Source organism: Myotis myotis, unplaced genomic scaffold (assembly GCF_014108235.1).
Source record: "Myotis myotis isolate mMyoMyo1 unplaced genomic scaffold, mMyoMyo1.p scaffold_m19_p_6, whole genome shotgun sequence".
NCBI classification, from domain to species: domain Eukaryota; kingdom Metazoa; phylum Chordata; class Mammalia; order Chiroptera; family Vespertilionidae; genus Myotis; species Myotis myotis.
Window position 1 is genome coordinate 79,205,364 of NW_023416368.1, and position 237,210 is coordinate 79,442,573.

General features: G+C 52.0%; 6 protein-coding genes and 1 non-coding gene across 9 annotated transcripts; 2 read left to right on the plus strand and 5 right to left on the minus strand.

Moving 5' to 3' along the window:
- The first annotated feature begins 7,533 nt into the window (after nucleotides 1–7,533).
- GADD45B (growth arrest and DNA damage inducible beta) lies at nucleotides 7,534–9,573 on the plus strand. The gene is made up of 4 exons (XM_036314721.1): nucleotides 7,534–7,809; nucleotides 7,896–7,997; nucleotides 8,372–8,594; nucleotides 8,852–9,573. The coding sequence occupies exons 1-4, from the start codon at nucleotides 7,766–7,768 to the stop codon at nucleotides 8,963–8,965; spliced, it is 483 nt and encodes a 160-aa protein (XP_036170614.1). The 5' UTR covers nucleotides 7,534–7,765; the 3' UTR covers nucleotides 8,966–9,573.
- A 23,314-nt stretch (nucleotides 9,574–32,887) lies between these two features.
- On the minus strand, nucleotides 32,888–161,995 carry GNG7 (G protein subunit gamma 7). Its single transcript, XM_036314227.1, has 4 exons — nucleotides 161,893–161,995; nucleotides 122,357–122,415; nucleotides 41,000–41,116; nucleotides 32,888–36,512 (listed from the first exon to the last, which is right to left on the minus strand). Exons 3-4 carry the CDS (start codon nucleotides 41,078–41,080, stop codon nucleotides 36,387–36,389), a joined length of 207 nt encoding a protein of 68 aa, XP_036170120.1. The 5' UTR covers nucleotides 41,081–41,116; nucleotides 122,357–122,415; nucleotides 161,893–161,995; the 3' UTR covers nucleotides 32,888–36,386.
- Nucleotides 157,384–157,546, minus strand: LOC118659493. The gene has a single exon (XR_004968604.1). It is a non-coding gene; the product is annotated as a U1 spliceosomal RNA (small nuclear RNA).
- A 3,256-nt stretch (nucleotides 161,996–165,251) lies between the features above and the next one.
- DIRAS1 (DIRAS family GTPase 1) lies at nucleotides 165,252–171,345 on the minus strand. Its single transcript, XM_036315500.1, has 2 exons — nucleotides 171,265–171,345; nucleotides 165,252–168,497 (listed from the first exon to the last, which is right to left on the minus strand). The coding sequence occupies exon 2, from the start codon at nucleotides 168,427–168,429 to the stop codon at nucleotides 167,833–167,835; it is 597 nt and encodes a 198-aa protein (XP_036171393.1). The 5' UTR covers nucleotides 168,430–168,497; nucleotides 171,265–171,345; the 3' UTR covers nucleotides 165,252–167,832.
- Nucleotides 171,346–178,786: 7,441 nt separating this feature from the next.
- Nucleotides 178,787–184,660, minus strand: SLC39A3 (solute carrier family 39 member 3). 2 transcript variants are annotated; one of them, XM_036313729.1, is made up of 4 exons: nucleotides 184,524–184,660; nucleotides 183,714–183,834; nucleotides 182,528–182,840; nucleotides 178,787–179,762 (listed from the first exon to the last, which is right to left on the minus strand). In XM_036313729.1, exons 3-4 carry the CDS (start codon nucleotides 182,735–182,737, stop codon nucleotides 179,028–179,030), a joined length of 945 nt encoding a protein of 314 aa, XP_036169622.1. In that variant the 5' UTR covers nucleotides 182,738–182,840; nucleotides 183,714–183,834; nucleotides 184,524–184,660; the 3' UTR covers nucleotides 178,787–179,027. The 2 variants fall into 2 exon arrangements, with proteins under 2 accessions (XP_036169622.1, XP_036169623.1); XM_036313730.1 differs by lacking the exon at nucleotides 184,524–184,660 and adding an exon at nucleotides 184,348–184,462.
- An 8,848-nt stretch (nucleotides 184,661–193,508) lies between these two features.
- Nucleotides 193,509–211,779, minus strand: SGTA (small glutamine rich tetratricopeptide repeat containing alpha). Of its 2 annotated transcripts, none has more exons than XM_036314139.1 (12): nucleotides 211,680–211,779; nucleotides 203,424–203,563; nucleotides 202,477–202,580; nucleotides 202,160–202,244; nucleotides 201,034–201,133; nucleotides 199,642–199,746; nucleotides 198,653–198,791; nucleotides 197,762–197,824; nucleotides 196,401–196,438; nucleotides 195,792–195,881; nucleotides 195,452–195,574; nucleotides 193,509–194,562 (listed from the first exon to the last, which is right to left on the minus strand). In XM_036314139.1, exons 2-11 carry the CDS (start codon nucleotides 203,521–203,523, stop codon nucleotides 195,460–195,462), a joined length of 939 nt encoding a protein of 312 aa, XP_036170032.1. In that variant the 5' UTR covers nucleotides 203,524–203,563; nucleotides 211,680–211,779; the 3' UTR covers nucleotides 193,509–194,562; nucleotides 195,452–195,459. The 2 variants fall into 2 exon arrangements, with proteins under 2 accessions (XP_036170032.1, XP_036170034.1); XM_036314141.1 differs by lacking the exon at nucleotides 211,680–211,779 and adding an exon at nucleotides 209,973–210,086.
- Nucleotides 211,780–213,823: 2,044 nt separating this feature from the next.
- Nucleotides 213,824–235,472, plus strand: THOP1 (thimet oligopeptidase 1). The gene is made up of 13 exons (XM_036314794.1): nucleotides 213,824–214,002; nucleotides 216,727–216,939; nucleotides 220,229–220,377; nucleotides 222,085–222,192; nucleotides 223,758–223,860; nucleotides 226,350–226,510; nucleotides 227,906–228,041; nucleotides 228,507–228,873; nucleotides 229,140–229,341; nucleotides 232,089–232,275; nucleotides 232,459–232,587; nucleotides 233,502–233,638; nucleotides 234,065–235,472. The coding sequence occupies exons 1-13, from the start codon at nucleotides 213,987–213,989 to the stop codon at nucleotides 234,218–234,220; spliced, it is 2,064 nt and encodes a 687-aa protein (XP_036170687.1). The 5' UTR covers nucleotides 213,824–213,986; the 3' UTR covers nucleotides 234,221–235,472.
- The last annotated feature ends 1,738 nt before the right edge of the window (nucleotides 235,473–237,210 follow it).

The window sequence follows — 237,210 nt, forward strand, 5'->3', positions numbered from 1 at the left end:
TGGCTCTAGGATTCACAAGATTCCACTCAAGCACCAGTTGGGGCAGGGTTATTGGAGGGTTTGGGTCCCGCAGGCTTTTGGGCCGAGAGCCTCAGGCCCCTGCTGGCTGCTGGCCAGGGGCTGTCTCATCACCTAAGAGAGGATCTGGTCTGGGCTTGAAACCCTCACTGTTTGTTTTAATAGGGAAAAAACTGAAAACAACCCAAATATCCATTGCTTAGTACAGACTGACACCATTGTGTAGACTCACACAGTGGAATATTACAGAGCAGTGAAAATGAATGCAACCCAGCAACACCAACCCACAAGATAAGCTCCCCAACATGAGACGGTGCAAAAAAGGCCAAGTGCAGAAGAATACCTACAGGATCCGGCCGTTTTTATAAAATTCAAAACCTGCCTGGTAGCTCAGTTGGGTAGAGAGAGCGTCATCCCGATATGCCAAGGTTTGGGGATTGGTCCCCTGTCAGGGGACATACAAGAATCAACCAATGGCCCTGGCCTGGTGCCTCAACCCATACAGAAGGTTTCGGGTTCGATTCCCAGCCAGGGCCCAGTCCAGGTTGGGGTGTAAGGGAGATAACCCATTGATTTTTCTCTCCCACATCAATGTTTTTTCTCTTTAAAATCAATTTAAAAACAAACATATCCTCGTCCAGCTGGTGTGGCTCAGTGGTTGAGTGTCAACCTGTGAACCAGGAGGTCATGGTTTGATTCCCAGTCAGGGCACATGCCTGGGCTCCACCCCATGCAGTGTGGAACGTGTATAAGGCAGCCAATCAATGATTCTCATCATTGAAGTTTCTGTCTCTCTCTCCCCCTCCCTTCCTCTCTGAAATCAATAAAAATATATTTAAGATTCAACCAATGAATAATGGATAAAGGAGTGGAAAAACAAATCTTTCTCCCTCTCCCTTCCTCTCTCTCTCTATTAAAAAAAAAAAAAAGATCAATAAACACCACCACCACCACCAAGAAAAGCGCCCAAACTGGCTATGTCATTTAGGGTGCTCCAATGTGGTATAACTGGAAGGAAAGTGGGGACCCCGGAGCCTGCCGCTGGTGTCTGAAGCAAGGGCACTCTTACTGGAACTGTGCCCTCCGACCATGTAATCGGCTGAACTCCGTGTCCCCACAAACAGAAAATATCTGACAAAACTGAGGACCAGGCTCTGGCCAGGTGGCTCGCTGTTTGGAATGGTCGTCCCGGCACCCCCAGGTTGCGGGCCCTGACGGCACCCCAGGCTGCGGGCCCTGACGGCACCCCAGGCTGCGGGCCCTGTCTCCGGTCAGGGCGCATACAAGAAGCAACCAAAGAATGCATCAGTAAGTGGAATAACAAATCGATGTCCCTCCCCGCCTCCTCTCTCTCCAAAATCAATCGATCGATCAACAAATCGGGGATCTCCTTCTATCAATGTGCATCTACTAAGCAAATTCATTTTTGTATCCTGATTGCCTAGGAATGTGTGGTTCTCTGAGTTCTTTGAATGGGTGGTGACATCTCTCTGGTTTCCTCATTAGTTAAATACACTCTTTGGCACATGTACATTGTATCATGTTTTTTCCCTTAAAAAAAAAAAAATGTACCTTTTGCCCAGACTGGTGTAGCTCAGTGATTGAGCATTGATTGATCTATGAACCAGGAGATCACAGTTTGATTCCTGGTCAGAGCACAGGCCCAGGTTGCAGGCTCGATTCCCAGTAGGGGGCACGCAGGAGGCAGCCGATCAATGATTCCCTCTTATCATTGATGTTTCTATCTCTCTCTCCCTCTCCCTTCCTCTCTGAAATCAATTAAAAAATATATTTTTAAAATGTATCCTTTTAACATAATGTGGAGCCCCTCAGAGTGACGTTGGGGATTCACTCGGTCATTCAACCAGCACACATATATAGTATGTCCCCTATTATATACCAGGGATACCATGCTGAGCAAAACAGGCCAGAACTCTTGCCCTGATGGAGCTGACATTCCAGTGAGGGCACAGATAATAAGTATGATGAATAAGTAAAATACATAGTATGTTAACGGAGTTCCTGGTGAGGGTTACTTCCTGGTTTGCAGATGGCCACCTTCTCACCTTGTTCAGTGCTAAGAAGAAAAAAGAGGGTACGAAACGCTGAGAGAGAGAGATAGAGAGAGAGAGAGAGAGAGGAGAGACAGAGAGAGAGAGAGAGAGGGAGGGAGGGAGAGAGAGAGAGAGAGAGGTATGGCAGGTGGCCCAGGGAAGCCCCAGGGAGAACCAGCAGGGGGGACCTCCCCACCACCACCACCACCAGACGGGGCCTGGCTTTAGGTGACTTTCAAGGTAACTACAATAGGGAAGGTGTACAGAGCACTTTCTCTGTGCCAAGCCCAGTCTAGGCTATGTTTTTTTCATCATCCCGACAAACAGGTTTTCCCATGAAAAGGGGTTTCAGAGAGGTTAAGTCACCCATTCAAGGACACACAGCTTGTGAGTGATGGAGGTGGGATTTGAACCAGGTGAGCTTGACCTCACAGTGGAGTGCCCCTCCCCTGCCCGCATCAGGCCTGGCCTCCTAGCCTCCTCATCTTTGCTCCTGCATCTCCCACACCTGGTAAGGTGTCTCCCCCCCCCCCCCCCCCCCCAGCCTACCTGGCTTACCAACATCTCAAAGTTCAAAGAATGACTCACCTCCACCAGGAAGCCTCTCCCTGGGGACAGGAATCATGTCTTGTTCATCTCTGAGAAAAAGAAAAAAGCCATGATGTCAGAAGCTTGCTATGCCCTTGCTTCAAACAATGCCTTCCTGGCACATCCAGAGTCAAATCCAAAATCCAGGCCCCTTCCCACAGCTGCCCAGGCCCACCTTCCCCACCTCATGCTCCCACGCTCCCCTCCAGCCACCTGGGACTCCTGGGGCTCCTGTCACCCCTCAGGGCCCTTGCAGGTGCAATGCCTGAAGACTGTCCTTTACAGCCTCCCAAGCCTTCTTCGTGTCACTCAGGTCTCAGCTCAAAGGCCACCTCCTTAGAGAAGCCCACCCCATCACCGCAGTAGCTGTGGACCGGCCCTCGGGCTGAATCCCTCCCCAGCAGACCTTCAGTTCATGTCTGAAGTTAGCCAAGGGCCCCCATTTAGTGGGCGGCTCCTATGCATGGGCCAGTGTCTTCTAAGTATGGACCAGAATGGACTCATTACGTGTCAGGAAAAGCCTAGAGGATGCTGTGATCTCCGCGTGCAGAGGGGAAACTGGGGCGTGGGGGTGAGGGTGGGGAAAAGACATGCTCACGCTCACACTGCTGGTCAGGAGAGAGGTTGGAAGTTGCAATGCAAACCCAGGCAGTCAGAGGGATCCCTGGTCACCCCATCCCTCCTGTGTACTGTTTTGGGGGGCTCTGTCTACCCTCATGCTACCTACCCCAGCCCCTCACACCTCTCCTATCTTAGCCTGCTCAGGCGGCCGTAACAAAATGCCAGAGATTGGGCAGCTTAAACAACAGACATTTATTTCTCAAAGTTCCGGAGCCTGGAAGTCTACAATCCAGCCGCCAGCGGGGTCATTTCCTGGTGAGGGTTACTTCCTGGTCTGTAGACGGCCACCTTCTCACTGCGTCCTTACATGGTGGAGAGAGAGTCTCATCGCTCTTCCTCTCCTTATAAGGACACCAACTCCATCCCAGGTACCCACCCTCATGACCTCATCCAACCCTAATCACCTCCCAGATGCCCCACCTCCTACTAGCCCAGTGGGGATAGGGCTTCAGTACATGAATTTGGAGGAGACATACACACAGTAGGTCCATGTCACCTCCTCCAATGAAAAGGGCCTTAGCTCTGCACTCACGTCTCTCAAATGTCCCTGCCCGGACCTGACCCATAATCCTCCCCAATTCCACCTGCCCCGCTGGGAGGGATCCCAGGATCCACCCTTCTGGGCAGATCAACTCCCAAACCTTCTGGAGACTTGATTTCCCCTTTGTCCACTGGGAACACGCTCCCCCCCCACGTTTGCTTTTGGAGGCTGGGGTTTAAAAACAGGGTCCCAAGAAGCAGGGCTGTTACTAGTGTGAGGCGAAAACTCAGTCATAATTTTTTAAAAATCATACTTTAGTGCAACTAAGAAAAAACACATGCAAAATAAAATTTTCATGCTGGAGACATGCTCAAAATATTAAATTGAGACAGGATCGATCATACTGACTTTTCCTTTTGGTCTCAGCTCTAATATGGCTTGGTGTGGTGCTGGTAGTGATCGTCCTGGATTATAATTTTTAAAAAAGATTTTAAACTGATTTTTAGAGAGAGAGGAAGGGAGAGAGAGAGAAACATTAAAGTGAGAGTGGAACATGGTCCGCTGCCTCCTGCATGCCTCCCACCTGGGATCGAGCCCACAAACTGGGCATATGCCCTCACCGGGAAGAGAACCAGCAACTTTTAGGTGCATAAGGTGATACCCAACCAACAGAGCCACACCATCAGGACTTGGTATTTTAAAATTTTAATATTCTGGCCTTGGCCAGTGTGGCTGAGTGGCCCGAGCACCAAAGGGTCTCGGGGTTGATTCCCGGTCAAGGGCATGTACCTAGGTCGCAGGTTCAGTCCCCAGCCCCCGTTGGAGCACATTTGAGAGGCAATCAGTGGATGCGCCTCTCACATCTCTCTCTCTCTCTCTCTCTCTCTCTTCCCATTCTTCCCTTTCTCTTCTCCCTCTGCTCTCAATAATATATATAATCGTATTCTGGAGAAGTTGCATAACCTTGTGACTATCCAAAATCCCCACTGAACATTCTAAAAGGGTGAATGATATGGTATGCGAATTAAATCTTAATTTTAAACAGTGAGAAAAAAAGACTACCTTGATACTGAATTTTTTGCAGCCTCCTTAAGTTTTTCACCTAAAATTTGAATGCTCCTCAGCCAAGGGGGGCGAAGCAGGGCCTCAAAGACTATGTGTCCAGGTCCTTCCTTTGCATCAGTCACAACAGTCTTTCTCCAGAAGCTAAGCCTTTGTCTGGGCTGTGCCCTCTGACAGGAAAACAAATACTCATCCTTCAGGCTCACTTTGCTTTGTCTCCCCCCAGTCTGACCTCCCTGACCCACATCCCCCCAGCCAGCCCTCTCCCTCTAGACTCCAAACATCCTATCCAAAACCCTCCCCATCTTGGGGATATCTTCAGAGAACTTCAGCTCTCAGCCCCCTCTCCCCCGCCCCGCCGGAACCAATAACTGTCTTCCTGAGTCTCTGTTTCTTCCTTGGCAAACCTGGAACAGTCACCCCAGTGCTCCCAGGGCCATTGAAGTAGAAACTGCTTATGCAATGCTTAGCATGTTAAGTACGCCATAAATGTTTGTTCTAAAAATAAGCAAATAAATAAAAAACAAATGTTTGTTCACATTAGTGTCTTCAATACAATGCAACATTAATAAAAAGAGTAATTACACTTACAGATTCTCATTGGCAAGGTGGGTATGGTATACCTGTTTTTTCTCACTGGAGAAGTCCCTGCTTCACACATTCTCCAAAGAGGGGGTTGTGGGTCTCCTCCACCGGGTACATGTGTCACCTCTCCTTGAGGCAGACAGGGACATCTTAGGGCTGAACCTAGGGTAAGGTGAGTGAGGCACTGGCCTCAGGAGCAAAATTTAAAGTGGCACCAAAAAACTCAATCATTAAGGTATTTTCATGAATTAGTTAAATCAAAATCAACACAAAAATCCATGATAAACAAAACAATGTTTTAAATTGTAAATAAACAGGATCTGGTCCTGCACCTGCACAGCTCACCTCCCTGGCCTCCCCCTAAGTCCTGGCCCTCCTCCAGGTACATTTTAAAAATCTTGATATTTTGTTCATCATGGATTTTTTGCATAAATGTTGATTTTTAAAGTATATTGCATTCTGATATTATTAAGTACATGTTGCATGTGTAAAATGTTGTGTATATAAAATATTGCAGCTGTCACCCAGCCCTCTTCACTCCGCCCCCGCCGGTCTATCCCTTCGCTCCAGACGCAGAGACCCAAATCGGCCACCAGGTGGCGCCACCACGCCTCTCAGCGCCCGGGACCTTTAGCGACTCCAAGGTGGGCGGTGCGGAGGCGGCGTGATGCATCGATCCGGCCCCGGGCTGGGCGGGGGAGCCTGGGGAACCGAGCGTTGGGGCTGAGTCCAGACCCCAGGCTGGCGGGGGAGGGGACACAGCTGTGAGTCACCCGGGAGCCCCCGATGGGCCGTGGGAGACAGTCCCCCGCAGGCCTGCCCGCCTGGCTCGTGAACTGCCTTCCTGGGGAGACTGTGAAGCTGGCAGCCGTCCCCGCGTGCAGCCGTTCCTGGCGCACTCGTGTGGCTACGAGAACAAGTAGCCAGTGGCTTGAGGGAGAGGCGGCCTCAGTTTCCCCTTTTGCATCGTGCAGATACGTGTAGCCCCTGCTTCCTGGGTCCTTGAGATTTAATGAACTACGATACAGGGAGCCCGGTACACTACGCACTAAATACATAGCAGTGCTCACCCTGGACGGAGGAAATGATAGTCGGTGGCGACTATCATTGCAAGGGAACCCTAGGTGACAGCGTGAGGCGCAAGCCCGGACCATTTCCCCCAGGCTTTCTCTCCGACCTTGATGTCTGCGAAGGCCAGGTGTCCAAGTGCTGTCAAATGATGGAACGCGAGACGCCGGCAGGGGGCGCGCAGCGCACCCAGACCCGACCACCTGCGCCTCCCACGCGCTTCCTACCCTGAAAATCTCTGCGGGTGGGGCGAGGGAGCCCGGGCTCGCCCCTAAGGCGCCTCGGACTTTGCAGTCCCTGCTTCTGGGGACCTCGAGGCGACCTCCTGCGACCACCAAGTGACATTTATTTAAGGCTTATTGTGTACCCCTTATTTTACGTCATGCTTCCTGCAACCGGATGAAGCCGGTGTGCATTCTCATAGGACAGGTGGGAAACAGACCTCCTTTCGCAGCCCCCAACATTGGGGACTCCGAGGCGACCTCCCGCGACCACCACAGTTTATTAAGCGCTTAATGTGTACCTCCCCCCCCCCCTTTTTTAAAACGCCTCCTCCAACCCAAGGAGGCTGGCGTTGCCTGCCCATTAGACAGGTAGGTGCACAGAGGCCCAGAGAAGTTAAATCGCTCAGTGTCTAAGGGTCTCAGACTGGGGGAAAGCACCACCACCACCTCCGGGAGGGATCCGGCTGCAAGCCGGACCCCTCCTCTTGCAAGCCCCCAACCTGGGAAAACCGCGGGCCCGGGACTCTCCGGGGACTGGGAGGGGATTCCAGGCCCCCCCGAAAGTCCGGGCCGCCTCGCGCGCTGGAAATCCCGCGCGCGCCCCGAAACGCGGCGCGGCTGCCGGGAAATCTGGAGAAAAAACTTCTGCTTTTTTTTTTTTTTTTTTCGCTTTTCTGGCACTCACGCTCCCCAGGCGCCCTCCTCCTGGCCCCACGTGGGGCAACCCCCCCACGGGCGCCCCGCCCATTCTCCACCGCCAGCCAATCGCCTTTCGTGGATTCCCCAGTGGGTGGGGCGGACGGCGGCAAAGGCTTTAAAAGGCGCCGCCGGGCGCGGCGGGAGCAGATCGCTGACGCGGAGGACCCGAGCCCTGGTTTCGCCAAACCCTGGATTATTCCTGCTGAGACTTCGCAGTTTTCCCCCAGTCTTTTGTGGGGCAGATTTCGCTGTCTTCCGAACACTCGGGCTCCGTAGGAAGGTTTTGGGCTCTCCGGCCTCGGAGTTTGCATTTCCTCCCTCGGAACTGGCGTGGGCTATTTTTCACTGTGGATTATAACTGCAACATGACTCTGGAAGAGCTGGTGGCGTGCGACAACGCGGCGCAGAAGTAAGTAGACTGAAGTGGGCTGGGCAGGGCGGGGACCGAGCGCCCGGTGAGCGGCCGGGCGCTGACCCCCCTCTCCTCCGCCCCAGGATGCAGACGGTGAGCGCCGCGGTGGAGGAGCTGCTGGTCGCCGCGCAGCGCCAGGATCGCCTTACCGTGGGGGTGTACGAGTCGGCCAAGCTGATGAATGTGTGAGTCAGACCCCGGTCCCCAGCTGGGTGCGGGTGGAGATCCCTCCTGCGCTCTGCACGCTCTCTGCTGCACCCCTCTCTTGCTCGGGGCTGGGACTTCCCCAAGTGTCCCCACTATGGATGGAGAACCTCTCTGTTTGTGTGTGTGTGTGTGTGTGGGGGAGCTGCAGTATCCTGACGCTGCATCATTTGCAAGCGTCCCCCCCATTATGCTCCTACTTTACCTTCTCCTGCGTCCCCCGCCCCCCTCCAGCTGCATGCACACGCTGCCCCCCTGCAGACCTGCGGTTTCTCTTTGTTTATGCAAACTCCCCTGTGCACCGCAGCCCTCCCCAGGCCCCCCGCTGACCCGACCCCTTCCTTTGGCCCCTCAGGGACCCTGACTGCGTGGTCCTGTGCCTGCTGGCCATTGACGAGGAGGAGGAGGATGACATTGCCCTGCAGATCCACTTCACACTCATTCAGTCCTTTTGCTGTGACAACGACATCAACATTGTCCGGGTGTCCGGTATGCAACGTCTGGCGCAGCTGCTGGGCGAGCCAGCGGAGACCCAGGACACCACGGAGGCCCGGGACCTGCACTGCCTCCTGGTCACGGTGAGCTGGCCATCCTGCGTCTGCCCCGCCCCCCAGTACCTGGGCCCGTGTTTGTCAACAAAGTTGAGCTGGCTGGGCTTGCACCAGCTCAGTGCTCAGCCACGCTAGGCATGTCCCGTGGGCAGCCCCAGCGGCCTCATCACCCCCAGAGCTATTTTGAGCCAGCCTGTTTTCCCCACAGGGGCCCTGGGAGAGGGAGGCTCCCTGCACACTCCTCGGACTCCCACTGAACCCCCTTTTTTCCCCGCCTCCCACAGAACCCTCACACAGATGCCTGGAAGAGCCACAGCCTGGTGGAGGTAGCCAGTTATTGCGAAGAGAGCCGGGGGAACAACCAGTGGGTCCCCTACATTTCCCTCCAGGAGCGCTGAGGCTCCGCCCAGCATCAGAACCTGTCAAGTTGCTGCCAAAAAAAACAAAATAAATATTAGACCCCTCCTCCGCCCAGAACAACCCCCCAAAACAAACTAACCTGTGAGACCATCGGGGGGGCAGAATCATTGGAGACTGGAGACAAGGAGAGGGGCGTGCACAGCTACCCCCAGGGCCGGGAGCCTGGAACAGCCTGCGAGCGGAGAAGAGGGGAGCTCAGGGGAGCTCAGGCCGGCAGGAGAGGGGACGCTGCAGCTCAGGCCTCTGACGGAGCAGAAGCTGCAGCGGGGAGGACGTGGACTCCACAGTGGAAGGCGGGGTGAGACTGATGGCGCCCCCCGCCCTTCTAGAGGCTGGAGCTGACATCTGCACACGCAAACGGGCCTTGGTGGACAAGGGTCTGCAGCCCTGGCCAGAACTAGACTTTGGGACTTGGGAACCGGGGCAGATGTTACTCTGTACCCATGAACTCCCAGTTTGCAAACTGAACAGACAATCTATTTTGTTACTTGCACTGTGACTTGAACCACTGAGAGAGACGGGAAGCTTACAGATACATCTATTTTACTTCTGTGAGGATGGCCTTGTAATAAATGCCTAAAGCTTCTGGGTGCTTGTGTTTGTGCTGCCTCGGAGAGTTCCCAGGACTCCCACTCCCCTTGTGCTGCCGCCCCGCCCCCAGCCCCCTCTGCAAGCTCACCAGGAAATGTTACTTAAGTCCCTGCTAGCAGCTCCACGCTCCTTCTCAAAACAGTGCCTCTTCTCTCTGCACCAGGCGCCACCCAAGTCCTACAAATCTTTGCCTCTTTTTTTTTTTTTAATTCTCCCTCCTCCTGCCCTGTAGCAATTAAAAGACCGGTTTATTACGAAACCTGGCCGCCGTGCCACTGCTGGTACAGGCTGTGCTGGAGCCAACCCCAAGCTCTGGGCGCATTCAGATGCAATGGGGAGGGGCTGTAGCAAGCCCCCCGCCCCTGCACAGCCACCAGCGGAGCCCAAGGTCCAGAGAGGTCATGGGGGCCCCTGTGACCTACAGCAAGACTGCCTCAGGGAGTCTGGACCCTGCAGCAAGAGTTCCTCTGGTGGCCCCCCAGGGTGCCCCCTCCCCGGGTTCTCTCCCTACTGGGATGGGCCTCTTCACTGCACTAAAGAAAAAAACAAAAACACAAAAAACCTTTCCCCCAAACTAAAATCAACAAGCAGAAAAATACTCCAGGAAGTCTTGTTCCTGGCCCAGCCAGGCTTGGCATGTTGCTGCATTTTGCCTCTAAACCGAAACTGTAGGGGCGGCCACCTCTGCTTTCTCTCTAAGTTGCGAGCAATGACTACCCCTCCTCCGGCCCTGGGCTGGGAGCTGGGCGTGGCCTCCGTCAGGGGGGTGGGCTCAGCCAGGGCAGCCTAGCCACCCTCTGCCCCAGGCCTGGCCTGGGAACGGGGTATGGAGTGGGGGAGTCCGACCGCAGGCCAAGACCTTTCCACTGAGCCACGTGGGCAGTGAGGAAAACCCCCAGTGGTCCCTCAGGAGTCATGGGGCTGGGGGAGCCCCGAGGGGGAAGATGGGTGTGAGCAAAAGAAAGAGGGGAAGTCCCAGGGGGAGGGGGAGGGAAGGGGGGGTGGGAACCCTTTGAGGGTTGGGAGAAGGGGAGAGCCCAAACGGGGAGGGAGCCCTGAGAGAGTAGGGAACCTGGGGTAGGAGGGCAGAGGAACACCTGTGGGGGGGGGAGGGGAGGGTCTAAGAGGAGGGACCCAAACCCTGAATAGGGGGTAGGGGGAGCACAGGGGTATGAGGGCGAGGCAGAGGGAACACAGAGGGGCTGAAAGGGGGCTGACATAAATCCCTGTAGGGGGTGAGGGAGACAAGTGGGGAGACCAGATCAAGCGCCCAGTGGAAGGAAGGGGTACTCCAGGGTGTGTGTTGGGTCGGTGGGGAGGAGATCCCTGAGAAGGAGCTGGAGAGGGGGGAGTGGAGGGGGAGGATACCCCCCCAGGTGGGGCCCCACGGGAGGGGCTAGCATGGACAAAGGTCAGCCCGGCTGTGGCCTGGAGCTCAGGCTCTCCGAGTTAGGTCAGCTCCTGCCAGGGAGGCACATCCCTGCAGGTTCTGCCCACAGGCCTGGGCCACTCTGTCCCCACCGTGACCCTGGCCATCCGGAAGGGCCGAGTGACCTCTGACCCTCTCATCGCTAGGTCCCCTGTGCGGTAGGAGCAAGAAAGACTGCAGGCTTCTGGGTCCCAAGGACCTAAGAGGGCATGTGCGGGACAGCGCTGTGGCCCACAGGTTCCTTATCTCCCCGTGCCCCCGCGTCCCCTCTGCAAAATGGGATAGTAATGCTACCTGCTGGTATTGTTGCGGAGGGTCAATGACATGTATATTTCTTAGATCGGTACTTCCTACACAGAAAGAATAAAAAACCACTTGCCATTGTTACCACTTTCACAGCCACCCCGTGAAGCAGCCCAGTGGAGACCAGGGTGAGGCCAGGGAGACATGCCCTTGTGCAGAATTGAGGAGAGCAACGTCCAAAAATTCAGTCAGCAAGATAAAGAATATTTTAAAGCACTATTTTATAAACTGAAATGCAAACCGAGAGAGAGAGAGAGAGAGAGAGAGAGAGAGAGAGAGAGAGAGAGAGAGAGAGAGAGAGGAGGGAATGCCCTGGTAAACAGAATTGTAAATCTCGATAAGATCAGCATTGCTGAGTTTTCCTTTTGCTCCAGGCTACAACACCTCTCAGCTGGCCCTGTCCCTATCTTATTGAAACTTTATATTCGGCTTGCAGGTGGAGAAGTGAAGGCTCAGGGCGAGGTGCCGCTTCCCGGGACCCCAAACTCCATGCACCCTCATCAGCATGAACCCCAAACTCCGTGCACCTTCATCAGCGTGAACGCTGAGGGCCGTGACTTTTTTTTTTAATTTCAGCCTTAAAAAGAAATCCTCACAGGAGGACATATTTTGTTGTTTTTAATTAATTTTTAGAGAGGGAGGGAGGGGAGAGAAAGAGAGCAACATCAATGTGAGAGAGCAACACGGATTGGTCGCCTCTCATAGTCGCCCACAACCTTTTGGTGTGAGGGAGGAGGCTCCAGGGTGGGGGGGGTAGGTGCGGAGGCGATCCCTGAGACCCCTGCGCTATCACTGAGTTAATAGCAGGAAGAAGTTCTGCCTTCCCTGTCCACAAAGCCTCTTAACTTTGACCACAGTCCCATGAGGATAGGGCTGTTGTCCCCTTTTCCAGAAGAGGAGACTGAGGCCCAGAGTGGAGGCTAGGGGTCTTGCACTGTGGGTAGCTGGCTAGTCAGCCCCTGGGGTGATGGTGGGAGCAGGGCTCACCATCCCCATTTCCTCCCCCCAACACCAGAGTTCCTGATGGGCCAGGGAGACATTGCCACAGGTCACCAGGCTCAGTCATCGCTGTGGGTGACTTCTCTGGGTCCCAGGAGACACTTGGCAACCTCACCAGGAGGGTGTATGCAGACACGCTTCCCCAGGTGGGGTGCCTAGAGTGCATGCTCACCTTGGGGTACCCATGCTGCCTCTGTCCACACCTACACTCATGGACCCAAGACACGCATGCATGCAGGCAGGCACACACCCCGGAGCCATGCACACAGCTTCCCAAACGCCGTACACACTGTACCTACTCAAGTCCACCACACCCCCCCACCCTCCGGGGCCAGCAGCTTAGCTTCTCTGAGCTGCCTTTCCATGTCTGTCCAACAGACCCACCCCCTCTCTCCTGCATATGTCTACATGTGTACACATACAGCATAGACACAGAATCACACGCATGGTGACTGATGTGTAAATACATTAGGCCTCAGGGATTGTAGGATTCCAACTGTTTCATTGAACCCTCTCTGCCTGGAGAAGGGGGAATGGCCTTGTGAACATGTCATGAAGCTTATAACACACCCCTGGACTTGGGGACCAGGCTCTTATGGGGGCCAAGATGAGACAGACAAATAGGGCAGTGATGTTGGGAGGAGCAATAAAAACAATCACTGATGAGTCTTGGCCAGGTAGCTCAGTTGGTTAGAGCATTATCTCTATATGCCAAGATTATGAGAGTCAGGGCACATTCAAAAATCAACCATGGCCCTAGCTGGTTTGGTTCAGTGGATAGAGCGTCGGCCTGCGAACTGAAGGGTCCCAGGTTCGATTCTGGTCAAGGGCGCATGCCTGGGTTGTGGGCTCGGTCCCCAGTGGGGGACTTGTGGAAGGCAACCGATCCATGATTCTCTCTCACCATGGATGTTTCTGTCTCTCTCTCCCTCTTCCTTCCTCTCTGAAATCAGTAAAAATATATTTAACAAAAGAATCAGCCATGAATGCATAAATAGGTGGAACAACAAATTGCCCTCTCTCTTCTTCCCTCCGTGCCTCCTTCCCTCCATCCCTTCATTTCTCTCTAAAAAAAAATCAAGAAATAAAGATTTAAAAAATAATAAATAAAAATCACCGATGGGGCATTGGGCCAGCCCTTGCACCCTGTTATCTCTTCATCCTCACAACAACCATACAAAATAGTGTTATTATCGACATGGGCTCAGAGAGGAGCAGCGACTTGCACAAGGTCACACAGCCGGATGGTGACAGTCAGGGACCAAGCCCCTAACTCTGTGATGCAGAGTTAGGACTTTATATCTATTTATATTTATTTATAATTGAGATATATACCATAAAATAGTTCACATACCATAAATTCACCCCTTCAAAGGGTAATTCAGTGATTGTTAGAACTCTACACAAAGTTGTACACTCATCACCACGGTCTAGTTCCAGAACATTCCATCACCCCAAAAGGAAAACTCATGAGCAGTCACTCCCCCTCCCCCTCCCCCAGCCCCTGGCAGCCAGGAATTCCACTTTCTGTCTTTGTGGATTTGCTTGTTTCGGACATTTCTTATCAATGGAATCACATGCTCTAAGGCTTCCTTCACTTACATAATGTTTGGGGGTTCATCCACGTGGTAGTACCTGTCACCCTCACAGTCTGGACTTGTATCACGTCCCTGTATCTGTGGTCCCCAGACAGGATACACAGGAAGGCACTCTGAGTCATGAACACAGTTCATAGTGAGCAAGCACACACACACACACACACACACACACCCTGCACCCAGACACTGCTTGCACACCTGGCCCTCGAACCTCTGGCTTGTGCATGTGCTGATCTCTCTGCTTAGAACCCTTCCCCCATCCCTTCCCACCACCTTTCCTCAGGGGAACTCCTCCTCTCCTTTTTGCTCTCATCTCAGATGTCCCCTCCTCAGGGAAGCCCTCCAGATAGGACACTTGGAGCCTGTCTCCTGCCTGCCCACCTCCTCTTCCTGGCACCTCCCCCATTTGCAATGACATATTTAGTCCTGTCATCGTTGGCTTCTTGTCTGTGTCTAGGTTAGACTGCAGACTCCAAGAGGGCTGAGAGAGAGCCTGTTCTGTCCACCCCTAGCCCCACGTGGCAGAGCGCAGGGCCCCGGATCCAGTTGGCATGTCATAAATGTTTGTGGCATAAAGACTCAAGCCCGAGGCCTGTATCCTGTACAACTAAATTGACCCATCAGTGACCTCCTTCTGCAGGACAGACTGTTTTGTCCGTAAAGGACACACACTGGCCTGCCAAGGGCTAGGTCCTGGCCAAATACAGTGACACAACCCAGCACAGAGGAGCTGGAACCTGTTCCTGTGGAGGCGGCCAGCCACCTGCCCTTGGGCAAGTTGCCTCACCTGTTTGGACTCAGTCTTCTTACCTGTCCAATGGGGAGACTAGTGGGAGGGACCATCTCTCAAGGCTGTTGTGAGCATTGAAACCAGTGAAATATGTCAGGTATTCAGAGCAGTGGGGAGCCTTCCAGCGCGTTAGCTATTATTATGTGAGTTGGTATTCGACTGTTTATGATCCCTTCTACCTGGACCTCGTGTCTGCCTGTCTACTGTGCGCCTGTGAGTAGACCTAGCGTGAGGATCTGTGCTGCTACATGGGGTCGTGGTAGTCCGCATGCACCTGTGGCTGGGACTCGAATTCCTGGAGTCCTCAGCGTGAGCCTGGCTTCCCAGAACTCCTGACCAACTAGGGTCACATGATTCTACCCTGACCCCTCCCACTTAACCTCAACTCACAGATGCTGATTCTGCAACATGGCTCTGCGTCTCCGTGAGGCGTAAGGTGGCCCTGGGGCCTAATCTCTTTGGGGGGGCAGCAGATGTATCTTGTGGCCCGAGGACTATTTATTCTAAGCAGTGGGCATGATGGCCACCTGTACGCATGCAGGCACTCATGTGCTTGCACATGTGCAATGCAGACAGTCAGGTACTCAGACTTGCAAACAGGCACACACACACACACACACTATTGTTCTCACCCTCCCATTTGCCCATTGAATGAGTTTCCTGGAGCAGCTGTAACAAAGAAGCACAGACTGGGGGGCTTCCCTGACAGAAATTTATGGGCTCCCAGTTCTGGAGCCCAGATCTGAGATGAAGTTGGACACAGGACTGGTTTCTTCTCGGGCTGTGAGGGAGGATCCTTCCAGGCCCCTCTTGCTTCTGGTGGCTTCTGATGTTCCTTGGCTTGTGGGTGTTCTCATGTGTCTGCACCTGGTCTGCCCTCTCAGTGAGTCTGTGTGTCTAAATGTCCTCTTCTCAGAAGAACACTGGTCTGTCGTGTTGGATCAGGGCCCACTGTCCCTCATGGCCTCATCTTAACTTGATCATCTGCAAAGACACCACCTCCAAATAAGGTCCCATGCACATGTCCTGGGGGTGAGAACTCCAATATCTTTTGAGGGGACACAACTCAACCCATAACACCCCCCAAAAATACCCAAACATGTACTGTCAGGCACACACGGAGACGCTGGATCGCCTGAGGCACACATGCCAGCGGACACCTCTCTTGATCTTGTTCCCAACACTGGCATGGGCCCTACTGCACAGCAAGGGCCCGATAGCTGGTGAGTAAAAACACACAGCCAGGGCCACCGTCTCAGAGACACAGGCCACCAACTCTCACCCAGCCCTTCTGCTGAGGCATCGCTTCCTGGTCCTTCCCGCCTCCCCAGAGGGAGTCCGGGCAGAGAATGGCCTCAGGAAAGCTGTGGGGTGTTGGGAACCGCCACAGGCAGGCTCTGGGGTGGCACCTCCCACCTCAGGTTTATGGGCAACCCAGGGGCTCAGCGTCACAGTTTTGGTTCGGCTCGTTCCGTAGGTAAGATGGAGCTGCAGGGATCTGCAGGGACCTGCAGGGAGCTGCAGGGAGCTGCAGACCTCTGGCCCTGTCCCACTCTGGCTCTCACCTTCTCCCTTCCCTCTGCAAAACACCACCAGTGAATGCCCAGCTCTCCGCCTTGTCTCCAGGGTCCCTTCTGTGGTCCCCTCTGCCCGGGGTGCCCTCTCTGGGCCTCAGACATGTGCCTCAGTCCTGCTTCCTCTTTTCTTTCCTGACCCCAAGTTCCAGGCAGAGGGTGTGGCCTCTCTGCTAGACTCTCAGGGTTCCAGTGGTGCCCTATGGAAGCTGGGCAGCGTGAGCGGGGAGGCAATGGTGAGCATGGCTTTATCTGCTGGGACTGGGAAGTCTGGCAGTGTTGCTCCCTGGAGTTGTGCAATGATGGCTCCTCAGAGACCTGCACACAGGTACCCCCAGCCCCCCGTGTGGTGAGGTAGGCACCCACCCAGTGACCAACAGCCTTGCAGATATCCAGGGGCCTATGGTGACCGGCATTTCCCTCCTGAGACCCAGATGACTCAGAGTGACACACAGCCCTGGTGACACCCCTCCCCCAAGGACGACTGGCCTGGAGCCGGCAGACCCACTGCAGACACTTGCAGAAGCTCCATCTGGAGGAGGGGCAGGGGGGTTTCCTCGCAGCCCCTCCCTGTCCTTTCCCTTCATTGTTATTCCTCCTCATTCCCACCCCACCCCCCCTTCCAGGGCGCCAGAGGTTCCCAGGCTCTGAGGCAGGGGTGGAGTGGGTCGAGGGGTATTGTGGGGCAGCCCAAGACCCTCGGGCACACTGGTCTGTGCGCAGTCCCGTGCGCGTTGAAGTGCGAGCCTGCGACCACAGGCGTGCTCGCGTGGGGCGGTGTTTGCGCCGCAGTGTACACAGCAGGCGCGCCATAAATGCCTTTGCGATAGCAGCAGGGCGGAGGGGCAGAGTTCAGGCCACACAGGGAGGGACAGCTGCAGAGCTTCGGATTCAATCTGGTCTCGGACAGCTTACTGGCTAGCGTGGCGGGGCAAGTGTGACTCAGTTTCTCCATTCATAAAAGGGAAAGTCTCATCGCCTTCCCACGTGGCGACGTGAAACCAGATAATGCCCGGAAGCGCTTCGCACAAAGCTGGCCTTGAGAACCCTCATTATGCCTTCCCTCCACTCCACCCTCTCGCCAGACACTCTGGGGGTGGAGAGGGGCGCTGACCCAGGCCCCAGACACCCCCCCCCCCTCCCCGGCAAGCAGGAGTCCCGGCTCCCTCGGTCTCTAAATTGGATAATTAGAGACAGAGGCGGCTGTGCGAGAGACAGAGAAATCCCCGAGTGGGCGAAGTGCAGGGGCCTGTCCTAGTTTCTCCAGATTTGAGGCCCCGACCCTCACCAGCGCCACTACGGGTGCGCCCTGGGCACGCAGCCGGTGCGCTCCGGAGGCCCCAGCGCTGGCCGCCGACCCCTTTTCGAGCCGGCGGTGCCAGCCTCCCTCTGGTGCCTGCCAGGCGCGGTGTCTACCGCCGCCCGGGGCAGGGGGGCGGGGATACCCGGCGGCGGCGGCCCCGGCGGCGTCTCCATCCCCTCCCAGCCCCAGGCGGCGGGCGGCCGGCGGCGGGCAGAGGGCGGGGCGTCTGAACACACCCTCCCTTTGTGAGCGGCGCCTTCCCTGGGCGGCCTGGCGCGCGGGTCCGGGGCACAGCGCCAGCGCCCGGAATAGCCTGCCGGCCCCGCCGGCCGCCCCACGCCCCGCCGGAGCCGCCTGACCTGCCCGGCGCGGGGCGCGGGGGTAGGGGCCAGGCCTCCCTGCACGGGACCCAGTGTGTGCTCAGTGGCACGGGGCTGCAGCGCCACCGGCCTAAGAGCAGCAGCAAGGCCTACTGTGTGTGCAGCTCCTCTGCTGGTTGCCAAGGCCCATTGTGTTGGCCTAATAGCATGCAGGCCCTACTGTGTGCAGACCCCCCCTCCCCATGCAAACAGCCACTGTGTCTGTCCCTTCTTCATACAGCACCTATTGTATGAAGCCCCTCTGTAGGATGCAAATGCCCACTGTGTGCAGACCATTGCCTGCGTGCAAAGCCAACATGCACACACCATCTGCATGCAAACACCCATGTGCAGACTTCAGCCTGCAAGCAAGACCCACTGTGTGAGACACCACCTGCCTACAAACACCTACAGAGAGGAGACACAACCTCATGTGTGCAAATGCTCATTGTGCTCAACACTGACATTCAACCACCCACTGTGTGCAGATACTGACATTCCACCACCCACTGTGTGTAGCACCGGAGTGCGCACACACCCACTGAGCACAGGCACAGACACATTATCCAACACCCACTAGTGAGGACGTCCCATACTTTGAAATGCCCTGGTCTGTGCAAGCACCCACATAGGGGGAAAAACCCTAATGCGTGCTCACCTGCATTTTGACCTGTACATGTGTGGTCATCAGGATAGTGCAAACATTTCCCAAGTTCAATTATTTGTTGTATAGAACCCTTGGGCCTGCAAATACCCACTATGTGCAGAGATCCATATGGGCACCGGGACTCTCTCTGAGGGTCATGTGCATATGCCTTGACTCCACTTGCAGACTCTGCTCTGCTTGGTTCTCTTCTGGTTCTGGCTGTGAGGGCTTCTGAAAGTGTGGGAGGAAGTGGGTTGCACACCCCCTGCATTGTGTGGGTGTGGGCGGTGGACTCAGGCATGCGGGGCTGGGGGCTGGGCCTCCCGGGGCCTTCCGGGAAGCCCAGGGGACAGGTGCAAGGGCAGGCAGGCTCTGTGGGCAGGGTGCCAGCGGGTGGCTTCCCTGAAACTGGGCACAGCAGCTGGGAGAGGTTTCCAGGCCATCCGGTCCCACCTGGCCCCGGGCACTCTCGGCAGATGGGCAGGGCATACAGGCAATGCCAACGATGAGCCAGGCCCCAGCCTGCACATGTCTGAACAAGAGCCACTGGTGGACTTGTGCACACACACCTGTGCACATGTGTGAACTCTGCTCCCCACATGCGAACGTGCATGGCTGTGCAAACACACAGGCTTGCACTTGTGTATTGCATGTGAACCACATGATACAGACAATGGCCCTGGGGCGCATATTCACCCTGAGGCTTCACAGGACAGAGAATTTTGTCTGCATTGCTCATTGTTGTCTCCAGCACCTGACAGTTGGTTGGCGCTCCATAAATATTTGTGGAGTGAACCAATGGATAAAAGGACGAATCATTTTACAGCTATGTACTGAGTGTCTACATGTGCTGGGCACTTGTACATCTGGGAACAACAAAAGGATCCTTGGCCTGACATCCTAGACATGCACGCAGGGCTGCAAATAAGCTCACAGCTGCACACATCTGTGAGTACACACATGTTGATCAGGACACACCTAAGTGCACTTTAATTCATTCACCTGCAGAAACCAGAGCCAGGTGTACACACCCAGCCCTCACGGACACGCACGCATTTTTGTGCACACGATTCTCCAAAACTCCCTGTCGGCTGCTTGTGTGACCCACTCAGCCGCCCTTGAGACCCTCCCCTTCAGAGGCCACTGGGTGTCCAAGCCTGGGTCTGGAGGGCTTATGTTACCAGGTGCACCTCCCCCCCCCATTCCTGCCCGGAATTTCCACCACTAGGACTTAGGCTGTTCCTGCAGAAGGTTGGTGGGATGAGAGCTGTGCAGGATCTGAAGGCTTGGAGGAACAGTTCCTGGATACCCCTCAAACCCATCCTTCCATTTCACAGCTTGGGAAACTGAGGCCCAGGGCACTGTGAGAAGCAGATGCCCAGCCGGGCCCTCTCTTCTTTCTCATCCCCTTGCAGCCATAAACAGTAGGTTCCCAGGCCTGGGCTAATGGCTGGGGTAGGAACAAGGAGGAGGAAGCCTGTGGAGGGAGGGGGAGCCTGTCTGTGTCCTGGAGACAGACGCAGAGGCAGGAGGCCCAGAAACACCTTGCAGACAGACACACACAGCAGGCGGCAGGCGGAGACCTAATCTGGGACACACAGACACAGCTCCTTCCTGTGGCAGATGCTCCTCCCCAGCCTCCAGATGGGACTCCTAGGGCCCCTGCCCTGCCTGGGGGAGAGGGAGGGAGGGAGGGAGGGAGAGAGAGAGAGAGAGGGAGAGAGAGCCTATGTATTTTTGGTGTGTGCGTAGGTAACATGCATTTGTGTGTGTGTTTGTGTGCATGAGTACACACATGTGCATGTTTTGTGGTCATAATTGTGTGCATGTGGGTATTTGTGTAGGCATGTGCATATTTTAGTGGGTGTTATGTGTGCACACATGTGTTTGTGTGTATGTTTATTTATGCATTTATAATTGTGTGCGTGTGTGTGTAAATGTGTGTTTTGGGTGTGTGAGAGCACACACGTGTTTTGATGCACAAAGTTTTTATATATATGCACACACATGTGCTTGTGTGCTGTGTTTGTATGTCTCTCTGCGTGCACATGTGTTTGTGGGTATGGATGCATGTGGTGGTTTTTTAAAAAAATATATTTTATTGATTTTTTATAGAGAGGAAGGGAGAGGGATAGAGAATTAGGAACATCAATGAGATAGAAACATTGATCAGCTGCCTCCTACACATCTCCTACTGGGGATGTGGCCGCAACCAAGGTACATGCCCTTGACCGGAATCGAACCTGGGACCTTTTGGTCCGCAGGCCGACACTCCGTCCACTGAGCCAAACCAGCTAGGGCGCATGTGATGTTTTGAGTGTGTGTATTGGACAGGGAAGCTCCGGTGTTCTGGGTGTTCCCAGCACCCACACTCCGGGACCTGGTTTCTTGGGGCCTGGAGCAGCTTACACACACACACAACAACAACGCCAATAATAATAACAGCCATCATCTATTGTTTCTTTACGATGTAGGGGGCATTTTTCCAAACACCTTACATGAATTTTTCTAAGCTGGTTTTACTGCGGCACAATTTACAAACAGAAAGTCCATACTTTTCAGGTGTACAGTTTGATGAGTCCTGACCCACAGAGACAGTCATGTACACCCTGCCCGATCAAGACTCAGAGCAGGCCCTCATCCCGGACGTCCCCTCCTGGCCTTTGTGCAGTCAGCCCCCTCGCCCCATCACTAGCCCTGCAACCACCAGTCCCTATAGGGTGGCATTTTCCAGAACGTCACGTCAACAGGATCACACAGCACAGCCTTTTGAGTCAGTTCTTCAAACTCAGCAAAATGCATTCGAGACGCAGCCTTGTTGTTGCATGTATAAGTAGCTTGTTCCGTTCACCAAAAAAACTGAGCTATAATTCACATGCCATAAAATTCACCCTTTTAAAGTGTATAATTCAGTGGTTTTTTTAGTGTATTCATAGAGTTGTGCAACCATCACCTCTATCTAATTTCAGAACATTCCATCACCCCAAGGAAGCCCTGTCCCCACTGGCAGCCACCCCGGCCCCCTCCCCGTCCCTGACAACCACAAACCCACGCGCGGCCTGTGGATGTGCCTGTTCATTTTGCAGGAAGGGCTCACACACTGTGTGGCCACGGGTGTCTGGCTTCTCTCACCTCCAAGTGTTTTCAAGCTTAGTTTGTTTTCCTTCCTTTGCTGACTCGTATTCCATCCTGTGGATGGGCCTCAGTTTACCTGTTCACCTAGGGATGAGAGTTGGACTGTTTGCAGATTTGAGGGGATTAGGAATAAAGCTGCTATTGGGCATTCACCTGGGTCTGGAGGGGGACCTATTTTCACTTCTCTTCCATCATAGGCAGGGGTGGGATGACTGGGTCCCATGATAAGGAGACACCTACATTCATTAACTCATTTGTTCCTCATACTCCAGGAGGTAAGTACTATGGTTAGACCCATGTTATGTATAAGGAGAGTAAACTCTCCCACAGATTTCTCTCTCTCTCTCTCACACACACACACGCAGGCAGGAATATTGCCCCAAACACCCACGGGAGGCCCTCCAGGACTGAGCATACGCCCAAGGCTCCTCCGTTGCACACAGCACAGTTGTCACACCCCACACCCCTAGAACAGGAGCTGGTGGGGCGGCGGACCCAGACGTGCTACAGACACACTGCGATTTGTTCATCTTTCCAGCCATCCCGTCTCGTCCTGACAGTAATTAGCTCCCAGACTGGCGGGGAGACAGTGAACAGGCTCAGAGTCATCGCCCCACGCCCACAGGCCAGGGCACCGGGCCGCGTGGGTCCAGGCTGGACATCCTCCGCACCACCCCAGACACTATGGACAGGCCCTGGAGAGTCGGGCCAGGGCTTCCCAGCCCTTCCTAGAGCCGGCCAGGGCCATGCAAGCCCACAGCGCCCGCCCGCCACGCAGGACCCTGCCCCGGGGGGTGTGGGCATGCAGGCAGCCGGTGAACTTCCGCCGCTTGCACCCCCCGGGCATGATGCCCACGCGTCACGCTGAGATGGCACTTCGCTCTCGTGGAGCGTGAGCTCCCGGAGGGGGAAGGAGGGGGGCCTGGGTGACCGCGGAGAGGGCTGCGCGCGCCCCCCCGCCCTGCCCCGCCGGCGTCGGGGTGGGCACCCTGTGTTGGCACCCCCACCCCAAGCCTGCCCGGGCGGGCGCGGGCCCGGAAGGGCTGCGGCGGCGGCGGGCGCTGGCGTCACGGGTTTCCACGGGGGCCCCGCGCGGGGGCCGGGATTCCCTGGCGCAGGAACGCCCGTGACGGCGGCGCCCGCCTGCGTCGGCCGCTAGGAGGCCGGCCGGCCGGGATGACATCAGCCCTTGCGTTTCTGGAGGCGGCCGGGCGGGGAGGGGGGCGGGCGGGAGAAACTAAAGTGAAACGGGCTGCCAGCACCCCGCCGGGCCAGGGGCTGACCTCTGTGCCCCAGAGTCGCGGAGCTCCCCACGGCCCAGGTTCCTAAACCGAGGCGCCCAGGCTCTCCTCTGTGACATGTCTGTCAATCCGGAATCCGTGCCTGGCACTCAGGCCGGTGCTCTGTTCTCCACTAGCTCATGGTCTTCAAAGAACCCCCCGTCCAGAGTGAGGGCCCCTTGGCCCAGCGCCTCCTGGGGTCCAGACTCCCCACCCGCGAGCCCCCCTCTCTCTTCTGCATCACCAGCTCGGAGAGGGCGTGTGGGTGCCCGGGCGCCACCCAGCAGGGCGGGCGCTCAGGTCAGACCTGTTCGCGCTGTAGGTCTCTCCCCAGCTCTGGCCCCTGCGGTGGCCGAGGCAGGGCCCGCGTCCCGGCCCTGGCCGCCGGGCGGGGTGTGCCCGGGGCTGGCTGCCTTGGTGCTGAGGCTGGGACGCATGGGCTCTAAAAATAGCCCCGGAGGCGGCGAGGGCTATTTTTAGCCCGGGTGTCTCTGGACACTCCCAGTTCCCGGGTCAGCAGGTCTGGGCTAGGGCCGTGGAGGGGGGAAGGAGGCTCTATTTTCCAGGGTCCCCACCCCTTCTGGGCATCCCCTTCCCCAGAGCTCAGGGTCAGCCAGCCGGCCCTTAGGCGAAAAGTCAGCCCTGGGGAGGGGGGGCAGCTGGGGAGAAAGAGCCTGGAATGGCGTAGTCTTGCGGGTGGGGGAGGGGTCGCCCCAGGCCACCTTTCCTCAAACCCCACCCCTCCCTGGGCTTTTGTTGGGCAGGGAGGCTGCTTTCTATTTTGGGAAGGTGTTGGAATAGTTTCCCCGGCTATTTTTAGCTGGTTTGGGGATTCCTCCAGCCAGGCTGGCCCGCCTTCTTCTGTCCTCCTCCCCACCCCCCGCCCCTCCTCCTCCTCCTCCCAGCCCGCGACCCAAGGCTTGCCTTGCTCATAAAGGGCAGACAAGGACACAGCCCCTGGAGCAGTGGTCTCCGCTGGGGCAGGCCTGGAGCGGGGAGACCCCGTATTTTCTGGTTGGCGGCTCTCCAGGGCATTCCCACGTTCCAGGTGAGCCAGACATTCCAGCCTTAAGGAATCCATGACGCCCCACGTTGGAATCCCACCTCAGGGCAGGGTGGGGCTCCTGGACTCTGACCTTTCACCTCCTCTCAGGGTTGTGACAGGTCTGTCCTGAGAAGGGATCTTGACCACCACCTTTGTTGGCTGGGGCTCCAGTGTCCCCCAGAGGAAGATCTGCTCAGTGAGGGTAAACTGAGGCACAGGGAGAACAGAGGCGCGGGCTACCTTTTAGGCTTATTCTCTGATGGCTTTATCTCCATCCACATTCTTTTTTTTTTTTAAATATATTTTATTGATTTTTTACAGAGAGGAAGGGAGAGAGATAGAGAGTTAGAAACATCGATGAGAGAGAAACATCGGTCAGCCGCCTCCCGCACATCTCCTACCGGAGCACATGCCCTCGACCGGAATCGAATCCGGGACCCTTCAGTCCGCAGGCCGACGCTCTATCCACTGAGCAAAACCGGCTTCGGCACCATCTCCATCCACATTCTTAACAGCTGGGTAACCTTGGGGGGCCTGACTTCACCTCTCTGCCTCCTTCAGGAGGGAAAATGGGGTCATAAACGAAGAAATGGAGGGGTTTTTTTTTTGTTGTTGTTGTTGTTTTTTTTTTTAAATGAGTGAAAACATTAAGGATCTGAGAAGAAAACCAGACAGGAGAGGGACCAGGTGGCCCCAGAAAGGATGCTGAGATGGGTCTGGCTGGAGCTGTGAGAAATATCCCGGGTCCTACTTGGCTCCACACCTTGAGATGACTCTCCAGCTACCTCCTTACTCCTCACCGTGGGGAGGCAGGCGTGACCCCATCCGACAGACTAGGAAACTGAGGTCTTGGCATCGTCTCAGGCGCAGGGTCTGTGACACACGGAGGCCAGCGCGGTCCCCTGACTCTCCTGGCGCTGACCCACACGGTATTCCACAGCTGCCTCTGCACTCCTTCATCTTCCTTCACTCATTCAGCAACTATTTGTGGGACACGGACAATGTATGAGTTTCCTACGGCTGCTGTAACAAGTCACCACACAGGTAGTGCCTTAAGACAACCCAATTTATTCTCTTACTTCTGGGGGTCAGAAGGGAGAAGTTCATCTCACTGTGCTAAGAATCAAGGTTTCCTTCTGGACGCCCGAGGGGGAAATGGGTTTCCTTGCCTTTTCCAGCTTCTAGAGCAGTGGTTCTCAACCTGTGGGTCGCGACCCCTTTGGGGGTCGAACGACCCTTTCACAGGGGTCGCCTAAGACCATCGGAAAACACATATATAATTACATATTGTTTTTGTGATGAATCACTATGCTTTAATTATGTTCAATTTGTAACAATGAAAATACATCCTGCATACCAGATATTTACAATAGGATTCATAACAGTAGCAAAATTACAGTTATGAAGTAGCCACGAAAATAATTTTATGGTTGGGGGTCACCACAACATGAGGAACTGTATTAAAGGGTCGCAGTGTTAGGAAGGTTGAGAACCACTGCTCTAGAGGCACCCACATCCCTTGGTTCAATGCAAGGCCTTTTTTTTTTCTTGCTTCCATCTCCACTTCGTCTTTTCTGTCTGACTGATCCTCTTTCTTTTTTTTAAGAAAATATTATTTTTTATTGATTTTAGAGAGGAAGGGAGAGGGAAAGAAGAGAGAATCATTGTTCAGCTGCCCCTTGCATGCCCCCTACTAGGGATCGGGCCCACAACCTAGGCATATTCCCTTGACTGGAATTGAACCCGGGACCCTTCGGTCCACAGGCTGATGCTCTATCCACTGAGCCAAACCAGCTGGGGCTCGCCTTCCTCTTATTAGGGCCCTTGTGATGACACTGGGCCCACCTGAATAATCTGGGATAGTCTCCTCATCTCAAGATGTTTAATTTAATCCCATCAGCTGTCTGGAAAATAGTCTCCGGTTCTGAGTACTGTACGAGGATGTGGGCATCTTTGGGGGAGGGACTATTATTCAGCCTACCACAAGTACTTTTTTTTTTTTTTTAATATTTTTATTGATTTCAGAGAGGAAGGGAGAGGCAGATAGAAACATCAGTGATGAGAGGGAATCATTGATCGGCTGCCTCCTGCATGCCCCCTACTGGGGATTGAGCTCGCAACCCGGGCATGTGCCCTGACTGGAAATCAAACCCATGACCTCTTGGTTCATAGGTTGATGCTCAACCACTGAGCCACACCAGCTGGGCCACAAGTACCTTCTTTAAGGTCAGACCCTGCTGGGTGCTGGATGGTGAGGAACAAAATCTGAGGATGCCTGCCCTCCTGGACCTCACAATCTGGGGCCCATGACCAAACTAATCAGATGGTCACAAAGATGAATGAAAACTTATAAATAGGGCTGCCAAATAAAATACAACGCAGCTAGTTAAATTTGAATTTTAGATAAACGAATTAATTTTAGTATAGATATATACCATGCATTATCTGGGACATACTTATACTAAAATATAATTTCATATATCACATTTAATATTTGGGTATTACTTATACTAAAAGAAATTAGCTGCACAATACTCCCATGTGTGACTAGACTACACATTAAAAAATTTTAAATATATATTTTTAAATTTGTTGGTTTTTAGAGAAAGAGAGAGACGTTGATTTTGTTGTTTCACTTGTGTCTGCATTCATTGGTTACTTCTTGTATGGACCTTGACAGGGATCAACCCCCAACCTTGGCATAGCAGGTTGATGCGCTAACCAACTGACCTCCCGGGCCAGGGCTAAAACTGATCATGGGCGGGTTTTAAGTGATACATAAGCCGCTATGTGTCAGGATAGTTCTGAATGTGGCATGGAGACGGGACCTAGGTTCAGAGGCGGCTCTTACTGTATGGTAGCTTCAGAATGGGCGGACCCTGTGCTGAAGGCTCCGCCCTTTACACCTGCAGGCGCGAATCCTGCCCTTCAGGCTCCTGAGCCGCTTGGCCAATCAGAAGCCGAGGCTCCACGTCAGGGCCTGAGGATGCCTGTGCCTTCCTAGCGCTGGGCCTTCTGCACACCCTCAGGGGGCGGAGCTGCGCTCAGGTGCCTCCCAGGCAGCCTCACCCGAGGGGGAGTGGTGGGGGGTGTGGGGGTGAAACCTCACAGGCGGTGGGCCATCCTCCCACTGGCTGCCCGCACAAAAGACCCTGTGACCGCCAGCTGAGAAGGTGTAAGGAGGAGCTCTAGGGAGGGCCCTAATTTGGGGGTTCGCGCTCTGAGTGCCCTGGCCGGGCTGTGGGCATCAGCTTAGGGAGCAGGGTCTGCCGCCCGCCATGCACCTTCACAGGCTCGGCAGTCAGAGCCCCAGACCCCTCCGGTGGGTCCCTGGTCCCCCAGGCCTCTTTCTCCTTCTGAGAAAGGCGCCGGATCCTCCACCCGGGGGCCTCCTGGATTCACAGAAATGAGGCAGGACTGCCCTGAACAGGCCGGGAAGGGAGGCAGCTGCCTGGCTTCGGAGAAACGGGCCGGAAACGCAGAGGAAGCAGCCGCAGGCCCAGGGGGAAGTCAGCTCAGCCTGGAGGCCCGGCTGGCCCTGCAGGGCCTTGACCCCTGGTGGGGTCTGTGATGAAGAACAGAGCTGCCCTCAGCCTCTCCCACCTACACATTGCCTTGGGTGACAGCAGGCACAAGGGCAGCAGCGGGCGATGTCTTTTTTATTATTTTCTGTGATGCCAGTTGATGCCTGCAAGCCTGTTTCGACCCTCCAAGAGGAGATAAGGGCCAGGAACAGAGAGCAAAGGCGGTTGGCATTTGGCAGGAAATGCTCACAGGAGGCAGAAGAGACAGCTGTCCCTGACTGCACGCAGACCACTTGCATGTTGAGGGCATGGCAGCATCTAAGGCTGTTGGCCGGCTTTGCTTGATGGAAGCTCAGTATGCACTTGGCGCCTATTACATACCTTCACAGCCACCTCGGTGCCACTAATGCTCATTGCACAGAGAGGAAGCTGCCAGCAGAGCCAGGACTTGCTGCAAGTCCCCCAGCAAAGTCGGTGGTAGGACCAGCCCCGCCTGTTCCTTTTCCATGTCACCTGCTGCCTCTTGTTCGAATGCCTTCGAGGCCGTGCAGGTCCACCAACAAGCCACCTTGTCCCTCCAACAGTCACAGGAGACAAGGGGGTGCCCCAGTCCTGGGCCCGGGCCCACTGCGCGCTCCTGATCTGCGGTGTCTTCTGAAAACGAAGAGCCTCCGGAGCCTCCAGAATGTCCCACAAGGTGCTGGCCCGGCAGGAGACCAGACCTGACGGGGACTTCCTCTCTCCTGGGCTCCCAGGGTGGCCCGGATGAGGCTGCAGATGACGAGACAGCAGGAGAGTTGGAGGATGGCAGTTTCCAGTGCTCCCTCCTCCCCTGGGGGAGCGGTTTCACGACCCAAGGACCAGGCACTGGCTTTCTCTGACCCCCCTAGGCCAGCCGGCATCATGCCGTCCACAGGCCGGGTGACCAGCTGTGCCCCATCGCTGTGCCCAGGTTGTCCTGTGAGACTTTTAGGCCCTGGTGGTCTGAGAAGTCCTCCTTCCCAGAGGCAGCTCCGCATGGCTTTGAGGATGGGGACGTGAGTGTCTGCCAAACGCAGACCTTTTTATTTTTATAAATGTATTTTTATTGATTTCAGAGAGGGAGAGAGAGAGAGAAACATCAATGATGAGAATCATTGATTGGCTGCCTCCTGCACGCTCCCCACTAGAGCCCAAGACCCAGCCATGTGCCCTTGACCTGAATTGAACCTGGGACCCTTCAGTCTGCAGGCCATTGCTCTATCCACTGAGCCAAACCAGCCAGGGCAAATGCAGACCTTTGTAGAGTCTCCTCCTCGGGGAGTGGGCTGGGGGCAGAGAAACGACCTGGCAGTGCAAGCTGGGCTGTTCCCGACCTCGGAGCAGGAACTCGCCTTCCTCCTGCTTCAAGCCCATCTCTTACCTAGGACTTGAGGCTTTCGAACGGGAGTGGCCGTAGCCCTTGCTCCGGAATCCCAGTGCTACTCAACTGTGATGGTTCACTTTCTTGATTATAGAAGCTTGGGGTAAGACAACATGGGCGAGATGGTCCGTGCACACCACAGGTGCCCGAAGGGACGTGGTCGCTATGTGAGGTCATAGAGCGAGTGAGGGCGGCGCGGGGTTGAGGCCCGGACACCTGTTGGCTAGCCCAGTTCGCCCCTCTCCCTGCGTTGTGTCATGTCGGCCGGCAGACTGCGCCATTCTGACCAGGGGAAACATTTCTTTCTCAACCTGGGGCTTGGAGCTCTTCCCAGGGCGATAAATTTTGTCGAGAGAGAGTGCCACAGTCTTAGGGTTGGCTCGCCGGCGAGGCCTTACATCACTCTTTCCGCTGTAAACCCTGTGCCGGCTCCCACAGATCAGCCACACGTGTATGGCAGAAAGTGCTGAGCCTGATGGGGCCACCCAGGGGGAACCCCCCTCCCCCCAATCCTGGAGACTTTGCGGCTGCCTCAAGGTTCCCAATGTGGGATTTCCCCCCTCAATTCTTTTGGTCCCTGGGGGGACTGAACCTTGAGCCTCACTGGCTGCCTGGGCTCCACACCCAGCCATCACTCGCGAAGGACTTTCTCGGGGGTCACGGGGGACTAGCCAGGAGGGTGTGAACTGGAGAGCAGGCCGGCTTCTGCAGGACGTAAGGTCCCACTGGGAGGGAGCAGGAGCTGCAGTGGGTCAAAGGCGCAAGTCCTGAGAGATGGGATTAAAGTCATCGCTTAGATAAACACTTTTGCTCCCACACCACAGCCTTATGAGAGTCTCACCCTTTCTTCGGTATGAAAACAGACTTTCTAAATATTGTAAATAAATGTGTGCAATGTGAAGGCTGGCGGGTGTTACTCTGTTCCCTTCCTCTCATTTGTGCCGGTCACTTCCAAAGGTTTCTCTTCAGTGGAGTTGCTTGGTGCCAAATGTTTATGTGCAGAAGAATGTTAACGATGAACGCTGCGGACAGGCGAGTCTGGTGGGTGTTGGGATGCACTGCCCACATCGCTGGAAGGAAGGACGAGTTGCCCTGGCTGTTGGGAGTGTTGTCAGGGGAGATCCTTCCGTCGTCAGCCCCTGCAGGAATTGCTTCAGCTGCAGAGAGCCTCCTGGCCCAAGGTCACAGCCTTCTGGAGGCAGCCCATCCAATGGCTGCTCAGGATCAGGGTACGAAGGCCTGCATCCCCTGGGGAAGCCTGGGGTCACCCTGCTCCCTTCCACATGTTTCGATCCCCAAAGTCTTCTCTAACAAGCAGCCCGAACACAACGCCTCTGATGATCATTTTGAATTTGTTTACTCTCTGCAAAGGCAACATGTGTTTCCTTTGGGCGTCCCGCTCCCACCCAGTGAGGAACAAGGTCATACCCTCCCTCCTTTCCAGGCCAGCGTCTCTCCACTGGACCACGTGGCCCGACGCTTCCCTCTCCGTGGGGCCAGGGTGTCTGTATTCTGCTCTGCGTGCCGCGCGGCCCATGGTTAACAGGCTCACTACATTCGGTGAGGCTTGCCAAGTTGTGTCTTCACCATGACCATGTCCTACAGAAGCGTCACTTCCTAAAAGTCCCCTGTGCTCCCCTAGTCATCCTTCTCCCAACTCATCTTTTTAAAAACAGTATCTATTCGTATTGATTTCAAAGAGGACGGGAGAGGCAGATAGAAACATCAATGATGAGAGAGAATCATCTATCGGCTGCCTCCTGCACATCCCCTACTGGGATGGAGCCGGCAAACTGGGCATGTGCCCTGACCGGGAATCGAACTGTGACCTCCTGGTTCTTAGGTTGATGCTCAACCACTGAACCACACAGGCTGGGCTCAACTCCTCATCTTTTTAACCACCGCCATAGTTTTGCCTTTTTTTCCAGAATGTTATAGAGTTGGAATCATAGAGTATAGGTTTTTCAAACTGGCTTCTTTCCTGCCTTTTCCAGCTTCTAGACGCGCCGCATCCCCGGCTCGTGGCCCCTCCCTCCGTCTTCACAGCCAGCAGCGCAGCCTCTTCCATCTCGGACTCTTACCCTCCTTCCTCCCTCTCATGAGGGCACTTTGAGAACACTGGGCCCGCCGGGGAACCCAGTATCGCCCCCATCTCAGGGTTCTTGACTTACTCCCACCTGTGAAGTCCCCTTTACCCCGTGGAAGGTGACACCCACAGGGACCGGAGACTAGGAATGCGGACGTCGTTGGGGGTCACTCTCCTGACAGCACAGCCTGGGCGCAGGCCCTCCGCTCGGACCTCGCGGGGTGGGGAGTTCTGTGAGCTGCTCAGCTGATTGCACGTAGTGTTAGCGTATTCCTTTTCAGTGGTTCTCAACCGTGGCTGCACACGAGAATCACCTGGGAATCTTTTTAAAATCCCGATTTCTGGGCCTCATCCTCTGGAAATTCTGTTTCTTTGTTACTCATGTTGTGGCCCCACACCATAACAAAGAAACAGAATTTCCGGAGGAAATTCTCATGTGCAGCCAAGGTTGAGAACCGCTGCCTTATATGCTGGGTGGACTGGGGTTTGAATGGACTACAGTTCGTCTATCCACTCACCTGCTAGTGAGTACTGAGCGGTTTCCAGATTGGGACGGTTCTGAGAAGAGCTGTCCTGAACATTCCTTCCAAGACTTTGTGGACACGCTTTGATTTCTCCTGGGCAAACACAAGTGGGGTCAGGGAGGAGGTGTGTTTAGTTTTGTAAGAAACTGCCAGACCTTTTCCCAAAGCGGTGCTAGCGTTTCTCACCATCACCAGGAAGCTGCGCGTCCGGGCTGCCAGGCCAGTCTTTTACATGTGAGGCCTCAGGCCAGTGTTGGGGAAGGTGGTTTTTTTTTGTTTGTTTTGTTTTGTTTCTGGTAAAATTTACATAACATTTAGCATTTTAACCATTAAGTGCACATTCCGCAGTGTGATGTGCACTCAGTGTCATGTGACTCTCTCCACCGTCCGTCTCCAGCACGTTCTCACCTTCCTACAGAGACACTGTCCCTGCGAAACCCTAATCCCCCACCCCCCTCCGGTCCTGGCTCCCGCCATCTTTCTATGAACTTGACCCCTCCCGGGACCTCACGGTGGAATCACACAGTATTTGTCCTATTTCCCTGAGTGTAATGTCCTCAGGCTCACCTATATGGTAGCTGGTGTCAGAATGTCCTTTTAGGGCTGAACAATACTCGTGTGTGGACGGCCACAGGGTGTAGACCCATTCAGCCACCCTTGGACAGCTTTTGGCTGTTGTGAATCATGCTGCTGTGAACACAGGTGTGTAATCCCTCCTGGGTCCCTGTTTTCGGTGCTTTTGTGTGCACATACCTAGAAATGGGGCTGCTGGGTCATGCGATAATTTTGTTGGGTTTTGAACTGCTTTTAATCTTACAATTTTTGATACACAAGGGATGATTTTTATGTAGTTGAATTTACTAATGTTTTATACAGAGAAAGTTCTTCTCTCCTTAGAGGTCAGAATCACCCATCTGCAGATTTATTATTAAAATGGTAACTCTTTATGGTGTGAGGTGAGTTGGGCCACCGCTCACTGGTCTTCCTTGGAGTCTCTCTGGTGGTCGGGGTAGTTTCTGGGTGACTGGCGAGTGGGGGTGAGATTAAGATCTTCCCAGGCTCTGAGCCTTTCGAAGGGCCATGCCAGACAAACACTCCCAATCTGTGGGCACATGGCTCATGCACACAGCCTTTCCCCTGCATTTTCTAGCTACAGATCACAAAGCCCGTCAACGCGGCGGCCACTGGTGAGTGCTGTCTGGAGTGGGTTCCAGCCCGGGTGCCTCTTCCTGGCGCAGGCTGGGGGGGCACGATGCGGGCAGCCCCACCCTCCCAGCAGTGGCCAGGGAGCGAAGGAAGGGCCCAGACTGGAGACAAGGAACAGTGAGCCTTTTTATTGTGGATTAATTCACGTTGTATTGACAATTCCACACAATATCAAAATACTGCGAGAAAGTGGGTGTGACACACCTGGAGTTGTTTTGTTTTTTTTTTAATCAGAAATAAAAACCACCAGGCATCTGAAGGCAGATGGAGTAGGACCCAGCAGAGCCACAGATTGCTTCTCAGACCAGAAGCAAGTTGTCACAATGGTTGGTAATGGGTTCCCTGGACAGAGGAAGAGGGTACGTGTCCCACATATGGCTTGTTTGCAGGGGACGGTGCAGGCTGGCTTTTTACAAGTGCGCTTGAAGGAGGAGTGTCTTTCGGTGGCTCCACTTGGGCCAGAAACTGCCCCTGGGGTGAGAGTGTGAGACACCAAGGGCTCTGTCCTGGGCCCAGAGTGCGGGCAGGGGGGCTCTTCACCAGACAAACTGCCCCTGGGGTGAGAGTGTGAGACACCAAGGGCCCTGTCCTGGGCCCAGAGTGCGGGCAGGGGGGCTCTTCACCAGACGATGAGCTGCCTGGAGGCCCAGGGCGGTCCTGGGCAGTGGCAGGGACATCAAAGCCGGAAAGGCAGCTCCTTCGGCCCAGCCCAGCGGGTTTACATCCCCTGGGGCTGGAGGTCACAACCAAGTCACTTCATTCTTGGCCTGGGAGTCACCTTTGGGAGGATGGGGCAGGGTGCGTGGTCTAGCTCCTTCCTGGGGGTCGGGGGGGGCGGAGTTGGGGGGAGAGCAGCGGCTTGGCCAGGCCAGGAGCGCCGGCCACTGGAAACACTGACCGACTGACTGCAGAAGAGACTTCGCACCCTCACGCCTGCCTTCTGTGTCTGTATCCTTGATTCTGCGTCTCCCTTCCCGTCCCCCCGTCCCCCCCCACACACACAGTTGGAGATGCTGGTTTCCCCAAGGCCTGTGCTGCTCCCTGACGCAAGGGGCACTTCTAGACCCCAAGTGCCTTGAAAGCCACGTTTCCACGGCGGATGCTTGTGTCAGGAGAGCACAGCAGCTTACGTTGTCGTGAGTGCCCTGCTGCTTTAGGGGACACTATGGACAGTGAGATTGACTCTAAATTTTAAAAAGGATCTTTGTTTTTTTCTCAGCTCGAACAAAAACCACAGTGGGACTCCAGCCGATGGCCACCTCCCTGGGGTCGGAGGTTGTGGGCACCTGAGCAGGTAGGGCAATAGGGCGGGAAACTGACTGTCCTCACCTTGCTGGGCCTCAGTTTACCCAGACCACTCAGACCCTAGGTTTTCTGGCTCAGAAGCCTCCCCAGGCCCAGGCTGGAGTTTGCTTCAGGGCTGGGGATGAGGGGCGTGGGGTGTGGAACATGTTGGCAGGCTGAGCCCATAGCAGGCCATGGAGCTACGAACTCGGGTTCAACCCCACCTCCCTCAGCCAGGGCCCTCGGCTCTGCTTCCCACCTGCTTCTCTGGAGTCCTGGGGTCCGGGACACACGTTGGGGCAGGGCTTAGGTGGCCGGCAGGCAGGGGGCGCAGAGAAAGGGGAGGTCTGGGCCCCTGGGCGAGATGGGGCCTCCTGTCCTCTCTGGGGTCCGGTGGCCAGACAGTGGAGGGCCCAGGAAGGAGGATGGGCGTGCAAGGACCTGATGCAGGCTCAGGGGGTTAAGGCTTCTGTCACAGAGCAAAGGGTGCGCACAGGTAATCAGTCACCAGATGGCTGGGGGGAAGGGCATGTCTCGCTCTGCGGCCTGCTCTCTGCCCTCGGGGGTCATTCCCGCTGGGCCCTAGAACGGGGTGCTGGGGACAGTGAGAGGCTCCGGCCACAGGCTTCCTGTGCAGTGAAAGGCGGCGGCAGCATGGCTACCCCACGGCTTTTCCTGACCAATGGCAGGTCCGGAAGTGCCGGGCTCCCCAATGCCCCTGATGCTCCCAGACCGGCTGGGGAGAGCTGGGCGCCGGGGAGAGAGCCAGCCCCGGCCTGCACCCTGTGGGAGCTGATGGAGGGTCACCCCGGGGCCTTCTTAGCTCCGCAGGATCGGCCCGTGGCCCCGGCTGTGAGGTGAGGCCCGGGCCTGGCGGCTGTCCAGGACCCCGCTGGCGCGGCCTCAGGCGCTGACGTCTGTTGGGGCCACAGGGGCAGCGCTGGGCTCCTTTCTTCCCACAGTTTGCCACTGGCCCCCTCACGGGGCAGGCGGGAACCTCTGAGTCCAAGGCTGTATGGGGTCCTGGCAGCCATGGGTGGCACTGGCAGGGGAGGAGGGGGCCCCATCCTCTTATTCCTTTAACTGTCCATGTCGTAACAGAGGAAAAAGTGATTTAAAAAAACGCCCCCCCCGCCCCCCCCTCCTCCGTTCCCAAGCTGGGACTCCATGACGAACCACATTTCCCAGGCGGTTGGGGAGAGTGATGAGTTGTACTTTGTGCCTCTCACTTTCTCCAGCCAGAGTTCTGGGTCTGAGGGGTGTGGAAGTGAGCAGAGAGCTCGGAGGCCTCCCAGCTACTCCAGACCATGTCACCCCGCCCGCGGCCCTGCCCACCAGGCTGCAGCTCTGAATAGCGGCCATGGCGATAAGTGAAAGTGGAGAAAAACCAAAATAAAACAGAAAACCCTGAAGAGCCTAATCTGATCGCAGCTTCTACTCGCCCACATCAATGTCAGGTGCTTAGAACAAAATGAAGCCCAGCTGGCCACTCCAGGGACCAGGGCAAGCGGCTGAAAACCCCTTCCCGGGGTGGGTGGGGTCTCCAGGGAGGGCGGTCACGCGCGGCTGTCCAGCGACACATGCCAAACCCATGCCACTCAGCAGGGCGACGCTTGGCAACACAGGGGACCAGGGTGCGTTTCCCAGGCCAAGCCCCCTCCGGGCCCCTCAAACCCACTTGGCACTATTACACAGCACCGCTCGGCCGTGGAAACCTGACTTTAGCAGTACAGAATCACAACCTTTTCAATGATAAGATTTTTCCTGAAAAGCTCATTATAGCCCCCAACCCCCAAATTTCACTCTGCTTTAAAAAAGCAGCAGCACTGTAGCAGTAGTTTTTTTTTTTTTTTTACAAGTGGCCAATTGTGTGAGGACGGCCAGCCGGCCAGGTCGCCCTGGTCCTCCGGGACCAGCGGCCAGTGCCCCCTTCCGGTCCCTTCTCTGACCAGCTTGGCTCTGGACCACAGCTCAAATGGCAAGTGAGCGTTTAAAAATACGGCGACCGCATCGTTTGGGCCTCTCAGTTCTCCCTAAGTGGCAGGAGGTGTGCAGCCAGCACCCATCTCTCGGCCAGGCCTGCGGTCTGTGCGCCTCAGTCTGAAAACCCATCGTTACCCAGCGGGTACGTTTACTCCATCTGGGCGGTGGCAACATTTGACATTTCTTTTGGCATTAAAAGTTCCAGGGACCCCAAATGCTTTGCTTTGACTACATACTGAATGACGCCCTGACAGAGAGAGAGAGAGAAGGGTTTTGGGGAGAGACAGAGAGAGAGGGAGAGAGAGACACACAGAGAGCAAACACAGGAGGAAACCGAGCTACAGAATGACACAAGGCTTCTTGTCCTTGAAGGGGTTCTCGGAGGCAGGCACTCCGACCAGCAGGGGGTCGTTCCGGGCATGCTGCTCGCAGTAGCTCATGAGTTCTGACGAGGCCTTGGAGACCTGAGCGTGGGCACAGGGGCGAGAGAGAACAGGTCAGAGGCTGATTCACGTGTGTTCACAGCAGCACATTCACCACGGCTGAAAGGTGGACACTGCTCAAGTGTCCACCAGCTAATGATGGACAAACACAGTGTCCCTGCACACACTGGAGTATGACTCAGCCGTGAAAAGGAGCGAGCCACTGACACCCGCTACAACATAGATGAACCTCGAACATGTGATGCTCAGTGAGAGAAGCCAGGCACAGAGGCCACACAGTGTGCGATTCTATTTATGTGAAATGCCCAGAACAGGCACATCCACAGAGACAGGAAGTGAAATTCAGTGGTTGCCAGGGGCTGGGGGAGGGGATGTAGGGTAATTACTGATGGGACGAGGTTTCTGTCTGTAATGATGAAATGATTTGGAATTGGATAGAGGTGATGACTGCACAGCACCAAATATACTAGACGAGAGGCCCAGTGCATGAAATCTGTGCAGGGGAGGGGGGGTCCCCTCAGCCCAGCCCGCACCCTCTCCAATCCAGGACCCCTTGGGGGATGTCCGACTGCTGGCTTAGGCCTGATCCTGGGGATTGGGCCTAAGCCAGCAGTCGGACATCCCTCTCACAATCCTGGACCGCTGGCTCCTAATTGCTTACCTGCCTGCCTGCCTGGTTGCCCTTAACTGCCCTCCCCTGCCAGCCTGATCAATCCTAACTGCCCCCCCCTCCACCCGCCGGCCTGGTTGCCCTTAACTGCCCTCCCCTGCCAGCCTGATCGATCCTAACTGCCCCCCCCCCGCCAGCCTGATCGCCCCTAACTGCTCCCCCCTCCCCCCCTGCTGGCCTGGTCACCCCTAACTGCCTCCCCTGCCGGCCTGGTTGCCCGTCACGGTCCCCCCGCCAGCCTGGTTGCCCCACACAGCCTGCTGTTCAGTTGTTGGTCATCCCTCACTAACCCCCCTGCTGGCCTGGTTATAGGCAGCCATCTTGTGAGGGCATGAGGGTTAATTTGCATATCACCTCTTTATTATATAGGATGCCACTAATGATAAAGTTTAGATTGTGTATTCTTAAAAAAAAATATTTTTATTGATTTCAGAGAGAAAGGGAGAGGGAGAGAGAGATAGAAACATTAATGGTGAGAGAGAATCATTGATTGTCTCAAGCACGCCCTGGAACTGGGGATCGAGCCTGCAACCAAGGCGTGTGCCCTGACCGGGAGGGAACCATGACCTCCTGGTTCTCAGGTCGATGCCCAACCACCGAGCCATGCCGACCAGGCTATGTTGTATATTTTACCACAATTATTAAAAGATTGGAAAAGAGGGCCTGAGCCTCCTACAACAGGAGTTGCCCTGATTTTGAACAGAAAAGGTCAGAATGAGATGCAGCCTCTTTAGGAGTCAGCCTAAGACACCATCCCACCCGAGGACGGACTGAGCAGTGAGACCCCTGCTTGGACACCAGCATGATCGAGGGGCACAACACCAGCCTGTCTGCATTTCCTACCTGTGCACCCTGAACCCACGGGGGTCCAGTGACCCAGGGAGGGCACTGACCCTTAGGACCACCTACATCAGAGCCCCCAAGAGGGGAGGGAGGCGAAGGGAGGGTCCCCGGAAGGCTGAATGGGGAAAACCGGGCATTTAGCATCCGGGGAGCTGAGGGTCACTACAAAGGGTGCCTCTGGACCACATGCCCTGTTCCTCCGGGTCACGCATTTGTGGGGGGTGCTGCAGGGGCCATCCCCCTCTGCTTGCCTCCGCAGGGCTGGGGGGCTGGGTTGCAGGTACCCTCGGCCAGGGTGAACAGGATGCCTGTGGGTCCCTGGATCCCATCCCAGGGGCAGGAGCTGTCTGCCCATAGGGCTCCCTTTGCTTTCTCAGCCCCTTTGCTTTCTCACCTGTAAGGCCAGAGGGCAACGAGCCGTGCAGGGGCTGCTGGGTGGGTCTGCAGCACTGCACACCTGAACGCCAAGGACACCCCCCTGCCCTGTGCTGGGGGATGCTCCCGCCCGAGACAGCGACAGCGGCCACTGCTGGGAAGCTGCCTTTGATGAGCAGACGGAGCTTGGCTTCTAGAGTCCTATTTGGAAAGCACCCCTCCCAGAGGACAGAAATAGTCACCGGGCCCTAAAATAGCTGATGCTGTGGCTCCGGCTTGTGCCCCCCCGCCCATCCCTGGCGTTGACAGGAAGGCTCTGCCCACAGTGCCGGGGCCACTGCACGGCCGCACATCCAGACCCTGGGCACCTCTGCTCTGCCAGGCCACGGCCGGCGGGCCTTTCAGGCAGGCTGATGCTCTGTGGGTCCGGTCACCGCTTTGCGGGGGATGCAAAACCTCAGGCGGGACTAGAGGGAGAGTGGGTTACCTCCCGATTCCCCTCCTTCCCACTTTCAAAGGGGGGGGGGCTGCTCCTGAACATCAAAGGGGTGGGATGAATCACCCTCCACCAGGCTGGGCGCTGGCACCACGCACAAAGGAAAACCACTTCAACCGGCCCTGCTCTTTCTTCAGCCTGAAGGAATGCTTTGAATGTGCAGAGTTCTGGAACATTCAGCCACCTCCTGGGAGGCACTCCCCGGCCCCCTGCAGCAGCCCTCCCCCACTCCCACTGGCTGGTGGAGGCAAGGGCGGGGGGACATCAAAACCACTCCCGCCTGGCCCTCAGGTGTGAGTCTGCCTGCGCCTGGCCGGGCCATCCCCTCCTAACGAATCCCCGAGACCAGCAGCAGCGACTGGGGCATGACAGATGCCCAGGAAAGCGAGTCTGAACAGATACGTGGGCTGGTACTGTAGCTGGTTTTGTGTTTCATCTAATGCCACTCCCGACGTCTCTATGAACACACTTTATAGATAACATTTAAATCCGTCGGCTTTGAGTGGAGCAGATTAGCCTCTCTAATGTAGGCGGGCTGCACCTAATCAGCTGAAGGCCTTAAGAGAAAAGACTGAGGTCCCTGCACAGGAGAGAGAATTCTGCCTCCAGACGGCCTTGGCGCTCGAGCTGCAAAGCTGACCCTTCCGTGGGCTTCAGCCTGCGGGCCTGCCCTGCAGACTTCACACTTGCCAGCCCTGCAATGGCATGAGCCAAGTCCTTAAAATGCATCTCCCTTTATCTCTATCTCTATCTCTATCTCTATCTCTATCTCTATCTCTATCTCTATCTCTATCTCTATAGATATGTACACATATTCTGTTGGTTCTATTTCTCTGGCGATCCCTGACTAACCACTAGGTAGCTGGAGCAGGGCTAATCCAGAAGCGCAAAGCACTGGGGCCTTCTAGATGGAGACTCCCTGGGACTCACCAGGCTGTCTGCACGCTGGGGTCTGGGACAGGAAACAGCTTCTTGGAGCCACCTCACCGTCCTTTGCAAAGGGGACATGGGCTTGGTGGGACGGGGCCTTTGAAAAGGTCAGGTACCTTTCTTATGTGCAGCCCGTTGGTCTATGTCCTTGGAAAGGAGGAAGCCTGTGTGCCCTGGATGTTGTCCTGATGTCCCCTCATACTGACAGTTCATCTACATAAACACAATGTGTCCGTGCACACGCTGGAGTATGACTCAGCCATGAAAAGGGGTGAGGCACTGACACTCACTACAACGTGAATGAACCTTAAACACATGATGCTCAGTGTGAGAAGCCAGACACAAAAGGCCACCCAGTGTGTGATTCCATCAATGTGAACTGCCCAGAACAGGCACATCCACAGAGACAGGAAGTGGGCTGCTGGTTGGCAGGGGTTGTGGAGGGGGACGAGGGTGACTGCTAAGGGGGACAGGGTTTCTTTTTGGGGTGATGGGCCGTTCTGGAACTAGACGGAGGGGATGGTTGCACATTGTGAATGCACCCAATGCCACGGAATTGTGCACTTCAAAATATATGGTTAACTGGATGTTATGCAAATTATTATTTTTTTAAATCTCCGTCTGCAGAGCTGATGGTGCAATGCTGCACGCTTTTATTTTGCTCTGCGTGTTTCTGGTCCCCGATGGGTTAAGTGTCTGTGAACAGAAACTGCTTGTCCTTTTTCTTTTTTTAGCATAGAAAGCAAACATGCTTATTTCAAAAACTTCACACAGCGCAGAGGTGAAGAAAGCAGGCGGTGAGAAGCTCGGTCTCTCCTATCTGCCTCTTGTAATGAGGGAGATGAGGGGACAGAAGAGAGAGAATGCCTGCCTCATGTTGGTCCTCAGGAGGGCCTGAGGTGGCCTCACTGGGGCTTCCAAGGCAGGACCGCAGGGGCTGGCGGCGAGGTCAGTGTTTATAAATCGCTGTGGCAATGGGATCACCACAACCCACGTGGTGGCTTTCTATCAGCTGTGTGTTTCTACTGAGGAAACGGAGGCTTAGAGAGATTGGGTGGCCTGAGGTTGCACAGGGAAAGGCACAGCTGCAGGGCCAGCCCATCCTCCTGCCGCTGTGGGCCATGGGTGTCCCCCTGAAACTCCCCCCACCCCGCGCCTGTGTGTCTCTCCCTTGTCCTCTGCTGCCTTGCTCACCTTGATACGCTGGATCCCGGCTTCGATGCGGAGCTGCTCCACCAGTTTTCGGGCCTGGGCGATGTTGTTAGTGGCGGACATGGTCTGCCATCAGCTCTGGCCCTGTCGTCCAGATAGCTGTGAGGGAAGCAGACAGCGTGAGCCGGCTGGGAGACCCCAGGACCTCAGGCAGCTGAGGATGGAGAGGCAGGACACCGCCCATTCTGGGAGCTCTCTGGCCACCCGCCCACCCCCTCCCCGAACCCTGCAGCTCCGCTCTAGGGACTGGCCACATTGTCTGTGTCCTCAGGTCGTACAGGGAGGCCCGGCTGAACCCCTCTTTGCCCACTTCCCTCCTGTGGCCAATCTCTGGTTGTGACCATCAAGGGTCCCCCGGAGTTCATGAAACCAATGCATGACTCCTGGTTGGCTCCAGGTGAGGGACTCGGCAGGAAAAAGTACCAGTGTCCTTGGGCCCTGCTCCCTCCCCAGGGTCTCTGGAAGTGGGGCTGGGCCACTCTCTGGGGCGGGGCCATCCTGGGCCCTGCAGGGTGTTGAGCAGCAGCCCTGGCCCCACCCTCCTGATGCCAGGAGCACGCCCAGTCGGGATGACTGCATTTGTCACCAGACTTGGCTCAGTCTCCCCTGAGGGGCAGATCGCCCTGGCTGAGACCCCTGGGCTGTCTGAGGCAGATCACCGGGGACACCTGAGGTATCACCCCCCCCCTCTTTTTCTTTTTTTTAGTGGCTTTTAAAATTCTTTTTTATTTTTTAAAAATATATTTTTATTGATTTCAGAGAGGAAGGGAGAGGGAGAGAGAGAGAGAGAGAAACATCAATGATGAGAGAGAATCATTGACTGGCTGCCTCCTGCATTCCCCCTACTGGGGATTGAGCCCACAACCCGGGCATGTGCGCTTGACCGGAATCAAAACTGGAACCCTTCAGTCCGAAGGCCGATGCTCTATCCACTGAGCCAAACCGGCCAGGGAGGGCGGGGGCTATTTCATTCCTTCCTTCATTCACTCGTTTGTTTGCTCAGTAAAATCTCACAGAGAATGTCTTGCCACATGCCAGGCATAGCTCTGAGGATTGAGCTGACGGCGGTCCTGTGCTTGTGGGCGCCTGGCTCAGATTTCTGCCCTTCCTCCCGGCCCACCCCACACCTCAGCCTGGCTGCCTCTGGAACCAGCTGGCCCATGACCTGGGCTTCCACACCCTGCTGCCAGGGCAGGGGCAGAGCGGAACGTGCTGGCTCTTCCCTGCTCTGGAGTGGCTTTGAGGGGGGTGGGGGACAGAATTTATGTCAGAAACTCCGGGACAGTGGTTGCCAGAGACCCAGGGAGCCCGCTTGGCTCTGCAGGGTTCCCAGAGCTTTCTGATGTGCTGGGACTCATGCTCCTCCATTAGCGTCCTGGGGTGGCCATGACAACCACCCACCGGATGGCTTACAACAACGGAAATTCACTCTCTCACATCTGGAGGCCGAGTCTGAAATCAAGGTGATGCAGAGCTGTGCTCCCTCTGAGGGCTCCAGGGAGGGTCCTTCCTGCCTCTCCTGGCGGGGGGTCATACTTGGTGTCCCCCTTGGTTTGTGGCTGCATCACCCCCATCTCTGCCTCTGTTGTCACATGGCCTCTGTGTCTGTGTCCATATTTTCATCTTGTAAGGACAGTAATCACTGGGCTCAGTGTAACCTCGTCTTAACTCATTACATTTGCATCTCGGTTTCGAGATAGGCTCCCTTCTGAAGTCCGGAGCGGACGCAGATGTTGGGACCTGCAGTTCCCCTGGGTGTGGACAGTGCGCTTGGAGTAACCCACTTCGCGTGGGTGGAGTCCAGATAAACCCTCCCCCGCCCCCAGTCGACCTTCCGCTAATTCAGATCCAGGGCGAGAGATCTCGTGCTGTCTGTTCTGCACCAAATTCTGCCTGTGGACCTGTCTCCCCAGCACCCTTAGGAATCGGTGTCACATGTCACAGTTTAGGGAATCAGAGCACCTCCCTTCTGCTTCCTCACCCAAAAGAAGGCTCACCCTTTATTATGCCAACAATTCCCGCTCTGCTCTTATTTGGGATGGTTTTCATGGTCCTTCCAAAATATTTTTAGGAATTTAAATTAGATTTTAAAATTTGAGATGCCTGTCAATTCACATGCAGTTGTAAGAAACGATAGAAAGAGACCCGCACTTTGCCCAGTTTTCCCCAAGGATGGCAAACTGGTGAGATCACAGCCAGGATGCTGGCACCAATGCAGGAAAGACACAGGCCCCTCCTATGGCCCTGAGATGGCCACACCCAGGTCCCCTCACCCACCTCCATCTCTGGCGACCACTGTAGGTTCTCTTTCTCCACAAGTTTGCCATCTGGAGAGTGTTAAGTAAATGCAAGCGTTTGGTATGTAACTTCCCTCCACTTGGTGTCATTCTCTGGGTGCTGCTTGTCGCTGTGGCTCATTCCTTCCCACAGCCGAGTCGTGCTCCAGGACAGGGCTGTGCACCGGTTAACCATGACCCGTGCACCATCACGAGTAAAGCTGCCATCAGCCTTCGCGTGAACATTGTCTATTTCTCTGGGGTGGGTGCTGAGCAGTGTGGCTGCAGGCTTAACTTTGAAAGCAAATGCCAACTTGTTTTCCAGAGTGGCTGTACCATTTTACAACCCCACCAGCGATGTATGAGTGATGTTAACTTGTTTTTGTAATTCAGTTATCCAAATTCTTCTCTGTTCCTTAAGGCAGTGAAAACTCTACCTTTTCACCCAACCTTCATCTAGGGGGCCCCAGTGGTGTGGTTCTGCACTGGGATGATGTCCAGGGACATCTGCGGTTGTCACATTGGGTTGCTCTTAGCATGGGGGTGTGGGAGGTGGGGACCAGGAATGCTGCTCAAACCCCCCCCCCCCCATAGTGCCCAGGACGCCCGAGGGGTCGGGTCGGGTAGAGGGTGCAGAATCCAAGTTCAAGAGTCCTGGGAAGTCCCCGCCCCAGCCAGGCCGACTTCTAGCCAGGTAACTAACACTCTCTCTCTGTCACCATGCACTGCATCACTGTCTGCTTGGTAGTCAGGAGGGCCAGGTGGCTTCAGACATTAAAAGCAGATTTTCTGCCGAAACCGGTTTGGCTCAGTGGATAGAGCGTCGGCCTGCCAACTGAAGGGTCCCGGGTTTGATTCCGGTCAAGGGCACGTACCTGGGTTGCAGGCACATCCCCAGTGGGAGATGTGCAGAAGGCAGCTGATCGATGTTTCTCTCTCATCGATGTTTCTAACTCTCTATCTCTCTCCCTTCCTCTCTGTAAAAAATCAATAAAATATATATATATTTTTTTTTTAAAAAAGCAGATTTTCAGAAAAGTTCTTTGGAATCTAAAGGAGTGGACTGTTGATCAACACGCCTTGGACAGTGCTCCAGAGAGTTCTGCTGAGTGAACAAAGCCGATCCCTAGAGGTTACAAGCTGCGTGGTGCCATTTATGGGCTATTTTTGAGATGACAAGGTTGTGAGGATGAAGGCGTGATGGGGGGCTGCTGGGGCTGGGTTGGGGTTGCGGCCTGGGAGAAAAGGGTGACACCAGATCTCCGTGGCTCTGGAGATGGGGCTTATCTTGGGTGGTGGTGGGTCCATGCACCTGCCCAGGTGATAAACTTGCATAGAACTTAACATACATACACAAAACCCCGCAGAAATCTGAATAGGGTCAGTGGGCTATATCAATGCCAAAATCCGGGCTGTGATATTGACAAGGGACTTTGACAAAACATTATCAGTTGGGGGGTCAAGGGAAGTAGGAAAAGGAGTAGGGGGGATAAAAAGTGATAGAAGGAGACGACTTGGGGTGGTGAACATACAATATAATATAATATACAGGTGATGTATTATAGCAGTGATGGCGAACCTTTTGAGCTCGGCATGTCAGCATTTTGAAAAACCCTAACTTAACTCTGGTGCTGTGTCACATATAGAAATTTTTTGATATTTACAACCATAGTAAAACAAAGACTTATATTTTTGATATTTATTTTATATATTTAAATGCCATTTAACAAAGAAAAATCAACCAAAAAAATGAGTTCGCGTGTCACTTCTGACACGCGTGTCATAGGTTCGCCATCACTGTATTATAGAATTGTACACCCGAAACCTATATAATTTTATTATCCAATGTCACCCCAATAAATTCAATGGAAAGACGGGAAATTAGCATTTGGGAAAACAGAGTGAATGTTACAAGGAATTTCTGATGTGTTACAACTGCATGTGAATCTACAGTGATCTCCACCAAAGTTAAAAAAAAACACACTCCTCCACATGGCCTGCTCCCCGAGTCCCGCAGACACCCGGCCCCCTTTTGGGTCAGAGGAGGCCCGAGTGTGTCTGCCCGGGTGCACAGAGCCCATGTGTGGGCCTCCAGAGCTCTGATTCAGCAGAGAGCTTCAAAGCAGCCACAAAACATCCAACTCAGGGAAAACCTCCCTGCTTCGGCTCAAAAATACCTAAATTACTCAGCGCTAAATATAGATGCGCACAGAGAACAAACGAGGTGGCCCGGGGAGTGTTTACTTTGGAAGGCCGGGAGTCCTGCTCGGCGTCCAGTGTGTCCACCAGAACCCCAGGACCCCCGGCACCTCGAGCAGCCACCCCAGCTGTGGTCTCCCTCCTGAGCATGAAGCCAGAGGCGGTGCCGGCTTTCTGTGCCTGGTATGTACCCTGAGAGGCTCCTCTGTGAGAACCCAGGCCTCAGAGAGCAGCCAGAGGGGTGTGTGTGTGTGTGTGTGTATGCATGTGTAAGTGTGAGTTCTGTGTGTGCACGTGTTTGCCTGTGTATGTGTACATGTGTATGCCTAAGTGTGTGTCCATATGTAGGTATGTGAGTGTATTGTGTGCATCTGTGAATGTGAGCATGCATGCTTGTATGTGCATGCACTTGTGTTGCATGTGTGTGTCAGCATATGTGCATATGCGACGCGCGTGAGCATATCTGTGTATGTGTACACGTATACACGTGTGTATGTGTATATGTGTGCATACATGTGTGTGTGTGTGTGTGTGTGTGTGTGTGTGTGTGTGTGTGAGAGAGTGCCAAGATGCCAAGATCCAGACACTGTAGCAGACACAAGTTACCGAAGACCATGTAGCAGACTCAAGTCCTCGTCCGGGCTGGTGTCACAGCCAGTCACTGCACTGACTCATGGGCCAGCCATGCCTTCCAGGATGAGACCAAGGCTGGCAGAACAGGAGCCTGTTGAGTCAGCGTGGGGAGCACGCCTCCCCAGCTGCCTCTCCACAGGAGCTATGTGACCAAGTGGGCACCTGACTTGGCAGGGCCTGCCCGGCTCAGCAAAGCCTCCAAGGCCCTAGCGGTGGGCAGGGCCTTGGGAAGCTGGGGGCAGGGCAGGCTGCTCTGGGAGGGAGGGGCGAGGTGGTCTGAGCGGCTGGCAGCGGCAAGTCACGTTCTCAACTAACTCTGGGTTCAGCCTCTGCGGAGAGGATGGCTCAGGCCTGGTGAGCCTGAGGGCAAGGCTTGGGGTGTGCTTAGCCTAAAAATAGAACCTTGACAAATGCCACCAGGCCCTGGGCTGGCCTCCCAGGGAAGGGCTCGGAAGTCACAGCAGGTGGAACCTGACTGCACAGAAGAACTGAACATGCTCATGTCTCAAAGGCAAGGACTCTGAGGCTGCCCCGCCCCCTGTAAGCCTGTGAAGCTGTGATAAAAGGGAGGCTAGTCACCCTCAAAACAGTACAGACCAGAGCTGAGACATGAGGCTCCAATGCACAGAAGAAGGAAACAGAAGCATGGAGCCCTGGCCGAGAGCTCGATGGTTAGAGCGTTGTCCTGTATGCCAAGGTTGCAGGCTGGATTCCTGGTCAGGGCACATATAAGAAGCAACCAATGAATGCATAAATAAGTGGAACAGCAACTTGATGCTTCTCTCTCTTTCTCTCCCTTCTCCTCGCTCTCTCTTAAAACAACAACGAACAACCCACAAAACTATGGAGAGAGGAAGGCTTCCTTCAGTGGGGGCTGCAGGGATGGCAAAAGGGGGGGACAACTAGTTTAGAACAGTTTCTCCCTTGAGCACTGCTGACACTGGGGCTGAGTCACACTCTGGGGGCCGTCCTGGGCACCGTGGGGTGATGAGCAGCATCCCTGGCTCTGCCCCCTCCATGCCGGGAGCTCCCCCAGTTGTGACAAACACAGATGTCCCCAGACACCCCCCAGTGTTCCCTGGGGGCATTTAAGGCCTTTACGGAACTCCCTTAGCAGAAGAAAATCTGCAGCTACAAGAGGCTCATTTAGGCCAATTGCAAAGAGCTTTTTGGGGGGAACTGAAATGGTTCCGTTTGAACTGAAACAGTCCTGAATGAAAACAGAAGCTTTAAAGGGGGTTTAGTTTTCTTAGCATCCAAACCCTCTGTGACTAGAAGCCACAGACAGGGCCGGAGCTTTCCCTCCACTCCACCAACGACTCATTTGAAGAGCAGAGAAGTGGAAGGTGTAAGCGCCATGGAGAGCAGCAGATCTGAATTCTGCCCCAACCCCAAAGCTGTGTGGCTTTGGGAAAGTCACCTCCCCTCTCTGAACTCCGCTGGAATGCTCAGAGCGACACTCCCTCCCTGCAGGCAAGCCAGGTCCCACTGGCAGCTGTGGAGAGAGACCTCTTTCAGGGGCCTGTGGAAACTGCCAGCTATAAACACAACGGCTGGAGAGATGGAACGAAAGACAAGATGACGTGGATGCTGTGCCCAGCGGATGCGGAGGGTGGTTTGCTGGGAGCCATTGGGAATCCCGCTCCTCCAGGAGCTTCCTGCGCCAAGGTGGCCATGCCCCTCACCTGCTCAGGGGGGACCAGGCAGTTTGAAGTTGATCATATGACAAATAAGAACGGATGAAGCTAGTGGGAGAGCCAGGGATTAAGAGTCCATTTTCATGTTGGACTCAAATCGTGCCAATCCCTTCCCTTCCAAGCCACAGAGTAAGGTGAGACTAGATTCCTTCAAGCTCTGCTCTGAGCTCCGAGGGTCCATAATGACAGCCACACCCAAGTCCGTTCCATGTCATTTCTGGACACACTTAGATGTGTTTTAGCTGCTGGTGACCCCGAGTTGCAAATTTCTCCGGGAAGTTTCCGGAAGAAGTAGGGCTATTTCCAGGGACCTCATTCCCCGGGGCAGAGGCAGGCCTGGTTCCTAAAGATCCCACGTGCAGGGCGTGTCTGGAAGTGGGAACTTGGGTCTGCTCTGACCTGAGTCTTAACTTCTCCAACCAGAACGTAACAGGGCTGTTCTGAAAGCTGAGAACGGTCTGGTGTGTCATTCTGTGGCTCTGAGATCAGGACGAGTGACACTCATGGCCTCCTCCTAAGCCACCTGGACTTTAGATAAAAATCTGTGTCTGGCCCTAGCCGGTTTGGCTCAGTGGATAGCGCGTCGGCCTGTGAACTAACGGGTCCCAGGTTCAATTCCGGCCAAGGGCACATGCCCGGGTTGTGGGCTCGGTCCCTAGTGGGGGGCGTGCAGGAGGCAGCAGATCAATGATTCTCTCTCATCATTGATGTTTCTATCTTTCTCTCCCTCTCCCTTCCTCTCTGGAATCAATAAAAATATATTAAAAATGAATAAATAAATTTTTAAAAAATCTGTGTCTGTAGATTTCAGCTCGCACAGCAGTGAGTGAGCTGGCTCCTGCTGAGGGCAACCAGATAAGCTGGACAGGACAGAGAAACAGCTGCTTGAAGGCGTGTTGGGCTATTAAGATGGTGAAGAATTACTTGTCAGGCTCTGGGGGAGGACGGAAACCCAAGATCCTGGCTTTTGAGGTTAGTTTTTTGTGAGTGGAGGATTTGCTGAGAAGCTGAGCTATACCTCTTTTAGCCTCGCGAGGCTAGGGCATGGAGGCCGAGATCCAGGGCCGAGAGAGCTTGGTGAACCTCCCTTGGTATGAACTGGGACAACAAAGTGCTACACTCTGAGCACAAGGGTACACAGGAAGTAGACAGGCACTGACAGCGACTGTAGTTGAGTTTTGAATAATCTCAGCGCCTGATATTGGGTTGAGGTGACCTTAGGTGGCTCGCGGCCCTAGATGCTGGGCAGAAGTAGATATAAATCCTCTCCGGTGGACAACACCATCATTTTAGGCTTCAACTGATTTCTACAAACAAGTCTGCAATCACAATGTGCAGCACACAGTGAGAAATAACAGGCGCACACCGGGACAAGACCACATGAACACAAATCAACAGGAACAGTGGGCAACGCAAGCAGGCTCCAGGGGTTCTCTGCATGGGAGCTGGGAGAGACTTTAAAATAATTGTGTTAATTATGTTCAAAGAGATACATGGGTGAGATGGGCATTTAGCAGGGAATTGGAAACTGTAGAAGAAAGAACCCATGGACATGCAGAAAGTGCTAATATCTGAAATGTAAGAACACAACGGGGAGTTCCAGTCAACAAGGCCGTGCAGGCAAACACAGGACCTGGAGCTTCCCACAACTGCAAAAATTACAGCTAAATTACAGAACAGCTATCATGCAGAACATCTGAAATCTAGCCGCACAGAAGTCCTAAGACTAAGGATATAAAGAAGAAGCCACATCAAGACCGGCAGAAACTGTAACGGTGACAGAGGGTGGCAGGAGAGTGGGAAATGCTGATCACGTGGAAGCAGAGGTCTGTTTCACTTTCACTGAATTTGGAAAAATGCGAAATAGTTGTAACTTTCTTGTTGAAAAGCTAGATAGCTCTGTTGTCATCAGCTAACCCCGGTTCTATCATACTCCGGTCTAAGAAAACCTTTGTTAATCAAAGAAGAGACAAAAGAATGGGAAGACCAAATAGATGAGGACTGGTCATCTGGACTCTCAAGTTCATTAACTGTACAACCAAACGTCAAAAGTGCAACAATACACGCTGCTTCAAAGTGTTTATAACTTTTGAAGTAAAGGGGAAAGAGAAGGAAAAAATCTCTAAAATTTCAACCAAAATATGTTGAATTTATATCTTTTTGTCTATTTTTATACTTTTTATAATGTTTGCTTTTGTCCTGAGTATATATACACAGGGTGTCCCAAAATGTACACACACTGAACAGCTGATAGCTCAATTAATGTTTCTTTCTTTTCAGATTTGACCCATTGGAATTTATAATTATTCAAAGTGTTGATACATTTTGGGGACACCTGTATTGTATAGTATATAAAGAGTTTCTCCCCCAAATCTGTCAATCCTTGAACACAGTCCCACAGAATACTTATGTTTACTTTCTATTTTTAAAACCTTACTATGGGAAATACTCTTTGGAAATATGTTATGTGCACACTTGTAAAAAAAAACCCCACAAAACCACAATGGAGTAAATAGTATCACTGACGACAACTAAAGAGAAAATTGGTGCACTGGAAGGTAGTTCAGGGGGAAATACACAGAATGAAGCAAGAAGGCACAAAGGGAAAGAAAACACTGCAGAGAAGGCAGATGCAGAGGATGCAATGAAGTCTGATACACAGGTACGTGGAAGTCTGGCAGAAGGAGAGAGAGAACAGGACAGAAGAAATCTTTGAATAGATAAATTTCCCAAAACTGATTAAAAAAAAAAAAAAAAAAAAAAAGACTGCAAGCCACAGATTCCACAAACTCTACACCCTCAGGCAGGATCTTAGAAACCAACAGAGGAGTGGCCATTAAGCATATAAAAAGATGCTCAATGAGCCCTAGCTAGTTTGGCTCAGTGGACAGAGCGTCAGCCCTTGGACTGAAGGTTCCCGGGTTCAATTCCAGTCAAGAAAATGTATGCTCCTCGGTTGCAGACTCTGACCCTGGTTCAGGGTGTGCCTGCAACCAACCGATGTCTCTCTCTCACATTGATGTTTCTCTCTTTCTGTCTCTCCCCCTCCCTCCCACTCTCTCTAAAAATCAATGGAAAGATATTCTGGGGAGAGGATTAACAAAAAAAAAAATGCTCAATGACTAGCCATCAGGGAAATAGAAATAAAAACCACAATGAGAGATATGAGAGACTGATTCATAACTAACCGAGTGGCAAAAATTAAAAAGGCCATCAATACTAGGTATTGGGGAGGATGCAGAAATGCTGATGGGAGTGTGACATAGTGCACTCACTCTGGGAAACAAGTTTAGCAGTTTCTTATAAGGCTACACAGATACTTAACCTATGACCCACAATTCCACTCCTTGGGATTTACCCAAGATACGTAAGAATGTATTTCCACAAAAATACTTGCACAAGCTGTTTGCATGTCTTTATATTTATAATAGCAAAAGTTGGAAGCCGCACAAATGCCTATCAACAAGAGAATGAATAAACTGTGATCATTCACACCATGGGCTATGCCTGCACAATAAGAAAGAATGACGTACTGATAGATGGAGTCACGTGTGTGAATTTCAAAAGTATTTTGTTAAGCAAAAGAAGACAGACATCAGACATGTTATGTATCTTGTTTGAGGTGTTGGTGTACACAGATGTATATATTTGTCAAAATTCATTAAACTGTATAGTTAAGATCTGTTCATTTTACTAAATAGGAATTATACCTTAATAAAATCAAAACAAATAAACAAACCTGCTGAAAACAAGCTTCAAGAACGAGGGGAAAAGACATTTTCAAGGCGGGGGTGAGGGGAGGAAGCAGGGACATCTAGAATACTGTCAACAATAAAAAATATTTATTAAAAAATTTTACCTATGTCTAAATCTAAAAAAAATAAATAAGAGATTTTTTTAAAATCCTCACCTGAGGATACTTTTCCATTGATTTTAAGAGAAAGTGGGAGAGGGAAAGACAGAGAGAAATATCGATGTGTGTGGGAAACTGATACAGGGTTGAGCCTGGGACTGACCTGCTGGCAAAGTCACAAACAAGTCCCAGCTTAGAGGGCTCAGTCCTCTTAGCATAATTAGGCTTGACCTTATAACACTCCCTAGATCAGCCGTGGGCAAACTACGGCCAGCGGGCCGGATCCGGCCCATTTGAAATGAATAAAACTATTGAACAGAAAGACCGTACCCTTTTATGTAATGATGTTTACTTTGAATTTATATTAGTTCATACAAACACTCCATCCATGCTTTTGTTCCGGCCCTCCGGTCCAGTTTAAGAACCCATTTTGGCCCTCGAGTCAAAAAGTTTGCCCACCCCTGCCCTAGATCTTACCTGGGAAGCTAATGGGCTGAGGAAGTGCAGGAAGTGTAACCATGGTCAAAACAAGTGAAACTCACAAGAACTGTGTAACTACGGTAACCACTACCTTGTTTACCTCTCACTATAAAAAGCTTGGTGAGGCCTGAGCATGGTGGAAGTCCTTCTTGAGTTGGACTTGCCTGCCCGGTCCCCCAATATTCCCAAATTATCTTGTGTCTTTTCTTTTTCATTTGTGTGCGGCTCCTCTTTCAGGCCCTGAACCCTGAACCACTCGGGACGTGGAGGGAAACATTTATGACAGATGTGAGATAAACACGTTGATTGGTTGCCTCCTGCAGGTGCCCCAACCAGGGCCCGGGGAGGAGCCTGCAACCGTGGTACGTGCCCTTGACCGGCTAGGGCAAAAGAGAGACATTTTTAACAACAAACAGACTTTATCACCAGCTGCCCTGCCTTATTAAAGGTAAAATAAAAGGATATTAGAGAAAAATGATCCCAGATTAAAAGCAGGTGACTTTGAGAAGGGCTGAAAACAAACAAATAAAAGATGCGGAAGGAGAGGCACTTGATGAAATAATGAGAAAGTTCCCGTGGAAAACAGGAAGTGAAAAGCCTTTGGAACACACCAGTTCGTTGCATTCTCCAACCAGTTTATCCACAATGTTCTGTGCGTCTGCCGTAACAATTTTAGAGTGCTGTTTTTTATTACACTATTTTGGTGATTCAATTCCAGTGCCTGGAGTTCTCAGTATTACTTTAGGAGTTTACTAGTGACATCTTATCTGAACTGAGTGACTTTACACAGGAAAAGATGAAGTCATCATCTAAAAAAAACCCATTCACCTCCGTGCGCCACGACTGGTCCAGGGCCAGCGCGACAGTACCCAAGTCCAGGTGTCCCCGTGTCTCCTCACTCAGTTCCTCTCACCACTCAGCAGCTGAGGGGCTTTCTCTGTCCTAACTTCATTTCGCAGCCTGAGCAACCGAGGCTCGGAGACAGGCAGCGATTTGTTCCAAGTCACCAGCTCTCAAGTTGCAGAAATGGAATTAAACATAGTACAGATGTGGGGTGCCGGGTCTGGGAGAGTCCTGCGGCCACCAGGGTCAGAGAAAACCATGAGTGACATTTAATAGCAAAAAACCTTAGCTTCATGCCTCCCGTCTAGTGGTTTGCCAGCCATGCCAGGCTGAGTCCTGGGCATTTCCCCCCAAGGACCAGAGCAGGCTTTCCTGCCAGCTGCTGACAGGGCACCCGAGTGTTCTTGGGAAGCCTGTGCGTTCCTCGAAAGGCATCGACGCCTTTGCACGACGTGGAGAACCCCTGTGAGGGCTCCGCAAGGTCATATTTCTGTTCTCTTTTCTAGTAACAGGCTCAGGTGGAGCAGGCTCCATGGTGTCGTTTGGACTCTGGGTTTTGCCAAGGTACTGGACTGTGTGTCCCGACTGCCCACAGGAGGATGCATGGCAAAAAGGTACGATCTCCCCGCTGGGGACAGGCATTCTGACCTCGGTGTCCTGGGGTACAAAGCCAAGATGCAGACAACAGCCCCTGCAGGGCCCTGGGAACTCCAGGGCTGCCAGGAAAGTGGATCTGCTCCCTGCCACCCTGGCACACACCTTGGGCATCCAGAGAAGCTCAAACCTGCCGGGAATGTCTCAACTGGGGAAACAGAAGCCACTCAGACTCGGGGCTGGGGCTGGAGTTCCCCAGAGACCCAGGAGAGCTGACTCAGCGCCTCTGCGGGCCGGTGATGCCATCTCCACCCTCTGAGGTGTTTTCCAGTTGCACGGGAAACAATGAGAGACACAAAAATGCCAGCAATCCCTCCGAATTCCGCACATAGCTCTCATAGCTGGGCCGAGTGCCACGCCCAGCCTGCTGGATATGCGGAGCAAGCCGCTGCTTACCAGAAGGGAAAGAATCGGATGCCAGCGGAGGCTCCTGAAAGTTGGCCAGCTGGGCTGCATAAAAGGAAAACAATGTGAAAAATGTGCCTGGCAGGGCTGAGACACGGCAAGAAGGGCCTTTGAGGAGCAGCTCCTGGTTCGGCGCCGACTGAGGACCCCTCCTGGTGCGAGGCTCAGCAGTCCCCATCCGTTTGAAAGAAGGGAGACTGGGGCTGAGCTCAGGCTTCTGGGGGGCTGCCTGCAGCAGGTGGTCAACTCCACGTGCTGCAGGACGGACAGCCCTGTAGACTGCATGTTAGACAGGCTGGCCCCTGGGAGAGGCCACAGCCCGTGTCTCGTCTCTGAGGCACATTCTCCATGTTGAGGTTCCCCCACACTCATTCCCAAGTTCATGAAAATGGGTGGCACTGGTAGATGAGAAAAGTGGGGTTCTGGATTCAGTTCTCCCACCAACCTGCCTCCTGATTGTTCTGTGTCTCAGAGAGATGCATCTTCTAAAGCAGCATGACCTCCAGGCTGGCGAGGAGGGCTGATGAGCCAGGGGGCCTGTGGCTCTCAGTACTCCACGGAGGCTCACCAGTGTGATGAGTAGGAGGGGCGATGCAGGGTTGCCTCCCCCCACTGCTGACAATGGGGTGGCTTCTTCTCTTTGGGGGGCCTTCCTGGGCTCTGTGGAGGTTGAGCAGCATCCTTGGTCTCCACCCACTCAATGTCCAGGTGTGACAACCACAGACGTACCCAGACATGGCCCAGTGCCCCTGGGGGAAGGCTGGGTTAGAGCCCCTCAAGAGAGCCCTCACATCCACACTTCTTTCCTGAAGTTTGCTGTTAAAGAAAAGAAGGGGCCCTAGCTGGTGCTCAGTGGGTAGAGTGTCGGCCTGCGGACTGGAGGGGCCTGGGTTTGATTCTGGCCAAGGGCACATGCCTGGGTTTCGGGCTCAATCCCCAGTGTGGGGCGTGCAGGAGGCAGCCGATCAATGATTCTCTCTCATCATTGATGTTTCTCTCTCTCTCTCCCTCTCCCTTCCTCTCTGAAGTCAACAATAAAAAAAAGACAAGAAGGGGAACCACAGGAGATGGGAAGTAGGGTTTTTTGGTGGTATGCTGCTGGTTTCAGGCCCCACCCTGAGTCAGAGCCCACTCTCACCCGTGGCGTGCAGTGACCATGTGTACAAGAGGACCCCTCCTCCTCCTGGGGGCTGTTTGGCGATTACAGGCATTTCCCACACCTGTTATGTCACACTGAGCCTTCCCCAGCACCTAGCAAGGGCTCATCAGGGCCTGTGTGAGACAAGGTGTGGCAGCCACACCTCTATGATGACCCCAATGACCTTGTGCAATCACCTCTCCTCGAGTGTGGTGGGACCTGAGGATATGCTCCAGGCCAAGGCCCTGGCAGGTGGCTCTGGTGGCTTTAAGAATGGCTGATCATCTTTGGTGGGCCTTCTCTCCTCAGGCCAGCCTTAAAAGGGAGCAGAGATGATGCAAAGCTTGAAAGGCATTCCATGCAAGGGAGACCCTCTGATGCTGGCTTTGAAGATGGGGGCAGTTGGTGAGGAAGGGGGCAACTGCTAGGAGCTGATAGCCAGCGAGGGAACGGTGACCTCCGTCATGCAGATGTAAGGAGCTGAATTCTGCCACAGTCTGAATGGGCTCAGATGACCTCAAGCTCCAGATAAGACATTTCAGCTTCAGCCGGAGAGACCCTGAGCAGAGACGCCAGCCTGGGCATGGCCTGGCTTCTGCCCTCCAGAACCACGGGCTGGCACCTGGGTGGTATAAGCGGCTAAGTTTGTGATCATCTCTTATGCAACCCACATAGCAGCTACACAGGCCAGGCGGGCCAGAGCGGTATCCTGACTGTTGGACAGGAGTCTTTCTAGGAGCCTCTGTGCTGGGCGTCGGTCACGTGGTAATCCCTGCTGGCTTCACTACTGGCTGCTGAGCATGGACACTGAAGTGAGTGTGCAGGGTATGTGCCCTTTCCCATTTCCCATGATAGCAGCCCTGAGGTGCAGGTATAGCATTACAGCCAGAGTCTTTGCCATTATTGTGGTTCCTGTAAACTGGGGCCTGAGTGCTACGTGCACTTGGTCCCTGATGGCACGGGCCTCAGGGAATTCCAGCCCGGAGAGGCCCCGGCTGCTTCCAAGCAGTTGCAATGCTCCTCGTGTCTTCTCATCCAGGCTTGAGCGACCGGCATGCCCGGTGAGTCAGAGCCCAGGAAGGTGGCCTTGGGGGGAGGCGGGGAGGACGGCTGCAGCTGGCAGTCCTTGGGGGCTGCAGTGCTTAACTCACCCTTCCTGGAAGCAAATCGAGAGGGGAGGGGAGGAGGCCGGCATCAGCGACTCCTTGTCTTCAGAGAGAACAGCCTTCCTTTTGCTTTAAAACTTCCGGAACCGGTAGCTTAACAGCTCACAGTGAGCTTCTGAATTCTTTCCTGCCAGGGCCCAGCATTCAGACACTCGCCCCTGCCTGTCATTACATAGGAAAGAAAAAAAACTCAAAACCCCCAAACACAAACCTCCAGCCAGATTCGACAGGAGGGAATACGGTGCAGGGTGAGGATGCAGGCTCTTCCCTGGACCAAGGGGGCTGACTGTTCTTGGGCACGCTGTGATGAGAATAAGAGAGGATGTTTTATTGAAAGAGGAAGAAAAAAAAAAAATCCCTAACCAAAATAAAACGAGATGGAGGTTTGGGAGAAAAGCAGCTTTGAAGTACTGTTGGGAGCTACATTTGCAGACGCTTATCCACATGCACCTCTATCAACGTACATTTCCTGCACACCTACTGTGCGCACAAGGCCTTGGCTCTGCACACCTCTGGGGGTAACCTTTGTGCCACAGTCCATGTCACAGAAGCCCCTAGAACAGGGGTCTCACCCCAAGCTGTCCTGCCCCCAGGGGACGCTGGGTGATGTCTGGGAACATCTGCGGTTGTCCCGACGGGGGGTTGCCCTTAGTGTCGAGTGGGTGGGGGGCAGGGGTGCTGCTCAGCCTCCCATAGTGCCCAGACAGCCCTGCAGAGAATGACTCCGCCCCAACGTCTGCAGTGCCAAGGGGAGACCCTGCCCTGACTCTACAGAAATGTGCACACAGCGTGGCCAGCACATGCCAGGAGAATAAAGTCAGGGCGGGCACATTCTTCGCTGTGTCCCTAGCAGCTGGGATGGGGCTGACCTCTAGCCCCCAGCAGGCTCACCGGATCTACACAGAGAGATGGGTGCTGCACTGGCATTTGAATTTCAGTACAAGGCAGACCCAAAACCACTTTGATGCCCCTACCCCCAAGCAGCCCGGGGTCAAGCAGGTACCCTTTGCCTCTGTCCTCACCCCTGATGTTCCCCAGGTCTCCAACCACGGGGCCTCTCCCTAACCCCTCTCCTGTGCCTTCAGCTCCTCCAGGGTCATGGTCACTCTGGCCAGTGTGGGAAAGGGCGGCCACGCGAGGGCCTTTTGGTGGCACTGTAGGGGCTGTAAAAGTCTGGGGACTTTGTCAACCAGACGCTTCCCAAGAAAAGGCATGCACCTCGCGGAGAACAGCATCTTGTGATTCTCTCTGTCACCAGTCCCTTTGTGTGTAGGCTAAATTAGTCCCCGGGCAGCTATATTTAGAAAGAGCCAGAGAAAAGGGAATGAATGAGGTGCCCACAAGCCAGGGAAAAACAGAGCAGCAGGGCGGGCAGATACTGCCTGCGGCACGGAGCGCGGAGCCCGGGAATGAGCGGCTGTGGGCGCCGCGGACAATGAGCCCGGGGTGACGGAGGGTGACGGACGGTGACGATGCAGCTGATGTGCGGGCAGCAGAAAAGGCTTTCTCTGTCCACTCAGAGGATGACTGCAGTCATGTGAGAATTTGCAAGCCGGGAAGTGGGGCTGGCCGGGATACCGAGCGCCTGCCGTGCACGTCTCTAGGCTTCTGGCACTTGAGGATGTGCTGTCACCCTGGCCCAGGGAGGGTGCAGCCCGGGAGCCAGGGGCAGGAGGGCTGGGAAGAGAGAAGAGGAGAGGCAGGCCCTCCTACCTTGGCTCAGACAGATCCTTCTCCATCTGGGCCTGGACACATTCCTAAGCCTCCTGCAAAGCCCTGTGAGGTGCCATCCCCTCTGGGAGGCGCCTGGCCTGCTGTCCGTGCACAAGCAGGCTGCACTAAAACCCTTCCCTGTGTATCCACAGCTCCTGGGACATTTCGTGGGCACTGTCTCTGTTTCCTGTGGCTGTTGTCACAAATGACCACCAACTTGGGTGTCTTAAAACTACACATCCATTCTCTGACAGTGTGGGGGCCAACCCCAGCTGTGGGCAGGACTGGGGCTTCTGGAGGTCCCAGGGGAGAACCGTTTCCAGCCTCTTCCAGCTCCTAGAGGCACCTTATCCCAGGCTCGTGGCCCCTTCCTCCATCTTCATAGCCAGCAGCACAGCCTCTGCCATCTCTGACTCTCACCCTCCTGCCTGCCTCTTATGAGGACCTTGTGATGACACTGCCCGCCCCCCCCCCCCCCATAATCTAGTGTCATCCCCATATCAGGGTCCTTGACTTAATCCCTTTACCATGTGAGGCAACATGTCCACAGGTCCTGGGATTGAGACGTGGATGTCTTTGGGGGTCGTGGCCAGGAAGCTGGGCACCAAAGGGCCACCTGCATAGAAGGGACGGGTGGCCACCTTGCAGGTGTTTACCAAGGAGGTTCCTTGAAAAACTCACTCTGTCCCCAGGGCCAAGCTCTCTCCTAGGACAGGGGCCCCCAGGACCAGGCAGCCGAGGGCAGAGCACCTGACTACACCTGACCGCCTGCCCTAGGCACACATGCCCTGGAGGACGGATCTAGAGCCAGGTCACTGGTTGGAGCTTCTTGTGCTGGGCTCTTGGATTGCTGGTCAACAATGCACTGCAGGTGTAACACCATATCGCAGGATGACTGCTGGTTACCAGGCATCTGTGCGATCTCCAGGGATGCCCTTTCCACTCTGAGGTTGTTAAAGTCCCGAATAAAACAGATCCAGAGAGACTCTTCCTAAGGACTAGCTGTAGGTAGGGACATTTTTCATGTGAAAAATGAAAAATAGAAAAAAAAATGGAACAAAACAAATAATCCCAAACAATAACCCAACCAACAATATGATTAACTGAAGTTTTAGAGGGTTCTCACTTGGGGTGGCCCCCAGAGGACACTGGGAGATGTCTGGGGACATCTGTGGCCATCACAATTGAGGGGTGGGGCCAGGGATGCTGCTCAACAGTGTCCAGGATGGCCCTTCACAGAGGATGACACAGTCCCAGTGTCAGCAGCCAAGGGGAACCCTGGTGTGAGGACTGTCCCATCCCATGAGCTGGTTTCCTGTGAGATGTGTTCCTTGTTTTGGTCCCACCGGGTTCAGGTGAGAAGCTGGGGTGGGCTAAGGCTACCAATGTGGCTTCCAGGCTCCTGCTCCTGGCTCACGCCATGAATCTTCTGTGTTTAGGCCGGTCACCTCCTGAGGGGCCCCAGATGCCCACCAGGTGTGGACAGGAGGGTTTGAGATCAAACATCAGGGTGCCCTGCCCTGGACATCTGGACATCTGGATATCTGGATGGGCCCCTACTCGGCTGCCAAACCACTGTGTCTGCCTGGAAGCTTAACCCTGAAACACAGCTATGCGGGGGTTGGGCAGCATAGAAGCGAAAGTCTGGGTCCAGGATGCAGGTTTCGGCCAGTGTAGGCGGAGATCGCTTCGAGACGCCACCACGGAGGTGTCACTGGGCTGCATCCTCATTTGGGGACATGACTAGGATGGAAGGATCCACATCAGCACTGTGGTGTTAAGCTTGGCATTTGGTGGAACCTTCCAGCGAAGGGCAACCGCAGAGGCCCCTGCCGAGGATCCCCGTACCTGGCGCCCCAGGGACCAGGAGGGAGGGATCTCAGTGCCTGGGGGCTGTAGGGAGCCAGCTCTGGATTTGCAGAAACCCCCCTGGAAAAGCGAGCTTATCTCGGTAGCCCAGAGGCCTCTGCCCTGAAATAAGGCTTCCGTGGCCTTCATGGAATTTCTAACAATGAAACCAAGTGTCTGCTTCTGCTCATGCTGACATCCCCTTTTGCGTCTGTCCAAATTCCATCACGCCTCTTCTCGTGAATGCTGAGATGCCACCCAGCCCCGGGTCGCCCTGCAGTGCTGAGGTCTAATGGGGGTCTTGCTGGGAAGGGGAGCAGTGGCTACCTCAGGGCTGGGCACTCACTACTCAGACTTAGGAAGAATGGTTTGGGCCAAAACGGGCACACAGGAAGTGGGAAACATACACAGAATTCAGAAATGTGATCTCGTGCTGGCTGTCTTGATGAAGTGAGCAACTGTGTATAAGAAGCTCACCTGGCAAGGTGCTCTGGGAGACCCCCTACCAGCTGGTGACAGGCTCCAGCTGACAGGTAGCAAGCAACAAGGTCCACAGTCCTACAGCCTCAAGGAACCTTATTCTGCCTATACCCTGAAGGAGCTAAGGAGCAGGTTCTCTCCCATTTGACCCTCCAGGTACGAACACAGCTAGGTCTACTACTGGATGGTGGCCTGGTGAGACCCAGCTGCTGTCCCCATGCTGACACTCCCAGGGAAAGTGACCACAGCTCTGGAGGGCTCTGAGGGGCCCGTCCAGATGGGCAAGTGGCTGTGCAGCTGGGGAGGCCAGGTGATCATAAGTTTACATGTCCACTTGGTTGGGCTATGGGATGCCTAGATATGTGGTCCAGTACTATTCTGGGTGTTTCTGTGAGGGTATGTCTGGATCGGCATTTAAACAGTAGACCTTAAGAAAAGCAGATTGCCCTCCCAGATGCAGGTGGGTCCCGTCCAATCAGTTGAAGGTCTGAATAGAACAAAAGACAGATCTCCCCGGAATTCTCCAGTGATGGCCTTTGGGCGGCACCATCCGCTCTCCTAGTTCTCCATCCTACAGATTTTGGACTTGCTAGCCTCCATGGTCAAGTCCTTAAAATAAACCTTCTGTATATGCACAGCCTATTGGTTCTGTTTCTCTGGAGAACCCTTATTTATATGAACTGCCAGGTGCTTTATGGTCAGAGAGAAATGAACTCATATCCTGGCCCCATTGCCCACAGTCAGTGGGCCTTGCCAAATCTCTCTGCTGATAAGCCTTAGTTTTCCCACGTGTAAAATGGGGATAAGAAAATTTGTTCCTTGAGGATCCCATGTCCCATAAGAATGAAATAAGACAGAGCCGCCAGGCTTGGCCCACAGTCAGTGCCTGATGAACGGCTGCTGAGTTGCTGAGTGGGAGCTGCAAATAGAGAAGGAGCAGAGGGGGGCGAGGAAGGAAAGGGACAGCGGTCAGCAGCAGGCATGGCTGCTTGGGAACAGGGCCAGGACGCTCAGTGCTCCCTTAGAGCCACAGCCCAGCTGGAGCTGGCTGAGGCTTTGTGTCGTCTCCACCAGCAGGTGCTGCACCTCAGGGACCTAAACCCACAGCATTCGGCCTGCACCCTGAGCCTGCTCTCCTGACACCTGAGCCCAGGTGGCTCCACTGAGGCCCTTGCACATGTGTGCGTCCCAGGGGAACACACACTTCCTCTTGGATCTCTGGCAACTGAGTCCTGATCCCTCTGTCAGGAAAATGTGTCTCTGTGAGTCTCTGATGGAGAGTGTGAAAAGACTAGCGACTGTGGCCTCTGGTAACCACAGGGAAGTGGCCACACTCAGATCATCATCGTGTTCATTCATAGTCCTATGACTGCTGGGCGGGGCTGGGGTGAGGCACTCCCTTGGGTGAAAAATCTAAGGGGCACCGAAAGCTTACCCATCATGATGATTCATACTTCCATGCCATCCTATCTAATAAAGAGGGAATATGCTAATTGACCCTCAAGCCATCGCAAAGATGGCAGCACTTACAGCCAATAAGGTGGGAATATGCTAATTGACTGCCACACCCTCAAAGATGGCGGTGCCTACAGCCACAAGATGGCGGCGTCCAGTCCCCTCAGCCCTGCTGGGGCACCTGCCTCCGGAGTCCCCCAGTCCCCTCAGCCCCCCAGCCACCCAGGGCTGCCTGAGACGCAGGTAACCAGGGCCGCCTGAAACTTGCACTGCTGGCAGTGGCAGCAGCAGAGGTGTGATGGGGGCGTCGCCTTTCCCTGATCGCCAGGTCGCTCCTGCCCCTGAGGGCTCCCGGACTGTGAGAGGGGGCAGGCCAGGCTTAGGGACCCCCACCTCCAGTGCATGAATTTCATGCACCGGGCCTCTAGTGTTTTTATAAAAGGTCAAAATGAATGTAAACCATCCATGGCAAGCCAAATATCAAATTTTTAGTTAAAGACAGGTAACTGAGGCCCAAGGGCTAGTGTGAGTGTGAGAGCGAAGCCAGCCCCTTTATTTAACATTTTTACCTTCGCCTGGGCCGGTGTGGTTCAGTTGGTTGGGTGTCATCCTATGCACTGAATGGTTGCCGGTTCAATTCCTGATCAGGGCACATGCCTGGGGTTCAGGCTGGATCCTCAGTACAGGGCATGCAGTAGACAGCCAATCGAAATTTCACTCTCATATTGATGTTTCTCTCTCTCTCCCCTCTCCCTTTCTCTCTCTCTAAAAATCAATTTAAAAATCTTAAAAAATATATTCACTGTGTATTATTCTTTTGGCATTAATTTTGATTTTTAGGAACTATTGCTACATTAAGATACAACTTATTGCTATGACTGGGTTTTCAGTGCCCCTCCCTCCTAAATTCTATGCCCAGGGTGAGTGCCTGGCTCCCCAACCCTCCCCCTGCCGCCGCATTGAGGCTCCACCTCCGACACTTGCAGGCTGTACAAGCAGAGGTCTAGCACCTTCGGGAGTAACTGAGGCCCAAGAAGCACAAGCTGGAGAGAGGTGAGCCTTCAGCAGGATGAATGATGAGCCCACCTGGGGACCAGGGTGCGTCAGTCCCCTTCACAAATATCAGAGGTGACATGAGCTCCAGAGCTAAGCTCCCCACCCCCAAACCAGCCCTCCCTGCACCCCACCAGCGAGTCCTGCAGAGAGGTCTGCCTGAACCCCTGGTCCTGAGATAATCCTGGATTGAAAACCAGTTCGAGCCACCCTGCTGCTTATGTCCTAGATGGAGAAACATGCCCCAATGCCCGTTCCTTCCCAAATGGATCACGGAACTCAAGGAAATTAAGATACACTCAGACAAGCGATGGGTCCCAAGGCAAAGCAGAAAACACTGTGAATGAAGATGAAAATGCAACACACTGAAGGGTACAACGTGTGGGGGTGCAGTGAGGGCAGCACACGGTGGGGAGGAGGGGGGACACAGGCTGCGTCCAGGACGATCTCAGACCCACCACCTGACTTTACATTCTAAGGGACTAGCACAGGAAGAGCAGGAAGAGCGAGCGAAACCCAGCGCCAGCAAGGGGAAGGAAATGACAACGCCACAGAGGAGAAAACGAAACGGAGGCTAGAGAAACGAGAGGAGGGTCGATGAAACCAGAAGCTGATTCTTTGTAAAGGTCAGCAACATTGGCAAGTGTTAGCCTGAATGATGGAGGAAAAAGAGGGAGGACGCAATAACTCAAGGGAGAGCAGGGCACGCTGAGGCCTTTGGAAACAGGAGGGATTAGAGGAGAAATGAACATGTTCCCTCAAATTAGGTAATCGGCATGTATCTCAGCGCCGCCGGGGCACGGCACACCGCGTCTCTGTAGCGGGGGCCTAGTAATCTCTGTGACATTCCTGGGAAGCTGCGGGATGTTATTTCCGTGGCAGAGATGAAAGGCATCCGCCCACTCGGGATGGTGGCTGGGAGGCCAACCTGAGATCTAAACTCAGGTTTCCTGGCTCTGAGCCCAGAGCTCTCTCCACGGTGACACAATGCCCAGTACGTCGTGCGCGCGTGAGATACTGTGGCTTGTTTGTTCCTTTTTCTCAAAACAAGAGATTCCAAGCTCATGAAGTAAAGATAAAATGTTACCTACCTTTTATAGTTTTTCCAAGAAGCGCCTTTCTACCCTAATTTAAAAAGGGGTGGTGGGGGGGGGGCACGGTTAAATCCTTTTTACTTAACCATCTCCAGCTTTTCTCAGATAAATATTTTGCTGTTGCCAAAAATGTGGCACGCGTTCTCCAAGGAAACTGGGGGCAAGTCCCCTTTATTCTTCACACTGATCCGTTCAGAAGACAACCCTATTTTCTTTGGGGGGGGGGGCGGCGGGGGGGAGAGTCACGTTTTCTTCTGGAATTTGTATTATTCCACTTTGGAACACGAGGACCCCAAGTCCAGCCCATCGGATGCACCAGCAGAAGAAAAACAACATATCCAGGCATCGAGCCGTGAATGTAATGTGTGGTGTTTTTCCATGTCTGGTTTTTTACTTTGATGGAAGCCACGTGCCGGGTAAGAAAGAAAAAGGGAGAGCTGGAAAAAGTGAACTCGGGGGCAAACCAATTAACCTCGGGTGGACTAGGTGACAGGTATATGGGCGCAGGAAGGCGAGGGATCTGAGGCTGGCCGCCCAGGGCCAGGAGGTCAACAGGAAAGGAAGGAAGTCCCCATGATCGAGCCCCGGGGGTGGGTGGACTCAGGCACTTCAGAGCCCCTGTTTTCCAGGGAACAGGACCCGCTGCCCCAAGCAGGACCGTGGACAACTCGGGTAGAGCCACAACCCTCCCTGATACTCACACAGAATGAGGGTTCCCAGGGGCTGCTGTGTCCAGCTGCCAGGGTAACCCTGAAATTGCATGCCAGCCTACACCCTGCTCTCCACACCGCACCAGCTGCCCTGAGAATGCACCACGCGGGGGAGGGGGGCACCCCCTTTCCTAATTCCTGCCGAGGCACAGAGGAAGAGGCAAGCAGTGACCCTGTCTGTCCAGCTCAGTGTGGTCGACACGGCCAGCACCAGCCTTCTATTTGCAGATGAGGAGGCTTCAGGCCTGGCCGCAGGTCTGTGCATGTAGCTTGACCGGAAGGATGCCCCACACGGTGCTCCTAGGGGTCCCCTGAGTTGCTGGGCCAGGATCACACTTCAAAGCTTGCAGTCGACCAGCCTCCAGTGCTAGAGGAGCTGGTCCTTGGGGCTTATTCGACCGTGGGCTTGCCCTGGTGAGGGTGGCAGAAGTCCCTGCCCCGGCCTGTGTAAGCCCCTCCCTGAGCTTCGAGGCCCCCAGAGAGCGAGGCTGTTTCCCTCTGGCTCTGGAGGTGCCCTGTGGCCTCTGAGAGCTGGTCCCTCTTCCCTTGCAAACATTTGCTTTTTCCATAAACCAATGGGGATTTTCCCATCTACACAAAGGGATGCACCAGGGCTGCCCCTCCTGGGTCAGAGCTGAGGACCACTGTGGACCTGGGGTGGGGGTGGGGTGGCATCAGAGGCTGCGGGTGGGGTGGCCAAGGTCAGGCAGGGACCTCCTACCCTGAGGCCCACCAGGGGAGCCCCAGCCCGAGTGTCACAGAGGCTCTAGGGTCTCAGCCACAGGAAGGTGGTGACTGGGGGTGGCTTTCTCTAAAGCAGGGGTCTCTCCCCCTCAGCCCTGCTGACATCATGGCCTTCCCAGGCACTAAGCTGCATCCCTGGCCCCCACCCACTCAGCGCCAGGAGCACATCCAGTTGTAACAACCACAGATGTCCCCAGACACGGCCCCGTAGGGGATAGGATCACCCCTGTTCGAGACCCCCTGCCTTAAGGGAGGACTGGAGGACACACACACCGAAATAAGGCGCTGAGTAGGGAGAGCTTCTGCCCCCATGAGGCCGGTGGACCCCAGCGTCTACTGAAGGTCAGCACTGGTGCTACTGTGGCTGGTGTGGGGACAGACCACTGCTGGGCTGGGACGCCAGGGTGCTGGGGTGCCGGACGTCTGGAAAATCTGCCCTAAGCATAGAGTCCATGCGCATTACCCACAGATGCTGTATTTGTGAATTTGCCTACTTGCTGAAATTTATTTCTAACCCCCAAGTAAACATGCCCAGGACGCATGCCTTTGAGGGGTTCTCAGAGTCATTCGTGGACGTGAGCAGAGCACATGCCTAACTGAAGTGGAACCAGGAGGCGGCAGCTTTGCCGTCTTGTTTCAGCTCAGACTATAAACCAGGTCCTTTACAGTGTTTAGTGCCATGATTTTTGCATTTTTAAAAAATACATTTTTATCAATTTGAGAGAGAGAGGAAGGGCGAGGGGGGGGGGAGAGAGAGAGAGAGAGAGAGAGAGAGAGAGAGAGAGAGAGAGAGAGAGAGAGATTGATGTGAGAGAGACACTGATGTGGGAGAAAATCATTGATCGGCTGCCTCCCCCGCACACCCTGACCGGGAATCCAACCAGCAACCTTGTGGTGCACAGGATGCCGCTCAGCCACACTGGCCAGGGTACACTTTATTTTTTTGTGGGTGATTAGAGCTGAAGTGCTGTCTTGGGTTCCTGAGCACAAGAAGACTTGAGATGTGTCTTACAAAGAAGATGCATGTGTTAGAGAAGCTTGCCGCGGGCACAGTGTGAGTGAAGCAACAATGCATGCCAGCTGTGTCTTTACACAGGAGCACATGTAAAACAAGGTTGTGTCTGTGTCCACTGCTGGAGGAAAATGTGACCAGAGCCTCACAGGACCCGAACCTTGTACTCCCCATGAGCAGCGGCTCCACACTCACCAATTCAGCGTTTGCTACAAATAACAAGAATCTTTATGACTATGAAAGGAACACAACTGCATTTTTACAAAACCTGGAAATCACATACAGACACCTCATTTCTTTCCAGACAGGTGCACACACTCACCCATTTTCACACATTCAGGTCCTATATCCTGGTTGATCACCTGTCTTTAAAATACTTTTTGCTTAACGTTACATGGTGAGGGAAACATGATTTCCCCATGCCAGCACAAATTCTTCTAACACTTGACTTAAAAAAACAAACAAAACCTTGATGTTGAAATAATTTTAGATTGACAGGCAAGTGGCACAAATAGCACAGAGGGTTCCCACATGCCCTTCGCCAGCTTGGCCAAGGCTGACATCTGTCCGAAGAAATGAACACTGGTGCCGTATGGACCAAACTCCAGTGGATCTGGATTTGGCCAGCACCCTCCCCCCCGCCCCGCCCCCCGCCGCCCCAAATGTCTGTTTTCTTCTGAGATCCCTCCAAGATACGAGGCTGCATTTAGTGACCTTTTATGCCTGTGCTTTATACGTTATGGATGTACCATCATTTGTATTATTACTATTATTATAGATATTATTTCCCATTATTGACAGATCAACCCTGGGCCTAAATGGTTCCTAGGTGCAGACACCTTTTATCACAGGGGTGTCTAGATATAAAAGTGCACGCACCTGTCACCGTCACCTACATGAAGACACGGACCCTTTCCAGGGCCCCCGCAGGTGCCCCGGGGCCCCCTCCCAGAGCGAATCACTACTCTGATGTTACATTTTTCCAGTTTTCATTATTATGATTATCCTGACTTTCCTCCTGAAGACAGAAAAGAGGGTACAGATGTTTTTTAAAAACTTTTATTGGTATTTGTTTTCCGCTGCATTTACTCCTGGGCCGTAAGTTCTGTTTCTTCAGTTTCTCGTGGGATGCCTTTTTCTTCTGTGCCAGCTCCTCTTCTGGTGTAGGAACCATCTGCTCTTTTCGGTAAGGAGCACCTCAATGGGGTGGACAAGGCTGCAGCGGAGCCCTCCCCGCTGTCAGTCCATTGTCCTAATTTTATGCTAATGTGATGGATGTGGAGCCTCCACGGGGGTGGGGGCTGGGCCGAGGTCACCCTGGGTAGGGCTGGAGACGGCAGGCTCACGCAGTGTTTACTGTGGGTCAGAAGTTTAATTTCCATTCTTTCTCTACAACACTGCTGAGGAAGGTGTTACAACTGCTTTGCAGACCTGGCCAGGCGGCGGCCCCAATGCTTCTAAGACATGTGCTGTTTCCTGGCTCACCTGTTAGAAAGAAGGGAGGAAAACTCCAGAACCCCTGGTAACTTGACTCTGTGCTCTCTCATGAGCTTGATATGCAGGAGAGAGAGGGAGAGGAAGGGAGAGAGAGAGAGAGAAAATACTAGTTCAGGGTCTCTCCTGGGGCAACCTTGTCCCCCAGGGCACACTGGGCAACATTTGGGGACATTTGTTACACTGGGGTGCTCCTGGTATGAGTGTGTGTGTGTGTGTGTGTGTGTGTGTGGCGGGGGGATGCTGCTCAACCCCTCACAATGCCCGGGACAGCCCCCCTCAGAGAACGACCAGGCCCTGATGTCAGCAGTGCAGAGGGCAACTTGGTCCGGTCCCTTCCCAAGCTCCGGGAGCCACCAGGCAGAGCTGCCCGGAGCTCAGGATGAGCCCAGAAGGAGCAGCTCTCTGTCCGTGCTTCAGCTCCAAGTGCCCTTGCCTGGGCCCTTGTCCTTGCAGGTCTCAGCCTGGCCTCTCCCAAAAGGGTTTAAAAATAGACCTGCTTTTTTTAAGTTTCAGGAATGCCCAAGAGGAACTGCCCTCAGGGAAGCTGCCCCAGGCAGTAACCGAAACCCGGAAGAGCTGCTGGTTGGTTTTTAGCAGCTCTTCTGGGAGCCCGTGGGTAATCCCCTCCGTCAGGCATTTCTCTTAGAAGTCTCTCTGCCTTCTGCTTCTCAGAACGAAACCTGGCTGCGGGCATTCGCGGCTCTGCCCTTTCAGGAGGTGGGCGTCCTAGGCACCAGAAAGCCCAGAGCAGCTGTCCCCACCCGGCCTGTCCTCAGCCTAACAGGGGGGTCCCACCTTGTCACAACTGCAGGGAGACACACCTGCAGCCAATTCTTTTTTTAAAAAATTGACCAATAAGCCTAATGGATAGAGCATAGGCTGAAGGGTCCCGGTTCAGCTCTGGTCAAGGGCACCGACCTTGGTTGCAGGCTTGATCGATCCCTGGCCCTGGTCTGGGGAGGCAACCAATCGATGTGTCACTCTCACAGCGATGTTTCTCTCTCTCTGTATCTCCCCCTCCCTTCCATTCTCTCTAAAAAATCAATGGAAAAATATCCTTGGGTGAGGGTTAACAACAATAAAAATAAATAAAAAACTGGTCAATCAATAAACATTTTTGTTCAGTTGAAAGCTACCATCACTTTCCACATTTATGACAGGGTCCCCCTGGCACTGTGGGTAAGTAAGCAGCATCCCTGGCCCCACCCACTCGATGCCAGGAGCACCTCCAGTGTCCCCTGGGTCAGGATCGCCCCACCCCTATTCCTCTGGGATTATTGCGCTCATATATGTTTGAATCCCTTCAGTGTATTCACTTTAAGTAGGAATTTTAAACATAACGGTTAACTGCCAACTTACTTTTTAAAATGTTGTTTGTGTTGAGATATAAGTGATACACAACACTGTGTTTTTAAGGTGTACACGGTGTAGCTCTGATACATTTATATATTGCAATATAACTGTCAACTGATTTAAACATCCCCACCTACCCTCCCACCCTTTCCTGGTCCAAGATGGATGTGAGGTGCTTACACAAGTGCAAACACAAAGATGAAAAAATAAAAGGAGAGGTCACCACGGGGGAGAGACGACGGCTCTACGGAAGAACAGTATCGGCTCAACTAAACAAAGATCACCTCTGTGGGTTGTAATAGGTTGGATGCTGTCCCTCAAATATTCACGTCCACCAGGAAGCTGGGCATTGGCCTAATTTGGAGAAAGGGTCTTTGCAGATAAATGATGTTAAGGATCTCGAGACGGGGTCATCCTGGATTTAGGGCCCTACATCCATGGCTGGTGTCTTTATAAGAGAATGTGGAGGGAGATCTAGACACAGACATACAGGGAGAAGCCATGGGACCACGGAAGTAGAGGTTGGAGGGATTTGGCCACGATCCCAGGGATGCCTGGAGCCCTGAGAAGCTGGGAGAGGCAGGAAGGACCCTCCCCGGGAGCCTCGAGGGAGGGAGCAGAGCCCAGTGACACCTTGATCTCAGACTTCTGGCCCCAGGATTGTGAGAGGATAGATTCTGTTTTAAGCCACCAAGTTTGTGGTCATTTGTTATGGTTTCCCCAGGAAATGAAAACATTAAAAAAAAGAAAAAGAATTGGCTGCAGCTGTGACAGGTCAGGACCCTGAGTGAGATGGGTAGTGAGAAGGGTCCCTGCTCACTATTGGACTGATAGGCTCACAGCCCTGGGGAAAATGCAGAAAAGTACCTAACCCCAACCCCCTCTCCAACCGCCCCCCCCCCCCCCCCCATGCAAGCAGCTTAGGTCAAAGCCTGCACCTCAGGGCTCGATAAATCTAAGCTGTTTGCATGGGAGGAAGGTCTGTGGTTTCTTTATCCAGGACTAAATTTATAAGAACTATAGACATTTGGGATTAGAGACCAGTTAGAACAAGGTTTTCCAACCTTGGAATCACCCAGGGGACTGTGAATCACTCAGCATCCCACCAGGAGAACGGGATGTAGTTGGTCTGCGTGGAGAGGTCTCAGGCGACTCCACTGGCAGTCAAGGGTGGACCCTGCATAAGGCACCCACAGGAAAGCCAGGCCCAGAAGTTCAATGGGTGAATTTAGGGCTCCCAGAAGGTGAGGGAGGATAATGTAGCTAAATGTTTAAAGACAACAGGAAATAGAAATAAAGAAATAAAAGATCAAAGTCCTGCCCCTAGGGAGCTTTCTTGGCAAGGGTGAGGGGAGAAGGGAGGGATTCTTAAGACAAATAAATGAATGATCACAGAGTGTGATATAAGTACTAAATAATAAACACTGTTTTTTCTGTAAAAGGCCAAACAGTAAATATCTTTGGTTTTGTGGGTCACAAGGTCTTCATTGCAAGGACTCAACTCAGTTGCTGTAGTGCAAAAGCCACCACTAACCATATGTAATGAGAGTGCTGTGTGCCAATAAAACTTTATTTGCAACAATAGTCAGAGGGCCAGATTTGACCACTTGGCTGCAGTTTGTAGAACTCTGAGCTACACACAGCTTCTGAGGTTAAGCAATGGCAGCTCCTTAAAAGGTTAAAATAGAGTTACCATCTGATCCAGGAATTCCACATCTAGATACACACCCAAGAAAAATGAAAACACACAAAAACAGGTGCATCGATGTCCACAGCAGCAGGATTCATAATGGGCAAAAAGGGAACACAACTCAAATGCCCATCAACTGGTGAATGGACAAATGAAATGAGATAGAGATGCATATAAGGGAATATTACTCAGCCATGAAAAGGAGTGAAGCACTGATACTCACTATAATGTGAACGAACATTGAAAACAGTCCTCAGTGAGAGAATCCAGACAAAAAGCACAGTGTGTGATTCCACTATGTCAAATGTCTAGAACAAGTAAATTTTCAGGTTTGGGGGGGGGGGGTCCCCTCTGTACCCAAACTACAAGAGGGAGGGGAAGAGGGGGCCCAAGATTGGGCCAATCAGGGTGCCTGTTTTTTCAAGTAGCAGCAGCCAGGCCAACAGCAGACTCATCCTTTTTTCCAAGAAGGCCCTGCAGGCAGAGGAGCAAAGCCTGGCTTCCAAACACAGGGGCGTGTCCTCCATGTGACTCGGCACCCAGCCCAGTGTCCTTTGATGCTTGGGAGTCCAGCTTCTGAGAGCACAGGTGGACCCCCGTGACAGGCACTCCCAGTGAAAAGGAGTTGAAAGCAGGCCTCTGCAGAACGCTTTCGGTCACCCTCTGTGGCCGTTCATGGTCTCCTGTTCCTGCCAGGCACCATCACTATGGCCTGATACAGCGTCTGCCCCTCTTACTGAGACCAAGGACCTGGCAACCACTAACCCACTTTCTGCTCATTTCTGCTGGGGGCGGGGGGGGGGGGGCGGGCAGGGCTTAAAACTAATACAATTCTTGCCAATTACCCAGTTTGGTAGCAGCAATCAAATATAGAAAGTCCATTCTCTTTAAACCAATACAATTCCACAAAACCTAAAATATTTACTCTGCTTTTGCCAGGCAATGGAGTGTTACGCAGCTGTGACCTAATGAGGTGATCTCTATGTACTGATGTGCAAAGTTCCTGGAAGGGAGTATGTCCGGTTAAAAAGACTTGATTTAACAGACACCGTGTGGATCGCGGCTCTGAGCACCCCTCCCCCGTGAGGTTTACACACGAATGGCGATTAGTCAGAGGGAAGCGGGGGAAGGCCCAGCACCTGGCCTGTGCCCTGTCCCTCTCGTGTGCATGTCCTTGGCCAAATCGCTTCTCTATTCTCTGTGGAGAACCGTCTAAGCACAGGATTAATATTTACCTCCCAAGGTTTATGCGAGGGAGCAAATGAAACGCAGTCTGGAAGGAGCTGGAAAAGTGCAGTGTGTGTGACGGAGCGCGGGGGGCTGAGACCAGCTGTGGAGGGGCCATGGCCTGATTCCTGCAGCTCCTTGGAGCCAGGTGGGAGGTGCTCCTCTCACCTCCATTCTTGAGTCTAGCCAGGAATGGTCACTCCTGTGCTGGGGGAAGTCCCGGTAAAACCCACCGAGCTTCCCCCCGGCTGTGCCCCTCTATCCCCTCTCGGGGGCCGCTGCTGTGCCTGCACCCACCCTGCCATCCTGCCCTGCCACTCAGCAGGGTGGGCGGCGGTGAACATGTGTCCGTGTAAGCTGAGCCGGAGCCTCTTTCCTGGGAGGCACTGCTCATTTTCATTTAATTAAAACATTTTTATTGTAGTAAAATGCACACAACATAAAATTTGCCATCTTAACCATTTTTTAAGGGCATAGCTCAGGCCCTAGCTGGTTTGGCTCAGTGGATAGAGTGTTGGTCTGCGGACTGAATGATCCCAGGTTCGATGCCGGTCAAGGGCACATACCTGGGTTGTGGTCTCTATTCCCTGTAGGGGACATGCAGGAGGCAGCTGATCAATGATTCTCTTTCATCACTGATGTTTCTATTTCTCTCTCCCTCTCCCTTCCTCTCTGAAATCATCAATAAGAATATATTTTTTTAAAAAATGCACAGCTCAGTGGCATCACCTACATTCACCTTGTTGTGCAACCATCCCCACCATCCATCTCCAGAACTTTCTCATCTTCCAAAACTGAAACTGTGTCTCCATTAAACACTAACTCCCTAACCCCTCCCCCAGCCCTGGCTCCCACCATCTACGTTCTGTCTCTATGGATTTGTCTCCTCTAGGGACCTCCTATGTGTGAAATCACATAATGTTTGTCCTTCTATGCCTGGCTTATTTCACTAAGCATAATGTCTCCAAGGTTCATCCACATTGTAGTGGGTGTTAGCGGGTCCTGCTTTTTAAAGCTGAATCGTATTCAAGCCTATGAATAGACCATGTTTTCTTTAGCCACTCATCTGTTGAATAAAGCTATTATGAATAAAGCTACTGTGAACATGGTGTGCAAATACCTCTTTGAGTCCCTGCTTTCAGTTCTCTGGGTCTATACCCAGAAGTGGAATTGCTGGGTCACATGGGGATTATTTTTAGGCATCTGAGGAATTACCATACACCCACCAGGCTGTTTTCCGCAGCAGCTGCCGCATCTTACAGCCCCACCAGCCGCCGTGCAGGAGGGTTTCAGTTGCTTCACAGCCACACCTGCTCTAAGCCCCATTTTAATCTGAACCTCAGAATCATCTAGTAGAGCAGTCGCCCACCTTTCGGACCTCATAGACCACCAGTGGTCCGCGGACCACCGGCTGGCGACCACTGATCTAGTAGACGGTTCCCTTCCCACATGCAGGCCAGTGGAAGGCCCCATGAAAGACGGTGTTTGCATGCCAGGCTTTATTTTGCTTATGGGATGATGGTTGTCTCTGGGTTGTCAGGAACCAGAGGAAATGCTGGTTGGACTCTGTCTTTTTTTTTTTTTTTTTACCATCCTTGAGCACTTGGGGGACGAACAAACCGGGAAGAGGGACACCACCCTCACGCACGCACGCACACACGCACGCACACGCAGACACCCAGATACATGTCACACACATACGTGTTCCTGGAGCAGGGGTCTCAGGGCTGGTGGCCTTGGAGACTGAGTTTCCCAGCTCTCGGCCGAATCGCCCTGGGTGACGTGCAGGCACGCAGCCCAGGCGGTGCCGGAGGCCAGCAACAAAAACAAACAGGCCAGGGGGGGTTCAGCAGAGCCCTTGGCCGGCCTGCACGTGGGGCGCTGGGTCTGCTCCGTCCTGTAGGGCCACTGTGGCTCCTAAACACGTGCAGAGCCCACGGTGGCCACAACCACCAGCACGGGAAGGAAGAGGGGCTGAAAGCAGCTGCTGGCACCCCTCACACATCTGGAAGGCGGGGTCCATTCTGAGTTCACTTGGCACAGTCACCAGGGCACTCCCTCGTGTGCAAAGCTTTGCAAGTCTTGGTGTACTCGTTTCCTGTGCTGCGTATGTAACAAACTGCCACAAACGTGGCGGCCTCAAACACTTCCCATTAATGTCTCCCAGTTTAGAGTCAGGAGTTGGGGCACAGCTAAGCTGGAGTCTTGGCCCAGGGCCCCAGGAGGCTGCCATCTCACCAGGAAGGTAACTGGGTAAGAGCCAGCCTCAGAACCCCTTGGGTTGCTGGTATAATTTACTCCCTGGGCTTCAGGACCGGGGTCCCCGCGTTCTCACTGGCTGTTGGCATAGGTAGGGTCACACTCAGCAACTAGAGGCCGCCCTGGGGTCCTGGCCATGTGGCCTTCTCCACAAATCCTCTTATAATGTGGCAGCTGGCGTCTTCAAGGCCAGTCGGGGGCTGGGGAATTGTTGTTATTATGAGCCCCATATATATATATATATAATATATATGTAATGTATGTATACACATATATTTATGTATACATATGGCACATATAAATACATGGGTAACATATAAGTATTTTAATATATTTAATATATTTATACATTTACATATAAGTATATACTATACATGCATATAATACCTATGTATATGCACACAACTTCTATTCATAAATAAATCTAATAAGATTTTTTCTAATCTAACACTCATTAAGATGCATATATTGCCAAAACCGGTTTGGCTCAGTGGATAGAGCGTCGGCCTGCGGACTGAAAGGTCCCAGGTTCGATTCCGGTCAAGGGCATGTACCTGGGTTGCGGGCACATCCCCAGTGGGAGATGTGCAGGAGGCAGCTGATCGATGTTTCTCTCTCATCGATGTTTCTAACTCTCTATCTCTCTCCCTTCCTCTCTGTAAAAAATCAATAAAATATATTTTTTTAAAAAAAGATGCATATAAATATGTAATATATGCATATAAATATATACTTTTATACTTAATATTATTTAATATTTATATTTTAATATAACACACACAACACATGTTTACTATATATTTACAAACATATATATAACATATATGAATAAATTTAAAATAGATAAATATCATTTATATGCCTATTTTTAATATTTAGTCATATACACAATATTATATATACTACACATTTATATTTATGAATAAATCTCAAAAGCAAAGCAGCCCTATATAAAGCTTTTTTTTTTTTTTTTTAAATATATTCCACTGATTTTTTACAGAGAGGAAGGGAGAGAGATAGAGAGTTAGAAACATCGATGAGAGAGAAACATCGATCAGCTGCCTCCTGCACACCTCCTACTGGGGATGTGCCCGCAACCCAGGTATATGCCCTTGATCGGAATCGAACCTGGGACCCTTCCGTCCGCAGGCCGACGCTCTATCCACTGAGCCAAACCGGTTTCGGCTATATAAAGCTTTATGGCACGTGTGCGGCACTGTGACATCATGGAAGGTGGTCATTTTGGGAGGTGCGGCTCTGAGGCTAAGAGTGCTGAGATTTAGCTGGAGGCAGAGCCCGCCGCCCCAGCCCAGGACCCTCGGAGAAGAGGAGCTGGAACCAGAGGGCAGAGGGCAGTGTGTGGACTCCCCCGGGTTCTCGGTTTTTATAAAGCCACTCCTATTTTCCTGTTGGGTTGAATCCCATTTCTGAACGTTTCCCTCGGATCTTTATGGAACAAGGTGGAATATAAATGAACCAACACAAAACTGAGCTTAGGCGTGTGCACCAAGTGACTGGTCTTACAGGCTGGGAGTGTTAGTGCGCAGGGTCCCCGAAGGGACTTGAAGCAGAGTAGCCACACGTTCTGTTGCCCTGGAGTCCAGCAACCTGAGCAAAAAAACCCCGTCTGCATCCCTGTAAACCACCTCAGCACCGGGACCCTGGGGCCTGGTCGCTCTCTGTGGGGGGCCGTCCCGGGCAGTGTGGGGATTGAGCAGTATCTCTGGCCCCACCCACTCAATGCCGGGAGCACCTCCAGTCGTGACGACTACAGGTGTCCCCAGACATCACCAGTGTCCTCTGGAGCAGAATGGCCCCAGGTGACACCCGCTGGGTCAAAGGATTCCATTGACTCCCGGAGACGGTGTTCCAGAGCCATCTGACTACTGAGGTCCTACGAGGCTGCACACGGTTAAATACAAACACTGAGTGGGAGAGGACAGGAGGTGACTCACAGATGCTGGGCTCACCCTGGTTTCTATCATCCGACCACTGGGAATTTGTTCTGCAGTCAACTGTGAGCCTCCGGATGTAACTCATTTTTTTCCCAAGTGATTAACACAGGGTCTGTCCCCTGGGCACTGCTGCCACTGAGGCCAGGTCATTCTCCTCTTGGGCCGTTCTGGGCAGTGTGTGTGTGTGTGTGTGTGTGTGTGTGTGTGTGCGCGCGCGCGCGCGTGCGCGGGTGTGTGTGGTGGTGGTGGTTTGAGCAGCACCCCTGGCCCCATCACTCAATGCCAGGAGCACCCTCTAAGAATCATCGGGGCCCCAAATGTCAACAGTATCAGGTGGAGAGACCCTGAGTTAAAAAATTTCCAAGTCACACAAGCTGGGAAGAGGTGGAGTGGGCCTGTAACCTGTGCCTCCTGCCTCCTAGATTGGGGGAGGGTGTGGATCCCAGATTGACCCCCTACATGGAAAACAACCAGCCCTGGCCAGGCGCCAGTGTTGCTTGTCTGTGAGGGGCCAGGAAATGGCTGGGAGAGACAGACGGAAAAACTCCCGAGAAGGCAGACCACGCCTCTGTCCTGGCCCCACCCACTTGCGATTGACTGCTCTGGAGGGACCCATTACTCTGGGGTTCTGACCCTCCAGACACAGCCGGGCCAGAGGCTGGGGAGACAGCTGCCTGCATGCACATGACTGTGTCACGGTGCTCTGTGTCACGCGTTAATGACAGCAGAGAGGCCACTCCCAGCAGCGGTGGCCACTGTCCTGGGCGGAGGGTTACCCTCTCCTGCAGAGCAGCCAGCCAGGGGGGCCCCCAGAGCTCTGGTCAGTGACTCACCTGGGGCCCCACAAACACCCAAGCCCCTACCCAGGCCATTAGGCTGGTGCCAGGAGCCTGGTGGCCGGGGAGAAGGGGAAGCAGAAAGCCAAAGGGGGGGATGCCAGGAAAGAAGGTGGGGGATGCGCAGACCGTCTGGCAGGAGCTGGACGTGGGCGTGGGGCTCTGAGACTAGGCACACGAGTGGCTTCAGCTGGGAAGCACTGGAACCTTTGCCTGAAAGTCTGTGTTTATGGCGACAAGAAGAGGACACTCCTCCAGGACACTGGGACAGGCCTCCCATCTGAGGGGGAGGGAAAAGGATACTTTCCTAGTCACCAAACAAGCAAAAATCCCAATTTCTCAGTAACTCTGTGCCTGAGTTTCCTGGGGCAGCCGTAACAAGTACCAACAGGTACCATGGTCTTTCCCACGGCTCCTGGGAGAGTTGTTTCCAGCCTTTTCCAGTTTCTAGAGGTGCTGCATCCCTGGCTCATGGCCCCTCCCTCCATCGTCACAGCCAGCACCGCAGCCTCTCCCGTCTCTGACTCTGCCTCCCTGCCTCCCTCTTATGAGGCCCCTGTAATGACCTGCCCCCTCCCCCTGTTTACCCCAGGGTCATCCCTATCCTTAGGAGCCTTAACTTAATCCCACCTGAAAAGTCCCTTTACTATGTGTGGTGACATGTCCACAGGTCCTGGGCCCAGAATGGGGACATCTTTGAGGCCATTATTCTGCTTGCCACACATACTGCTCTAGAAAGATATTCAAAAAATCACCAATGTTTAAAATCAAGCCGTTTTAACAGCCAGTGTGACCTGCAGGGAAGCTGGGTGCGGTGTGACGTGCCCTGTGGATCTCAGGAAAGCCTGGCGTCCCAGATGTGCACACACCAACCGTCCCTGCAGACAAGGCGCACGGTCCCTCATGACACTCGCAGAGCTGTAACATGCCTGGTTCATTGTATGCTTTTATGGGTGGTGGTGGGGGGTTATGGGTTGGACTGTGTCTCCCCCCAAATTCATATGTTGAATCTTAACCCTAAAGTGATGGTGTTAGGAGGCGGGGTCTCTGGGAGGTGACTAGGTCATAAGGGTGGAGACCCCATGAATGTGGTCAGTGCCCTTTTAACAGACCCCGGAGAGCTCCCCCGATGCTTCCACCTTGTGAGGACAAGCAACACTCTGCTAGGCTACATCAGGACTTTTTAATTTTTATTTAAAAATATTTTTATTGATTTCAGAGAGGAAGGGGGAGGGAGAGAGAGAGAGAAACATCAATGATGAGAGAGTATCACTGATAGGTTGCCCCTCGCATACCTGACACTGGGGATCGAACCCACAACCCGGGCATGTGCCTCCACCGGGAATGGAACTGTGACCTCCTCCTGGTTCATAGTTCGATGCTCAACCACTGAGCCATGCTGGCTGGGATACATCAGGACTTTTAAAGATCTTTGGATCCCCAGTGCCCAGCCCTGAGCAGACACTCAAATAAATGTTTGACAAACTATGAAGGGAACCGTGCAAGGATGTGTGTGGGGAGATCGGGGACCAAACGCTGCAGCTGAGCAGACTCCTGCCCTGCCCGCTGATCCCCAGGGTCCTTGCCCATGACACCTGCCCATCTGCACAGCAAAGCCCCTCTCTGGCCAGCAGGCAACCTCCATTTAAATGCAGGGGACGGAGGCAGGACATGTCCTGAGCCTTTAGGGGGCTCATCTTTCTTCTGTCCTCTTTAGCCCCAAATCAGGTCACAGGGAGGATTCGATATGGCCCCCTAGAACCTTGCAGAGTCCACTGTGGTCCTCCAGGTCAGAGCGCTTTCTTGGGCGATCCCAGCCTGAGATTAATCACGTTTTGCCCCTCTCAGCCCCCAACAGAGTTTTTTCATAAGCCCCCAGGAATGAGACAAAAACAACAACAACAACAAAAGGACAATCTGGGTGACAGAGTGATGGGAGAGGGGGGCCTGTGAAGCCAGGGGTCAATTCCCTCACTTGCAAATTGCCCAGGAGGCTCTCAGGAGGGTGGGTGGGTTCTCAAACCACAGGAGGGTGAGAACTCCTCACTGGGAGGTGGGGCTGCCCCCCATCCTTGGCATTCCCCATCCACGGCAGCAAAGTCACACCTGCAGCTGAGCTCCCGCGGCACCCTGAATGCTGGCTGCACACATGCTTTGTGGCCTGTGAGGATAAGGCTTCCTGCTTGGTAGTTATGGGGACTCCTGCCCTTGAGGGTAGAGACCATGAGACATGCCCCTCCCCCCCCTTGACAGGGGTCCCACTCACTCCTCATCACTCAACAGATGTGGGATCAAAATATGGGATCAAAGGGTGAACCCCAGTTCGTATAGGGCACAGCGCTGCCCGTGGCCAGCACAGCTTCATGGAAGATGTTGACCAGACGAAGCAGGATGAGTAAGGAACTCTCTCCCCTGTTTCTGCATCTCTTCTGTAAGTTGTGAATGATCACAGAACTTTAAAAATGAACTTTTAATAACGAACAGAAACAATCCATGAAAGCATTATAAATGACCATTATGAAAAATTTCAAACTCTCCAGTAATAAAAAAAGTATATGTAATGCAATGAAAGTTACTTTTAGCCTTTTATCCAAGGAAAATGACACGAGGGACCCTGGGTGGGGTGATAGTTGTGAAAGACGGTGTGGGGGCAAGTGACAGAATCTGCATACTGATCGCAGGTCAGGTGAGATTGTGTCAGTGTGAAATTTCCAGATTTTCATGACAGTGCTGTGGTTCTGTGAGTGTCCTTGTTCTTAGTACATGCTCACAGGGATAGTGAGGGGTCGTGGGGCATGACGTCTCCAGCTTAGCCTCAAACAGTTCAGAAAAAATTAAGATGCATATGTATATAACTGCATATATACCACTATATGTGTATAGATAACTACATAACTATATATGCTATAAATAGAATTGTGTATAAATGCACACATAACACCTATATACATATAACATACATACACATATATACATGTGTATCCACACACAGAGAGAGAATAATAATCCTATATAATAAAGAGCTAATACGCTAATTAGACCAGATGGCCGAACAACCGTCCAGATGACCTTCTGGACAAAGGCAGGGCTGAGGGCCGAGCCCCTTGCACGAATTTCGTGCATCAGGCCTCTAGTAATAATAATAATGAGAATGCAACAGCTGGCAACCTAAATATAAAGGCTATGAAAATTCCTGTAAGGCCCTGGCTGGGTAGCTCAGTTGGTCAGTGTCATCCTGATATGCCAAGGCTGCGGGTTTGATCTCCAGTCAGGGCACATATAAGAATCAACCAATAAATATGTAGAACAACAAATCGGTGTTTCTCTCTCTCTCTCTCCCTTCCTCTCTCTCTAAAATCAACTTAAAAAATTTTAAACTCCTGTACTAATCTTGCAACTTTTCCGTAAGTTTAAAACTATATCAAAACCAGAAAGTCAGTCTGGAGTAATATTCTAACAGTGGTCATCTCTGGGCAGTTGAACTTTTCCTAATTTTTAAAAAACTGGGATTTGTTCACATATCACACAATTCACCATTTTAAAGTGTACAATTCAGTGATTTTTGGTATCCATCCCTTTTTAAACTTTTGTATGTTTTCTGAAAATTTTTTAAAAACATGAGCATGTATTACTTTTATCAATAAGGAAAAAGCTATTTAAAAATAAAAAGCTGACCTTTCACCCCTTAACAAACTAGGCTGAGGGGCTGTGGTGGGATGAGAATAACCTCAGGAGAGAGGGCGGCAAGGCCCCTCACATGCCTGGCCCCCAGGCAAGCTGTGTGACAACGGCCCTGTTGGTGCAGGTGCCGGGGCTGCTGGCACTTCCCACCTTTCAGAGTGACTGTCGCCTGCCTGATGGGTTTCTCATCTGCTCAGCAGGCCCATAAATTCAAAGCAAGGGCCACACATGGAAGCCTCCTGGGGCGGCATGTCTGCCTGGGAAGCTTCGAGCCAGGAGGCGGGACCTGCTGCGGTGGACTCGTCCCCGGCGCCCAGGACACTGAGGGACAGGGTGAGGCGGGAAGGACACCCACGGGCCCTGGAGGCGGCCCCGCCCAGGTGCACTGCCCAGTCCTGACATCGGCCCCTCAAGGGCCCTTGGTCTCCTCTGAGCCTCTACTTCCTCAAACGAAAAAGAAGAAAGACGGATACTCACAAGCCCCTTGGGGGAACTCAGAATAAACACGGCATTTGGATCCAACCGAACATGACCTCAAAAATCATAATTACAGCAGAGAAGCCTGACAAACACGACCTTGGCTAAGGGGTCAAGGGCATGAGCAACAGTGGTAAGTCATGGTGACGTGGCCCTGATATGAGGAGATAAGAAGGGCTCTTCACTCTGGGGTCCCCTCTCCCGTCTAACCGAGAGAAAAACACCAGGCAAACCCCAAGTTAGGGGCTTCCTACAAAATTCCTAGCCAATCCTCCTCAGCACTGTCCAAGTCCAAAAACAAGGGAAGTCTGGGTAACTGCCACAGCCCAGAGGGGCCGACGAAGACGTGATGCCTGAATGTCACGTGGAATCCTGGGACAGAGAGAGAACAATAAAGGAAAAGCTGATGACGTCAGAATAAACAGTGGCGCTTTGTTAACATTAACGCACCGACTTCGGTTTCTTGGCGGTGGCCATGCACCGTGGTGATGTCAGATGCCAACATGAGGGGAAGCTACGTGACGGGTGGACAGGAACTCTGTCCTGTCTTTGCCACATGTCTGTAAACCTAAAACTATGACACATAAAACGTTTACTTAAAAGATCATCCACGCTGGCAACATGCTTCCTGGTGGCTTCATTCGGCATGCCCCACGACCGCCCGTTTCCGGCGGAGAGGAAGACCGCGATGCCAGAGCACATTCAGTTAAACATTCCAGAGCTGTGCGATGTCTGGGGGTGCCTGCGGTTGTCACAACAAGGGTGCTCCTGCATCAGTAGGTGGGGCCTGGGACGCTGCTCTCAGTACCCACTGATGCCTAGGAAAGCCCCACAGAGACCACCCAGCCCCCGTGCCCACAGTGCTGAGGGGAGAGGCCGGCCTTCGTTTCAGGAAGCGCCAGCCAGGACGTCTGGCCTTCGAGGCTCAGGGCTGAGCTGAGGAGACGTCCACGTGGGTGGGGGAGCTGCCCCAGGCCCAGCTTCACGGAATGAAGACACAGGAAAGGGTCGGTCAGGTACCCGGGAAAAGGGGGCTCTGGAGTGGCTTCATCCCACAGACGCTTCATCAGTGCGATGATGTGCACAGGGATACGGCGAACAGACGGGACATGCTCTGCCCTCACGGCGTTCACCGTCTCAGGGGGAACCGCGTAATCCCACGAATGTACAGTCAGACACCATTGTGACAACTTCGAAGAGAGAATGCAGAGTCATGAATGCATGTGCTGGGGGTCCTGATTTTGCTTGGGGGTGGCAGTGGTCAGGAAGTGACTTTTTAAAAAATAGTTCTTTATTGTTGAAAGTATTACATATGTCCCCTTTCCCCCCTATTGGCCCCCTCCAGCCCGCCCCTGCCCCCCACCCCCGGCCAGGAAGTGACTTTTGATTGAAGAAGGCAGGTTAGGAGGTGCAGAAGCTGAGGGGGGTACATATTAACCCACGAGCCTCATGGATGCATTGTCACTTTTTGGACTTGCTAAGAAACGGGTTCAAACGCCAGCAGCTGGGCTCTGGGGACCCAGCAGGGAGGAAAGAGGAGGCGCCTCTCCAGGCCTCCGGACCTTATAAAGCAGCTGCCCGCCTGCTTCGGGTGAACAGCAGTGATACAGGATCTCCAGTGCGGTGTATGTGAATTCTCTGGGGGCTCAGAGAGAGGAGGTGCTGGGACTCTGCCCTGCGCTGCTCCTGGGCAGAAGCTTCCATCATGGTCCAGTGCCATGCCCAGGGCCTGACGTGCAGAAGTCTGTTCCCCCCCCGCCAGTGGCACCCACTGGTCTGCTTGCCTGCGTGGCTTTGGCAATCATCTTCCACTCACAGCTCCAGTGCCATTTTTGCATTAAATGTCTGCCTTTTTAAATAAAAACGTTTTATTTTGAAATCAGTATAGAGCCACAGGAAGTTGCAAAAAAAAAAAAAAAAGTGCAGGAAGTCCTCTGATCCCTCCCTGGGCCTCCCCCAATGGTAACATTTTGCATAATATAGTGAATATTACAGCCAGTGTCTTAGTCCACTCAGCCGCTGTAACAAAACACCACAGGCTGGGAGGCTTAAACAATAGGCATTATTTCTCACAGTCCTGGAGGCCGCAAGTCTGAGATCAAGGTGCCCGCAGGGTCAGGTCCTGGTGAGGGCTCCCTTCCTGGCTTAGAGATGACCTTCTTCTTACTGTGTCTCCTTGTGGAGAGAGAAAGAGCTTTGGCCTCTTCCTCTTCTTATAAAAACCCCAATCCCGTCACAGGTACCCATCCTCATAACCTCATCTAACCCCAGTCACCTCCCCAAAGCTCCACCTCCTAATATCATCCCACTGGGGGTTAGGGCTTTACCATATAAATTTCCAGGGGACACAAATATCCGATCCATTACAACCATGAAACTGACATGGATAAAATCCACAGTGCTCTTCAGGTGACCCTGATTTTACATGCACACACGTGTGTGTGTATGTGTGTGCGCGCGCGTGCAACTTTAGCATATGTGTAGCTTCATGCCCCATTACCACTGTTGAGATACAGGACAGTTTCAAGACTCTTCCATGCTATGCTTTTCAGCCACACCCTCCTCTTCCTCATCCCTAATCCATTCCCACTGATTAAACGTCCATGGCCCTCAACAAAATATCAGCAAAACGAATCCAGCAATATGTAAAAAAGAGTACACACCACAACCACATGGAATTTATCCAAGGAATGCAAGGTTGGCTTGACATTCGAAAGTCAGTCAGTATAATGCATTGCATCAACAGAAAATAGTACAAAATCAACGTGACCATCTCCATAAAAGCAGATGGAGATTCCACAAATATCTCCACCCCTCTGTGATAAAAACAACTCACCAAAGGAGGACTAGAAGGTAACTTCTCCCACCTGATTAAGGGACCCGAGGGAACCCTCACAGCCATAGTCATTCTCAACAGTAAAAGACTAGATGCCTTTTCCCTGAGACCAGGAACAAGACCAGGGCACCCATTCTTGCCACTTTCACTCAACCTTGTGCTGCAAGTTCCAGCCACAGCAGCTGGGCAGGATGATGAAATAAAAGATGTCCAGATTGGAAAGGAAGGAGAAGAACCATGTCTCCACTTGCGGATGATATGATCTAGTATAAAACGTCCCTGGTACGCATTGCCCAGCAGTGGTGCAAAGCTCAATGGGCTGCCTGGAGACCTAGGGGGCCTCTGGACTCAGCTCTTTCCTAAGTTTTGTGGGGGTAGGGTAGGGAGCTGGAGAGTATGACAGGAGTCCTGCTGAACTGCAACTGGCCTTTACATCCTAATAGCTCCCCCGAGGACGACCAAAGGGCATCAGATTAAAACGTTACTCTGAGATAAGCCCCTGATGGGCTCTCTGCAGAAGGACAGGTAGTAAACAGACCTCTTAAAACACGTCATGAGGTCTTTTAGCCTTTTTTTTTTTTTTTAAGTCAACAACCGATCAGGGCGGTCAAAGGTCCTGTTCCTTGGCTGGGAACAGGGTAGAGACAGAGGGCAGCTGGAGCTGGACGCCAGTCCTATGGGAACATTGTTCCGTCAGGGGCCATATTTCTTCTCCATTCTCCTCTGACCTTCATTCCAAACTGCCTGCTGACGTATCTATTCTTGGCTGTTTCTTGGCAACCCCGAACTTAGGGTAACCAACTTGTCCTGCTTTTAGTACTCAAAGTCCTGCATGTTGGGAACCCTCAGCACTGAAAACTGGGACAGCTGGTCACCCCCTCAGCTCCTCCAGCTGGTCATCATTACCCACAGGCTTTCTGGGTTGGCTTCCTGGCAACATCTTTCTCCCCGGTTGCTCAGGTGTGACACTGGGGTCCTGGGCTGCCCCCCAGGCCTATTGGACTCCCAGTCTTTCCTGTGCTCCTCAAAGCCTCCCATCTGCCTCTAGACCTCCATCTACTGTTCCTACCTCTACTACTTAAATCCAGCTCCCTACTCTCATGTCCAGACCATGGGAGTAGTAAGGATAATAAAACTGATCGGGCACCCCTGAACCTGGGCACGGAAGGTTGTATGATGTCTGTGAGCACCGCAAAAACACTAGAAAACACAATAAACCCTGAAAATATCATGCAGAGAGAAGCCAGACACAAAAGGCCACACAATGCGATTCCCTTGGTGTGCTATGTCCAGAACAGTTAAAGTCACAGAGACAGAAAGTAGATTCGTGGTTGTCAGGGATTGGGGATAGGAATGGAGGGGTGGTGACTGCTGATGGGGCGAGGTCTCCTTTGGGGTAGTGAGAATGCTCAGGAACTAGATTGTGGTGATGGTTATAAACTCTGTAAAATACTAAAAACCAACCATAGAATTGTACAGTTAAAATGGTGAAGTTTATAGTATATAAATGTTCTTAATAAAGCTGTTGGAAAATAAATGATAGGGCCCTGGCCAGCATTGCACAGTGGTTATAGCATCGGCCTATGCACTGAAGGGCTGTGGGCTTGATTCCCAGTCAAGGTACCATACCTGTGCTGCAGGTTTGCTCCCTGGCCCTGGACAGGGCATGTGCAGGAGGCAACCAATCAATGCGTCTCTCACATTGATGTTTCTCTCTCTCCTCCCTCCCTTCCACTGTCTCTAAAAATCAATGGAAACAATAACCTCGGGTGAAGATTAACAGAAAATAAATGACAGGTAACAACATTATCAGGAGGTTGGGCCCTTTACCCATATGGATTTTTCCAGAACAGCAGTTTTTATTTTATTTTTTAAATATATTTTTATTGGTTTCAGAGGCGAAGTGAGAGAGAGAGAATCATCAATGATGAGAAAGAATCATTGATTGGCTGCCTCCTTCATGCCCCAAACTGGGATTTGAGCTCACAGGCATGAGTCCTGACCAGAAATTGAACCGTGGCCTCCTGGTTCATAAGTCGACACTCAACCACTGAGCCACGCTGGTTGGGTGAGCATAACAGCTTTTAAAAGCATCACCTGAAAAAATACAAGTGCTATGGAAAAAATAGAGCGGGTCAGGGAGAGGAGGAGGCCACTTTTCAAAAGACTTCATCAAGCACATAATCATTTTCATATATGTTTATAGATGAGGAAACTAAGGCTTAGAAAGGATAGAATTATGTAAATCATAGCTTGATAAAACTGTCATATCTATCTATCACCTATCTATCAATCCATCCATCCATCCATCCATTTATCCATTCACACATGTAATGGAAATTGCAGAATTGCAACTAGAATTCAGGACTTGTAAAACATGGTCCAATACTATTCTTATCCTTTTAAAATGTCAATACCTATTTTATTTTTCAAAGTTGAACACAATTGTACATTGTTCGCTGGCTTGGTAACCTAGCAACTCGACATCACTCAGAGGACACAGGGAAACATTCTTGCACAGAACATTGGACTCAAAAACAAGCATTCCACACTCAGACGGCTTGTGTGAGCCGATGATGCAGATGTTAAAAATAATCTCTCCTTGCCACTTCTTACATGATTTGTAAGGAACACTCCCACGTGCTAGTACTATCTGCCAACATACTACCCTGCCTCTACGCGTCCTGTTTTCTCTCCTGTAAGATGCATGCAAGATCTGACTCTGCACTCTGCTGACCCCATGGCCGGGAGCGAGGGGGTGCAGCCCACCGCCAAGTTCCAGCCTGGCCTGGAGAGCTGCAGGGCAAACCTTGCTTTGCTGAAAAGCCCTGGCTGAAATCAGTACTGGCATTTTAGAGGAAAACATGGTTTCTCAGTCTTCTGTATGCCTCTTTTAGATATTCTAGTAAATTCTTGCTTTTGTAATTTGAAATCACAGATTAAAATGAGGCTTAGAACAGGTATTGATGTGGAGAAACTGGAATCTTCCTGCTGGTAGAAATGCAAAATGGGGCAGCCACTGTGGAAAACAGGATGAAACTTCCTCAAAGAGTTAAACATAGACTGACCATCTGACCCAACCATCCCACCTCTGGGTTTACACCTGAAAGAACTGAAAGTAGGGTCTTGAAGAGATATTTGCATATCCCTGTTCTTATCAGCATTAGTCACAATAGCCAAAAGGTGAAAACAACCCAAATGTCCAAGGGATGAGTGGATAAACACAGTGTGGTCCATTATCACAGTGATGGAGCTAAGAAACCAACCTAAAATGTGGTCCCACATATTTGGGGAACCCACCAGAAACCAAACCACCATGAAGGGACCCAACCCACCAGGATCCTCCCAGCTAAAGCTCAGGATGACCAATGTGCCATGCACGCAATATCGTTTCACACCTGCATCCACAAGGGTGCATGTGCACTGGAAAAGTCTAGAAAGAAAATTCAGAGATAACATGAGTGTGGTGATGATGACAAGAGCAAAAGTGGCATTTAGCATGTACTCTCACCAGGCAGTCTGCTTAGCTTTTCCCTCAGTTCCCCAAAGTTTATGCTCATGACAACCCTGTACAATAGATGGTTATGATTCCACTGTACAAATGCAATGCCTGTTCTTCCCGTGTACAAGTGAGGGAGCAGAAACAAGGGGACACCAAGAAACTGGCCCAAGACTCATAATTACAACCTGAGGGCAGACTGAGACTGGATGGCCTAGCTGTTGTCCATGTGTCAATGATTGTGAACACCGACCCGGCCCACACGCTCAGTGGTGGCACATTCTGGGAAGCGGGTCTGCAATGGCAGAGTCCCCCTTTCTCATGCCTGTATTTTTAGATTTATTTATAAACTAAAGGCCCCGAATTCGTACACGGGTGGGGTTCTTCGGCCTGGCTGGCAATCGATACCTATGGGGGGAGGGTAGCCGGGGGGAGGGGCCACGGGAGATTAGCTGTGGGAGCGCACTGATCACCACAGGGCAGCTCCTGTGTTAAGCGACTGGTCAACCGGTCGTTCCGGTTGTTTGGTCATAATGGCTGCTTAGGCTTTTATATATATAGATATATTCTCTCTCCTCAGGGTGGGGGAGGGTGAAAATCAATTTTCAAGGAGGCAGAAAAGATAAAAATCTTACTCTTTTTATGCACAAAGCCCAGTTGTATAGATAGAACATAAGCTGACACGTGGTATACCTGTGCTATTAACATTTTATGGAGTCCCAGGAAGAGAATTTTTCTCATCAACTCCTGATTACCAGAATTTCATTTTTTCCTAATATCAAGCCACCTGCACAGATGAACAATTGAGGGTGTGGTGTGTTTTTTTAAGTATCACTATGAACTCATAACGTTTCAAGATATGAAGTGTCTTCATCCATTGCTGGCATTATTCTTTTTGATGAGCAATTAAGAAGAGAAAGTCTTGCCCTAACCGGTTTGACTCAGTGGCTAGAGCATTGGCCTGCGGACTGTAGGGTCCCAGGTTTGATTCCGGTCAAGGGCATGTACCTTGGTTGCGGGCACATCCCCAGTAGGGAGTGTGCAGGAGACAGCTGATCGATGTTTCTCTCTCATCGATGTTTCTAACTCTCTATCCCTCTCCCTTCCTCTCTGTAAAAAATCAATAAAATACATTTAAAAAAAAAAAAAAGAAGAAGAAGAAGAGAAAGGGTCCTGGGAGAGAAAGGTGACCATGAAAAAGAAAAAACAAGGTTGAAACACCGATTTATATTCAGCCAGTATCACTTCTGGATTAATTTCTTTTTTAGTCAAAGGGAAAAACTGGAAACTGAAGGAAAGGTCACCTTGGTTTGGCTAGAAAGAAGTTGTTTCGAGAAGCATTGCCAAAGTGGGAAGTTGAGTTTGCAGCATACGCTGAGCACTGGGGAGGTTCAGGCTGGGAAACCAAATGCCACTGGGCCCTGCGCGTGTGCAGGCAGTGAGCAGCGAGTGTGCTTTAGGTGCAGTTCTGGTGCACAAACACCACGTGGTGTTTTGTTCAATGGCCAGCCCGCCAGCCCACTGTCCTGGGCTGACCTCAGGCAGCACTGTATTTTCCCTTGCCGACGTCGGGAACGTCTGTCTTCTGGAACATCCATGCGGAGATCTGAGGTTTCGATTTCACCAAAATAAATATTGCAGTGGCCCACCCCTTCCTGTGAGCAGGGGCTACCATGAACCCAAACAAACCAGGCGGGCTCTGAGAGCATGTCCAGGGTCCCCAGAGGAGAGAGAGCGCTGCCCGGCCTGCTTCCAGAATGCAGAACGCAGGTGCTGGGTCCACATCCCTGCGGCAACCCTGTGTGCAGATTCCACCTCCACAGTGGGACCCAGATTTGAGGAAGTCTGGGCATTTCTCTAAGGCTCAGTGATCACTGGAACTCAGGTTTGATCTGTAACAGCAAAGTCCAGAGGCCGCAGGGAAGCCCTTATGGGAAGGCATCTGTTACAAAGAAAGGAGCCTTCAAACTCCAAGAGGCAAGGACTCAGGGGGAGCTGGGGTGGGGGTGGGGACGGGGAGTGGAGGCATGGCCACCAGAGCACACCTGCAGATCTCAGACCCCAGGGCAGAGGAACTTTCTAGAACACAGTCCTCCCCTCAGCACTGCTGACATCCAGGGCTGGGTCATTCTGTGTCACTGTCTAGGGCACTGTGAGGGGTTGAGCAGCACCCCTGCCCCCACTCACTTGATGCCAAGATACCTCTAGTCATGATAACCACAGATGTCCCTAAACATGGACCAGTGTTCCCTGGGGTCAGGATCACTCCAGGAGAGAGTTCTGGTCTAGAAGAACTCATGACACACGAGCAAGCAACTTTCCTGTGCCTATTCAATTCAAGGAGCGTGCCTTGAAAGGCTGACCTAGGACTCCTCCTCCCAACTTGCACAGTCCTGGGCAGGTCAGTCCAACCCTTGGGCCCCTTGGACACCTGCAAGGCTGTGTGGTCAGTGCCCTCCGTGGTGCTTGCTACTGGAGAGGCCCGGGCATGGACTGATGAAAGGACAAATAAACAGGCAGCGAAGAAAAGCAGACATGGTGATGCGGGAAGCCCACCTAGCACCCAGGTAAGTAATACACTACCTCCTTCTCCTCAGGCCCCGGAGAAGACACACAAATGGCCAATAATCATAAAAATGATTATGATTTTTTGCTTAACATATGCTCAACCTCATTAGTTACCAGGGATATGCAAATCAGACCACAAGGAGATACCACTTCACACCCACTAGGACGGCTAGAGCAAAAACAAAAACCAGACAATAGCAGTGCTGGGGAAGATGGGGAGTAAATGGAACCCTCGTGCATGGCTGGTAGGGATGTGAAATGGGGCAGCTGAATGGAAACTGTGCGACGGCTCCCTAAAAGCTTAAACATGGAATTTCCATGTGGCCCAGCTGTTCCACCCAAGAGAAATGTTCACAAAAACTTGTGAACAGATGTCCACAGCAGCATTGTTTACAACAGCCAAAGAGTGAGAACAATCCAAGTGTCCGTCAATAGATGAGTGAATAAACACAATGTGTCCATCAACACACTGGAATATTACTCAACCACGAAAGGAAGAACACACTGACACTCGCTACAATGTGGATGGACCATGAAAACATGATGTGCAGTGAGTCAGGCCAGACACAAAAGGCCATTTATGTCCAAAACAGGGCAAATACTCAGAAACATAAAGTTGATTCTTGGTTGCCAGGGGCTTGGGGAGGGTAGGAATGGAGAATGACTGCTAATAGATATGGGGTTTCTTTTTTATAGGGGGTTTCTTTTTTTAATATATTTTTTATGGATTTCAGAGAGGAAGGAGGAGGGAGAGAGAGAGAGAAACATTAATAATGAGAATCACTGATCAGCTGCCTCCTGCACACCCCTTACTGGAGATTGAGCCTGCAACCCGGGCAGATGCCCTTGACTAGAATCAAACCCAGGACCCTTCAGTCCCTAGGCTGACACTCTATCCACTGAGCAAAACTGGCTAGGGCAGGGGATTTCTTTTTTTTTTAAGAAGTTCTTATTGATTTTTAGAGAAAGAAAAAGGAAAAGGGAGAGATAGAAATATCAATGAGAAACATCGATTGGCTGCCTCCTGCACACCCCCTACTGGGGATGGAGCCTGAAACCCAGGCCGGTGCTCTAACTGGGTATGGAAGCAGTGCCTCTTGGTGCACTGGTAGATGGCCAATCACTGAGCCAAACACATGGGGCAGGGGGGTTCTTTTCTAGTGGGAGACAACAGTGTTCTACAATTTAATTGTGGTGATGGTTGCACAGCTATGAAGATATTAGAAATCACTGAGTTGTACACTTTAAATATATGTTGGGTAGTACCTAAAAATCTTCATATATCTGTTATATAAAAATATGTACATAATTATAATAAAATTATGGGGAAGGGCATATGAGGAGGTTGCAAGGAGCATATGGGAACTCTGTACCTTCCACTCAATTTTTTAAAAAAAATAGATTTTATTGATTTTTCACAGAGAGGAAGGGAGAGAGATAGAGAGTTAGAAACACCAATCAGCTGCCTCCTGCACACCCCCTACTGGCGATGTGCCTGCAACCAAGGTACATGCCCTTGACTGGAATTGAACCTGGGACCCTTCAGTCCGCAGGCCGACGCTCTATCCACTGAGCCAAACCGGTTAGGGCCTTCCACTCAATTTTGATGTGAACCTAAAACTGCTAAAAAGTAAGTCTTAAAAAAATGACTAAGGACCCCAAACAACGTAAATTAAAAAGTTATCTATTTCTAAAATTTTAGCAGGACTATATTTTGAAATGAAAAGTTTAGCCCAAAAAATTTTTTAGGGGAAGAGTGGCATTGTTTTGCATTTTTGTGAAACCCCTTCATGTCTGGCTTAACAGGAAACAGATGGACTTTCCTATCAGCTTCTGCGTGCAATCTGCTGTGACACCACACTAACATAACCGCTGGGAAGCTCCACCATACACTCGCGAGACAGTGAGAGTGAACAACGCAAACAGCATGTCAGCATTATTCCGTGAACAGGGAAACTGCCACACGGATTCCTCTCTCCATTTCACAGACGGGAACATGAGCTCACAGAAGGCATGTGAGCTGCCCAAACCCACCGGGTGCAGCAGAAGTGGGTCCTTCCGCCTGCTCCGGTCTGTTCAGGTGTTCCCAGGTACATCTGGGGCTCAAGCCATCTCCAAAGCCCGTGGACAAAATGAAGTCACCAGATGACCTCAACTCAATCTGAACAGCATTGGACCGCCCCGCTGGACCAGGCCCTGTATTGCCATAGCGATTGATGGCGTCCAGCTATGGCTCCGCTGATGTGCAGATACACAGGCGTACGTGCAGTGTCCATGCACGTACGTGTCTGTCGCCCTTGCTCTGCAGCCAGTGTCCCTGCCTCTTGGCGGCAGGAAAAGAGAGACGCCTGCAGGAAGGGAGCTGATGTCACCTCCCCCATGTAAGATTCTGTCGAGGAAAATAAAAGGCAATGGCATCCCAGATGGTCGTTAAGGCTCCTTCAAGGAGCATTCTGGAGGCACGGCCAGGAAGGAAGCCCGCTGGGCCCCCAGACGTGACGGAGGATGAACCTTCTGACCGAGGCTTAACCGTCTGCAGGCTCTGGCTTCCCTCGCCCCATCCTCGACACTCTTGCAAAGCTACTGCCTCACTTCTGGGCCAAGGCAAAAGCTGCCAGCAGAAAAGAACAGTCTGTGCGAGGGCTCCAAGTTACACCAGCTCCTCCACGTCAGCTGAGAATGAAGGCAGAGCCGCTGCAGTGGGTGTGCGGGGACACCTTGGGCGAGGCCCTGGAGCATCTGAGCATGAGCACGATGTAATCATAACAGCATGTGCTGCCTCCAAGGGTATTCTGAGAGCCTAAATTAATCCCAGGCGCCTGGGCTGCAGCAGAGAAGCCGATGTTGGCCCCAGGCAGCCGGCCACCCAGTTCTCTTAGATCAGAATTGCCTTTTATAGCCAGGTTGACAGTTAACAATCAGCAGGGGTCAAAGGGCAAGAGAAGTAAGTATGAGAAGTGTAGGGCCAGGGAAGAGAGACCTGCTAAAGGCTGAAACCCAGAGCCTAGAGCAGGGGTGGGCAAACTTTTTGACTCGAGGGCCACAATGGGTTCTTAAACTGGACCTGAGGGCCGGAACAAAAGCATGGATGGAGTGTTTGTGTGAACTAATATAAATTCAAAGTAAACATAAAAGGGTACGGTCTTTCATTACATAAAAGGGTACGGTCTTTTTTTTTTTTTTTTTTTTTTAGTTTTATTCATTTCAAATGGGCCGGATCCGGCCTGCGGGCCATAGTTTGCCCACGGCTGGCCTAGACCAAGGGCCCTCAAACTATGGCCCGTGGGCCACATGCAAATACAAATATTATATTTGTTCCCGTTTTGTTTTTTTACTTCAAAATAAGATATGTGCAGTGTGCATAGGAATTTGTTCATAGTTCTTTTTTATTTTATTTATTTTATTTATTTTATTTATTTATTTTTATTTTTATTTTTATTTTTATTTTTTTTTTTAAATATATTTTATTGATTTTCCACAGAGAGGAAGGGAGAGAGATAGAGAGTTAGAAACATCGATGAGAGAGAAACATCGACCAGCTGCCTCCTGCACATCCCCCACTGGGGACGTGCCCGCAACCCAGGTACATGCCCTTGACTGGAGTCGAACCTGGGACCTTTCAGTCCGCAGGCTGACGCTCTATCCACTGAGCCAAACCAGTTTTGGCCATAGTTCTTTTTTAAAACTATAGTCCGGCCCTCCAATGGTCTGAGGGACAGTGAACTGGCCCCCTGTTTAAAAAGTTTGAGGACCCCTGGCCTAGACTCTGCGACAGGTGCTAAATACAAAAAAGGCAGAGGCGTCACCGTCCAGGGGCTTGCAAGGGTAAGATGGCAGGGCCTGGGTGGGCATCGGCTCCGTGCCCCTTATTGTACTGTGAGGGAGGGTACCTTGCCCACCTTCTCTTATTTTCAGAGAGAGAGGGGATGTGCTTCACGCTATGCCCTGCACCGCCTGGCAGAGCTGAGGTCCAAAGGCAGATCTGCCGTGTTCCTTCCATTCTGCTGGCTGGAGAGGAGACAGTGGTGGCTCTCTGGGCTGTATATGCCAGAAGGAGATGCCTGAGGAATCCAACAATCCTGGGCTCGGAAATGCAAGCTCAGAGCCTGGAGTGGAGATCGCCCGAAAGTATGCAAGGCTCACACTTGTGGGGTGGCGGCTAAATTTAGGAAACCCAACTATCTGGAGAATGCGAGTGGCAAGCTGGCAGGAGCAGCTTCTGCCTTTGGGAGGAGGACATACGTTATATACGTTTGTTTTTATTCGTTGTGCACAGGTTTTTTTTAAAGTTTTTTGTAGAGCTGGGAGGAATGTCAGTGTTTATCTCATCTCGATGCGTTTCACAGATGGGGGAACTGAACTGGCAAGGCAGCGGTGTTTCTTTTTTGAGAAAATGAAAGTTTTCGCTCTTGCCTCTGATGGTTGTGTGAAGGCCTTTCCCACGCTCTCCACTTCTCATTTCATCTTGAGGGTCTGGGCCTCCCACTCCCCACGGTCAGGGATGAGGTGTGGCCTGTTGAAACGATTTTCCCAGAGATGAAGGATAACAGCAGGAAGAGTAAAGTCAAGCTATGGCTTACCACTCCACAGGGTGGCCCAAGAAAGCCCCTGAACTCTGAGGGTGAATTAGGCATCGTTAGTTACTGGCATGCAAGCTCTCTGTGCAGTCTGTCTTTGTTGCCTGGGACTGCTATGACAAATCACAATGATCTGGTGGCTTAAAACAGCAGAAATTTATTCTCTGCAGCTCTAGAGGCAAGAAGTCTGAAATCAGTGTCACTGGGCTGAGACCAAAGTATCACAGGGCTGTGCTCCCTCTGGAAGTCCCCGGGGAAGGTCCTTCCTGCCTCTCCCAGTTTCTGGGGGCTCCAGGTGTCCCTGGGTTTATGACTGCATCACCCCAATCCCTCCTCGGTGGTCACATGGCCTAATTCTCGGTGTATGTCCAATTTCCCTCTGCCTTCCTCTTCCAAGGACACTTATAACTGCATTTAGGGCCCATCAAGATCAACTCTCCATCGAAAAGCAAAACCTTGGCCCCAGCAGGTAACCTATTCACAGGTTCAGGGATTCAGGACCTGATACCTTTGGGGCCCATTCTCCAGCCAACCACAACATGTCTTTTCAGGAAAAACGCATGTGCTTACAGGACAGGTCCCCATGTGGGCCAGCAGTTGGGAGGTCTCCATGGGAGCAATATGCTTCTAGAAGCTGGGAAGAGAGAAGGAAGCTGCAGCAGTGAGCCATGGTGGTACTGTCTTTCTAGAGGACATCCCAAAACGAAGTCTAGAAGACTATGCTTGGGCTGCTGAGAAAGTTCCAGAACTAGGTAGTATGGTGATGTTGCACAATGCTGAAAATGTGCTAAATGCTAATGAGATGCCCACTTTAAAAAGATTAAAATAGACTTTTTTTTTTTTTTTTTTTTTTTATGAAGAAGGAAAATAAAATGGCCTGGAGTCAGCCTCCATAAGGAGCTCAGCCTGGCACTGGGGATCCCATCCCAGCGGCACCCCCGTCCTCTCCCACTGAAGCAGCAGTGCTGGGCCTACTGCACGACTGCACGGAGGTATCAGGACTGAGCCTGGGATCCAGCCACCAAAAAACAAGTGACAGGCTCTCCAGGCAGCACCCACGGTGACAGCAAAACTTGCAGCCACAATGCCACCGAGAGCAGCAAGACCGGTTTGTCACAGCCAGCAGCACACATGCAGGACTCATGGGGGCTCAGAAAGCTCCTGGGGGTCTGAGTGCAGCTCCTCGAGGGAGTGCCTCCGATCAGGTGGCATTTGAGAAGAAAGGTTATACTGAGCCTAACATGACACAGAGCAAACCACAGTTTCAACTTCGAAAAGTCAGGACACTGCAGGTGGAGAGTAGGTGGGGAGGAGGAGGGGGAGACTGAGGAGGAGAAAAACTGAAACCGCAAGAGTGAGATCTGATTCAGCAAAGGTTCTGCCCACACACGACCTACCCTGTGAAAAATAGAAACACTAGGCCACGCACGGGCAGGCCTGCAAACCAAAATGACACACGGGCCGAGGAGGCCTCTGAGCACGCACACACACAAGGGAGGGTGCAGATACCCCATCAGAGGCAGATGGACCAGCCTGAACTGTGGGAGCTGAGGGTACAGCACACAACAACCTGTAAGTGACGCAGGTTTGTATCTGGAGCCGGGCAGCTGGCTCACGTGTCCCCAGATGCAGGCACACCTGTGCCCTCTTGAATGCATCCCGGGGTCAGAAGGTAGGAACCCTGGCAGAGCTCCCCCTGCTTTGGTCGGACATCTGGGCTAAGGTGCGCAGGGCCTCCTCAGCAACTCCTGCTCCTGCAAAGAGCTTGGAGGGAGAGCACCAAAGTGCCCCCTGGAGTGGGCTGAATGCAGGACACGGAGGCCCAGCCAGTACCAAGGCCTCCAGCAGATGCCTGCAGGCCTGTGGACACAACCCAGATCTCTGTGCCTGCTCCTAAGCCACACTTTCTTCTGCTTCCTCTGTTGTTTTTAAAACTACAGTAAGATAAAATAAAATGCATAAAATAAAATGAACCATTTTAAAGTGAACATTTCAGTGGCATTGAGTGCATTCACAATGCTGTATACCCATCACCTCTATCTACTTCCAAAACATTCCCATACCTGCCTGACAACCACGAACTCACTCTCTCTTTCTGTGGGTTGCCTCTTCTGGACATTCCACATAAAAAGAATCACAAACTGTGTGGCCTTTTGTGTCTGGTTTCTCGCACTGAGCACCATGTGTGCAAGGTTCATCCACACCGCAGTGAGTGTCAGTGCTGCACTCCTTTTCGTGGCTGAGTCCTAGTCCAGTGTGTGGATGGACCACACTGTGTTTATCTGTTCGTGTGCTTTAGTACATTTGGTTGTTCCCACTTTGGGGCTGTTGTGAATTGTGCTGCTATGAACACATGTGCATGTATGTGTGTTGTGTGTTGGAGTATTTCTTCAATTTTTGTGGGAACATACTTAGGGGTGGAATTGCTGGATTACATGACTCACTTTTCACCTTTGCACCCCTGAAATGGCCCAGATCAGGCCTCCCACTCGGCACCTCTGCAGTGGGCTTTTCTGAAGCATAACTGCTCACAAATGGCAGGTGCATGCCTCTCTGACAGGTATCTCCATACCCTGCATGGCGGGTAGTGGGCAATAGTGGGTCTTGCAGGACAGGGAGTGATGTCAGGGGAGCCAGGCTCTCAACTTGGTAACAGAACAGGAGGGGACACCAAAAAACCTAGATGTCAAGATAAATAATATTTTAACAAACTATTGCCAAAACAAAGGACAAAATCCACCATGAACCAAATACTGGCATTTAAAACCAAGACAGGATTGGTAACCGCTGTATGGGAGATCCATAATAGAGTCTGACCGAAGAGCAAGAAGCGACAGAGCTGATCCTGTCTTTTAAAAATATATATACTAGAGGCCCGATGCACGGAATTCGTGCAAGGGGCTTGGCCCTCACAGCCACAGTGGCTTGCCTCGATCCGGTCTATTTAGCATATTATGCTTTTATTATTATAGACTAGAGGCTCAGGGCAGAAAATCTCTGTGTGTGTGTGTGGGGGGGGGGGCGGAGAGGGGGCGGGGTAGAGAGTCCCTGTGGGAGCACACTGACCACCAAGGGGCAGCTCCTGCGTTGAGCATCTGCCCCCTGGTGGTCAGTGCGCATCATAGCAACTGGTCGTTCTGGCGTTTTGCCGTAATGGTCGCTTAGGCTTTTATTATATAGATATTTTTATTGATTTCAGAGAGGAAGGGAGAGGGGGAGAGAGATAGAAACATCAGTGATGAGAGAGAATCATTGATTGGCTGCCTCCTGCACGCCCCCAGCTAGGGTTCGAGCCCGCAACCAGGGCATGTGCTCTAACTGGGAATCAAACCATGACCTCCTGGTTCATAGGTCAGTGCTCAACCACTGAGCAATGCCAGCCAGGCAAAACTGATCCTATCCTGATTTAAAATTTTGAAATTTGGTTCTTTGTGGGTTTTTACATTGGTTTTGAATTTTCAATGGAAGTAATAAATATTATATTAAAATGTTATACTTTGACACTCAAATTAGAATAAATTATATTAAATACATAAAATAGATTCAAATTAATTAATTTCTATTTTTTATTAAAATATTACTTATCTTGATCACTGAGGTATTTGGTGCCCCCTTAGATTTTGGGCCTGTATCTCTCTTGCCAGCCCCTGGCTCTAGCACTGGGATTTGGGATCCCAATATCTCTGAAGTGGAATCCCAGCCCCGCCGGCTACTGGCTGGGGGTCCTCAGGCTTTCTGAGCCATGTTTTGGTATTTCTAGAATCCCAGGTGTGCAGAGTAGCTGGTGGGTTGTGGTGACGCTTGCCCAGCTGGTCCTAGTGCCCAGCACCCAGAAGGGTCCCACCTGTTAACATCAGCTGGGCTGCCAGGACCTGGAAGGGGATGGTATAACCCGGAATGACTAGAGGGAATGGATTGCAAACTAGGGTTCTGTTTTTGTTTTCTATTGGTCCAGGGAGTGAACAGTGGCTAGCGTCCCAGGCCCAGTTTTATTGTGAACTAAATAGGAGTGATGACAAAGCCCTCATCGCTGGAGTTGCCGGGAGGATGAACATGTTGGGTACACGTTAGCTTCTCAATAAAGCCAGACCCTCTCTGTCTGAGCCTCCCAGGGCTCTTAAGGTGAACTTCCTGAAAATGTGGTTGGGGTTAGGGCAGGTGGTCCCCAAAATACTTACAGCTGGATGTGCCCTGCTTGTGAGAGGGAGAAGAAGTAATTCCCAGAAGAAATGGGCTTAGGAAATAAGTTCTAGAGCAGTGGTTCTCCACCTTCCTAATGCCGCGACCCTTTAACACAGCTCCTCATGTTGTGGTGACCCCCAACCATAAAATTATTTTCGTTGCTACTTCATAACTGTACTTTCGCTACTGTTATGAATTGTAATGTAAATATCTGATATGTAGGATGTATTTTCATTGTTACAAATTGAACATAATTAAAGCATAGTGATTAATTACAAAAACAATATGTAATTATATATGTGTTTTCCGATGTTCTTAAGCGACCCATGTGAAAAGGTCATTCGACCCCCAAAGGGGTCGCAACCCACAGGTTGAGAACGGCTGCTCTAGATACTTCTGACAAGAGTCCTGGTGTGGGGGAGGGGAAGACAAGGAGGCCCTTGGCCTCTCCCCAGGTCAGCAGAGCCTCCCTCTGGGAATGCTCTGCCACGCTGTCACGCTACGAGGCCTTGAGGAAGCACGTCAGCACTTTCTTAGAAAATTATTTGTTCTGCACATGGCATCAGCCTGCCTGGCCCTGAGCCATGCTCGGCCAGTGCAGCCAGGCCAGGTCTGCGTCCATCCTGGCACCCAGCTCCCCTTCCTCCGCAGGCCAAGGGGGATTCTGGCTCTCAGAAAGCAAGGCAGGAGGTGCCACCTGGCACTGGGTCCCACCCAGGACCCTGCAAGACAGGAGTCCAATGTCTGGGGCGAGGGGTTGAATTGTGTCCCTGCCCCAAATTCTTAGGTTGAAGTCCTAACCTCCAGGACCTCAGGATGTGACCTTACTTAGAAATGGGGTCTTTTCCGGTGTAATTAGTTAAGATGAGGTCACACTTTGGAGTAGGGGACCCCTAACCCAATATGACTGGTGTCCTTGTAAAACGGGGAAATCTGTACACAGACATGCACACAGGGAAATAGATGGCTTTGTATGTAACAGCAGAGGCAGAGGTGATGCGTCTACAAGGCAAGGAACGCCAAGGACTGCCGGCCACCACCATAAGCTGGGAGAGACGTGGACAGATTCGCCGCCCAGGAAGAAGCCGCCCTTCAGACACCTTGGCCTCAGACTTCTGGCTTCCAGAGCTGAGAGAGAATGAACTAATGGAGTTTCACCCCCCAGTGTATGGGACCCTGTCACGGCCACCCTGGCAAACCATACACTGGGTTAATACACTGGAATGGCCTTCAGAGCCCAGGGTCATAGACTGCCCGCCCTGGAATGTTTCAGAGGGACATTGGCAGTGCCCCAGTGCCCACCCCAAAGCCTCAGAGGCGCCTATGGTTGGATCAAGACATGACACTTCAGGAAAAGCGACTCGAAAGGGCCTCACCCACAAGAGGTGGGCTTGGGTGGCCTAGGAAATAAGACAAAGACCAGCTTTAACGTTTGCAAGATGCTGCACCGTTTCAGAAGGGCTGGCACAAGGCAGGAGGGCAGGGGCCTGCTTCTCCCAGGCCAGGTCTGGTTTCAGTGTGGCCGAGGGTACAGATACCTGTCTTCTGAGCATTCAACCTGAGACTCTCAGTTTCCAAAAGGCAGCAAAGGGAAGGAATTCAAGGCCGGACACAGAGCAGGCAGCCGGGGCTGGTTGAGGGCCAGCTAGGAGAAAGGCCACTGACTGGCTCAGCTGGTCACGCCGGCCTGGCCAGAGACCTTCCTGGCCAGGGTGGTATTTCACACGTGTCTGTACAGGCTGCCGGATGGTCCCCTTTCCCTGCCCGCTTCTGAGAAGCAGTCCTCCCCCCGCGATGCTGTGTCCCGGCTGCCCACACCCAGACCATTAGAAGCCACTCGGCTGAGTGATCGGCCGGCGAGACAGCCGCGAACACACACAGTGGGAAATGATGACCGAGAATGAGGATCACGAATGTCTCCGCACAGACTGACTTCAGGGGAGAGGAATTCCGCCGGCGGGTGTCTAGACTGCGGTGTTTCTGGGACGCTGGAACTGGGAGCCAGGAACATCACCCACCGGGAGGGCTGTGCTGCCACCTGGTGGCTGTGTCTGAAAGGGCCGCAGGGCCGGTCCCATCAGCATGTCAGGTGGACCCCAGGGGTAGGGGTGTCCCAGAGAACACCATGAAGGGAGTCTTGGCCCTCCTGGTGGGAAAGGAAACAAAACCTGCATTTGTTTAGGGTGAGGACGTCTGTGGTTGCTTCTAGCACCGAGTGGGTGGGAGCCAGAGATGCTGCTCAGCACCCCAGTGTCCAGGACAGCCCCCCACAGAGAGTGACCCAGCTCCACTTCAGCAGTGCTGAGTGGAAGGCCCTCATCTGTAAAATAAGCTCCGGCCCTGAGGGTAGTGAACTCTGGTTCCTGAACTAAAATACTCTCATCAAACACTAGCTCTCAAGGCCACCAAGAAGCTTGCTGAAAGCTGCCGTCACAGTGACACCTAAAGGAGTCACACACGCCACACAAAAAGCCGCCCCAAGAGGTGAGCCCCCTGGGCCCAACCCTACGCAGGAGGCGGGCCCACTCATGATGGAACCATGTGTCCCACGGCCGGAGAGGCCAGTACAGCCCAGAGTGCACGTTTGGGAGATGAGTCAGCTTGGGAAATCGAGGGAGAGTGGGAGACAGTCCTACACAGCAACCCGAGCAAGGTCACCTGATGAGCAATTCCGAGTTTCCCAGGGGCGTTGAGCATTACAACCCAATATGCATGCGGAAGTCAGGGTCCCCCTCGGCATGGCTGACATCAGGGCCAGTCATTCTATGTGGGGCTGTCCTGAGCACTGAGGGGCGCTAAGTGGCATCTCTGGACCCCACCCACTCGATACTAGGGGGCACCCCCAGTCGCGACACCCACAGATGTCTCCAAACAATGTCCGGTGTCCCCTGGGGGATCTCCTCTTCAGGCCTCCTGCCTTGCTCCAATCATAGCAATGACGCGAGGAGCAGCTGCTCAGACCTTTGTCCAGCACCCTGTGTTTGCAGTGGGCAGGAGAGGATGAGGAGCCCAGTGAGGACTGTGAGGTCCTCGTTTCCTAGGCGGGTGTGTGTTGCAGTTCTCGGCAGAGAGGCTAAGATCCCCGGTTGCCCAATCCCTGGAAAGCACAAGCCCTTCTGCTTCACAGCCAAGAAATCTAGCAGCGGAGCACTGGGCTATTTCCTGGCAGTGCAGCTGCCTGGCTATGCCCGACCCCAGGCTATTCCTGGCAGGTGTTGGGGGAGGAACCCAACTGCACCCAGAGGATGGGCCTCGCAGCCTCTGCTCCCTGCACCCCCCTCTCATACAGCCTGGACCACAGAAGGCTCTCACCAGGGGTGACTCTGCCCCCTGGACACTGACAATGTCTAGGAACGTCTGCAGTTGTCGCAATTGGGGAGCTCCTGGCATCGAGTGGGTGGTGGCAAGGGATGCTGCTCAACCCCCCCACAGAGCCTAAGTTAGCCCCCCACAGAGAAGGACTGGGCCCGATGTCATCAGTACTGACGGGTCAGACCCTGTGCTTACTATGTGGGGGGGGGGAGGGGCGGGGAAGGAGTCTGACTGCTGTTCACAGTAGTCACCAGAACAAACCCCTGCCGGTCAGACGGTGTAAACCAGGGTGACCTGAGCATCCGTGAGTCACCTCCCCTGTCAGGTCCTGTTTTCCAACTGCGGGTCAGGGACACGCTGACTGCGAAGGGAAAACAAGCCAAAGACCAAGGCAGGCAGGGGACAGGCGAGGGAGTGGCCGGGCAGGCTGGGCGGCCCCAGGTTTCTGTTAGGCCCCAGAGGCCTGTGCTCCCCACTGGTCTGCAACAACAGCCCTCCCGGGACATGCTGCAGGCAGAGCGCTATTTCCCAACCTCTTTCTGGTCAGCCCAGTTAACACACACGCCGGTGAAGTAAACATGGACGGGCGCCAAGGACAGCCACTTGGCCTTGCAGGAGCAGGAGGACCCGCAAGGGCACTCACGGGTGGACGCAGCCTGGCCTGGGTGAGACAGCCCTGTGGGAGGGGGTGGGGGGGAGAAGGGAGGTCCTGGGCCTAATGCCCACGCCCTGCCAGAGCCCTCCCCTCTCTGGCCTCAACAGCAGAGCTGACCTGGTTGCCCTGTCCCCAGAGGGCTTCCTGTGTAGGTGCCCAGGGCCCCGCAGTCAGAGGGCCACCCTTGGTTAATACACTGCTCTCACCGCCCACAGTCGGGGTGGAGCAAGGGGCCCATGTTCTCACTTGCACCAGGGCCTGGAGAATCCGCAGTTGGTCTCTCAGCTACAGAGGAGGCTCCTGGCTCCAAGCCCTATGAGGACACAACTGCTCAGGGGAGCGCAGGATGGACTGACGGGAAGGCTAGGGCCAGGGGCATTTGAATTTCCAAGGAGAGAGCAATGTGGAGCCACACTTGCTTTAACCCCAAGTGCCCAGTGTGAGCAGGAATTGGACTCAAAGTTTTTTCCAAATAATGAACACGGGGTCTCCCCCTCAGCACAGCTAATACTGGTGCCACATCCTTCTCTGTGGGGACCATCCTGGGCACTGTGGGGTGTTGAGCAGCATCCCTGACCCCACCCACTCAATGCCAGGAGCACCCCCCATCCCCGTCATGACGCTCCCAGACATCGCCCGTGTCTCCTGGCGGCAGAATCACCCCTGAATTAGTGGTTTCCAGGAGCTGAGGAGTGGGAGTGCCTGCTAATGGGGACAGGGTATCTTTTCGGGGTGATGGAATGTTTTGGAATTCAAGCAATGCTTGCACAACTATGTAAATGTACTAAAGCCACTGACATTTACACTTTTAAGGATGAATTATATGGTGTGAATTATATCTCAATAGAGCTGTTATTTTTAAAAATGTTTTTAACTTGAAGAATTAAGAAAAAAGAGTCAATTCTGAGACAGCCTCACACCTATGGTGCACGAAGCCTGTTTTTCCATGTTCAGCTGCTAGTGTCTGACCTCTTATAGGCACTATATTTCTCTTCTTGGCGGGAAGCATCAGACCCCTTCCTCTTTGTGCCCTTAGTCTTTATTCACTTCATTGAGACTCTTCGCTGTGAAAGAGGCTCTGAACCCTCCTCACGTAACCTACTTTATCAGCGGAAAAATAAACCATATTGCCCAGCCAGTGTGGCTCAGTGGTTGAGTGTCGACCTGTGAACTAGGAGGGCACATGCCCGGGTTGCAGGCTAGATCCCCAGTAGGGGACATGCAGGAGGCAACTGATCAATGATTCCCTCTCATCATTGATGTTTCTATCTCTTCCTCTCCCTTCCTCTCTGAAATTAATAATATATATATATATATATATATATATATATATATATATATATATTATAAGAAGACCATATGCCTGATAAACAATCCAATAAAAAAACGGGCAAAGGGCTTAAACAGACACTTTTTGAAAGTGGACATACAGATGGCCAAGAGGCATATGAAAAAATGCTCAAAGTCACTAATCATCTGAGACATGCAAATCAAAATGACAATGAGATACCATCACACACCTGTCAGAATGGCTATCATCAACAAATCAACAAATGACAAGTGCTGGCGAGGATGCAGAGAAAAAGGAACCCTCATGCACTGCTGGTGGGAATGCAGACTGGTGCAGCCACTGTGGAGAACAGTATGGGTGTCCTCAAAAAATTAAAAATGGAACTCACATTTGACCCAGTAATCCCACTTCTAGGAATATATCCCAAGAAATCAGAAACACCAACCAGAAAGTATGCACCCCTGTGTTCATAGCAGCACAATTCACCATAGCTAAGATCTGGAAACAGCCTAAGTGCCCATCTGTAGATGAATGGATTAAAAAACTGTGGTACAACTACACAATGGAATACTACGCTGCTGTAAAAAAGAAAGAACTCTTACCATTTGCAACAGCATGGATGGAACTGGAGAGCATTATGTTAAGTGAAATAAGCCAGTCAGAGAAAGATAAGTATCACATGATCTCACTCATCTGTGGAATATAATGAACAGCATAAACCGATGAACAAAAGCAGATCCAGAGACATAGAAGCATTGAACAGACCGTCCAACCTCAGAGGGAAGGCAGGGGAGGGTAAGGGTAGGAGTGTAAGAGATCAACCAAAAGACTTGTATGCATGCATATTAGCATAACCAATGGACACAGACAACAGGGGGCTTAGAGCCTGTTCTGGGAGGTGGTAGTGGGCTGGGAGAGGTCAATGGGGGGGGGGGGGGGGCGGAGAAAGGAGACATGTAATACTTTCAACAATAAAGAATTTTTAAAAATAAAGACCATATGCCTTTGCTGGCCCACTGCCTCTGCCCTCTACCCTAAGTTACCAGCAAGAGTGGGAACTAGCCCTGGCCAGTGTGCTCAGTGGTTACAACGTTGGCCTGTGCACTGAAGGGTAGCAGGTTCCATTCCTGGTCAAGGGCACGTATATGGGTTGCAGGTTCGATCCCCAGCCCTGGTTGGGGTGTATGTAGAAAGGCAACCAATTGATGTGTCTCTCACACATAGATCTCCCCCCTCCCCCGCCAACCTCCTGCCCTCCTTTCCACTCTCTCTAAAAATCAATGGAAAAAATATCCTCAGGTGAGGATTAACAACAACAAGAGTGGGAACTAGACCTCCATCCAGGCTAGTGTGGGTTAATATAAAACCGTTCTGGAAATGTCCAATTCAGCACTTGTGCACCCCCCCCCCCCCCCTGCGCAAACTCACTTTCTCCCTGGGCTATCAGCTGTCTGAAGTCATAAAATCGGCAAAATAAGGAGGAGAATTGTGCACTGATGTAGGAACACTATCTAATAAAAAGCTTGCTTTTTAAAGGAGTTCCTTACATTCAAACAAACAGGTTTTAGGCTTTAAAAAAAAGAAAAGAAAAAGAGCCGACATGCTGTGTTTGGCTGCAGGACGCCGACGGTTTCAGCTCTCTGCACACGGGGTCTCCTGCTCACTGCTCCCCCTTGCAGTCCCCACCTCAGACACAGTCATGGGCCTCACCCCACCCCCACCACCGCCCAGAGCGGGCCCAGCCGCCAAGGAACCCGTCACCTCCCAGCGATTACCACGACATAAAAGGAGGGAACACTGGCCCATCATTTTCTATCTTTGTTGTGTCTTTATCTGGTTTTGGAATTAGGATAATGTTGGCCTCATAAAAAGAGTCTGGAAGTCTTGCCTCCTCTTGAATTTTCTGGAATAGCGTGAGGAACATAGGTGTTAGCTCTCTGAATGTTTGGTAAAACCCGCCTGTGAGGCCATGGGGTCCAGGACTTCTGTTTGCTGGAAGATTTTTGATTACTGCTTTGATTTCATAAGTTGTTATTGGTCTGTTCAGGTGTTTGGCTTCTTCCTGATTAAGCTCTGGGAGATTGTATGTCTCTAGGAAGTTGTCCCTTTTGCCCAGGTTGTCTATTTTGTTGGCATATATTTGTTTGTAATATTTTCTTACGATCCTTTGCATTTCTGTGATGCCAGTTGTTACCTCTCCTCTTTCATTTGATCCTATTTACCTGGGTCCACTCTCTTTGTTTCTCGAGGATCACAACCTTGGTTATCCTTTCAAAGAACAGCTTTTGGCTTCATTGATCTTTTGGGTTTTTTTTGTTTTGTTTTGTTTTTTAGTTTCTAAGTCATTTATTTCTGCTCTGATCTTTATTATTTCCTTCCTTCTATATATGCTGGGCTTTTCCTGCTGTTCTCTTTCCAGTTCTTCTAGGTGTAGGTTTAGATTATTTACTGGAGGTTTTTCTTGCTTCTTGAGATAGTAATGCTACGAACGTCCCTCTCAGGACTGCTTTCGCTGTGTCCCATAGATTTGGAATGGCTGTGTGTTCATTTTTGTTTGTTTCTAGGTGTTTTTTTTTAAATTTCTCCCTTGATCTGACTGGTAATCCAAAAAAATCATACACCATGATCAAGTGGGATTTATTCCAGGGATGCAAGGTTGGTACAATATACGCAAATCAATAAATGTGATACATCACATAAACAAAATGAAAGATAAAAATCACATGATCATATCAATAGATGCAGAAAAATCGAACCAGCCACCCTGGAGGACTCTAGGGGTGTCCCTACGCTATCGGAACCCTTGGCGGGCAGCTGGCCTTGTGCACAGAGCCAACTTGTGGGGTGGAAATGCTGGCTCCGCTCAAGGCTGTCCTGTGACCTTGGGTAACCTCGCCTACCCTGACTTTCCACTTTCATTTTTAAAAGGGGTAAAGGCTCCCCTCAGAGCAGAGTGACCTTTCTGAAGGTCAGAGATGACATCTCAGCTAAATGACTTGCACTGGGCTTGCATAAACAGTGCCCCTCCGGGATGACCCTCCCCCTTCCTTCCTGCACACCCTTCCGGGGTCTCTTACTGAGGACTGCATTCAATCCACCTCCCTGAGGTGGGTTAAGCAGTACCCCCCCCCAACAAATTCATGTCCACCTAGAACAGTGGTTCTCAACCTTCCTAATGCCGTGACCCTTAATACAGTTCCTCATGTTGTGGTGACCCCCAATTTCGTTGTTACAAATTGAACATAATTAAAGCATAGTGATTCATCACAAAAACAATATGTAATTATACATGTGTTTTCCGATGGTCTTAGGCGACCCCTATGAAAGGGTCGTTCGACCCCCAAAGGGGTCGCGACCCACAGGTTGAGAACCGCTGACCTAGAACCTCAGAAGGCCACTGGCATGAACGGAATTGTGTCCGCCCACAAATTGATATGTTGGACTCCTGGCCTTCAGAACCTTCGACTGTGACTGTACCTGGAGATGGGGTCTTTAAGAGGTGATGAAGGTAAAAATGAGGTGGGCCCTAATCCAACATGACTGGTGTCCTTTTAAGTAGGACACGGGCACGCACAGAGGGAAGGTGTGTGGACACGGAGAAGTTGGCCGTCTGCATGCCAAGGAGAGAGGCCTCAGGAGGAAGCAGCCCTGCTGACACCTTGGTGTCAAAATTTCGGCCTCCAGCACCGGGACTGCGCTGTTGCTTAAGCTGCCCTGTGTGGTGCTTTGTTACGGCAGCCACCGCAGACTAACAGTGACCTTATTTGGAATGTCACACTCACTGTACCTCTTGTGCCTTTTGCGTTTTTCTAGCATGGTATATTTATTTATGCAAAAATGTATTTTTTCCCTAGAGGTGTGTGGGCCCAAGTGAGGGTGGACGAGGGAGAAGCCACCTCGTGGCCCAGGTTCCTGATTCTGTGGCTCAGGCTGGATCCCCTTATATTCTGGGGGGCAGACAGGGGATCCGCAGACTGAGCTCCAGATATTATCTCAGAACCAAAAGGTGTTTCATTCCCCCAAAGAACTGAAAGCAGGGTCTCAAATAGATAATTATACACCTGTGTTCACAGCAGCATTTTCACAACGGCCAAAAGGTGGAAACAACCCAAGTGTTCACCAATAGATGAGTGATAAACACCCTGTGGCCCATCCACACACTGGAATATTACTCAGCCTTCAAAAGGAAGGACACTCTGACACCTGCTACAGGTGGATGAGCCTGGAGGACACTGTGTTCAGTGAAATGAGCCAAACACAGAAGGACAGATGCTGTGTGACTCTTAGAGGGAAGTCCACAGACAGAAGGAGATGGTGGGAGCCAGGGCTGGGAAGGGGAGAAGGGGCGGGGGATGGGGCGTTAGTGTTTAATGGGCACAGAGTTTCAGTTTGGGAAGATGAGAAAGTTCTGGAAATGGATGGTGGGGATGGCTGCACAACAATGTGAATGTACTTAATACCACTGAGCTGTGCACCGAAAAATGGTTAAGATGGCAGATTTTATGTTATGCATATTTTACCACGAGAGAGAGAGAGAGAGAGAGAGAGAGAGAGAGAGAGAGAAGGAAAGATGCCCCCCCCCCCCCCCCGCGCTCCTTGTTCTTGTGTGAGGAACATCGCAGTCTGTGAGTAAACACGGTGGCCCTGGGGGCCTCACAACACAGATGACCATCCCCAGCCAGCAGCTCTCCCCCAGGAGACAGCTGAGCGAGTCTGAGTCTTCTGGGAAGGGAACAGATTTGCCACCCTTTTCTGATAATTCCCAGGGAGGCGTGGGCAGGCGGGCGGCTAGGAGCCCGGCCCCCGGGCCCTCCATCCCTGGGTGTTTACAGAGCCTGCAGAGATCCCCACCGCAGGCCAGGCTGTTCCTGCCCGGGAAGAGGAAAACAAGGTCAGCCTGGGACACAGCCACCGCCTGCTGCCGCCTGCTGCCGGCTTTCCTGGTGGACTCCTACCGGTCACTCCCAGGGGGCCGGGCTCTGGGCCGGGAACACGTTCTGTCCACGAGATTCAGTTACTTCTTTCTTGCCCTCAGTCAAGGGCAAGAACGCTGTCACCGGGAACAGGAGTCCAGGGCTTGCCAACCTGTTGACGGTTCTGGGGTCACTCACTGATTCCCGGCATTTCCATAGATACCAGAGAAGTCGGATGACCTCCGGTGTCTTTGGGAAGAAGGAAAGCAGAGAGGGGACGGATGGGGGGACAAGGCCTGCAAAGCGGATGGTGTCATCTAGTCCCTGCAGAACCCTGGGCATCGGCGGCGGCTATCACTCCAATTTTACAAAATGGAAAGAGGACAAGAGGTGCCTGCCTGAGCAGGGGTCTCAGAGCTGAGAGGTACCAAGATAGGTGCCACTTCCTAGGCCTGGCTCCAGCAACCACATGCACCCCTAATTGGCATGGCCAGTGACCTTGTGAAAACAGCCCTGAGGTCTGCTGGGACCTGTGCCCACCCTCACCTCCAAGGTGCCTCAGTTGCCTAATCTGTAAAACAAGGAGCTCAATCAGTTGTTGCCAGGGGTGGGGCTAGAACCCTCTATGGCTCCCTATTGCCCTCGGGATAAAGCACTATCTGTGCCGGTGGGCTCCTCGCTCCCTCTCCCTCACACAAGGTCCTGGAACCGACCTCTGCTCCTGTGCCACCTGGAGGGTCCACCTACCAGGTTCCATCAGCTCCAGGGCACTGTCGGCCTCAACTCAGACACCACTTCCTCCAGGAAGGCCTCCCTGAGGCTCTGGACAGAGCCCCCTGGGTGAGTACCTGCTCTAACTCAGGCAGCGTCATCACCATCAGCTCACATGGCCAGGGTCTCACCCAGGATGGTCCTGCCCCAAGGGGACACTGGCAACACCTGGGGACATCTGTGGTTGTCACAATAGAGGTGCTCCTGCCATCGAGAGGGTGGGGGCCAGGGATGCTGCTCAATATCCCACAGTTTCCAGGAAGGCCCCCACAGAGAGTGACCCAGCCTCTATTGGAAGCAAGAGACCTGGTAATGGTGTGCCGGGGCAATGGTGGGTGTGGTCCCAGCCCTCAGTCCTTGTTTCCCCCTCTCTTCCCACCTACACTGTGTGCCCTTCCTCTCACCTGCAGCCCAGGTGCCACGAACCCCCAACCCCACCTGGCTGGCTGTTCCTCCTGCTGCCTGGCTTTGCCAGTCTCTTGGGTGAGAGGGTGCCTGGCTCTGGGAGCTGGCCTCCCATCGAGCAGGGCTCTGAATCAGCCGGGATATTAGTCAGGGTGCCAGGGAATAGCATGTTAAATTCCAGGAGGCGCATGAGCTCAGGCCTCATCCCCTCAATGACTCAGCCAGGGAGGCCCCATGTGATCATTACTCCTTTCGGGGTACAAGGATTACGTCCTCGAGGTTCCGTTCACTGTCTCCAGCATGTCACTGGTCCCAGTCACAGGCTCACCTCTCTGTTCAGAGGTCAGGTGAGGATTTGTTCCTTCTCTCACTCACTCACTCACCAACCATCCAGTGGGCGGTTGGAGCATCAGATCCCTGGTCTGGGCCTGGTGACACTCAGCTAACTATCACAAAACAGTTACCATGTCACCCTGGGCAGGTTACTTAGCCTCTCTCTGCTGCTGTTTTCTCATCTGGAAAACAGAGATAATTAGCTCTACTTCGCAGAGTTGTGGTGGGTTTTAGAAGGAGTGTGTCTGAAGGTAACACAGTAGGTGTATCAGTCAGCTACTGCTGTATAACAAGTTATCACAAACTTAGCAGTTTAAAACAACACACATTAGTCATCTCACAGTTTCTATGTTAGGAATTGGGGCACAACTTAACTGGGTCCTCTACTCAAGGTCTCAGAAGCTTAAAATCAAGGGATTGGCCAGGCTGAGTTCCCATATAGAATTTAGGGTCCCTTCCAAGCTCATTCAAGTGGTTGGCAGAATCTAACTGCCTGCAGCTATAGGACTGGGGGTCCCCATTTTCTTGCTGGCTGTGGTGTGGGGATTGCTCTCAGTTCCCAGAGGCCCTATGGCCTCCTCCACAGGCAGTTCGCAATGTGTCTGTTTGCTTTCTTCAAGGCCAGTCAGAGAGGATCTGCCACTGCTGCTGATATCTGCCTCTCCCTCTCTTCTTTTATTGTGGTAAAAATCACATAATGTAAGACTGGCTTTAACCTGTTTTATTTGTACAGCTGAGTAGAGTTAAGTATATTCACATACACGAGTTAGAGGCGCTCTCTCTACTGTACGTGTGGTGGTCCTGCACACTCATAACTCAGGCAAAGCCCAATATGTACATGTGATAAACTGTGGTGGCCTCTGCACACACATGGTCCCCGTGCCAATTTCCTGGTCTCGTGCTACGGTTATGTGAGATGCCACCACAGGGGAAAGCTGGGGGAAGGGTGCTCAGGACCCCCTGAAAAAATGTTTATTTCCTTTGCAATTACTTCAAAATAAAGGTTTTTAAAAATATGTTAGTCGAAGCCATAGGTATATTTAGGTGTAACTGGGCCAAAACATGCGAGGCATTCCCCAAGGCCGACATCCTCCTTTCTCCCCCAACCCTGTCGTCCCCCCAGAGTCCTGACAATACGTCCTGCAGGGAGACGCGGAGGTCAGAGAGGAGGGCAAAGATGCCCCTGCTCAGCCGTGGCAGAGGCTCAGCGCTGGCCACACCTCCCTGACTATGACTATGCTCCCTCTTCCTCTGTGCGGCCAGCAGGCTTCTAAGAGCCCCCAGGTCCCTGTAGGTGAGCCCCTGAGTATAGACCGGACCTGTGACCATGATAAGACACCCCTGGTATGTTATTTTGTACAAAAGAAGGGATTTGGAGGATGTAACTAAAATCTCAAATCAGTTGACCTTGAGTGAATCAAAAGGGAAATGTGCCTTGGTGGGCCTGGCCCAATCAGGCGAGTCCTTCTTGCAGTGAGACTGGAAGTGTGAGCGGGTCTGTAGAGGGGACCCGCTGTAGAGGGGACAGGACCTGAGAACACCTCTGGGTGCGGAGAGTCATGTCATCCCTAGCTGGCGGCTGGCAAGACGACTGAGAAGAACAAGATCCTGCTGACAACCTGGGTCAACCTGGAAGTGGGTCCTTCCCGGTCTCGCCTCAGATGAGAACTCGGCCCTGGCCAAGCCCAATGAGACCCTGAACAGAGGGCCGGCCATGCCATGCCCACACTTCTAGAACTGGGAGCTAATGGACAGGTGTGGTTTAATGGACATGTTTGTGGTGACTTGTTATGCAGCAACAGCTAGCGAATACACTTTATGTGACAGCACTGCAAAGCACCTGGGGCTTGCTGATCACTTTCATATTTAAGGGATGCTCCCATCGCTCAGGAACTCTAAGCATTTGGGTGCAGTGAGCCCAGAACCATGGGTGCAGACCAAAATTTGTATTTATTATTACCCGCACCATCACACCTCCCAACAGTCCACCTCCGATTACCATCACACTGGGGGTTAGGTTTTAACTTTTGAATTTGGGGATACCAATGGCAATTACAGACAATGGGTGATTCAGTCTAAGGCAATGAGAGACAGGCTCCCAACACACCAGCTCCCTGTGGGCCCTGCAGTTGTTGCACCTGCTCAGGCCTCCACTGGGCTGACAGCGGCTCAGGAGCCCTCAGCTCCCAAGCTGCTCCCCCTGCCCCCGCAACTCCTGAGCACAGCCCACCTGGGCCCTCTCCAGGGATCCGGGTATTTGCTGACTGAAAGAACGAAGTGGGAGGGAAGGGAAAGAGGAGCCTAGGCCGACATCCTCAGTGCCCACCAGCTCAGATGGAATCAGGCCTGAGAATGGGCCTTGGGAGGATGTGGGGACCCCTCTGCCCACCCCAAATGAGCTCCTCTCCAGCCTCGTCACGGCTCCCCGGGCTCCCCCCCTGCCTGTCATATGTGACTGTCACAACCCTGTGTGTGTTTTGAGTCCGATGACTCTCTGATGACTGCCTGCCTGCGTCATCCCCTTCCCTGGGGCTGACTGTTCAAGTGGTTGCCCAGCAACAAGCACGTGGCTGCAGATGCTGCAGTCGGCATGCCTTTGCTGCCAGGGGGCTGCTCCAGTTCTGGCTGCCCCATCCGTGGATCCCTCTTCGGTGATCTTGGCTGTGAGCTTCGCTGGGCCTTGATTTTCAAACAGGTAAAAGCAGGTGGTAGCACTAACTGACCCGTGTTGGACTGGCTGAGAGACCTTAGCCTGTGGGGCCCAAAAGCGTGGGGCCTGCTGGCCGTGGCCTGGGTGAGAACCAGTGATAACACAATGCAGAGAATACAGAGTGGTCTTGAGTCAACACAGAGGCAAGAACCTCATAGAGCAGGGTGCCCCCTCGACAAAGCTGACATCGGGCCTGGGTGATTCCCTGGGGTGCAGCCATCCTGAGCATTGTGGGGTGCTGAGCCCCATCTCTGGGCCCGCCCACTTGATGCCAGGTGTACTCCCCGGTCAAGACAACCACAAATGTCTCAGACATGGCCCAGTGTCCCCTAGAGGCTAAGTCACCCCTAGATGAGACCCTGCGGTAGGGGGTCAAGGTCATGTCTGAGCAGGGCCTGCTGCCTGGGGAAGCACCATGTGGCTTGGTCTCTGGAATCAGAGGCTCCAGGCAGAGGGCTTGGGGCCCTGTGGGCTGCGTCAGGAGACTCATAATTACATAAATACTGTACACGTTTTCTGTTGGGAAGGTGGCGGCAGCAGCCCGTGACCTTCCATGAGCAGAACATTCTAGATTTTCACTGTATATCTTGGCAGTCCTTTTAGGAGAACAATGTGTCCATGGAAAGAACTGATAATAATGTGCATTTTAACACACCCAGGACAGACTGAAAGCAGTCACTCCCCAGGAGAAAGACGAGCGCTCCTATTTGCACGCCAGGGCGGGAGTCTGTTCCCCACACAAAGGCCACTCTCTTAGGATAAAAGCTCTGGCAATGCTTTCAGTAGAAATGTTCAGAAACTCCCGGAGAACAGGAGCCATCAGGAAGGCACGCTCTGCTGTTGGGGGGCTCTTTTGTGCTCTATGGAGTGAGCAGTCCAGCTGCAGAAATGCCTGCCCTTGTAGGATCCCCCCTCGGCATTGCTGACACGGGCTGGTCATCTCTGTGGGACCCGTCCTGTGCACTGGGGAACCCAGAACACATGCCTGGCCCCACTCCCTCGATGCCAGGAGCCATCCCGTCTGACAACCACAGGTGTTTCCAGACATCACCCAGTGTGCCCCGAAGGCAGGATCACTCTTAAGACGGGAAACCATAAAAATATTAGAGGAATCCACAGGCAGCAAAATCTCAGACATATGCCGAAGCAATATCTTCACTGATACAGCTCCTAGGGCAATGGAAACTAAGGAGAAAATAAACAAATGGGACTACATCAAAATAAAAAGCTTCTGCACAGCAAAAGAAACCATCAACAAAACAACAAGAAAGCCCACTGCGTCGGAGAACATATTTGCCAATGTTATCTCCGATAAGGGTTTAATCTCCAACATTTACAGGGAATTCATACAACTTAACAAAAGGAAGATAAACAACCCAATCAAAGACTGGGCAATGGACCTAAATAGATACTTTTCGAAAGAGGACATTCAGAAAGCTAAGAGACATATGAAAACATGCTCAAAGTCACTAGTCATCCGAGAGATGCAAATCAAAACGACAATGCGGTACCATCTCACACCTGTCAGAATGGCTATCATCAACAAATCAACAAGAAAACAAGTGCTGATGAGGATGTGGAAAAAAAGGAACCCTCGTGCACTGCTGGTGGGAATGCAGACTGGTGCAACCACTGTGGAGAACAATATGGAGTTTCCTCAAAAAATTCAAAATGGAACTCACATTTGACCCAGTGATCCCACTTCTAGGAATATATCCCAAGAAACCAGAAACACCAATCAGAAAGGATATATGCACCCCTATGTTCATAGCAGCACAATTTACCATAGCTAAGATTTGGAAACAGCCTACGTACCCATCAGCAGATGAGTGGATTAAAAAACTGTGGTACATCTACACAATGGAATACTACACTGCGGTAAAAAAAAAAAAAAAAAAAAAAAAGGAATTTTTACCACTTGCAACAGCATGGATGAAACTGGAGAGCATTATGCTAAGCGAGATAAGCCAGTCAGAGAAAGAGAAATATCACATGATCTCACTCATTTGTGGAATATAATGAACAACATAAACTGATGCACAAAAATAGATCCAGAGACAGAGAAGCATCGATCAGACCATCAAACTTCAGAGGGAAGGCAGGGGTGAGGGGGGTGGGTGGGGGGGAATCACCAAAGGACTTGTATGCATGCATATAAGCCTAACAATGGACACAGACACCAGGGGTGGTGAAGGCATGAGTGGGGGGGTGGGGGGCAAAGGGGGAATAAGGACACATATGTAATACGTTAATCAATAAAGAAAAAAAGAGAGAATTATTGATTTTAGACCAATATATGCAAAATATAGTCATTTTCACTCTCGGCTCCATTTCGGGTGCCCAGTAGCCCCCGTGGCTAGTGGCTACCATTTTGGAAATCGAAGCTCTGGACACTGTGTCCAGCTCAAAACTCGATGTCACCGCAATAAAACTAGCACCACAGCAGCCTCGGCCTCCGAGCCAGGTGACTCTCAAGCTGCATGGCCGGTGCAGGCAGCAGACGGGGCCCAGGCTCCCCGAGAAAGCCCTTGCTCTGCACAGCTGCCATGCTGCAGGGGCGCGCCTGCTGCTCTCTGAGGCAGCCATCAGCTGGCTGTGCTCCCAGCTCCCAAGACCATGACAAGGTCCATCCAGAAGAAACGTAACCACACTCAATGACAGAGTGCGAGAGGACCCAGTACGACAGGGTCTCGCTGTGCGAGCCACCCCTGGGGGTACTGGCCACATCTGAGGACCCCCACCAGTGGGCCCATGACTCTCGCCAGGACGTCAGCTCTGTGAGAGCCAGGGGTCTTTGGTCGTCCTGGCCACTGCTGTTTCCCTAGACCAGTGATGGAGAACCTTTTGAGCTCAGAGTGTCAGCGTTTTGAAAAACCCTAACTTAACTCTGGTGCCGTGTCACATATAGAAATTTTTTGATATTTGCAACCAGAGTAACACAAAGACTTATATTTTTGATATTTATTTTATATATTTAAATGCCATTTAACAAAGAAAAATCAACCAAAAAAATGAGTTCGCGTGTCACCTCTGACACGCGTGTCATAGGTTCGCCATCACTGCCCTAGAGCCTGGCCCAGGCAGACATCTGGAAATCCTTGCTGAGGGAATGAATAAAATCTCGGAGGGTCACCATGTACCCAGCCAGGCCAAGCAGCAACCACGCAGGTGATGGTCACACACGCCTGAGGGGGCCACAAGGAGACCAGGCAGGTTCCTCACGCAGGAGGCCTAAGGGGGCTTCTGAGGGTTGGTGTCATTTAAGTGAGTCCCCAGAGGGGCTGCACAGGGCCTGGCTGCAGAGGTGCCAGGGGCCAGAGCTTCAGGTCACTGCAGGGCCGTCCTTGGGGGTGCGAAAGCAGCAGTGAGACTGCCACCCTGACCTTGCCTCTTTGCTTCCCTCGTGAAGCCTCCACTCCAGCCACTGGGCCATGGTAGGCTTGGGGGGTACAGACACCCAAAGCCACAGAGCCCATGTTTTCTGCCTCTCTCCTGCACCCACAGATGGGAGTCTCCATGGCTGCGAGGCACGGGGCCCCCAGGGCAGGGTGACTAGGGGACTCTCGGTGCTGAGTCAGAATGTCTCAGGGAACAGGGACAGGTGGTCACGGGCGCCAAGAGGGGCAAGGGCTTGACTGAAAATGTCTGGGTACCCACCTACACCACCTGAATTTCCATCTCCACCTGGCTCAAGGCCCAGTCTGATCCCATGGGCCTTCTCCGCCCCCTAGTGGCTGCTAGAGGAAACGGCAAATGTCACCCAGCTTCAGACAACGCTGGACAAACCCCACGACCCACTGGCATCTGCAGAAATTAAGAGAATGGGATCAGAAAACTGGCTCTGCCTTCAGGATGGGCGGCAGTGACCCTCATTCAATGACACACCAACTCGCAGGAGAAGGTGGCTGCTCAGTCATGGGAGACCCTGCTCAGAGTCTTACACGTCTTGGACCCTATCTGATCCTCTGCCTGTCAAAGACCTTTAATCGGGACCCTCGGACCCTGGTGCTGTAGGGAACAGAATGTGAGGATGCCTGTGGTGGCGAACACAGTGCCTGGCAAACACGATGTCCTCAACAAGTGACTATTAAAGCTTCTAAAACAATCGGGGAAAGCCTGACATTACCCACTTGGAGGAGTTTCCTTGGTAATCCCTGCAAGACCTGCCTGTAGGTGCCAGCTCAGCAAATAATTCTGTCTCCCTCCAACAGGGTCCCCCTCAGCTGACATAGGGCAGGAAACTCTCCATGGGGCCGTCCTGGGCACTGGGGGGCTCTGAGCGGCATCCCTGGACCTCATCCACTAGATGCCAGGAACCCCGTTGTGACAACCACAGATGTCCCCAGATTGGCCTCCTGCCCTTAGGGGGCAGGATCACCCTCAGTTGTATGTAAAGGCATCAAAGCCAAAGAAAACGCTTGGAATTTTCAGCTACTCTGTGACGTCCCGTTGACACATTGGAGTGGAACTCAAGCACCACACTGAGCTCAGACTGCTGGAACGTTTTGTCTCCAGATGATGTTCCCAAATCTTCTTCCCTAGAAAAATTCTCAGTAGCACATGTGGAAATGTAATTAGCAGCCTTTTTCCTCTGTGGTAATGACACAGATTTGGGTCTGTAATAAAGAGGAACAAGTCCCTTTAGACCTGAGGGCCAGACTGTTCAAGGTCCCCAGCTGGCACTGCTGACATCAGGACCTGGTCATTCCTTGTGGGGGACTCTCCTGGGCACTGTGGGGTGTTGAGCAGCATCCCTGGCCCCGCCCACCTGATACCAGGAGCACCCCCAATCGTGACAACTACAGATGTCCTCGGACATTGTCCTATCCCCTGGGAGACCCACAAATACAGAATTTCCAATGGCTGAAGGACTTAAGTACAAAATATGCAATTCGGAGACAATGCAGGTGAATTGTTTTTATGTCTTGAAATTGAAGGCCTCCCAGACACAAAGGAGGACACTTGTGTCTGGGAAACATTTACAGTCCCAGTTCCTAAGGCAGAACCACCAAGAGCCAAGTGGGGAGACACATCTGGAAAATAACAGCACATTTGACGGGCACCAGACAGCGTCCAAATGGAGAAATATAGCAAGTTCCCACGAATGTGTGCAAAGAGCTCATGCAAGTCCACGAGACAGAGAAACCCCCAACACAAAGGCGAGTAGAAAACACGGCCAGGCCACTCACAGCAGATGCTCCCGAGAGCAAATGCTGAACTCATGGATAACACAGGAGACCCACACACAGCAGCCACGCAAGCGCCCCAGTGGTCAGATTGGTAAAGACATGACAACTGCAGTTGGGATGGTAGGAAAAGGGGCCCTGGGAGTAAAACATGGTACATTTCTGGAGGCCCCTGTGGCTGAAAGTCAAAAATGTAAATGGAAATACCCTGATTTAAACACACACACACACACACACACCACAAACCTACTTATAGGAACTTATCCTATCTAATAATAGAGAAACATGGTAATTAACCATAACTTCGCTACCTTTCCCATTGGCTAATCAGCGAGATATGCAAATTAACTGCCAACCAAGATGGCGTCCAGCAGCCAGGCAGCTGAAGCAAACAGGAGGCTTGCTTGCTCCAGTGAAGGAGGAAGCCAAGGTTCCCCACCTGACGCTGCCGGCCTCTGAGCTGCACTCTAAGAAACAATGTTGCAATTATAGAAGCTAAACAAACCCCAGAAACCTGCTTTCAGCCATCAGCTGGAGCTGCAACAGTGTTTCAATTATAGAAGCCAAACAAAGCCCAGATACCTGCTTTCAGCAGCCGAGGTCTCAGAGCTGGAGCCAAGCCTCAGAGCTAAAGCCGGCTCTCAGCTCCAGTGACAGCCATAGAAGGTAAATAAATCCCAGAGTAAAAAGAAAAAAAGGAGAGGTTGAGAGCTTCAGTCACCCGCCAGCCTGAAAACGGCCCTCAGCCCCTCACCCAGACTGGCCAGGCACCCCAGTGGGGACCCCCACCCTGAAGGGGGTGCGACCAGCTGCAAACAGCCATCATCCCCTCATCCAGGCTGGCCAGGCACCCAAGCGGGACCCCCACCCTGATCTGGGACACTCTTCAGGGCAAACCAACTGGCCCCCACCCGTGCACCAGGCCTCTATCCTATATAGTAAAAGGGTAATATGCAAACTGACCCTAACAGCAGAAGGACTGGGAATGACTGGTCACTATGACACACACTGACCACCAGGGGGCAGATGCTCAATGCAGGAGCTGCCCTCTGGTGGTCAGGGTGCTCTCACATGGGAGGAGCTCTGTTCAGCCTCAAGCCAGGCTGATGGCTGCCAGTACAGCGGTGGCGGTGGGAGCCTTTCCTGCCTCCTCAGCAGCGCTAAGGATGTCCGACTGCAGTTTAGGCCTGCTCCCTGCTGGCAAGTGGACATCCCCCTAGGGCTGCCGGGCTGCCAGAGGGATGTCTGATTGCCATCTTAGGCCCAATCCCCCGGGGAGCAGGCCTAAGCCAGCAGGTGGTCATCCCCTGAGGGGTCTCAGACTGAGAGAGGGCTCAAGCCGGCTGAGGGACCCCTCTCACCCCCGAGTGCACAAATTTTTGTGCACCGGGCCTCTAGTCCCAAATAATAAGCAACCAAGGTTGTACAAAGTACACAAGGACATTCATCCCAGAGCACTGCACACAAGGAAAAGAAAATAAACACCCAGAGAAGCCAACCAAGAGGAAACCAGTCAAATCAATTATAAAATCATTTTAAAGAAATAAATTATAATTTCTCTATAAGGTGGACTGTTAAACCAACATCAGGAAAGATGGAAATCTAGCTTTACTGATGAGAAAAAATGCCCATCAAGAAAAATGAGCTCATTAGAGGAAAAAATAATCTACGTATCTAAAACCAGTGTGTGAATGTAATTCACAGAGACTCGGGGAGGACGCTCACCAGATGTCAACAACAGTCATCTCCGGCAGGGGTTTAGGCCCCCCCTTCCCTGTACAGGCCTGCATTTCCACTTTCTTTTTACAGGAAGTCAGTGTGACGTTGACACTTAAGAGATAGGATGAGGGAGGCTTGCTGGTCCACACGCTGCGAAGACCATACACCGGCCACAACCTTGCCCGACAACCTGCACGCAGTTCACCAAACTCCCCTCTGGTCGGCGACTTTGTGAGACAGGAGTTACATTTTACATCTGCTCTGGACCTCGGCTGAGCGTAAATAAGTCGGACAGACACCAGGCTCCAACTTCGGCTTTTGGTCTCTGGCCTCAGGATCAGCCTCTCTCTCTCTGGCTTAGCAAAAATATATATGTTTTAACATTATTGAAGTGCACGTTTCCTTCTACAAAATTCACTAGTTTGAAGTGCACACCTCAGAAGATTTTCTAGTGAGTTCATGGAGTTGTGTGACCGCTCCTGCCATGCAGTGTGGGACCCTTTCCTTCACCCCATTAGAGTCTGGCGCTCATTCACACTAACCCCTCCCACCCAGGCCCTGGCAACCACTACAGGTTTGCCTCCTCTAGACATTTCATCTAAATGGCACCATAATGTGTTGCCTTCTTTCCCAACATTTTTTTATACAAATACACACACTGAATGGGAGTAGCCAACATTATAAAGACATCAGATCTCCCTCAAGTTTATCGATAACGCAATCCTAATCAAAATGCCATCAGAATTTTTGTTAGTAACCAGAAATTGATTAAAGATTGCATGAAAGAGAAAACTCCATAAGAGTTGCAAAAACATTTATGAAAAAAGAAGGAGCAAGGAATGGGGCTGGAAACATACTAGAGAATTATAATAAATACAACAAGCAAGCAGTAGCCCAGAGCACATAGCAACCTCTAACTAATTTTTATGTTACATCCTCTTCCCACATTATACAAGCCACTCAAAATCCTCTGGGGAATGAGACCAGAGATAAACAAAGAAGCTAACAGAACAAGACCCAAGCCTTAGCTTTGCTCCTAACTTGTTAAAAACCTTCCTGGCCCTGGCTGGTGTTGCTCAGTGGGTAGAGTGTCAGCCGAAGCACCAGAGAGTCCTGGGTTTGATTCCTAGTCAAGGGTACATACCTGGGTTGTAGGTTCGATCCCCAGCCCCTGTTGGGGCACCTGCAGGAGGCAATGAATCAATATGTCTCTCTCACATGGATGTCTTTTGTCTCTCTCTCTCCCCCCCTCCCCCTTCCCTCCTACTCTCTATAAAAAATCAATGGGAAAAATATCCTTGGGTGAGAATTAACAACAAAAAAGGAACCTTCCTGAAGCCACTGTGGTGTTCCCAGTCTGCCAGGGTGGGTGACGTGTTTCAGATATTCATCACATCTGGTGACTTAGCACTGTTCCTGTCAATGGTTAAGCTAAGACCGCTGAAAGCTGGCCAGCACAGTTGCCCACTTTCTGCGTTGGTCCCATCCTGGGGTGCACTGGGACCAGTCTATGTTCCCCTACTACTTCATGGGTGACTGGAGCCCAAGAGCAGAAGACATTCCCTGTCACTCTCGTGTGCTCTTTTTTTTAAAAAAAAAAATTGTTTTTAAATTGAAGAGGGAGAGAGAGATAGAAACATCAATGATGAGAAAGAATCACTGATCAGTTGCCTCCTGCATGCCCTCTACTGGGGATTGAGCCCAAAACCTGGGCATGTGCCCTGACCAGGAATCCAACTATGACCTCCTGGTTCATAGATCAACACTCAACCACACCAGCGGGCTCCCATGCACTCTTGGCAGAAAGGAGAAGAGAAGAGTCAGGCACGCACAGTTGAGGACGCACACTCCAACGGTAAACCAACCTCCTAACTCTCATCCTGGCTCGGACTGGCCAACCCAGCAACTGCATGAAGTGTGAATGTGGAGAAAAGAAAAACATCATGACACCAACCTGTGTGCAAGGCCGAGCTGTCTTCAGCACCGAGGTCCCAGGAACCCAAAGTCCGCTCCCTGGAAGAAAACGTAAGACTTAGTTGATCATCGCGTGGCCAGAAACGTGGGTGTTACTGTGGGCATTGGCACCAAAGAGCCATGAGCTCATGATTAGACAGCGGTGAAAGTCATTCTGGGAGTCCTGCCTTTGGGTCACTCTGACAGGCACTGGGGACAGCACAAACAGGAGGCTTCCAGATGCAGAGAGGGTAGGTTTGGAAGCAATGAGAGCCCTGGCTGGTGTGGCTCAGTTGGTTGGAGTGTCATCCCCCTCACTGAAAGGTTGCCAGTTTGATCTCCAGTTGGGGTACATATGAAAGGCGGCCCATGGATGTTTCTCTCTCACATCGATGTTTCTCTCCCTTCCTTCCTTTCTCTCTAAAATCAATGGACATATCCTCAGGTGAGGATTTTTTTTTTTTTAAAGGGAGGCAATTAGAGATTGATAACATTATCCCTAATAAATTTCCAAAACGAAATTAAATGAGAGGACTGGATGTTTACATGACCTTTTAGAGTTTACAAATGACAGTCACCTGCATCATTTGAATGTCATGGTCCCCGGGGAGGAAGAAGGGGAGACTGAGTCAACCTCATGCCCCAGGGTACCCACAGGGTGACCATGTCACCCAGATCTGCCTAAGGAGTTGTGAGAACTAAATGCATTGTGGGGTCATAGATGGGGTCCTGGGGCAGAAAGAAGGGAACTAGTGAAATTTGAATAGAGAGTGAAGCTGAGTTCACATGGATGTACCTGTCTGTGTCCTGGTTGTCACAATGTCCCACGATTATGGAAGACGTGACCCCTGGAAAACTAGGTGGTGGGTAGACAGGAACTCGCTGTGCTATTGAAACTCTTCTGAAATCTTACACCACTCCAAAATAAGGAGTGTTAACAAAACAGCTAATGAAAAATTTTAAGTGCTGTTTCCTTCCTCTGGGTTCAGGCTGATTTGCTGTCAGTAAAAGGCCAGGATGGCGAACTGAAATCCCCACCATCACCCGCAGATGGCGCCACTGCTCCAGGAATGCCCTAAGCCCTTTGGGATCTTGAAACTGCTAGAATCTACCCAACAGGATCTGCTCTTCTAGGCTGCAATTTAGGACAAGCACTGATGGGGAACTGAGGCAAGAGGGGCGCCCGGGGACCTCCGACCAAGCAGCAGTGGCTGGAAGAGATGAGAGAGGAAAGGGCTGGAACAACATGCCCATGGACTTGGAGGCCAAGACTTGCCTCAGCCTTGCAGGAACTACTAGTATCTAGAGTATGTATACGGTCCTTCAACTTTTTATTTTTGAATCAGTTAAAAACTCACAAGAAATTGCAAAGTTAGCAAAGAGGAGTCCCAGTTCCCCAGATGGAAGCTCTTTACACAACTAAGGGACATTATCAAAACCAGGAAACAGTGACTAATAAACTGGGCACCATCTTTTAGACAGTCTTACTGAGATATCATTCACCCATTTGAAGTGCATGATTCAGTGGTTTTTAGTATATTCACAAAGTTGTGCAACCAACACCATAATTGAATTTAAGACATTTTCATCACCCTTAAAGGATACCTGTCCCCATCAGCAGTCACTCCCCAGCCCCTGGCAACCACTAACCTACTTCCTGAGGATGTGCCTGTCCTGGACTTTTCACATGAATGGAATCACACACTGTGTGGCCTTTGGTGTCTGGCTTCTCTCACTGACATTGTGTGTTCAAGGTCCATCCACATTATAGTGAGTGTCAGTGCCTCACTGCTTTTCATGGCTGAGTAATAAGTCTACTGTGTGGATGGACACATTATCCATCGTCCACTAATGGACATTTAGGCTGTTTCCACCTTTTGGCTGTTGTGAATCATCCTGCTGCAAACATCGATGTCTTATGAATCATTTTAAAATGGTTTCTCACTCTGCCTCCACATCTACCAACTGCAAATCTCCCTGTCTCCAGGTCCTGCGGACCCCGGCTGCTGGCTGCTGTCCTTGAGCCCTTGGTCTTGGACTTGAGCAGTAAGGTGACCTCCACCTCTGCTGCCCTAGACCACCCAGACCAGCTTGGGCCAGGACAGGGAGCAGCCAGGACAAACACATCCCTGATGCTCTGTCCCCAGGGCCAGGAGATGGCAGGCTGTGAGCTCTACCAGCTGGCACCGCTCTGTCCCCATGACCTTCACGGCTCGCTCACCCAGACCAACCGCTGGACTTTCACTTTCTCTTCAGAGTGAATCCCAATGCGCCCCGCCGTCCCCAAGGGTCAGCAGTGAAAAGAGGAAGTGGGGCCTCTCTGAGGGGCCTGCTGCAGAATCTGCAGAGCCAGTGAAAAAATGAAACCGTGGGACCCCTGGTTCAAAAATCAGTGCAAATTTCAAGACGGCAACAGCCGGGTGCTCAGGGGCCTGCAAACCCTCACAGACCCTGCTCTCAGGAACTGCCCACGAGCAGGGCAGACAGACCTCAGACACGAATAACGAACACTCTGGGTAGAAAATCCCAGGTGCTGGGAGGGAGAAATAGATCCTCAAGGGAACGGGCACCATTTCCCATGATGATCAGGAACGCCCTTGGGACGGAGCTTACTCTTGCTGTAGGCGGCACTTCCTACAACCGCTGAGCCCCACTGTCCACAGGCCTTTTTAAAACATCGAGGTGTAATTCACGTACTGTAAAAGTTACCCTTTTAAAGTGTCTGATTCCATGGCTTTTAGGATATTTACAGGAGGTGCAAGCCTCGAACAATATAATCCCAGGACACTGCCACTGCCCCCCGGAGAGACCCTGTGCCCATCAGCATCATATGGTTCAAAGTTGAGTCTCCCCAGGAGAGACAAGATCCCAAATGACAAGAATCCCATGTGTTTTGCTTGCATGGCATTCCAATAGCTTTCACCGAGCCTGCCCACAGGAGGGGCTCAGTAATTCCTCACCCGGACTGTGTGTCATCCAGTCGGTGCTAAGGGAACAGCCTGTGCTAAGGGAACAGCCTATGGAGCAGGAGAAGACCAGGCCGAGCCTAGACTTGGGTGTGGTGGGGCCCTTTCCTGTGGGAACCTGGCCTGAAATGGGACTGACACTGGGAACCCACTGCATTCCTATGGGCCGGGCACAGGGCGCGGTCAGCGCAGGCTTGGCTTCGAGCCAGTGGTAATGCTGGCTAGTCCTCAGCTGCAGACTTCAGCTGTGTCCTCTGTCACCTTGAGAAGGGAAGACAAAAACCACGATCTCAAACCAAGAGTACTTGAGGTTCTTCCGTCGTTAATTTCCTGATCATTAATTTCTGTTGTCCTTATCATTCAGAAAGGGTTCAATAGATTTGTCAGATTTGTCAGCGAGTGTGTCCAAGCAGTGGGTGGTGGGCAGGGACACAGGTGACTGGATCCTGAGTTCCCCAGCCTGAATGTCCGAAACTGCCAAAAACAGGGCCGTGAAACTGGTTTAGGGGGACCACTGAGAAAGCGACACAGGCCTGGAGGAATCAGGTTGCTCTGGACCCTTTAGAACCCATCACCAGTAAGAAAGCTGAGGAACCAGCCCCCACTGACCCAGGATGTCAAATCTAGGCAGGAAGCCAGCAAGTCACAACCTATTTCTCTAGATCAGAGTTACCAGAACTTTTTTTAAAAAAAAATTTTTTTATTGATTTCAGAGAGAAAGGGAGAGAGAAATAGAAACATCAATGATGACAGAGAATCACTGATCGACTGCCTCCTGCATGCCCCACACTGGGGATCGAGTGCACAACCCGGGCATGTGCCCTTCTGGTTTATAGGTCAACACTCAATCACTGAGCCATGCCAGCCAAGCGCTACCAGAACTTTTTCAAAGGGTTTGCGCAACCAACATCTTGTATGCAAATGTTGCCCTCCCTCCCTTTAGAATCCCTCTCCTCACTGCTTACATTTGGGCCATCCTGGACGCTGGGGGGTGCTGCAGCATTCCTGGCCCACACACTCAATGCCAGGGGCTCCCGAAGTCATTAGGGCCATAGATGTCCCCAAATGTTGCCCAGTGTACCCTTCCAGGAGAAGGGGGGAGGGGAAAAACACTGCACTACAGCTTCCTGAGCTGCTGTCTTATCTCGAAGGGTAAATCCCTTTTGGGGCAGGACCCTGTTATCAATCTCATGGCTGCGGAAGGGGTGGGGCAAAAGGGCACTCATGGAGAACTGGGGGGCATCGGGGCCTGTGGGCTGCCAACGTGGGATGGAACGGGCTTTAACCCTCCCTCCTGAAGCCAGGGGCCCCTGGGTAGATTCTGAGGCACACCTGAGACCCAGGTTTGATTACACGCTCACGGAGCAGCAGAAAAGGGACACACCGTCCCTGTCATTCCTGTCAGATAGTAATACCCATAAATTGTGTGCTCTCACCCTGGCCAGCGTGGCTCAGCTGGTTGAGCATCAAGAGGTTGCTGGTTCGATTCCCAGTCAGGGGTAAGGGCACATGCCAGGGTTGCAGGCTTGATCCCCAGTAGGGGGTGCGCAGGAAGGAGGCAGCCAATCAATGTTTTTCTCTCACACACTGATGTTTCTCTCCCTCACACTCTCTCCCTTCCTCTCTCTCTAAAATCAATTTAAAAACATATTTAAAAATTGTGTGTTCTCTACAGGGTGAGTTTGGTTCTTTGGGGCAGGGGGACAGACGAGGATATCACAGTGGTTCTGGCCCTCCAGGAGCCCCAGCGTGTAACAGACACACAGTGTGCTGGCGTTATGAGAATTTCCTACAGGGTGGCTGATAAACACTGGTTTCTTCTGAGGGAGAAAAACAGCATTCCACACTAACTGCATGGCAGGAGTCATTTGGGAAAGGCGATGGCCCACATGGCACTGTGGGTCAGGCAGACGTGTGCAAGTGCTGGCTGCGTGTTCATGTCCCGTGGCTCTGTTTTCTCCGCTGGGAAAGAGCAAAGACCATCTACTTGGGGGTTGAGAAAAAGACTGACATTTGAATACAAATGCAAATCTCACAGCAGACAGCAAGTGCTCTGTGAGAAGTCCTCCTGTAACCCAGAACAAAGGAGAGAGAAATAAACGGTTTACTGCCTGCCTGGTCCCATGACCTCACGTACTGGTGGTCACACCTTTGTCTCATCCCCTCCCTGTGGTGTTGGTGGGGCCAGTGACTCTGGCAAAGGTGCGGGGGCATTACTTCTGATGTTACACTGCAGAAGACTGTGGCCTCCGCCTGGCTAACAGATTCAACTGCTGTCTCAGGCTGCACAGTGACGAAGCAATCAGCAAATGGTGGCTTTCCTGTGCTGGAACCCTCTGGTGGGAAGGTCCCAAACATGAAGCAATGTAGGCAAAGTCCATGCGGCCCCCACCCAGTAGTCAGAGAAGAACTAAGTCCCAGAGAAACTGAATTCAGCCAATAGCGACAATGCTGGGCATTGGCAAATTCCCTCACTGAGCTTTCTTTTTTTCTTTTTTTTTTTAATATATTTTATTGATTTTCCACAGAGAGGAAGGGAGAGAGACAGAGAGCCAGAAACATTGATGAGAGAGAAACATCGATCAGCCGCCTCCTGCACATCCCCCACTGGGGATGTGCCCGCCACCCAGGTACATGCCCTTGACCGGAATCGAACCTGGGACCCTCCAGTCCGCAGGCCGACGCTCCATCCACTGAGCCAAACCGGTTTCGGCCTTCACTAAGCTTTCTAATGAGACCCAGCCCTGGCTGACACCTTAACTGTAACCAGTGAGAGACCCTGAGCAGAGGACCCAGCTGAACCAACACCTGCATTCCAGACCCACAGACACTGTGAGATACTAAATGTGCTGTTTTAAGCCACTACATTTGGGATAATCTATTACGCAGCATTAGCTAACTAATAACATAATAGATTTTTTTAAAGGAATCCTCAAAAAATATGGAATGCTGGGTTGTGCAGGAGGCAGCCGATCAATGGTTCTCTCTCATCATTGCATCATTGATGTTTCTATCTCTCCCTCTCCTTTCCTCTCTGAAGTCAATACAAATACATTTTTTTTAAAAAGTCCCAATACTTACTGAACACATATGTGCCAGTCTCTGTGCTAAATGTTTTATGTGTGTGTGTGTGTGTGTGTGTGTGTGTGTGTGTGTTATAATCCTCACAGACCTGGCGTTATAACTATTAGAATTCACTTCTTTGTTAATCCTCACCAGAGGATATTTTTCCCATTGATTCTTAGACAGAGTGGAAGGGAGAAGGGGGTAGAGAGAGAAACATCCATGTGAGAGAGACATATCAATTGGTTGCACACACTCTGACAGGGGATGGGGATTGAGCCTGCAAACCAGGTACATGCCCTTGACCAGTAATTGAACCTAAGACCCTTTAGTGTATGGACTGACGCTCTAACCACTGAGCAATGCAAACAAGGGCATAATTCATTTCTTTTTTAATTATGTTTTTATTGATTTTAGATAAAGAGGAAGGGAGAGAGATTGAAACATCAATCAGCTGCCTCCCAAATGCCCCCTATTGGGGATTGAGCCCACAACCAGGGCATGTGCCCTGACCGGGAATGGAACCAGGGACCTCCTGGTTCATGGGTTGATGCTCAACCACTGAGCCATACTGGCCGAGCATTCAAAATTGCCCAAGGTTATGTGCAAGTACAGCCAGGACTTGAAGCCAGGCCAGAGAGACCCCAGGTGTGAATTCCTAATTATTTCCCAATTCTGGGTCCAGCAGATAACAAATGTTAGTTAAAGGTAAGAGGATGAACTAGAGCAGGGGTTGGCAAGCTCTGGTTGTGGGCCAAATCGCAGGCCACTGCTTGCTTTTGTAAACAAAGTTTTACTGGCACAAAGCCTTCCCTCATCATTTTTTTAAAAAATATATTTTATTGAGTTTTTACGGAGAGGAAGGGAGAGGGATAGAGAGTTAGAAACATCGATCAGCTGCCTCCTGCACACCCCCTACTGGGGATGTGCCTGCAACCAAGGTACATGCCCTTGACCAGAATCGAACCCGGGACCCTTGAGTCCGCAGGCCGATGCTCTATCCACTGAGCCAAACCGGTTAGGGCTTTCCCTCATCATTTACAAGTTCTTTTTACACTACAATAGAAGAGTTGAGTAGTAGTGACAAAGAGCCTTCAGCCTGCAGAGACAAATATTTACACTTTGGCCTTTACAGAAAGAGTGTGATGATCCATGAACTGGAGTCAGATTCCAGAGGGCTTCCTGTGCTACCAAAAGAGAAATCCTAGTTTTCTGAGCAGAGAATAACATCACAAAAGTAATGACGGTGGCTTTCCTGTGCTGAAACCCTCTGGTGGGAAGGTCCCAAGCATGAAGCAGGGTCACAATACTTGTTTAGTGATGGCCTTCAAAATTATAATTGCACTTGTAATACAAAGAGAAACAACACAAAGGCACATATATATCAACATTGGCTCATAAGTTTTAACAAGCCAATACAAGATGATAATAACCGGGGGAAATGTGTGTGTGTGTGTGTGTGTGTGTGTGTGTGTGTGTGTGTGCAGGAGTGTGGGAATATGGGAACCCTCCGTTAATGTCTGTTCAACTTTTCTATAAACCTAAAACTACTTTAAAAAGTATTCTATTTGCCCTAGCTGGTTTGGCTCAGTGGATAGAAAGTTGGCCTGTGGACTGAAGGGTCCCGGGGTCAATTCCAGTCAAGGGAATGTACCTTGGTTGCAGCTCGATCCCTGCAACCAATCGATGTGTTTCTCTCACATGGATGTTTTTCTCTCTGTCTCTCCCCCTTCCTTCCACTCCCTCTAAAAAAATCAATGGGGGAAAAAATATCCTCGGGTGAGGATTAACAAAATAAAGAAATAAAAAGTAGTTTATAAGTAGTTTATTAAAAGAGGGCCTTGGACAGATAAATTAGGAACTAAGAGGAAAGAGGGAGGGAGCCCATCTTAGACCAGATGATTGCTAAGCACTCACATTTTACCAGCTGAGTCCTTCCACAGCTGTTATGAAAAAGAGCCAGAGAGAAGCTAGGTCAGTCCTGGCTAAATGGATATCCTCCTTTTTCCTCCGAGCCCCTGCCAGTGTGATAACAATATCATACGGAGGATCAAAACCTCCTAACCACTCAGCCTGGATTAACTGACACCAGAGCCGCGTCAGGTCCCGGAACCACGGCGGCCCCAGGGGCATATCAGAGAAAAGCCCCAATAGAATCATCCCACAACCTCCCATGGATGACTGCCCAATCCCATTTGGCCAATGGAAAGCATCTGCTGGCCAGTGGTGAGCTGCCTTCTGTAGGTGCAGAGCAGGAGACAAGCTCTTCACCCTCCCCTTCCTGAGGAGGCTCTGTGCCATCCAGCCTGAGGCTCACCCTGTTCCTCCTGCCATTCCTGGTTAGGGAGAGTCAACGCCTCTCACCTCCCAGCGTGAAGCTCTCGCCAGGCCCCTCTTCCTCCTGTGCCCCAACACCACGTGGAAAGGAGAAACTGGACGCATACCTCTCATCCACCCATCCATGTCTGTCCTCCAGACTTTGAGAAGAATAAAAGCAGCTGAGATAAGTGGACAAAAGGCATCCCAAAGATGGTTCCAGAAACTGCAATTCTACCCAGGATGCCCTGGGAATGGCCTGCGCTCAAAATACCAACTGCCATTTCTTGGTGAAATCACTAAATCCATCACTTCACATGGCATTTCTTGGCGATGGCAGGTGGTATGCTTCTCTTTCTTCAGGAACAGCGGACAAATAAACTAATGTCACATTGACTGTTTTCAGAGCTAGTTCCCTGCCAGTCTCCAGTGACCCATCTGGTAGTCATGCTCTCGGGTGGCCTCATCCCACTCTGTATCAGGGTCGGTCTGTGTGACCACTTGCACGTGGCAGAAGTGAGAGCACATCACTTCCGCGACCAAGTCGTGACTTCCTCCTCACTGTCTCTGGGATCACCCTCTCTTGGGGAAACCAGCTACCGCACTGTGAGGATGGTCAAGCAGCGCTGTGGGGGGGTCCGTGTGGAGAGGAGCTGAGACCTCCCAGCAACACCCGCATCGGGAAGCCATCCTGACGTGGCTCCTCCAGCCCAGGTGAGCCTCCAGACAAGGCAGGAGTTGCTGACACGTGCTCTGAAACCTCCCTAGAGCCAAGGTCGGGGCTCGTGAGCCACATGCGGCTCTTTGGCCCCTTGAGTGTGGCTCTTCCACAAAATACCACGTGGGGGCGCACACACACAGTGTGATTGAAACTTCGTGGCCCATGCGCAGAAGTCGGTATTTTGTGGAAGAGCCACACTCAAGGGGCCAAAGAGCCACATGTGGCTCGCGAACCGCTGTTTGCCGAGCCGCGGTTTGCCAACCACTGCCCTAGAGTCTCTGAGCCCGAGCCACCCAGTTAAGCTGCTTCCAAATTCCTGACCCATAGAAACTGTGGGGTAATAAAAGCTTTGGGGCATTTGTTACGTAGCAATAGACAACTGATACACCTGCATCAGGGCTGATTCACCTGGCATCTCCATGTAGACATTTAGTCAGCGATTCCATTTTGCTAATGTCAAGCACTGAATAGCAATGTCATTTTCATTTTTCCGTTTTCCCAACCTCTATTGCCCTAATAACCTGGAGAGACACAGAGCCCAGTGGGACTGGTAAACTCAATGAGAGGAGAGCGGCAGAACAACTAGGGCAAGGAAGTGAAGCCTTTGGGATTTCACAAATCTCAAGACTTCAATGCCAGCACCAAGTTTCAGAAACTGAATAAATCCATTGCCTCTATCATCTTTCCCCTAAAGCAAGGTTCTTCCCCGTGGCACTGCCGACATGGGGACCAGTCATTCTATGTGTGCGTGTTGGGGGGGGGGTGTCTTCCTAGGCCCTGGGGAGTACTGAGCAGCATACCTGAACCCCCACCCACTTGATCCCTAGTCCTGACAACCACAGATGTCCCCAGACATGCCCTAGTGTCTGTCCTCTGGAGGCAAGATTGCCCTGGTTGAGAACCCTTGCTCTAAGCAGCCCCCCGTGACCGGGACTGCCAGGGGCCCAGCAACAGGCAGCTCTCCCCCGCTCCCAGGTTGCAGATCTGCCTCTGAGATCTGAGTGGGTGAACCAGGACACACGCACCCCTTCCCTTCCCACACGACATCCCACCCGCACGTGGCAGGAGTGCCTCATCTCACTGGAGGCTGGCTATAGAAACAGTGCTGGCTTTTAGCACTCACTGCAGCTATTACCTCAGCCTTCGCTCATCACCACGGTAACCATCTAAATATGTCACCCTGACTCGCTCTGACTGCAAGTGAAGGGGGAGGAGAGCCTGGGGACTAGGGAAGACACCTGGGGGCCAGGGCAGTGCCACCCTGCTCCAAAACCACTAGGTTGATGGCGGGCTTGGCCAGGACTGAGACAGGGAAAATGGGCACAGTGACCTTGACCCCAGGGGTTTAAGGTCTCTGGGAGCCGAGTAGGACAAGGCTCTTGGTGCCTTCGAGGCTGGCCCAACTCTTCTCTATGTAACACGGGGGAGTTGGGGGGAGGCTGTTCCTCTGGTTTACATGGTCTGACCACTGGGAATATCTATGGTGTTGTCTATGAGCAGGGATTGGCCTCAATTTTTCCCCAAATAATTAACACAGGATCTCTCCCACTTGGCACTGCTGGCATTGGGGCTGGGTCATTCTCTTGGAGCCCATTCTGAGCACTGTGGGGTATTGAGCAGCATCCCTAACCCCCATCCACTCAGTGCCGGGGGCACCCCGTGTAACAACTCCAGATGCCCCCAGATATCGCCCAGGCCCCTGGGGACAGGATTACCTCGCCACGCCAGGCCACATCCCCCACCACCTGAGATCATAATGTATGGAGGGACAGGCAACCGATTTGGGAAGAGGACCAATTTTGGACAATAAAAAAAGAAAATATGAACGAAACAGATCTCTCTCTTCATTCACGATTAAAACAGCTACACTGAATCCCAAGGAAGCGGGTGGGTGCGGACATATATTCTTGCACCTGAGAGGCAGCACGGTGGCGTACTGTCTGTCCCATCTTCACGACTTCTCCCTCCTCCATCCCTCAGTTTCCAAATCTGTAGCAGGGAGAGGGTGGCAGCACCTCCCACATGGGTTTGTTTTCTGGATTTAAATGAAAATCTACAAAATGCTTAAATCAGTGCCTGGCATATTGTTAATAGCACATCATTGTTTTATTGTTAAAACTCTGTCATATATTATATACTAACTTATATAGTAGAACTTCTTTATTGTATTAGAACTTCCATGACCTGCTTTATTCACCAGATCGGGGCCCAGCAATGTGTTTCAGTGAAGGACCAGCGAGTAGATATTTTTGGCTGTGCAAGTTACACAGTCCTGTCCCTACAATCCAACAGGGCTGTCGCAGACAAATGGGTGTGGCCATGTGCCAATAAAACTTTATTTACAAAACTAGGTAGCCTGGATTCAGCTCTCGGGCTGTAGTTTGCGATCTATAAAAAATGGCAATATTTTAGCCACAAATGCTCATATCCAGGACCTGTGCAGACATACATTCCACTCTCTCATCCTGTAATTAGATCCCAGGTCATAGGGAAAGCTCGACCCTGCCTTTGGGATCATCTAGCAACCCAAAACACTCACAACCACAAAGGGTAATTCCTTTTTTTATTTTTTAAAATATATTTTATTGGGATTTTTTACAGAGAGGAAGGGAGAGGGATAGAGAGTTAGAAACATTGATGAGAGAGAAACATCGATCAGCTGCCTCCTGTACACCTCCTACTGGGGATGTGCCCGCAACCAAGGTACGTGCCCTTGACTGGAATCGAACCTGGGACCTTTCAGTCCGCAGGCCGACGCTCTATCCACTGAGCTAAACCAGTTAGGGCAAGGGGTAACTTCTTATAAATTCAAAAGAGAGCTGTTGCTCCCAACCAGTATGCGTCAGTGGTTGAGCACTGACCTATGAATCTGGAGGTCACAGGTCACAGTTCAATTCCTGGTCAGGGCACATGCCCGTTTCGGGCTCAGTCCCCAGTAGGGGGTATGCAGGAAGCAGCCAACTAATGATTCTCTCTCATCACTGATGTTTCTCTCTCTCTCCCTTCCTTTCTGAAATCAATAAAAATATTTAAATATACATATATATGTGTATATATGTATATATATGTATATGTATATATATGTATATGAAGAGAGCTGTTGCTTCCCCACCACCTTGAAAAGTCCGACGCCTATCTTTGTTAGTAAATACCTCATCTCAATCAGCCATCTAGAAAACTCCAACTGCAAAGGGCATCCAAAATATCTAAATATGTCACTGCTAAATCAACCACCAGCCAGGTGGGTGAGGACGGGGAGAAAAGGGAACCTCACGCATGTTGGTGGGATTGCCAATTGGTGCAGCCACCATGGGAAACAGCATGAAGGTCCCTCAAACAACCAACATTAGAGCTGACACACATCTACCAAGTATACTTCTGGATGTTTATCCAAAGAAAAAACATTACTTCAAAAAGATATATGAGCCCCTATGTTCATTGCAGCATTATTTACAATAGCCAAGATATGCTTAAAAGCAACATAGGTGTCCATCAACAGTTGATGCGAGCCCTGGCCAGATGGCTCAGCTGGTTGGAGAGTCATCCTGTAGACCAAAAGGTTGCAGGTTTGATTCCCAATCAGGGCACATACCTAGGTTTTGGGTTCAATCCCTGGTCAGGGCACATACCGGAGGCAACCAATGTTTCTCTCTCACATCTCTGTTTATCTAAAAATCAATAAAAACATATCCTTGGGCGAGGATTAAAAAATAATAATAAAAATAAAAGATGCGCCCTAGCCAATTTGGCTCAGTGGATACAGCATCAGCCTGCAGACTGAAGGGTCTGGGTTTGATTCTGGTCAAGGGTACATGCCTGGGTTGCAGGCTTGATCCCCAGTAGGGGGTGTGCAGGAGGCAGCCAATCAATGATTCTCTTTCATCATTGATGTTTCTATCTGTCTCTCCCTCTCCCTTCCTCTCTGAAATCAATAAAAATGTTAATAAATAAAAGATATGATACACATACACAATGGAATATTACTCAACCATAAAAAAGATAAAATCTTACCCACTTGCAATAACATGGATGGACCTAGAGAGCATTATGCTAAAGTGGAATAAGTCAGACAGAGAAGGACAAAGACCATGATTTCACTTACATGTGGAATGTAAAAAACAAAATAAATGAAAATACAAAACAGAAACAGCCTCATAGATACAGAGGACCAGCTGATGGTTGCCAAAGAGGAGGGTGCAAAGGGATAGGAATAAAGAAGAATAATAACAAAATACCTAAATTTGGTGAGCCAAATTTTCATATCATCCTAGATAGGATAGTTTCCCACCTGCAAAATCACTACCGGTCAGGTCCCCTTATAATCCATCCCTAGAGTAAGAACTGGTTTCTGCATATGGAAAATTTGAGAAACCATCACAGCCCAGAGGGGCCTGAGGAGACACGAGAATGTCATGTGGGGTCCTGGGTAAAGTCCTGGGGCAGAAAAGGGGCATTAGGGGAAAATGATGGAGATATGAATGAAGCATGGATGTCGGTTAATAAGATCGCACCAATATTGGTTTATTTGTTGTGACGAATGTACCAGAGTGATGTATGATGTTAACAATAGTGGGGACTGGGTGCAGAATGTATGAGAACTCTATACTGTCTTCCCAATTTTTCTGTGACTCTGTAACAATTCTAAAAAAAAAGTTTATTTAAAAAAGAAAAGAAGGGAGCACCAATAGGCAATTAGTTTTGTAAGCTAGAGAAGGCTTTAAAATATGATTGAGGGAACATGAAGTCCCTGTCACAGCCTCTAATAATGACAGTATTATATAACCTAGAAAAGAAAGGCACTAATAACAGGATATGCTAATGAGCAGGGAAGTTTGCTCTTATGAAAGGAAGGAGGAGGGGGAGAAAAGACAGGTGGCTGAGTGGCTCCTGCACCAGCCACGGTGGCTGAGACCCTTGCTGCTGGAGGAAGCCTCGGGACACCCAGACAGATCTGGACAATGGGGTGCATCCACTCAGGAGGCCGTGGCGCCAGGTGGCACTCAACCAATGCCTGCCAGGTGTGCAGCCAGCGCACAAGCATGCAGGAGGGCAGCGGTTTTATGGATGGAGAGTTCTGGAAAATAAGAGTGAAGCAGTGGTCCAAAGACAGGCAGACAACTAACATCTCCTGGTCTTTGCAAGGTAACTTACTAGACACTCAGCCCTATAGACATTCGGGGCTGGACTGTTCTCTGGGGAGGGGGAATCCTGGGCACTGCAGGGAGTTCATCCTGGTCCCCACTCACTCGATGCCTGGGGCACCCCCAGTCATGACAACCACAGATGTCCCCAGACATTGCCCAGTGTCCCTTGGAAGTAGGATCGCCCTAGCTGAGAACCACTGTCCTACAAGATCTAGCAACCTATACAGAACTCCATAGGAGTATAATTATCCTCATTCTGCAAATGGGGAAACTGAGGCTCAGAAAGGCAATAACACCAGCCTGAGATCTCCAAGGAAGCCTCAGAGAAGAAGGGGCTAGTCATAGAGTGTCACATACCACTTTGAATAAGGGGCCTCTGCATGGGGAAGGAGGAGGGCCAGGCTGATCTGTAAGAGACAAGAGGCCAAATCCGGCCAACCATGTATGTTTGTACATAATGTTTTATTGAAACACAGCTATGCCCGTTCACTTAAGTACTGCCTGTGGCACTTTCATACTTACAAAGGCAGAACTGAGGAGCTGTGACAGGGAGTGTCCGGCCCACAAAGCTGAAAATATTTACTCTCTGGCCCTGACAGAAATTCACTGACTCCTCATAGAGAGCGATCAACATCGCCACCTCAGGCTCTGCAGGGTTTTCTTTTCAGACTCAGTCTGGGTGCTCAGTGAATATTTTATTGAAGGAATGAAGACAACACAGGCAGCCTCCCTGGGAGCAAAACAAATGTAGCCTGTTCCCCCTGGTTCTGGTAAAGGAGGCCCACCTTGGGGTCCCCTAGTCAGCCAGGCTGGGTGGTCTGCCCTTCCCCACCCACCAGGGCCCACCCCAGCCTTTCAGATGGGCTGACAGCACAGCATCCCGTCTGCCTTTGAGGCCCCGCTGCTGTGTGGGCCGTGCTGTCAGCGAGACCCGCTCTCCTGTGGGATGGAGCGGGGGCTCCTGCTCTGAGCTCTGCTGCTCTGGGAACCGTGTTCACCTGACTCTGCCAGGTCAGCCCTGAAGCCTCCGGAGGGTGAAATGTGCTGAGCAGGTGAGGCACTGCTGCACCCGCCCATCTTCCCAGAGTCCAGTGGCCTTGGCACAGCTTTGGGTCCTGATGCTGAAACCCACAGAATATTTTTTTTCAATTAATTTTATTGGGGTGACATTGGTTAAGATCATATAGGTTTCAAGTGTGCATTTCTGTGATACATAATCTACATATTGCATTGTGTGCCCACCACCCAAAGTCAAATCGTCTTCCATCACCATATACTAGTATTTGGCCCCCTTTACCCTTTACTACGCCAACCCCCTTCCCTCTGGTAACCACCACACTGTTGTCTGTGTCTATGAGTTTCCATTTTATAGCCCACATATGAGTGAAATCATATGATTCTTAGCTTTTTCTGACTTATTTCGCTTAGCATGATATTCTCAAGGTCCACCCATGTTGCCCCAAATGGCAGTGTTTCATCTTTTCTTATGGCGGAGTAGCATTTCATTGCATCTATGTCCCACATCCTTATCCAGTCCTCTATTGAAAGACACCTTGGTTGTTTCCATGTCTTGGCCACCGTGAATAATGCTGCAATGAATATAGGGGTGCATATACCTTTGCAAATAAATGTTTTTGAGTTTTTCGGTCAGATACCCAGGGGAGGGATTGCTGGGTCATATGGTAACTCTATTCTTAATTTTTTTAGGAAACGTCATACTGTTTTTTCATAGTGGCTGTACCAGTTTATATTTCTATCAGCAGTGAATGAGGGATCCTTTTTTAAAATTTTTTTTTTAATTGATTTCAGAGAGGAAGGGAGAGGAGAGATAGAAACATCAATGATGAGGGAGAATAACTGATCGGCTGCCTCCTGCATGCCCCCACTGGGGATCGAGTCCGCAACCTGGGCATGTGCCCTGACCAGTAATTGAACCGTGACCTCCTGGTTCATAGATGATGCTCAACCACTGAGCCATGCCAGCTAGGCGAGGGTCTCTTTTTCTTCACAGCCTCTCCAACACTTATCATCTATCTTGTTGATAATAGCCATTCTAACAGGTGTGAGGTGATATCTCATTGTAGTTTTGATTTGCATTTCCCTAATAGCTTCCCTAAAAGATGTGAAATTAAACATCTTTTCATATAGGTTGGCCATATGTATGTCTTCTTGGGAGAGGTATCTTTTCTTTATTGTGTTTTTGGTTCCTTAGTCAAAAGTGATTTGCACATATATACGTGGTTTTATTTCTGTGCTCTCAATTCTGTTCCATTGGCATGTGTATCTGTTTTTCTGCCAATACCATGCTGTTTTGATTATCGTAGCTCTATAGTATGATGTGAAGTCAAGTAGTGTGATACCTCCGGCTTCATTTCTTTTCTCATTGCTTTAGCTATTCAGGGTCTTTTGTGGTTCCATACAATTCTGATTATTTTTGTTCTTTTTTTTTTTTTTTAATGACAGAATATTCTTTCATCTGAAGGTCACCTTAGTCCATGCTTTCTCCCCCAGGCACTGCTGACATTGGGACCAGGTCATTCTCGGTGTGGGGCTGTCCGGGGCATTTAAGGGATTGAGCAGCCTCCCAGCCCCTTCCCAGCATCCCTAGATGCCTGTGGCTCTGAGCCTCGCATGGCCACCCGTGTCCTTCACACTGACCATCACATGCTCCCAGGTGACTCGTGCTCACCTGCATTCCAACACGTTTTTCTGATTTACAGCTCGGAATGAGCTCTGTGGGAATCTCCCCTGAGGGCTGAGGGGGTGCGTGCTGAGCTCTGGTGCCTGTACGGGACCATGAGTGTGAGGTGGGCCCCAGGGCAGGCAGATGGCAGCAGTGTGGGGCCCCGGAGAGACTACACCTGGCCCATTGGAAAGGGACGCTGCTCCAGGGCCAGCTCTGCCACCGCACAGGAGGCGGCCTGTGTCATCCGCAACTCCAATTATCCTGAGAGTTTTTATTGTACAATCTCCTGATTTTAAAATTTTGGCAATAAAAAGAGGACATTAGGGGAAAGCTAGTGAAATCTGAATAAAGTATGAGCTTTTTTTTTATTTTTAAGTTCATCACAATGCACTGATATTGGCTCATTAACGTGACCCATGTACCACACTAATGTCAATAATGGGGGAAACTGGGTGTGGGGCATATGGGAGCTCTGTACTATCTTCGTAACTTTCCTGTAAATCCAAAACTACTCCAAGATAAGTATATTTTAAAGAAAAGTTTGCAAATTATAAACTGTATTGCCATAACACACTGCAGAATATTCATAATTTCCTTATAATTTGCTGTTAAAACATCTTAATTGGTCTTCCAAATTCAATGGCCTTGTTCTCAAAAGTGAATCAGCCCTAACCGGTTTGGCTCAGTGGATAGAGCATTGGCCTGGGAACTGAGGGTTCCCAGGTTCAATTCCAGCCAAGGGCATGTACCTGGGTTGTGGGCTTGATCCCCAGTACGGGTCGTGCAGGAGGCAACTGATTGATGCTTCTCTCTCATTGTTCTCTCTCTCGTTGTTTCTGACTGTATCCCTCTCCCTTCCTCTCTGTAAAAATCAATAAAAAAATATATTTTTTAAAAATTGACCATCAAATAAATACAAATATATAGCCATGACATATTTTTTAGATGTTAAAAAACTGCTTGGTTGGTCAAGCTCCAAAGCCTGTGGACAGGATTTAGTCTATCAGCCACCAGACCCAGGTAGGAGAACAATTTACGTTCACCACCTAATGTCTGCTCTGTGAAGGTCAAGTCCATGAGGAGCTCAGTTTTAGGAATCTGCTTCCCAGCAGGTAGCAGTGCAGTCACATGCAGTCAATGAACAGACCACCTCATCTGCTACCACACAGAAGGACCCTGTGTACCCCAACAAGCAAGCACCATACAAAACACCTCCACTTATAACTTACTGGGTGCTGGCCACAGCTTTTCTAGAAAAGCAAACTTAAAGCTTTTAGCACTGAGCTTTTGGCCTCAGAAAGTAACTTTATAAGAAAAGCAACTAGGGCCCAGCTGGTGTGGCTCAGTGGTTGAGCATGGATCCATGAACCACGAGGTCACTAATTCGATTCTCTGTCAGAAATCATGTTTGGATTGCTGGCTTAATCCCCAGTGGGGGGCATGCAGGAGGCAGCCGATAGATGTTTCTCTCTCAGCAATGTTTCCATATCTCTATCCCTCTCCCTTCCATTCTCCCTAAAAAAATCAAATAAAACATATTTTAAAAAGAAAAGAAAAGCAACTAGGGCCCTGGCCAGTGTGGCTCAGTTGGTTGAGTGTCATCCCATGCACCAAAAGGTCACCAGTTCCATTTCCAGTCAGTGCACATGCCTGGGTTGCAGGCTTGATCCCCAGTGGGGCGTGCAGGAGGCAGCTGATAAATGTTTCTCTTTCACATTGATGATTCTCTCATTTCCTCTCTCTCTAAAATCAATAAAAAGTATAAATTTAAAAAAAGAAAGGAAAGCAACTAGGCATTTTTGGCCTCTACCATTATTTAACATTCTATCATTATACTTTCTCATATCATTGCACTTTCTTTGAAAACATGGTTTCTCATGGCAGTCCATATACCTGGTATTCACATTTAGATGTGTCATAATTGACTAGCCCATTTCCTTACTATTGATCATTTAGACTGCTCCTAATTTTTGCTTTATAAATAACCAAGGCCTGGTATACGGATTTGTGCACCAGTGGGGGTCCCTCAGCCTGGCCTGAGCCCTCTCACAATCCAGAACCCCTTGGGGGATGTCGGACTGCTAGTTTCGGCCAGATCCCCGCAGTGGATCCGCAAGGGACCCCACCAGTGCACAGATTCATGCACCGGGCCTCTAGTATGCATATAAGATCTTTGGTTAATCTCTTCCCGCCCTCCCCCCTTCCCTCTGAGATTCATCAGTCTGTTCCATGTTTCCATGCCTGTGCATTGAGCATCTGCCCCCTGGTGGTCAGTGCACATCATAGCTACCGGTCAAATGGTAGAATGGTCGAATGGTCGAGCAGTTGCTTAGGCTTTTATATATATAGATGCTGCTGAGCCCAACTAATGTGGCTCAATGATTGAATGCTGACTTAGAAACCAAGAGGTCCAGGTTCTATCCTTTGTCAGGGCACATGCCCAGCTTGTGTGCTCAATCCTCAGTGGGGGGTGTGCAGGAGGCAGACAATCGATGATGTTTATCTCGCATCGATGTTTCTATCTCTCTATTCCTCTCCCTCCCTCTCTAAAAAATTAATAAAAAACATTAAAAAATAATGCTGCTGAGAATATCTTTATGTTCATCTCTAATTACTAATGTATCCCTAAGTATTTATTTTTAGAGATACTATATGGGATTAGAGAGCATCAAATAGTTTTAAGGTTCTTGAAAATACATTAATAAACTATTGTTGAGAAAGATTACTCCATTTTATTCCATCCTGTCCACACTCTCATCAACACTGCTATTAACTTTTATTACTTATCACTTATTTTTAAAGTGAAAAATAAAGCCTTCCTGTGGTTTTTTTTAAATAAACTTTTTACTTTGCAATAATTTAAGATTTACAGAAGAGTTGCAAAGATAGCACAGACATCTCCTGCATATCATTCACCCAGCTTCCCCTAATGTTAACAACTTACAGAACCAGGATACATTTGTCACAATTAAAACATCAACGCTGCTATTAACTAAACTCCACAGTTTACTCAGTCTTTCCACTAATGACCCTCTCCTGTTCCAGGATCCCACACTACATTTATTATACTTTCTATAAATTATCCCTAGTCTTTAAAACAATCTAGCAAGCTAAAGTTTAACATCATTTTGCTGATGAGAAGATGGAGGTTCAGAGAGGTTAAGTGACTTGTCCAAGTGACACAGCTACTGAGCGGCATAGCCCAGACACAATCCACACCCTAGGGCAGTGGTTCTCAACCTTCTGGCCCTTTAAATACAGTTCCTCATGTTGTGACCCAACCATAAAATTATTTTCATTGCTACTTCATAACTGTAATGTTGCTACTGTTATGAATCGTAATGTAAATATCTGATATGCAGGGTGGTCTTAGGCGACCCCTGTGAAAGGGTCGTTCGACCCAAAGGGGTCGTGATGCACAGGTTGAGAACCGCTGCCCTAGGGACTCCAAAGCCTGGACTACTCCACGCATGCCTCCCGCCCTCTCATCCATCCCAAGTCCCCCTCCTAACACATGAAGGCTGGTCTCTAATTCTCCACTGACACACTAGGTGATCCAAGGCAAGGTAATCCAATTGGTGTGATTAACTATTATGACAAAATTAAACAGGCATCCTTCCCTTCAAACAGCCACCTTGAGCAACTTTCAACTTTCAAAACAGTATGTCATCTCATGACATTTTTGGATTCATCCTCAGAAACCACCTTCAGATAGAACAGAAATCTTATACTTGGGAAGTACAGCTTTGTGACGTGGCGATAATATTTCCCTTTAAACCAAAACTGACCCTGTTCCCGTTGAGCCATCCACCTTATTCACCACTGAGTGACTGGCGGTTGGCTAGGTGTCGGCACACTAAGATGGTCCCCCCATGACCCCCCGACTCCTGGTCCTCATCATGTGTCATCACTTCCCTGAATGTGGGGGTGCCTGTCACTTGCTTCTAACTACTAGAATATGGCTGAAGTGATGGGATGTCATTTCCATGATCATCTTTTTTTTAAATAGCTAACATTTTTTTAATTGTCACCCAAGGATATTTTTTTATTGATTTAAGAGAGGAAGGGGGAGGGAGGGAGGGAGGGAGGGAGAGAGAGAGAGAGAGAGAGAGAAACATCAATGTGAGAGGGAAACAATGATCAGTTGTTTCGAATGCCCTGACCAGGATTCAGACCCGCCACCTTCTGGTATACGGGCAACACTCCAACCAACTGAGCCACCCAGCCAGGGTTCCATGATTATCTTAATGTGAGAACGTAATTCCCATCTTGCTAGAAGACTCTCTCCTTTGCTCCTGTGATGAAGCCAATTTCCATGCTGGGAAGGCCCACCTGCCAACAGCCAAAAATCTGAGAGTGGCCTCCAGTCAATAGCCAATGAAACACTAAACCATGTCAACAGCCATGTGAGCAAGCTTGGAAGTGGATCCTTCCCCAGCTGAGATAAGACTGTAGCCTAGGCGACAATCTGATTGCAGCCTAAGATACCCTGAGTGGAAGAGCCAGATTCCTGACCCATGGATACTGTGGGAGACAGAAAACTGTGTTGTTTCAAGCCACTGTGTTTGTAGTGATTTGTTATGCAGCATTAGCAGACGAATGTAGGCTATTTCACAAATTCAAATCTACCCTCAAAAGATAAAAATCTGAGAGACATTAGAAACATACAAGTGTGTACATTTGAAATATACAAAAGCAGAACAGCCCAGCTTGAAGGCCATCACAATGGCAACACTATTGGAAGTGCAGGGTCTCCCAAGGTGACAGAAAAAGGAGAAAACACCAGCTTCAATGTGAGATCGGGGGTGGTGAAGACAATAGAGCTATTTTTCATGGACATCCATAACCCAGGAGTTTCATACTCAATGGCATATATACTACCAGGCATATTTTCTACATTACTGGGTCTGAAAGCTGTGTTGTTGTGTATCCCCCAAAGGAAAAGCTGATTCAGAAAACAATGCTATACGTTATATATACATATCATACTACTCTCCTTAAATCAGGACTGTTCTAACGCCTCTCCCTTGGTTGAGATGAGAATAGATCACAAACCAGATTTTACGCACTTGGGACTGGTAATATTTTAACACATGGAAAGTGCTATGGGATTGCAAACTGCTTTATATTCCTCACACATACCATCAGCTACAGCAACCCCCCCTCCCCTTAACAGTTGATCATGTTTGTAAATGAACCAAACAGACCACGTTCTAGGAGACAGGCCCACAATGGGCTCTCTGCCAGAGAGAACTGAGAATTGAGGCTTTGGGACCATGTGGAAGGGAGAGTGCCACGGCCATGTTCAGTGCTATTCACAAAAACCAGGAAATGCCAGCCAGGTCACTCAGAGGTAAAGGAGCTGGGAACATTATTTACCAAACCAAGCTGGTTAGAGACCAGAACTATCAGCCTGCACAGGCCCTCTCTGAGGATGGCTCTGAAGGACAGCCATGACCTAAGCTGATATATGTGTGGGTCCAGACATGCAAAGAACTGCGGGGAAAACATTTCCCCAGGGTCCTACAGGGCATGAAGAAAAACACAAGAAAAACGTACGTGCCTTGCACGGGGATTTTCAATGAGGGGAAGAGGGTCAATTTTGCCCCCAGGAGACACTGGGCACTGTCTGGGGACATGTGTGGTTGCCGCGACTGGAGGTGCTCCTGATATTGAGTGGGTAGGGGCCAGGGATGCTGCTGGATACTCAACCGTGCCTGGGACAGCCCCCCACGGAGAACAGCCTGCCCTGATTCTCAGCAGGTGGTTCTCCTGGGGGGGACCCTGCCCAGTCTGGCCCTCAGGTCTAAAGGGACTTGTTCCTCTTTATTACAGACCCAAATCTGTGTCATTACCACAGAGGAAAAAGGCCGCTAATTACATTTCCACATGTGCTACTGAGAATTTTTCTAGGGAAGAAGATTTGGGCCCTAGCCGGTTTGGCTTAGTGGATGGAGCGTCGGCCTGCGGACTCAAGGGTCCCAGGTTTGGTTCCGGTCAAGGGCATGTACCTTGGTTGCGGGCACATCCCCAGTAGGGAGGTGTGCAGGAGGCCGCTGATCGATGTTTCTCTCTCATCGATGTTTCTAACTCTCTATCCCTCTCCCTTCCTCTCTGTAAAAAATCAATAAAATATATTTAAAAAAAAAAAAAAAAGATTTGGGAACATCATCTGGAGACAAAACGTTCCAGCAGTCTGAGCTCAGTGTGGTGCTTGAGTTCCACTCCAATGTGTCAACGGGACGTCACTGAGTAGTTGAAAATTCTAAGTGGTTTGGTGTTTTGGGGTTTGTTTGTTGTTGTTGTTTTTGGCTTTGATCCTTTGCACACAACAGGGGGGTAGATTCTGCCTCCAGGGGATACTGGGTGATGTCTGAGGTTCTCACAACTGTGGGTACTCCTAGCATGCAGTGGGTGGGGGCCAAGGATGCTGCTCAACACCCCACAGTGCCCAGGACAGCACCACATCCAATGCCCCAGCCTGAGTCCACAATGCCAAGGGAGAGACCCCGGTCCTATAGGAATGAGTCTGCAGGAGAGAGTATGGCGTGGAAGGTCAGAAATGTGGGTGCTGGGGGCGACACCTTGGAATAACAATGTTGATGACAACCAGTGGAGCAGATAATTGCACACACAGCACAAGCAATTACCTCATACTGTCACTGCCATAACTGTGAGCGAAGTTTTATTATTTCCCCATTGTACAGGTGGGGGCACAGATGGAGGGAGGCCCAGGGGAAGCTGGAAAGAGCACTAGAGTGGGTTGGGTTTTGATTAGAAACTGGGAGTCACCATGTACTCACTGCACGACCCAGGGCAGGTTTTACAACTGCTCAGCTTTCCGACTGCTTTATTATTATTATTTAATATATTTTTATTGATTTCAGAGAGGAAGGGAGAGGGAGAGAGACAGAAACATCAATGATGAGAGAGAATCATTGATTGGCTGCCTCCTGCAGGCCCCCTACTGGGGATTGAGCCCACAACCCGGGCATGTGCCCTTGACGGGAGTCGAAGGGGGATGCTTCAGTCCGCAGGCTGACGCCCTATCCACTGAGCCAAACCAGCTCGGCTCGACTGCTTTAAAGAAGGGACAGTGATGCCCACTTCAAATGTTTAAGACAGGGAAGCTTCCCCTCACGGGACACTCGCAGCCGGATCACATTCTTCGGTGGAGCAGACCTGGTTTAAGGGCTCGATCAACAACTGTGGTGGCTACCGTGGCATCCAGCACATAGTGCAGGGGTGGGGAAACTTTTTTCTGCCAAGGGCCATGTGGATATTTATAAAAGTATTCGAGGGCCATACAAAATTATCAACTTAAAAATTAGCCTGCTGTAAAAAAAAAAAGAAGAATCTCTTACCCTTTCAACAGCATGGAGGGACCTGGAGAGCATCATGCTAAGTGAAATAAGTCAGTCAGGGAAAGACAAGTATCACATGATCTCACTCATATGTGGAATCTAAGTAACAAAATAAACTGATGAACAAAGTGGATTCAGAGACATGGAAGCATGGAACAGAGAGCGGGATCTCAGAGGGAAGTAGGGAAGGGAGGGTGGGTGGGAGGTAATTAACCAAAGGCTTTGTATGCGTATATGCATAACCCATGGACACAGACAGTAGGGTGCTGAAGGCCTGAGGCAGCAGTGAGCTGGGTCAATGGGGGCCATATGTAATACTTTCAACAATAAAGAATTATTAGCCTGCAGCCCTAGCTCCTTTGGCTTAGTGGATAAGAGCGTCCACCTGCAGACTGAAGGGTCCCAGGTTCAATTCCCGTCAAGGGCATATGTCCAGGTTACAGGCTCAATCCCTATCCCCAGTTGGGAGTGTGCAGGAGCCAGCCAATCAATGGTTCTCTCTCATCAGTGATGTTTTTCTCTCTTCCTCTCCCTTCCTCTCTGAAATCAATAAAAATATATTTTTAAAAAATAGTCTGCTGCCTGACCAGTGTGGCTCAGTGGTTGAACGTTGACCTATGAACCAGGAGGTCACGGTTCAATTCCCAGTCAGGACACATGCTGGAATTGTAGATTCGATTCCCAGTGTGGGGTGTGCAGGAGGCAGCCACTCAATGATTCTCTCTTATCATTGATGTTTCTATCTCTCTCTCCCTCTCCCTTCCTCTCTCTCTAAAATCAATAAAAACATATATATTTTTTAAATGCCCATGATGAGAAGGTCCTCTGGGGGAAGCAGCAGGTGAGAATCCTGCATTGCGGGCTCAGCTGGGGTCGTGGTGGACAGTGCGTGGTGAGAAACTCCGTCTGCTCTGTGTGGTCTAGCGCAGCCATGAGTGGGAGGCACTGTGATGTCATGCTACTGAAAAGAGACAAGATGAGAAGCTAAGGGGACACAGAACTTCATCTATAACGCAGTTTCCTAAATTAACCATATGAGTTTCCTATGGCTGCTGTAACAAGTCACACAAACTTAGTTGCTTCCGACGACACTCATTTATTTCTGACAGTTCTGGGGCTCAGGAGTCTGACCTGGCTTCAATCAACTAAACCCAGGTGTGGGCAGAGCTGGTCCTTCCGAAGGCTCCGGGGAGAATTGTTTCTGGCCTTTCCCAGCTTCTAGAGGCGCCACATCCCTGGCTCATGGCCCTTCCTCCATCCTCACAGCCAGCAGCACAGCCTCTTCCATCTCTGTGACCCTCCTGCCTCCTCCTATAAGGACCCTGTGATGAACCTGGCCCCCCGAGTAATCCACAATCACCCCCATCTCAGGGTCCTTGACTTAATACCCTGTGCATGCTCCTCTGCCACGTGAGGTAACATGTCCACAGGTCCCGGGGCCAGGATAGCGACATCTTTAGGGCCATCACTCTCTACCACAGCTTGCTTCTTTCTGTCTTTTCACTCACCCATGCTTTTATATGAATAAAAAAGTCAATTTTTCTGCACATGGATCCATTCTGTGTGGTCTTCTCACTGCCCTTGACCAGGAGCCTCTTTTACAGAAAACACAAACCCACCAACCAAAACCGCAGAGCAGCGGTGGCGGGGGTGCAGCAGGTTCAGGCTTCAGTCATTGAAAAACAGTGTTCATGAGAGTAGGTGGGGGGTAGGGAAAGGTGGAGACATGGCTAGTCTGAGAGAAGGCAAGTGGAATTGTCAGAGCAGAGAGCATTCTAGGTGAGGGGGACAGAAACAGACCCCGGGGCAGGAGGGCGAAAAATCAACTGTGCCCAGAGAAAGCTGCCGGGCGCACAGCTGCGCAGGGACACTGCTGCTCGGAGGCTCTGGGTTAGCAATGAGGGTGGATGTGGGGAGCTGATGAATGGACTCAGCCAGGGGAACTCAATTCCTTCCACAGCCCCCAGGGCTGCACTGCGAAAGCAGCAAATGGACAAAAATCCCAGCAGGCACAGAAGCACAGTCTATGGGTTTAAAAATAGATGATGGCCGAAACCGGTTTGGCTCAGTGGATGGAGCGTCAGCCTGCGGACTGAGGGGTCCCAGGTTCGATTCCGGTCAAGGGCATGTGCCTGGGTTGCGGGCACATCCCCAGTGGGAGATGTGCAGGAGGCGGCTGATCGATGTTTCTCTCCCATCGATGTTTCTAACTCTCTATCTCTCTCTCCCTTCCTCTCTGTAAAAAAATCAATAAAATATATTTTAAAAAAAAATAGATGATGGGCCCATAATCCCCATGCAAATCTGAAAACATCCACATAAAAACCTGTGCACACATTTCCACGGCAGCAGGACTCACAAAAGCCAAAAGGTGGCAACAACCAGTGTGCATCAGTGAGTGGACAAAGACAATGTGATACATTCATACAACGGAATATTATTCTGCTGTAAAACATGACCGTGGAGGGACCTGGAAAACACAATGCTCAGTGAGAGAAGCCAGACACAAAAGGATATAGTGTGTGATTCCATTTTTGTGAAATGTCCAGCACAGACAAGTCCACAGGGACAAGAGGTAAGTTTGTGGTTGTTGGGAGGTATGGAGGGGAGTGGGAAGTGACTGCTGATGGAAACAGGGTGTCTTTTTAGGGTGATGAAAACATCCAAAAATTGTGGCAATGGTTGCACATAGCTGTAAATATACCAGAAACCTATGAATGGTTCACTTTAAATGGGTGAATTATATGGTATGTGACTGATATTTCCATCAAACTATTTTGTTTTGTTTTTTTTAGTTGATTCTATTTGAGAGCTTTACTCTTTTTTTTCCTTATATATATTTTTATTTTAGAGAGGGAGAGGGAGAGAGAGACACATCAATGATGAGAGAGAATCATTGACTGGCTGCCTCCTGCACACCTCCTATTGGGGGTCAAGCCCACAACCCAGGCCTGTTCCCTTGACCAGAATTGGACCTGGGACCCTTCAGTCCGAGGGCCGACACTCTATCCATTGAGCCAAACCAGCTGGGACTACAATGGGGACTTTAATGTTATGTGTAATTTACCACAAAACAGAACTAAGTGGAGAGAGCAGAAGTGGACACAGGAGGTGAGTAGTGAGTTCACGTTGCCCTGAGCATAGAGATTGGGGGGTGGAGGGGGAAGTAAATGAGACAATGTCTGGCGTGTGATCCACTGACTACCAGGACCCCAGCCCTGGGGAGTGGGCAACATGGCAGGAGACAGTCCCATACACCCAGCATCTGGCAACATCCTTTCATTGTTTGCTGAGTGAAAGGAGGCCACGGAGGAACAGCCTCATGCAACAAAGGGTCCCATTCAGTGTACCAACGCGGCCAGGGGAACTGCTGCCCCTCTCCAGGGAGATGACCCCTGGCTGCCCAGTTTCACTTTTTTTTTTTTTTAAATATATTTTATTGATTTTTTGCAGAGAGGAAGGGAGAGGGATAGAGAGTTAGAAACATCGATGAGAGAGAAACATCGATCAGCTGCCTCCTGCACACCCCCTACTGGGGATGTGCCTGCAACTAAGGTGCATGCCCTTGACCGGAATCGAACCTGGGACCCTTCAGTCTGCAGGCCGACGCTTTATCCACTGAGCCAAACCAGTCAGGGCCAGTTTCACTTTTAAAGGACACACCAAATACCTGCCCACAATACAGCCTGCTTTCCAGCAACCCTCTCTGCTTGCGCCAGAGAACCAGGATGTCACTGAGGGAGGTAGCAGACCAGGAGAGAGGGCAGGGGCACCCACCCCTGCTGCCACGTGGTTTCCAGGCCTTGGGCCACCTGAGTCACAACCATATCCCTGGATATGAAGCTCTTCCTTTATTAACACATGGTACCTATGCAATGCTGTGCTAACACACTCAGGTCCAGTTTATTTCCGTCACCAGAGGTGGGATTATCCAAGCTCCCCCCCCCCCCCGCCACACACATACACACACACACACACACACACACACACACACTTCAGTGGATGTGGCAGAGGGAGGACCCATGTGTCTCAGATTAGATGAAGCTGCTTCTCCCAACCCTGCAGTGTCTGTGGCCACATATATAAAATGATGAGTTTCCAACTCCCCAAACACTGCCTGGGCCAGGAGGGGAAGGCCATCCTCAGGGTGATGTCATCTGGATATCAGGACCCCTGATAGGCTGTGATGAGAAGAGCACCTCACCTCTGTGTTCCCCAAAACCTACGACTAGGGTCTTATCATGAGAAAAGGCCAAATAAACCCAGATCAAGGGACATTCTGCAAGACTCCTGACCTGTCCTCATGATTGTCCAGCACGAGAGGAATGTCGGAGAGTGCCACAGCCCAGAGGGACTAAGGAGCCACGATGACTAAAGGCACATGGGGTCCTGGATGGAGTCCTGGGCCAACAAAGGGACAGTAGGGGAAACTAGTAAAATCTGAATAAAGCACAGACTGTAGTTGGTAGTAATGGGCCATGTTAATATATTAGCATGGCAAAGGCGCCCCGGGAAGGACTGAGATGCTAAGATGGGGGGAGCTGGGAGGGTATACGGGAACTCTGTGCTGCCTCTGCAACTTCTCTGTGCAGATCAAGTTAGTCCAAAAGTAAAAAGCTAATTAATACAATAAAAGACAGGTCTAGGAACTCAGTCCACACCTTTCTCGGGGACGCTCACGTGGGGTGCTGTGCGGCATTACACAGCGGAGTGATGGGTACAGATGTAATCTTATCCTGGGGAGAGGGAAGAGGGGACACTGCCCACAGTGGAAACAAGAGGCAGAACCAAGACTGGAATCTGAGGTTCCAGAACCTGGGTCCTGGTCCTTCTGTGCTCCCAAACACATGCACAGCTCTGAAGCTGTGGGCACCATGGACACACTTTGGTTTTCTTTACACACCCCTGCGAGACTCCTAGAACCCTTCAGTGACGGAGAGAGAGAGGGTGGGAGGTAGGCAGGAGATAGATATGAAGAGAGATAGGGAGAGAGAACTAGACTGACAGAGGAGGAAGGGAAAGAGAGGAGCCAAACTATTTTTAAACAATAAAAAAATGCCCGGCCCATCCACAAACCCCAACCAGCCCCATTTCCTCCCATCACCTCCGGCTATCTATCGACCATCCAAAGTTCAAGTCAAAAGCAACTCTACATTTCATTAAGTAACAATTCGAAGGAAAAAAAAATCTTCCATTTCTTGCCCTGCTGCAAATATTTAAAACTCAGTCCACAGGAAGCCTAGTGAGCTGTCAGTTCTCACTAAAGAGAAAGGCGTTTCGCCAGACCAGTGAGGCTCAGTGGTTGAGCATCAGCCCTTGCACCAAGAGGTCACCGGTTCAATTCCCGGTCAGGGCACATGCCTGGGTTGCGGGCTCGATACCCAGTAGGGGACATGCAAGAGGCAGCTGATCAATGTCAATGTTTCTATCTCTCTCTGTCTACCATTTTTTATTGTTTAAAAATAGTTTGGCTCCTCTCTCTCTCCCTCCCTCCTTTGTCTATCCGTTTCCGAGAGAGAGAGAGAGAGAGAGAGAGAGAGAGAGAGAGAGAGAGAGAGAGAGAGAGAGGCAATTCGAAGCTCAGCAAGTGTTGAACAAGACGCTCCTGGGCTCCAGGTCAAAGGAAAAGCTTGTCTTCACTATCACAGTCTTCGGCCGGTTTTCAAACCTCACTCAGGGATGGACGGTCTACCTGCAAACTGTGCCTTGAACACCTGAAAAAACACCTTTACTTGACCTCAAGGTTGTTTGTGTAAATATGCGTTTGGGTGGCTGGTGCTTTACTGAGTTACTAGTTTGTTTTTGAGTTTATGGTATAAAAGCTATAAGCACAAGGCACTTACTGGTATACAGTTTTATGTTTGTATGTCTTTAAGTAACATTATAATAGGCATAATTGACATTTTAAAAAGCGATCTAAAAAAAAATAAATAAAAAATAAAAATAAAAAAATAAAAAGCGATCTATTTTTGAACTGAGATGCCACAGTTCATCAAATATCAGAACTCTTTTTTTAAAAATCTTCACCGGAGGACAAGCTTTTACTGATCTGAGAGAGAGAGGAAGGGAGAGGGAGAGAGGGAAATATCATTGTGAGAATGAAACACGGAAGCCGCTGGGCCTCAGTATGCGGGATCAGAGGCATCGACAGGCGTTTTCTCAAGAGAGCCAGAGTCAATATTTTCAGCTTTTAGAAGCACTTGGTCTCGTATGTGGTAGCATGAAAGCCACCATAGGCAACATGTGAACAAATGCACCTGGCTTCGTGCCAATAAAACTTTATTTCTGGAAACTGAAAGAACTCTATATAATCTCTATATAATATAATCTCTATTCATATAATCCTTTTGATTATTTTTTAACCATTTAAAAATGTAAAAACCACCTCAGTCCAGGGACCATATAAAAGTAAATAATGAGCCCTGGCCGGTGTGGGTCAGTTGGCTGGATGTCATCCAGAACACCAGGCTGCTACTGGTTCGATTCCCGGTCAGGGCACATGCCCGGGTTTCGGGCTTGATCCCAGGTAGAGGGCATGCAGGAGGAGGCTGATCCATGTTGTACTCTCATATCAATGTTTCTATCTCTCTGTCCCTCTCCCTTCCTCTCTCTCTAAAAATCAATAAACCATTTAAAAATAATAAAAAATGTTTTTAAATGATGAGCTGAATTTGCCACATGGGCCATGCCGCCCCTGAACTGGACAACCTCGGGGACCCTCTGGAACTGACTTTCTAAGATGCTCTGATTCTCAATCTACACTTTAACCAGCAGACACTTCCTAGCTCTATATAACCCCAAGGTGTCCAAATGCTAAACTGTATCACTATGCCTCCAGAGGCTTTATTTTTCTCCTCAAATTTCCCCTATTCGCTGCCTAGACCTGCCGTGCCCAGCATGGCCGCCACTAGCCACATGTGGAATTGAGCATGTGGAATGCATCTCATTCTGAGAAGTAAAAATCTGTGAGTTGCCAAATACACACCAGTTTCCAAAGGCTTCATACGAAAGAAAGTAAAGAAAGTCATTTACACCTTCTTTACATTGATGACATGTTGCAATGATAATATTCTGGATATACTGGGTTATGTCAAATGTATCATTAAAATTAGTCTCGCCTGCTTTGTTTTCCCGGAATGAGGCTAGTCGAACATTTAAAATGATGTTTGAGGCTTGAATCCTGTTTCTATTGGAAAGCACTCTTTTTTAGAGAGGAGAAGAGGGAAGAATAATTCATATAAAACTCAATAGCATGCAGAGCTACAACTTCCCAACAGGCACTCAAGGTGACTATGCTGTTCTCATTGCTTTGCCCATAAAAACAAAATAAGGGGGAGGAAGGGATGAACAGGTGGAGCACAGATGATGTGAAGGGGGATGAAACTATTCTGTATGACACTATAATGATGGATATGTGTCATTATACATTTGTCAAAACCCATAGAATGTACAACACAGAGAGTGAACCCTGATATCAATTATGATGTTGAGTAATGATGTGTTAATGCAGGTTCACCAACTGTAACAAAAGTCCGCTCTGGTGGGGACTGCTGATAAAGGGAGAGGGTGTGCAAATGTGAGGGCAGGAGATAAGTAGGAAATCTCTGTACCTCTGTTCAATTTTGCTGTGAACCTAAAACTGCTCTAAAAATAAAGTCTATTTTTAAAACCAAACATATTTTTTTATTTTAATGCAATCATAAATTCTCATTAGAAAAAGTTCACCCAGTGGCTCACAATCTGGGGTGGTTCTGTCTCCAGGGGACAGTGATGTCTCGGGACATCTCTGGTTTTGACAACTTGGGGGTGTTCCTGGTATCAAGAGGGTGGGGGCCAGGGATGCTGCTCAGTATCCCACAGTATTCAGAGTGGCCCCCCCAAAGACATTATCTACCCGTTTCTCCAGTGCCATGGGGGAAGAGGGGAGACCTGATTTAGTCAAACCCCCATCTTACCTAATAATAGACAAACATGTAAATTGACCGTCCCGCTGCTATGCTCACCAGCCAATCGGGAGAGTATGCAAATTAGCCCAACAAAGATGGCGGTTGATTTGCATACGTAGACGCGGAGTGAAGACTGAAGGCTCCGGCTAGAGCAGCAAAGACTGAAGGCTCCGGCCAGAGCAAAGGTCTGGGTCCCGGGTGCCGGAGGAAAACCGGTGCCAGCAGCCAGGGGAAGGGAAGGCCTATTGCACGAATCTCTTCATGCAACGGGCCTCTAGTCTATATATATAAAAGCCTAAGCGACCTTTACAACCAGTGGACCACTCGACCCATCATTATGACAACACACTGACCACCAGGGGGCAGACGCTCAATGCAGGAGCTGCCCCCTGGTGGTCAGTACGCTCCCACAGCCAACCTCTTGTGGCTGGCCAACCTCCCGCGGTCCCTCCCCCCCACACACACTTTCTGTGAGATGATGAGAATTTTTATTTTTCTGGTGTGGAGAAAGGGGGGATGGAGGAAAAGGAAGAAGAACATTTGGCAACTAGGACCACATGGCACGGGAAAATCTGAATTTCACCCTGCAGGTAACTGCTTTCTGGGCAGTGCATTGTACCCCCCCCCCCCACCCCAAAAACGATATGCCTGTATCCTAACCCTGGTACCTGGGAATGGGATCTTGTTTGGAAGTGGGGTCTTTGCAGATGTAGTCAAGTTAGGGTGAGGTCATACTGAAGTAGGGTTGTCCTTATAGAAGAGGAAGATTTGGATACACTTTTCAACTTGGCCTCAGCTTTTGGGAAGAATTCTGCTAAGGTGGTTGATCATTCAATCCTCCATCTTTCATATCTGACCACTCTCATATCTAATTGGGGTCCACACCCCCTCCCCTCCCCCAGGTGATGTTGGATCACTCTGCCTGCAGCAGGAATCCTGTTAGCTGGTGCAGCCAGAATCCCCCTGAGGTTTCTCCTTAGTGATTTTCCACCCACTGACACCACTGCTACTTGGCTGTAAGTCCCCACTGGTCCACACTGTACTCAAAGTTGAGCCCAGGTCTACACTGAGTTTTCTTTTCCCCACTGCAGGAACTCCTGAATAAATCTGTTTCTACCTGATTTATTCAGGTAGACAACTACCTAACTCTGGCTCTCTCTGACAGACACACAGGGAGCACAGGGAGAGGCCATGTGATGACAGAGGCAGAGACTGGAGAGATGAGATGCGGCTGCAAGCCCAGGAATGCTGTAAACCTCCAGAAGCTGGAAGACGCAGGCAAGACCCTCCCCTGGAGCCTCCAGGGGGAGCCTGGCCCTTTGACACCTTGATCTCGGACTTCTGGGTCCCAGAACTGGGAGGGACTAGACTTCTGTTGCTCAAGCCGCCCAGTCTGTGGTGCTTTGTAACAGGGACCCCAGAAAGTCACTCAGGCACAGAGAAGGCGGGTGGCATCGGTCTTCTTCACTGACCTCCCGTCACAGCCTGTCTCTCCAGCACAATGTCTGCACGGACATCGCCATTTAACTTGGCTGGGTTCACCTCCCATCTTTGGTTCCTCCTGACTTTGTGTGTCCATCAAATTGGGCTGTTTCTTAAGGGGACAGGGGCAGGGGTCATGGCTTTGACAATAAAGGACGAATGATCTGACCAGTAGTAACTGTCAGGAAACAGAGCTGGAGGGCACCCCCAGATTCCCCTGGCCTCTGGCCCGGGTCCCTCCTCGTGTTAGCACAGAAACAGCAGGAGACCCACACATGTGCACACACGCAAGCCCACAGCAACGACAGCACACTCTCAACTAACTGACAGACACCAAAGATGAATTGTCTCTATTTTATCATCTCCAAAGAGTTGACTTTCAGAAATTCCAAAAAAGGAAGCAATTTCTGCAAATCAGTTCATCTTGCTCGGCACCACATCCTGGCATCAGGTGGGAGGGGGCTGGGGACGCTGCTCAACACTCCACAGTTCCCTGGATTGCCTCAGGGTATGACCAAGCCCCAAGGTCTACAATATCCAGGGGTAGACCCTGCAAGAGATGACATGGAAAGACCCAGCCCCACCTTGGTGCCCCCCACCCGCCTGTCCTCTGGCTAATCTGTCAGTGCAAAGCTTCTCTCTGGTCTCTTGACCTAACATCTGTCCTATGCACAGGTGTTATTCTCACCTCTCTGCCCCCTGAAAAACTTATCGTCACCATCTGTACCTGTGGAGCTCATGGATTTATAGGCCTGGGATCCCATCTCCATCACCCCAGGGACCCCAACTCAAGAAAGCTGGGCCAGGAACAGAATGGCCCTGGGTCCCCTGTCTCCATACCTCCCCTTGTGTGCACACAAGCGTTGTATTCACATGGTGCTCCTGGCGCCTGGCACACGTTCTGATGCTTAAAATAGGCACACAACCAGCCTTTGTTGGGGAGAGGAAGGAAGGAAGGAAGGTTTCAGACAAAGGAGACAACACCCCAGCCAACCAGAAACCCTGGGTATGCGGTGGGGTGGGCTGGAGCGGTGTGGGGGGAGGGGGGGGGAGAGTGGCAGGGAACAGTTCTTGGAGTCAAAGTAAAGGTCTTCAGGAAAGGTACAGGGTGGCCGACGCCCACGGTGCCAGGAAGGCTGTGTCTGTGTGACAGATTTTTTTTTTTTTACTGTCTCCCCCCCCCCACCCATACCAAAAAAACAAAACAAAAAACTAGTTAAGAACTATAAAAAGTTAGGCAAAGGCAAGAGTAAAATACACAAAAAATTATTAGTTAGAAGATTAGCATCGATCCACAACCAGAGAAAACTACATGATCGAACATTTGTAACACGAGAAAACCAGGGCAGAGCTTGAACACCGTCCCCACGATCACAGATGATACAGCTGAGTCTCCCACATCTGGGGAATCACAGGGGCCAGCACTTCGCGAGTGCAACGGATACGCCTCTCCCCGGGAAAATCGCCTTCGCGATCATGGAATCTCCCTTGTCAGGTAAGTATGTGAGGGATTTTTATTTTGCCGGGTGGGTGATGAGTTGATGAAAGTGTCAGGGAAATGACAAACCAATCTGTGTCAGAGAGTGGATCCTGGTCACATGGGGTTGACCCAGCAGAAGGGGGAAGACTAGAAGCTGGCCCAGCAGCCGGGATGCTCTAAGCAAGAGAGTGAAGTTAACTCAGGGAAAGAAAGGCAGAAGAGAAAGGTAAGATCCAGAGGGCTGACACCAGACAACACCCCAAGCTTCGGTTTAGAGGGCTGTTGCCTGCCCAGGAAAAAAAAAAAAAAGCCATTTATATAGCAGCATGATTCTTCAATGCTAAAGGTGGGAGCAGAGCAACCCAGATGTCCATCCGGGATGAATGGATAAACACAATGTGTCCATCTACATGAAAAGGAGTGAGGCCCTGGCACTCGCTACAATGTGGATGAGCCTTGAACACATGATGCTCAGGCACAAAAGGCCACAGAGTATGTGATTCCATTCATTTAAAATGTCCAGAACAGGCAAATCCAGAGACAGAAAGTGAGTTAGTGGTGGTCAGGGGCTGGGGAGAAGATGGGGGTTGGGGGGTTGTGATTGCTGATGGGGACAGGGGAACTCATTGGGGGGACGGAATGTTCTAAAATGCACTTAAGGGAGCCCTGGCCAGTGTGGCTCAGTTTGTTGAGCATCATCCCATGCACCAAAAGGTCACTGGTTTGATTCCAGTCAGGGCATCTAGGTTGCTGGCTCATCCATCCCCAGTAGGGGGCATGCAGGAGGCAGCCAATGGATGTTTTTCTCTCTCCCTTCCTCTCTCTCTAAAACTCAATAAAAACACATTAAAAAAAAAATAACATAGGTACCATTTAAAAATAAAATAAAATGGGTTTAGGAGGATGGTTGCATAACTTGATAACCTTACCAAAAAAATTAAACCATGTGCTTAAAATGACTGAGTTTTATGATATGGAAATTGCACCTCAATTTAAAAAAAAAAAAAAGTAAAAAACAATGACTTTCCCTTTTGTAAGGTATTCAAGGAGAACTAGTAGCCGTTTCTGGAAGAGTCTTAGCGCAATGCCTCCTGCCCACCCGTTGGCAGGACAAAATTCGTTGAGAGAATTTAGCTAATCAACGCCCTGCAGAGTGGTCAAGGAGGAGAAAGATGAAGTGACCGCCTGGGACAGGTCACTGCATCTTTGAGCTCCCCATCAGGTCCCCAAGTCTCCTGGGTGACATGAACACTTTTCTCTAGACCCTGAAGAGAAGGAGGCCACGCCAAAGGGCAGCACAAGATAGAAGGGGAGAAAATCAAGGTCCAGAACTATCAAAAGGAACAGTGGAACCAGAGGGAAGCTCCCCAACATCAGCAGGGACCTGGGATTGCAGGAGCCAGCCCTTAGAGGACACAGGGGGCCCAGGCCGAGCCCTTAAAGGACCCAACGAGGGGGTGAGTAGGAAACAAAGCTTCAATAGCTGCTGTTGTCAGTTCAGACACAAAGGAAGGGGGAGAATAAGTGTATCAACATCCAGCAATCACACAACAGTCCTGGGCACCTGCCTCCCTAAAAAGTCCCAGAAAATTCCAAAGTCTTGGAGGCCAGGCCCACCGACCCTTTTGTAAGAAATGATGTAAGAAATTACAACAGAGTTTCAAGAATACGAATGATCTAGTAAATACAGTTTCAAAGACGATTATTTGTTTACAGGTGCAAATGAAGAAACCTGTGGTGACAGCTTGAACGGAAGCAGTTTTTCACACTACTACTTGGTGGACCAAAACGGAAATGCCTCCGTTCAGTAAACACGGAGCTGAACTGTCTGTGTGTCAGGATGCTTCCCATTCGGTTGTCTTTCCCTCCAAACACTAGGGCCCAGGATTTACAAACTGAGCACAAACCAATGGTGTCAGTCACAGGATCTTTCCCACTGAAGACCAAGAATTACCTGAAGAACTCACGCTTCATGCTCCCGGTCAAAACCAAGGAAACAAACTGCACACTTGGGCATCTTTCAATGACAGGAATAGATGACTTAATCCCAGATTCAAAATCAGTCTAAGTGGTCAAAGGCCGCACAAAAGGCCCACCTAGAAAGAGGTCAGTGTTTCTAAAATTCTCTAAAAGCGGTGTGATTTATTTTCCCTCTTAAAATGAGAGCACTGGATGGTTTAGAAACAACCCCCAAATCTGGGCTGAACTTCCTAAGAATCAAAGGTAAGAGTGTGGTTTTTAAAGGAAAAACAACTTAGTTTTATTTATAACAGGGGTCTCACCTGGGGCAACGCTACTCCCAGGGGACACTGAGTGCCATCTGGGGACATCTGGGGTTGTCATGACTAGGGGTGATCCTGGCACCGAGTGGGTGGGGGTCAGGGATGCTGCTCGGCACCCCGCAGTACCCAGGACCGCCCCAAAGGCAGCTGAGCCTGTGGAAGGAGCCGGGTCAATCAGGGTAGATAATCGTGGCCCAGTGGTGGCTCCTGTGGGGGACACCTAGGTGGGAATGTCCCATGCAGCCCTCTCTTAAGTAGACATGCTTGTTCCTTAACAAACCTTCAGAATCTCCTGGCATCGGATTCAAACAAATTCTTCTTTTTCTGTTGTTTGGCCCCCTTCACTTTTAACAATAGGGACTTTTTCTTTCCTTTTCCTTTTAGCAGATTTTTGTGTGAAAGCACAAGCAGTGATTCTTGTGTGCACCCCCAAGGCTGAAGGCCTGGAGTCAAGCTCTGATTCCTTCCCTCCCTCCCTGACAACCCAGTTATTCTATCCACCCACCTTGCTCCCCTCCCCGCCAAATACCTTAATTTAGAACATTATTATCAATGCTGCACGTAGCCTCGCCATGTGCCAGGAGTGAGCTAGGTGCATGCATTCTCTCATTTGACTTTGACTTCCCCAGTGGTCCTAGGAGGTGCCTGCTACTGTTTTGTTAGTCCTGCCTTACGGAGGAGTAAACGAGAACTCCCAGAGGCCACTGGGCCAAGCAGAGTCTGATACACTGTTAATCTTGGGGAGACCTGGCATCTGAGAATCAAGTTTGTGAACCTGGCCTTTGCCTGGCTGGCACCTAGCAGGAGTGCGAGCCCTCTCTTCCCTGCTGCTCATCAAGCCTGTCTTCTCCCACCCACCTGCCACCCCCAGCCACCCCCGTTACCCAGGAATAATAAAGTGCCAAAGTGCTGCCCACGCCCCTCAGTATCACTGTCCCCAAAACTCCCACTTCGGTTCTTCGCTCCTGAGCCCAAAAATTCCTGAAAAATTCAGTCACCGACACCAGCCCTTTTCTGCTTCCCAAGACGCTCTCCTATGCACCCTCCATCCCAGACACAGGCCTGCAAAGTATGTTGAACTCCTGCAGCTCACCCTCCCTTCTACACCACATGATTAGCGCCCCCCCAGAAAAGCGGGGACCAATCCCTTCCACAGTCCTTATAACTGAGTTCCAACGAAGACCCCCCAATTTCCTCCTCATTAGTCAACTCCCCACAAAACACCTGCCAGCCCTCTATCCCACCATCACTCTCATCACCCCCTGCACCCCGAACTCCACATCCCCCCGACCCCTCTAAAAGGGGCTGACTCCACCTCCACCCCGCAGCCCTCCCCTAATTCTGCCCTCTGGCCCCCTCTCAGCTCACCCAAACCCCATATTCCTCAATCTCCCTTCCCGGACAACTTGCCCCCCCCAATCCCACCCCAGCTCACTACTCACCTAACCTCCACTTCAACTAAACTCCCGGCCCCTCCTCCAATAACCTTTACCTTCGACCCGAACCCTACCCCTCCCCGGCTAACCGCGACCCCAACCTCACCCCCAATGCCCTCCCCAGCCAACCTCGACCCCAACCTCACCCCCAGTGCCCTCCCCAGCCAACCTCGACCCCAACCTCACCCCCAGTGCCCTCCCCAGCCAACCTCGACCCCAACCTCACCCCCAGTGCCCTCCCCAGCCAACCTCGACCCCAACCTCACCCCCAGTGCCCTCCCCAGCCAACCTCGACCCCAACCTCACCCCCAGTGCCCTCCCCAGCCAACCTCGACCCCAACCTCACCCCCAGTGCCCTCCCCAGCCAACCTCGACCCCAACCTCACCCCCAGTACCCTCCCCAGCCAACCTCGACCTCAACTTCAGTCACCTCCTCAGCGGACCTCGACCCCCCAGTCCTAGCCCAGACCCCCAACTCCAGCCCCGCAGCACCCTCCTCAGCAGACACCGACCCCCAGCGCGTAGCCAATGGAGCCCTCTCTGCGCCCACCCCCCGGGCTGCCCGAGCCGACCCTCCGCCCCGACCGCCCCCCAGCGGCAGAGAGGAGGGCGGCGGACCTCGTCCGGGACAACGACCGCGCGCGCCCTTACCTGTACTCCGGCCGCCGCGGCCGACTCAGCCCCGCTGCGCAGCCGAACCCGCCGCCCGGAGCGCCAGCGCTCGCTCCCCTCTGGGGGCGGGGCCAGCGCGCGGGGGGCGAGCACTGAGGCCATCGCAGCCAATCGTGGGCCGCGGCGGCGGGAGCCCGGCCTAGGGCGAGGCGCAGGGCGAGCCGCGCAGTAGGCTGCGCGCAGGAGAGGGGGCGGGGCTCCGGGCGTGAGCCGGCCTGGAGGCGGAACGCTGAATGGCACCGTTGCTGGCCACCCGAGAGGGGGTACCGCGCGGGGGGGCGGGGCTATGCTAATAAGCAAATAGAACACTGTGTGGAACTCCGGGGCCGGGCGACACGCGGGTTTCCAGAGGCGACTTGGTGACGCCAAGGAGGCGTGATGCGTTTCGCCAGTTCGAATCCCGAGTGGGGGCTCGAGTTCGAATTCCAAATCCTAGATGTTGGGCCTCGCTTGCGGAGCGGGAAGAATGTCTCCTCTTGATCAGTCGCGCGACCTACAAGACGCTAATGATAAATGCTCCCTTTTGTTGTACCCTCTGCATAAGGCTAGGGGAGAAATGATAAAATCCCCATTTTACAGAGGTGGAGATTGAGTCTCAGGTTAAACCCAAGTTCATTCGCCCAAGCCTGCCTCATAATTCCCAGGGTTTCTCAATTTCCTAACCCCTCAGCCTCCTCCCATATGGAATGATCCAGAATCCTGCAGGACCTGGACCCCTGGGATGTGCATTTTTAACACGTTCCCCTGGTGATGTTGGAAAACATTTAATGTCTCCAAAAGCATCCAGAGGTCATGAGGGGAGAGTTTTTTACATAGGAGGATGCAGCCACCATATTCTGGGCTTGAGAAACTTTGTGTAACACTGCGGTTCTGTGATCTGAGAGCTCCTGGCCTCCCGGCTGGGTGCCCCAGGGCTCCTATCATCCCTGTAGGAACCTCCCTGCTCATCCCCTGCAGCGCACAGAGAGAACCAGGTGTCTGGGGTGCCATCTCACTCCCCAGCCTACTTATCATCAGAGGAATTACTGTCTGAACTAGAGTTACAAACTAGTGGCTCCCCAGGCTTACTGTCTGAACAGGGTCTCAAGCTCACATGGTCCCTGGGTGAGATGTGGTTCAAACAGCCTTTAAAAATTCTAAAATTCATTGCCAACATTTAAAAATCAGGCAATTTCTTTTGATGTTGTAAACGTACTTTCTAAAAGATGAATTGTTTAAATGCTATGGCAACCTGACTTGTAAAAAAAGAAAAAACCTGAAAAAAAAGTAGAATCATTAAATTGTGTCCCTCTGTTACAAAAAAAAAATTAAAATCAGGCAATTCACAAAAATAAATCCAGATTTCCAGGTGCTCTTGAAAAATCAGAAGGTCTGGTGATTCTTGCAGCAGTTAGGTGCAGGAGCTGGATGGAGCAGCTGCACAGCTTCAGGCAGGGCCAGGACTGGAGTGAGGCAAAAGAAGCATTTTCTCAAATCCCTCGCCATCAAGATAAATACTATGTTAATGATATCTTTTTAAATTTCAAATTAAATGCTGAAATAATCCAGGATGAACAAAAATACTGTACCAAATTTTTCAAGAAAGACAAAATATGCTTCTGCACTTGTGCAAACCATCGTCCTTGCCTTTCCTTAGCCCGGGCCCTGTCAGATCCTATCCTTATCTAAAAGATTAATGCACTGTTCACCACGGCTTCCTTTGCATTAAATAGTGCAGTAAGGCTGGCCAGTGTGGGCTCAGTGGTTGAGTGTCGGCCCATGAATCAAGTGGTCACTGGTTCAGGGAATGTGCCTGGTTGTGGGCTCAGTTTCCAGTGGGGGGCGTGCCGGAGGCAGCCAATCAATGATTCTCTCTCATCATTGGTGTTTCTATCTCTCTATTTCTCTCCCTTCCTCTCTGAAATCAATAAAAACAGATTTTAAAAAAATATATGTTTCTTGATGGCTGAGATTTTTGGCAAATCCCCCTCCCCCTTAAATTTTGCACCCATGTTGAGTGTCTTGCACTCCTCACCTAGTCCTGGCCCTGCTTATAAGTTTGTAAACTGCTCTGAGCCATTTAGCAAATGGAAAAACCAAAGCCCCGTAGGCTCCTCTCCAGGTAAGATGGGGCTCTTAGTGCCTGCCTGTTCCCCTCAACTGATTGAAATAAGTGTGGTGTCATCAGGGCTTGTGTGGTCTCCTGTGGGGACCACAATGTTCCCATGACATCCCAGTGTCCTTGTCATAAAAGCCCGGACTCTTCCCATAGCCCACTGGGCCCTGTTTGACCCTGCTTACCTCTCTGATCTCCTTGGCTACCACCCTTCCGTCACTCCTCTCCTGTCACTCTGGCCTTCATTGGTTCCTGCCTCAGGGCCTTTGCACATGCTGTTCTCCCAGCCTGGTGCTCTATCCCAGATCATCCTCTTCGGGCTGCCCTCTACTTCGTCTTCATGTGTCATCTCAATGTCACCTCCTGAGTCAGCTTAGCCTCCTAACCACCTGGACTCCTGTCCCCATGTCACTTTTGTATCCAGGTTTCCCTTCTTCACAGCACGTATCTGAAATGACCCGATTCAGCTCTTTGGAGTGTGTATGGGGGATGTCCTCTCCCCCAGTAGGTTATAAGCTCTGAGAGGGCAGGGACCCTGGGGTTTGAGTCGATCATTGCTTTGTGTCCAACATCCAGGAAAGAGCCAGGCACATAGTGGGTGCCTATTACATACTGGATGAGTGAATGAATGAACGAACAAATGAATGGATGGTGTCTCAGTTCTTCCTCCCAGTCTGTCCCTAAATAGACTTTATCTCTTCCTGCTGAGACACCTGCCTGGCCTAATCTGAATGGGTGTGAAGGAGGCTGGAGTAGCAGATGAGAAGTCACATGTGGCAGGTGGAGGGGTGGGGAGGGGGAAGGCAGTCCCTCCCTGCTCAGTCCTCCTTCCCCGGCATCTGTGAGTACCCCTACTCACCCGCTCTGTGAGCCCTGCCGGGGAATTACCCACGTTCACAGATAGTCCAGGGAAGGTGTCCCAGGTAACATGTGCAGAGGAGCCTGGGCCGGAGCTACACAGGGCCAGTGTTCTCAAGCCCAGTCAGAAGCCCTGGAGCCCAGATTGCTCCTGCCTCTCCTTCCTTCCTCAGGGCCCTCTCCACCTGTCACATCCCATCCCTCACTTCCCTACACCCACAAGGCTCTCACTGCCCACCTTCAGCCCCTCCCTTCCTCATCCCCACTACTTACCCCTATCCCTCACCTCTTCCATCCCTCGCCTCCCCATCCTTCATGTCCTCACCTTTTACAGATGGCCAGCTGACCCCCCAAAGAAGGACCACTGGTGCGGAATGTAGGATCCACTTCTTTATTGCAGGAAAGACTATTTCTAGAGCAAATGCTACACGGACCCCACAATGGGAGTGGGGGTACCCACATGCAGGGGGAGGACAGGCAGGAACAGGATTACAGCAAGCATGGCCTGGCACGGTCCCCAGACCCAAGGATACCCAGGCAGGACAGGCCAATAGCCAGGGCAGGCTCTGCCCCCTCCTGCTGCAGAACCTCTTAGTCCCCAGGGTCAGGGCAGGGCCTGAGGCAGGAGAAGCCTGGAGGGGCTGGGCCCCAGGGAGATTGTGCTATCAGGGTGTGTCCCTGAGAAAGGGCCGCAGACCAGACCCAGTGCCCAGCCTCACCCACTCAGGCACCTTCAAGGCCCAGGAACCACTCCCGGGGTGGGGGAGGGAGCAACACCAGCTGTTGGTGGGTCCTGGACCTACCACAGGATAAGGGGACTTAGCTGTACTCAGACAGAACGCTACCAACGCTTCCATGGACTCATCCATGTGCCTGGCAGTCACACACACACACACACACACACACACACACACACACACTCCCTCTCTCTCATAGTGTGTCCCTTAGACATTTGTGGAGTAAGCAGTCACATGAACAAAGAGAAAAATAAACACTCACTAAGTTGGACACAAACAGTCCCTCTTATCTACAATAGTCCCATGTGGTCACATGACTGGACAGCCACATGGCCTGTCTCTCTTCTCTCTCTCTCTCTCTCTCTCTCTCTCTCTCTCTCTCTCTCTCTCTCGCAGCTCAGTCTCAGCGTGCACACACACACATAAGCACATACACACGCAGCTTTCTGACACCCAATGCTGCAAGAGGCCCAGGGAGAGGCTCATGGGGCAAGGACATGAGGGCAACTCCGCAGACAGCCAGTGAGCAACTGAGGTGCTCGTCCTGAGACTGCAGGGAACTGCGAGCCGCCGAGAAGCGCTGGAGCTGGGCAGTGGGTGCTTCCCAGGCAGGCCTTCAGGTGAGACTGAAGCCTGGGCAGCACTCCGAGTCGAGCCTCGTAAGACCCCGAACAGAAGGCCCAGCTAAGCCATGCCTGGGCTCCTCAACCACAGAACCTGGGAGATGGTAAATGTGTGGAGTTTCAAGTTGCTGAGGTTGTGGTCTTTTGTTATGTAGCAGTAGCTGACTGATACAGATTTTTTTAGCTGAGAGACACCTTGCTATAGAGTAAGACACAGTGAGAACAAAACAGGTTCACAGATTCTCTCCAATAAATCAGGTCACTCACTCCCGAAAACACAGGCACTTACAGGCACACTCATGCTGTTACATCACAAATATTCTGACCTTTAAACAACAATACCACCCACCCCTATGTTATTAAATACACAGACTGTCACATGCGCATACCACCCCAGTGACACACACACAGGCACACACAGACACATATATAGACACATTGGCCCCTACACAGCCATTTGCACAAATGCACCATCCCATGGCCACCCCCAACCCTAGCCTGTCATTGTCAGACACAGTCCCACAAGTGTAGAGATATCTAGACATGTACATCAAAACACTCAGAATCTCATGGTTGCAGAAACACCCCAACTGCAAGACACAAGCCTTCCTGGGGTCCCCCTCTCACGGGTACAGGTGGTGGGAGGAAGTGGGCTAGGCAGGGTTCTGCCTTACCCCTCTGGACAGGGCCCCAGGTACCCCACCCAGCACCCCAGACCCCTGCCTGGGGCTCAGTGGTGATGCGCTGTGCCAATCTTTGTAGGCCGTGTCCAGGAAAGCCCCCCATTTTCACACCGGGCAGTCCCCAAGTTGTGCTGTGGCCATCGGCCAGTCCTGGGCCTCCCTTACCTGCACCCCAGGCCCAGGCTGGGTGTGGAGTGGGGTTCTGGGCTGGCAGGGCACTGCTGCAGGCCCTGTGGTTATTGCCTGGTGGCCTGAGGTCCATCCTGCAAGCCACTCCCCCCCAACTGTGGAGACAGACATGAGAGGGGTGGTCCAGGACCTGGGGCAGGGAGCACAGGCCAGAGGTCATGATGGATGGAGGTGGGGAGTAGGAGGTGTGTATGTTAAACACCAAGTAAGAGAAAACAAAAGTTAAGGTTCCTGTGCATTTCAACTTGTCCCTCCCCAGCAAGGTCACAGTGATCTAATGGGTGGGGGCAGCACAGGTCTGGCTGGGGGCACCCAAGGGAAAGGACCAGAAATGGGGGTCCTGGGAGAAACAGAGACAGGCAGAGATGGGAAAATCCAGTGTCCTCGGTCCCCACAGGGACAGACAGCTTCCCCATTTCCCCATGTGCAGACCAAGGGGGCCATTTCTAGCACTTGGCTTTGGGGGGTACAGACAGGAGGGTGGGGCAGAGAGACAGAGGAGAAGGCAGAGGGCTGCGACAGAGCTGGGTTGGAGCCCCAGACCCGCAGGGCTCACCAGGGCCTCCGAGTCCCCATCGGGGTTGTTGGATGATGGCAGAGAAGTGGACGTGAGAGGGAGAGAGAGGAGGGGAATTGGGGAAGGATGGTGCGAGGAGGAAGGCAGTGGCTGCAGGATGCTGTGGGGAGAGGCATGGGGCCAGGACAGGGGCTGTCTGCAGAGGGGCATCCCAGGCTCACATGAGGATGCATTTGCCCTTGATGCGGTCTGTCCTCTTCTGTTTGCTGGAGCGCTTTCCATCGATGTTGAGGCTCATGTTCCGGCGTGTCTCCAGCGTGAGCAGCTCCTGGAAGAGCTCCTTGACATTGTAGTTCATCTTGGCCGACGTCTCCATGAAGGCGCACTTCCACTCCTGGGCCACCGCCTGGGCCTCACGGGTGTCCACCTCTCGCTGCGTCTCATCACACTTATTGCCCACCAGCATGACTGGGATGTCCTCCACGCTGCCCTTGATCTGCACGATGAGCTGGTAGATGGGCCCCAGCTCCTCGAGCGACTGCTTGCTGGTGACGGAGAAGACCAGGATGAAGGCATGGCCCTTGGAGATGGATAGCCGCTGCATGGCCGGGAACTGGTGGCTGCCTGTGGTGTCGGTGATCTGCAGCGTGCACACGCTCTTGTCACAGCTGATCACCTGCCGGTAGGTGTCCTCAATGGTGGGGATGTAGGTGTCTCGAAACGTGCCCTTCACGAAGCGCAGCACCAGAGAGCTCTTGCCCACGCCACCCGCACCGAACACCACCACCCGGTAGTCATTACTCTGCTCAGGCATCTTCCACGCCGGGGGTGGACGTCGGAGCCGGGAGGGCTCGTGCAAGCTGCCAGAACCCCAGGCCGACCCTGTACAAAGAGGAGTGGCAGATGCAAAAGGCCACCTGGCCTGGAAGGAACAGCTCTAGGCCTGGGGGCAGGAGGGAAGGCTTCTCAGAGGAGGTGGCCTTTCTCCTGTGTCCTGGGAAGGCCCTTCTGGTTGATTTGGCTGACTTTGCAGTTCTGCCCTGCATGCAGGCTCAGAGCCAGTCCCCTCTTCTGGTTTTCCTCTCAACAGAATCTGGGGCCTAAGCTCCTTCCCAGGGACTCTGGGCTGGAAGAGAAGTGAAGGTGACTCCTTGCCCCACATGCATGCTCCCCCAGCCACTCACCCAGGCTGCAGGGGCTTTTCCCTCTCTTCTCAGCTTAGCCGTGGGCTCCTGCAAGCCAGCAGGCCTGGATCTGTGGCCTGGGCAAGCTGCTAAGCCACAGTTTCCCCTTCTGCAAAGTGGGTGACATGGTGCCTCTCTCCAAAAATCACAGGCTCCCTGCTCTTCCATCAGCCCAGAGGCTCCTCAACCTTGTGGGACATCTTTAAAATGCAGCGTGCAGGGTCTCAGCCCTGGAAATGATTAATCAGCTGGCCAGGGCCATGACCCTGGGCACCTGCATCTTAAAGCCATTCTCCTGCCCTCATGCTGTAAGCTTGATCCGAATGCTGGAGGCTCCAGAACCCCAATGTGCAAATCATGACACTGATTCCCCACAGCAGCCCTGAAAGGCAGGGATGCACAGCCAGGTTGGGGATGAGAAAATTAAAACTGAGGCCCAAGAGAAAAATACCTGCTCCCTAAACTCTGTACCCAGACCGTGGTCTGTCCACCTTGGCCTCCCATTCAGGTCCAATATACCCATAGCCACAGGCACAAAGCTCCCCAGAAGGGGGTCCTCTTATCATCTCTCCCGCTCCTGAGCTCAGAGAGGTCCATCAGCCTTGGGAAGTCACAAGGCATAGCAATTCCTTCAGTGATGGAGGTGGGGGAGCCCTAGAAGGGGGATGGGAGCAGGAGGCCGGGCTCCAGCATCTGTATCCTTCTCTCTAAAGAGCAGGAGAGACCCCATCCCTTCCCCCCTCCTCACTTCAGCCAAGTTCCTTTCCCTGGAGGTGTGTGTGTGTGTGTGTGTGTGTGTGTGTGTGTGTGTGTGTGTAAGACCCGATGATGTGAGCCTGGTGGCAGGAATGTGGGCAGGTAACTTGGTGTCTTTGAGCCTCAGTTGTCTCTGTGAAACTCAGTGCCCACTCCCCAGAGTTGCAGGGAAGAGGGCGTGATAAGCTGGAGAAAGCCCTTAAGCAGGTGCTTGGCACAAGGAAACCTTCTATAAGGGTGGATGATCAGGATTATTGATCACAGGAGCTCCGAGTATGAAGCACTTGGCCTGTAGTGGGCTGGGAAGGCACATTCAGAATGATCAAAAAGTACCAGGTTTGTCAGAAAAAAGATATACAATAAAAGTAATAGCCGGCACATACTCCATCAATTATGTGCCAGCCAAACTTCCAGGAGCTTCAGCAGTACTAACTCATGATTGACTGCTAGGCATGTTGGTGACATGGTGACATGTGTGGCCGTGCTCCACACGAGAGGACACTCAGTGGGGGGCTGGCAAGGGGTGCCAGCCAGCTCTGCAGTCACTGCCCTTTCTGGATGGGTACACAGTGTGCAGCCAGGCACCACCACAACTGGCCTGGGGACCTGGTGTGGCCAGGGACAGTCAGTTCTGCTGCCCCATACCCAGCCCTAGCTTTGCCCTGGGTGCAGACCCCCTGGCAGGGGTCCCGGCCAGTCAGTAGGGTATCTCCAGAAGAGGCCGCTCTGGGGCCTAGGATCTCTGACTAGGAGTCCCCACTCAGTCACCGCTAGTCCATGCCAGGCACCCATTTGAAAGCCACCTTCACCTCCTGCAGGGCAGGAGTGGGGGAGGGGGTCTCAGGCACAGAGGGTTGGAGGGGGAGGCACTGGCTCAAGGTCACAGAGCAGGGAGGTGGCAGAGCAGAGCAGGATTTGAACTGGCCCTGGTTGGCCTCACAGCTGGGAGTCCCCCTCCTATGCAAAGCAGCCCACCCTGAGACTCCCCAGGGGGGAATGGGCCCAGCCCTAGGTCCCCAGAGCCCAACGGGGGAAGTTGCAGCAACCTTAGATGCAAGAAAGCAGACTGGGCCCAGGGGAGGGCCTGGGGGAGGTACTTGCCTAAATTGGGGGGTGTTGGGGTGGGGCAGGGGTCTAACCAGGGAGTTATGAGAGGCTTGGTGGGAGAGGGCCTGCTCTAGAGGGCTGAGAGAGACACACTCAGGGGGGCCAGCCCAGGGCCCCCCCTTGGCCAGAGGAGGATCTAAGTAGTAAGGGAGGGAGCCAGACCCGTGAAGGCTCCGAGTGAGGGGCTTGACTGGGTGGAGAGGACCGGAGGGCTAGGCGGGCAGCGGTGGGGGAGACAGGCCCAGGGCCCGAGTGGCTCCCCGTGGAGGGGTCCTGGCAGAGTGGGACGGCCAGCCCCGACAGCGGGTCTGAGGAGGGCTGGAGAGGGCGGGCTTGGCCGTGGGGGCGCCCTGTGGGTACCGTGGGGGAAGGGAGGACGCGGAGAGGGAGCTGTCCAAGGTGGGAGCGGAGGGCGGCCGGGCCAGGGCACAGTGGACGGGGGAGAGGTTCCGGTGCTGGGCCGGGCGGGAGGAGGGCTCGGCCCCCCGAGCTGGCCGGGAGGGTGGGGCTCGGACAAAGGAGATGCGCGCCGGGAAGGGCCCCGCGGGCCAGGCGAGTGGGATGCAGCGGCCCACGCCCCGGCCCCCCGGCCCGCCGCCTACCTGGGCGCTCGTCCCTGGGGCGCCGCCGCCGCCGCTGCTGCTGGCCGGCTCCGCGTCCGCTCCCGCGCCGCTGCCCCCCGCGCGCCCGCCGTTGCTGCCGCCGCCCGCCCGAGCCGCCGCCGTGCCCGCGCCGTCCCCGCCCGCCCGCCCGCCGGGCGCCGCGCTCCGCCCCTCCCCGGGGACCCGCGCCCCCGGCCAAGGTCACCACCGCCCTGCGCCCCAGCGCCCACGCGCGCAGCCCAGCCCAGACCCCCACCCCGCGCCCCCAGCACCGGACCCCCACCCTGCGACCCCAGCCCTGGACCCCAGCCCGGGGCTCCCCGCCAAGCCCCGAGAGCGTGCAGCCCTGCCCGGACTCCCTCCCGCTCACACCCGGGAAATCACTAGGATGCCGGGGTGCAGAGGAGGTGGGGTCTGCTTCTTCTGGATCCCTGAGTGGGAGCTGGCGTGCTCAGGGTCACCCCGAAAGCCAGGTCCTGGGCATGAAGGGGAGAGAGTGGAAGTCACCCCTGAGACAAAAGGAAAGGGCCACTGACAGAACTGTAGACCAGGGGGACGGACACCCTGGGGTTGGTGGGGGTCCTGGTCCAGCTCAGGGACCGGCTCCAGAACAGGTACTTTGGTGGAATAAATAAAATAATCAACTAATAAATACTATATAATTTTATTAGCCAATGTCACCCAATAAATTCAACAAAAATTTAAAAGAAAAGCAATAAATAGATGTGTGAGAAGGTAGAGGGAGCCCCAGAGGGCTTGGGGCAATGGGGCTGTACTGGAAACCGCTCCCCCATACCAGGGGTTTGTTGGAGGTGGGGACAGAAAGGAAGTGAAGAGGGCCTCCCCCTGGGATGGTACCTAAGGGCCACCGGCCAGGGCGGGACAATGGCAGGCGGGCCCTTGATGGATCTGGTGGAGCCATGTGAAGGTGGAAGGTGAGCAAAGGGGGTTAAGGGGAATGGGTTTTTTTGTTTGTTTGTTTTGTTTTCTAGTATAAAAATATTTATCTTCCTCAAAGAGGTAACAGAATAAACGCGCATCTTTCGGAAGTGTCTGTGCCTTTGACATGATTGTGTGGCTGTTTAAGCTCACAAGATGCCATCACCCCTGCCTTCCTGAAGACCCACTAGGATGAGCAGAGGCTCATCTCAGAGGAGACTGGACGTTGGAGTGCAGGGACTGGGCCAGGCCAGGGGTGGGTGTGAGACAGCCCCAGGCACCAGGCCTGTTAAAGGAAGGTGGCCCTTGATGGGGAGGCTGACACTAGGGTCCCACAAGGAGGGGCTTTCTGGGGTCAGATCAGTTGGAAGATGAAAGAGGCTCTTTGGTAGGTGGTGAGCTCCCCGTCATGTGTGTGAGCAGATGGTCAGCTGGAGCCAAAGAGTCCCTCTGGTTCTTGGGTCCTTGATTCTTGCTGACCCACTGTTTTTGTGGCTCTGGCTCAGGCAGACGCTTCTGAGCTTGAAGGGCCCCATTTCTCCAGACTCAGCCCCCTCACAGCATCCCCAGGCCTCTTCCACCTGGACAGTCTCACCAGCTTCCTTCCTGGCTTCCCAGGATCGCCCACCAGACTCTTCCATTCTGGTGTTCAACTCCCAGCCTTCAACATGAGCCTCCCCTCCTCTAACACTGGTCCTATCTCCCTTTGCTTCCCTGTCAAGATCCAGGAATAAAGTTCTCATAGTTTCCCATCCTCTCCCAACCCTGCACGCCTCCTTTCTGTCCTGTCCTCCACCCCATAGGGTGCCTCAGAGGGTGGGATGGCCCCACCCTTCATCTCGGGATCCTGTCAGCCAGATATGGAGGCAACCCTGTGGGCAGACAGATGCTGACTTCTGGTCTGAATCACCATGTCCCAGCTAAGTGCCCCTCGGAGCCTTAGCTTCCCCATCTGTGAATGAGGATCACTGCTGTCCGGCCTCTCAGGGTTGCTGGGAGCAATTGGGATGATCTACAGGGGGTTGCGGGGCACACAGGGCCTGAAACAACAGCCCAGCTCCCTACCACTCCAATGGCCTGCCTGCCTTCATCTCCTGAGTGACCTGCTGGTGCTGGGCCGGGCCTCTGGCCTCCGGCCGATTTCTAGCTCCTGCAGGCGTCATCCCAGGCTGGGACAGGCTGACTCATACACAGGATCGTGGGCACAGCGGCAGTGCCACTCTGCAGTTGCTATTTATAGTTCTCAGGCCAGGCTTTCAGCCTCCAGAGCCAGGGAGGACAGCCTGAGAGTCCCCTCCTCATTCTCCCTAGGGCACAGAGGCCAATCTCCACCCAGCACCCAAAACTAGGATGGTAGTACCCCCTCCCCTGTGGCCAGCCAGGACAGCTCAACTCCCAGCCTTCAACAGAGGCCATGAGCATAGAGATGTGTATGGGGGAATCACCAGCTGTGCCTCCTCTGGTACATGAGGTGCAGAGAAGGCCGTCGGCTCACCGGAGGTGGCCCAGCTGGAAGAGGCTGGACTGTGCCTGGAACTCCATTGGGCTCTGAAGCCACAACCCAGCCTTCTGGCTTTCCGAGGTCCTGTCTCAGGGTCCGGCACCTGGCCTTCCGTTGTCCATGTCCTGCAGAAGTCCTCTCAACTGCAAGGGACAGACGTTCACCTACACAGTCCCAGTTCGCTTGCCCTTGCAATCCGTGGGTCTTCTCCCTGCCTCAATGCTCCAGGCAGGGGCCACGCTACCTCATTTACCCCTCGACTCCCACCCCTCCCCTCCGCTCCAGCCCAGCAGAGCTGCCTGGTGGGAGAGAGGCAGCTGGGTCGAATTCTCTGCTCTCTCCTCTCTCACACTCCAGGACTAATGCAATCATGCAGGAAAGCAGAAGCTGAGCTTCACAATGGCCTCTCACAGATGCAGTTTGGTCCACCAAGGTTTTCACTTGTTTTTAAGTTTGGTGTCAACATTTTATTTTTATTTTTTTTATTTTTTTAATATATTTTTATTGATTTCAGAGAGGAAGGGAGAAGGAAAGAGAGATAGAAACATCAATGATGCGAGAGAATCATTGATCGGCTGCCTCCTGCACACCCCCTACTGGGGATTGAGCCCGCAACCCAGGCATGTGCCCTCGGCCGGAATCGAAACTGGGACCCTTCAGTCTGCAGGCTGACACTCTATCCACTGAGCCAAGCTGGCCAGGGTGGTGTCAACATTTTAAAATAAGGAGGTTGCCAAAAACCAGTTTGGAAATATGAATGGGCTGGCATCCATGAGCCTGAATTCTGCTGGTCAGCATTTGCAGGAGCTGGACCCCAACCCAGGGTGGAAGATGCCACCTGCCTGGCCGCTGGAGGCAGCCTGGGTTCAGGCCACGAACTGTGATCACTACCTCCAAGGAGTGGGGTTACTGAGACTTCGCCATCAGCAGGATGAATCCCTTTAAAGCTTGAGTCTTTACAAAGAGCCAGGGCTACTTTAGTCAATCAGAAAAAAAGGACTGTACCCTGAAGGAAGACCTCAGGGCCTTTGCACATGCCACTCCTCTGCTGGAAAAGTTTCCCCCATCTTGTGACTCACACATCGCCCTCACAGATTTCCTCCCTGACCAGGTTGCTAAAATTGACACTGCTAAAATTGTCCCGCCTCCCTTCACCTTGCTTTTTGGTCTTTGCGGCTCTTATTGCTCCCCGATATTGATCACATGTTGATGTAGCATGCCTGCCTCCCTAGAATGTGAGCTGTCTTCCCTGGATCTCACCCAGGGCAATCCTGTCCCCGGGGGACACTGGGCCATCTGGGGACATCTGTAATTATCACACTGGGAGTGCTCCTGGCACCACGAGGGTGGGGTCCAGGGATGCTGTTCAATACCCATGTTCAGACAGCCTTCCACAGAGAATGACTTGGCACCCCAGTGTTGAGGGGAAGGCCCTGCTCAGCAGCCAGCTTATTGGGCCCAAGGGGCTCAGCCGGTCACTCAAGGGAGAGGACCTGTCAACCGTGGTGGCTGTGTACTTTTCTCAAAATGCAGCACCTCAGCAGTGTCTCCCGTGCACCCCAAAATCAAGGGCTCTGAACTGCCCACCTGCCACACCCGGTTCTCTCCTGCCAGGCTAGGCATGCAGCAATCACTTCAGCCCTCAGCCGGAACACCAAGGCCTGCCAGGTCAGCTGTTCTCACCCAGGCAGTTGTGGAGGCCTGGAGGGTGGGAGGGACAGAGGGGTATCCCTGCTCCAATCCAATTTGGCCAAAGCACCCCGAAGGTCCAGAGAAGAGTTCTAGGGTCTTCACAGAACCACGCACGCACCCTGCAGCAGCTCCCCGCTGCCCTTGGGAACCCCAGCCACTTCCCCACCCGCAGGTGGTTCTGGGAAGGTCAGACTGGCTGGTCACTGGCTCTGTCTTGAAGCTGGCAGACAGCTCAGAGAGGGCACAGGCTGGGCGGGTGGGGTGCCTGCCTCTCTCTTCTCAGTAGGGCCAAGGGTCCCTATTGCTGGCCGGAGCCGGTGAAGGTATTGTGTGCTGGGAAACACCATCCCGTTTGTTGCCTGCTTCTGCGGCCCTAAGGATGCAGACAGGCCCGCGAGCTGGTGCTCTCCCTTCCACGCCCCATGATAATAACTCCTCCACAAGGAACACAAACAGCAGACAACAGAAGCCCCGACACGCTGTGATTATGGTTGATTTAATCCATGAGGTCTAGATGCTGCCTTCTAATTTTCTTCTCTTTTGTCTCCAGATCAAGCAGGGGAACCCAGTCGGCTCCATCCAGCTGTCGCCTGTGCTGTGAGCCCCTCTGCGGGGCAGACCGTGGAGGGCCTTGGCTGGTTCACTCTCTGGGGCGGGCTGTGCTGGGCACTGCAGGGTGTGGAGCAGCATCCCTGCCCCCCTGCTCAATGCCAGCAGCGTCCTTTTGTGATGACCTATGTGCCCAGACATGGCCCAGAGTCCCTGGGGCAGAATCACCTGGTTTGAAAACCAGAGTTCACCAAGATCGCTGAGGAGGAATCTGCGAAGGGCCATGTGATGTCTCCTTGATGTCAAAAGTTGCAGAGGTGAAGCCTTTTGTGGCCAATGTTCAGTTTTGCGGTGAGTGCTGGTCCAGGGCCTCAGGTGATAACCGACCTGCAGTCTTATTCAAGCCAAAGCGCCTGTCACCACATGGCAGTGCTCCCTTGTCAGAGCTGGTGGGGGAGGAGCTGCTGAGCTGGCCTCAGAAGGCCCTGGAAGGATTTGGCCGCCATTGGCAGGCAGACCTCGGGAATGAGTGGTTTCTTTAGCCTCTGCCAGATGGGCCGACCACTCATCCTACCCCACTGTGGAGATGTTCTGATCCTTGGCCAGGGGGGAAAGCTGACCCAAACTGGCCTGCAGCTGGTTGGCTCCTGGCGGCTCCTGGCATTGGATCCCAGGGCTGACCCTGCTCCTTTGCCCACTGCAGGCAGGAGGGGGAGCCTTCGGAGCTAGTGTGGCAGCTCCTGTCCTTTCCTACAATCCCGCTCCCCAAACATCTCAGGGCCTCAGTGTCACCACGGGGCCTAGAAGCACATTTGCTTGGACTGGTGGGACCCTAGGGAGAGGGGCATCTGGGAGTGGCCACGACCCAGCAGCATAGGCACAGGCAAGCTGGGGGACAAGGATGACAGGACCCGGCACAGTGATGTCGAACTGAAGGATGGGCAAAGAGGACACTTGGAACATTCCCTCCTTATTGGTGTGGCAATGCCCTTCCTGGGCCTGCTCGTCTGGAAGCCGGCTCAGAATAAAGAGAAACATGGTCTTGGAGGCTCCCCTTGGGGACATGGGAGCTGCTTGGAGAACACGCTTAGTGTCTCCAGGGCCACCCCAGGAAGCTGATGGCTGGCAGGAGGGCAGGGACCCTGCTGTGTGCACTTTTGGTGATGGGGTAAGGGACATGGAGCTGTGGGCCGCTGCCCTCATGTAGGGTTTCCCCTGGATTCATGGGGACGGGGCCCCTGAGCATCTCTACTAGGGAGCATCCTCCCACCACACCTCCAAGTCAGGCCCGATGTCTCTATCCTGTCCCCTGCCCGGCCCCATCCCCGCAGCTGAAGGCAGACTCCAGAATCTGGGGGCTCCATGGTGACCCACCCAGCTGGAACCTTCCAGTTCCTGGGTGAAGTGGGGCAGGTGGAGGCCACAGCATCAGGTTTAGGATGATGTTCCTACACCCACAGGGCCATTTTCCTGGCTTGAGGTCAGGACCAGGCCATGTGGGGTTAGGAGACAGGCCCCTGGTAAGTTTCAGATAGAAGTTCCTAGAAATGGGCCCAATATGCTGACAGCACCAGGGTAGGAGCCAATATAGTAAAAGTGGGGCGAGGGGGAGGGAGAAGGGTCTGGAACACATGTCCCTGCTCTCCCAGACTCTCATAACAACAGAGGCAGCAGCCAGGGCTGTTGTGAAGGTCGTGCCTTCTTGCACATTGTGCCTAGTGGGCTGAGCAGGTAGCAGCAGGCCAGCCCCTGGGGCGTCCATCTTTGCATAAGCAACAGTATGCTCCTGGAGTTTCCAACCTGGCGAGTGTGATGACCAGGGCCTCACTGAGTCCAGGGCAACGGGAAGAGGGCCCTGTCCTTGTCGGGGAACTTAAATGGCCCTCCTGCAGTTTTTCCTAGCAGTGGTGGGCACAGGAAGGAAATGTGAGATTTCCGAAATGCGCACACCTTGGCCCTGGGCCTCCCAGCTGAGTCAGGAAGCGGGAAGGTGTAACCAGCAGGCCCTAACAGTCTGGGACAGAGCTGAGAGAAGCTGAGGCTGGGCAGGAGACCTAGCCCAGGTCACCAGGCCCAAGCATCCTCCCACACCTCCAGGCCAGGCCAAGCAAACCCCCCAGGAAAGGCTCACCCCATCCCCACTCCCCAGGCGTGCCCCAGGTTGCCAGGACAACAAGGAGGCTAATGAGAAGTTGCCATAGCACCGGGTTTGTACCAGCCAGGCACTCAGCAGTTAGTCTCTGCTCTCTTGCACCACCTGGGACCGGCTTCCTCTGTTTGTGTCTGGTGAGGGGAACCGAGTCTTTGGCCCCTGCCCCACAACCTGCAGAGTCCATCTTGCTCCGGAGACCCTGGGCACACCTGGGACTGTGAACCAACAGCCAAGCTGCCTCCTGGCCCTGCTTGCACATCTCTCAGCCCATGGGTCTGTTCCTTCAGGGATCCCACACACTCACCCAGGCCCGGCAGCCCCAACTCCCTGGAGGGCAACCTTCCCACGGGGAGAGGAGGGGGCCCGCACCAGAAGGCAGTGGAGACAGTAGTCCTGAGGCACCCAGGACCCTGCCTGTCCCTGTGGTGGCAAAGCCTTGGGTAGGAGGAGGCACAGAGCTGCCCCATCTAACCACAGAATGGACACTCCATGCTGGTGGCCTCCTCTGTTAGCAACAGAGCCAGTTGGGGGCAGAGGACAGAGGCCTTGGAGCCTCCAACAGCTCCTGTCCTGGACACAGTTTGAGTGTGTGGGGTGGGAAGGATCCTGGCCTGACCCATGTGGATGCCCTGCCCTGCCTCCCGTGTGAGTTGCCAGATCCCACACCCAGGTTGACATGGCCACACAGCTTTGGTAAATACCTTTAAGAGAAGTATTTTACAATAGGTTGCCCTGAGGCTTGGGGTGTACAATCTAGGGTGCAGCTTGGTCTTGGGTAGCCTCTCTGTGAGCAGGCAGTGGTTGGGGGGGCCTGAGCTCCCCAATGGGGGGAGAGGGAGCTGGGGAATGTAGCCTATTTCCACCCGGGGGCTCCCGGAGAGCTCCAGCAGGATGGGGTGACCAAGATGGATAATGACAGCAATGGGACGTTCACCACTTGAGGAAGACCATGCCGGCCAGCACGGTGTAGCCCAGCACCAGGAAGAGGACTTTGAGCAGGCGGTCATTCTTCTCCTCCAGTTCCTTCCCCAGGATCTCAAAGAAGGTGACAAAGAGAAAGGTGCCACCCACCAGACCCTGCAGTAGCACCGAGGCCACACTGCTGGGCACGCCCTGGGCACTCTCGATGCCCAGGCCAACACTAATGCCCAGGGGGATCATGGCACTCACGGTGATGGCCAGCTTGGCCGCTTCCCTCAGGGGCATGGAGCTCCGGGCCATGTTGATGCCTAGGGCCACAGCTACCAGTGTCTCGTGGATGGCCACACCCACGAACAGGCTTACTACCTTCTCCCCCTCTTCCAGTAGGCCCAGGGCCAGGCCCTCAAAGATGGAATGAGCCGACAGAGCAAAGACCAGGCTGAGGAGGCGCAGGGGGCTGGAGTGTGACAGCTCTTGGACATTCAGCCCGTGGCTGTGGGTGTGAGGCTCCATGTAGATTGCGTGGCCCCGCGCAGCCCCCATGAAGGGGCTCTCGTACTCTGAGTCGCTGCCAGCGTCTGAGCCAGCATTGAAGGTCTCCAGGTCGATGAAGGACGGCTTCTCCTTGCGGAAGGTCAGGATGAGCTGCTCCAGGAAGACGGTCATGAAGAAGCCTAACATCACAATGGTCTCTGCCAGTGGGTAGTCAGTGGTGATGTGCCCAAGACTCAGAACTTTCTGGAGCTGGAGCAGAGGACGTGAGAGAGGGAAGGAGGGAGAGAGAGGTGAGAGAGGTTCAGAGGCAGGGACCCAACGCAACAGGGTTCATCTGACATCACTGTTCAATTAGTAAAGCACAGACATACCCAATTCATATGAGAAGTTAAGTAAAGGGGGAGGGAGTGGTGGGCTCATCCTTGATGGATTAAACAGAAACCCTATTATTAAAGGAGTCATGAGGCCTCACCGGAGTGAGCCGAATTGTGGCCCCCAAAGACACATCTACCCAGAACCTCAGGATGTGGCCTTATTTGGAAGATGGGTCTTTGTAGATATATGTAAAGTACTAAGGGCTGAATTGTGTCCTCCCCACAAATAAAAATTCATATATTCAAATCTCTAAGCCCCTAGTACCTCAAAACTAACCATATTAGGAGAGAGTCTCTTGAAAGAAGTGATTCAGTTAAAATGAGGCTGTTGGGTGGGCCCTCCTCCAATAGAACTGGCGTGCTTCCAAGAAGAGGAAGAGACACCAGGACCACAGAGAGGCAGGAAAGGGAGGGCTGAGAAGGACCCAGCCCTGCCGACACCTTGATCTAGGACTTCCAGCCTCCATACTGTGATATAAACCAGCCTTTCTGGCCCCAATACCTGCATGGGGTTTGCTTCCATATAATCCAGGTGGGACTCTGTTTCCAGGGTCTTCCCATTACTCCAACCTCCTGGGTAAAGGCTCGCCAGCACATTCAGACACCCAGCAGATCCCTTGAGTCAGCACCGTTCAATAGAATGTTCTAGATATGCTTTCTATCTGTGCTAATATGGGAGCCACTAGCTATGTGTGAGGACTTGAAACATGGAACATGGCTGGCACAGCTGAGGACTGACATATTGAATTGTACTTCACTGTAATTCACTGAAACTTGACTAGCCTGGCATGCCAAGCAGCTGCCACACGGGACAATGCAGTTTTGGACGCTGTCCAGCCAAGTGGGCTGTGGGCTGCTCGAAGCACGGGTTAATTTTCCCTGCATTTGTAAGATGCTTGCACACACTGAGCTCTTTCCAGCCTTGGGCTGTGACATCGGTTCTGTCCACAATGTTCCTCCTTCAGTTTTACTCACAGCTAATGGATGCTCATGCTTTGGGTCTTGGCTTACATATAATTTCCAAGTACTCTACCTAAACCAGGTACCCCAATCTCTGCTTACTGCCCCAATCTCTTCTTTCCCTCACAACCTTCATTACAACCTGTGATTGTACATGCACTTTCACACACACACACACACACAGACTTCTCAACTGGGCCGATCCTGCTCTCGAGGGAGAAACACAATGTCTGGAGACATTTTGGTCATAACTTGTTGGGGGAGGTGTTGACATGGGGGCAGGGTCATTCTCTGTGGGGGTCATCATGGGCACTGTGGGGTGTTAAGCAGCATCCTTGATGCCCATTCACTTGCAGCCAGGGGTACCTCCAGTCATGACACCCATAGATGTGCCTAGACATGGCCCCATATTCCTTGTGAGCAGAGTCACCCCTGGATGGGAACCACTGCTGCAGCAGAAGGCTATATTTCTGTAGAGAAGCCATTTCATTCATTTGCTAAATGTCTCATGGAAGCCTGCATGTGCCTCACTGGGGGAAACACCAGCTCATGACAAACATAAACTACACCCAGAGGGATAAACATGGATTGGAAAAGACAAGACACACACACAAAAGCCACAGCTTGTGGCACTGTCCTTCCTGTGGCACAACTGGGTGAGGGCTGGGAGACATGGCTGGGTGAGGCGCGGGAAGCCTGTGGGCAGGGATGCAGCACAGGAGTGGTGTCGGGAGGACCCTGGAAGGGCCAGGTGCGCTGAAGGGGGATAGAGAAGAGTAAGGCCATTACTGCAGGCCAGACGTGAAGTAGGAGGATGAAAGGGGGGTGATACAGTGGGAACACAAGAAATGGGGGCAATTCTGAAAGTGGTACTGAGGGTGCAGAAGCCATCAGACGAGACTCTGATTTAACCTCATCTATGCCAACTGTATGAATATCCTGTGCTGAGTAATGAAGGAACATAAGTTTAGCAGTATAAAGTAACACAAAAGCATCATCTCACAGATATGAAGGTCAGAAATCCAGGCACAGGTTACAACTTGAGGATAAAGCAAGAAACCATGTTGGGGAGGCCATGGGACAAGGGACTGAGGGCAGCTCTCAGCCAGACATCAGGAAGGAATTAGGCCCTGAGTCTGATAACCCACCTTCCAACTACATTAGCTTAGAAGTTGACCCATCCTTAGTTGAACCCTAAGATGAGACCACAAGCCAGTAGACACCTCGATTGTTGTCTCCTGAGAACCTGAAGCAGATGCCCCAGCTAAGCAGTGTCCCACCCTTGACCCACAGAAACTGTGAGATAATAAATGTGTACTGTTTTAAGATGTTACATCCGTTATCATTTGTTCCGCAGCAGTAGCTGACTAATACAGGAGTTGAAGAGAGGCCACACCTGCCAGCTCCGGGACAAAGTGTATGCTCCCAGGGATAGAAGGTCTGGTGAAGTAACAACTAATGAGCCCACCGGTTGGGAGCCCCAGGTCTAGTTTAAACCCCTTGTTTGCCAGGGAAGGCTCAGAGAAGAAAAGCAACCCATGCATGGTCACACAGCAAATTCATTTTCTACTTCCCATCACCCTTGGGTGTAAAGGCCCCCACCAAATTCAGGGTCCGAGCTGAAAAAAGCATCAGAGACCCTTGGCATTTTATGGCTGAGACCATCCAGGGAGCTCTTACCTTTTCCCTCACAGCAGGCAGCAAAGCATTGAAGCAGGTGGCCAGAAAGACCCCGCCTCCAAAGGTGTTGCAGAGTGAGAGGATCTTTTTCGAGCGGTGGGCCTTCTCAAAGTCTGTCTCGATGATCTTCACAGGCAGCAGGGAGCCCAGCAGCATAAAGAAGAACACGCCCACCATGCAAAGAATTTTGACCACTAACAGCTTCACCATGGTGACAGCCTGGGCTGCTATGGTTACCGCAGGGCCGAACCATGTGTGGCTGCACACTCCCGTCCTCGATGTGCTACCAGGGGCTCATGCCTCAGTCCAGTCACTGTAAACACCAGGGACAATCACATCAGCTATTGGACTACTTGACCAGATTAGGGACCACGCCCATCTGCCTTCCTCCCCTTCACACTTCACCCCACTCCGGGCCTGCCACATATCCCTGCCTCCTGCATAAACTTATCCATGGCTGCGATGTCCAGCACAGCAACCGCTGGCCACATGTGTCTGTTTACGTTAAAATTAAAGGAAATGGCCCTGACCGGTTTGGCTCAGTGGATAGAGCGTCAGACTGCAGACTGAAGGGTCCCAGGTTCGATTCCAGTCAAGGGCAAGTACCTTGGTTGCGGGCACATCCCCAGTGGGACGTGTGCAGGAGGCAGCTGATGGATGTTTCTCTCTCATCGATGTTTCTAACTCTCTATCCCTCTCCCTTCCTCTCTGTAAAAAATCAATAAAATATATATTTTTTTAAAAATTAAAGGCAATGTAAAATTCAGCCCCTCAGTTGAACTACCTGTATTTCAGGTGCTCAGTAACCATGCGAGTCTAACAGACACCATATTGGACAGCGCAGAGAATGTTTCCATTGTTGCAGAATGTTCTAGCAGATGGTGTTGTTCCATTGGTTCCCCACAGGCCTCACGGAAAATCCGAATGCCCCCCCACCCCCCCGCCCCCAGGTGAAGGCTCCAGGCCATCAGCTCCTGCTTCACTGCACTCACTCTGGCCTTTGTGGTCCCCAAAGGGGCCAAGTCCATTCTTGCCTAGGGCCTTGGCATGGGTTGTACCTTCAGGCTGGAACATTCTCTCTGTGCCCGTCCAGTGACATCTTGTCTTTCTAGTCACTACTTCCAGGACCCCAGAGAAGGGCCTCCCCTGGCCGACTTCCACCCTAAACTGTACCCCCTGTACCTACCCAGAGGCCTGGTGCACAACAGAGGTTCAGTAACCGCTGGCTGAACAAATGGATGTGCTGAAGCATGTGGACTTCTTCACATGACTCAGTGAGCCAAGGTGGAGCAGTGTTCCCTCTGGACCTGAAAATGTCGCCGTTAGTATGAGGGGCCCTGGCTGCTCCCCTGTCCTCACCTTTTCACCCAACCTCCCAGTTCTCACTGCCCAAACCCCCACTTGGGTGAGCTCTTCAGGTCTCAGCTCAGATGCCACCAGTTGGAGGTCCCTCCCACCCCACTGCCTGACATTTTTCTGGCATTATGTGTGCTACCGAGAACTACATCATTTAAGTCCTGGAACGTCCGCACTGGCCCTCGCCTGCGGCATCTGTGGGGACAGCGACTCGGTTTTCCCCAGCCCAAAGCCAGGTACACTGTAGGCGCCCAATACATATCTGCTGGGAGTCCCTATGACCCAGTCTGTGGAGTGGGGGTGAGGGTGGCCTCGACGCTCTCAAAGCAAGGGCTGAGCGGAGTACGGGGCGGCTCATTCATTTATTTAGCACTTACTGAGCGCCTTCTGTATGCCCCGCGAGGCACCAGGCGCCCCGCGGAGCACGAGGCTCACGGGGCCCCTCCCCAGAGGGGACAACTCACGCTCTGCAGGTGGGACCACCCGCAAATCACACACATCTCGCCGATAAAGGTGAAGCCTGGGAGGACGCCTTGTCCGGGCCTGGGTTAACGGGCTGGGCAGTTTCCGCCAGGCCCCGGCCCCGCCCCCGCCCCCGGACCGCGGCCCGGCCCCGGCCCCGGCCCCGGCCCACACGTACCTCCGCAAGGCCAGCCCGCCAACGCCTCCCGCCGCTCAAACGTAGCGCGGTCTCTAGATCCTACAGTGGCGCCCAGGAGGAGGCCCGGGTCGGCGAGGCGCAGTCCACGCCCCGCCTACGCCCCTGACTATTGGTCTTCCCAAGCACCACGGGCCTAGATATCCCATTCATTGGCTTCTATGTTTGCCATTCATCCTGAGACTCCGCCTCTCCTACCAACGCGGAAAAATAGTTTCCTCTAAAGCGGTAGGTACAGCCACCGGGCAGCTCCGGTGGGAAACTACAACCCCAATAGAACGGTTCCGGCAGGGTTTGGCTTCCAGAGCTGTCCAGGGGCACTTGGTGCTGAATCCCGCTCAGATTGAGCCTTGGCCATCTCCGGGACACGATTTCCTACAGGAGACTGTCCCTCCCTGAGCGTCCTCGCCGCTGATGCCCTTTTTGTAGGCATAAGAAGCAGATTTAGGGGACTCCTTCCCCCTCCCACGTGGGAGTCTGTGCTATGAGATTCTTTCCCCTTCCTCAGGTGGGAGCCTGTACTTGTTCTTCAATAAATTTCCACCTTTGCTAGGAGAAGGAGAAGAAGGAGAAGGAGAAGGAGAAGGAGAAGGAGGAGGAGGAGGAGGAGGAGGAGGAGGAGGAGGAGGAGGAGGAGGAGGAAGAGGAGGAGGAGGAGGAGGAGGAGGAGGAGGAGGAGGAGAAGGAGGAGGAAGATTTATCGGTTCAACATCTCCTCTATGTGCCAGGACCTTTTCTAGAAGAACATCTATGAGCAAAATAAAGATCTCCCTTTTGGAGCTTACATTCTAGGAGAAGACAAGGAAAACAATGGATAAACAAAATAAATGGAATTATATCAGAAGGTGAAAAGTGTCTAGAATAATAGAGCCCAGTAAGGGTGGTGGATTTCTATTTAAAATAAAATGCCATAAATAGATATTTGAGCAAAAACTTGAACATGGAGAAGTCAGTCAAGTGGATAATGGCGTTCCACATAGACATACACATACAGGCATGAGTGTACGAGAATGCCAGTGTGGCCAAAACACGGCGAGGCGGGGAAGTGTATTTGGAGATAAAAAGGAGGCCTTGGGGAACCACTGTAGAGTTTTGATCAGAGATGTGACAGATCTGACATTTTTGTAGTTGTTAATCCTCACCCCAGGATATTTTTTCATTGATTTTTAGGGAGAGTGGAAGAGAGAGGGAAAGACAGAGAGAGAAACATCAATGTGAGAGAAACACATCGATCGATTGCCTCCTGCACAAGCCCTGACCAAGGCCCGGACTGGGGAGGAGCTTGCAACCCTTGACCGGAATCTAACCTGGGACCCTTTGGTCCGCAGGCCAACACTCTATCCACTGAGCCAAACTGGCTAGGGCTGACATATTTATTTTTAAATAAATGTTTTATTGATTTTTTTTTTAGAGAGAGAGAATCAGAGAGAGGGGAAAGAAATAAGCAGCTGCCTCCTGCATGCCCATTACTGGGGATTGAGCCTGAAACCCAGGCATGTGCCCTTTCAGGAATCAAACCAGTAACCTCTCTGTGCATGGGACAAGACTCAGCCAAGTGAGTCACACCAGCCAGGACAGATCCAATATATTTTTTAAAATATATTTTTATTGATTTCAGAGAGGAAGAGAAAGGGGAAGAGAGAGAGAGAGAAACATCAATGATGAGAGAGAATCATTGAATGGCTGCTCCTGCACACCCTCTACTGGGGATTGAGCCTGCACCCCAGATATTAAGGCTCCTTGTCCTCCCCCAGTCCCTAGCACCCAGTCTCTATGGGTCTGACTCCTCCTCATACAGTATTTGACCTTCTGCATCTGACGAATTTCTTTGAGCATAATTTCCTCAAGTTTCATCCATGCTGTAGCATTCTCCACCTTATTCTTAGTATCTCTCCCCATGGCTGGCTCCGGGTAAGCTGACAATAAGATTTTAGTTAACCAATGAACGCAATTATCTTTTTCATAAGTCTGGTAACTTTTATACGGAAGTAAAGCAAGCTTTTTTTTTTTCAATGTTCCATTCTTTCCATCTAAAAAATATCAATAGTCAATTCACAGTCTTCCTCTGACTTGACCTATTGGCAGCACTGACACAATAACCACACGATTCTGTTAAAATATGTTGAATCTGCCTGGCCGGCATGGCTCAGTGGTTGAGCATCGACCTATGAACCAAGAGGTCACATCCCCAGGTTGAGGGTTGGATCCCAGTAAGGGGCATGTAGGAGGCAGCCAATCAATGATTCTCTCTCATCATTGATGCTTCTCTCTCTCTCTCTCCCTCTCCCTTCCTCTCTGAAATCAATAAAAATATATTTTAAAAATAATAACATATTTTAAAACTATAAAAATAAAACAAACAGGTGAAGGTCATCATCTAATTTATGTTTTAAGGTTATTGTGACTTCTGTGTAAAGAAAGACTGAATTGTAGGGGAGCCAGAGTAGAAGCAAGGAGATCCATTAAAAATCACATGGGCAGAATGGAAGCTAGTTTAGATGAAGACATTGTCAAGGGTGGATGAATTGGAGAAATACTTGGAGGGTGAATTGACAGGACGTGGCACTGGTTTGCCTGGTGGGTTGCAGGGGGAGGTGTCGGGGTGACTGCTGGTGTTGTTCACTAAAATAGGAATGGCTGGAAGAGAGAGGTACAGAGATTGGAGGTGTCAAAAGACAGTTCAGTTTTGCAGAAGTAAAGTATGAGATGGCTGTGAGTTTTTAATACTGAATGTCACTTTCTGCCTGCTTTATGATTAGCATGCAATAGGTGGTAGCCATTTTTATTATTAGACACAAAGTGCCTTGACTTTTTTTTCTGGTTTCCATAATTTACAACAACAAAAATAATCACTTGTAATAATAGCGCACCAAGTAAATGCCCACAGGATGAATCCTTCCTATAGAAGAATTCAGGAGGTGCAATATTTATTTATGATTAGCTAGAGAATCAGGCTGCTCAGAGGAGCTGCATAAGTGTTGGGTTTTTATTCACTCAAGACATATTTTTGAAAGAGTCCTAGGCTGCAAGACTTGTATATGGGCAGGTATGATAGAAAAACTACCAACAAATTTGACTGTGTGAGTATGTAAAATTTTTTTCCATAGTGAAGGACACAATGAACAGGCTTAGGAGACAAGTGACAGCCCTGGCCAGGTAGCTCAGTTGGTTAGAGCATGGGAGTAATTTATATTTTTGTCAAATATATGTTACAAATGTCTTCACCCACTCAATGGCTCACTTAAATATATATGATTTCATTGCTTTCTTTTTTTTTAGAGAGAGAGAGAGGAAGGGAGAGGGAGAGATAGAGACATCAATAAGAGAAACACCATTGATTGGCTGTCTCCTGAACGCCCCCTACTGGGGATCGAGCCTGCAACCCAGGCGTATATCCTGACAGGGAATTGAACCAGTGACCTCTTGGTTCATGGGATGATGCTCAATCCACTTTTTAAAAATTGAATTTATTGGGGTGACATTGCTTAATAAAATTATAGTTTCAGGTACACAATTCTACATCATCTGTATATTGTATGTGTTTACCACCCCAAGTCAAGTCTCCTTCCATCACCATTTAGCGCCCCTTTACCCTATTCTACCTCCCCCAAGCTGCCTTTCCCTCACTTTTTATTGGAGGGACATCAATTTGCGCAATTCAATTTGTTGATTTCAGAGAGGAAGGGAAAGGGAGAGATAGAAACATCAATGAGAGAGAATCATTGATCGCTGTCTCCTGCATGCCCCCCACTGGGGATTGAGCCCATAACCTGGGCATGTGCCCTTGACCAGAATCAAACCCAGGACCCTTGAGCCTGCAGGCTGACGTTCTATCCACTGAGCCAAACCAGCTAGGGCCAGTTTGTTGAGTTTTTAAAAATGAGGTTAGAGCTTGTATTAGTCAGGGTCTCCAGAGAAACAGAACTAATAAGGGAAATAGATGATAGATAGATTTACTTTAAGGACTTGGTTCATGTGGTCTTGGAGGCTGGCCAATCTGAAGTTTGGAGGACATACCGGCAGGCTGAAGCCCCAAGGAGGAGTTGATGTTGCAGCTCCAGTCTAGATGCAGAATTCTCTCTTCTTTGGAGAGAACCTCAATCTTTTCTCTTGAAGCCTTCAACTGATTAGATGCAGCCCACCTACATAATAGAGGCTAACCTGCTCTACTCAAAGTCGACTGAATTAAATGTTAATTTCATCTGAAACACACCTTTCTGGCAATATCTAGACTGGTTTTTGACCAAACATCTGGGTAATGTAACCTAGCCTAGTAGACATATAAAATTAACCATCAGTACTTTGTGTTGTCTTTAAGAAAGTTTGTCTATCCCAAATCATACCTTACATGTTCTTCTACAATCTTTACAGTTTTATCTTTCACAGATTCCATCTGTGCACATTTCAAAATCAGACAAAACTAATCTGAGGCATAGAACCCTGGGGCAGGGTTGCCCTTTGGGGTGGTAATGACCGGAGGGGCCATGACAGGGGGCTGGTCAGGTTCTGTTCTTGGTCTGGGTGCTAATGACATGGGCATGTTTCCTTTGTGTAAATTCATCGAGCTGTTTGCTTATAATGTGTGCACTTTTATGTATGTTACTTTTTTTAAATTTTGTTTTATTGCTTAAAGTATTACAGAGTATTACACATGTCTCCTTTTTTCCCCCCTTGACATTCCCCCGGCCTCCCCTACCCCCCCGTGTCTTGTGTCCATTGGTTATGCTTATATGCATGCATACAAGTCCTTCGGTTGATCTCTTACTCCCTCTCCCGCCCTCGAACCCTCTCCAGCCTTCCCGCTGTAGTTGACAGTCTGTTCGATGCTGCTCTGCCTCTGTATCTATTTTTGTTCATCAGTTTATAATGGCCTTTATTATCCATAAATGAGTGAGGTCATGTGGTATTTTTCTTTCATTGACTGGCTTATTTCATTCAGCATAACGCTCTCCAGTTCCATCCATGCTGTTGCAAATGGTAAGAATTCCTTCTTTTTTACAGCAGCATAGTATTCCATTGTGTAGATGTACCACAGTTTTCTAATCCATTCATCTGCTGATGGGCACTTAGGCTGTTTCCAGATCTTTGCCATGGTAAATTGTGCTGCTATGAACATAGGGGTACATATATCCTTTCTGATTGGTGTTTCTGGTTTCTTGGGATATATTCCTAGAAGTGGGATCACTGGGTCAAATGGGAGTTCCATTTTTAATTTTTTGAGGAAACTCCATACTGTCTTCCACAGTGGCTGCACCAGTCTGCATTCCCACCAGCAGTGCACGAGGGTTCCTTTTTCTCCGCATCTTCTCCAGCACTGTCATTTGTTGATTTGTTGACGATAGCCATTCTGACAGGTGTGAGATGGTACCTCATTGTTGTTTTGATTTGCATCTCTCGGATGATTAGTGACTTTGAGCATGTTTTCATATGTCTCTTAGCTTTCTGAATGTCCTCTTTTGAAAAGTGTCTATTTAGGTCCTTTGCCCATTTTGTGATTGGATTGTTTATCTTCCTTTTGTTAAGTTGTATGAGTTCCCTATAAATGTTGGAGATTAAACCCTTATCGGTGATAACATTGTCAAATAAGTTCTCCCATGCAGTGGGCTTTCTTGTTGTTTTGCTGATGGTTTCTTTTGCTGTGCAGAAGCTTTTTATTTTGATGTAGTCCCATTTTTTTATTTTCTCTTTAGTTTCCAATGTCCTAGGAGATGTATCGGTGAAGAAATTGCTTCGGCATATGTCTGAGATTTTGTTGCCTTTGGATTCCTCTAGTATTTTTATGGTTTCTCGTGTATGTTACTTTTTGATAAAATTAAGCACAATAGTAAGAGAGAATACAGAACGGACTCCCCCAAATCTACCAGAGCTTATAAGACTTCGGAACAACTATGAGCTGAGCAGAATTTGTGGTTTACTTCCTCCAACCTCACCAGTGAAAGGATTCATATTTTTTAAAAAATATATTTTTATTGATTTCAGAGAGGAAGGGAGAGGGAGAGAGAAACATCAATGATGAAAGATAATCATGGATCGGCTGCCCCCTGCGTACCCCCTACTGGGGATGGAGCCTGCAACCCGGGCATGTGCCCTGACCGGAAATTGAACTGTGACCTTCAGGTTCATAGGTCAACACTCAACCATTGAGCTCGCGGCCGGGCAGGATTCATATTCTGAATGGTGGTCCCATCACAACACAGAGCCTGGCAGACGTCCCAGGTTGCGAGGACTTATACCTCTGAAAGGAAAACCAGCTCTAAAACCACACGTTAATCTCCAGAACGGAGCCATTTTTAGGCCCAAACCTAGGCAGTTTCATGATTAGATTCAGCATCTTTCCGGTCCTGATGCTGTGATTCAGGTAGTGGAGAGGCTGTGGAGCTGGTGCGCCACCTGCTGGCCTCACCTTCTTACCTACAAGGGTCACGTTCAGAGAGTTCCATCTTTGCTCCAACTTTGAAATCATCATTTGCAAGAGGAAGGATTGGGGTGGGGGAAGCCGTCAGTTTTGGGTTTTCAAGTTACCCACGTTGGGGTGAAATCTTTGCTGCAAAGATACAAGGGCACTCTACAGCCAGTGAACAAATTAATTTTGCGGATGGCAAAATAGTTTGGGACATTGGTTTGACACATTTATCTAGGGCGTGTGTGCTGGCAGTACCAGAGGGTGGGGTTCTAGTCTTGGCAGTGCTGACACGGGCCGGGTCATCTCTGTGGGGGCCATCCCTAGCCCCAACCCACTCGAAGTCAGGAGCAACCCTAGTTGTGACAACCACAGATGTCCCAGACATGGCCTAGTCTAGTGTCTCCTGGAGAGCAAAATTGCCCCCAGCTGAGAATCCTGCTTCTGTGAGATACACTTTGTTTCTTTCTGGTTGCTTCCTGGGACTTAATCTGGGTGGGGTTTTACAGTCTAGCCTGCAGGAATGACTTGCTAACTGTGGCGATGGGAAAGGACAGAGCCTTCGTAACTCCATCTATGGTAGCAGTCCCTGCCTTACATCTTAGGCTCATCCTACTCCTGGAAGCCTTTTCAGACACGATTTATGCCAAATCCATTATTTAATTGCCTTTTCTTTTTTTATTCAATGTACTTCTGACAGGCATATTCAGAAATACTCTATTTCTAACTCATGTGGGATGGAGCAGTAATTATCATGACACACTTGTCAAATCACATAAGACACTGGCTTCTTGGATGAGATTGTTGACAGTTCTTTTTTTCCTGTTCCCACTCAGCTAGTGGTTCCAAACAAGAAAGTTTCTGGGTCTTTCCTGAACCGCTAGGCTTGGGGTACATTTGGAGCAGCTGGGCAAGGCCTTCCAGTGAAGAACACAGGAGGGGAGGGAAGGAATGGAGATCGTCTGGGAAGACCTAAGGCACATGTAGATGCTTCTGGAATGTATGGCTAATTTTCAAGTTCCCACCAGTGTTTCTCAAAGTGGGGTTCTCCAAATACGTGGTTCAGAATCACCTGGGTTCCTATTTAAAATATTTTTATATGCTCTAATTGATTTCAGAAAGAGGGAGAGGGAGAGATATACATCAATGATGACAATCATTGATCAGCTCCCTCCTGCACACCCCCTACTGGATCGAGCCCACAACCAGGCATGTCCTGACCTGGAATCGAACCGTGACCTCCTAGTTCATGCGTTGATGCTCAACCACTGAGCCACACCATGCTGCCTATATTAAATGCACAATGCATAGGGGGCTGGCTAAATAAATTCGGAATGCATAGACCCAACCAATGGTTCTAGAACATTGGTGGGCATCAGAATCATCAGGAGTGTTTGTTAACACACACATATGACTGGGACCCACTCTGAGTTTCTGATCCAGTAGGTCTGGCGGTGGAAGGCCAAGAATTTGCATTTCTACCCAGCTCCCAGCTGCTATTGCTGGGCTGGGAGGTGTCACACATTGATATGCACTGTCCTAGCGGAGGGTCTCCCCTCAGCACTGTGGACATTGGGGCCAGGTCATTCTCTGTGAGGGGCTGTCTTGGCCACTTCTGGGTGTTGAGCAGCATTACTGGCCCCCCACCCATTTGATGCCAGGAGCACAGCCAGTCACTACAGTAGTGATTCTGTGACAGAATCACCCCTGGTGACGACCCTGTAAGACAGGCACAGGCCTCATTCTTGCCCCCTCCCCACTCACTGTCCATACCAGACTGTTTCCTGGGGCTGCTGATTTGCAGTCGTACTTCGTGATTTTCTGACTTGTGGGAGGATCACTGCTGAGCCTTCATCTGTGGATGAAGGGGGCAGCCCTCACATAGAGGTGGGGTCCTCAGCCACTCCTAGCATAGGACCTGCAATCAGGGGTCGCACTGCACCAGCTTTGCCATTCAAGGGCTGGGTGAGCTGAGAGTCAAAGCTCAGTTTCTTCACCTGTGAAATGGGTATGATGGTGCCTACCACATAATGTTGTAAATAGGAGCTGAGAATTCATGCAAGGCTTATGTAGTGACTGTGGAGTGCTTTCTATATTCACAAGCGTTTGGGGATGGAACCTTAGGATTGGTGCCAAGACAAGCCTGGGTTTCCTGGGCTCCTTTCTGCCTGGGGCCAGGTCTCTCCTCTGGAAGTTATGGAAGGGAGGGTCTTGGGTTACAGAATAGTGAAATTTGTGAGAACATACTAGAAAAGCAATGAACAATAACTTTACTGCTCTGTCCCTGAGAATCTAGAATTCTAGCTTGACCCCTAAGGTCATCACTTACATGGTGGGTGTGTGAGTGTGACTGTGGTCAAAGGTGAGGGAAAAACATGGGACAGCCCGAGGTTTGCCATTTCTGGGACCATCTGGGACCCTGGCACAAGAAGAGCTGTCATGTCACGTCAGGCAGTGATGTTATTCCTCATGGCCTGAGTGATGTGGAAACTCTAGGCTGTGGGGATTCTAGAAACTTGGGGCAGGGAGAGCAGGGGTGGTGCCGAGAGGTCAATGCAGAGACTGGCAGAGGTCACAATGTCTATTTATTCCCACACATTACTCTTGTCACCATGGCTAGCACTCAAGAGTTAGGGCCACCTTGCCATCCAAGTGATGACTGCAGTGGCGGGTGGTGTGCCTTTTTCCTACTAGTTTCCTATGACACACGGCACTGAGTCAACTTTGCAAACCACCAGGGAGCCTCCAACACTGCTGCCAGCACAGGGTCTCAGCAGATTCACCCTGAGACCCTGACCAAGCAGGGGATGCAGGGATGTCCATGGTGGCCTTGCATCTTAGGCAGGCTACCCATCCCTGGCTGCCTGCTTGGCAATTGCAGGCTGAGGAGGGGGACACAGTGGCCCCAGAACAGGAGGAGCCCGCTGGGAGTCCGTGGGCCAGAACACACAGGCAGGTTGGGATGGCTTGGGGGCCAGGCCCCAGGGTCATGATCACCCGCCTCGTGGTCTGTCGGGTGTGAGTACTGGAGGAGGATCAAAAGGGGTGAAAAGCACATCAAAATGCTCGATTGTCCCCAAAGCTGGCCCTAGGAACCCCAAAACAGTCCCGTTCCCGACAGGCACAGGGAAATGAAAATGTCTTTAGGAATCTGCAACTAAAGTTCCTCATGCAAAAACCTGTGGTCTGAGGGTCCGGTGGACACTGGTGCCCAGACTGTGGCTGGCAGTGAGCTCGTCCAAGCAGACAAGGTTGACTCAAAAAGAGGCTTCAGGCTTCGTACGTAGCTGGACGTAAAACCGGTAACTTCTCGGAGAACACCCCCGAGGACCATTCCCACTTCAGAATATTCTAGAAAATACTTTAGTGACTGGGTTTTTTGGAGATTGATGCTGGTCTGCGTTCACAGCTTGCTGGCTCTGTTTCGAGAAGGGTCTGGGAGCCATAAGGGAGTACAAAAAGGGAGGTGAGGGTGAAAGGAAAAAATAAAAAGCATAAAAATCCATCTCATGCAAGTCCAATTTCGTTTTCTTTTTCCCTCTCTGGCAATCCAATGGGAGAAAACGGCAGAATGTGTGGAGGCTCCAGTCAGCTGGGGAGAACCCGACGGCACTGGAATGGCTGGAAGGACAAGACATGCGGTGGTCAGCCAGGCGGGCGCCCAGATTCCAGAGGGCATCGCTGCCGCTGATGGGGTCGCAATGCACTCTGCCTCCGCGTGGATCGTGGTGCCGTGTGAGCACAGAAACAGCACGGTCACCAGCACAGGTGGTTCTGGGGCCCAGACGTGAAAATGTAGGTGAAAGTACTTGGGGGATAAAATTCCAACAAAAAACAAATACAAAACTGGTCTATGTTTTGTCTTAAAATTAAGGCCAAAAAAAAGGGGGTGGGGGAGTATACTCCAAATATTAACATTCGTTGCTTTACATGGAAAGATTAAGGTTGTTTTCTGTGCTTTTTCTTTACATTTTTCTATTTAAAAAATCATGGTTAATATAAAAATGTGAGGAGGACGGTAACAAAATAAAGAAAGCCACCTGCAACCTGTCTCCAAGGAGCAGAATCACTGGAGACAGACAGGGTGGCGGTCAGGGGCCCAGGGACAGCTAACCAAGCCAGCCAAGGCCTCCAGGGACCCTCCGAGTGTATTTTTAAGCAGGTGTACATGTAACATCTGCTCACAGTAAAACAAGACAAAACCCCCAATCACGAAACCCAGGCAGAACACGTGGGCAGGAAGGAGCGGTGGATAGGTCTGTCCTTCCCCTGCCCAGGTGACCTCATCTCGCACCCACTGGGGCCACCAGGACACTTTCCGCAGGTGCACAGAAAAGCACTCTGCCGATACTTCCTGTACTCTTGTCACCTATAGACACGCTTAGGGACCAGCCCTTCCAGAAGCTGTGAAGTTTCAGTTCATGTCTCTCAGTGGGAGTTGGGAGGGGGAGGAGCAAAATTCAGTGGAAACATCTGGAAGGGGGTGCACCTCCCCCCCGAGGGGACTCACGTGAGCGGTCATTCCTGCTGGTCATCGTTGCTGGCACTGGGTGTCTGACTTCGGATCTGATTTCGAAGCTGTTCAATTAACTCTGGGTTCTGCTGCTGCATCTGCTGCGCGAACTGCTGGCCCCTGTGAGAGAGGCGCCGGGCTCAGCTCGCTGGGACACCAGCCAGCTCCCCCAACATCCACATGGACGTGTCCCCCAGGCATTCGCCACGCGTCCCCCGCATGTGACCCTCAACAGCAGTGTGCCCGCTCGCTGGAGGTCACAGCGCTGACGCTTCCATCTTCCCACGTGGAGCGTCCCTGCCTGCCCACCGTGCCTCCACTATGCAGGTCTACTCACGCCTGGATGAGACTGGCCAGGTCATTCTGTGAGGGGTTGGTGCCAGGAGTCCCCAGGGGGTTGTGGCTGCCGGAAATCACCCCGGACATGCTGCAAGAGGAAAGCCTGTGACTTGTACAGGATGGCCCAGCCCACCCGTCCCCCAGTGGCTCCACTCAGCCCTTGGCCTCTGCTAGCAGGAGACGTTCTGTGTCACGACCCTTCTCCCTGATGGCAGCCCTGTGAGGTCATCAGCGTTTCCAGGAATGGCTTTTTGCCCTAACGACACTGATTCTCAATGGGACAATTCTGGCCCCCAGGTGACACTGAGAAATGTCTGTGACACCAAAGGTCGCAGTGAAATTTCCAGAACAGAAAAATTAAATTCACAGACAGGAAGTGGGTTAATTATTGCCAGGGATTAGGGGAAGGGAGAGTGACTATAATGATGGGGCTTCTTTTGGGGTGGTGGAATATTCTGGAACTCGGCGGTGGGGATAGCTGCATGACACTGAAATGCACGTAATGCCACTGAGTTGTAAACTAAATGGTTAAAATAATAACCTGATGTGTTTTACCACAAAGAGATTTAAGCACAAGACCCAGGGGAAAGAAAGGGTTGTCACTTACAGCTGCTGAAGCTGGGGGCTGTTCATCAGGTTTGATGCCTGAGGAAAAAAAACGATGGTCAGGGGACAGCTTCCAACATGCTCCGACGGAGAAGGTTCCCTCTCAAGCACCCTGGGCTCTCCTGCCCCAGCACAGCAAGTATGTCACCCCAGGTACTTGCTCCCCCGGCCTCTCCCCTACACCCCATTTCTCCCTCCATGCGATGTGACTCATGTTTCACCACTTTGATCCCGTTTGGGACCCTTATTTCAGGAGACTCCAGGGCACCTATCCTTTCTTTGCTGGCACCTTAGGTGTCCCTGAGTGTGTGTATTTTCTATCTTTTTGGGGTCACGAGACATCAGGAGAGCCAGGCAGCCTCGTTTGGCTCTATCAGTCAGCAACACTGCACTGGGCACTTTCGTGCCTTCACAGCTCCACTGGGGACATCTCCTCAGAACCCAGGTCAGGGTTCTGCCAGACCACTGCTCACGGGCTGCCTAACTTTCTGTAAAGGGCCATAGGTTAAGGACTGTCAGCTTTCAGGGTGTCTCTGCTCCAACTGTTCAGCTCTGCCAAAAGCCACAAATGCAGGGTGATGGCCGTGCCAGTAACAGTACACAAACCAGCAGGAGCTGGAAGGCTGCTATGAGGCCGAGTCCTTGAGCCAGGTGCCTTTTAGAGTGCTGGTACTCATCCCTGAACTTCAACGAAGACCCTGGCTTTGCTGCAGCACGGGCTTACAATGGAAGTACAACCTCTGCTGCATTTAGGAGGCGAGATGCTCCTTGATGTACTGAGGATTTTTCTCTTCCAGACAGTTTGAGACCCTGCACCCTGAGGCCTGTAGGCCGGCAGTGGGGCCTCAGGCCAAGCAAGATCACTCAGCAATGGGCATGTGTGTGTAAGGGCCAGCCCCCAGGTCACAGCGGGGAGCCGCTCTCAGTGGGATACCTAGTGCCCTGCTGTCCCATCCGGACCGGCAGGTGTGGCCCTATCCGTCTCCTTGTGAGAACACCATGCTGGGCAGCGGGGAGGCAGTTTCCCCACGTTATTCAGCCAGGAGAGGTGGGATCTAATTTGTCCTTTGGCTCAATAATGGAGGGGGGGGGGTCTCCCTTGGGGGTATGCTGGCCCCAGGGGACACAAGACAACAATTGAAACATCTGTGGTTGTCATCACTGGGGGTGCTCCTGGCCTGGAGTAGGTGGGGCCAGGGATGCTGCTCAACACCCCATAGTGCCCAGGCAGGCCCCCATCCCAGAGTGACCCCAGCCCCAGTGTCCACTGTGCCACATGAGTGGCCCTGGTCTATGGCAGGCAGTGGCGTGGCAGGCCCGGGTGGTGGGCGAGGACGCTGCTGGGGCGAGGAGGGCAGTCACCATGCTCATGAAGCCTGGGTTGTTCAGCAGGCCCGCGATGTCGATGCTGCCGAGCCCTCCTGTCTGTGGGTGAGGAAAGCACGGTTAGTGGATCAGGACACAGGGAGATGACACTGGCCCAGGATCTGAGAGCTAGTACCCCCTGTGGGGCCCCTCTGGAGTTCTAAGAGGTGTTTAGCTCAAACAGATGCTCTCTCGGCCTGAGCAGCCAGCCCACAGGGCTAGGGGTGCTTCATAAAAAGCAGGAGCCCCACCGTCCATCACCAGGGAGAAGTACTGTGTTAACGCATCTTTCATTTTCTGATGCTCTGACACCTGGGGCCTGGCAGACCCTGGAGGGATGGGCCCTCCTCAGGGTAACCAATGCTAGAGACGGTCAATAACTCACCTAGGAGTGCACCTTTCAGAGGCAAGTCAGGCAACCCACTGTCCACTCCCACCCCTTCTCTACGGGGCCCTCACACTCAGCCACTAGCCTTTCGCCCTAGTCACCCCAGAGTCAGGTGCCCGTTAGGGCTAGCCCCTACCAGAGACCCCTGGAATTATTCAAACTAGTAAAACCTAAGCCTGCTCCCCCCACCTCACCCCTTCCTTCTCATGAAATCATAATCAAGGCTCTGGTCCACATGTCCCCTCTTCCTTCACCTGACTGACCCTGGTGCTTCCCCATGTGACCCTGCAGCACGTCCTCTCCCGTTTCTGGGGCTCTGTGAGAACAAAAGCGTCTTCCTCCCTGACAGGCACTTCCGAATGTGTGTCTCAGACCTGATTAAACAAATGCCAGGTCCCCTAGCGGCCCAGCCCTCAGCCTGTGAGCTGTGAGCGCGTCTGCCTGGCCTGCCCTGTGCTCTGCCTCCGACAGCATCACGCCCTTGCTCCCAGGGGACTCACGGGACTGGGTGCCTCTCTCAGCTTCAGCTCCGCGATCTTGAGGTTGGATTTGTATGTTTCGTTGTCGGGGTCCAGCTCCAGGGCCTTCTTATAGTAGGCCACAGCCTCCGCGTGCTTGTTCAAACTGGAGAGCGCCAGGCTGGGGGGAGATGCTGGGGATGAAGGGAGAGGCCCCAAGAGCTCTGGCCCCTCCCTCAGTCCCCACACCTCAAACTGTCTCCATGTCAATGCCATCATTCCTGGTCCAGTCTGGGCTCCAGTGGAGGACACAAGAGGAGGTCAGGGGAGGGGCTAAGGGGATGAACATATGACAATTCAAATGACTTGTGTCCTAGTGGTGGTACTCAACACCAAGGGCTTTGAAGGGCCAAAGGATGGGGCCAGGGTGGTCAGACAAAGATGTTTATTGGTCCTTGTCCCTGCTGCTCCTGGCAGAGCTCCTGACATTTCCTGAGTCATAGGTGTGTCCTCTGTTATTCACAAGCCCCTCTAACCACACCTAGAGGGTGACCACATCCACGTGCCAGGAGGGTGGCACCCCCAACTCCACAGGGAAAGGGGCTCTGGCACCCAAACCCAGGACCATGCTGGATTTTACCCTGTGTGCCTCTATCTGGCTGTTCCATCTGTATCCTTTCTAACAAACTGGTAAATGTAGGTAAAGTGTTTTCCTGAATTCTGTGAGTCACTCTAGGGAATTGTCCATCCTGAGGAGGGGGTCATGGGAAGCCCTTATTATAGCTGGTTGGTCAGAAACACAGTGACAACTCGTGACTGGTGTCTGACGTGGGGCTGAGCCCTGCACCAGTGGGGTCTGACTACCTCCAGGTAGGTGGTGTCAGGACTAAATTGAATGGCTGAACCCACCGCTGGCGTTGGAGAGTTGGTTAATGGAACAGAAAACCCTCCACACAATCAGAAGAGGAATGTGGTGGATGCAGGGGAAGGGGCAGTCCGGCCCCACGAGGGGCGCCTGCCCAGGCACTCACCCCATCCTCCCATATGCTTTGCTGTAGGATGGGTCTATGCAGATGGCCCGCTCGCAGTCCTGCACGGCCCCCGCGTAATTCCCCAGTTTGCTGTAGGCGGCGGCTCTAGGGAAACAAAGCAGGGTGTTCAGAGTTGTGTCCCTCACTGGTCACCTACGATAAGCCATTTGTGGATGGGCCCTGGTTTCCCCATCCGTAAGGTAGGGTGGGCACGGGGTTGTGAAGGGGTATGTGGGCTTTGACATAGGCATCTGTCTGCTAGGCACCTGTGCTGGGGGCTGGGGAAAGGGTGCTATCCCATTTGCCAGAGGAAACGAAAGCTGAGGGGGGGAGAGGGGTGTGGCCCAATGCTGCACAGCAGACAGGCAGTGTCAGGACCTGGTTCTGAACCCACAGTCCCAGGGCTCGCCATGGAGGCTCTTCCTTTTGGGTGAAGCTCAGGCCCATTTTATGCCAGATAAGTCTCTCTGCAACTTTTCTGTATATCTAGAATTACTTCCCCCAAAAAATAGTTTAAAAAAAAGAAACAAAAACACTTCTACCCAGAGGTGATGTGGACAACCTTTGGCATACATGCTTCTGGTGTCTTTTGTACACTGTGTGTTCCCACGGCTTCCACACCGACTGTGCGACTCTGCCTCCTGCTCTCCACTCAGTCCCTCTCATTAACACAATATTCCGTACAGTGAGGCTATGTGACAGCTCATTTGACTTTTCCTTTAAAAGCATAGGCCAAGCCAGCCGGCATGGCTCAGTGGTTGAGCATCAACCTGTGAACCAGGAGGTCACGGTTCAATTCCTGGTCAGGGCACACGCCTGGGATGCAAGCTCCATCCTGTGTGGGGTGTGCCCGAGGCAGCTAATCAGTAATTTTTCTCTCATCATTGATGTTTCTCTCTCCCTTCCTCTCTGAAATCAATAAAAATAAATAAATAAGTAAATAAGCACAGGCCAGGGTCAAATACATTATGACGGAAAGACGATTAGACTTTGGGTGGTGAGCACACAATGGAGTACACAGATGTCATGTTATAAAGCTGTATATCTGAAATTTATACAATGCTACCAACCACTGTTCCTCCAATAAACTTAATTTTTTAAAAACAAGGAAAAAGAAAAATGACAGGCCAGGTGCAGTTCCTCACTATTGCCAATGCTGTCATGAGCATGTCACGTATCCAAATTGTGGGTTATTTTCTTGGCCCCACATCGGAGTAGAGAATGGTGCCATCTAATTTAAATGTCACTATCGACTCTGACAGCTCGCTGACCGCCTGACACCATGTGTATTTGGGACTGCGGTGGGGCGATCAGTAACCTACAGACAACAGCCCATCCTGTTTGCAGGATGTGAGACTGGCTGGCTCGGCCTCCGAGCAGGCCGGCAGGTACCTGTTACAGAAATAGACGGCGTTGGCGGGATTGAGCTCGATAGCTTTCCCATAGAAGTGCACGGCAGCCTCAAAGTTCTCGACTTTCATTTGTTCGTTTCCTACAGAAAAAGAAAAAAATGTACACTGGCTGTTCACACGAGACCTGAGGGGGTCTGAGGAATCATTCCCAGCTCTCCCAGCTCCTAATTGAAGGTCTGGGGTTTCAGGGGCCAGGATGCAACACTCAGGCTCGGGTGCGGTCTGCATCGAGTGTCTTCAGGGGCTGGCTGAGCCAGCGCTTGGTGATGGTAGCTGTCACTGCTTTGACTGTGGTATTTGGGGACCTAAGTCTCAAATACTGTCACTTTTGCATCTTTTCAGAAATAGAGCCCAATTTTAATGAGATGTAATCCACATACCACACAAATCACCCTTTAAAAGTGTACAATTAAGTGGCTTTTTAGTATATTCAGAGTTGTGCAACCATAACCTCCATCTAATTTCAGAACATTCCACCACCCCGAGAAGTAACCCTGTCCTCATCAGTAGTCAATCCTCCCCTCCCAGCCCGATAACCATGAACCCACTTCCTAGGTCTGTGGATTTTCCTGTTCTGGACATTTCACATTAACAAAATCACGCCGTGTGGCCTTTTGTGTCTGGCGTCTTTCACTGAGCGTCATGTGTTCAAGGTCCATTTGCGCTGTAGTATGGTCAGTGCCTCACTGCTCTTCATGGCTGAGGAATAATCCAGTGCATGGATAGGCCATCTTGTATGTACCCACTCACCAGCAGGCAGACATCTGGGTGGTTTACCCTTCTTGGCTACTACGAACTGTGCTCCTGTGAGCATCTGTGTACAAGCATCTTTGTGGGCGTGTGTGTTTGCTGGGTCATGTGATCACTGTGTTTAACTATTTGGGAAGCTGTCAGACCATTGTCCACAGCAGCTGCACTGCTTACATTTCCACCCATTGTGTGTGAGGCTATGGTTTCTCCACATACATCTGTGTTCTTAAAAGCCGTCCCCACCCGGACTCCTGTCTCCAAAGGCTGGTTTGCCGTCTACTGTCCAACAGCACCCCCACCTCGACTTCAGAGCCAGGTGGAGAGGTGCCCGTGAGGACAGAGAACCCTTCTCTCACCTTCGGTTTTGAGGCGCTCTGCCTCGGCCGAGTCCTCCTCCGAAGGCGGGGTTACCTCAGGACTCCTCAGGTTCTGTGGCATCTCCTGGCCCCAAAGAAAAAAGCTGGCAATCCCGCTGTCCTCCTCCTCCAAACTCGGCTCCTTGAGCCTTCCTCCCTGTCAGGGGCCGCTGAGCTCTGAGAGAGAGGAACCAGGCCCAGTGCCCCCAATGCAGGTGCCCCACTTCCCTCACCAGGAGGGACGTGCTTCGGAGCCATTGGCTACCCATGCTGCTCTCACTGTTCTTGGCTGTGATGGGGGCGGCCCCGCAGCTCACCTTGCCCGCGGCAGCTTCAAATATTTCTGGAAGAGTCTGAGTGAGTGCGAGGTTGCTGTCTTCCAATGTCACCCCGAAGGCGGTCTCCAGGCACTGGATGGCAACTGCAAGGAACACACAGATATTTTCTCCGGCACGGACCTGAGTTTATGAGGCTCCGGGGCAGGGCTCACGCCTGGTTTTCTGCAAGTGGGTTGGCAGCGACCCTGGAGCACAGTGTGTATGTAGTGTGTGCTCCTTGACCCTGGTTTGGATTCTTCCTGGTCAGCCCAGAGCCTTGGGAAGCTCTGGACAGTTAGGCATGCCCTTGAGCCCTGACAGCAAGGAAGTGTGGGGCTCTCCATGGGGTCACACTGCTGGGCTACCTTGCTGGGAAGCTGCGGAGCTGAGCCCAGCCTGGAGTGCCATTCGGGGATCCAGATGCCCAGGACATTCTGCTGAACCTCCAAGGAGTCCGGCCAGAACCCAAAGCTTAAGACCACACCACCCCCCGCCCAAGTCTTCATGACTGGGCTCCTTCCAGGGGCAACATAATTGCACGTGGGACGGACAGGAACTACTCAGAGCCCTGGGCCACCGGCGCAGGGCTGCCCCACCTGCCCTCTGCCCCAGGACACACATGCCTCCTTTCCCTCCTACAGAAGGCCTGCCTAATGACAGGGGTTGGCACCCTTGCAGTGGGGGAAGAGCACTGGGCTAGGAGGCCGGAGAGCTCAGTCCTGTGCCTGCTCAGGGCTCGGTGTTCTTGGCTGTGAAACCAGGACAGGAGCAGCGTCCACGGCTGGACACGTGTGCTGACCTATCATACCCACCCTGTAATGGTTCTAGGCTCCGATGAAAGAAAGGGAGGTGGGGAGGAAGAGGAGCAGGAGTGGGAGGAGGCAGTGGGGGCACAAAGCTGGAGACAGGAGACTCCATTCCCGGGGCTGACAGAGGCCCCTGCATACCTTCCAAACTCTCCTGGGCGTCCGACAAGAGCCCCCCGTGCCGCAGCTGGTCATGTAGGAAGCGGATGATGGCATAGGCGAGGCGCTTCTTGTTATCCATCTTGAGATGGGAAGAGATGACGCCCAGGGGTTTTCAGGATCTGCAGACCCCGGGCAAAAGCATGAGGACTGGGCTGCTTAGATACGCACTCTTCCACCTACTCCCAGGTCATACTCCAGGCAGGACTCTGCAGAAGGTGTGTCCCCCACCCAAGCACACTGGCCACTTTCATCTGTGAGGCAAAACATTAACAATCCCATTTCACAGATGAGACACTGAAGCAATGAGGCTCAGAGCCCCTGCTCTTGGGCATGTGGGTGGGCGGAGCACCCCGTGCAGTCCCTCCTTGATCTCACAGGAGGGTAACATAGCCCTGGACCTGGCGGTCTTCGCCCTTTCACTGGCTGGATGGGGATAGCCTGGGGCTCCCCAGGGCTGCCTCGCATGGGCTGGAGTCTTGGAGGTCTGTGAACCCCAAGTTTCCAAGGCCCACAGGGGTGACACAGGCACCATGGGATAGCTTGAGCAGACGGAAAGGCCCTGCAGGGCACGGATCCCTTTCCAGGCCACCTAAGGGCCTCCCGGTTTCCTCTGCACCATGCTGTACTGCCTGGGCTTTGTCTAGAGACATCTGTGGTTCTCATGACTGGGGGTGCTCCTGGCATTGAGTGGGTGAGGCCGGGGATCTGCTCAACCTCCACAGAGCCCAGGGTGGCCCCCCCCACAGAGAGGGACCAGTCCCCGATATCCTTAGTCTAGTGTCTGGGTGAGAATAAGAAGCGTGTGAGGAGTCTGCTACCAGAGCTACTGTGATGCGCCTGGCACTTTACACAGCGCATCTCACTTCCACCATATGCACTTCCCGAGGTGCATCGCTGCTCCCATTTAGAGAGGACACAGAGCGGGGCGGGGACCTACGTGCTGCCATGTGGCTCATATCCGCTCAGCACGGCTGGGAGCCACGGTGTAAAGCATCTTGGTCCCCTTGAAATACCTCCAGTGGGGTGAATAGCCTGTGCCCCCTAGAAATCAAGGAGTGGGCCTCCTGACCCCATCATCATTAACCCGTCACTGGCCAGAGATCAGAAGAGCAAGTCATTAACCCCTGGCAGCACACAGAGCTGATGCCAGCGTCTGGCACCTAAAAGCTGCAGTGCAAGGGCAGTCAAGGCATGTGATGCTGGCCACGCTACAAGCTCTGTCTGTGGTACATGGAAAACCTCATCCATCACCTGCTTCTTAGAAGGAAAGGATCCAGACACAAAAGGCCACACTGTGACTCCATTTTTATGAAATGCCCAGAACAGGCAAATCCAGAGGAAGGGAGTTTGTGGTTGTCAGGGGCTGGGGAGTAACTGCTAATAGGGACTCCGCTGCTTTCAGGGGTAATGGAATGCTCTGGAACTCATGTGATGGCTGCACAACCCTGTGAATATACGAAAACCTACTACTTTTTATGGTATGTGAATTATATCTCAATGTCTAAAAAGGGGACAAACTTAAAATAGCTACGTTGGAGCGCTTGTAGTTGGACAGAAAGTTATAGACACCCTGGAAAGCTCTTGGGGCGTGGTTATGAGTTTCCCCCTCTATTTTTGGACACAATGAGCCTTTACCAAGCAGTACCTTTGGCCCAAGAGCATCCCTGGACCCAGGTCTGGGGTCAGGATGGGCCAGAGCCTGGAGGACAAATGGCTAGAGGATCTTGGGGGCGATACACAGAGGCCCACGAAGAGCAACCACACCCTGCTTGCTTCGAAGACAGTGAAGTCCCAAAAGGTGACTCGTGCTCCCCAGCTGGAGGGTCCTGAGAACAAACTGGCCACCTGCCGGCCTCTAAACCCAAGGAGACAGACATGCTGCCAAGAACGTCCAAAATGCTGTTGTTCTACACATATTCTCGACAGGCAGCAGGGTGACTCACAGTAGCTGAAGGGTGGACAGAACTCCAAAGCCCATTGATGGATGAATGTGGATACACACAATGTGCTCCATCTATACCAGTGGTCGCCAACCTTTCGGACCTCACGGAACACCAGTTGGCGACCGCTGATCTATACCACAGACCAGTGGTCGGCAAACTCATTAGTCAACAGAGCCAAATATCAACAGTACGATTGAAATTTCTTTTGAGAGCCAAATTTTTTAAACTTAAACTATACAGGTAGGTATATTGTTATTAACTTAATTAGGGTACTCATAAGGCTTAGGAAGAGCCACACTCAAGGGGCCAAAGAGCCGCATGTGGCTCGCGAGTCGCAGTTTGCCGACCACGGCCATAGACTATCATCCAGCTTTAAGGGGACATTCTGACACATGTTACAACATGGTAAGCCTGGAGGACATTATCCTCAGTGAAATAAGCCAGACACAGAAGGACAAATACTGTGATTCCAGTCATAGGAGGTCCTTAGGGGAGTTAAATTCAGAGGCAGGCCCTGGCTGGGTAACTCGGTTGGTTAGAGCATTGCCCCAATACATCAAGGTTATGGGTTTGATGCGCAGTCAGGGCACATACAAGAATCAACCAATGCATGCATAAGTAGAACAACAAATGGATGTTTCTCTCTCTCTCTCTCTCTCTCTTAAAATGTCAGTTTCGGAAGATAAGAAAGTTCTGGAGATGGATGGTGGTGATGGTTGCATAACAATGTGAATGTACTTACACCCACTGAACTGTTACTTAAAAATAATAGTTAGCCCTGGCTGGTGTGGCTCAGAGGTTAGAGTGTCAATCCACACAGGGTCTCAGGTTTGATTCCTGGTCAAGGGCACGTACCTGGATTGTAAGTTTGATCCTAGCTCAGTTGGGGTGTGTGCAGCTTGAAGGCAACCAATTGATTTGTTTCTCTCACACTGATGTTTTTCGATCTGACCCCCGCCTCCTTTCCACTCTCTCTAAAAATCAATGGAAAAAATATCCTTGGGTGAGGATTAACACAACAAACAAAAAATAGTTAAAATAGCAAATTTTATGTCTATTTTACTCTAATTAAGAAACTTTGTTTCAAAGGTCCTCCTCTTAGGATATAAACCCCTGAGATCCCAGGACCCGGATCCTTTTGCATAGTCTGTTCTAAAACGGGTCAAGTGTCACATTCAGCTACCTGCTTAGCTGAGAATGGCTTTTGTATTCTATGAATATAAGTGCCTACATAATAGTATGCCTGACTTTCCCTTGTGGCCCCCAAAGCTGACAGTATTTACTACTTGGGCCTTTGTTTGCTGACACCCTCTCCTCCGGCACTGGATGGAGGCGTGCCAGGGCCTTACAGAGCGGGTCACAAGTTCAACAGGCAGCAGGGCAAGAACATACAGCTGAGCGGCTGGACTTTGCCTAAGAGTCCTGGGCACCACTTCTGAGCACACCGAGTCATGTGAGATTCACACTGGGTTTCCGGTTGTGTGTGTGGGGTGAGAGGATCTGCTTCCCTTTCAGGGACACGTGGGCTGTTTGCTTAAGAATAGCAGAAAAAAGAAATCTGATCTTTAGCACAACTGTTTCCTGCACTCCTGGATGGAGCTGAGGCTGGAGGGGCTGACATTGGAGGTTTAGGAAATGGAAAAAATGAAGTCACACTCATTTCAGTTCTTCCAACGCTTCGGACCCTTTGTATCTCAGGGCCTTTGCTCCCACCCCTCCTGCCACCACTGAAGTAATTTAAGGCAACTCTTGCTGCCTGTCACTAGGCTTCTCCTGTCTACTGATGTGATTTCCTCCCATACGCCCTGTGTCAACAAGTCAGGGGCCCTGGAGCCTGTCCTGGGCCTGTGTATGGGTGATGGGCCAGAGAATACATCCCTTTTTCCTGAAGAACAAGACCTGGAGCCATAATGTCTTAGGTCTGGCCATTTCTACCCAAGGCCAACTGCATGCTGGCTTCCCTGTCCCTGTGTCACATCTGAGAGTCCCAGTTGAGGCCCCTCACTTTCCTCTTCTATAAAATGGGTTAACAAATGTCTTCACAAGTGGTTGAGAATTCAGCGACCTAATGCAGGGTTTCTCCACCCAGGCACCATCAATGTGCGGAACATTTTCTGCGTGAGGAACTTTCCTGTGCACTATGGAATATTGAACAGCATCCCTGGCATCCATCTAATGTGCCCTGGGAGCTGGGGGTGGGAGCAGGATCATCCCGGGTCAGGGGAGTCCATGCATCCCAGGAGACTGTGTTCCATAACCACCTGACTACTGAGGTCTTAGGAGGCTGCACACATTTAAATGCACAGCCTGAATGGGAGGAGATAGGGGGTGACACACAGATGCTGGGCTCATCCTGGTTTATACTATCTGACCATTGGGGACTTATACTGGTGTCTACTGTGAGAAGGGATTAAATTCGCTATTTCCCCAAATAATTAATGCAGGGTTTCTCTCCCTCAGCACTGCCGGCATGGCGGTTGGGTCATTCTCTGTGGGGGCATCCTTGGCCCCCACCCACTCGATTCCAGGAGCACCCCCCAAGTGGTGACAATCACAAATGTCCTCAGACATGGCCAAACCACCCCAGCTGAAAACCACTGCTAGACACTAAGTGGGGAAAATTAAGGCTTTAGGTCAGCACAGGTCAGATTTTCTAGCCAAATGATTTTGCTACAAACTTTGGGAAATCATCTGTGTGTTGAATATTTGGGTTTTGGAAGTGCAGAAAAGGGATTATGGGTCCACAGCAGAGGACTGGGCAGTGTTTGACACAGGTGGTCCCTAAAAACTGCTGCCTCTCCTCTCACCTCATTGAGCAGGGAGGACAGCAAACAGTGTGAACATTTGATTTTAACTCATGGCTTTGAGACGAACAAAATTTCTGCTCCTCACAGAGCAGGGCCCAGCCTGACACAGGGACAGCACTTTTGCTCGATGGCTACTAGGCACTCTGTGTCTTTGGAACAATCACAACTTGTAGGTCTTTGGCTGCAGGACAACATTCTCAAAGACCTACTCTCTCCTAACAGTGAGGCCTGTATGAGCTCTCAGAAAGCACCACCAGGGCACAGGGCAGGGCACAGAGCACAAGAATAAGCCTGGTAAGGGTGAGCAGGCGATGCCCCAGGCTCGGGGGCAAAGGGGGTGGGGGGTGTTGTCCCAGAGACAGTTCCTCTTGGGCGCCTTCAGAATCCCTTCTAGCCCTCAGTCCACTTTTTCATTTTATCATTAAAAAACAAAAAAACTTCTATTCCTTTTATTTCCCTGCCAAAGACTGATCAATAAAAGGAAAAATGACACCGAAACCGGTTTGGCTCAGTGGATAGAGCGTCGGCCTGCGGACTGAAAGGTCCCAGGTTCGATTCCGGTCAAGGGCATGTACCTGGGTTGTGGGCACATCCCCAGTGGGAGATGTGCAGGAGGCAGCTGATCGATGTTTCTCTCTCATCGATGTTTCTAACTTTCTATCTCTCTCCCTTCCTCTCTGTGAAAAATCAATAAAATATATTTAAAAAAAAAAAAAGGAAAAATGACACACCTTACCAAAATGAGTGACCCACCCCCCACCTTGGGAAGGAGAGGCACCCACTTTCTGAAGGATGGCCCACCACTTCTGTGGGTGCTTCTCCCACCCACCTTAGGATACTGCAGGTACCCAAGAAAGGCTGCCCCAAAGCTAGAACTGGTGTTCACTCCCCAAAGTTTTCTTCTAAAATGCCACCAGACTGTCCTGCTTACTTATTAGTATAAACCCTCAAAAGCTCCCTGAAATGTAACAAGTGTGCCCCTCAGCACTGGTGTGTCACCCCCTGGGCTCCAAACCCTCCATGCTCCACTCAGACCCACTACTCACCTTTCCTCTGATCCATCAGGAAAACTCTTATTCTCCCTTCGACACCAAGCTGCAAGGCCACCTCCTCAGAGAGAGCCAGGCACCTTCTTTTCCCAGCAAAGCCCAATACTATTCCCACCTCGGGCCCAGCATCTCCTACAGGTTCTGTCCAGGCCTGTCTTCAGCCAGCGGACTGTGAGCCACTGACAGGCCAACTTCCTTTTAACCTCAGCACTGGGCGGCATTTGATGCACACGGCCGCAGGAAAACATGAGGTCACTGTCAACAGTGACAACCAGGCTCCTTGGGGAGGTCATTCTCTTTGGGTCTCAGTTTCCTCATCAGTACAAGACCTTTGGTCCTGCCTACCTGCCCACAATCCCTTTTTTTTTTTTTTAAATATATTTTATTGATTTTTCGCAGAGAGGAAGGGAGAGAGATAGAGAGTTAGAAACATTGATGAGAGAAACATCCATCAGCTGCCTCCTGCACATCTCCCACTGGGGATGTGCCCGCAACCCAGGTACATGCCCTTGACCGGAACCGAACCTGGGACCTTTCAGTCCGCAGGCCGACGCTCTATCCACTGAGCCAAACTGGTTTCGGCCCCACAATCCCTTTTATTCCTTCAGCTATCACTGAGCATTTCTCACCTCAGCCCAAGTTGGGTCTTGGCCAAAAAAAAACGTAAGATCAAATAAGACTACAGCTCTTGACCTGGCGCAGAGCTTAATCCCGTTTAGAGTCACTCACCCTTCCAGTCAAGACTGATTTATAAGCCTCAGGTGACAAATGCTGAGGACGTTCCAGGCACTGCACTAAGTGCTGTACATGCAATGGTTTATTTCAGTGATCAGCAAACACTTTCTGAAAAAGGCCAGAGTAAATTCTGTCAGCTTCACAGGCCACAGGGTCTCTGTGGCAACAAGGCAACACTGCTAATACAATGCAAAAACAGCCCCTGACAGTGTGTATGCCACTGGGCGTGCTGTGTTTCCACAAAAATTCATTTTAAAAAACAGGCCTCAACTGGATTTGGCTCCCTGATCAGTTTGCTGAGACTCTTAAGTTGTTTCACCTAATTCCCATTCTACAGAAGGAAAAACTGAGGCTTAGAAAGATAAGGGCACCACTCAAGGTCATCCAGCTAAGGCACAAATCAGTTTTAAGCTCAGGTAGTCTGACTTGAGACTACCTCCAAAGTACCCCTTCTGCTCCCTACAAAAATGGGCCAATCATTCTCTGAGGAACCGTCCTGGGCACTGTGGGGGTTGAGCAGCATCCCTGGCCCCACAACCACTTGATGCCAGGAGCACCCCAGTTGTGACAACCACAAATGTCCCCATTTTCCAGTACCCCCCCCCCGGGGGTGGGGGTTAAAAATCACTGGTCTAGAGAGAGAGGAAAAACAGACTCAACAAATAATCAGGGAAAGAAACAAAAGAAATAGGAACATCACTCAGGGACACTGGTTGCACACCCATGTTCTGACAATAACAAAAACCAGCCATTCTCTAGTGAGCACTTACCAGGAGCCTGATTAAGGAATGCTCTCATATAGACCCTAGCAGTGGTTCTCAACCTTCCTAATGCCGCGACCCTTTAATACAGTTCCTCATGTTGTGGTGACCTCCAATTTCATTGTTACAAATTGAACATAATTAAAGCAGAGTGATTAATCACAAAAACAATATGTAATTATGTATGTGTTTTCCGATGGTCTTAGGCGACCCCTGTGAAAGGGTCGCAACCCACAGGTTGAGAACCGCTGCCTAGAGGCATATACTTCCACAGCCCCTATAAGAGATGTGCTGCTCAAAGAGGGGAAGCGACTTGTCCAAGCTTTACACAGCCAGGGAGAGGTGTGCAGCGGGTCCTCAAGTGCAGATTTCGACCGCTTCTAGCACAATATGCAGAAGACCCTAAGTGTGAAATAAGACTGCTAGCCAATTTGAGCTCTCACTTTCCACTGGGCCCTGTGGCTTGAATCCTCCCCAAACCCCTCGCCCTCGAAGCAAGGGCTGTGACAATGCCCGTTTTACAGAGGGGAAAACTGAGGCTGAGAAGTCAAAAGGCTGGCCAACGTCACCCACTTGGAGAGCAGCGGCGCTGGGACAGGAGCCCCGACCTGAGACAGGGGCCCGATTTAAAAGGACCGTTTCTCTGTACAGCAGCGTATACCCAGCGAGCGGCCCCTACAGGTGGGGCGCTTTTACTTCCCGCTTTCCACCCACGGATCTGCGAAGCAGCATTTCCCAGGCCCGGGGTCCGGGCGAGGGAAGCCAGGGCTGGTGAAGGCCAATCCGACGACGCCCAGCCTCAGTTTCCCCTCTGCACCGCCCACACACAGCACCCGGCGGATCGCGCAGTGACCCCAGCCCCAGACCGATCTTCCCTTACGGGCCGCGTAGCTCCGGAAGCCCCTAGCAGCGGAGCCAAAGCGCCAAGCCCCCAACTCACCTCTCTAGCGGCCGAACCCCGACCCACCGACGGCTGCGCCTGCGCACCGCGGCGCCACTCGGCCCCGCCCCCAAGTCGGGACGCTTGCGCGGAAGGAACCCGCTAGTCTTGGATTTCATTCTGCGCAGGCGCGTCAATTGTCCAAGCAGGAATGGGGGAAGTGACGCAATTTAGAGGCGGGAACGAGGTGGTCGTTAGGGCAACTGACCTCTGCGACCGATGAAACCGGAAATCAGGATTGTGGAGCGGTGCTTGGTGGGACAGTGGAGGGACTCCTGGAAGTAGGCGGAGCCTGTCACGTGGTCCCGAACGGGCCACGTGGTGCAGCTGTGTTTGGGTCTCTGGCGCCCAGAGCCATCATTGGCGCTCAGTGAATGCGAACAACTGTTACCCACTACCTTTGCTCATTTTTTCACCTACCCATTCACCCACTCACCCACAAATGCAGTCTTTCGTTCATTCAACCCCTAAGACGTAAAGGAATATAGAAGTTGTTCACAGCAGGTGCCTAGTAGTCAACAAATATTTATTGCAAGCTAACTGTAAAGACCAGCAAAGTGTTTGCCCTCATTATATAGTATCAGGGTGGACGTGTTGTAAGCGGTGGGAATGGCATCAGGTATCTGACCCATGAGGTTAGACCAAACCTGAGTTCAGCAACCTGGGTACTTTGGTTTTGGCTAGCAAAGAATTCAGAGCCAACCCCCAAACTTGAAGAGAACATATATTTGGTAAATCACAGAGATAAAAGAAATAATTTCCAGAAGGAATGGGCTTAAGGAAACAAGTTAGAGGTAAAAAAAAAAAAAAAAAAAAAAAAAAGCCCTTGGAACTTGGGAGTGAGGAAGCTAATGGTAAGGTACCTGGGGCAGGGAAGGGGGAGGGGAAAAGGGAAAGGCAAGGGTGTGCTCCCCGGAGGGAGAATGCACTGGGTCCTCCATCCTAAGAGTTTTACGGTTGGAGAGTTTAGGGGAGGTCCCAGGGGAAGATTTCAATGAATATTCAGCAGTTTTTCATCTGTGTCCTTTCAGGTTTGTGCTCTCCACTGATAGATTGGCTGGCACTAGGTCAGGGGGTCACTATTCAATGCTGCTGGTCCTGAGGTCAGCCAAGCTGGCTTTGTTGCTTACCTGGGCCTGGAGCTGAAATAAAACTGAGGCATAGATGTTATCTCTAGGGAGGAAAGGTGAGGGGGCCCAAACCGCTTGACCATTGATATGCTAGACAGAGGAAGAAAAAAAAGTCCCACCCTACAATTGATTGTCTGGGCTTTCCACCCTGGTGACCTGCTGTACCTGGCCCTTTGTCCTTGCTCTACTCTTGTCTGTCTAACTGCCTACAACAGACAGATTATCAAATAGTAAACTAGGACATAAATTAATGAATTTCACTTAATGGCAAGCGATTTGAAGAAAAATGGGGTGTTGTGACTGGGGAGATAAGTTGGCCAGGATGGTTAGGGAGGGCCTTTCTTTTAAAATGTGGATTTGGAGGACGAGGAGAAACACTTCAGGTACAGGGAACAGTGAGATGAAAACTGAAGTAGAATTAAACTCGGTGCACTTAATAGAGAATGAGTGATGAGAAATTCCCTAGGATGACTCAGAACTGCCCACCACTAGTATTAAAAGATGCCAGAAGTGTTCTCCCGATTCATTTTTATCCTATTTAAAGCGCATGAACATTTATCACCCTGGATTATTTTAATTCTTCTGCAGAAATAAAAGGGTTTTCTTTTCTTTTTTTTGCAAGGTTAATTCTAATAAATTTTTCTTTCTGGATGCCTTAAACAGTTCAAATTTTTTGTTTGTTTTAACCCACAACACTAGATATAGGTCAGGTTACTGCACTGTTCCAAAACACCTATTGTTTGAAGTTTGGATCCGTTTATTGAGGCTTCCTTGGTGATGCTGAATTGCTTGCGTTTCTTTTCTTTCTTTTCTTTTCTCTTTAAGGAGGAAAGGATGCAGGTACTAATTAATTCCGGGGCTAGAAGCCCAGGCAAAGGACCAGCAGAGAGCCGCAAACGTTCAGAGGCTCAGAGGTGCCAGCCATCTGTCTCCGTCCCTGTTTCCTTCTCGTTTGTGTCTTTCTCGCCCTCGTGCGCGCGCGCGGGGAGGGTGGGGGTGGAGTGAGCTTGCGCCGTACCCTCCTCCCAGCGTTCAGTGGGCCCGCCGGGCGGTGGGTGCCTCACTCGCCACCGCGGCCACGGAGCGGACGGAGGAGACCGGCGGACGCGGCTGAGCCAGCCCGACGCAGACCAGGTGGAGGGAGAGGACCACAGTGCACACGCGCCCGCCTGCCGCCATGAAGCCCCCTGCAGGTACCGGCCACCTCTCTGTGCGGCCGCGCTAGCGGGATCCAGGAGCCCCCTGCACCCTCTCGTGCGTATGGGCGTCGGGACTTAGGCCTAAGAGCGGAGCCCAGTGATCCGCGAGTGACCGGGGCCCTGCAGAGGTGTCGGCGAGCCCGCGACCTCGTGCCCTCCGGGGCAGATGAATGAACCAGCTTCTCCAGCGCTTCGCTCATTCAGCCAACTTCTCGTGGCTTCTGCTAAGGACGGGTCGGGCCCCGGAGTGGACTCTGGGAGAGACCATGAGTTCTAGACGGAGTTCCAGAGCCGAGACAGACGGTCAGCAAGCAAAGAAGCAAGCGAGGGCTTTAGAGAGTGGTCAGTCCGTGTGGGGGCTGGTGGCGCCTTTTTTTTTTTTTTTAGAGAGAGGGCAGTCCTGGAGGGCTTCTCGGAGGGGGTGGCGTTTCGGCTTGGACTGGATGGGGAGAAGCCGCTCCCTGCCAAGATCTGGGGCAGGAGCGTCCCAGTTGGCTGTAACCCTGAGGGCAAAAGCCTGGAGGCAGGAACACGGGTAACACATTTGCAGAGTAATAGGTCATTTTGGCTAGACTGCAGCTTTTATTTTAAAGGCAGATGGGCACTATGGACGGGTTTTCATTGGGAGCGATAGGACCTGTTTACGGTATTTTGGAAAATCGCCCAGGTTGTTGTGTGTTGCCTCCTGGAATTTCCCCTTGCCCACCTGGCCTTCCCAGTTCTTTCTCCAGCTCATTGCAATGGTGATGATGATAATTGTATTGCTAATAATTGCAACTAGGGTTGTGAAGGACTCAGGACGGCAGAGAATGTTGTCTGCCTTGTTCGCCGGAGGATTGTTAGCTTGGGGACCAGGCGCGTAGGTGGTAATCAGTAAACATTTAAGGAATGAAGGCTTCTGCTCAAGTTTTTCAAACCTCCAGGAGGTTTTCCTGACCCTTCCAGCTCATGTGGATCTCCCAGCTTTCCGGAGCTTCTGGAGCCCTTCTTTACCACCAAATTTGATACAGACCTACAATCCCTTTCTGGCACTTCTGAAATTCAAAATGCTCTGCAAACAGAAAGATTTTTTCTGAAGTTCGAAGCAATCTTTTGGCCAGAAAATCTGACCTGTGCTGACTTAAAGGCTTTCCTTTTTCCCTCTTAGTATATATCAGTGGTTCTCCGCGAGGATGATTGTACCACCCCCGGGGACCCTGGGCAATGCCTGGGGACATCTGTGGTTGTCATGACTGGGAATGCTCCTGGCATAGAGTGGGCGGGAGGCCAGGGGTGCTGCTCAGCACCCCAGAATGCCCAGCACGGCCCCATCCCATAGAATGACCTGGCCCCCAGTGTTGATAGTGCTGTTCAAAAACTCTACCCCAAAGATACCAAACACAGGTTTGAGCCAGCAGCACCTTGCAAAGGTCCCCAGTGTTCACAGGATGGGGAGTCCAGGACACTCTGGCCCTGCTCAACTCCTGGCTGGCCAGAAGGGGAAAATGGGGCATAGCTGGGTGTTTCCTGGAGCCACCCCCTTGTTTATGGTGCATTCCACACCCATTCTGTTCAATAACTCAACAAGTAATTTGGGACAGGTGTAGCCATTCCAGATCTACAGGGTCTTCCTGAGAAAGGAATGTGGAAGGGAAGACTGGCAGGGTGAGGGCTTGGGACAGAGAAGACAACCTGTAGGAAGGCCCTGGAGACTGGAGAAAGCCAGTGTGGCTGGTAAAACCAGCTGGCCAGACCTGCCATACGGGACTCAGTAGAGTCTGGACAATGTAGACCAGGGGTCAGCAAACTGCTATATAAGGGCGCACATGGTTTAGCCTTGGCTGCCGCATACCACCTCCCATGTGAAATCACCTTTAGTTCATGGGCTGTATGGAATCAGGTAGATATAGACTTCTGCTCATGGGCCACGAAGTTTCAATCGCACTGTACATGCGCGCCCGCACGTGGTATTTTGTGGAAGAGCCACACTCAAGGGGCCAAAGAGCCACATGTGGCTCGTGAGCCGCAGTTTGCCGACCACTGGCCTATGAGATCACTTGAACTCTCCAAATCTCAGGACTCATCTCATAAGACAGGCAAATGGAATGCAGAGTACAGCACTGTCCGAGAATTCAGAGAGGGGAAGAGCACAAAACATCTTACACTCTGAACCTTACACGGAAGTTGTCAAGTGATTGCTATCAGTACAGACCACAGTCTCCTATCCAGAAGCTCTTCAGGGCTAGGGATATTTCAGTAATCAGGGTTTTCCCCTATTTTAGAAAGGTAATACAGTGCATATGTCACGTATTGCATCCAGGGAGGCCTGGAATGGCACCCTGTAATCAAAGTATTCCTTCCACCTCACCCCTGTTGACATTTGGGGTCGGGTCGCTCTCTGTGGGGAGCCGTCCTGGGCCCTGTGGGGTGTTGAGCAGCATCCCTGGCCCCTACCTACTCGATGCAGTAGCATTACTCCCGGTCCTGATGACCTCAGATGTCCCAGACGTCATTGTCCCCTGGGGAGCAGAATCACCTTCTCTAGAGGACTGGTCGGCCTGTGCCTCCTCACAAGGCCCTCGGGCCTCACCCATCTGCAGAGAAACACAGGTCCTTCGCTGTCCCTCATTTGCCCCCCGTCACTGACCCCCCGTCCCCCCTCCCCCAGTTACTCTGACCCGAATTCTGGATTCTGGATGTGAAGCAGATGCCTGGTGTGGTGTTTTGTTCTCTGTGTAGCCTGCACAGCAGATGTCTTGGACAAGGCAGCCCCCTGCTCCGTGGTGAACTACCTGAGATGGGACCTGAGTGCCCAGCAAATAGCGGAGCTCACGGCGGAGCTCATGGAGCAGACCAAGCGCGTGTACGACCAGGTGGGCTCCCTGAAGTTTGAAGACGTGTCCTACGAGAGCACACTCAAGGCACTGGCTGACGTGGAGGTGTCCTACACAGGTAAGTCCAGGTCAGGATCCAGGCAGGGGGCTGCTGGGCCCTTACCCTGGGGTGGTGCCACCCATTCCCTGGAGTGGCGATGGATAAGAGGTGCTGACAAAGGTAAAGGCACCCGGCAGGTGTGGCCCGTTCCCATGAGCGCCCTGCTCCCCTCGGCCACCTGGGATGATCCGTCCTCACAAGCACGTCATCTGAGGGCCCAGAGGGGACCGCAGCACCCTCTCAGAGCCGGCTCAGGTGCCTGCCTTGAAACTGGAGCCCTTCTCACTCCTTTCCAGGCCCAGGGGGTATTTGTTTTCTCTCTGAGAACTAAACTGAGACCTGAACTTGGCTCCCTTGCTTTTCTTCTCCCCAAGGCCTCCCTGCACTTTGGGTAACCTGACGCCGTCCCCCAGCTGGCTTCTTTCCTCTGCAGGGTCTGTCTGCTTCCTTTGGGAGGAGTGAGGTGCTCAGTTAAATAGATACAGCCTCTGCTTCCTGGAGCCCCCTTTGCAGGGGATGACAGTGTGGGGACAAAAGATCAAGGGAAGTCTCGAGGCGAAGCGTCCTGAGCCAGGAAACCCCCTGACCCCAAATCTCGAGCAAAAGTCGTTTTCATGGGAACCGTTGGGAATCCCTGCTGCAGGATTCTCACATGTCCCTGAGGCCTCACTGTGTCAGCTTTGCTGGTATTGGCCAAGGGGTGAGGGCTCTGCGTCCTGCCTTTGCTTCCACTTCCCCACTTTGGGCAGATGGGCCTCAGTCTCCCCTTCTTCTCTCTCACAAGAGGTACTCGAAGGTCGAAGGATGCTAATTCCCACTTACCAGCTGTCACTCCACCCCACCTCCACTCAGTGGCCCAAGTAATTCTAAGGAAAAGTAAAATTGACTCCTGGTGCTTCTGGAGGCCAGAGTCCTGGGTGTGGCCTTTAGTGCCCTGCGCTGTCAACCCTCCTCACCCTCCCTGGGCTGTCTGCCAGCCACATGGCCTTGCCCTCGCTCATTCCCGCCCCTCTTAGCCTGGAGTTCTTCTCACCCTCTGCTTTGCTGGATGTCAGACTGCTCTGGATCACAGGAGCCCCTTCCCTGGCCCCCCGTTCCTGCGCCAGCTGCCTAGATTAACTCCTCACTCTGCACTGTTTGATGTTGCCCTCAGGGCATGTCAGTCTGCAAATCCCAAACCCAGATGCTGGTTCTGTCCTTTTCACTGTTCTTGGGCAGCCAGCACCAGGTCCACCCAGGGCCCCAGTGTTTAATACAAGTCAGCTGAGCAGGTCAGTCCTTATCCGGCCCTCAGAGGTCTTCATGCTTCAATGAGATGCATCCCGACCATGGAAGTGACCAAGCTGTGATTTGAATTCAGTTCTCCCCAATGCACTGTATGCTTTTATTAAAAATATTTTTATTGATTTCAGAGAGGAAGGGAGAGGGAGAGAGAGATAGAACATCAATGATGAGAATCATCAATTGGCTGCCTCCTGCACGGCCCCCACCAGGGATTGAGCCCACAACCTGGGCATGTGCCCCTGACCGGAATCAAACCCAGGACCCCTCAGTCCACAGGCTGATGCTCCGTCCACTGCACCAAGTGGGCCAGGGCAGTGTGTACTTTTTTTACATCGTTCTTTTGAGATATAATTCTTATACCATGTAATTCACCTATTGACAGCATATATCCCAGTGGTTTTTAGTATATTTGCAGCATTGTCCAACTATCACCATGATCTAATTTTTTTTTTAATATATTTTATTGATTTTTTTACAGAGAGGAAGGGAGAAGGATAGAGAGTTAGAAACATCGATGAGAGAGAAACATTGATCAGCTGCCTCCTGCACACCCCCTACTGGGGATGTGCCTGCAACTAAGGTACATGCCCTTGGCCAGAATCGAACCTGGGACCCTTCAGTCCACAGGCTGACGCTCTATCCACTGAGCCAAACTGGTCAGGGCCACCATGATCTAATTTTAGAATCTTTTTGTCACCCCAAAAAGAAGCCCCATCCCCCTCCTCCAGCAACCGGGAATCCACTCGCTATCGCTGGATCTGTCTGTCCTGGATTCCACCCTGTGTGGCCTTTTGTGACTGGCTTCTCTCACTGAATGTTGTGTCCACCCACGTGGTAATGAGTGTCCCTGCTTCAGTCCTTTTCGTGGCTGAGTAGCAGTCCCATGTGGATGGACCACATTTGTATATCCAGTCACGGTCAGGGGCTTGTGGGTTGTTTCCACCGTGTGGTTGTTATGAATCCTGCTGCTGTGAGCGGGAGTGCCCCGGTTTCAGTGTGGACATGTGTTTTTGTTTCTCGTGGGTGGACACCTAGGGATAGAATTACTGGGTCACATGGGTCTTCGTTAAAATTATGCTCTTATAGCCACTCCCTTCTCTATTTAACAAAGTGTGAATGTGGTCTGTAAATTATAAAATTGTGGATTTAAAATAAAGCCATCAGGCCCTAACCAGGTAGCTCAGTTGGTTAGAACGTCATCCCAGTGCGCCAAGGTTGCGGGCTCGATCCCTGGTCAGGGCACATACAAGAATCAACTGGTGAATGCGGAGATAGGTGGAATAACAAATGAATGGTTCTCTCTCTCTCTCTCTCTGTCTCTGGAATCAATAAAAATAAATAAATAAATAAGACTCAACCATAAATAAGTGGGACAACAAATTGATGTCTGTGCCCTGACCTGTTTGGCTCAGTGGATAGAGCGTTGGCCTGCAGACTGAAGGGTCCCAGGTTCGATTCCGGTCAAGGGCATGTACCTTGGTTGCAGGCACATCCCCAGTAGGAGGCGTGCAGGAGGCAGCTGATTGATGTTCCTCTCTCATCGATGTTTCTCACTCTCTGTCCCTCTCCCTTCCTCTCTGTAAAAAATGAATAAAATATATTTTTTTAAAAAATTGATGTCTGTTTCCCTCCTTCCCTCCCCCTCTCATCCCCATCCTCTCTCTCTGTCTAAAATCAGTACGAAAAATATGTAAAATAAAATAGAGCCATCAGCAGCGGTGGCTCTTTTTCTAGAATGGAATCCTGTCAACCTCTCCTGATCCTGTCATACGTCCCTGTTACAGTCCTTGGTGTGGAGCAGCGTGAGCTAAATCTGTTTCTGTTTGGACTATGAGATCCCGAGGACATGGGTGACAGCACTGATTTCTCTGTTCCGGTGCCCAGCCCAGGTCCCCGTGTGGAGAATGCTCACAGGACAGATCAACAAAGAGGGATGAGCTCTGTGCCTGGGGTGTGAGGTCAGCACTTGCGGGTTCCATCCGGGACCCTGTTTCACAGTTGTCCCATTATCTCCCCGTTTTAGTTCAGAGGAATATCCTTGACTTCCCCCAGCACGTTTCTCCATCCAAGGACATTCGGACAGCCAGCACGGAGGCAGACAAGAAGCTGTCTGAGTTTGACGTGGAGATGAGCATGAGGCAGGATGTGTACCAGAGGATCGTCTGGCTGCAGGTGAGGATGCTGCGAAGACACGGCACTGGGCACATCATCAATTGGCTGCCCCTGCACGGCCCCTACTTGGGATCGAGCCCGCAACCTGGGCCTGGGCCCTGATCGGGAATTGAACTGGCAGCCTCTTGGCTCCTGGGGCGACCTCAACCACTGAGCCACACTGGCCAGGCACTCCCCTGGTTTTAAAAGGCAGAAAACTGTAGAGTTTCAGAGATGGAAGGTGGGAATGACTGCATAGCAGTGTAAATGGACTTAATGCCACTGAGCTGTGCATTTGAAAGTGGTTAAAGTGGTAAGTTTTATCTATTTTGCCACAATTTTAAAAAATCATTTAAAGAATGACAGACAGCCCTAGCTGGTTTGGCTCAGTGGATAGAGCTTCAGCCTGCAGACTGGGGGGTCCCGGGTTCAATTCTGGCCAGGGGCCTGTGCCCGGATTGCGGGCTCAATCCCCACTGGCAGGAGACAGCCCATCAATGACTCCCTCATCATCATTGATGTTTCTATCTCTTCCTCTCCTTTCCTCTCTGAAATAAAAAAAAGAAATATATTTTTTTAAAAATGACAAATGGAGAGGAATGAAAAAAAAGACAGTATGAAAATCCTAGGACTCCTTACGCCTTTCCCGCATCCACCGTGTCCTTGCACTCTCCTGACCTTGTTAGGTGTTACTCAGAGATGATGTCCTATCTCCCTCTGAGGTGAGCAGGTTCCAGTGGCCTGTGCTGGCGACACAGCACGAGTGTGGGCGCCGTCTCCAGCCGGTGCTCTTCTCAGCAGGACAGGGGTCTTCACTGCCGATGACGGAGGGCTGGTAGCGGTGACACACGCTCTTCATGCCGCTCATTCACTCCCGTTTTGTTTTTGTTTTTTGGTGTGTTTTTTTAATCCTCACCCAAGGATATTTTTCTATTGATTTTTTTTTTTTTTTTTAGAGAGAGAGGGCAAGACAGAGAGAACTGTTGATGTGAGAGAAACATCGATTGGTTGCCTCCTGCAGGCAACCTGACTAGGGCTTGGGCCAGGGAGGAGCCTGTAACCCAGGTATGTGCCCTTGACTGGAATCGAACCCAGGTCCCTTTCGTCCGCAGGCCAACGCGCTATCCACTGAGCCAAACTGGCTAGGGCTCATTCATTCCCTTTAAATGTGCTGACACGCCGGGCTCAGGATCGGCGTGCTTTGGTGCGTGTGCAGACGCAGGCCTGGGGAAGCACAGCTGTATTGTTGTTGTTTTCATTGAAATTCTTATTGAGACAATTACAGGCCCACATGCAGTTGTGAGAAACGATTCAGAAAGGCCTCATCTACACTTTGTCCGATTTTCCCCAGGGTATCGTTCTGTGGGACCCAAGTGAACCTCACAAGCAGGGTATTGCCCGCTCACCTATTCCTCTGGAAGGGCTCACTTGCTGCATGCCCTCTGGGCTGGTCGCAGTCTGTGCCACGCCAGAGAGCAAGCACCTGGGTGCAGGTTCTGTGTGGACTCACAGCTTCATTCTCTGGGATAAATGCCCAGGAGGGCAGTTGCTGAGTCATACGGTCATTGTACGGTTCTCTTTTCAAGAAGCCACCAGCCTGTTTTCCAGAGTGGCTGGACTCTCTTACCTAACCTCACCAGCATCTGAATGAGCTGGTCTCTCTGCTGCCTCTCAGCCTGTGGCACTGACATGATTCTTCACTGTAAATAGAATTTTTTCTTACTCTAGGAAAAAGTTCAGAAGGACTCCCTGAGGCCAGAGGCAGTGCGGTACCTGGAGCGACTGATCAAGCTTGGCCGAAGGAATGGGCTCCACCTGCCAGAGGAAACTCAAGAAGTGAGTGCCAGCTGTGGGGGTGGGGGTGGGGGGTCCCATGCCTTCCCGTGCCCATCTGAGGGCCCATCCTCTGGCCTAATGCTGCCTGAACCCTGTGGTGGGAGATCTGTCTAGAGCAGCTCTCTCTCTGCACTTGCCCTGCTCTCAGTCCTCCAGGGTCAAGGGGGGCTTCCCCAGGGTCACAGGACTCCCTCAGCGAAGGGGGGAGTGCAGGCTGAATCAGGCACCTCCCTGCATGCCACCTTATTCAGCTGTCCCCATGCGTTGGCTGCAGTGGTATTAAGGAAAAGCTCATTACTCCTGTGTCTCCTCCACCCTCAGTACCAGGCTACAGCACGCTTCCCTGCTGATGCCAGATGTGTGAGGATCCCACATGAAGGAACTTTCTGGCACCGGCTGGGTGTCCTACACGTTAACTCCAATCTGACACTTTGTACCAGGAAAGGCATCAGGTTCCGCAGGGTCAGGTTCAGCCCCACAGGCCTGCCCCTACCTCAGACCTGTGATATGAATTGGAGGGTCCCATGACCCCTCCTTAGACTAGATTAATTTCCTAAGTGGCTTGTAGAACTCAGAGGACCCGTTACTCACAAGATCTCTGGCTTAGTGTAAAGGTTATGGCTCGGCAATAACAGATGGAAGAGATGCAGAGGCCGAGGTAAGGGGAGGGGCTTGGAGCTCCCATGCCCTCCCTGGTGCACTTCTCTCCCCACGTCTGCATGTGTTCACCAACCCCAGGAGCTTTCTGAGCTCAGCCTTTCGGGAGGTTTCATTACATTTGCACGATTGATGAAATCAGTGGCCCTTGGAGACATTTCATTCACCCAGAAGGTGGGGAATGGGGTGGGACAAAATTTGATCCATCCTGTGACTCTGGGGCGTTTTGGAAGTGGGCTTGTTAGCATAAACTCAGCTGTGGTGGAAGGGCTCCTGTCACTTTTGTGCCCCTGGGCCTCTTTCACTTGGCAAATTCCAAGGGTTTAGGAGCCACGTGTCCGAAACGGGGCCAAGTCCAAATGCACGTTTCTTATTGTGTCACAGTATTGCAGAGAGAGGCGACCCCTGTTGCCCATCTGGGAACTGAGGCTGCTCCCAGTCCTGTGGTTGATGGGGTGGCATCTGCCTTCATCCTCGTTTCCTCTTCTCTCCCCACGCCAGGCAGCCCTGGGGCTTCCAGCGGATTCACCCCGGGGCCCAGGCACTTCCCTTGTGCCCTGTGTCACTCCCTCACCCAGATGAGTCAGTTTTTAACTGTTTCTGAAAACCAGATGGACCCTGAAAGGGCAAACATTGAACTCGGTTGGGATATCCAAAGCTTAAGCTGCAGACTCTGGGGATAATTCCTCAGTAGGAGGGTACAGAAGGCTCTTGGCCGGGGACCCAAACAGATGGGGACACCCCTCGAATCCCTGTGTCATGAGGTTGCTCAGTGCAGCAGACAGGTGCTTCTGCCGAAAACCTCCTGTTTCCCCACCTTATCTGCCTCCTCTCCTGTCGGTGGGAGCCCCAGCCCTGAGGGTATCTTAATGGCAGTGCTCCCCGCTCACGGCTCTTCTCTCTCTCAGAAAATCAAAGGCATCAAGAAGAAGCTGAGTCTCCTGTGCATTGACTTCAATAAGAACCTGAATGAGGACACGACCTTCCTGCCCTTTACACGAGAGGAGCTGGGTACGTGGAGGGCCGTGTGGGGGAGGCAGCCATGTCGACGGCCAGCCTCAGGGGCATGGTCTCGGGGAGACCCTCCAGGACCGCTGCCTCCGCCCCCGGAGGCTGAGCATTTGTCCGACCCCCCGGGCAAGGGGGTTTTCCCGCTTGGAGCGCTCGGTGTTTCGGAATCTACGGTTCTAGTCCTTCCTGTGGTAGGACGTGCTACAGCCATCTAGTCCTGCCGTGTTCTGTCTGTTGAGATTCTGGCCCCGCGACATCAGGTTCTGGCCCTGTCTGCTGGGACATCAACCTGACACTCGCCCCTCTTTATTATTTTTATTGTTTAAAAACTTACAAAATGAAGGGGATAGACTGAATCAGTGGTTCCCAAGCCTGGCTGTGTGCGGGAATTTTGAAGGGTTAGGGCTTAGGTGTCCTTCCTAGTTTTTACTCTTTTCTCCACTTCCCTTTTCCTGCATATTTTATCTTGAAAAATTTCACACCTATGGGAAAGTGACGAGGATGGCGCTGTGGAGAGCCCTGCGCACTTCACCTGTCCTCACCCTCTGCTAGTGTCCGCTCCCCCTCTGCTGACGCTGTGCGTGTATAATTTCTGAACCTCTGAGAGCGACTTGTCGGCCTCGTGGCGCTTCAGCAGGAAGAGGGGTGTTCTCCTGTGTCATCGGTGTAGACCTCACACTCAGGAAACAGCATCGAACAGAGCCGTGGAGAGTGCGGATGGGTTTCCCCACATCAGCTCTCCGCAAGGTGCTCTCTCTCCCATCTGGGATCCGCTTAGTTTTGTGTCTCATCAGGCTCCTTTCCTGTCGAACAGTTGCCCAGCCTTTTGCAATTTTCCCCCATCTTTCCCAACATTGACCGTTTTGAAAACCAGGCCAGTGGCTGTGCAGCGGCCTGTGAGAGCCCCTGACGAGGCTGTGTGTCCTAAGCAGTGGTGCGTCGTGCAGTGTGGTGTCACGTTACGTAAGATCCGGCTCTGAGTCCAGTAGCCTTTGCCTGGGAGGTGGCCAGGGTGCAGGGTCCTCACTGAGGGTGGCTGCACTACACAGAGACCCAGGGACACGCATTTCCCGGAACAAGGACTCACAGACTGATCCCCACTACGCTCTGCCTCCCCTCACTCTCATTCAGTCCCCACCGTGTCCCGGACAACAAGTCCCACCATGTGGCTCCTGACATTTAGGAAAGCCGCCGTGCTTCCTGGCGAAAGGGTAATCCCGGGCCTCTGGAATTCAGGAACGAATCTACTCAACCTCACTGTACATGGGACTGCCTTGCTGTCTGTCTGTCCAGCCTGAGGGCCTCGCTGTGTGGGACTGGCCTCTGGCCTCCTGTGTGGGCAGCTTGAATCCCCAGCATGTGGAGCAGGTGACTGTTCGCCCTGCCTGGCCTCAGAAACCGTGTCTCGCGGGGTGGGGCCTGTGGCAGCGGCTGGGACACGTCTGGCCAGCCTGGCAGGGTCCGGCCTGTCTGCAGGTCCGGCTGAGCAAGGCTGTGGCACTTGTTTATTTTTTTCTGTTTGCAAAAGGGATACGTGGTGTTATTTTACCAAAATACAGACAACGTATCTCTTTCTATATGTATCCTTTCCTCTCCCCCCAACTGCTCCCTCCCTGCCCATGAATCTTAATTACTGGATTAGGTGATTGTCTGCCAGCTGTGGCCGTTGTGACATGACCAGCTTTCCCTTCATGATCAGTAATTTCTCAAAAGAAGCTTTGAGACCACTGCCCACCACATTCCCACCCCAGTGCAGCACCCATGGGGGCTTTCTAACTCCATCAATCTTTGTACATGTGTTAGTTGATTTTTCATAAGTCAGAGCTTTCCCTTACCCCCATTTATTGATTTATTTATCTATATCAGTGTGGACTATAAATCCTACTTCATTCAACGGGTTATGGTCTACTGCTGTCGTTATTTATGTTGATGCTAAGGTTGTCCTTGTATGACTTTAAGGGGCCGATTCAAGCATGCCATATCCCTGTTAGTCTTTGAGCACCTTTTTTTTTTTTAATTAATATGTTTTATTGATTTTTAGACAGAGAGGAAGGGAGAGGGATAGAGAGATAGAAACATCAATGCTGAGAGAGAATCATTGATTGGCTGCCTCCTGCGTGCCCCACACTAGGGATCAAGCCTGAAACCTGAGCCTGTGCCCTGACCTCCTGGTTCATAGGTCGATGCTCAACCACTGAGCTACACCGCCTGGGCATGAGCACCTTCTTTTTGACACATGATGTTCTTGGCTCATTCCGTCCTTTCCCGTGAGGTGGGAACCCTGAAGGCGCCAGTCCGAGGGCATTGCACCCAGTTCCCTGACATGGAGGGACAGGTCAGGAGTGGGGGCTGTCGCAGCAGGTTAGGCCACTGGGGAGGGGCGTTGCTGCCTAGTGGGGGCATAGTCAGGGCTACTGGGTCCCATTCCCAGCTCAGCCCTCCCGCCGTGTCTGCGCTGGTCTTTAAAAGCCCCCCAATGTGGTTCACAGGAGGGCTTCCTGAGGACTTCCTGAACTCTCTGGAGAAGACTGAGGATGAGAAATTCAAAGTCACCCTCAAGTACCCTCACTATTTTCCTCTCCTGAAGAAATGCCACGTCCCTGAGACCAGACGGAAGGTGGAGGAGGCCTTCAACTGTCGATGCAAGGAGGTGAGAGGGCGGTGCCAGGGTCCGGCTGCGGGGCTCCGCCTCAGGCTCTGTCCTTGGAACAGTCGTGTCTGGAACTGGGAGGCGCTGGGCCTGTTCTGTCTGCTCAGAGCAGGGGTTGGCAGCGGTTCTCAACCCGTGGGTCGCAAACAGTGAAAATACATCCTGCATATCAGATATTTACATTACGATTCATAACAGTAGCAGCATTACAGTTATGAAGTAGCAACGAAAATAATTTTATGGTTGGAGGTCACCACAACATGAGGAGCTGTGTTAAAGGGTTGCGGCGTTAGGACTGTTGAGAACCACTGGCTAGAGCGTCTGTCCCGAGCTCATCCCGCTTCTGTCGTGCGTCTCCCACTTAAATCTCACCGACGCCCTCTTTTCTTCAGCGGTCCCTCATGTTCCCGCCTAAGCAGTGAATTTAGAGCAGCGGTTCTCAACCTGTGGGTCACAACCCCTTTGGGGGTCGAATGACCCTTTCACAGGTCACCTAAGACCATCGGAAAACACATATATAATTACATATTGTTTTTGTGATTAATCACTATGCTTTAATTGTGTTCAATTTGTAACAATGAAACTGGGGGTCACCACAACATGAGGAACTGTATTAAAGGGTCGCGGCATTAGGAAGGTTGAGAACCACTGGGTTAGAGGGTCTTGAGCTCAGGACTGGATAGGGGTTAGCGTCCCCTTGTCTCCATTCCCATCCTGGCCCCCAGGCTTGACCTGAGAGGCAGAGCGGGGCGGGGAGAAGGGGAGGGAGGAATAGGCAGAGTCCAGGTCCCAGGGGACAGGGCATGCTGACTGGCACTGCTGGCCCCCAGCCTTGAGTCCCCTCATGTGACTGGAAGCTCTCCACTCACCTTCCCAGTGTAGTTTCTTCCCTGTGCACCAGCCGTGCCAGTGGGAGTGTTCTGTTCTGAATGGACTCTGTCTCTCTGTGCAAGTGAATCAGATGGGTTTCATGTTGTGTTGGCCCCATGAGCTTGGCTGGCTGGGTTGGCTGCCCGGAGGTGCTGGTAGAGATGTGGTGCAGCCTTGAGCCCTGGACCAGGCCCTTGGTGGGGGCACCTGGTGCACAGTGCCTCCTGGAGGCCACCCTGGAGAGCCCCGGCCCCACATTGCTTTCCACTCGGCTTCAGCACCCTTCATGGTTCACACCCTTTGTGTTTCCAAAGGAGCCGAGGGTGACAGCTCGTGTGCCAGGACAGAAACAAGAGTGTAGAGACCCAGGCCAAGGACAGGAGGGTGGGAAAGCAGGTGCGGAGGGAGCAGCCAGGGCCTGAGCAGCCCTGCAGCTGCTGAGGCCCATTCGGGGGGTAGGGTGCTGGCCTGGGATCCCCACAGGCGGGAGCAGCACCCACAGGCCCGCCCACTTGTCGGTTCCAGGAGAACTGTGCCATCCTCCGGGAGCTGGTGACCCTGCGGGCCCAGAAGTCCAGCCTGCTGGGCTTCGGTACGCACGCCGACTACGTCCTGGAGATGAACATGGCCAAGACCAGCCAGACGGTGGCCACTTTCCTAGGTAACCGGCCTTCCTCCGCCTCCCGTGTGCTGTTCTTGACTTTGACGAAATGGTGCTTCTGAGAGCCCCATCCTGTACATCCTGAGGTGGGCGTCCCTATGACGCCTCTGACCCCTGTGTTTGACCTGAGGGATCCTAATCTCACGGCTGAGCATTGGGGCTCTGAGGCGAGGCCTGCAACTGGCCCTGCTCTGCCCTTCGGGGTGTGAGGCCTGGATAAAGCGGCTCACATGTGGCTGTTGTTTCCTCCTTGTGAAGGCGAGACCTGTGATCTCTCCCGGGGCTGCGGTGGGTGACACGGTGCTGGCCTCCCTCAAGCTTTTGTCTCAGGCCTGTCCTTCCCATGCGGGGCACCAGGGCCCTGAGAGCTGGAGGAAAGGAGGCCAGCAAGTGGGGGTGAGAATGGGCAGCTCTGGTGTGCCCGCTGCAGGGAGGTAGCCTTGCCTTTCCCCTCTGTACCCCCAGACGAGCTGGCACAGAAGCTGAAGCCCCTTGGGGAGCAGGAGCGGGCGGTGATCCTGGAGCTGAAGAAGGCCGAGTGTGAGAAGCGGGGCCTGGACTTCGATGGGCGGATCAATGCCTGGGACATGCGCTACTACATGAACCAGGTGGAGGAGACGTGCTACAGCGTGGACCAGAACCTGCTCAAGGAGTACTTCCCCATGCAGGTGGTCACCAGGGGGCTGCTGGGCATCTACCAGGAGTTGCTGGGGCTGACCTTTGACCTGGAGGAGCACGCCGCTGTGTGGCACGAAGACGTGAAGCTGTACTCAGTGAGGGACACGGCCTCGGGAACGGTCATCGGGAAATTCTACCTGGACCTCTACCCCCGGTGCGTGTGAGCTGCGGCGGAAGGGTGGGGGGCCAGGAGCCAGGAGCGTTCATACCTCTGGGGATGTGTGCACTCCCTCCTCTGCTGAGAGCCCTCAGGGTGTCTGTTAGCCTCAGCTGGCAGGTGGGTTAATGGAGGGATGCAGGGTCAGGTAGTGGCAGAATTGGGACCAGCCTGGGGTCGCTACCCCTCTGGGCCAGTTAGCAAGCAGAGCAGACCCCCAGCCAGGCCTGACCCTGCCCCCTCCCTCCCCCCATAATCCCCAGGGAAGGCAAGTATGGGCACGCAGCCTGCTTTGGCCTGCAGCCAGGCTGTCTGCGACAGGACGGGAGCCGCCAGATCGCCATCGCGGCCATGGTGGCCAACTTCACCAAGCCCACCCCGGATGCCCCCTCCCTGCTGCAGCATGATGAGGTGGAGACCTACTTCCATGAGTTTGGGCATGTGATGCACCAGCTCTGCTCTCAGGTGGGTATGGGGCCAGGGGCTGGCAGGGAAGAAGGGCAGGGGCGCCCCCCCTGCGCCTGGTGGTTAGTGGGTCTGGAGGCAGTTTTCTCCGTGTTGGATTCTTCATGTGGCATTGCCATGGATAGGGTAATACCCTGTTGAATTCATTTCCATCACAAAGCCCCACAGGGGTGGCTTACACAACAGAAATGTCTGATGTCCTGGTGCTGGAGGCTAGAAGTCCGGGGTCAGTGTGGGGGCAGGGTTGGTGAGCTCTCTCTCCTGGGTGTGTAGATGCCAGCTTTTCCACATGTCCTCACGTGATTGTCCCTCTGTGTGTGTCTGTGTCCTGATCTTTTCTTATAAGACAGTGGTCATATTGGATTAGGGCCTATTTTAGTGACCTCATTTAATCACCTCTTAAAGATCCCATCTCCACGCATAGTCATATTCTGAGGTCTTGAAGGTCAGGATTCCAATATATGAATTTTGGAGAGACACAGTCAGCCCATAATAGCTCTCAGAGTACTGTTAGGTTAGTGAAGATAATATACATATGTAACATGCTTAGAGTAGTGTTCATGCTAGCCTCATCTCCTGCTAGCTCACATTAAGAAATATGCATGATCCTGTGAAAGCCAGCGATGACAGCCAGAGCACATGTTGCAGGACCCAGACACAGAGCCAGCTCTGGATTCCGTGCCCCCTCACTGAGCCCAGAGGCGGCTCTGGGTTCTGTGTACACTCACAGCCCAGTGAGAGGCGGCTCTGGGTTCTGTGCACACTCACTCAGCCCAGTGAGAGGCGGCTCTGGGTTCTGTGTACACTCACAGCCCAGTGAGAGGCGGCTCTGGGTTCTGTGCACACTCACTCAGCCCAGTGAGAGGTGGCTCTGGGTTCTGTGTACACTCACAGCCCAGTGAGAGGCGGCTCTGGGTTCTGTGCACACTCACTCAGCCCAGTGAGAGGCGGCTCTGGGTTCTGTGTACACTCACTCAGCCCAGTGAGAGGTGGCTCTGGGTTCTGTGTACACACACTCAGCCCAGTGAGAGGCGGCTCTGGGTTCTGTGTACACTCACACCCCAGTGAGAGGCGGCTCTGGGTTCTGTGTACACTCACTCAGCCCAGTGAGAGGCGGCTCTGGGTTCAGTGCACACTCAGCCCAGTGAGAGGCAGCTCTGGATTCAGTGCATACTCAGTCCAGTGAGAGGTGGCTCTGGATTCTGTGCACACTCACTCAGCCCAGTGAGAGGCGGCTCTGGATTCAGTGCACACTCACTCACCCCAGTGAGAGGCGGCTCTGGATTCAGTGCACACTCAGCCCAGTGAGAGGCGGCTCTGGGTTCAGTGCACACTCACTCAGCCCAGTGAAAGGCGGCTCTGGATTCAGTGCACACTCACCCCAGTGAGAGGCGGCTCTGGATTCAGTGCACACTCACTCACCCCAGTGAGAGGCGGCTCTGGATTCAGTGCACACTCAGCCCAGTGAGAGGCGGCTCTGGATTCAGTGCACACTCAGTCCAGTGAGAGGTGGCTCTGGATTCTGTGCACACTCACTCAGCCCAGTGAGAGGTGGCTCTGGGTTCTGTGCACACTCACTCAGCCCAGTGAGGAGGGCGAGGGGCAGACATGGAACCTTAGGAAGTTGAAGCAACTTCCCCATGGAGGCCCTCAGTGGCAGAGACAGGACTCACCTGGGTGTTCTGGGCCCCCAGCCTGGTGTCCGGGCCACGGGACCCACCTGTGCGCATGGCCCCTCTCACACAGTCAGCCCTTCCTCCTGATAACAAAAATGTGCTTGGGGGCTAAATGGGAGTGGGTGGGAACTGGGTGCTCAGTGATTTTTAGTTCACCAAGCTGTACAGCCATCGTCACTGTCCAGTTCTGTAATATTCCATCGCCCCCAAAAGATCCTCCTTGCCCATTAGCTGTCACTCCCCACTCTGCCCACCCCCTCCCCAGCCCCTGGCAGCCACTAATCCACTCTCTCTCTCTGGATGTGCCTGTCCTGGACATATCACACTGATGGACTCACACACTGTGTGGCCTTTTGTGTCTGGCCTCTCACTGAGCGTCATGTGTGCAAGGTCCGTCCATGTTGTAGTGAGTGTCGGTGCCTCACTCCTTTTCATGGCCGAGTCATGTTCCAGAGTGTGGATGGGCCACTATGAATGTGACCATGTGTCCTCCTCTCCCAGGCCCCCTGCCTCACTGAGGGCCTGGATAGGGCTCCTTAACCAGTTAGCTGCCACAAGCGTCTATAGACGCAAGCAGCGGGCCTTCTTTAATTAAATTCAAAGTATCGTGGCACTTAACTGGCTAAATCTCTCAGCAGCTTGTTTGGCTGATTAGCTGCCAGACCCAGGTTTTGGCTGCACTGGATCAAGTGCTATTTTTCAGGAAAAATCTCAGACACCCAAAAGTGGATAAGAATACAGTGTACCTTCCAGCATCTGTCATCAGGTTCCACTGTTTCCAGGCTTTGGCCTTTGGGGGACAGGCTTTTTGAGAGTGTTGGCTTCATGGGTGGGAGAGGGAAGCTGGGTGGCTAGCAGGGAACATGGGTGCTCTCTGCCTCCCAGTGTGTCCCTGGCTGAGACAGGTCAGCCAGCAGCTGCCTAGGGAAATGTGCTAGTCCCCATCCTCGGCCACGCCTCATGGTGTGGGGGAGGAAAGGTCCCGCCTAGGATGTTATCCACCCGCCCAGGTGGACAGGAGCTGGCCAAGCAGGGTATGGCATGCCTGGGCTCTCTGCCTCGTCCCCACAGGCGGAGTTTGCCATGTTCAGTGGGACGCATGTGGAGCGTGACTTTGTGGAGGCGCCTTCTCAGATGCTGGAGAACTGGGTCTGGGAGAAGGAGCCGCTGCTCCGGATGTCGCAGCATTACAGGACGGGCAGCGCCATCCCCCAGGAGCTGCTCGAGAAGCTCATCAAGTCCCGGCAGGCCAACACAGGTGTGTCCTAACGCGCCCCGCCTCTGTAGCCCTCATCCCTGAGGCCAGGGAAATAGGGGAGTTCTTGGTGCCCGTGCTGCAGCCTGTGAGGCCCGGGTATGCCCGCGGGGATTTCTGGGCCGCCCCGACTGGAGGGCTGGGCAGAGCACGGGGCCAGCCTCCCATCTCCTTCCTCCTGACTAGGTCTCTTCAACCTGCGCCAGATCGTCCTGGCCAAGGTGGACCAGGCCCTGCACACGCAGAAGGCCGCCGAGCCAGCCGAGGAGTATTCCCGCCTCTGCCAGGAGATCCTTGGGGTCCCAGCCACGCCAGGTAGCTGCCCGTGGGCCTGGCCCACCTCGGAAGTTAGGGCGTCTCTGTCCTCTGGGTCAGAAAAGACCTCGCGCCGCATGAAGGGAGTTGGGACAGTTTATAGGTTCAGCTGACCGGAGAGAAGCAGGCGGCCCCTGGCCTCCCTCCTGCTTTGCGTTCCCAGACCTTGGCTCCAGTGCGGAGCCTGATGGGCAGCTGGTGTGGGTGACTCCATCCTTCCTCACTGGCTGTGTGTCCCTTCCATGTCCACAGTGCCTTCCTGCGCCTCCCCGGGGCGACCTCCCACACATGGCTTTGTGAAAAGCCGGGAGGCGCAGGAAATACGGGTGATCTCATACTCCGGGGATGACAGTAGACAAGGTTATTTTTGTTTTTTAAGAATATATTTAATTGATTTTTTACAGAGAGGAAGGGAGAGGAATAGAGAGTTAGAAACATTGATAAGAGAGAAACATCGATTAGCTGCCTCCTGCACACCCCCTACTGGGGATGTGCCCGCAGCCAAGGTACATGCCCTTGAGGGGAATCAAACCTGGGACCCTTGAGTCCGCAGGCTGACGCTCTACCCACTGAGCCAAACCGGTTAGGGCTCAAAAGTGTCTTAATCGACACATGTTCTCTGTGGTGTGGGCGAGCCTTGCCTTACCCCAGGGTCTCCCAACATTGAACCCTGGGCGGTGGCAGCTTGCGTTGTTGAAATGCTGCGGGGGAGCCCTCTGCATGTCAGCAGCTGCCAGGCACAGGCTGATTGAGTTCCTCTGGCCAAGCCCCTGGCCCTGCTTTCTGGGAGTGTCAGGGCAGGTTCCCCCTTCCAGGTGCGAGTATCTCTGATGTGGCTGCTCTGAAACCCCCTCTTATTAGAGGGAGTCGGAGATCAGGCCAGGGCACAGCGATAGCCTCATGTGTCTTCCCAGGGACCAACATGCCTGCGACCTTCGGCCACCTGGCGGGCGGCTACGACGCACAGTACTACGGCTACCTGTGGAGCGAGGTGTACTCCATGGACATGTTCCACACACGCTTCAAGCAGGAGGGCGTCCTCAATGGCAAGGTGAGGGGAGGACGTCCAGTGCTGCTCCCTACTGCCCAGGACCGAGAACAGTTGCCCTTGGCCTCGGGCCTGAGAGCCTGTGCAGCAGCCCTGGCAGGGCAGGGCACCGGGCAGAGTCGGGCCCTCCTTTGGCTCTTCAGGCCTCTACCTGAAACCCTGTGGGGCTCGGGGCTCAGCCAGTTTCCCAGCCCTTTGTTTAGTCACAGCAGAAGCTCAGCCACCCCTGTCCCGAGGGACAGGGTTCCTGCAGGCACACTGTGTGCACGTTCAGTCTTACACACACACTTGCACACTTGCTCTGAGATCCCCATCAAAGTGTCAGCCCACACTCCCTCGTGATGTTGATGTGGGCGCCCATAGGCCCCCTGGGAGCTGGGGAGGGATGCTGGAGGACCCTCGACAGCCCCGCCCCCCGTCCCCCTGCAGGTCGGCTTGGACTACAGAAGCTGCATCCTGAGACCAGGTGGCTCCGAGGACGCCAGCGTCATGCTGAAGCTCTTCCTGGGTCGTGACCCCAAGCAGGACGCCTTCCTCCTGAGCAAAGGCCTGCAGGTGGAGGGCAGCAAGCTGCTGGCCTGCTGATGCGCCCGGGGGTCCCGCCAGCCCTGGATGGGGGCTCTAGCTCCCGCTGCCCTGGTGCCTTAGCTCCCAGCCTGGAAACGGTGGGAGACGGTGGCCTCCAGCTCAGCGTCCCGGGGAGGGAGGGGCAGGGTGAGAGAGGGGCCGTTCTCTCTGGTCATTTCTCATAGCCAGTGTTCATGACCTCACTCAGTGGCCAGCCTGGGCTGAAGAGAGCTCGTCCTCAAGATGTCCGGGGAGCGCTTGTGTCCGGGCAAGCCTTCCTCTTTGTTGCACTAATATAGCCCCTTCCTGGTCATTTGTCCTAGGAAAGGGATGGGTTCTTTGAAATTCATCCATTAAAAAAAAAAGGAAAAAAGAGACAGCTCTGTTCTCTGACGCCTGTCCTTTCTGCGTGGAATAGTGGAACATCGGTTTCCACCTTGTGATCGGTGTGGGTCCCTAGGAAGAGCTCCCATTAAGCCCTGACCTGGCGATCAGCCTGGGGGACAGGGCAGTTGCCGGCGGCTCCGTGCGGGACTTCTTTTCTGGCCCGGTGGCCACGCTGGGTTTGCAGTTTGACAGGAGCTGGTTTCTGTTGGGACACAGCTGCTGGCAGCCCTTTCTTGTCCACATGACCTTGAGGACTGAAAGGCAGGTGTGCCCTGTCCTACTTGCCACTCAGGCTGGCTGTTAGCAATGTGGAAAGCCTGAGCCACGAGGAAGGATGGCCTTCCCAGCCTCTCCGGTAATTCTTCAGAAAGGCCCTAGTGGTCATTTTGGTTGCAGTAGGAATTTGGAAAGGGTTCTTCATCATTGAGCAGGATGGGTGGCTGTTCCCTCTTCATTTGGTCTGAAAAGTCCATTTTCTTCCCTGGAGCAAGGGGTCCTGCCTTTTGCCATTGAATCGCTCACTTCAGTTTTTGCCCCCCGGCCCCCGTCCGCCCCCTGCAAAGAGGACCAGTCAGTGGAGCGAGGGGTCATGCAGCACCTTGATCTTTCTCCCCAAGGCCCAGGTGGCCTGTTCTTAGTGGGGACAGCTGCCTGTCCCTCACCTGACCATCCTCCCCAGCCCTGCTGTGGGGTCCCCCCTTATGTAGACCTAGCACAGAGCTCCCTGAACCCACATCTGTATCTTAAACTCTGGGGCAAGGGTTCTCTTGGCCGGGCCTGTCCAGAGCTTGTAGGCACCGTGTGGCCAAGAGGGCCGTGCCTGGAAGGTGGAGGTGACCTGGAAATGTTTAAAAAGCCCTGGCCAGTGTGACTGGGTTGGAGCGTTGTCCCTGTAAAGGGTTGTGGGTGTGATTCCCGGCCAGGGCACATACCTAGGTTTCGGGTTTAATACCCCAGCCCCAGTTGGGGTCTGTGCAGGAGGCAACAGATCGATGTTGCTCTCTCAGGTCGACGTTTCTCTCTCTAAAATAACCAATGAACGTGTCCTCCGCTGAGGATTAAAAAAATAAAAGGACCGAGCTTTTGTGTTTTGCAATGTTGGTAACCTTTTTATACATACTTGCTGGTTGGGGTTTGATGCAACCCGAGCGCACAGGGGCGGGGGCACCTGGTGGATGGCCTCCAACCAACAGGGCAGCAATTTCCAACTGGTGCGCCACGAGAATTTTTAAAACATGCAACACCTGACTATTTAGTAGGGACACTGACCTCTTTTCCCTTAGATTGTCAAATTCAAAAATGCAGCAGCCAACACAATAGCCATCCGGTGTGAATGAAACAAAATTACATCTATTTTTTGTCAGATCAGCAAAACAATGTTGGCGTGCCGGGAATTGTCGTAGTTAGTGTATGTGTGCCATGAGATGAAAAAGGTTGAAAATCGCTGCTCCAGGGAATCAGGTATTAAGGCTGCTGGCCACCCATCTCTGCCCCCGTCCATGCCAGTCCTGTCCGCACCCCGGCCTTCATGTCCACTCAGCTTTGATCCTTCAGCAGGTTCCCTCCAGCCCTGTCGCTCTCAGGACGCTGGTGCCCTCCAGTAGCTTCACTCCTTTCACCCCTGAAAGGGGCAGGTGGTGCCATGGGACGCGGCGGGACTCACAACAGGTGTGCCAACACTTGGGGTCTGCGCACGCCGTTTCCTCCTCATCCTCCCTGCAGGTGTCACAGGTGGGCCAGCGCAGGGTCAGGGCCAGCATCCTCTCCTTCCAAGTGTCCTCATCCAACAGTGCCTGCCAAAGCCAGCAGCCGGCAAGAGATGGCTATGTAGGGCCTTCCTGGTGAGGACGGCTCTGTCCCTGCACAAGCAAACTCATCTCGTGAAATGTGAGTTCAATCTGGATGTTGTCAGGTGGTGTGGGCAGTGGGTCCAGCCTGACCTGGGCAGCAGGGGGTCTGGGTTCAAGTCTCAGAGTGGACTATTAAGTGAGTGTGGCCCTGGGTGGGCTTCCAGCACGGACTGGGCCCCCATGGCTTCCCGGGGCACCGAGTTCGCCTTAACTGTGCAGGGTCGCAGGCCAATGCCATCCTCCCATCCTCACGAGCCAATCTTCCTGTGGGCCTTCCGCCCAGCCCTCTGCAGCCCATGAGGCCAGGGGCCCACTCAGTCCACCCAGAGATTACTGTCTAGGGCAGCGGTTCTCAACCTGTGGGTCGCGACCCCTTTGGGGGTCGAACGACCCTTTCACAGGGGTCGCCTAAGACCATCAGAAAACATATATAATTACATACTGTTTTTGTGATTAATCACTATGCTTTAATTATGTTCAATTTGTAATGATGAAATTGGGGGTCACCATAACATGAGGAACTGTATTAATGGGTCGCGGCATTAGGAAGGTTGAGAACCACTGGTCTAGGGTAAGGCAACCCCCTCTGTGTGGGCCATCTCCCCGCCACAGCGTTCAGTTAGTTCATGGGGGGACAAACAGTGCATTAGGGCTGGTGCTGTCGGGACTGTGACTTGTTGGAACTGTTTGAAAAAAGAAATTCCTTTTTCACTGGATTTGAAACTGGGCAAATATAAACTGTTGGGCAAACACAGCCACTCAGAGTGAGGC

Coding starts and splice junctions, on each gene's coding strand:
- GNG7 (XM_036314227.1), bottom strand. CDS start 41,080: ATGTCCGCCACTAACAACATCGCCCAGGCCCGAAAACTGGTGGAGCAG. Junction 36,513..40,999: donor CCGGGATCCAGCGTATCAAG/GTGAGCAAGGCA, acceptor GCCCACGCTCAG/GTCTCCAAGGCCTCGTCAGA.
- SLC39A3 (XM_036313729.1), bottom strand. CDS start 182,737: ATGGTGAAGCTGTTAGTGGTCAAAATTCTTTGCATGGTGGGCGTGTTC. Junction 179,763..182,527: donor TGCCTGCTGTGAGGGAAAAG/GTAAGAGCTCCC, acceptor CCTCTGCTCCAG/CTCCAGAAAGTTCTGAGTCT.
- SGTA (XM_036314139.1), bottom strand. CDS start 203,523: ATGGATAACAAGAAGCGCCTCGCCTATGCCATCATCCGCTTCCTACAT. Junction 202,245..202,476: donor TTGAAGCTGCCGCGGGCAAG/GTGAGCTGCGGG, acceptor CTTTGGGGCCAG/GAGATGCCACAGAACCTGAG. Junction 196,439..197,761: donor ACCCAGGCTTCATGAGCATG/GTGACTGCCCTC, acceptor TTTTTTCCTCAG/GCATCAAACCTGATGAACAG.
- THOP1 (XM_036314794.1), top strand. Junction 216,940..220,228: donor CGTGGAGGTGTCCTACACAG/GTAAGTCCAGGT, acceptor TCCCCGTTTTAG/TTCAGAGGAATATCCTTGAC. Junction 232,276..232,458: donor GTCCCGGCAGGCCAACACAG/GTGTGTCCTAAC, acceptor CCTCCTGACTAG/GTCTCTTCAACCTGCGCCAG.
- GADD45B (XM_036314721.1), top strand. CDS start 7,766: ATGACTCTGGAAGAGCTGGTGGCGTGCGACAACGCGGCGCAGAA. Junction 7,998..8,371: donor TCGGCCAAGCTGATGAATGT/GTGAGTCAGACC, acceptor TTGGCCCCTCAG/GGACCCTGACTGCGTGGTCC. Junction 8,595..8,851: donor TGCACTGCCTCCTGGTCACG/GTGAGCTGGCCA, acceptor CGCCTCCCACAG/AACCCTCACACAGATGCCTG.
- DIRAS1 (XM_036315500.1), bottom strand. CDS start 168,429: ATGCCTGAGCAGAGTAATGACTACCGGGTGGTGGTGTTCGGTGCGGGT.